Here is a 222,397-nt window from a genome sequence, read left to right as displayed (position 1 = left end):
TTGACACTCCGCACAGTCAGTTTAGAACCGGAAGGATTAACTAAATCTGCGCTTAATTTTTTTTTTAAAAAAGATTGATTTGGATCGCTGAGTTGATGGCAGGGATCTCTTCAGGCCACGTTGTGCCTGGTTCTGCTGACACATTGATCAGAAGTATATCTGCCGCGAGCAGTTATCGATATTTCGAATCCACACACTTAGTATAATGCTATAAGGAGATTTGGGGATAATTCCTTTCTATGGATCTAATTTGTAACTGACCTCTCACTAGGCATATCAGTGGAGCATAACTATCTCTTACATCACTGGGCCGTATATTTCTTACCTTTCTTTTCTTCTGTCTATATTTTCTACTGAACAAGCACATAGATCGAAATGTGAGAATTAACACTTTACTGCATCTTATAAAGAGGGGTCTGAGCTACCTAAAACTACACTATGAACTGTTAATCTAGCAAGACATCTTTCTTTAGCAGCAAATGATTTCAGAATTTGTCAAAATTACACAGCATATAAAGTGTTTATATTAATTCTATTGAATATAAGCAACATGTTACTCTGAAGAAGTTAGTCAAATGTAATTTTTCCATTAAAAGTTAGGATACCTAAGTGAATTTAGCAAATCTTTAAAAGTCTTTAATAATTAAAGCCAGTGTTTGCATATATTTAATCAGAGAAGTGGCTTGTTTATTTTCATGCAAAAAAAAAACATTCATGGAGAAGTTAAATGCTTGTAAAGTGAGTTAGCAGATCAAAATGGAACAATCCCAGTTTTTTCCTATATTTAGCAAATATCGGGAGCAAATATTAAGTTAGACGGTCATTCCATCACATAATTATGAAAGATAATTTAGACAGTTTGTAATTTTATAAAGCAAACTGCTTTCCCCAATATTGGTAACATTTTATGTTTCATCTTTCCCTGGGGAGAAAATCACCAGACTGCTCTTAAATAATTATCTCCATTCATCTCTGCCAGACAGATGCCTCATCCCGATTTTGATAAAAGTCCAATGTAGCTTTGAAAGCAGTGTTACAACCGATGTGAATAGAATTATAGATGGATAAATACCTATTCTAAGACCGTGTCTAGTTGCTCACTTGCTATGAACTTTATTAATGGCACCAGCATAAAACAAAGCAGGTATTTTGCCTGTACTTCACTTTTGCATGTATCAAACTGAAAACAGAATGAAGAAAAACCACTATTACCTTTGATAGTCATTGTCAATATCACCTGGTTTTTTTAAAAAAAAATTCCTCTTGCAGTCTGCTAACTTGTTTGGCTCTTTGTTTATCCAATCTCATGACTGATAGTTGGGGATCCCAATACATTTCACTGTACATTTCACTGTACACAATACTGTACTCTGAGAGCATATGCACCAAGACAAATTCTTTGTGTGTCCAATCACACTTGGCCAATAAAAATTCTATTCTATTCTATTCTATTTCAAAAAGATATCATGTTTTGTGACTCAACAGATGCTGGCAAGTAAATACTCCTCCTACCCCTTCTATTAATTTCTCCAGCTGGGAAACAGAAAGCTACACAACCAAATACAATAGGTTAGGCTTGTTCTAAGAAACTTATTGGACATGTCCATAAATTATATTCTACAAGAATTTAAACATCCCTGAGAAAGTCCCAAGACTGCTCCCTGAAAGGATCCAGTTTTTAGGGTTCTACTATCACAAGCAGCTCCAATTCATTGTCATTCTGCATAGAAAGTTTGTCTGTTAAGTATGACAGAAATTGTACCTCACCATCCTTTTGCTCCTCACTTTCAGATTTCCCTCATAAAACAAAATTATCACTTATTGACAAGTATTTTTTTGCTGAGAAAAATGCCACATTTCTATTACAATATATCCTTTTAGCAAACCAATTCAGAGAATGCACCAAAGAATGTTTCGTTTTAACAACTTAGCCTCACGCAATTTGAGCATTGTGAAAAGGTGTCGTATTATTGGACAGTTTCCACCTATCTGGCTTTTATAAATATTTTCATTTTTATTAACAGAACATTTTTCCCTTTCTCGTTCTGCCACCCAGAATTCGAGAGAGCTTTCTTTTCCTTTGCTGAGGAGGCTGCTGGAGCTCGGCCCGCCGAGTCTAGATGATTAAGCTGCGCGACGAGCCACACCGCCTTCCCCCACCCCCCTTGTCCTTCAGTTGTGCTGAGTCATAAAAGCAACAGCACCCGGCTATCCCCGCCCGCTGGATACATTTTGGTATGCTCCGCCCAACCCTCTTCCTTTCTCGCCTTCCTTCCACTCCCAGGGCGTTCGTGCATTCATCCGTTCATGCCGCCACCCTCATCCGGAATCCGATGGTACGTCCCAGGCTCCCCCTGCGGTCGAGTGCGGTGGTAGGCTCCGGCGGTAGCAGAGTCCCGTCCGGTCCCGCCCCGCCTCCCTCCGCCTTGTCATTGATGTTGTTGTTTTTGTCGCAGGAGCCGGAGGGAAGGCCGGGGCCGGGGCCGGGGCCGGGCTTTGGGCTACGGCCGCCGGCGGCTGTGCCGGCGATGTCGTCGGTGTGCGGGGGGTCGGTGGGCGCCGGCTCCTTGCCCAGCGAGTTGGTGGTTCACATCTTCTCGTTCCTGGCGGCCCCCGACCGACTTCGGGCCTCAGCCGCCTGCTCGCACTGGCGCGAGTGCCTCTTCTACCCGGCGCTGTGGCCCCGGCTGCGCCTCAGCTTGCGCGTCTGCCCGGCGGAGCGCCCGCGCCTCGACTTCCTGATGCGCAAGTGCGGCTGGTTCGTGCGCGAACTCCGCGTCCAGTTCGCCGCTGACAACTATCCCAGCGGCGGCGGCGGCGGCGGCGGGAGCGCGAGTGGGGTCTGCCAAGAAACGGCGGCGGTAACGGCGGCGGTGGCCGAGGGGGAAGCGCCGCTCTGCCCTCGCTGGCTGGAGCTCTTGAGGACATACCTGGAGCTCGTGCTCTGCGTATTAAGCAGCGTCCGCAACAACAGGTAGGTGCTGAGCCTTTGGGCCACCCCCCCCACCCCCCACCAGAGACTTCGGGTGGGTGGGGGGGAGGGGGAAGAAAGGAAGAGGCGGCTGGGGTTTCCCCCCCTCCCCCTTTTCCACCCCCCAAACTTTTTGACCGCAAGGTTTCCTTAGGGTCTCAGTCCGGGAAAAGTTCTCGGATGGAGTTCAGAATATGGAGGAAAAGCCACTTGTTCAGAGAGCGCCTGCCTCTCGCCCAGCGGAGGGGGAGCCAGGAAGCGAGGGGAGGGGAGGCGAGGCGAGCGTGTTGCTGGCTTCACTGGGGAAACCCGACGTGAAAGAACACACGGAAAGGAACACTCGTAGCATGTCGCCAACTGCAGGCGAGATCTCTTGCTTGAAACGAGCGAGCGTGCGTTGCTGCTGCTTTGGCTGGGAACTTCAAGTACAGTTTGGGGAAAGGAGGTGCTTTGAAGAAGTGTCGTCTAAACAAACGAGGGGCTTCCTCGGGCACCCCTTTCTCTATAAGCTGCCCCCTCCCCCGGTTTTGATGAGTTGATTGTATATTGACCCCAAAGCCTGTCGGTTCTTGTGACGTTTACCCTGAGGTTTGACCGATCATCGGTATTTTAAAATACCTCTTTTTAAAAGAAAGGGGGGAGGAAAGTGCCCGGTTCTAATTGGAAGCCAGCATTGAAGCAAGTGGGCCGTGGGCTGAAAAACATGATGTAGTGCAGGGATCTCCAACCTTGGCAACTAAAGCTGGGGAATTCTGGGAGTTGAAGTCCACCAGGCTTAAAGTTGCCAGGGTTGGAGATCCCTGATGTAGTGTGTTGGTCTTTTACCAAAATGAAATCTTTCAAAACTGGACCAAGTGGCTTTGAAAGTCTCCATTCTAGTACAGTTTCCAGTTAGTCACTGCAGACATCCTTTAAAGTGTCTTTACCTTTTATTTATATACTGTGTATAATTTAGAGGCTGCCTGACTGCAAACAACTCACACAACTCAAGAAATAAACGTCCATTGGAGAACCAACAAACCTAAAAGCAAAACAACTACAAAGCACTGCAGCCACCTTAGCCTAAAGTCTGGGAGAACAGCCAGGTTTTCAAAGGCTTTGGAACATCATTAGAGTGGGAGCTATATGCATCTTGGGGGGGGGGAGAGTGTTTATATATTATACCAGAAGGAAGTGGCTCAACAGTATTCATTTAGGTTACATAAGATGAGAGCTTTTTAAAAGGAAAACCATATCCAATACGATTCAGTAAAACATAAGCTCACTTAAGCATTCATCAAGGAACTCATCAAAAAACTCTTTTAAGATTCTAACCTTTCAAGGTCGTAACAAAGGACCCAAATTTATACAGTTATGGTCTAAGGCTATTAACCTATCTTCTTCTGTATTTTCATTACTGTTATATCTCCCTACTTCACTACAAATTAAAATGTCCTTTCAGTAAGATTGTGCTTTTCTTCTTCGTGCTGTGCTTTGTCCCATTTTTCTGTTGGAGATAAAACAAAACCTATTTTGCATAATTAATTAATTTCTTCTCTTGTTACTACCTTTTCCTTGGCTTTTATATTTCCTAAATAAAATAAATGGCATAATTGAGCTAATAAATAGGAGACAGCTATGAATTGTACATTACTAGCTTTATAGCTCAAGTCTCTTAGGTACTGTGATGCAACAGCTTTTGTCACAAGAGATCATTAGATTTTTCTGTAGTGAAACATTTTAAGAGTGAGTCAGGAATTTGTGCTCATTGCCCACCAAATTACCCATAGTTTTACCATAGGGTTTTTCTGGCTGCTTCCCATTTTTATTTTTTACATATTGTGAAAAAGCTGCAGTGAAACCATTCAATTCTGGAGTTGAAGTCCACCAGGCTTAAAGTTGCCAGGGTTGAGATCCCTGATGTAGTGTGTTGGTCTTTTACCAAAATGAAATCTTTCAAAACTGGACCAAGTGGCTTTGAAAGTCTCCATTCTAGTACAGTTTCCAGGTTAGTCACTGCAGACATCCTTTAAAGTGTCTTTACCTTTTATTTATATACTGTGTATAATTTAGAGGCTGCCTGACTGCAAACAACTCAAGAAATAAACGTCCATTGGAGAACCAACAAACCTAAAAGCAAAACAACTACAAAGCACTGCAGCCACCTTAGCCTAAAGTCTGGGAGAACAGCCAGGTTTTCAAAGGCTTTGGAACATCATTAGAGTGGGAGCTATATGCATCTTGGGGGGGGAGAGTGTTTATATATTATACCAGAAGGAAGTGGCTCAACAGTATTCATTTAGGTTACATAAGATGAGAGCTTTTTAAAAGGAAAACCATATCCAATATGATTTAGTAAAACATAAGCTCACTTAAGCATTCATCAAGGAACTCATCAAAAAACTCTTTTAAGATTTCTAACCTTTCAAGGTCGTAACAAAGGACCCAAATTTATACAGTTATGGTCTAAGGCTATTATCCTATCTTCTTCTGTATTTTCATTACTGTTATATCTCCCTACTTCACTACAAATTAAAATGTCCTTTCAGTAAGATTGTGCTTTTCTTCTTCGTGCTGTGCTTTGTCCCATTTTTCTGTTGGAGATAAAACAAAACCTATTTTGCATAATTAATTAATTTCTCCTCTTGTTACTACCTTTTCCTTGGCTTTTATATTTCCTAAATAAAATAAATGGCATAATTGAGCTAATAAATAGGAGACAGCTATGAATTGTACATTACTAGCTTTATAGCTCAAGTCTCTTAGGTACTGTGATGCAACAGCTTTTGTCACAAGAGATCATTAGATTTTTCTGTAGTGAAACATTTTAAGAGTGAGTCAGGAATTTGTGCTCATTGCCCACCAAATTACCCATAGTTTTACCATAGGGTTTTTCTGGCTGCTTCCCATTTTTATTTTTTACATATTGTGAAAAAGCTGCAGTGAAACCATTCAATTCTGGAGTGAATCCATAAAATGAAGAAGTAAAAAAAAAGGTAGAGAAGACCATCAGTAATAAAATCATAAGCAATGCATATTGCTTATGAAACCTATACAGATTTATCTTGCAATAAAACCTATACAGATTGAGAATCTAAAAAGGTTAACTTGGCTAATCAAGCCACTATATTGGGATAAATAATTTGACAAATATAACAGTAATTTGCAGGTCTTCGCTGGAAGTAGAAAACCAAAAAAATTTATACAGATTTTTTTTTTGCTCAGAATTGCTATACCCACCAAACTCATTTGTATCTCATGATTAACCTTGGTTATTAGCTATGTATCTCTTCATGCGTGCAATTGATCTCTTCAGGTCGTGTTTGTTTAGAACATGCTCCCAAATGTTATTGAAATAGTCTTATCATCGAATTCGCACACCATTAATTCTGCAACTAATTAAGATTACGGGGTGATCTTTGCTGCAAACAGATTGTAAATGCCATCAGATGCAGCAAATCTAAATAGGAGTCTAATAATGGATAAATGATATTATTAGCCATATATGCTTATGCAGTAATAAGTTGATTGATGTATCTTTTTTAAAAAGCGGTATCTTTTACAAAACATTAAAAGTACTAGTTTGATTTAAAAAGTAGTGAAGTGTCTACCAACAAATTTTAAGAGTCTTTGTAGCCCTCTTCAAGTTCTGTCCTCCCTAACCACCTACAGAGTTTCACAGGTATATATTTACCTTCACAAATACAACAAAACCCCAGAAATTTAAAAGAGGGGAGGGTAAAGCATCTCAGGTCTAAAGTTGGAAAAATAAATAGTTGATGGGGGAATATTGCATACAATTAATTTCATATTTTGTCTTTGAAATTTTCTCTTTTCAAAGCTGCTTTTTCCTTATAGAAAGGCGAGATCAGGCTTTTTGTTTATAATGTATACTTATGCCCAAAGATAACTAAACAAGAATTACTAGGCTTTGTAGTGAACAAAACAAATGTTAGCTGTAACTAATAAACACATGATTCAGGTATCTAATAAGTATAAAGAGATGGTTTGATAAATCCTGAAAATAAGTTTGACTTTTAACTTTTTCTGTGAAATAAGAAATTAACACTCCCCACTATGTATGCCAATTTCAATCTCCTACTCTTATTGTAGGTAATTTATTGAGAAAAGATATAACCATGAAAACTTTGTTCTGCAACAACAATCAACATCATATTATGAGAAAAATTCTGTGGAATATGATAAATCTCTAAATAACATAAAATTGCACCATATTAACAGTGATGGGATTGAAAAGATTTATCGTATGTATGTGTGTGTGTGTGTATCTCTCTCTCTCTCTCTCTCTCTCTCTCTCTCTCTATATATATATATATATATATATATATGGGTCTTGGTATTTTCGGGTCTTTTCCCGTGCAAGGTTGAGAGCATCTTGGCGAAGTTTCAAGGAGGTCTCACTCATCATTTTCAGGTTGGTGTCTTTGGCTTCGTGCTACTCGAGCTCGAGAAGCACAAAGCCGAAGACACCAGCCTGAAGATGATGAGTGAGACCTCGTCGAAACGTCGCCAAGATACTCTCAACCTTACATGGGAAAAGACCCGAAAATGCCAAGACCTACATACCTATACCCGTGAACACCTACGAAAATATATGGCATATTTGGGTCTTTTCCCGTGAGAGTATCTTGGTGACATTTTGATGAGGTCTCACTCATCATCTTCAGGCTTCGTGCTTGTGCGAGCAAAGCGTGGTCGGAGCTGCCGTCTCTATAAATACTGGTGGGGAGGTAGGGAGTGTTGCTGTGAGCGGGTTGGCTGGCTGTGTGGTTGCATCTTGATTGGTAGATGGAGTGGGTGTTTGCAGATTGGTCGAGGTGGGGAGTGTTGCTGTGAGCGGGTTGGTTGGCTGTGTGGTTGCATCTTGATTGGTAGATGGAGATGCAATCAAGATGCAACCACACAGCCAACCAATCCGTTCACAGCAACACTCCTCACCTCGACCAATCTGCAAACACCCACCTCCATCTACCAATCAAGATGCAACCACACAGCCAACCAACCCGCTTACAGCAACATTCCTCACCTCCCACCAGTATTTATAGAGAGACAGCAAGAAAAGGGGGTCTGAATACTTTCTGAATACACTGTATATTGCATGAATATACAGAGTATATGAATGTCTGGTTAAAAGAGTTTTCTCTTTTCTCCTTTCTCTTTCTCTTTCTTTTCCTTCTCTTTCTCTTTCTCTCTCTCTCTTCTCACTCACTCACTTTCTCTTGCCTAAGGCTTGAACTCATAGTCTCCTTGCCTACTTCACAAGCAGTTTTACTGGATTTCAGTCATTACTACATCTATTTTTACAGCTGCAAAAATGATTAGATCAGAATGTATACTATAAGTGATGGACCATATGTAATAACTGAGAAGCTTTTAATAAAACAGCATAGATTGTTTAAAAAAGCATACAATCAATAAGTTGTTAATTATGAAATAATTAGTGTCAAAAGTAATAGATAAATTATAGTCATTGACAAGGAAAAATCTCACTAGTTATACATTTAAAAAGTTTGTACAACAAGGTTGTTTTGAAATATTAACAAACAAAAATATTAATGTCCCTGAAAGACAATATGTGAGGAAGATCTGGAAGAAATGGGTTGATTATATGTTTTATATCTATCATAAAAGACTAGATATACTGGATTTTGACGAGGAAGGACTAAAGTTGAATAGATTTTGTAATTTTCTGTATTGAAATTTTATAATGTGTTGTACTGAATTTTAAATAGAATATTCTCGAAAGATCTTATGTAAGAAAGACCTGGGGGAAAAATTATATGGTTATAGAAGCTATAAGGGAGATATTCTCTGAATGGGATTGGATTTTTATGCTTTAGCTGGTTTTAAATACTTTAGGATTAATTTGTTTTATTGCTTTACATATCTTATTACTGTTAATTGTTAATTTTTTTTTGAAGGATTTTGGTTATGTTAGGAGGAAGTCAGAGCTAGAGAGGAAAAATTGGTATAATAGTTTTGGGGAAAATTTTTCTTAGCATATGTTTGTTTTATTTTTAACTATACCTTGTGCTTGTTCCGGGAAGTCAGGGGGGAGGGGGGAGGGGATTAGTGAAGGGAGGGGGTTGGGGGGAAAGGGGGGGAAAATTTTTTTGTAAAACTTTTTGAATAAAAAAAATAAAAAAAAAAGTTTGTACAAGAAATAGCACTTGGAGACCAAAGATCAAATCCAGACTACAAACATAATCAACTGGTTCTTAATGTAATTTCAGCTCACCTCTCCAGATATTTACATAATCCCAAAATCTATCAACAGAAAAGAAGCTTCCGTAGAACCTTCCTCTGGTTATGTGCCAAAATAATTGATTTTTTACAGAAGCCAAGTTACAAGGGAATATAGTGAGCAGCTAAAGTGTGTGGAGAAGAAGCTGTCCCAAAATGTGCCAATTGTGCTAGAGGAAAAAGGATGAAAGCTCTGTAGCTCCTTGTTCCTATAAAACTAAATCAGTTAACCCTTTTCTGTCATTGCTTTACTAAAAAATCTAGTTCCTATTAGAAAACATCCTGACCCAAGAATTAACAGGCTATGTTTAATTTTTTACATAAAAAAAATCAGAGCAGAATTAATTTTGTGAAACAGTTTCGACAAAATGCTCTAACGTTTAGGTATATTCCTTATCTTAAATTGGAAAGAATTTCTTATTTATTCTAATGTTAATATCCAACATTTTTAATAGTTGCTTTTGTGTCGGAGTACTTTTATAGCTAATGTTTAATTAGCATATTCTATATCTCAGGATTTAAAAACATCCTGCATTTACATAATCTAGCTCCTAGTTTCCTATTCCTGTTACCTGAGGGACTGCAGAATTCTGGGCATGGTGTGACCTGAAATTGGCTAATATGCTTTGAGTGGCTTTTTTAATACATTTTACTAGAAGTCCTGCTGAGGCTTTTGGAATTCTGTCTGAAATAAATAACAAACACACATGCGTGCCAGAGGAGGGTTTCAGCAGGTTCTGACCAGTTCTGGAGAACTGGTAGTGGAAATTTTGAGTAATTCGGAGAACTGGTAAATACCACCTCTGATTAGGCCCACCCCCATCTATTCTTTGGCTTCCGAGTCCCAATTAATTGGGAGGAAATTGGGATTTTACAGTATCTCTCCCCTGCCACACCCACTAACCGGTAGTAAAAAATTTTTGAATCCCACCACTGATGCACGTGCACACACACAAACACACACACACACACAAATTATTGTGGTCTAGCTAATAACCTACCATGCCAGCACACAATTACATTTTCTATCAGACTGGAAGAGTATGGTAAATTATGTGCGTTAAACTAAAGGATTCTGTATCTTGCAATATTTTAGAATTATACAGGCAAGAGAATCTATTTTAATCTATTATAGCATTCTTAACTCTTTAATAGGATATTAAGGATATATCAGGATACATGATTGCCTGTGGATTAATTTTTACAATACTAATCCTTAACAATAAAGAAAACATAATTAAGAAAATTCCTGTTAAGAATTTCTGAAAATTAAAATAGCTAAGTAAATGAGATCATTTTTCTATGCTTGTCTTCATTACTATTTCTGTTTGTGTATCAATTTTGTCCATTGTGTTTATATTTCTGTTTGGAATTTTTTTCACATTTTGAAGGAAGCAAGTTTGGGAAAAATAATAAATCTGTGTCATCATATACAATAAACCTCCACTAGTTGTGAAAGCTTGCTGCAGACTTATTTTCCACACACAATCCCTGGCCCAAATGAGGAAAACCGTGTTTTGTATTTGCAGCAAAGAAAGCAAGAATTATCAGGATTACCAAAAGTTTTTGGCTGCTTTAGACAATTTTCATACATTGCTTCCTGTCATCATTAATTATTTTTCTAAGGAGTGGTACATGATAAGGTAACAATTTTTGAACCAAGTTAACTTAAATGTGCTCACTTATAGAATGTGTCCAAAATCTGGGATCAATGATTTCCTTAGAATTAAAATTTGGCAAACTGTATAAAACATTTTATGATATAAAAACCATAAATTAGCAACCTATATAAATTGTTAATTTTCCTATCCAGTTGGACAAGTTCTCAAGATTGTAATTTCTTTTTAGATATCCGTCTGGTAATGAATAGGAAAGTGTTTTCCTAAAAAAAAACGGTATCACCCTCCTCTTCAATGAAAGGATTGTATCAGATTTAGATGGCTTCTGAATTCCAGAGTAGAAAATAGGTCAAAGTTGGGTGACTGTGTCATACCATTAACTCTACAGTCAATAGTAAATGAACCACTCAATATTAAAATAGGACCCCAAATTTCTTTACCTTTCTATCCTTGGTTAACTCTTCTATGCCTGGCTTTTCTTTGTAATGTATAACATAATGTTGAATAAAAACTGAAAATAGTGATGTTCTGAAATTGGATGGACTGTAAATTATGTAGTACTTATAGTTTATGGAATTGTGTATAACTTTCAGATGACAGTGCTGTTTTTCTAGAATCTACTGTACCTGAGGCAAGAAATGCTAATCTGCAGAGTTAAAAATAGTGATAGTGCTTAGTGTTCTTAGATGCTAGCTGTTGCTTCTAATTAAAATATTCACATCTGGAGATCAGTTTTCTACATGAAGTATATAAATCAGATATTAAAGCTCGCCCATTAAAATGTTTGGAAAGCAGTTTATATATTTTAAAACTATATGTGTTCAACATATTGTCATGATTTGAACATGGATTTATTTGCAAAATGTACATGTCTTTAAATCTGTGTTTTTATGCAATGATTGGGAAAATTGAATAGAGGTTTAAATACAGCAGTTCTGAATAATGTGTAGCCCTTCCATTGTTGATAAACTTTAAACCCCAATCAGTTCTACTAACAAAGCTAGTACCATAGGGTTATTTATATACTGCCAAAACTCTCGTTCCTGTAGTATTAAATTGACTATAAAACAGTTTGTGACATAATACAAAACTTCATTAAAAATTCCTATGCTGATATTGACTGTGATATATAGTTCATTATGGGCTGTTTTCAAGGCAGATACATCTCTTAATATTTCCCAGTTTTTCCAGTGAAGGTAATTCATTAGAAACTGTCCTTTGTGAAAGGTATTGAGGAATCTGGTAAGAAAATATCTGTGAAAGATGACACAACTGATCACAGGTTGTCTAGCTGTCTACATACTATTAAAACTCTGATTCCTGCGGCCTTTAACTGGGTAAAACATGTACCACAGGGCACAACATTTTGAATCAAGTTACCCCAAATGGGCTAATTTATAAAATGAGCCCAAAATGTGGGACACATTACTCCCATGGAATTGAAGTTTGACATAATTTTTATGATAAAGCATTTTATGATACAATACAAATGTCATAAAAGATTTCCTATGATCAGTTCCTGATGCTTGAGTGTGCCATACAATTCATCATGGGCTACTTTCAAGGGAGATACATCTCTGAATATCTCCCTGAATTTTTAAAGAACTTTTCAACTACATTGAAAGCTCTGCTATTGTTGAAGGCATTGAAGAATTTGGGGAAATAGTGGCTATTTCAGTGCTGACAGGTTGCTACTGCTTCAGATCAGCCAAGATGCTGCTGAAGTCACATGATGCTCATTTTGAATGTTCCACGACAGTTTCCCAGCCACTCTCACAATCCCTTGCTCCCTCCTCCATCCAACAGCAGCCCCTTACCTACCTGCTGGAAATTACTAATTAGGAAAGTCTGAAATAGGATTTTCACAACATATAAATGTTTCTGGATTGGGTGTTTTAATTGTTTCCACAGTTCTTACCAATAACTCTGTAGCAAGCCTACCAACAGAAACTGATTGTACTTACCAGACAGAGGAGAAGTAATATATTTTCCTAAGAATTACTGTGGATGATTGCCTGTGCCTGTGTGATATTATCTTGCACTTGATGAGAAGAATAGAACAGTGGGTATAACTTGCTGCTACTCCAAAACGATTACTTGTCTGCCAAGTTTCATTATTTTTTCAATAAAAAAAAGTATATGTAGCTCAGGATTGAACTTGATTTTTATTACCTAACTAGGTAACATAATAATTGCCAGTAAGTGTTAGGTTTGCTCCCTGTATATATACAATAGCTTTCCCTGCCAGTGTTAGTAGGTATGTGCCTTTCTTATTAGTAGTTCCTTGATTGAGGTACTGTTTTCTCCTTGAGTGTTTGTCTGATGTTAATCTCTGTTTATCTGGGTGTTGGTTGCTAGAGAAGATATGATATGATATGATCTTTTTTTTCCTTTTGAATGGTGTGTAAATGTAGTTTATCTCTGCATCTATTGATGACTGATTCGTCTGAGTGCCAAGCCTCCAGGAATTCCCTAGAATGTTTGGATTTATCTTGGCCTAGGATACTCATAGTTTTCCAGTTGAAACTATGGTTGAATCTATCCATGTGTCATTGAGATTAAGGAGTGTTCATCATTTAATCATTTTATAATCCTTAAATGGATTTCTACTCCTTTCCTTTTTCCTTCCCTGTCCACTTGCCTTTTGCCTGTACTTTATCTGTACTCTGTTTGTTCTCCCTTTTTATCTTTCTGTGACAGTGCAGCTAAATTTATCTCTCTTATTTTTAATTGTTTCTGCTTGAAAAGGAGGAAAGTGTAGGTGTCAGAATGGTTTTGTGTAAGCAAGAGAACTACCATATTCTATTTGCAAATTGATCTAAATTAATTTAACAAATGTACAGTAGTTTCTTATTTTAAGGCAGTTAACTGTAATTAGTAATTAAATTATTAGCTACTAATATTAATATATATTTTTTTCTTTTTCTTTTTGTTCTGGTCCTCCCATCTGGCACACACACGTGCACTCCTGCATGTCCACATGCACACATACACACATTGGCTAGCCCCAGCTGAAACCAGTGGTGGATTTTACCTACATTTCCAACAATGAATGCCTTCATACCCTACATAGTCATTCTCTGAGTCCAAGGGTATCCTTTTGAGCTTTTTGATTTAACTTACCCGAATCTTTAAAAAACTTTTCTAGGTAATTTGGTTCACATACTGCAATATTTCAATGTGGTTTTACAATTAAAAATTGCTATATTTATAGTTTACAGCATAGAAAGCAAAGCTGTATCTGGAAGAAAAAATCCTTTTCAAAAGCTGATAAAGATTAGCCAGTCCATCATGATTATGCATGATGCTAGATAAGATTTGCCAAAAACAGCTCCATTGTTACAGTAGTTTTTAACCAGAGGGTGTGGCAGTCTGAAAAATGATTGAAAGAAATAACTGCTAAAATAATATTTCCCACTTATTTTCAATTAATTTCGTGTATCAAATAGGCTCTTTGGGAAAAAGTCTGCCATTTTCAAGGTGCTCTGCTACAGATAAATAGGCATAGGAAACAAATAACAGTAATGTAATAGGAGAACACTTCCATTAGTTTGTTGGTATAAAACCCTAACCCTAACCCTAACCCTGATCTTCTTTTGGCTTTTCTTTTCTTGCTAATCTTGGACTTTGACCATCTCTTGTTGTTCCAGGTCTATATCTGGACCAAGCACCTATGTTCTAGTTCTGTATCTAGAACTACCCGTTCTGTATATCTAAGGTTTTGGATAGCCCTAGAAAAGAAAAATGTTTTTGAGGTAAATCAACAAATAGATCATTAAAATGTAAGTTTTTTTCCCTTTTGAATTTTTTTTTTCTAAATAGGAATCTTCAGAAATTAAGTCTCTTTGGTGATATAAGCATTCTGCAACAACATGGAATTATATCAAATACATACCTCAGCAAAGTAGATCCAGATGGCAAAAAGATTAAGCAGTAAGTTATCTGCATCATTTTACTACAGTATTGTAAACTGAATGTAAATATTTCATATAAACAGAATTGTAAATACAATGGTTTTACAAAGCCATTATATAGTTACAGATCTAAATTGCTCATGATTTTGCAGTATCTGTATTACATACACGGTTAGTTGTTGCGCAATTCTTCTCAGAAAGTAGCCATAAAACAGGATTGAATGGTAGATGTAATTAGTAATATGTGCATGTGTATATAATGCAGTGGTGAAATCCTCTACCAGTCGCCACTGGTTCGCTGCCTGCACATGCGGAATGCATGCCAGATGCATGCTGCGCCCACATCCGCAGTGCGCACCAGATGCACACTGTACGTGCGTGCACAATCCCCACCAAATGTATGTTTTTCCTGCTTTTTTTTTTTTACTTGTCGCAAGAATGTTCCGATGATCGCGTATCACTCAGCTAATCTTTGGAACTTTTTTTTTTTACTTTTTAAAGCATTTTTTTACTACCGGTTCATTGAACCAGTAGCATTTCACCCCTGATATAATGCCACATTACAGGTAGTCCTCAGCTTACAATCACAATTGAGCCCAAAATTTTTGTTGCTAAGTGAAACATTTGTGAGTTTTGCCCCATTTTACAATCATTTTTGCGACAGTTGTTAAGTGAATCACCACAGTTTTAGTAACATGGTTGTTAAGTGAATCTGGTTTCTCCATTAACTTTGCTTGTCAAAAAGCCTCAAAAGGTAATCACATAACCCCAGGACACTGCAACTGTCATAAATATGAGTCAATTGCCATACATCTAACTTTTGTTCACGTGGCCATGGGGCTGCAACTGTTGGAAATTTGAAAGTCATAACTCACTTTTTTCAGTGCTACTCTAACTTTGAACAGTCATTAAACGACTTGTTGTAAGTCGAGGACTTATCTGTATTAGCTGTCCATGGACTGTGGGTTGGACATACCTGGGCTATACTTTTTTCTAATCCAGACATTCCTGTTGTAAGACCTTTTCTGAGCAGGCCTGCAAAAATGTTATTTGATCTATAAAAAAATAAATGCCTTTCAAATAAGTGCATCCCAGTGAAAGGAAAGTTGAGTGCAAAAATTCTTTAGCAGTGACTTTCACAAATTTACCTAAATCTAGCAATTTTATGTCGTATGCAGAATATTCATCTGGATGAAGAGAAAGATATGAAACAGTATTGTTTTCAATGGCATAATACCAAACAGATAATTAATTAATGCTAGTTGAAATTTTGAATTGTTCCTGAGAATCAACCATTGCTGCCAGTGACTTAATATTTAAATAATCAGCAAATAATGCCATACATTGTAGCTTTACTCACATTCTTTCTCACAGAATGTCTCATTGCCTACAATGTTTCTCAGAAAATAAGACTCGGTCTTATTTACTTTTAGACTTGAAAAGAAGCTTATTTTTGAGGTAGTCTTACTTTTTTTGAGGTAACAGTCCAGATTTGGTGAGCTGGATGTGGTGTGGATGCACTATCACCTCCATTCCGAACCTTCAGAGTTCAGAATGGAGGCTTTTTGGCAAACAAGAGGAAAATGGGGAGGGGAATTTTCCTGCCTCTCATCCATTCCTCAAACTCAACACAGACTGAGGGAAGGATGGCAGGCAGGAAAATCCCCCTCCCCATTTTCCTCTCAAAAAGCCTCCCACGAGCCTCCCAAAAAGAGGGAAAAAGCAAAGCAGCTGGCCACGGAGCTGCTGGCTTCGGGGAAGTGGCCCAAAAAGCAAAAGTGCTGCACCCAGAAAGAGAAGGGCAAAAGTGGTATTTGCACTGCCCCAAGGGGCCAACAGGCTGCAGCTGCAGCCAGAGAGTTATGCTGGCCACACCCAACCACCATATTTTCTGGTAGGGGTAATATTAGGCTCATCCCCAAAAAATTAAAGTTGGGTTTATTGGTCGTGTTTTCGGAGAAACACGGTATTCTAGCCAATTATTTCAAAAGAATATTTTGTAAGCTTTGAGTAGTAATTGCATGGCTACAGATACAATTAATTTATCAAGAAAAACTTTCTAGAGATCTTGTAATACAGAGTTCCTCAACTTTTTTGGCTTTGCGGACAATTGGGAGCTGGAAAGAGAGGGGATGGTTTTGTGCAAGCAGCGGACAAGAGTGCGGCAGCTCCCATTTATGTGAGCAGCACATGCACCCACAGCACACATAAATGGAGTGTGTGCTGATACGCTTGCCAGCTGCTTGCGCAAGTGGGAACGTGCATGCATGCATTCACCCACTGGTCATGTAAGTGAGGATCCGTGTGAGAGCTTTCTTTGGCTGCTTCCATGGCCTGGTTCCGAATGGCTTACGACCCGGGAGTGAGCCACGGTCCAGGGATTGGGGACCCCTGTTGTAATACCTCTCACATAGTGCAATAAAGGATGCAAGCATCGCTGGATTCCTATTTTCCATCAAATAATAAAATCTTGGGCCACATAGAATTCTGTTCCAGAATCTTTTATCTTGCAAAAGCATATTTGTGTGTGTGTGCGTGCAAGAAACTGTGGTATAAGTGGTGTATACACCATTCAAACCTTATTAGATTGTGCTTTTATTAATTTAAGAGAGAACATTTATTCTCAAACTGACAGGAGGGAAGTTCAAAAGTAATGTTAGAAAGTATTACTTCACAGAAAGAATAGTGGAAGCTTGGAATCAGCTTCCAGCAGATATACTGGATCAGTCATCAATAACTGAGTTGTAACATGTTGAATAAAAATTAAAACATAAAAATAAATAAAATGCAAAAATAATAATTAAAAATAAGTAAATAAATTAAACAGAAAACAAAGCAAACTCAAAGTGCAAATTCAGTGGACCACTAGGTCTTTTTCTGCCATCAAGTTTCTATGTTTCTGTGTTTCTATTATAAATTTTTATTTTGAAGGCATTTCTATTTTCCAGAGGGCCGTAATTGCCTGTTTGCAGCTTTCCAAACAAAACTTTGTATGCAGCTTCAAAATTTTTTGATATGAACTAATTAGATGGCTGGATTCTGATCTCCAACCATACAGCATGTTTGCTTACTGTCGGCTAATCACTACTTTTTGGACTAACTTCTTTCACAGAGTAATTAGAGTGCAATGTACATTAGGAAATCCTATATAATGGCTTGAGGGAAGAATGTGGTAATTTTTATCATCACTGTCATGTGAACTACATATATAAAGAACAGTTTGTTATTACTATTTTTGTAGTGCTTTAAGGTGAATACATCTGACAAAATAAGTTTACTAATGTTCAATCACGACTGGAAAATGAATATTATATGACAATGTTATCAGGAAATGTCACACCCACCTATTTATATTCAAATCAGTTGGTACATTGAATATTTCACTTTGGGATATTATTTAAATGAGAAATGTTGATAGCATGGAATAGATAGGTAATGTTATTTACTTCATCAATTTGCATTCTGTAGGAGTTCTAGCTGCGTATGGTAGATAACCTGAGCATATATTGAATAAAAAGAAAGGGGAACAGAGCAAGTTAAAATGCAGAATTTCAGAAGGCAAACATTGATTTTATGTTATATTTATTTAAAATAAGCAATTAAGAAACTTAAGTTCTGAATCGACAAGTGGATTTTCCCTAGAATAGTATAGTAGTACAATTTGTACTTCAGAAATTTAAGGATAGCAATTGTGTAGACAATGCAACATCGGAGAACAGTGTAATTTCCTTGCTTACTTTTGCCTCTGAATTTATTATGGAAGGTTTAAACGTTTGCTTTTTTTTTTTCTTGCAGAATACAGCAGCTATTTGAAGAAATTTTGGGAAACAGCAGGCAATTGAAATGGTTGTCATGTGGGTTTATGCTACAAATTGTAACACCCACATCTTTGTCATCTCTCTCAAATTCCATTGCCAGCACCATGGAGCATCTGAGCCTACTGGATAACCACATTCCGGGTAATACCACTCTTATCACAGCAATTGAAATGGAGCGCTTTATCAATCTACGCTCGCTTGCCTTGGATTTCTGTGATTTTACAGGAGAAATGGCGAGAGTTTTGGCTGACAATAACCACGTGCCTTTGCATCGACTATCTCTTCTGGTCCACAATATTTCTGTAATGCACAAATCCTTGGAGAACATGCCAGAAGATGAAGATTGGAAAGCCCTGACACGCAACAGCACTAATCTTCGGGTCTATATAATAGCTTTTGATATTAAGAGTGATGACATGTTAAGGATTCTTAAGCCTAGTATCCCACTGGAAAGGATTCACTTTGACAGCTACATTACTTGCGTTTCAGGCGCTGTTGTTGATCTCATATCTAGGCAGTATGATAAGTTCCTCACTCACTTCATATTAATGAATGATGTGATAGATATGTCTGGCTTCCCAGATCTCAGTGACAACCGGACCGAAGATCCATTGGTTTTATTGGCGTGGAGGTGCACAAGGCTCTCTCTTCTGGCAGTACATGGTACGCAGTTCCATAGGTGAAAAGTATTGATCACTTAGAAAATTACTTAGCGTTTATCTCTAGTATATGTTTACAGATATGCAATTGTAATCTCAACTTTTTCTTTTTTTTTCTTTTGTTCTTTTTTTCTTCTTTTTTCTTTTATTATTACTTTTCTTTTTTTTTCTTTCTTTTTTATTGAAAAAGTTTTACAAAACTTCCCCCCCCTTTCCCCCTCATCAACTTTTTCTTATGAGAAAGAAAACTTATATAAAGAGTATAAAGAGGAATTAAGCTTCCCATTGGCTTTAGCACACTCTATTATGCATATAAATTAGGAATTAAAGTGCAAAAATTGTTATAATTCAAGACTGAGACAATTGCAAAACAATCAAATTGGAAGAAAGGAACCCTAGCTTTAAAAATACTTGTTTTTGTTTTAGTTATATATTACTGTTTATTTTAAAACTTCCAGCAAGCAGCAACTGGCTGCTTAATCTAAAATTCTTGTGTGCTATGCTAATAGAGCAGCTTGCTCAATGTACATGTATAAATGTTATGAGAAATTTATTTACACAAATTATCTAGAAATATTATTTTAATAAAGACTGGTAACAAAACAGTAAAAGCCAATTTGTTTAGCATCCTAAACTTTTGAATGAATTCCATCATTTGATCACCAACTGAGAGGACTGTTTGTTAAATGAGAAAATTATTAGATGGAAAGCTAATAGCAAGGCATTAGTTATTCGTTGTTAAATCTGTAGAATAGGGAGGGAGGAAGAAAATTGAAATCCAGTAAAATAATGTGTGATTTTGTGTTTCAGGTTATACTGTTTGGGCTCACAACCTGATTGCCATTGCTCGTCTTCGTGGCTCTGATTTGAAAGTGCTTGAAGTCACAGAAGAAAGCATTGATTTTGACAATGGTGAACTGGCTGATCAGGATGTAGATCCAGTGCATAATCTCATTGAGCAGGTATCCCTTGGATTGGGTCGACCCTGGCATGCAGTCATGGACATAGAATTGCTCAGTGTGTTTACTGAGCCAACTCGTCATTTTTACAGAGAAATGCAAAGCTTCAGTGAAGGCATTTAGTTCTCTTTATTTACAGTTCCTGTGGTTACATATGCAAGTAGGGTCCTATTATGTTTTTCAGTAGTGTGAATTAACCCCTCTTGTGCTGTGTTTAATCAGTATTAGCTATATAGAATTATATATGTATATTCTACTTCTTGATCAAAGAACGTAGTCGGGTATTGTTTAGAAGCTGAAAGTGGCAATGTTTAGGGCTTTCACGGTTAATGGACTTGTCTACAAAACAAAACAAAACTCAGATGAGGCTGAAGGTTATCGTGAGATTGCCAGCTAACTTTCTTTTTGTACTGAGTAACTCTGCAACTTCACTGATTTTACTATTGTCGGAGTTTTTTGTGCTCAGAAGCCAAAAATCTTTTTACTATTCATAGCCCGGTGAATGCGGTCATTGTCATGTAAATTGGTAGCATGCTACTTAAGCTTTTTTTTTTTTAAATCAAGATGATCAATACCATTTGCTGTAAACCTTGCTTTGATTTCACATACAATATCTGAAGCATGAATTACTGCCATTCTGCAATCTCCTCCTCAAATATGAACAGTAGTTTATTGCACTGTGTAGCTTATTCAGAGGTTTACCTGACTCTGAAGGCTATAAGCTGTAGTTTCACTGTAAATTAATTATAGCTTCTTTTTCTCGTGGTCTGTCAGCTTCTCTGTCCAAGTTAGCTTCGGGCCCAGGTTTGAAAAGAAATGTTAAGATTATACACTCCAATGGGGTAAAACCCTAACAATTTAGATATAAATTTATAAGTCTACTTTGCTTGCAAACAAACATTAGTCGTGAAATCCCTAGCAACTAAGTCACTGGATTCTCTCTGTCAGCGCCTGTGTCAGCTGCCAAAGAATAGATTAAAATGAAGAAGTGCCCACATGCTGGCAGGGGCAGGCCAATTTTTGGCCAGCCAGGTACTGCTAGATTGTAATATATAAGGTCGAATTTCGACCTGTGGTACACAGCTGTGCTGTGGCTCAGTCAGCAACCTCAGAACTCTTAAACATGCACCTGTTTCACTGTGAATAGTGAATGTAAAGGAAGGAAAAGAAACCGATACAAACCTTGTTCTATCACAGGTATGAGCTGCTATGATGCATGAAGAACATTCCATGAAGTATGTTTTAAAATCTTGTTATATCTGAGAGGCTTTAAAAGCCGATTTAAACTGTTTCAGGGCAACCGCGGTACAGACGTGGTCTCTGTGAGACTTCCACCTGACCCAAGTTTTAAGTGGTACGAATGTTGTGCATTTAACGTTAAGGACAGTCTGCAATAATAAAGTAAGTGGCCAACGTGGGTGCCCAGCAGTGCTGAGACCTGGCTGCCATATTGTGAGCTTTGGAAAACACAATTTATGCAACAGATGTCCAGATATGATTCTATTTATGGAAAAGTTTATATGTGTTTTACAAATGGTTTTACCATCTTATATTAAAATGACCTTTGACAGGTGTGCGCTGTTTTGTCTCCAGTGAGCACATACCATGCGGATTTTATATGTACATCAGTAGAGTGAATCCACTGGCACAGTGTGTGTATATGCCAGATGTGGTGAGATTTTATCTTATAAATGTGATCAGAGTAAGGTAACTCCTGACAGAAAATGTAAGGAAACCAGCTGAGTGTTTGACTTGATGACTGATGTTGTATGGTTTATGTTAAATGTATATTCTTTTAATCAATGAATAAAGCATCAAAATTCATTGTTGTTAGGTACTTTATTATAGCAGCATGATACATTTCCTATTGGCTCTATTGAACTGATCGTTTCTAGTGATTAAGTCAAGAATGCTTCGCACATCAGCATGATTACAATGTGTGTGTTTTGCAACCTGCACGTATTTTCAATGGTCACAGCATCCCAGAGTTACATGATTGACATTTGCAACCTTCACAACCAGCTTCTGACAAAGTCAGTGGGGAAGTAAGCAGGAAGCTGCAAATTGTGGTAATATGATGTTGTATTTAACTACCTGTATGGATTTTCTTAACAAACAAGGGAGTCTATGTTCCAGATGCTGTCAGTGGAAGATATTCAACTAGCAGGATCTAGAAAGAGAGCCTTCTCTGCTGTTGCTTTCGCCCTGAGGAACAGCTTGTCCCCAGAAGTGAGGTGCACCCCCACTCTCCTGGCCTTCAGGAAGGGAGTTTCCTGATGGCCAGACTCCCCCAACTTCACTTAGAGACTTTGAAGCAATTATTCTTCCTTAATCCAAACTATCTAGCAGGATTGTTGTGATAAAAAAAAAAGAGCTATGTGTACGTTATCACCTTGAACTCCTGGAGAAAAGTGAGTCGACAATTTTAATGTATAAATTAAAAATAGAAATACACTGTGAATTTTTATATACTGCAATGCAAAATTATATGGCTCAAATTTCAAATAACTGTTCATAAGATGCAAGACATCAGAAGGAATAAGATGAAGCTAACTATCATCTTTTTGAGTATTAAAAAGACACACACAGGCATTCTTCCTTGGCAATGCAATAAATCTCCCAAATTCTTGAAGTAACATGCCTATCCATAAAGCTTTAGTTTACATTAAGAAGAAAAGATGGTAAGACTGCTCTTGTGTAGCATATTAAGATGTACTTACTATAGCAGTAGAAAGTACAGATACTCCTCAAAATACAACTGCAATAGAGCAGACTGTTGTATGTTGCAGCAACTTTTTTTGCAGCAGCTGTTTTGCGACAGTCATTAAGAGGATGTCACAGTTGTTAAACCAATGCAGCAGTTGTTAAGCAAACTCACTGTTTGCTATGGTGTTGATTTTGCTGAAAATTCTTCAGTTTTTGGCAAAATCAGCGTAAAACATAGTCATGTGACCATGAGATACTGCAAATGGCTGTAAATGTGGCTGTGTTTCAAGTGCCCAAAATACCACTCCCAGAAGGGGTCAGGAACTGCTAGAACTTTGGAACTGGATCTTAATTCCCTTTTTTTCCAGATAAGTCATAACTTTCAACGATCACTAAGCAAGCAGTCATAACTTGAGGACTATGCAAAACTTTAGAATTGTCATGGAAGATACTTTCAGAATTCATGTAAAAAAAGAAGACACTGACTTTTATTAAATAATCAAAATATTACAAATTATTAAAACCTTTTTATTTTTTAACACCTGCATTTCACCATAATACTCATTTTCACGTGCATTATTTTTTTATGAGACCAGGTGTAGTCAAAAGACAGCTAGAGAATTCTTATTATCAGACTAAATTTTACATCTCCTGGATAAGCAAAATAAAAATATTTAAAAGTTGCTGCTGTACAGTTATAATTTATTCACAGTTAAACCAATATTTACAGATCACTCTCCTGAGAATTACTCTTCAGCTTCAATTTGAGCAATAATAGAGTTGATTAAGTAACAAGTTACTTCAGTTGAGAAGAAATAAATCAGTCGAGAGAATTGTCAAGAACAAAATGACATTCAACCACTTTCTTGTGATTCTTGATTATCTGTAGATGATACAGTTGACAGCTGTGTTAACTCAGCAGAAACCTCATTTCTGTTATCAGATAGTGGTGGTGGTGGTGGAGGAGGAGGAAAAAAGCCAGCCCTTGGAGGAGGTGGATATTGTGAAAAAGGCCTCATAGGAAAGGGAGCTCTCACTGTTCAAAGAGAATTATCAACATCTTTTTAGTTTGAATTTAGAGCAAGACTAGTTAATATTGGACACATAATCAAAACAACTGGTAACAGACAACATTAAAAAAAATCCCATTAAAAGAAAGAGTAGAACAGTGAATGTTTCATTCTCTCAAGCTGCCTTTGCCAAACTGATGTTCTCTCAATATAATGAACTTTTATTTTATTTATTTATTTATTTATTTATAATTTAATTTCTATACCGCCCTTCTCCCGAAGGACTCAGGGCGGTTTACAGCCATATTAAAACACAATAATACAAAATATAAATAACAGATTTAAAATTTAAAACGAAATATTTAATAGGCCAATTCACTAAAACGGTCCTAGACCGATAAAATCCTTTAAAATTTAAAATTATAATAAATTAATTAATTAAAATACACTTAGGCTAGTCCCGCACGATTGAATAATAAAGTCTTCAATTCCCGCTTGAAGGTTCGGAGGTCAAGGAATTGGCGTAACCCCGGAGGTAACTCGTTCCAAAGGGCCGGTGCTGCCACAGAGAAGGCTCTCCCCCTGGGGGCCACCAACCGACATTGTTTGGCTGATGGCACCCAGAGCAGGCCCACTCTGTGGGAGCGCACAGGTCGTTGGGAGGCTATCGGTGGCAGAAGGCGGTCTCGTAGATAACCCGGTCCTAAGCCATGGAGCACTTTGAAGGTGGCCACTAGCACCTTGAATTGCACCCGGAAGGCTACCGGCAGCCAGTGCAGGCCACGCAGGATAGGTGTTATATGGGAGCAACGTGGTGCTCCCTCTATTACCCGCGCAGCCGCATTCTGGACTAGCTGGAGCCTCCTGGTGCTCTTCAAGGGGAGCCCCATGTAGAGAGCATTGCAATAGTCCAGGCGAGAAGTGACGAGGGCGTGAGTGACCGTGCGTAAGGAGTCCCGGTCAAGGAAGGGGCGCAACTGGTGAATCAGGCGAACCTGATAAAATGCTCCCCTGGCGACGGCCGTCACATGTTCTTCTAGGGACAGCCGATCGTCCAGGAGAACGCCCAAGTTGCGCACTCTTCTGGGTCCAACACGGAGGCAGAGCTAGGGTTTAGCAACAATTTTACTAATAAATTTCATGTTCTTAAAAGAGTTTTAAATTAGGAAAAAAATCATGTATCAGAAGTACTTAGGCAAATTAACTGGGATTAAATCTCAAAAGTAAGGGAACTGGATTGTTACTCTATTTAAGTCTAACAGGAAAAAATACATCGGATCCAGATACTTCTATTTCTTCTTGGACTGTACCTCAATTTATTATGGTTTGTTAATGTTTCACTAGAAATTTATTTAGTATTTAGAAACTAGTTACTTACTTGGTAATAGAGGACGTGGCAAACCAGCAAAATCCCTTGGAAAATATTCCTGTGAACCATACACAGAACTAGGAGGTACAGGTGGAAATGGAGGCCCTCTTCTCATGAAAGATCCCCTTGGATCCATTGACATTAGAGGAGCTCTCAAAAAAGGAAGTGGTGGTGGCACAATTCCTGGTCCTAAGGTTTCGTTTTCAGGAGGAAGAGACTGATCGTGTATATGGTACATATTCTGAAAAAAAAAAAAAAGAATGTAGGTAAGTTAACTTTTTGAAAAGCATCTGTCATTTACATGTGCTTTTTGAAAGCAGACAAGAGTAGAAATGGAATCCAAACCAGAGGCACAAAGAATGCATTCAAAAGCTGCAACTGAAAAGACATTAATTAAAACAGGATACAATAGAGTGGATCACAAACGAGAAAGATTACAGTGAAAACTTCTGGGTTAAGTATAGAGTGGAATTTTCATTCCGCCACCTCCTCCTCTGGGCACCCTAAGCCATCCCTGCATCTGTACCCTCAATCAAGAAGAGTTTTCCCTGATTCAAAAGAGGAAGAAATAGCAAGAATTGCCTTTTCTCTTCTGAGAACACAAATATCAAACAATGATGAAATCTAAGCCCTTTTCTCTATAGGAAATGCGGTCCACTTTTTTACCTCATGTTCTTTCTTTCCTTTTGATAGAATAGAATAGAATATAATTTTTATTGGCCTAGTGTGATGGACACACAAGGAATTTGCTTTTTCAGTTATAAAATCATTCAGCTATAGAAGCACTGCTTGAACTAACATTTATTCAGTGTCAGAATATGGAAGCATTCGTATAAATAAAGATAAATGCAAATACAAATTATACAAAATTATAGCACTGCAATTTTTAAATTTAATTTTTTTCCTCAGTTTTTCTGTGTTTTACTTACACTGTCATTTGAATGATCTCTTAATTCATCTCCACTCAAGTCCATTCTTGAGTTATTTTCAGATAATGGTCCATCTGGATGTGAAGGAAAGGAATACACATTTTAACTTTAAGTAGACCCACAAATATATTCTTTCCAGATGGCTATAGAGACAAGATACAATGTCAAATGCAATGTTTTCACACATTTAAGCACAAATGTGAAATGAGAAACATGAATGCTTCTCTGCATTCGAAAAGACAAACCACCCCATATAGATACAAAATAAACAAATGTTAACATTCCTGCACAGAACATTTAAGACTTTCCCTTTCCACACTTGCGTGACTAGTGTGCAAGAATCCAGAATGCTGCATAAATATGCTAGCTACAGAAAATGAAATCATTTATTATGATTTGCTTCCAAGTCTGAATAACTAATGTTTACTAGTGTTGGATTAAATGCAGTGGTGTATTAACCATTAAGCAGACTAAGCACCACAAAGCACCAGGTCCAAAGTGGATTCCACAAAGTTGAGAAAGAAAAAAAACCACAATGTAGATTTGTAAAAAAAAATTGACAAAACTAAAGTAAAACATCTTGTGAGCCTTAATCCACCACCGATTAAGTATCTTAAAAATATATTTAGCATGAAATTGTGTTGAGTGTATTGAGCTGTATTTACTTGTTTTTAAAACAGATTTGTTTTTTCCATATTTCCTTTCTAAGTAAACTTCCCCTCAGTCTCAATCCTGTTCATGTTTTTCTACCTGATTTCATGCAAAGTCCTATGCATCCCCATGCAACATAATCCACCTGAGGGAACAGTCAAGGTTGCAGATAAACTGTTATGGGGCAGCATGGGAGAAAGATTTGTTGCATACATTATTTCCTATTCTCACAACACAGCTATTTTCCACATCTGATGAACGGTTAAAGTAGATTCACTTGTTTCCTTACTTCCAGCACTGCTGCTTTCTATGTAAAACATAGGAAACAGAGCTGTACTATGGAGGGCATAAAACACATACCAAACCTACAATATTACTAACATTCCTAGATGTCTTACTAACATTCTTAGATTATCTTACTAAGAAGAGGAACTAAAGCCTCAAAATGTGCATTTGTCTAGGTTCTAAAGAATTACTTTTAAATTCAAGTATTTAAAAATTACAATTCCAACCTGTTTTATCAACTGAATGCATGTTGTAACTTCTTAGTTCAGCTGGTCCCGAGAGCCTTCCAGAGTTTACAGGATTGGGATAAAATCTTTCTGGTCTTCGAAGAGGAAAAGATTGCTCATTATAGAGGTGACCTATTGTTTAATAAAAAATAAAGCTTTTTCAGAAGAATTCCTGAACAATGCCTATAGTTTATTTTATTTCGCATTCCTTATGCAACAGAACTTACAAGTTAAACTATAATGGATAAGAGGTACATGCTCCCAGAAAAATGTTAATGGAAATCAGATATTTATTACTTACTTAATATAGAATTATAAAACCTTAAAATTGAAAGGGAAAGTGGAGGTCCTCTAATCCATACCACTTGCCTATGCCATCTCACAAAAATTGCTATCCAGCTATTGTTTGAAAAGGTCTTGTAATGGAGCCCCAATGACTCCAGTAAGCAGACTGTTTAATAACTCATGGTCAGGAAATTCCTCTCTATTTCAATTTTGAATTTCTCTTGGAAAGATATCTTCTCTGGAGAATTAATCTGTAACATATGATACTAGAAAAATGATTCAACTATACTAGTCTGAGGAATTCCTGGGACAGCCGATATTTTTTTTTAAAAAAGCACTAGATGAATATCAGTACTATGAATGTAGTTTATATATTTTCAGAAATATATAATCTGGAAATGGTTCTAGGGTTCTAGTCATATAGGTTTGGGATTAAATAAACAAAAAATATACCCCTTAAAATGTTTAAATCAGCTAATTCTGTAAATAAAAGGGATGTATTAGGTATGTTCTCCACCCTGAGTTATTTATAAAATTAATAAAGTGGGATATAAATCAATAAATATTAATTCTGAGGAAAAAACAATGTTTAGAGTATACCACCTTCAAATGATTTATACATATTCATCCACTGAACCAAAATCAAAGATCCATTTCAAAGGAGATCTCAGTAATATTTCAATGTAGTTTCATTTCTGCATTTAGCAAAGAATGGCAGATCATGTTTTATTACCTGGGTGTGGAAGTATTACTCTGTGATCTCTATCCCATGGAGGTGACAAAGATCCAGTGTCAGAAGGTGGCCTGTGTGGATCAGATAACCTACTAGTGTTCAGCTCTCCTCTTTCATTACCAACTTCAGTTATGCCAGGATTCCCCAGTCCTCTTGAACCTAATCAAAAAAATTACCATGGATCCAATTAGCTCAATATCTAATAGTTGTAACTGAAACTGTAAATACCAAAACAATGTCCATTTCAAAACATGTAAATCTGTTGTCTCATATTTATCATAAAATTTACTCATTTATCAAGTTTAGGTGAAAAGATAAATTTGACTAAGATACATAAGTAAAATCTCACTGAAGTTACCAATAGGATAACAAAACATAATGTGTTTGTGATATTTAAACTGACACATAATACATTTATGTAAAATTTGTATCATGCAGCTTGAATACTGATTCTCCAAGATATACGGTGGATATAGAAAATCTAATTAAAATGCCAGATTTTTGAGATATAAAAATATCAGACCAAGATAAACCACTTCAGAATTTTTTCAACTTTTACTATAACATATAAGCTCTATAATTCAATTGAAAAACAAACAGAAATCTTTTAGGGAGGAAATAATAAAAAGTACAATAGCATGGTTGCATAAGTATACTGTCTTATAATATCACATTCAAACTGATGATAAATAATAGTCAGTACACACCTACCATCAATTAAAGTGACTGATCAAACCCATATAAAGTTCAGCTGTTTTGGTAGGATTTTTCTGACATTTTCTCAGTTGCCTCTTAAACCAAAAACCATGGTCTGCAAAGAGCGTAAAAAGTATCAAAGGGATCTCGCTGTTGGACAGTATTAATCAGAAGGGTGCAAACAATTTTACCATGAAACATACTGAAGATAATCAACAAATAGAGAAAAACAGTTATATTACCAAGAAGTGTATATCCTTCCAAAATTTATGGGGGGGGGGGAGGGAACAACAACCAAGAAGAAAACTGGGCTGGGAGGCTGCCAAGAGGCCTACAGCAACTTTAAAGGAGCTTCAGAAATTTCTGGCAAGTACTGATTGTGTACTACATGTACTACATGTGACTACATGTGACAACAATCTCCTATATTCTTTGTGTGTCAGGACTGTGATGTATGATGGCAACATGGAAGCCTTTTCTTACAAAGAAAATCACCCGCTACATTTCCCAAAAACCTAAATTGAGTCTGATAAAGGCATGTGGAAAAAATGTGTTATGGTCTTATGAGACCAAGGTTGAACTTTTTGACCATGATTCCAAAAAGTATGTTTGGTGCAAAAACAACATTGCGCATTACCAAAAGTACATGAAACCAACAGTGAAGCTTTATGGTGGCTTTGGGACTGTTCTTCAGGTAGAATTGGGGCTTTAATCAAGGTGGAGAGAATTAGAAAGAGTTCCAAATTATCAGGCCTCTGCTAAAATACTTGTTCTGTCCTCCCTCGCCTCCGTCCGAATGCTGGCTTAATTAGCCGTAACTATCAGCTCTGGCAGTAGAATAGCCCGCGTCTGCCAAGAGCCTCCGTTATCTTCTATGATGCTGGTGACACCTAGAAACAAACTTCAGCTCTTAATCAGTGGATTTGCCTGTTACAAAGAGACACAGCAGCTCTGGCTGCCTTTTATATCCTGTGGGGTGTGGCTCCATGACTCAGCACTTCCTAGACCTGCCCCACCCTTGCTTCTGTTGTTCCCTCCTCTCCTGCCTACGAAACCAAGCCTGACTGCCATCAGCTGGGTCTGCAGGCGTGGCCTGTGGGCGGAAGAGTCAGGGGATGGAGGCCTCGTTATCTCTTCCACCTGGCCTGTTTCTGGCTCCTGGAGCTGAGCCAGGCAAGCCGGTGCTCCCAAGGCAAGTCCTGACGGCCCTTCCCCCTCACTGTCCAAGTCACTTTCGGGCAGCAGGCCCGGCTCGGGGGGCGCAGACACAACAATACTGAAGATGAAGAGGAATTTCACATTTCAACATATCACAACAACCCAAAGTATCCCACAACAACCAAATCAACCAAATCAACCAAAGAATGGCTTCACCAGAAGAAGATCAAAGTTTTGGAATGGCCCCGTCAGAGCCCAAGCCTGAGTCCAATTGAAAATCTGTAGGGTGGCCTGAAGAGGGTTGTGAATAGGAGATGCCCTTGCAATCTGACAAACTTGGGAGTGCTTTTGCAAGGCATAGTGGGCAAAGATTCCAAAGACAAGGGGTGCCAATGCTGATATGCTCCCACCCCAAAAGACTGAATGCTGTCATAAAATCAAAAGATGCTTCAACAAAGTATTAGTTTAAGGGTGTGCAAACTTATGCAACCACGTTATTGTACACTTCAATTAATTGTACAGTTTATATGTTAAAGGTAGAAAAATTCTGAACTAATTTATCTGAGTCTGATATTTTTTTTACTGTGTTTCCCCGAAAATAAGACTGGGTCTTATATTAATTTTTGCTCCGAAAGACGCCTTAGGGCTTATTTTCTGGTCAAGTCTTATTTTTTGGGAAATACCGTACTAAATGCACCCATCTGGCTGACAATCTTAACTGGGGCTTATTTTGGGGGTAGAGCCTACATTACGAGCATCCTGAAAAATCATGCTAGGACTTATTTTCTGGTTGGGTCTTATTTTTGGGGAATCAGAGTACATCTCAAAAACCTGGCAATTTAACGGGTGTGTAAACTCACAAGACGATTCTTTCGCTGGGAACTTTGCAAAAAAGATAAGGGGGGGCATGAATATGATTGGAATGTGTGGGAAGCTGTGAGGGAGAAAAGGAATTTACGTGAGTTATTTGCAGATTGAGAAAATTTCGCAAGCCCAAGGTCAGACACTGAAGACTTTCGAAAGGTGCAGTCTGTTTCCCCAAAATAAAATGCTTAACCTGGATTGGTGGACAGTGGACGTTGGGTGGCCCAAGTAAGGAAAAGGAAGTTCTACTATGCTGGGTTTCACCTCAACACCTTAGAACTGGTTTTGCTGCGTCTGTGCCTATATGGATCTGTCAGTAAAGTTTTACTCCCAGGAGTTTCTTTTGCTGTACATCCCAATGGACAGTTGACACTTTCTATATCCACTGCAAACACCCACTGGCCCAATCTAGAGCAGTAAAACCTCTGAAATTAGAAAATTCACATATGTTTTGGGCATTAAATTTTAAAGAACTCATCATATAATTTTTAAAAAGGGCATGTGTTTCCACTTCCACGCATATTCTAATCAGGATTGGGCCAGTGAACATGTTAAAAAAAACCAGAGTGATGTACCGTACATTTTATATATTGTGTACTTTAACTGTAAGGCAGTCTGTAAATGGCTCTAACAAACCTCTTCTTTTAGTATTACTTGGTTTCAATATTATTACGGAAATGTTATATTCCTGTATCTTTTCTATTATATAATGTTACTTCAGCTTTAAGAAGTGAAGATTTTCTTTGCCCTTGTTTTACTCATGGTCATCATGGATTTTAGAAAAGGACAAAATCATATTTTATATTTTACTTTACTTTTTTACTTCATATTTTCTTCCTTCTTTTACTTTACTTTTTCCGCCTTCCTTTTCCTGTTACTGTAATACATCCTCCTCATGATCTTTTCCTCATCACAGAAGAGATTCAGACTTTCAAACAGAGATCAAGTAAGACTGCCTTTTAATTTCTTTCATCAATAGTGACCAGGTCTTTGAGATTGCCTAAATAAGTCCCTTCAGTTTTCTTGGCAAGGTTTTTCAGAAGTGGTTTGCTTTTGCCTCCTTAGGGCTAGAGAAAAAATGACTCGCCCAAGGTCACCCAGCAACCTTTTTGTGTCTAAATTGGGACTAGAACACACTTTCTAGCCTGATGCCTTAAACACTACAACAAGATGGCTCTCAGATAAAAACTTTTATCTGACCACAAACATGCATTGTTGAAAGTCTGTCTGTTTATATCCCTTAAGACTTTTGTTAACTGCCTAGAACTCTAAAAATACTGTGAATCTTTGAATGTTCTTAGTTGCTGTTAAACACTCAAACTTTTCGTCACTAAAGTTCACCAGGGTGTTTTTTTCTGCCACTGCTTCTACAATTGCCTATGTTTATATTGTTCTATTGACCTTAAGCTTATATATGAACAGGATATAAAAACTTGTATTAACATGGGGTAGAAGAGTGCAAGTATGATAAAGCGAGGAGTATTATTGTGTTTTGTCCTGTCTGCAAAAGTTGCAAATTTCCTTAGTATTCTCTTTGTCTTAGATATGCAATTGTTCAGTCATGTCAGGATGCTGCTTAGAAAACCACCATCACCCTGAAACAAAATCCACATTATATTAAGATTCCTCTTGTAAAGCAAAGGAAGGAAGGAAGTCTTTTCATCAACCCAATCACTATGTATTTTGACACAAACATTGCTCAATTCTGTCTCTAACCCAACCTCCTCCAAGAAACCCATCACATCTTTTAAAGAGGTTAAAAGAGTTTTTCTTATTTTAGAAGAATTAGAAATAAAGCACTTTGAACAGGTAGGAAAAAGAAACCGAAACCATATTCAACCTTATTCAACCTTTTCATTTTTAATTAATTGTAGTTCAAAAGCAGGTAAACAGTTTGAGTATCTTATTCTGATTCTCAAACCATGGCATGGTGTTGATCTCTTACTTACTTCATTATATGGTACTTGTTCATTCCAGACTGTCTTATACCAGAAGTTTTGGAAAAAAGTATAATAGTTATAAAGTCATCTTTAGGCCACAATCAACCATCTAAGATGGAAAAGCCCATACAGTATTTTATTGTAACATAAGGATAATATGACCTGCTTTTCCTTTCATCTCACTTATTTTAGTTTTAAAAACTACCATTTGGTTGTTTTTATTAATCTAATGAATAAGCAGTATTGGTTTAGGACTTTTAAAAAGTAAATTGATTTCAAAACTAATCTTTATGCAAATGGCTTCACAGGTACTAGTAGATCAAAGATTTACAAAAAGTTTCAGTCAGGAACAAGTGTAAAAAAATCCTTTCATTAAACAGGAGCCTTCTTTCTGCAGGTTTTCCATAAAAATATGTAATACATAAAGTTGGATATATGGAATTACTGCTCTCAGCTCCATGCTAGAGACCATTTATAGAGATAATACAAATTTAGCTGAAAAGGGTTTTTTAAAGTTGATTTTAAAGAACTATTACCAAGAAAGGAGGGATAGACTAAGAGGAGAGAGAATCCAGAATCATTAAGTTTTCAAATTTAAGAAGTGTACCTCTTCCTCCTCCACCTGGAAGCACAGGTGAAAGTCTTAAGGGACCCTCCAATAGGGTTGGGGGGGAAAGAAAAGCTCTTGTTTCAGATGAAGGTCTGCCCATTGGTGAGGGTCCATATGGGGACTGCTCTGGAACAGTTAAAACAAAATACTAAAATTCACAAAGTTAATGTTAATGGGTGTATAGAACAACAATTATTTATCAGCTCAGATTTGAAGTTTAAATTGGATCATAATAAAGTCAATAGATTGACTTTTCTTATTAGCCCTGCAATTACACAGCTTAGTTTTTGCTAATCATTTAAGGAAGTATGCAGGTTTGATTTAAGAATCACTGGGGGAGAAATTAGGTATTGTAATTCAATGAAATGCAAATGTTAATTATACTTGAATTGGTAGTTTGGTACATTTATTCAAAAATTAAGGAATTTAATTCTTTAAAGTACACTGGAAATTAAATAAAATGCCATACCTCTGCCAAATGCTGTGGCTGTATCATCATAAGCATAAGGATCTTTTTTCAAAAGGTTGTGTTTAAATTCTATTTCTGTCAAACTAAAGAAAAGAACAAAAGCTATCATCTTCCATATGAAGGCTTCGACCATTTAGTTTTTCTACCGCAAAGGAAAAATCAGTTCCTCAGATAGGTCACAGGCGTTGGCTGATTCAATGATTTATACATACATATGATTTGGATGGCTTCCCAACTTGCAAAATGATTTTGAAAAGCTAATTTAGGATTAAAAACTAAACAAAATAAACATAAAACATAATATAAAAACAGCACAAACAGAAGCACTCAACATATCCAAAATCTCAAATCCATTTTCCAGCAGGCTCATTCACTGGAAGGGTGGAGGAACAAAAGGGAAAATACATTTTTAAAGTCTGACAGAAGACCAGAGCCTTCCAAATGTCATAGAACATGCTGTTCTGAAAGGTAGGAAAACATGACAGAGCAAGTACCATTAAATAACACTGTTCTATGAAGTGATCTTAAGTATGCCCATGAACTGTATCCAGAAGCCTACAGAAAGCCAATTTAGCTCATGTAGTAGTGTTGTTATGTGGTCATGGTCCTGGCTACACAACAGTACATTACTGATTAATTCTGGTTTCGGGATGGTCCGCAATTTGCAAAAATCCAAGTGTAATCTGATCAAAGCATGAGTGAACTGTGAGCAGGGCTTCCTGTTTAAGAATCAAGTGCAGCTGGCATACAGTAGAATTTGTGGAAAGACCCACTGCATCTACTCCCACTAATTCAAGACGACCACCAAAATGCACAGCAGTTTTTTCTCGAGGAGTGCAACTCCGTACAGAACTAAAACTGGTTAGTTTTCAGAAAGGGAGAGGGTCCTAAATCTCACAATCATTCTGAGTTGCTTAGGTTTAGCCAAAACCTGTGCTTTCCCATTCACACCACTTCATCCTCCAGACACGAGGTACAAAACTTGACAGCATCACTTGGCTAGCCCTGAATACAGATACAAAGCTTTATATTATCAGCATATTGATGATACTTAACTCTGTCCCAATTGATGACCTCATTCAGTGGCTTTATGTAAGTGTCAAATAGTGGTGGAGAGAGAAAAATAAGTACCACTGCAAAGCAGGGACTTAGGCCTATACGCCTCCCCTATCAATGTCAAGTGAACATCATGGCCCTTTTATCAAATCTGAAACTGTCTAGGAAGATACCATGATTGATAAAATCAAGCCACTAAGAGATCATCCAGGGCCAGGAAAGATGCGTCACCACCACTACAGTATCTACAGCATCTCTCTAAAAATGGAAGGTTGAAGACTGGGTGATTATCTAGAACTGTTAGATCCAGGCATGATTTCTTTAAGAAGTGATGGACTATCCCAGAATCACCCCCTTGTTCAAAAACACATTCATAACCACCTGGATCTAACCATGTATTGACTTTTTGGGAGGTCTTCCTTTTGTTAATCAGGACTGAACACAAGGCTTTCAGGATTTATTTATAAATAAGAGTTGAGATACGGAGGAAAAGATCATTTGTTGTTTTAAGAGAAGTTGATAAATTTTGAAAATTATTTATACTTGTGATGAAGAAAGAAGTAATTTCTTTAAATACTATAATTTTTTTCTTTACTGTACTGTTATTTTTTTTCTTTTCTATTTTTTTCTTTCTGCACTTTCTATTCTTTTCTTTTATGTTTATTTCAATTGTTAGCCTTTAATTGTAATGTTTAATAAAATTACTGTTATAAAAAGGATAATGCTAGGGAGTAAACAATAACCCAACAATAACTTATGTTTAGAGCTAATGCTAAAACTTCTACACATGAACATCTTTATACTTACTTTTGTCTTCTGTGTAGATTTTCCTTTCTCATGTCATTCAGTTGTCTTTCAGCTGCCCGGGCTGTCAACTTCAAATATATAGCAAATATCAGAATTTTGTCTAAATAAATAAACGTGCTGTAATTTTTGAAAGTTCAACAAATATTTTGAAAATCAAGTATATAATAATTTTACTTAAATCTAGAATAATTACCTTTAAGTCTATGTATTACTTTAAATAACAATCAGATTAAGCATGCAAATCCAATGTGTTTAGGTTAACTGTAAACCAGAAAAGTCCAAATTCTAAAGCTTTATAGGTATCAGTGCACTCTAAAGGCCTAAATACTTTTAGCATTAGGTATGAATCAAATAGTTTGTTGCTTCTTCATTGTTACTTTCTTTTAAGAATTTCTCCATTCATCTTCATGGAACTCCTGCATTAAGTAAGGCAACTGGTATGCACATATATTATCATGGGTACTTATCTTTGGATATTATTATTTTTATAAGAAAGGCAATGCCAAAGAATGTTCAAACTATCGCACCATTGCACTCATTTCACATGCTAGTAAGGTTATGCTTAAAATCCTACAAGCTAGGCTCCAGCAGTATGTGGATCGAGAACTACCAGAAGTACAGGCAGGATTTCGTAGAGGCAGAGGAACTAGAGATCAAATTGCCAACATACGCTGGATCGTGGAGAAAGCTAGGGAGTTCCAGAAAAACATCTACTTCTGCTTCATTGACTATGCTAAAGCCTTTGATTGTGTGGATCACAACAAATTGTGGCAAGTTCTTAAAGAGATGGGAGTACCAGACCATCTTATTTGTCTCTTGAGAAACCTGTATGCGGGTCAAGAAGCCACAGTGAGAACTGGACACGGAACCACTGATTGGTTCAAAATTGGGAAAGGAGTCCGGCAAGGCTGTATACTATCACCCTGCCTATTTAACTTATATGCAGAACACACCATGAGAAAGGTGGGGCTAGATGAATCAAAAATTGGAATTAAGATTGCTGGAAGAAATATTAACAACCTCAGATATGCAGATACCACTCTAATGGCAGAAAGCGAAGAGGAACTAAAGAGTCTCTTGATGCGGGTGAAGGACGAGAGTGCAAAAGTTGGCTTGAAACTCAACATTAAGAAAACTAAAATCATGGCATCCGTCCCTCTCAATTCCTGGCAGATAGATGGTGAAGAAATGGAGGTAGTGACAGATTTTATTTTCCTGGGCTCCAAGATGACCGCAGATGGGGACTGCAGCCAAGAAATTAAAAGACGCTTGCTCCTGGGGAGGAAAGCTATGGCAAATCTAGACAGCGTATTAAAAAGCAGAGATATCACCCTGCCAACAAAAGTGCGTATAGTCAAAGCTATGGTTTTCCCAGTTGCAATGTATGGCTGTGAAGGTTGGACCATAAGAAAGGTTGAGCGCCAAAGAATTGAGGCCTTTGAACTCTGGTGCTGGAGAAGACTCCTGCGAGTCCCTTGGACTGCAAGGTGAACAAACAAGTCAGTCCTAGAGGAGATCAACCCTGACTGCTCTTTCGAAGGCCAGATCCTGAAGATGAAACTCAAATACTTTGGCCACCTAATGAGAAAGAAGGACTCACTGGAGAGGAGCCTAATGCTGGGAAAGATTGAAGGCAAAAGAAGAAGGGGACGAGAGAGAACGAGGTGGCTGGACGGAGTCACTGAAGCAGTAGGCATGAGTTTAAATGGACTCCAGAGGATGGTAGAGGACAGGAAGGCCTGGAGGAATGTTGTCCATGGGGTTGCAATGGGTCGGACACGACTTCGCAACTAACAACAACAAAAATTTTATATGTCTGGATCAGTGCAACAATCTTCATATTATTGTACTAACTCCATCCTGGGCACTACTAAATAACAGTTTGGCACCTATATATACATTTGGTTTTGGAAATAATTCCTTCATCTGTTACAGTAGTAAAGACAATTCGCTTAAAGAATCTTTTTTAACAAATAGGGACTATTGGTATTTAAAGAAAATAGATTTGAAAGTCATAATTCAGCGAAGAATGTACGTAGCATCCAGAAACAGAAAATGATTTTAAGATTGCACTTTTGATTTATCTTTTTTTAAAAATCTGGGAAGATATGTATTCAACTGTATGGGTAGCAGTTCTACACTGAAAACTTTTGAAAGCTTTGATGAGTACTCTATTTTTTACTCTATCTTTAGAGCTTTCCTTCTGATGTGCTATAGGAAATATGGTTAAGCCTTTTTTTTTTCTAAAAGTACAGCCAAGCATTAAGAAAAAGTGAAAAAAATATTATCTATCTTGGTGAGGTAGATTGGCAGTTTGTAAATCTGATAAATAAAATAAAATTTAACATAAAATGTAAAGAAACAGGGCCATTTTGAAACATCTATAGCAGTGGTGGGTTGCTACCGGTTTGCTGCGGATCGGGAGAACCGGTAGCGGTGGCACCGGGAGGCTCCGTCCACCCGCACCCATGAGTGAACCAGTAGCGGCTGAAATTGAAACCCACTACTGATCTATAGCCACAAAGAACAATCATATGTCTTTAAGAAAAAAAATCTAACAGATGAACATGTATGTAACCTTTGTTATTGAAAACACCCTACACCAATGCTGTAATTTTTTTCAAATGGACAGTAAAACAGTGCTTTAACTTACCCAATTATCATGAGCTTTTTTCTCATGTGAGTTAATCTATTAAAACAAAACTATACATTAATTTAGAAGTAAAATCAAACTGAATGACATTTTATATGTTCTTTTTAACAGAAATCAAATATGGAACACAATATTTTAAGTATTTTATAGAATAGAATACAAGCGGTAAAGCTACAATAAGTTGTTACTTCAACAAAACTCTGCCGCTAAACCAAAAACAATTAAAACCACACTTCTGTGTATATTTACCAGACAACAAATTTTACTGAAAGGATTCAATAAAAGTCATGTCAATTTGCTTTCATGTACATTTGAAATTCAGCCTTAGTTTCTCTGTTGTAGTTACATAATACCTTTAGTTAAACAAAAAGTTACATTGTGAAGTTTTAAATATGATTAAGTGGATATAAGCTCCTGAATGAAAGGAAGGATATGAATAAAAGAAAATCCCAATTGAAATAATTCAGAACAGCACTGAAAAGTAATTTCAAACAACATTTTTCTCCTCAAAGACGCCAATGAACTTAAGTCATGTTATATGAGGTAAAAAAAAACTTTTAGAAACTTTTCAATTAAGAAAATACATACTTGTTTCTCATAAGAACAAACAGTTCTTTCCAGTTCTTCTTCAAGATCTTTTACCCGATACCTATAAAATATTTACAAGGAGAAACTGTTATTATTGTTGCAAAATTTTATTAAATAATTTAGACGTAAGTAAATTGGTTTTATTTTTAAAAAACTAGATGAATTGGCAAGACAATTGAAAAAGGAGACCAATCAGATATCTCTAACTACCAAACATATCAGAACCTCCCTTTTGCAATTTCCTTGCTTGCAAAAACTCAGTTGTTCCTAAAAGTGACAGGACTTGTTGTGAATGGAACTATTTTTAACTGAAGTTTCTTTGAATGACGTGCTCCTATTTATGATCAAGTGAAAAGAATAAACTTTAGCAGAATTATCTCCTCTGCTGAAAATAAATAAGCATGCTAGTATTTGTGATTTTAAAAAGGTATAATAAATAATTTGTCTAACTGATTCTTAGTAATCATCAGTTATCTAAATCCTTTGTCCTCTTCCAGAGAGATTCTGAATGAAATCTAACAGGATGAAGGGAACTTTTATGACCCAACAGGGTTTTTCTGGCTCTTTTCTGATTGCAGTCTCTTGCATCTTTCCCAGCTGTGCCTTAGGATTCCATGGTCCTCCAGACTAGTTGGGAATGTACCATAAATAACTACAACATGCATAACCTGCAGACAACATGCACAACATGGAGATGGGAGTTCTCTTTGCAAGAGTAGGCCTCCCTTTCAATTTGCAAGGGCATCTTTGAAAGCAAATATAGGTGTTTAATGTTATGTCATAGATCTGTGGGCCTCTGACATAAACACTACTAAAAATATCTCAAGTACAATACTAGATTGGTGCTCTTCCAATTAATCTCTATTTCTTTTTCAAAAATTTGGAATTGTTTAATATAATAATACTTGGTGAAATTACCGATAAGTATTCAGTTCCTCAGCAGCATGATTAATTTTCTCATCGACTTTGGAAAGTTTTTCTTCTTTCTGTAAACGTTCTTTTTCTTCTACAGTTAATTTTCTTTTAAAAAGTAAATATTACATTAGTCATAACTATTTTTTTTTCGTTTTCACAAAAGCCACTTTCACAAAAATTATTTTCAAGAACTTGCAAGGTAATTCTGTTGTGTTTTGCAATTCTAATAATAGATGACTATTTCTAATAATATAATAGATGATTATTTCTAATAATAGATGACTATTTACTAAATAAAGTAAAGATAACTATTTACTAAATCTGCACTACTAGTAATCTTCTCATTGTTCCCATCACCAATCTCTTTCCACTTATGACTGTATGACTGTAACTTTGTTGCTGGTAATCCTTATGATTTATATTGATATTGATTGTTCCTGATTGCTTATTTGTACCCTATGCTTATCATTAAGTATTGTATCATTAAGTGTTAAATTGTACCCTATGACCATCATCTGTGTTGTAAATGTTGTACCTTGATGAAGGTATCTTTTCTTTTATGTACACTGAGAGCATATGCACCAAGACAAATTCCTTGTGTGTCCAATCACACCTGGCCAATAAAAATTCTATTCTATTCTATTCTATTCTATTCTATTCTATTCTATTCTATTCTATTCTATTCTATTCTATAAAAACTGCAAAACACTTGTGCTTACTATAGAATTTACTCTATAAAAATGTGAAATTTCCAAATAAAAATATAGAATTGAGCAGTGAAAGAACTTGGATAGTCTCTTTAAATGATGCATGATTTTACTCTGAAAAGTTTTAATGCAGAACCTTGTTGCATGCGGTGTGTTTATGTGTACAAACAAAACTCTCACTATTTGGTGTCACTATGTTCTTTAAGTGGTTGGCAAAATCAGACACAAAAAATATTCAATTTCTGTATCTAAGCTCTTTATCTATTCAGGCTACACAGTGAAATTACATTCAGGTAAGCTTTTTGAAAAAATTCAAAAGCAAAATTCAGTTCTTTGTATGACACTGATTGATCATACTGGTCTCAAAATAAGTATTTGGTATTCTAAAATGATTTCCAATAAACCAAAAAACATAGTAAATAAATGTTGTAAAAATACTTCCTTTAAGGTAACCTGTAGGATTTAGAGTAACTGAATAACTCTTGTAGATTTAATATCAGTCTATTCAATATTGGCACAAGAAAGTAAACTAGTAAAATAATTTGAGAAATTTAGGTTATAGATTGTGCTACAAATTAAAAACATTCAATTACAGAGAAATAACATTCCGTAACAAATTAATGAGTGATTTATTAACCAATGAATCCACTGCCAAGTAATACCTGTGAAGATTCATTTCATTTTCTTGGTACAGTTCTGTCATGACTTGAAGCTTTTGCTGAAGCTTTTGAATTTCATTTTGAACCTCTATATTTTCTGATTGCAAAATGACATGTTCCTTTTGTAGTCTTTCAATCCGTTCTGTCATAAAGAAATAAGTACAAATATTGGAACTATAACACTGTAACTCAGAAATTTAATGTGCTCGTTCTGAAAACAAATGGTTTAGTTTGATCAGGAATATTTCATTCTGCTTTATTGTTATTCCACAATATGGTACACATTGCTATAGCTTTTTAAAGAAACTGTCCTGAATATTAGTATTAATATAATGATATTAATATTAGTAGCTGAAAAATAACTTGTACTACTACAAAAATGCAAAAAAAATTTTTACTTCCACATGTATCTGAGGATTGAGTTTTACTGTTGGCTTACATAGGGACACATCAGTTTAAAACAGGAAAGAGCTGTTATTCAGTGACATATTAATGTTCAAATAATTGAAATGGGCCAAAATAGCTGATGTGTGGAATTGATCAGTCATAGAAAATGTCTGATGGAAGAGCTATTGCTATTAACAGTATACCACCAATTATTAAATCTAAGCCTTCATATTCTTTTTCCAACAAAGACAATGAATGCTGCTTCAATGTATTCAATAAAAACACAGCACATAATGCTCTTTAGAGTGTTATTAGTGAGAAGAGCTTTATCTATTAAGATGATTTAGATGAAAGTTCAGGTCATACTATAGGTCCTAGCTCTAAAGCATTCACTACTAGCCACTGTTCATCAGTCTGTAAAGGCAAAAGCCATTAGAATATTTTTTTTCCTGCTCTAGTTCAAATTCTATCTGTAAGAAGATTCAACTACTGTTTATTGATTTTAAGAGAACAAACAGAAAAAAATCTATTTTTTCTGCCTTAATGTGTTAGTCCATCTTTTATTAGCTTCAGTGTTTACAGATTCATTCCTATAAAAAAATAAAATAATATTCTTGATTTCAGTTTTATCAATTCTGACGTTACCATTAAGATTTTGGGCGTGACAAAAGAAAAAGGAAAAAGGAAAGAAAAACCAGACAACTTGGAAAAAACTTCACTAACTTTCGAGCAGATGACAACTGTTTTCTAAATAATTAGTGCAGAATACCATTAAAAAAATCATTAAAATTTAGATTCTTATGAGAACTGAGAAATTGTTTAAAATATCTTACCTCAGGGAATAACTCTCATTTAAAAGATACCTAATTATCTAAATAAAACTGCTATTATAAAAAGCTAAATCCAACATGTCCAGTCATAGAAAGGGACTTAATTTTCATCTGCAATTTACTCAGTGTGTGCATAAGCAGATTTAGCGAAGGAAATAACTAAGAATTGAATTATTTTTTTCTAAAGTATCACTTTCAAAAACCTTAATTTTAAAAATAGCATATTCAGCTTAATTCATTTGAAAATCTATGAAAAAAATTGTGATTACTGTACCTGCAAGTTCCTCTTTTGCTTTCTTTTCATCACCTAACTTTGAATATATTTGATTCCTTTCTGTTTCCACAGATTTTAAATGAGCATTTAGCTATACAATGAAGAAAGATAAACTAGGTAAGATCATTACTGCTAGAAAAGAAAACATTTGTACCTCTAGAACAAATATATTAATTCCAGCTTATTTTCTGTCTGTACTGTAATTTACAAGTGCAGGGAACATTCTCAAATGAAATGTGATCAATGTATAGTTTTGTTTCTAAATATACTATTTAAAAATTAGCCTGAATCCAGAGCTGTATTCATGTGATGTTCTTTCTGAAGGAGAATGGAGGGCAATGTTGACAAGTATAGCTCCTCCCAAAGGTTCTTGAAAAGATGGGTCTTAGAGTTGGGAACTTCTAATGTAATAGGTAACCTAGAGTTGTAGTGCACTTCCTAACTGTAATGGAAATTCCCAAGTCTTAAGAACATCTTTTCAAGAACCTTGAATAAGGGAAAAAAATTTCTTAGCTCTTCTCCTAACTGGAGATGTAACTGGTTATCAATTCCTTTAGCAAATAGCTTCTGTAATTCTGGGATCAATCCAAAAAGTTTAAGTGACTTCTTAAAATTGCTTAAATATTTATTTCATTAACATCCTGATATATAAAATATTTTCTCATGGTCCAAATAACTTTTTTTACATGCTAATCTTTACAGATTTTAAAATAATTAAAATCTTCACAATGTTATCAAATTACCTTCGCAGCATAAATTAGCTTCTTTACTGTTTCTTTTTCTGGAACATCTGGTTACAAAGAAATCGAGAGAAAAAGTAAAACTCAGAGAAATAATCTTGGATTTATGAAAATAACACTAGCACTACAAATATTCTTTTTGTCCTTTCCCTTAACATTTTAATGTGCCTTTAGACAGGAATGTAGGGATTAGCGATTTATTTATTAAGCTTCTGAGAAGCAACAGAATTTCTCATTTGGCTTTAACATTTAACATTAGTTCATCCTTAGAGGTAAATGTAGCTGACCCCCAGTGGATGCTGCAATTTCTGCTTAAGAAGTTGGGGTATAAGTGTAAGAAGACAGGACATCCATTTTACTGTCACTTTTTATCTTACTTCAAAGAATGATGTTGAGAAAAACTATTCTGATTTTAGCATCATGTAGCCCTAAGAAATCCAAAATATACTAATATAAAGCTTTTGGAGAAAAAAACATTTTGCCTTGAATGAAATAGGCTATTCTCTACAAACATGCGTTATAATTTATTTCTTTTTGAAGACAAAGTTTATAATGACAGTGGTTTTCTATCTGAAATCTGAAAATATTTTTACCCAAGTCCTGCTCGTTTTCTGTTTCATTCTTTATATCATTATTCTTGTGGTTGTCACCCACAGAATCATGCTCTCCTGTTGCACAGCTCCAGTCTTTCATCCTTAGCAAACAGTCTGTCAGTGACTAAGTAGTATTTTAGAATAAAGAGAGGGAGGGAGGGAGGAAGACAATGAATGAATCTTGGACTCTATTAAACAAATATCAAGGTAATAAGTTTCATGCTCAAAACTACACTTTTATGGGTACTGTGAATCTTCATTTGAGAACTTCTTCCAAGAGAGAGAAAAAAGTTTTTAGGCACGACTGTGGCAAGTCAGGACCCTGTTAACATTAGCAAAAATGAATTTATTTATTTTTTATTCGCATTTATATCCCGCCCTTCTCCGAAGACTCAGGGCGGCTTACACTATGTTAGCAATAGTCTTCATCCTATTTGTATATTTATATACAAAGTCAACTTACTGCCCCCCAACAATCTGGATCCTCATTTTACCTACCTTATAAAGGATGGAAGGCTGAGTCAACCTTGGGCCTGGTGGGACTAGAACCTGCAGTAATTGCAGGCAGCTGTGTTAATAACAGACTGCATTAGTCTGTTGAGCCACAAGCCACAAGAGGCCCCACAAGAGGCCCCTCCCATTTATATATTTCCATTCAATGGAGATTTTTAAAACAGAAGCCAAAGCATGAAAGCGTCACAAATCTGCAACTACCAGTGGTTTATTTGATTTCTGAAAGAGCCACTTGCATTTACCTTAAAATCTGTTGAATAAATTTTCTGAGAACAATCGCTATAATTTTCTTTGCTTGACCACTCAATACTAAAAAAATGAGAAATATGTGTACCTTCACTTGACTTTCTTTATTTTTAAGAGCTTCCTCTAGATTTGCTTGAGATGATTCATACATTTTTATCTGCTCATTTAGTTCATTAAATCGTTCATTCCATCCTTCAGCTTCTTGTAATAACTAGAGAGGGAAGTTTGAAAAATCATATATTATATCGAAGAAATGTGATATAAATCAAACAAAAAACAAAGTGAATTGTAAAAACTGAGTTAGGAGCTTGAAGACATAATTTCCACCCTCCACTCCCTTTTCTACATATGATCTTCTTTCCACTTTCAACTGGCCCAGTAATCACCAGATAGGTTATAAATGGCTTCACAAAGGACTTTTTTCATCAGTACTGAATAAATTTATCTGCTAAAAAGCAAAGTCTCAAAATTTAATTACTTATAAAAGCAGAAGCTTTGCAAAGCCTTCTTCCTTTGGATGAATTTCTTCTTTTTCTTACAATATTTAACAGTTTAAAGAATAAAAGTCTATGTATAGAGTCAGTGAAAAATACACACTTGTTTTTCACTTTCATGAAGATGTCTGTTTTCCTCTACTGAATCTTGCAGTGATGTCTTCAATCTCTCTCTGTTAATTTCATGTACTTTTAATGTGGTTTTGGCCTAAATGACATGGAGACACATAAAGATGCATGCATCAATTTATTTATTTATTTAACAGTGTTGCAGCACCTTCCTTAAATCAATAAGGACCTTATTTATACGTAGAATGCAATGTATCATATTGGCAGTGGTCTTGAAAAATCAACCACAGAAAATGCAATTCTTCTGACTCATAAACAGTCACTTGTCTGATTGTCTTTGACTGAATTTAAAACAGTACCTTCCACATGAATCCCCAGAAATACTGGGATAAAAATTGTAGAAAGATTCCAAAGTAGTGCTAATATAGCTCTAGCCTTCCTTACTGGAAGACCTATTAGGCTACGCTACTAAGAAATATACACAAATCTTTTATTCAAGCAAAGGAATATTATACAACACTGTATTTTCATGACACGGGATTAAGCAATGGGTTAAGTTCTGAAAAGGAGATAAGATGCTTTGGATAACAAAAGGACGATCTTGTAGAGATTCTCCCAAATATTTGGGCAGATCTTAATCCCTTGAGATTAACATGGAGGTCAAAAAAAGAAAATCAGAAGATGGACTTTGAACCCGCATATACTAGAAGAGAAGGAATATTTGCGGAAGATTAAAAAGGAATTAACTTTATTCCTCGATCTAATAAAAAACAACACACCTCTTTACAGAACCCATGGGGCACAATAAAAGCGTATACAAGAGGAATAACAATATCATATATGTCAAAGAGGAATAAAGAAAAATGGAAACAACAGGACATGCTAGTGAAAGAATTAGAGTAACTAGAAAAAAAATTCAAACTAGGCCAGGTGATATACAATTAAATGAAGAATTAACATTAGTGAAATCCAGATTAAACGTAATAGAACAAACACAACACGTTAAAAACATTAAATATGCAAAACAATATCAATTTGAAAACGCAAATAAACCGGGGAGTTGGTTGGCGTATAAATTAAAAAAAGAAAGGGAAAGTAGGATAATACATCAATTACAAGACGAGGCAGGAAATTTACAAAACAAAGAAGAAGAAATTAAAAGTATTGTATTAAAATACTTTAAGAACTTATACAACCAGGATGAAATTGAGATAGAAAGAATAAATGACTATTTAAAAGAGGAAAGTATGCCCACCTTGGAGTAAGAAAAGAGAATGTTACTAAATAGGGAGATAACAATGAGAGCTAAAAGAAGCATCCAAAGAGAAAAAAACAATAAGACCCCGGGACCAGATGGTTTACCAGGAGAATTTTATAAAAACATAGGGGAACTAGTAGAAACCATACTTTTAGAACTGTATAATAAGGTTTTATTGGAAACAAAAATGCCTATCTCATGGAGAGAAGCATATATCACAGTGATCATGAAAGAAGGTACTGAAGCAAATCAAATTCAAAATTACAGGCCAATTTCACTTTTGAATGCAGATTACAAGATCTTTATGGCTATAATAGCAAGAAGGATGAAAAAAATATTAAATGAGATTATTCACTGCGACCAAAATGGTTTCCTCCCATCAAGACAAATTAGACATAACACAAGAACAGTACTGAATATATTAGAGTATTACGAAGCACATCCAGAGAAACAAGTTGCGCTTGTTTTTCTGGATGCTCAAAAAGCATTCGATAACTTAAACTGGAAATACATGATTAGACAAATTAGAGAAATGAAATTCGGCAACAAATTTGAACAAATGATTGTTTGAATTTGAATTACTCTTCCCAAAAAACAAGTATAATAATAAACGGAGAAATCACAAGAACATTTGAAATGAAGGAGTTCGCCAAGGATGCCCATTGTCACCTCTGCTTTTCATTCTGACATTAGAGTCGCTATTGATGAAAATTAGAGCAAATCCAGAGATTAAAGGAACTAAAATCAGAAGGGAAGAATATAAATTAAAGGTGTTTGCAAACGATCTGGTATTCTTGGAGGACCCAAGGGAGACAAGACCCATCTTAATACGGGAGATAGAAAAATACGGGGACATATCGGGCCTTTAAATCAATAAGGCAAAAAAAAAAAGATAGTTAAAAATATAGCATCACAACAGGAAAAAGAATTAGAGAAAGAATTGAGACTAGAGAGTACGAGAAAAATCAAATATCTAGGAATTTTGCTGACAGCAAGATGTTCTTCAATTAAGGAAGACAATTATGTAAAATAAAAGTGGATTTGGAAAGATGGGGGGCATTACATTTCTCTATATTAGGTCGAATTGCAACTATTAAAATGAACATTTTACCGAAACTGCTATATTTTTTTCCAAACCATACCATAAAATTGGGTAAGAAATTTTTCACGGAGCTGAATCAAATTACAACAAAATTTAAATGAGCAGGGAAAAAAAGCAAGAATAAAACTATCAGATCTTCAGGATAGTAGAAGCAGAAGTGGCCTAGGGCTCCCGGACTGGCGATTTTATTATAAAGCAGCAATCTTAATTTGGGTTAACGAGTGGATAAATTTGAGAAACAAAAGATTATTTACACTAGAAGGACATGATTTTAAAAAAGGATGGCATGCCTTCTTATGGGACAGCGAGAATAAATCTCATTTATATTTTTTTCAACATAAAGTACGAGAAGCTCTAATGCAAACATGGCAAGAAATTAAGAAAAAACATTATATGAAAATTCCTAGCTGGGTCTTGACGATGGAAGCAATGATTCATCCCAATACCCTGGATATAAGCAAAATGGCCAAATACAATGAAATCCTAGATAGTCAGGGGAATTTAAAAAATAGGCAAGAACTGGAAGAACAGGGAATAAATATAGACTGGTGGCCTTACTTGCAATTAAAATCATGATATATTAAATATAAAGATGCATATGGAATTGAAATGCTGCCACAACAAATGGATAAAATATTGATTGGCCCGGAAGAAAAATTAATAACCAAAATTTACAACTATTTATTAGAATTTGATAGAGCCAAAGACATAGTAAAGGGAGCTATGATAGCTTGGGCAAAAAATGTTCAGCACAATATTGAATTAGGGGATTGGGAAACAATTTGGAATGGAAATTACAAATTAACCAGATCGGCAAAATATAAAGAGAATCAATATAAAATGTTTTACCATTGGTATTTGGCACCTTCTAGATTGGCAAAAATATACCCAAATTTAAATCCCAATTGTTGGAAATGCAGACAAAAGCAAAGTACCTTCTTTCATACATGGTGGTTATGCTCCAAAACAAAAAAAATATTGGATGAAAATACATAGTTGGATACAGGAAGTAACAGGCTTCCAGTTAGAATACACACCAGAATTATTTCTTCTAGGAATAATGAAAAGGAAATATGGAAAAAAAACCATGTATCATTGTACACATGGCAACTGCGGCAAGATTGGCCTTCACGCAATGTTGGAGAAGCTCAAATATACCCTCTGAAGATTTAATAATTTAAAAAGTATTGGATTGCACTGAAATGGATAAAATGACACTAGAATTGAAAGGATTGATGGACTCAGATTTTTACGTAATATGGAAGAAATGGTTCAATTGGATCAAAAATAGAAAAAAGGAGAAAAAAATAAAATGTAGACTTAGTAAAAATGTATAGAGTATGGGTGAATATTAGTGTGATGATATGTAAATGGTCACAGTCATGCACAAGAAGTGAATAAGAATTGTTTAATTGTAAAAACTCAATAAAACAATTTTTTTAAAAAGGATGATCTTGGTCAGATTTATCTGAAGTACTAGACAATATATCAGAACATAAACAAAGCATTCTTATTTCCCAAAAAAAATACCTTATTACTGTCAAAGCCAGAAAACTAAGGAGAGTTAATCTATTTATGAGAGTATTGAAACATTGAATCCAAGCAATGCCAGGAGGATAAAATAAGACATTTTTGGTGCATGTCAAGCTCAGCTTTCCTGTTTGATCTTTTACATTAAAAAAAACCCTCTAAAGTTAAATAGGAAATTAACAAGTTGTCAAATATCAACATCCAGAATCAGCTTTATTTCTAAGGATGCTACTGACTCCTCAATCAGCCACATCACTTTTTAGAGAGAAAAGAAAGAGCATTGTCAAGTACACTGTTTTGAAGCATGCCCACTTGCCCATACAAACATCAAGTTAAATACTGGCTTACCTCAGCTACTTGAAACTGGATAGATTTTGCTTCTTTTTCTAAAGATGCCTTTCTTTTCTGTATTTCAGCCATCTGCAAAAACATTAAACATTTTTTTACATAAAACTTTCTTCAATGTAATTAAAATTGCCAACTCAAAATGTCTGAGCACTGAATGTTTTAGTTTACCATTACATTTTTTTTTCATCTAGGTAATATTGTTCAAAATTATTTTCAATTTTTAGGATGCCATTACATTACATGAAAGAGTCAGTCACTGTCATGAAATCTTTTCACCTTTTCCTCTTTAATGTTTTAAATATTTTTAAAATATTTTTAATATTTTTAAAAAAGCCCCCCAACACTCTGACTTGATAAATAGTAACTCCTCCATTTTCCAAAAGAAATAAATAATTCATTCTAGTCATAGAGATAGCCAGATTTCAGTTTTTAATATCCTGTGATACTTAGTCCCGCCATTTATCCACTCTCTTTCTAACAAAGTATTTTGGAGCCAATTTTTTTTAAAATGTGCAAGACTGAACAAAGACCTTAGATTAATAGATACTTTTAAAAGTAAATATTCTAAAAATATTTTAACACTTTGATCAAGGGCCTATATTGCCGTCAAAATATTGCTTTAATTACAGAGTTTCCTCATAAGATTACCTAGTAGATACCTAGTTAGTGTAACTAACTAAGTAACTAACACAGAAAAAAAATGTTAGATTCTGAGACCATACTGAGTCTATCTAAACTATGAATACCACTAACATAAGAGAATCTAATTCCAACTAGCATTTATTTTTATAGAGTATCTTGAGTACAACATAGATAAATTCTGAGAAAAATATACACAGAATGAATCAATTAATCAAAAGCACTGTGTTGAAAATTAAAACATTCAAAATATTATATTGTTATTTCTTTTTTCTAATCTTCAACTACCAAGTATCAAGAAATAATATTTGACATATTCTCTCACAAGGATAAATAATTAAATAAAAAATGTTTAAGAAACTAAATTATTAGACGTTAAAAAATTAAAACAAAAGCAAAATGTGATGTCTTGTATATTATATAAATATATAACATTTATATATATATATAAATGTTATAATATTGAGGGCAAAAAAAGAAAGGGATGACAGAGAATGAGGTAGCTGGATGGAGTCCCTGAAGAAGTAGGTGTGAGCTTTAATGGACTCCAGAGGATGGTAGAAGACAGGAAAGCCTGGAGGAATTTAGTCCATGGGGTCACAATGGGTCGGACACGACTTCGCAACTAACAGCGAAATATTTTTTCTTCCAAATATATTTTACTTTTGTCAAAATAAGCAAAAATGAATCAACCATGAGATATCCATTTTTTAAAAAAATGAAAGAATAAGATATAGACAAATTATATTGTAATATTTTTTGCCTCAGTTTACTTTGTATGGAAGACTTACCAAATCATCCTGTTCTGATTGTTTAGATTTCTCTTCTTTCAATTCTTTTTCTAAGTGTTCTATTTCATTCTTGAGTGCTGAGTTTGAACCGTTCAGTTTTTCATACTCTATCTAAAATACCAAGTTTTAAAACATGCTGACATTCAGAAATACATGTAATCTAGAACACAATAATTATTAAAAACTTTTAGCTGTAATTAATCATCATAAATTAGGAGCAGCCCCATAAATAAAATATAACCATACAAATTTATCAAGCTGTATATATATGTCATAAAAGTGACAAATTCAAGACTATCTAATCAAATTCTCTAAGTTGACTCAAGAGTTATATACAAGCTTGCTTAATTTATAGCCTAATTTTATTTCAGGAACCTATAATAAATTAGACCTTTAATATTAGAGAATATTAATAATCCATTTCCTGAACACCTTACATTATGGCTTAAGCTCCCTTATTTATTTCAAAATGGCTCAAATCTTTTCCTCAATCTTATTTGCTAGAAATGCTATAATTTTCAACATTCTAGATTCTACCTTTACATGAGAAAAAGTTAACTTGATTATGCTGCTCAAGCAAGAGACGTTTAATAATGAGCATAGTATTTAGCAAATATTTGTGTAATAAACTATCTTTAACTGTACTATGTGGGATTGGAATTCCATTTACAACTACTTAGTTGTAAACTACTTAGTTGTAAGCACAAATAAATACTAAGGGACCTTTGAATAAACCTGCATAGTTATATTTGAACCAGAAACCAGAATACCCCACAAGTAGTTCTCTCTCTTCCAATTTTACCTTAATATTTGATGCAATGGTTGACTCCTGTAGAAAGCTGCCATCTTTCAGAGTGTTTTCTAACTCTGCATACTAGAACAAGAACATCATGTTAAATTTGAAACAAAGAAAGAACAGCAGCACTTCTCATTTTATTCCAATGGGTCAAAATAATTTGTTTTAATTCTTTTTAATGACAGACTGATCCAAAAGCAATCTGAGATTGCACAAATGAAAAATTATTTAACACAAAAACTAACAGTTTCTAATAAATTCTCAGAAAAACTGGTCTAAAACTGTTTATCATTTCAAGTTTAATTATTCTCAAGCCACTTATATGACATTGTACATATTGAATAACTTTATTAAAATTATAAGCCATAGTTTCCTTTCAAGAATAACATGTTAGGGATATATTGTAGTATGAAAACCAAATTTCAAATAAAAGATTTAACTATTTTTAGTTTCATCAGGAACACTGCTCCTTCCACATCATCCCTGAAGGCAAAATTGGTTTCATGTGCCTTTCTGATATAATATGTACAGAAAAATATTTGATTTAGTGAGTCAGAAATGCATCAGATTTCAGTTATTAAAATGGATACTATTATAGACAAGATACAATTAGAAATTATGATGACAAAATCCGAGTGAAAGTCCCTCTTAAACTCCTTATATTCCTTACCCTGTCAAATGCAGGACAAAATAATAAGAGACTTAACATTTTCTATTCATTAAGACCTAGATTCTGAAGGTCAGCAAAACTTGATTAATGTTAATTAATTCATTCCATTTGGCAGAATAATCACTCATGTGCTGTGAGAGAATTAAACACTCTTACACATTATATATTTGGCTACAAGCATATTGTTCTCCATTTCAGCATTTTTGTTACTGAAGAATACATCTACTAAAGTAGAGCATTCTTACTGCTCTCCTAGCTATCCTGGCTAATGAGGTTAAGTAAAAGAAAAAAGGGGGAAAGCATTAATTACTAGGAAAAGGAAAAGAAAAGAAAATGAAAAAGAAAGAAGATACTTCATTTCCTTAAGTCAAAAGTTAATCTCTATGGATATTTAGCATAGCTTTGCCATTGTTTAGAAATGGTTTGCTAATACAATGGAACCATAGAACTGACCTAAAGTAAATAAGTCAAATCATACTGATGCCCAAAAAGTTTGACAGTGAAACTATTCAGTATTGAGCATCAAATAAAAATATATTAATTAAATTTAATCTAAAAATACAATAATTGGGATAAATGTGACAACCATGAATTGAGAAGGTTAAAATTCTTGTTCTTTGTTAAAAGGGATGTTGAAATGTAGCGCATCTAGATTTAGCATTAATTGAAATTACTGAACAATGTTTCAGTAATCCTTTGCTAGGGATGGATGGTGTAAGTTCATCATTCTTCCCTATTTCAAGATTTCTTAAGGTATGACTTCCTGTGTTTAAGAAATCTTAACTCCCAATAAATACACATTGGAACTTAAACCATACTAACAAGGAAGAAGCCTCACTAAAATAAGCTGAAATAAGCCTTACTAGGGGAAAAAAGAGCATGTGGGAATATATGGACACCTTGTTATCCCATTCATGGAGATAGCAAATCTCTACTAAGTTGGACGTAAAAAAATTACTGCTCTGACTAGAGCAGGAGACCTTACACTGATGTTACCAAAAAGAGTGACAGATTATTTAGGGCTCGTTTTAAACTTTTCTCTGGGCTTGAGGAAATTTAAAAGAATGGGAACAAGCAAGCTATTCCGATTCTGATCCTTAAATCTCTCCACCACCAAATGGCCCAGGCCAAAACCATTCTGTTCTGTTTTCAGCTCAATCCTTATATTAGAAAAAAGGGCATAATTTACATCATCATATTTGGCCATTTTGCTAACAAGTTCTGATAGTGAAGCTCATAAATAGCCTATCTTTCCATACCTATTTGCTCACATTTGAACTGTGAAATAATTGAAATTACCTCTTTTTTGTGGAGACTGAGTTTTTCCATTAATTTACATCGCTCTTCAATTAGTTCAGCAATCTCACCGGCAAGCTTCTTCTCTCTTTCTAAAAAAAAAAAAAAAAAAAAAGAAGAGCTGAGTATTATAATCTTTAACAGAAAATAGCTCCCACACAATCTACCAGGCTTAACCCATAGAAAATAAATTAACTTACTTAAATAACGTCTACTGTTAACCTGCAAAAAAAGAAAAGAGCAAATATTGCAGTTTGTTCACAATATCACAGGAGATTAAAACTCGATTTTCAATTTAAGTTTTAGGATTAGTGTAGTATAAGAAAAAATAAAGTAGGTTTTTGGTGTTGTAGCAAGCATAACATGAACCTTACACTAATTAGATGAGAAATCTAAAATGGGTGGAATAATATGGTTTTTCCTAGAATGTGTTTTCTTCAATCATAAGACATTGGCTGAAACAAAACAAGATTAAAGCTAATAACATTCACCCAATTAGCTAAGATTTTTAACCTTAGTCTTAAGCATAGTGAATAGTACTGAAAGTAAATTCCTTAAGTTGGGGTTTCCAGGGTGACCCTGTGGGCCAGATCTAGCCTGTGGTGTTTGTGTCAGCAAAAACAGATCGCGAGGGCTATCAGCAGCACTCCTGAGTTCTGTTTTCGCTGAGAGAGGGTTGCAGGAGGCCGTTGCAGGCGAAAACAGAACTTGGAAGCCCATTTTTGCTGGCAGAGTGCTTGGGCCACCACAGATGCCCCCGACATGAGCGACACTGAGATAGCCACGCCCTCCCTGGCCACACATACCCTGCCCTCCCCAAGGTCAAACACAACCCTGATGCAGCCCTCAATGAAATTGAGTTTGACATCCCTGCCTTAAGTGAAGTTAGACTTATCAGAGAAGAAAACATATGGTTTTTCTCTTTTGCTCCCAAGTAGAATAGGAATGTGGCATTGTATTGTCTTGGATTGTGCCTGAGCAGCCTCTGCTCCCACGGTTCCACCACTCCTCATAGTATATGGAGGTTTTGAGGAAGTTAAAGTGGGATAAGAAGTGCCTAAAGTACTGCTGGCAAATGATGGGCACTGAAGATGATCACATAATTATTTCTTTGTTCCTATTGCATCTGCAGATAGTTGCCAGGGCCCCTATTCTGGGTGACAAGGTCCTTCCCTGAAGGGAACAATACTGGGACTTACTTGCAGGGTTCTGTGAGGTAATATGCTGTGTACTTAGAGGATAAAGTTGCTTGTATTCACTCTATGTTGAACTTTAAGGCAGTGCAAGTAGAGGCTACAAAAATGAAGTCTTGCAAGGGTATTTGAGGTGAGTTTGGTCCTGCTGCATTTGAGGAAGTGGACAGGGCTTTTGTGGCTGCTAGTTTGGCCACCTCTGTATTAGATCAGTGTCCCTTCTGATTGGTTAAGATGGCCTGGGAGGGGACAGGTGATTGAGTCTGGGTGGTGACTAATAACTCTTTGAAGGAGGGAACGGTTCCTTTGGCTCTTAAGGAGGTAGTGGTGTGTCCTCTCCTGAAAAGGCCATCACTTGATCCAAACAATCTAGATAACTTTTGTCTAGTGTCCAATCTCCTCTTTTGTGGGGAGGTGGTGGTTTTCATGGTTTCTTGCCAGGCCGTGAAGACTTGGTTATGTGCCCGGGCCTGATACTATATATATATTTATTTTGTATTGTCTAATTCAGAGTTCCCCAACCTTTCTGGCTTTGCAGACTGACAGGGAGGGGGAAGAGAAGGGATGGATCCACATGAGCGGTGGGCGTGTACACAGATCCATTTGCACAAGCAACAGGCATGCATGCACATACACGCGTTCACATGCTGCTTGCACAAATAGGGATATGCACACATGCATGTTTACCCCACCATTCCATGGCCCAGTTCCGAATAGCTCAAGGCCTGGTAGTGGGCCACAGCCCAGGGACTCCTGGCCTAATTGTCTTAATTTTTAAAATTGTTTTTATGTTTTATGAGATATTCTTGTTGAGGTCGGCGGTTATAGAAATCAAATAAATAAATCAAAACAAGTTGGTTTAAAATTACAAGCATTTTCCAAATGGAGGCAATTCTGAAATGTTGCAAAGTTTTCCCATAACTTATTAGTTGTATTATTTTATAAAACGTATAAGCAAAGAGTAAAGCACATTTTGTATGATGCTTTAGGTTACAATGTGATGTTTACCAAAATATTTAAATAGGACAAGGAAGGAAAGATTGTATAATCATCATTTCACAAGACAGAGATTTTACAAAAAGCTAGTTTAAGGAAGAAGGGAAAAGAGTTTATATACTTTATTATAATTTACATTTTGCAAAATGCTGTTCTTATATATGGTAATTATAAATCACAAAATTCGATTTGAAAATGTCAATTATGCTGTGTTAAATATTCCAGATCAAAGGAAGTTTAGTCAAAGAAAATAAAATTTGCTAATAATTCTCAAAAATGATTGAGCTTAATTTTTTTTTAATATTTTCAATATATATTCTGATTGAAGAGAGGAGCATCCTCCTGAATCTATGTAGTGATTTAGGGTTACAGTTTTAAACTTAATTATCCATAAATTGACCTACTGGCAAATAAGCACTCATAGGAACATGGTATAAAAATCTTCTCTAACTAGATGCTTAGCAGAATGATTTTACAGAATTCCAATTTAATAACACACTGCATACTTACTGATTTATACATTCTGCATACGAACAGTAAAACAGTAAAAATGGCAACCATAACAATTTCCCATGAAAAACCAAAGAGATCTGGACCAGGTCTCATATTTTCAGGGAGTGATGAGAAAACCTTTAAAGAAGGAAAACAAAGTTAAAGCCTGACAGAACAATTGTTAACACAATTTTCATATTTTGATCATATTAATTCATAATTACTGCATTTAATAAAATGTTCCCCAGCTAAATTGCATAATAAACATAAAAGGGAAAAGGGAATAGTTACATTACATTAATCAGGGCAATTGCACAAATAAATACCAAGTACTATTTATTAATTGAGTTGTCAGTGTTTACTTTTCTTTATTTTGTGGAAGTGACTACAGTATTTTCAGAAACTCTTATCTTTCAAATTTGTTGAATATATGCTGGCAAATAAATATTAATGACTTGAGAAACGATATCTCAAGTAACAATCATATAGTGAAGTAAGTTAAATTTGACATGTCCTAATATTTCTTTACTCCAATATAAATCTATTAGCAGCTTACATATAAGCGTGCAAAAAAAATATGGCCATAAACAGCAATCCTGAACAAGTAAATCAAACTAACACCCAATTAAACATGCAAAAGATTAGGCTGTTAGTCCACTTTCACCTTTTGTCACAAATGATGCCCAGAAAATTTTATAGACAAAATGAGAAATATAGCTATGAAAGTTAGCATTATAAATTTTCCTGTTTTCAGTGCCAAGGGCAAAACTGCTGAATAATTAAAGATGCTAAGGAGAATTCTGCTAGAAGCCTGAAACCAAGGATTTGGCTGATAACTGAAATCAGTATGTGGAATTCAGCCTCTAATCAGAATATATTTAGGGCTGTCAAGTAACATTGTTGTACCACTGTAATAATAACTCACAATTGCTGGGCAAAGTCTGTTCTGGCTACAGCATCTACCTGCTGATCTAGCAGGTATTATGAGACCAGAAATCTTCCAAAGTGTGCACCTGTTCCTTCACATGTACAGTCCATATGGAATGATAGATATAACTAATCTGGAGCCAGAGGACTTCTGTACAAACAGCAAATCTGTCTTGATTCAACTGTAGCCAAAGTGTCTCCTCCAGTTACCAACAGTTTCTAAACACTTGATCAGACTTCTATCCATTTCCTGGTTGGCCCTGGGTGATGGTAAACTGAGGACACCTTAATCCAAACTGACCGATGTCCCCAGCAGATTTTTCAAAAGATTTTTCTTTTTTTAAAAGAAGGGGAGAAAGCTCAACTCTTCTTCTTCCGCCCCAATTTGAAATACCTGCTCTGAAGAAGTAGAACCATTGTAAAATATTTTCTACAACTATTGCAAGCAGTCCAGAAGGATACTGCAATTAATGGTACTGAACCCCACTAACAAATTCAGTAGGAGCATAAAAACCATTATGTCTCCATTTAGATCCTGCCACAGGTCATCAACAAAAGTGACATGTATGGCTTCCTTGTTTTATATACATAATCAGAGTACACATGTATAAATCCTGATTTTACAGGTAGAGCTTATTAATGTTTTATTAGTTACACAATAATTCCTGCAGTAGACTTTATGCCAAGCAAAATTATAATCCCCATCTCATATGACCTCAACACTACATGCTGAAAGACAAATCTTTATTCAATTTGGAGACTTGAGAACTGACCAACTCCCAAAAGATTCTGGGTGGTTTACAACAAAAAAACATGCAATCTGGAAGAATGCAACAGCTAAACATACCCCAGAGCAGCCAAAACTAGCAAAAGTTTGGTATCCATGCTAACCCAAGCCAAAGACCACAGCCACAGTTTTAATATCTCCAGAAAGCTATAGCCGGGAAGCCACGAAACAGGAGGACGCCATTCCAGAAGGCATCTATTGCAACAGATAAAATGCACTGCCTAAATGATATTGTTTCAGTAAAGTGATCTGAAGCATGACCATCACTTTGCTCAATTGCTCTGGCTGATTAGAAAAACGGTATCTCAAATAACAATCTTGAACCTGGACCTCCTTATCTATTCTCAACACAACTCAAACATCCAAGTTTCATCACCAACATTTGTGCAAACATCTGATTTATAATGCCTGTTTCAGTTATAAGTCATGCCCAGCATTGCCTAGCCTGATGTCCTCCAGATATACTGGACTTCTGTTCCCATCATTAATTTTCCAAAGCCACCAGTCTGGGAAAGTAATTGGGCCTTGGTAATATGTATACCTAAACAAAAGACAGGAGCAATTCTACAGACCTGTAAAGAGGCTGAAGTTTTTTCTATTTTTCTACTAAGGATAACGTGGCTTTACCTACAATTCGTAACACCAAGCTTTACTGATAGGGAAGTTTCATCCGAATTACTGCCTCATGCAACTACTGAAAGAACAGGACTTAAGACACCGGGGTTATTTTTTCCCTAGCTTTGGAGGCTTCGTTTGAATCTGGTCTTTATCACAGAAACCAGGAGCAGCAGCAGCAGAATATGGGGAAATTTCCTTATCCTTGCAGAACAACGGCCACCGTCCCCTATGAGGAACTAGGGCCGCGCGATGTTGAAAGCTTCAGCACACCGCCACGTATCTTTGCGGACTCCTTGCTCCTAGAAAACTAAGCGTCTGCTAGAAGTTGCGCCAAATCCCGGGGAACTCGGCAGGTTAGCTTCGGCCAAGGGCCGATCGACCCTCGTTCCACATTGTTTCACAATCAGTCCCCTCTGTCCCCCACACTCACGCTCCGAGCACTTCTCAAGGCCAAGCCATAGTAGTGCTGAACGCAGTCCCTCCAACCCAGCCCGAAAATCCCGGCGACAGCGCCCTCCGGACTGCCCCCAGCAACGGCGACATTAAAAGACGCTGCCATCTTACTGCATCAGCTGCGATTCTACCAAATAAGCCCCGATAGCGCCGCCAGCGCCGCCTCTTCCTGTCTCGGATGGCTATCGGGAGGTACCACCGGCAGCGCCGGGGAGGGGAAGAGGAAGAAACCATGTCTGCTCAAAGAGGAAGAGACCAGCAGATACAAAGCAACCCCCAACTTGTCAACAAATAATTCCCCCCCAAGAAGTAGTAGGGAGGAGAGGGCGAAGTACCAGATTGGGCCAGAAGGACTTCTTCTCCGAAGGACGGACCTCTACTACCTGACGCAGATTAAAATTGAAAAATATCGCACTTGTTCAGAAGATAGCACAAGTTCGGATTCCCTTACCTCTGATTAAAAAAAAAAGTTAATTAAACTGTTATCCGTAGATGCATGTTGATTCTATTATCCATAGGCATGATACCATGAAGACAATGCAGTACCTGGCATTGCAACTAGCCACTCTCACATGCTCTACCTGCTAAGGGAGTGTTTTTCAACCTTGATAAAATTTAAGAACTGTGGACCTCAAAACTCAGAAAATCTCCAGTCAGCATTTTGACTGGGGAATTCTGGGAGTAGAAGTTCAAACTTCTTAAAGTTGCCAAGGTTCAAAAATTCTGTTCTAAGGCAGACTTTGAACATTCCTTGACATGTTCTTGCAAGGTAATGATATATTAGTCACTCGGAAGACAAAACAGTTCATTCAGTTTATTCAGGAAGGTCAGACTGCCCAAGGAACTGTGGATACAGTTCTATAGAGGAATTATTTAATCTGTCATCTGCACCTCTATAAATGTCTGGTTTGGCACTGCAACCAATCCAAACACAGACTTCAGAGGATAATTAGAACTGCAGAAAAGACAATTGCTACCAATCTGCCTTCCATTGAGGAACTATATACTGCACAAGCCAGAAAGAGGTCTGTCAAAATATCTACACACCCCTCGCATCCTAGACAAATTGTTTCACCTTCTACCCTCAAAACGACGCTATAGGGCACTGCACGTCAGAACAACGAGACACAAGGAGTTTTTATTTATCTGCTAAATAACTAATTTCCACAATACTGTCAAACTATCTAAAAAGGCAGTATTACCATCATTATTCTCATTTTCTCTATCACCTATCACGTTATCTTCTTATGACTATAACTTCGTTGCTTGTATCTTACAATTTAAATCGTTTAATTAGTATCCTAGTATGATTTATGTTGATTGCTTATTTAGTATCCATGACTATCATTAAGTGTTGTAGCTAATGTTTTATGATGAATGTGTTTTTACAATGACTATGATAATGATCTATCACTATTGTATATATACTGAGAGCTTATGCACCGGAGACAAATTCCTTGTGTGTCTAATCGCACTTGGCCAATAAAGAATTCTATTTCTATTCTAAAAAAAATCACCAAAAACAGTTTATTCTGTTGTCTGAAATCACTTTACCATATAGTTAATAGATTGGGTTCTTTCTGGAAATTATATTATATAATCATTTGAGGGCTCTCAAATGATTTTTAAAAATAATGTTAATTGTATCATCTTTGAAATTTAATAAAAATATAAGAATGCTTATGCTATAACACAGTGAAAATCTTTTGACCAGTTATGACACAAAATGTCAACATGTCTTTAGATCAGATGTTTCTTATTTAAATTTGAAGAGTTGGAATACATAAGCTCTTCATATGAGGTAAGATGACATATTTAAATGCATTGTCTTTAATGCTTAGGTTACACAATCATGTTGTTTTGGCATAAAATCTGGACTGAAGGAGTAAACTTTTAATAGAGAGGGCCAGGGAATAAATAGTTAAAGCCATCAACAATGAGATGGATTCAGATGTGAAACAGTACATCCAGCAAGTAAACATTCTGGCTTTGAAATATAGGCTGAGGATATTTGTTTTTTCAAGATTCAATATACCACTGCTATATATATCTTTATAACTGTCACTTTATACACAACATCCACTGCTGGGATATGCTTTTCTTGCATGGAAGGGAATGTTTTGCATTTGGCAAAAAATAATTTTATAGTAACTATATTTTTATAAGATCTGTATCAGCTGTTTTAAACATCTCTCTCTGCTTTTTACCATTATGATTAATTACTAATCAATGGTATTTAAATATAAATGTAGCAAGAAACCAAGCAAAATAGCAGGTTCAGATAAAACATGAAACTTGTATAACAAGTTCCTGCCTCAATGTCATTCATTCCACTAAGAAAATTATGTCTCAGATATGGCATTTTACTTCTAAATGCAACCTCTTCCATTTTGAACAGACCTAGGCCATAGGTTTATGTCATTTTTGCCCACCAGCATACATAGGGCAGCAAAAATTTCATATTGTGTTGTGTACTGTATATAGAATTTTATTTAAATTGTTTAATTGTTTTTAGATTTGGTATATCACCATTCAGAACAGATTACATATAACTGATACATTACCCTCCAGAATAGAGACTTACATGCTGTAAAATAATATTTAAAATTTAAAATGAATTAATATGTAATATGTAAATACAAGGGTAGATAGTGGGGATGCAAAACTAAAATGCTAAAGCATACAATTAATTTCTAATAAAAAACCTGACAGAAATCAAGGCTTTTTGCCTGATGCAAGAGATATGGTAAAGGAATATCACTCAATAAAAACATCCTTTCTAAAGTTGCCCAGAAGAAAATTAAAGACGACTATGTTTTCAATGATATGACACCTATAAAGCAAACTATCCATAAGATTCACATTCCTGGTCTTGCTTGTTGAACAAAAGAGAAGAAGAAAGGGCAAGAGATGTTAAAAGTTAGAAAATTATCAGTGAATTTATGCTAAAAGGGAACTGAGATACATAGCATGGATATAACATATTAGTCACGGATTTATGTATGTGTGTTTTTCTATGCATAGATTTGTTTTCGCACCCAAAATAGAAACCAATATTTCATACTCTTGACATTATAGGATAGAAATAATAGAAAAATTAACTAAAGCAGCCTCCCCCAACTCACAGATTGAAAAATAAAAACGCATCTAGTAATTGGAAAGTATGTACTAGGAAAGCATCTGGTACAATGACTATGTGGCAGTCCAACAGGTTGGTATCTTTTAGATAAAAACATTCATAGTCTCATTTTCCATTTCAAAGTTTAACTATATCATATACCTCCTCTCCCATTTGTGGAATGGGAAGTTTAACTCTATAAGATGCTATAAAAGCATTAAATTATTTCAATTTTAGAAACTCATAACCCAGATGATAAAATCTTAGATAGTATTTGCTTCCAAATGGACATGAGATTCTCTACTAATATTAATGCTTTTAATGCAAGAGGGTGCAAAAGAGAAGTTTATGACAAACAATCTTTTAGTTTATCACTGTAGTATACCATAATTGGAAAATATAGAATTATTTATTTATAGAAAATATTTTAAAACATTTTAACAGAGAGGTTTTGTAGTACTGTTCTACCACCCTCCCCCAACCTGCAAAGTAAAACATTTAGACTTATGACAGTGTTGGAAAAAATAGACTATCAGGCTGACAATTGTTGAAATAGACAAGCTGGTCTGCAATAATAATGCATATATCCCACTTACATAGAAGCGCTAGTTCATATCTACCAGTATTCCTTTTTATATGATTGCTAAAGTATTAAGTGCCAAATTAGCAGGTTTCATTCCTAAGCATACTTACTGAAAACTAACCTCCACTGGATTTGAATTTTACTTCTAAGTTAGGACTGTTTAAGAAGCATGGAGTGAGGCTGTGTAGGGAAAAACTCTTTTCACTGCCAGAATTTTGAGTCCTTTAATTTCCATCAGTCAATTAAAAATAATACATTTTGCCAAGTCCATCGAAATTATAAAATGGAATTATTGCAATTATGTGTATTTGTTTATCATATCCCAAAAAGTCTGGGCAGGCTGTGATAGTACTAATTTTTTTTAATTTGACCCTGACAATATTTTTAATAAAATTGGGGACTTTTAAACATATTTATGTTGCATATACACAGCTCTGTGCCCATATGATCATAAAGCATCATCTGCATTGAATAATTTTACTGACTTTGTTGTGGAAGAAAGAAATTGCTGGGAATTTAATTTTGCAGCTACAGTTTGAATCTGTCCACTCTCTATAATTGCTAGGTTATGTTATTCTTACACAATCATTTTAAATTTCCTTAAATTTTCCCCATACCTTTTCCATCCCTGTTTGACATGGATGTGAGTGGGAAAAATAGCAGGAGAAATGCAGTGCAAAATGAGGTCACCTCTGCTTTTGGAGACCAGAAGAAAGGTGTCAGACTGGAGTAATCTTGCTGTCATGGCCCATCGGATCCCAGTTCGGAAGAGGAGGAGTTGGAACTGGGACTGTCCAACAGGGGATGGCACATCTCCCTTGCAATGTTTGGAGAGGCCAGGGGCTGAGGACAATACTGGCCAGGCTCTCAGGCATTGGGGGAGGTGGTCAACTAGATGGAGAACTGCTTGTTCTCACAGACATGGGGAAGGATCGGCTGCAGATAGGCAATGGTGCTGAGAGGCAGTAGATCCCCTCTGATGAGGAACAGCTGCCTCCCCCACTCCATCTGAGGGCAGAGAGAGTAGAGTGGAGGCAAGCTCAAAGAAGGTCTGCCAAGCTGCTGGGAGAAGGTCGCCCTGCCCCTCCTCACAAGAACCACATGACACGGGTTGACTTAAGCAAAAGCTAAGGGAGATTGTCTTTTTTGGGAATAATTGTTTGCTTTGGCATACACTCCCCTAGGTTTGGAAAAAGTTGGCCTTGACTTGTGTTTCTGCCTCTGCTTTGCCTTATGCCTTTGCCTGGTGAACTTGCCACTTGCCTTGTGACCTTATCCTGTGGACTTTGACTATGAACCTTGCCCCATGAGCTTGCACCTTCTCTTTGAACTTCCTATCTGCCTTTGTGAATTGGTTTTTTGCTTGCTGGCTTTTGTTTCTGGGACTGAGGGTGTCTGCCTTCAGGGTAGTATGGGGTAGAGCCTTAACAGCGGTTGTAGGGCCATTTCTTGTGGAATTAATAGAGCAATAAAGGATTCTATTGAAGCCTGCCTCTGCCTAGGTAATACTTGCCTTCTGATATCAAACACTAAAAGCTGTCCAACACAAATTATTTACATTTAATTTATTAAAGTGGAATATGTTAATTATAATTTGAATTATAATTCAGGTCCATAAGACAAACTATATCTACCTTTAACTATCTTGAAAAATATACGCTTAAAAGGCATTACGTGCAACACTTTAAATGCCAAATAAATATTTTTAAAAACTGTCATACATGAACTGCAAAAATCTTGAAAAACATGCAAGAACAATAGAGATCCAGAACATTATGTGTCTCTTTGCTGATCTCTATTTGTCCAGATTTTTGGCTACCTAGACATGGTAGCCATACTACATTTTTTATGATTAGCATTAGCATCAGAAACTAGACTCATATTAAAGAAACTTACCTTTTTATCTATAGGTATCATAGATGAAAAAATAGAAGTTATAATGGTACCAAATGTATTCAAATCCGGGATTATTTGAAGTAGCCTTTCATAGTCTGTTTCATGCACAAGAAAAAAAAACAGTTCTTACCAATTATCTTTACAGATGAAATATTTTTTAAAATCTGGTCTTTTAATATTTAGATTAAGTTTGCTTACCATTACTAATGATACAACTTTGATTCATTAGATTGTTCTCTTGTACTTCTTCTTTGACAGCCTGTTGATCTAGATATTTTTTTCCTGAAGCATTTGGCTTTTTCTTACTATTTGTGGGAGGTGGGTTTTTTTCAGAATACTGATCATTCTTAGCTTCCTTACTTAAATTCAAAGGATTTTTTTCTTTGAGACCATTGCCAGGTAATTTCCCATTATCTGCAAAGAATTCTATATTATATTTTTAATTTATATGACATTTTAGCTGGCTGTATTCTGCATCATTAACTTACATCTTGAAAAAATGTGGGCTTTTCTATTCCACAGTTTTTCCACAGAAAATAATTTAGAAAAAATGAATTTTATTATTAGAATTCATGCTAAATTGCTAATAATTTGCCACCCTCAGTCATCTCAAAGTGAGATGGGTGACAAATAAGTCTGAAAAACATATAAATAAAATTATATATGAAAATATCAGTCCTCTATCCATTTACTTGAGTACTGAGGAATTTCTGATTGAATATTTATTGGATGTGGAGTAAAGTATCAGATAACAATTTAAATTTCAACAGCTAAGTAAACTGTAACCATATATACACTTACAGATATCTTTGAACCTGGGAGTGGGTGGATGGAATTAACAAGCATGGGATAGATTAGGTAGTCCTTTCCATTTTTCACCTGATCCTCCATTTAACTTTTTTCTCATTTCCATTATAGTGCTAAAAATAATTTTGGTTAATTAAGATTGCCATGAATCTGGGTTCACAAATCACGCCATGACATGGTTTGTTTAACTATAATATATAAGCATAGTTGGGCTTGCTCAATATGTTAAGACTCAAATCATCGTTTATAAACAAAGTGGCTGGATCCACACATTATGCTCAAGCCAGCACAAGCAAATCACATTTGGGTTTATTTTGTTTTTATTGAACAATATTTAGAGCACCATGTTTGGAACCAGATAACACCTAGATTTTTCCTCAGTAATAAACAACAAGCACATACAATAATGACATCATTCCCAAGAATCCCCCAGAGTCAAAATTGATTTTTGAGTGAAAGTACTTGGGAGCTAAATCCATATAAGTAAAACATTCCTAATAATTGTTAGAGTCCAGGCCATTATCACTATCAAGACATTCAGAAGGTCCTAAAAATCAGGATAATTTTTTGAGAATAATTATTTATCAGTCTTATGAATATGAAATAATATGCCTTATAAAAAAGGGGAAAAAAGAAAATTAAAATAAGAATTTTCAGAATTGTGGGAATGATTCTACAACATTCCACTTGAATTGTTCACATTTGGAAGTCTTTATCTTCTGTTCATTATGAAGACAGGAAATATATTAGAGACCTGATTTCCAGACTGATGCAGAATTAAATGTAGTGTTCCTTTCTAATATATATTAACAATTAAAATCTGAATGATTAAGAACTAGAATGCATTTAATAGTCCAAGTCATGTATAAATAATACATCTGCTAAAATTATGCTTACGTTGTGGAAATATTGCACTTTTTCTAATAATTGAAAACATCAATTTGTTTTTTATTTTAAATCATGTTGCTTCATCCAAAATAATATCACACTTAGGAGTAGGGCAGGGGTGTCAAACTTGATTTCATTGAAGGCCGCATCAAGGTTGTGATTGACCTTGGGGGGGCCGGCTGGTCATGGCCGGAGTAGGCGTGGCCAGGGTGGCCATGGCCACCTCGATGTCATTTGTGTCAGGGCACCAGTGGTTGCCAAGTGCTAAGGCAGGACTTCCCTCAGACCCTCCTTCACAATCACTATAATCTTCCTTCCTTCCTTCCTTCCTTTTCTTCTTTTTCCTTCCTTCTTCCTTCTTTCTTTTTTTCCCCTTTTCCCTTCTTTTTCCTTCCTTGCTCTCTTCCCATTTTTCTTTTTTTTTCTTTATCTTTTCTCTTTTCCTTTCTCCTTTTCTGTGCCTTCTTGCATGCTCAAATGCAAAAGGGGAAACATTTCTCCTTTTGTTTTTAGTTAGTTTTGCTAGCTCTCTGCCAGCAAAAATGGGGCCTGGGGGGATGCGCATGGCCCTCCCGGGCTCCATTTTCGCTGGTAGAGGTACCGCAGGCTGGTCCTTTGCTGTTTCCAGGGCGGCCCTATGGGCCAGATCTAAGCACCCCAAGGGCCGGATTTGGCCCACAGGCCTTGAGTTTGACACCCCTAGAGGAGGGTACTATCTTGAAGTTTTGCCAGTGTAAAAGAGCCATCAATTTTTGTTGCATTCTCCCTAAAAAAATAGAGGCTCTTTGCTTTGCTTAAAAACAAAAATTTTCAGGAATGTTTGATTTATCTACTTTTATTACCAAAACAGTGGCCTAATACCTGATTCTGTCTTTTGGCTTCCACAGTTGTTTCTGCTATCCCATATAAGACTTTGGACTTCTGGCAGTAAATGCATTTTGGTCTTCATACACTTCCCGTGTCCAATATTTAATTTATGTTGATGCTCCACCAAAGTTGTTGCTTGTTTTCTTTTCTTGTAAATATTTTCACACGAAGAAATGTTGTACTGAAGCTTTTCAAGCTCTTGCTGTAGTTCCTGCAATTCATCTACACAAATATTTGCTTGAAGAATCTTTCTTGATTCCTCAACTAGCTTTAAATTAAATTCCTGGACTCTTAAGGAGGAACTGGCATCTTTCCAATCTAAGCCTATGTTTGTTATCAATTTACCATTTTGAATTGCATTCTGGAAAATAGACTCTCTTTCCAGAATTGGGAGTCTGTCAGTGTTTCTGTTATCTTTTTCTGAATCTGCAGTAACAGATTTTTTCCATTGCATTACTTTATTAAAATAACAAAAAGCATTCACATCCTGACATTCATATTTTGTTTGTTCATGGGCATGTTTAGCCTTATGTCTCTCTGCTTTAATATTTTTATTAATTTTATGTTTTTTGAAATCATCATTATCATTAGTTTTATATATCTTTCCAAAATAATATGAAGTTTTATCAAAAATATTGCTTATAGCAGTTTGCCCTATATTAACATTTCTCCCATTTTTGTTCCTGTGCACTATGTTTTTCTCACTTTTCTTATCTTCCTGGCCCTTTTCTGGCGTAACTTTTTTATGTCCATAAATAAATAGTTTATCTACATACTTTAAGTTTCTAAAACAAACTGCTTTGTCTTGTGTAAGCATTTTATTATCAGAACCAACAACTAAATGGTGTGTGTTTAAACTACCTTTCGTGTACTTAGGAGTGCGATCCATAATATGATTTATAGACTCAAGATGATGGAAGATCTCATCTGAGGAAAATTTGCTAGGATTAATACTAAGATCTGATTTGGAATCTTCCCTCTGAATGTCTAAATGTTGCTCTAGATCTTCACTGGCAAAAGTGTCTACTAGACCATGCTTTTTAAGAAGTAAATTATTATAGTCAATGATTAAACTGCATTTAGTATTCTTCTGAGATACAGATAACATTAGTGGTACCATTTCTTGCTGAAATTCAGATTCAGTATCTCCAGTATTTAAAATGCCATCTTTTTTCTTACGTTGAGTTAAAATTTTAAACTCCTCATTTTCTAAATTAGGTGTTAAATATGCTTTTGTGGTATGTTCTGCCTGATTTATATGCTTTCTATCAGACCTTGTACCTGTTATAACGCTTTTCTCTCTATCTGATTGAACAACATGAGAAGCTAAAGTCTTTTGTTTGCTTTTTAATTCTTTTTTACCTTCTTTTGAATATATTAGACTTTCATACATGTCTAGTAAATGCATGCTTTTCTTAGAAAAAGTATGAGAATCAGGATAATGTGAGATAGTTTGTTCTTGGAGAGCATAATTTTCAATAGTTTTTGGTACTGAAGAAACATCACAATTTTGAGCACTATCATAATATTCTTCTTTTCTTTCTGAACTGTTTACTTCATTGCTTCTTTCACCTATCTGCATTTGTGGATCCTGAAAGTATTTCTTTTCCACACTGTGAGTGACAAAATTCAAATTATGTTTAACAAGTCCATAAAAATTTTTTTCACATTGAAGCAGTTCTTGACCTGTAGTGAATGGAGATGGCCCTTGCTGCTTTAAGTTATTTGGATACTTTCTAGTTGTTCGCATCTTTTTGCTATCTTGTTGACTGTCAATAGTCAACAATTGCAAAATTTGTTTTGATTCATGAATTGCTCTTTTTTGAGAAAACTGATTCATACTTTCTTTAGTTATACTTCTGTTCTGCAAATAGTCTTCATCATAACTTACGGAAAAAAAATTCACGGTACCAGGTGACATGTTTGCTATATTCTTCACCTCAACAAATTCATTTTTTTTATGAGAAACTATGACATCTTCTTGTATATCATATTTTTCTGAATACAAACAAACCAATGGTTCTGAAATCTCAGTTTTCTTCATAACATCAGTGTAACATATGACAGGTGTACTTTCATCCAAACCTTTTAGGTTTAAATGTTTAAATTTGTTTATGTATTGTTTTCTAGATGAGAAAACTCTCTTCACATATTTATACTGTTTTGTTGATCTTTGCAGACTAAGTTGTAATTCTGAGGTTTTGTGTGGTTTGTCAAAGTTTTTGTCATATGTTTTTTGATCCTGAAATAAAGGTTCTATTATACATTCTGAAAAATGTTTTTCAAATGAAGAAAAAATTGTTTCTGTTAATAACCTACCATCTTTTGTTACATTTGCACTGCCTGCATTGTTTTGCATTGTAGATGAAAGTAAAAAGATACCGTTGTTGAAAATATCTTCCTTCAGATTTGCTGTTTTCTGATGTAATATATTTTTCTTTTCTATTTCTTTGTTTTTCTGTAGTGATTCAACAATAATGTTAGATTGGCTATTTTTAACCTTGGTTCTTTTAATTTCTTGCAAAGAATTTATGGTTTTGTCTGGAAAGTTCTGAAAACTAAAGAGATCTTTATAATGGCTAAAAGAAGAAATACACTGGAACTCTTCAGCTTCACTGTACTGTACTTCAGAATGTATGACTGAATCTGGAGAAAAACAAATAGAAAATGGAGACTGAGCTAACTTCCTTGCATCCTAAGTAACTCCTTGCTTTTCTTTTTCATTATGAACATAGCTTGCTTTAATATCTGCAGCATCGTTGGAGTAGTTTTCATTAAAATCTTCATTATTCTATTACAATACTCTTCATTAGTATTTTTTGGCTTTTTGCTCTCTATTTCTCTCTTTTATATCTCCCTTTTCTATTATAAGTCTTCTTTCTAATAAAGTTTCTTTTCTTCCCCCCTGTTATAGCTAATTCCCTACTGTCTAAAACAGCAATAGATATTTCATTGTCATCTGGAATATCCTTGCACTGTGAAAAATTCCTTAAAGGTTCATCTAGCAGCTAGATGAACCCTTAAGGAATTTTTTACAGTGCAAGAGCTAGATTCTAGCTCTTTGAAAAACAATTTTCATGCATTTCAAGACTAATTTTAATTTTTTCTTGCATACTTTAGACATTCTTTCTACAGATTTCTGACACCTACAAAAGTGAATTTTCTCCTTGTTCTAGTTTATCTCATCTAGCTTTTCCCCCAGCATTCTTTTTTGTTTCGTAGCTTGTTGCTCTGGAAGTGAATTAGCAACATTTTCTACCTCTCGATGAGATGGTTTCTTGAATTCTAGAATGTGAATAATCATCTTTTCTGGATTAAAGTGTTTCAATATTTCCAAACTCTTTCTTTTCTGATCCTGACCCTTTTTATAATTAGTTATTTTAACTTAGGATTCACCAGCAGCAAGAGTAGTTTATTAACTTCTACTAATTTACCATTTTCAATGGTTTCTATTTTTTTTCCACTAGCTTTTGCTGCTAAAGAAGACAAGAGAAGGTTTTCCTGAGAAGTATCAGTATTTTGATTTTCTAATTTTTGATAATATTCTGATTTAGTAGGAATTGCTTTTTATTTTTTTTACCTGTAGAAAATACTGCTTCACTATTTTTAGGTTGTCAGTTGTACTCATTGGATTTTAGATCTATCTCCAAAGTGTCTGCATTTTCTTTAGCTCTAACATACTGAAAATCTAATACATTTGTATAATAGCTAACAGAGTAGAAAAACTGAAGCCTTTTAGAGCCATTTTAATTTTCTTCTCCTGCAATTTGGATATTTAATAAAACTGTGAGAAGATGGAAGCTACTCTACAACTGAGCTCTGAATAGCTGGAGACTCATGTCCTACCTAGCCGAATAACTGATATGGCCTTATTAACTTCAGTTATATTATTATATACGTTTTCATACAAACCTGACTGGCTTTTTATTCTTTCTGACTCCGGAGTATTTTCAGTGATTTGGCTCTCTGATACTGAAACTTGTTCTGTACTGGAAGATTTTAGATTTTCAGCAAGTTCAGTGGAAAAAGAAGCAGTATTCATTAAATCGGGATGTTCATTTCCTAAAGGAAATTCAGTATCTGTAATATCTGGGCTGGTCATTTCTTCATGATATTTTTCTTTCTTTTTATCTACTACCGATTCAGGTGTTTGCTCTATGTTCTTTTTAACATATTTGCTTTGTTCTTCATAGAGCGTTTGCTCTACTGCTTCTTCTCTCAAGCCATCCTCCACTGGGACCGATTTTATATTAGAAGGCAGCGGGTCCTCATTTTGATCTACTTCTCCATTTGCAAGCTGTTCTTTGTCTTTTTGAGTGTACCCAAAACTTAAAATATCATTTAACTTCAGATCAAACCAGTTTGATTCAGACAGTTCATTATCACTATGTTTCTTTATTCTTGCTTCAGAAGCTGCTGTTCTGCCATGGTGGCCACTATTAGAAGCAGTGTTAGAACTGCTATGGAAATCTGGATCACCATCTTTGTACAGCAGATCATGTCCTGATTTTTCATTTCCGAAATGAAACAAATCTGTCAAAGTGCTCTGAAACCAGCTATATGGCTCCATTTTACTCTCTTTGGGTTGTTTTTTAATATCAGCATTGTCAGCTATTGCTATTTTTCTATGCCTAAATGTAATTTGTTCTGAAATCTCTGAGGATTTTCCAAAAGCCTCCTTATTTTCTTCCCTTCTCAAACCAAGCCAACCTGCAATACCAAAAACAGTCCAAGTTGACTGAGCTGGGACCGGATTCAGAGCCTGGCCGACTGGGTCCTCTTGGTGGCTAGACTCATCTTGATCAGTCTTGCTGTGACTGCTATATTCTTTTGGGATAGAAGTATCTGGGAGTTTCATGATTTCATCCTCAGGCATGTTAAAGTCTGAGTCTTTACCATCAGTGTAAAGAGATACATCATGCTCATTTTCTTCAGCACGACGATTAAATATGCTGTCTTCATTTTCAAAAACATATTCTTCACCATCAAGACAAAGGAAATCAGTTTCCTAAAAATTAAAATACATGTAAAATGAATACATTTTTTTTACTTATTTAAAATATATTATTTACCTAGCTTTCTTCACCCATTAAAAAAAGCATTTGAAAGCCTTCTGAAAAGGCCCCTTTGTATATTATCAACTCTCTCTCTCTCTAATATAAATATTAATATATAAATATAGATAGCAATAGTTAAGTGTTTCCAGGAATATTCTCCTATAACTATGTATTCATTAATAAAGCATAAAAAAGTGATCTGGAAAGGAGCTCTGTCACTGCAATGAGTAACTTCAGCCTGAGCTCTTAAATGACTATATATGACTATATGACTATATGACTATAACTTGTTGCTGGCAATCCTTATGATTTATATTGATATATTGACCATCAATTGTGTTGTAAATGCCGTACCTTGATGAACGTATCTTTTCTTTTATGTACACTGAGAGCATATGCACCAAGACAAATTCCTTGTGTGTCCAATCACACTTGGCCAATAAAATTCTATTCTATTCTATTCTATTCTATTCTATTCTATTCTATTCTATTCTATTCTATTCTATTCTATTCTAAATGTTTTCCAGTCTTTTTGAAATGGTTTAATGCTGTTCTAGAATAATGTTGCTTTCCAGAATAGTGCTATTCTAGAACAACACAAAACTTTGCTATTAGCTGATGAGTTCCCTTTGATCGTACTCATTCAAAACCTTTCTGCAAAACCTGAGCACATTTGGGCAGTTAAACTTAATCGTTTAATCGTCTATTAGAACTGGCCTTCTCTTCCTCCCTATCTCTTATTAAGGCAGCTAGTGATGTTTGGTGGAAGGGGAACTGAAGCTAGCACTATCCACAATCATTTTCCTGAACTTATCCTGCATGCATTTTGTGAGAACAGCATGAGAACTATTAAATATTGAATCATCTGGCTTCCTAGAGTTGTGGGTGATCCATCACTGGAGGTTTCAATTAAAGGTTGGACAACATTTTATCTGGGATAATCTGAGGATTGCTGCCCTGGGCAGTGAGCCCTTTCCAACTCTATGAGTCTATAAAATCAATTGTCTATTTGAATGAGCTAAAGCAATCTATCATAACAGAGGAAGAATAAATTTCTTGTCTCCATTTTTCAGTTCCATGCATCTTTAAATTCTAAAAGTGAAAAAGGTTAATCAACAATACTGGAGGGTAGAATCCAGTATCATGTGAAACTCTGTTGGCATATGGAACTTTAGGGGCTTTCCATATTGTTTCTATTTGCTTGTTTTAAAACAAAATAAAATAAAAACACACACTGAAAAAAAATGTTGCCAATACAGTGGTACCTTGGTGCTCAACTGCTTTAAAACTCATCAAATTTGGTACTCAAAATATTTTGATGTGAAAATTTGGTCCCCATATTCATCATTTGCTTCCTACTCAACGCACCAACTAGAACTTGTCAGTGTCTGCTGCCTTGTAACTCACTACATTATTCCTTATGGGAAAAATTTGTTTGATACTCATTGTTTTTGGTATTCATCACACCTCCTGGAACTAATTAACAATGAGTACCGAGGTACCCGTATATGCAGAACAAATCAAGTGTTATGTGTTATAAGGAGGGAGCTGAGGAGGGTCAATGGGTATAATTGCATTGGTCAAAGCTCCTCTTCTCACTACACGCGCGCGTGCGCGCACACACACACACACACACACAGAGTATACTGGAACAATTTATGAATCTAATTGTGGTCTTTCTGTCAAATGGGATGGTCTAGTTTTGAGAAAAATCCAGGACCCCTTGGAGATTAACTGTTATTGATGCAAGTGTTGACTGCTGGCAATTGCGTGGAGTAGTTTATGCAGATTTCAGGGCGAGATTTTGGAAGTGATTTGCCCTTGCCTCCTTCCTAAGGGTGAGAGATTGGCCCAAGGTCCCACAGTTGGATTTGTTTTCCAAACCTTTTTGACCTTGAAGCAGTTCTGGAATTTATAAATCCTTGTCTTCTACTTTTGTGCCTTAACTAAAATGCCAAACTGACTATCTAATCATACACATTATTATGTTTTAATAATGTTTTGAGTAGATCATGATCAGGAAAGCAAGATCCAGCATAATTTTATGAGCACAGAAAATTAAAGGATTTACATTAGGCGTGTCCAACTTGCAAGCTGCATGCAACATAGACAGCTAGTAATGCAGCTTCACAAGGTTGTAAACTTTTAACATTATTAATTTATTTATATAAATTAACTCAATACTTTGTATGCAGCCCAAGGCAATTATTATTTAGTTATTAAAATTATTTGTTGCCTATCTCACTGTGGGGCTATTCTAGGCAGCTTATACACAAACAAACAAACAAACAAAGGCAAACAAAGGCATGAAAAGTGTAAATGTAAGCAAAACAGAAGCAAAATAATTGAACAGTAAAAGAAACAATGAAAGACAAAACAATAGGAATACAACAATGCACTAACAAAAGAGCAGAGTACTAGGAGGGGAGGTCGAATCAACCATAATCTAGCAGCCACCTCTAGCATGGAACTCCCCCATTGTGTCTCCAGGCTAACAAGCAGAGCCAGGACTTCAGGCTCCTATGGAAGGATGGGAGGATGACGCCTGGAGGGTAGGCTGTTCCAAAGGGCGGGCACTGTGGCAGAGAAGGCTCTTCTGGATCCCAATAGTCAGAGTTCTTTGACTGATGGGATCTACAATAGGCTCTCTTTGCTGGCATGAGTAGGATAGGCTTGTCCTAGTGGCATGAGACTGTTCAGGTAGCCTGGATCTATGCTATTAAAGGGTTTTAAGCTAATAACCAATGCTTTGAGCTGCACACAGAAGCAGACCAGTAGCCAGTGCAGTTCCCAGAGCAGAGATGTAATATGGGCTGTTCTAGAGGCCTAAAGACTGCTCTCACTGCTGCACTTTGTATCAGCTGGAGCTTCTGAATGGATTTCAAGGGTAACTCCACGTAGAGTGCACTGCAGTAGTCCAGATGAGAGATGAATAGAGCTTGAGTAACTAAGCACGGGGACTCATGATCCAGGAAAGGCCACAACTGGTGCATCAGCCAGATCTATGCAAAAGCCCTCCTAGTCACACCCACCACCTGCTCTTTGAGCGGGAGAAATGAATTCAGGGTAAGCAAAATGGATCTGAACAGGTTAGTATCACCCTGTCCAGAACTAAGGATGACAAAAACTTGAATCCTGAGGCTCCATGCACCCAAAGTTACTCAGTCTTGCCAGGGTTCAGCCGAAATCTGTTGTCCCATATCCAGGTCTCTACAACCTCCAGGCATCAAGAGAGGGCAGAGAGAGCATTACTCAGATCACCAGATATAGATCTGGTGTATGTATCTTCAACATATTGATATCTCAACCCGTGGTGACAGATGAGCTCATCCAATGGCTTCTTGTAGACGTTAAATAGAAGAGCAGAAAGTATCGAGCCCTGCAGGACATTGTAAATGAGCAGTCAGGGGCTGGATCTCTCACTCCTTATTAACTGATTGGGACCAACCTTGAAGAAAGGAGTTGAACCAGCCCTAAAGTGTATTGCCCAACTCACATGGCTGACCCAAAAGAATACCACTGTTGATGGTATTGAAGAACGCTGAGAGGTCAAGGAGAGCAAGAATGGTTGCAACTATCCCCACCCGACTCTTACCAGAGATCGTTCATAAGTGTGACCAAAGTATCTCTGTCCCATAGCCAAGCCTGAATCCTGCCTGAAAGGGGTGCAGGAAGTCCATTCCATTTAAGTCAGCGGTTCTCAACCTGTGGGTCGGGATCCCATTGGGGGTCGAATGATGATTTGCCAGGGGTCGCCTAAGACCATCGGAAATATGGGAAGTATACTTGCGAGTTGAAGAATCGTGCTCCAATGGTTGACTCCACAAGCCAGCTGCAGGCTCTTCAAATCGCTAGCCGAATTCAGCTTCAGGCGCGATGAATTAAAAAAGAGAGAAATCTTTGCTCTGATGTCTCCCTCTCAAGCCAGCTGCAATCACTCCCAATCGCTAGCCTAATCTGGCTTCAGGCGCGATAAACTTAATAGGGGAGGCGTCTCCGCTTTAATGCCTCCGTCCTCAAGGCAATCGCAAGCAGTTCAGATCGCTAGCCAATACGGCTTCAGGCGCGATAAATTCAAAACAAAAATAATTTTATGGTTGGGGTCGCCACATCGTGGGGAATTGTATTAAAGGGGTCGCAGCACTATAAAGGTTGAGAACCACTGATCTAAGTCCTCCTGGAACTGAAAAACAACCACTTTTTCTATCACTTTCTCTAAAGAGGGAAGATGGGAGACTGGATGCAAATTGTCCAGTCAGGTTGGGTCAAGCAATGATTTTTCCTCTTCAGTCAATGTGGTCCAGGCAAGCCAAAAGGTTGGGCACCTATGATTTATATGAACAAATCAATACCCCAAATTATCTCCTGAGTTTCCTTTGAAATAATACCACTAGATATTTTGAAATGTTCATGAAGCATTTTAATTTACCTTTGTGGGCACTTCTATTTCTCCTGTAACAAATACTTCTTCTGTTTGGACAGCATCCATTGGGAAGTAACCAAATTCTTTGCCTTTCTATAGTAAAAGGAAAAAATGGCATTTATGAACACACTGTGATTTCTACTTAAAATAATGAAACAAAAATTTTAAGAAGAACCTCTAGAATTTTCTTTCTTATGTTTGGGGAATAAAATTGTTTTTTCCTTGAGAAAATTTGCTTCCTCCTGGTTTTTTTTTAATAGTAGAAAAATGTTTGTTTTTAGTTTATATGCCATAGATATTATCAATAGTGGTCTTGCTATTTTATCATCAGTACTTTTTCTTCAAATTATGTCAATAGGTCTCAGTTTCAGTTTAGAAGGAAATAGTCTTATCATACCACCAAACCGACAACAATTCTGTTTAAATTAAGGAGAAATAGGGATGTGAACATATGGGCTAAAAAAGGAAGAAGGTCAGTGGTTCTCAACCTGTGAACTGCAGACCTCTGAGGGGCTGCGATGTTGTCACAGGTGTGGGGGCTGTCTATGAAGGCTTGAAGAAACGTTATGATTTTAATCTTAAATCTTGGGAGGTTCTCCAGCCACAAAATGTACTTAAAGGAGGTCCATAGTGAAGAAAAGGTTGAAAACCAATGGTATAGGTTAATAGCGAGGCTCTAGTCTAAGTTTACTAGCATAATTATCAGAAACAATGGCAATAATAATTGAAAGCATTCAAAAAGATACTAATCACCATATTAATATCAAAAAGTATCACTATTAGCACTGTTAAATCAGATATTATAATCTGTGCAGTACAATAGCATTTTGATCCACCAGATCAAGAGACAAAATGATAGAATGTTATGGCTGTTGATCTAATATTTAGCAACTAGAGTCTTTACATCTGTTTGTTGAACCATTATGTTGCTTTTGGTTATAATTGCTAGAGCAAGATGGAAGTAACTTCCCAGTACTTTTGGAGGATGCTAGTAGTTTTAGAATGGTATGTTAGTCCATGTTAATTAACCTCTGTGACAGAGGTGAAATCCAGCAGGTTCTGACAGGTTCTGGAGAACCAGTAGCGGAAATTTTGAGCAGTTCAGAGGACTGGCAAATACCACCTCTGGCTGGCCCCAGGGTGGGGTGGGAATGGAGATTTTGCAATATCCTTCCCCCAGGAGTGGGGAGGGAATGGGGATTTTGCAGTATCCTTCCCCTGGAATGGAGAGGGAATGGAGATGGAATGGAGATTTTGTAGTATCCTTGCCCTGCTATGCCCACCAAGCCACGCCCATCAAGCCATACTAAGCTCACCAAGCCACGCCCACAGAACTGGTAGTAAAAAAATTTGGATTTCACCACTGATCTGTGGTTAAGAGGCCACTGGTAAGCAACAACAGAGGCATCCTCAGAGGAGGAACAATTTATGAAAACCATAAGCTGCTCATTTATACATGCACAATAATGTTGTATAAACATACAAAGGGGACAGAGTTTGTTTGGTGATAATGCAATGCTGCCTTCCTCATTTTGACAAAAGTATCAGATGTTGTGAACTCTGAAGGTAAATTAGACCCTTTGTTGCTTTCAATAAGCCAAAGGATACCCAGCTGCAGTTGTGTGCATAGGCAAAAGGAATGTTCAATGATTTTAAAATTCCAAATGTATCCTTCTGAAGGCAATTGCAAACTATTTTGTCAGGACAACTGCATGGTTATAATCAGGTATTTACCAGCAGCAAAGATCAAAAGGGGTCTCCACCCCCTTTTTTAAGCTTACTGAGTGTACCTCCTCCCAAATCAAGGACATATGTAGTCCTCCAACTACCAGGTAATTAAAAAAATAATAAATTCAAAAACAAGACTTTTCTTGATAGGCAATTGAATATGAACTGAGTCATTCTGCCTATAGACCAAGGGTCTGCAACCTTGGCAACTTTAAGACTTGTGGACTTCAAATGCCAAAATTCCTCAGCCAGCTTGAAGTCTACAAGTCTTAAAGTTGCCAAGGTTGGAGACCTTTGCTATAGACGGAGCCTCCTCTGTTTTCAATTGAGCTCAAAATGCAATGATTTTTAAAAAAACTTTCTTTCAAAAAGAACTACTTTTTAAGCAGTTGGTTGCTTATATAGAATTTATATAGAGTTTTGGGTGCTTGCTGCAAATAACTCTTTGTAGCAATGTTTTTTAAAGTGTTACATCAAAGTATATTTTGTCTAGGACCTAAAATATACTGGAATTTCTGTTATTGACTCTAAAATAATAATTATGCCTGAAAGAAATAGTTTATGTATTTTTTCCAACTTTTAAAATCTTTGAGATTCCTGGGGAAACAGCTTACTTTATTTCTGTGTTCTATATCAATATGTTTCTTCCTTCATTGTTTTTGATTACTGAAGTCAATGGACCAGGAAGCAGAAATATTCAGCAAAACTAAAAATATATTATTGATTAGTTTATAACTTTGAATGAAAAGTATTGCTCCATCTAGTTATTTAAAACATTCACTCAATTTTGAAAATCCTTCCTCCTGTCTCCAACCTTGGCAACTTCTTCCCTCTGCCCTAACTTTCTTAAAACCCTTAAAGTTGCAGCCATATTATAAATAAAATTATAATTTGCCATTCTCAGGCAAATTGCTGACTAATACTTACACTTCCTGCCCACAAATCTTCCCTTTCTCTTGAAAGTTTGAAGTATACCATTATTTCTTCCCCACTTTTGAAGCTCAAGTAGCGGCAGTCAGGCCCAGTGTAGTCTTTAATGGCTAACACTCTGCTCATAGTTGCTGGGTAAAAATTAAAAACAGAGGCAGTATTTTAAAGACCTTTCTTATATCATATAACAAACACAGAACCAAGCAACTCTTTAAATCAGATGTGTTTCTTCTCAGAATTGCGAAAAGCATTAATGTGATCTTGGGAAAAGATGCAGCTGCTTTAAGATGCTGTTTGCATGAACGCGGAAACATAAACACGTTCTCCTTATATGTGACAGATGATCATGGTCTAACATTTAATCTTAAATTATCAACACTTGTCCTGTTACCAGAAGTAAACAATCATAGAGTCACTGGGAGTGAGCTGGGCAGCCATATAAATTTTCTTAATAAATAAATCTGAGTTTTTCTTACTTAGTAATTACTTTATCTATTTTGCTAACAGGATGGTAGATATTTTTTGACAAGACACTTTACTCCCAAAATTATTTTATCACTTACTACTATACAGAAGTGAATATAAAAAGTCTATACACCCGTTAAAATGCAAGGTTTTTGAATTGTAAAAAAAAAAAAAATCAAACAGAGATAAATCATGTCAGAATTTTTTCCACCTTTAATATAATATATAAGCTGTACAATGGAACTGAAAAATAAACTGAAATATTTTAGGGGAAAATAACAAAAAAACTTACAATAGTGTGATTGCATAAATGTGCACATCCTTAAATTAATATTTGGTTGAAGCGCCTTTTGATTTTATGGCAGCATTGTACAGCTTATATTCATTAACAGGGCTGTGTATGTAGACTTTTTACATCACTATTTTCAAGCATGCATAGTTGATTTAATAGGGTTTACTTCTTGCAAAATAAGTAACTTGCATAAAAATGTTTGAGGACTTTCTAGTAACATATTTACTCTTAACAGTTTTGACTAAAATACTAAAAAAGAAAGCTAACCAAATATATTCTCCTTATATGCTCTATAAATTTACCAATAATTAATATTCATAAAAGCATAATTAAACATTACATTATTAACTTATTATTTAGTCAATAGAAGGATACAATTAATGCTGTTGTGTTCTGAGGTTCTATTTCTAAGGTCTGTTAACAGGTTTGCTATTGAAGTTTATAAATTCAAATTTGTTAACAGTAATTTTTCAGGCTATGGAACTTGTTAAAAAAATTACAGAGCTCCATATCATGAAGCTAAGCTCTTGTGATAAAACATTGGCTGAGCTTGATTTCTAATCTAATTATTGTTTTTGCCTTTAGTCTTTCCTGGAACTCCATCAAGTTCTGCAGAATCATGAGGATGTGCTAGTTTGAAGAGAGTTATATTATTTATAATCTCAGCAAATGACTCCTCTAACATCCTCATGTTAAAAAACGATTAATTAATCTTTCATAAAGTGGACATATCGGTAGCACTTTCGTTATAATTTCAAATTAGTGGTTAAACTTTTCAAATTAACTTCCCAAAGTTTTTCAAATAAATATACTGGTAGAGTTTTGCAGTGTTACTACACTGTTGAATAGACTTAAAGCAAAGATCTTTGTACTTACTTTCACATTCTGAATCTCCACACTTTTTCTGTGCTGAAAGCACTTTAGTACTCTTCGTGTTTGTTGACAATGAAATAATTAATAGTGTAAGACTGATGTCTAAAATCTTCAACATTCTTTAAAATGTTATTCCTGAAATAATGTTTAAAAATTAGAGTCTCATGAGCAGAATAGTTTTTCAATTCCTTTAGTTAATAAGCTTTTAAAGATAAAAAGAACTCGTCAATTCATTTTCTTCTGTTCTTTAGACTCTGCTCCCACAAATGCCCTTTCAACAGCGTTTTGAGTCAGCTGCCCTGCTTTAATAATTAACCACGTTCAATACATGGATTACAGTTTTAAAATAAAGTTATTCCCAGAAGTTTTTAATTAGAAAATCCTGTTTTACCAGTATACTAATCTGAAAATGCAAATTGTTTGTGTGACTTGTGCATCATAGGAAGAAATGTTTCTAATTAATATTTTTTTTTCAAAATTGTGGTTTGAGTTCTGTACTTGTTTGAATCCCTCTCTTTCAAGCCTGATGACTGAATTTATGTTTTTGTTTTAGAGCATGACCCTGGACCTGGGCAAATTCACATGGATATTATTGCACTTTGGTGGTTATTTCTGTCAATTAAGCATGAATAATAAGACTGTAGTTTCAGTTTAGTACAGGAGTCAGTTCACTGAGTTGTTTCTTTTGTTTGTTGGCTATACTACCGACACCTAAACATGCATCTGGTAGGTACACAAACCTACCCACACACATGTATATGTTTTTAACTGATAGAGAACAGCCATACTTCCCAATTGAAATAAACCATAAAATCAGACCATATATTTAAAAATACTTCGCTTCAACTTGATGTGAACAAGATTGCAATTGCAACCAATGGAACAGCTTGCCTTCAGAAGTTGTGGGAGCTTCATCACTGGAAGCTTTCAAGAAAGACTGGATTGCCATCTGTAAAAAATGTTGTAGGGTCTGCTTGGGCAGCGGGTTGGACTAGAAGACCTCCAAAGTCCCTTCCAACTGTTATTCTGTTACTAAACATTTTAAAGCAGTTGTTCTCTTTTTCCATTGTTTACCTACACCCAGTTTATCTGGCCAACAACCAAACACTGCCAAGCCTTTAGACATAATATCTCTATTGATCCCAAGGATTTTTTTTTTTAATTTTTAGACCGTTCAACTCCAAAATGATTCATGCAGCTAGAAAGCACAACCCCATTATAGAAAAAGAAAACAAACTCACCCAAGAGAACAGATTTTAAAAGCACTCTTCCTCATCATTCCTAACCTAACAGTGCAAGCTGTGCACTGTTTAATATATTTTATATATGAATTACCAATACTTTAAAAAACAAGACAAAAATGCAGTGGAATGAACCCCACAGATGAAAATATGTCTCCCGTTTCTGTGCAACTGTTAGAGAGAAGCTTTGTTTGTTCATGCATGCTAATTTAGAGCTCATTGATTAAATAATTGAAGAATATTCTGTATTTTAGACAGAAAATGATGCCACTGTTTTGTTTCAATGCTTTAGTCCCATCTTGATTAACTACAGTTGCAAATCTTTTTCCCAGAACATGTTGAGATTAGATTACGTGTTTGTTCCATAAAAGTAGAGTAAAATTTTGAAAGGCTTTCAGATGCATCTAGAATAATAAGTTACCAGTGATTCAAAAATTTAAATAGGATTCGAGATCGATTTGCTTGGTTTTTATTTTTTGATTAAAAGAATTTGTACTGCAAATAAAACAGCAAGGAACAATCTAAGGAAGCTAATCGGTGAGTTACAAAGTTTCATAAAATTCTGACCTATTTTTTCTCTCTTCTCTGCTTACTGTCTATTCTTCAACTGTCTTCCAATAGTACTCAACTGCCTTTCTCCAAGGTTCCATTGTTTTCATATTTAAATCTACTCTTTCATTAGTCAACACAGAAGTTCCAAATGAGATTGTACAGCAGAGCATTATATTAACCGATTCTCCAAATAATGAAAGAAACAAAAAGCTTTGAAATTATATTGAAGTTTCAGGTTCAAACAAATCTTAGAGTAATGATTTTCATTTCCTTCTTTGATAAAGTTAATAGCTTCATAGATCATTTTGTAGACATCATGTATCTGGGCCTCAGCAAAACTTCAGAGTACTCATCTTGAAATTGTATTTTTATTTATTTTTATTGCACTTTTTTTATAGATAACTGAAGGTGGCAAATATACCTAATACTTTTGCCTTCTTGTTTTCTACACAACCCTGTGAGGTGAGTTGGGCTGAGAGAATTCAATAAAACTCCGAGGCAGGAAATTTCCTCAAAAAACATTTTATTGGGACATATCAAATTGGCATGTTCCTGGTGAAAAACCAGCTCGAAGTTCCTACTGTTTTTTCACCCAATTAAAAGTAAAACTTTGTCACTCCCCCCCCCGTCTCCAGTCACATGGTCCAATCAGCATAGTCCCAGTTGCTAGGTGACCTCAGTCTCCACCTTTCAAACACCTGCACCAATGTCCTTGATTCTCATGGAAAATAATTTTATTTAGGCTACAATACCCCAGCTAGCTCTACACCCACTTCTCTGGCTCCTTCGCTCCAGGCTGTGTAAGCCCTAAAGCAATAAGAGAAACTTCCCTAGAGAAACTACAAAAAGGAAAACGGTCAGTTTGGTCAACTTCAGGGTTGACAGCTAGTTAATGGCTCAATTTAACTTGAGAGAGAAATTCTGAGTGAAGCGACTCTGTGCTCTTCTGGGCCCTCTGCTGTTGAACATTTTATCAGTGAGTTAGATGATTGAACTCAGACAATATTTACAGAATTTAGAGGCGATACAAAACTCAAGAGGAAATACCCAAAAAGATATAGAGAATTGTTGCCTTCAAACCTCGAGTTTGGCATGAAGCTTTGATCCCCGAATTTGATACATTTTTACCTTTGTAAAGGTCCCACTGGAAGTTGGCAAATGGGCCATTTCTGGCCTCTGGGGGGGTAGGGAAGGCCATTTTTGCCTTCCCCAGACTCCTGGAAAGGCTCTGGAGGCTGGGAACAGCAAAAAACGGGCCTTCCAGTCCCACCGGAAGTTAGCAAAGGGGCCGTTTCTGGCTTCTGGAGGCGTGGGGAAGGCCATTTTCACTCTCCCGACTCCTAGAAAGGCTCTGGAGCCTGGTGAGAGAGAAAAACGGGCCTACCGGGCCATCACATGCCAGCAGCGGGGGAAGTGGGGTTGTGCGTGCATGTGCATAGATTTATGGGTGTGAGCACATGCACAAGTAACCCCCCTGCCCTGCCTTGTGGCATGTGATGGCAAAAAGGTTAGCCATCATTGTCCTACAGAAACACCATTTGTATCTGGGCAATTGATGTATTTTGAAAATAGATTGGGACATTGGAATATTCTTGCATAATAGCGAAATCAAATGCCATGTGATTTAGCCACCAATCAGTATTTAGATTACAGGAAAAAGAGGTATAAATGCCTCGCATAGACTACCTGAAGGTTGAGGTTTTGATACTCTAATATCTTGCAGGTGAACCTGTTATTGAAATCAAGGATGATAGCAATAAGATTTACATACCACTTCATAGTGCTTTACAGCCCTAAATGGTTTACAGAGTCAGCATATTTCCCCCAACAATTTGGATCCTCATTTTATCCACTTCGGAAGGATGAGTCAACCTTGAGCAGGTGAGAATTGAACTGCTGGCAGTCAGCAGAATTAGCCTTCAATATTGCATTCCAACCACTGTGCCACTATATGATGTGTATATCCTGATGGTATAGTTAAAATGTAGAAACAAAGTGTGTTTCTTGCTCTTTTAATGGATTTTAAAGGTTTTCCTAGTTTCACATTACTAGAATTCTTATATTGACAGATAAAGAACATTTTATTAAATAATAGAAAATACAAGCAATATAGATAAAGCTAACTTTATTTGGACTATTACAGAACAGGCTAACAAAGACATTAATTGTATAAAAAGCTTAAAAACAGAACAATACCATTCCATACCAACTGTACTGCTATTTGCTTTGTTACAAAAAAGTCCAAGTTTCAGTTTCCTCACTCAACAGGCATTTTAAGCACAACATTAGCTCCAAACAAACTATGCAATCCATTTTATACTGCTATTTGAAAGGGTGTGGATGGCCAATAATAATCTAGCTTTACAAGATACACATGGCATTCTTCTATCATACAGCAGAACACAGAAAGGCAAGTTTTTTCCTTAAAAAAAACCCTACACTAAGTATCATCCTAGAGAAAGGCAAGGTTTATGTAACTATAGGAATCACAAAACAGAATGTTATGTGTTCAAGAAAATTATAATTAGCCTGATGTACTTATTTTGCTTTCATACATCTGAAGAAACAATAGTAAAAGCTTGAATCAAATTTAAAAGAAAGCAGACTTGCTTCTTCATGGGATTTGGGAATTCACTTTCTTCTTTACAATCAAAAAGGAAAGACTAACGTGCAGAATATTAAACACTCTGCATGGAGTTTGCCAATAAAAGGAGAGTTTTCTATGCAAGATGAAGCAGCAACAGGCTCTCACAAACCTCTGTAAAAGACATTTATTTCTACAAAAAGAGACTTATGATACAATTGAATCACACAAATTTAACTATGTACCTTTTAAAATATACAAGAAACTTTGAAGTAGAGGATACTTAAAAAATGGAGGTTTCAGTATTTTATTTTACACATCTGCATCTTCACATAATTTGATAAGTAACCTTTTACAAAATCATGTAAAAAGCACATTTGCCTGGTAAAGAGTCTTCAAAAGATTTTACACTGCATGCAATTAAAGCAGCCTTTTCTTCCTTATACGGACTCTTTTCACTCAAGTAATCTTCTGCTGCAAAAATTAGGGTAGCAGCCTGGTCTCTTCTGTTAACGCCTTTTGTCTTTCCTGTCTGATTTACGGTCTCTTTCATTCCGTGAAGTCCTTTTGCCTGACCAACTACTTTCTGATATAGACCTTTTTCTGTCCGACCTTGAACTTTTATCCTTTGATCCTTTTGCATCTCTTCTGCTACCTTTTGAAGACTTGTGACTTCTATCTACTCCTGAATTGTCCCTTCGCTTCCGTTCCAAACTCCTTCTATGCTTTCTATCTCTATTATGTCCTCGCCCCCTGCTTCGACTTCTACTCTCACTGCTACTAGAACTACTAGTACTTTCTCGACTACTAGTACCACTACTACTGCTGCTGCTGGAACTGCTCCGACTACTACTTGTACCACTGCTAGAACTGCTCCCACTGCTACTACTTGTAGAACTAGTACTACTAGTGCTACTACTAGTACTCCGACTCCGACTCTTACTGGTTTTGTTTCTTGCCCTACCTCTGCTTCTACTCCTAATTTTGTTTTTAATTTCTACACTTACTGCCTGGACTTGATCTGCCTGCATTTCAGGCACCTTTTCAGACACTAGAGATTCTTTGTCTAATTGTGGTGCTTGGTCTTGAGTGGTCTCCAAAAGTGGCAAAGGCTGTGGCCAAATCACAGACTCTGACTGAGGCTGGACCTCAGCCTCTGATACTGGAATGGATTCAGGCTCCTTCTCTTCTGACTCCTCTGGTTCAGCATCAACTTCTGGCTTCCTGGGTTCCTCTTTTTCCAGGGCAACCATAGGCCCTTCCTGTTCTGGCTGTGCATTACATTCCATTTCTGGTTCAACCTCTGTGCTAATTTCATTTTCTAATGGCTCTGTATAATCTACCTCATTAATTTCCATTACATCCTGCTCACCATCTATTGGCTGAATACCTTCACTTTCTACTTTCACTAGTTCAACTTCCTCAGTTTGGTTATCTGTCTGCCTGTCATTCTCTTTAACTTCAGCTTCCTCTTCTACTTTAACTTCCATTTCCTCTTTTTGCTCTTCCTCTTCCTGTTCTATCTCCCCATCACTATGACTAGCACCTACTTCCTTTTCTTCCCTTACCTCTTCCATTTCTATATCATTGCTCTTATTACCTGTCTCCATCTCCTCCACCTGCTGTACCACCTTACCCTCTTCCTGCTCCTTGTTCTGGTCTTCCTTCTTTTCTTCTTTCTGTACCTCCTGGTGTTCTTTTTCCTTCACAGACTGTCGTCTGGGCCTGGCTTCCATTTTATTAATTTGCTCAGCAAATTCAGTGCGTCTATTTTCAAACAGTGCTGAAAAATAAGAAATGTAGACAGCAATTAGATTCATAGTTTGGATAACTCCCTTTATGTAACAGTATCAGAGAAATTATAATCCATGTAGGAAAATCATGAACTCCACCTCTAATTCATTTTATGACCAGCACATGTTATTTTGCCACATCTACTTGCATACAGAAGTACATGTTTAAGCATTCAGCATTGCCAATTTATAAACGAAAACATCTGTATAAGTAGGTAGAGCTAACAATCTACACATTATTTCATTTAAGCCAAGTTTGTAAGACATTGCCAATCTATGAGAGAAAACTTCTTTCTATATGTAAGTAGATGCAGCTAACAGTCTACACATTATTTCATTTAATCTAACATAGTGAACAGACCAGGAATTCTCAAGAGTTTCATGAGAAACTAGAGCTTCAGAACTTACATCACAAACTAAACACATGTTTATAGCTGCTTATAATTTTCCAATATGGAAGGAATGATTTTGTTTTGATGTGACATGCACAATCTTATCAAAATTATTGCTTTTACTATGGCAATATAGAAATAAAAAGATAACATACCATTTAACTTTTTTTGGGAATCATCAAACATCTTCTGGGTAGCAGGGCACATTCTGCCAGGTATATAGAACAGATGAGGTTTTGTCTTTGTTCTTATATATTTAATTATTTTGGCATTATGTTCATTCCAGTCTTCTTGCTGAAAAAAAAATGTTTCTTTTTGTTTCTGGTTCTATCCAGAAGGCAAATATGCAATAGCTACCATGTTTCCCCAAAAATATGACCTACCCCAAAAGTAAGTCCTAGCCTGATTTTTACATGTGTGCCCAATATAATTCCTACCCCCAAATAAGCCCTAATTAAGACCCTGCCCACTTCAGAGTGCACAGGTAAAAATTAACCTAGGGTGGGGATGGGGGTGGGTGGAGCTGCCCTACTACTTACCTTTGGACAGTTGCAGCCACACCTCGCACACCCTTGCAGCTGCCTTGCTGGACCATTTCTTCTGCAGCTAGCAAGGCTTTCCTGAACGCCTGTGCAGCCGATCACAGATCCGGATCGAACCGGAGCTCTGTGATCAGCTGCACAGGCCTTCAGGAAAGCCTTGTTGGCTGCAGTAGTAGTTCCTGACGGCCTCGGACAGCGAAAAGGAGGCTGCGGGGAGGGGGCAACATGCGCAAATGAAATGAGTCAGATTATGATAGCCCCCACCCTCACGAAAATAAGACCTGGTGTCTTTTTTGGTGAGAAAAAAAAAGTCAGGGTCTTATTTTCCAGGAAACATAGGTACTACATTTCCACTCACCAACTGAGCAAGTTCAACTTTTTGTTCCAATAGTCGTAGTTCTGTTTGTTTAGCACGTCTTTCCTCAAAGAGTTCTCGTCTTTCGTTTTCAACCTGCTTTCTTTCTTCTTCTGCCTGCACTTCAAGTTTCTGCTCAATTTCTTGTCTTCTTTTTTGCTAAGTTAAAATGGCTTAAAGTTAATTCAATAGCAGCATTCTTATTTAAGTCAGTCATCATAATGAATTCAATTGTTTTAAGTCAAACAAAAGTATTCTTCCCCAACACATATACTGTAGATGGGGATCTGGTCTAAGGAGATTAATACTGAAACTAAAATTGTCCCCAATGTTATGTAAGATTAATACCATAATCAAAAGTAGTATAGAATTGCATAAAATACAACAAGATCAAATGTATTTCAGATGTTTCTTCTAATGATATTATGCTGATGGAGTTTGGAAAATTTATTTACCTGCTCTGTTTTTCCTTTGCCAGTCCTAAGAGTGAACTCACAACAAATTATATAGAGAAATTCACCTGAACAAGGTGAACCATGGCATTAAGAAACGGAGATCAAATATGCTCAGATGGAGGTAAATTCTGTTACTGGAAGCTTGTTCCTCTGGTGGAATGACACTACTGGCTACAAACTACAGGACTTATCTGTCACTTTTCATGACCAGTAGGAGTTTGCTAACTTCCAGCTTCACTGAAATAAAACAGTTCAGATCTGTTATATCATGGCAAATGCACTACTGATTTCTCTCCTGCTAAAATTAGATTTTGATGATCTCAAATCCTTATTTGTAAATATGAGAAAATGTACCAAATTTTTTTGCTTTCTGGGATAATTAAAATGTCCTCCTAAAAGTTGCTTCAAAATAAAACATACATATGGCTGGAATTCATATGGCTACCAGATTGTGTATTTTTCTATTATACTGAAGTATTATTTTTCCTGCACAATTTACTAAATGTGAAATTAATACCCTCTCGGTAGCAACTGTCGATTCTTGTTTAAACTTCTGAAGAGTACCCATCAACAGGCCAAATATACGCCGATTCCTGACAGAATACAAAAAGAAAACATAATTATACCACAAATATTGGTATTTTATTATGTATACATAGTTTTTTCAAAAATTTCCAAGGTCACTAGCAGCTATAAATACTTATTGTAAAATACCAGGGCTCTGTGGCTGAATTGGTAGTTTTAAATGTGATTATTAATAATTCACCAAATAAAATATTTTTTTTAAAAATCAGCAACCATGACTGCCCATGGCCTGGAGTACAATCCTGATGGCACTCAAAGTTGAATCAGTCTTCTATCCTTTCGAGGTTGGATGTTATATTTCACTGTATATGTTTAGTACAGTTAGTCCTGACTTTTCAACAGTTCATTTAGTGACTGTTCAAAGTTACCACGGCATTGAAAAAAAAAGGGACTTATGACCATATTTCACACTTATGCCAGTTGTAGCATCCCCCTGGTCACATGATTTAGATTCAGATACTTAACATCTGACTCACATTTAAGATGATTGCAGTGCCCCGTATTCATGTGATCCCCTTTTGCAACCTTCTGGCAAGCAAAGACAATGGGGAAACCAGATTCACTTAACAACTGTATTACTAATTTAAGAACTGCAGCAATTCACTTAACAAATGGAGCGAGAAAAGTTATAAAATGGGGACAAAACTCACTGAACAAATTTCTCACTTAGCAACAAAAAATTTGGGCTCAGTTGTGGTCATAAGTTGAAGACTACCTGTACATTTTAACTAAGTACTGCCAAGTACACTCAGAAACTGGTTTGGATCATTGTTCTAAAGGCATTTTGTAAAATATCCCCGTTCTCAGTTCAGATCAAGCTGAAATGAAACAGATAGCAAAAATGTCCAATCCTAGTATCAAATATCTTTGATATTTGGAAGGTTGGTGGGTACCAAATGTTATTTTTGCTTATGTATGGCCAGATATACTGTGGCTCTGCTTGTTGGAAAGACAGTTATAGATGATCTAGTAAACAACAGTTTCAGCTGAATTGCTTAGTATTATTCACAGCACAGAATACTGTCAGCATTTCTTATCAACTTATACTACCTTTCTTCAAAGTGATAGAACTGCTTTTGTTTCTTGCTGCTGGAATTGGGAAAATTTTAAATCACATGAAAGAGCATGCAATACCTTTGTTTCCCTTTTTCATCCATATTTTGATCTTGAATAAGGTCTCGGCGTGTTCGCTCTTTGGAGGTAGCAACAACAGAGGACTGCAACGCTGGCTGCAGAAAAAGATCAGTTAGGTTAATAGAAACCTATTCATTTATTAAACTTATGCTGCCCATTTTGCAAAAGGCAAGTCTTGCATTTTATATTTCTCTATCCTTAAGCCCCCAATAACATTTCAAATATACTTTACTTTTTTAATATCATCATCCTCTGCGTCGCTTTCATGGCGTGATTCTTTCCTTGTCCGACGTTCACCAGCCAATCTAAATGTAATACAAAGTGTAGAAGCAACCAATGTAATTGAGATAATCAAACTTGTGCACTTATGCAGAATTCCAGAACTTGGCATTAGCTGATAAGAGTTTCTTTTCTTAAATTGCGATGTGGAAGGAATATTTTGAAAACAAGTATTTGCATTCTCAATTCCAATAAATATCTAATAATGAGGGATGCTGATCTACAGATAGTCCTCATCTCACAAATGTTCATTTAAGAACTGTCTGGAACTAGATTGGTACTTTACAGTCCGTAAAGCACTTGCAGCCATCACAAAATGTTGCAAACTCCACACACACACCTATGATCACGTTTGTAATTTTGTCACCTGGCAATTGGCTCACATTTACCATTGGTTGCAGTAACTGCAGTCACATGATCACAATTTGTGCCTTTTTTGCTAGTTTCTAGCAAAAGATGCCCACTAGGAAGAATGGATTTCTTTAGCCATTGTATGATTTGCTTAATAATCATCATAAAATGATTGAAAAATTGGCCATATAGTGGTTGTAAATCAAGGATTATCTGTAATATCAGGAAAGACCTGGTACATGCAAATAACATTCCTTCATGAACTGCACTGGTTTACTTCCAGGTGAGATTCAAAATGCTGGTCATTACCTACCCTGTTTCCCCCAAAATAAGACATCCCCGATAATAAGCCCAATCGGGCTTTTGAGTGCATGGCAATAAGGCAAAGCTCTTATTTCAGGGTTAAAAAAATATAAGACAGGGTCTTATTTTAGGGGAAACATGGTGTAAAGTCATACCTGGTATAAGGCTTGTGTAATACTTGAGGGATCACCAGTCTCCCATATTATCTGCTCAGCTGAACTGATCTGGCAGAATTGGGGTGCTCCAGCTTCCTTCAATTAAACAATGCTATCAGGAACCACACCTTCTCTACAGTAGTGCCTGCCCTCTGAAATGAGATTTCCTCCAAGATTAAGACAGCCCCCACCCTTCCTAGTATTTCAATGAGTTCTAAAGACCTGGCTCTTTGTCCAGGCATAAGGCATGCGTGATGAAGCCCCCTTCTCTTCTTTGGAGCTCCACTTTCTTTTCCTTTGTTCTCATCTGAAAGGTTTGCAGTCTTTTCTTTTTTAAAAAAAAGTAAAATTATTTTCAAACTGCCCAGAATTGCTAGGAGTCGGGCAGGATATAAATTTAATAAATATTGATACCTGCTAGCTTAATGTGATGTGCAAACCTGCCAAATGAAGCTACACATTGTGGGTAAACTAATAACTGGGCACATTCTACAGTACACTATGTATCTTGGCAGAAAATTATCCAAAATGTAGCAAACAGATACACTGAATATGGTAAGATATAAAAATAGTTTAATTCTTCAATCTAGGTGTAAGTATTCTCTGCTTACCTATTCGTCGACCCTTCTAGATCCCTCTGTTTGGCTGGGGGTCCTCCTCCGCTATCCGAGAATCCACGCCTAACATAAAACAGCAAATTAGCTTTCTGAATGCATACATTCAGGAACACATAATGCTCTATGAAGCTGTATACAGTATTTAAAATAGCCAACTGTTAGTTTCTTCATGAAAGGTAAAACTGAAATGCAATAAATGAAGCTAGTAGTATTGTTAAGCAAGAAACATTTTTCTAGTAAAACAAATGTTTTATAATTGGCGTAGTAACCCCCTCCCCCCCATGCATATATTTACTAAAGCATCAGGGTTCTAAAGCTTCTGACTATCCCTATTGTGGCATCATGGTAGTAGACTACAGCAGCAGAATATATTTGCATTTCACTGATTTTTTAGAAAATTTATATAGCCGCCTATTTGCTCACAGCTACTCTAGGCAGCTTACAAACAATGATCATCCTTGATGTTTGCTTGTCTACTCCAGAATTATAATAGAAACCTACAGATCAGCTGAAGTCATTTCTGTGCTGGTTTTTCTGCAAAGAGCCTTGCATAATTCCAGTATGCTTATCCAAAGTGCAGTTGATTATAGTTCCCCCAACATAAGCCTTTTTAGAGAGGTGAACTATCTCCATACAATATTCCCAGGGCAGCAGTAATAGTCCAAACAAAGGATAAGCATCCCAAACAGTAACACAGCGGTGACTTTACAGTGAGCCGCTTGCCACCCAGTTATGACTATCAGAAACACATATCTTGCTGCTTGTTTAAAAGTGCCAAGTCAGACTTAAGTTTGAGTAGCCTTAAATTGATACCAATGCTTTCATTTGGCATCAACTAGTTAAAACGGAAGCTGAATTTCCACATCGCAAAAGAATTGCGGGCGGTATTAAAACAGATCGTTAATCCTCCGACACTTACCTCAGTAATAGGCTCCCGCGCCCCCTACCTCCACCAGGGCCTGTGATGGCCAACAGTCTACCTTGAGCTGGCCTGGAAAAGAGGGGAGACACACAATGAAATGCCAATCACCGGGAGGACGAAGGAAGAACAGAAAGGGAACACCCGCCTCTCAAGAGCAACGCTAGGAGCCCCGTGTTTGCAGAGCGCTGCAGCGCTTCCCAGCTCATGCCGGCACCCTTGGCTGATGCAATTTTTAAGCAAAATTTCCGTCCGTGTGGCCTCCGCTCCTCTTTTTATAGCCCTTCTGAGCATTTCCATGCGGGCGCGGGGAAAAAAATCGTCGAGGACGCTCACCGCGGGCCTCTTCTATTGGAAGGCGCCCGAGCTGCTTAGATCCGTAACGTGCCCAATTGCGAGGCCAAAGACACCCCGGATTGGTTTTTCGAAGGGAAGGCGCGAACAAGGCCTCGCGGTGAGAAGTCAACCGCAAAAGCAGCCCTTCAAGTAAGCGAGCCTTTTTCGAAGCCCCAACCCTTCTTCCCCCGCTAGGGTCTCACCGCACATCGTTGGGGTCCCGCCCCGTCAGTTTGCGGATATTCTCATCGACGTGCTTGAGGCTTTCCTTGGCCTTCTCCAGCTGCTCCTGAAGAGCCCGCACAGCTACCGCCATGCCTGCCACCACAACCGCGGCCTACCCAGCCGGAACCCAACGGAAAGCACGATGAGGTTAAGGGGGCAAGGAGATAGGCCAGCTTCGCGTCGTGACGTGGCTCCGAGAAGCTCACCAATAAGAACTCGACGTTTGGAGTGATGTCCTTTTTACCCAAGAGCTATTCGTAACCTCTAGCGAATGGCCAACCTATGAGGTAGAGTGGCACGGCCTTGCTCCAATCGACGCGCAAATTCTTAACCAATGAAGAACTGACATTAAGAACGTAACGTTACTCGCAACCACTTAATCGCTCTGCTTCTGTAATCCTGCCAATAGCTAAAATGCCCGAGTAGAATGACATTTTTACAACCAATCAAGTGATAATCACTTCTCAGCGCAACCAATCCGTGATTGGTGGAAGGGTTAGTGCTTCCTTTTCCATGCTAGGACAATCCCTACTAAAATTCGCGCGCTTCTGGGGCTTTCGGCAAAGCATCAGGAGCTGTGATTTGAACTTCAAAGCGTATCACCCCAATTAAAACGATAATTTTTATGGATGTATAGACAGAACTAAATGTCAATGACTTCAGGTTGCTTCCTTTTAATTGCATTTATAGTTTTCGGCATTACGTTTTTGGGTGTGAAACATTTTATTTTCTACGAGAGCCGGTAAACAATTCCCTCAACACTCAAACTACTTATTAAATCTGCACTACTATTAATCTCATCGTTCCCATCACCCATCTCCTCTCTCTTATAACCTTGTTGCTTGTGTCCTTAGGATTTATATTGATATTGTTTTCTGATTGCTTATTTGTAGCCTATGACTATTAAGTGTTGTATCATTAAGTGTTAAATTTGTACCCTATGACTATCATTAAGTGTTGTAAGTGTTGTATCTTGATGAAGGTATCTTTTCAAGTCGCGTCTCGGCTCCAGGCGACTGCCCGATAAGCTTCCTATGGTGTTTTTTGGGAAAGATTTTGGAAGTGGGTTTCCCTTGCTCCCCCCTTCCCCGCCCTAGAGGTGAGATTGACTGGCCCAATGACTGGCTATACAGCCGCCTTTGTGCCTGAAGAACTAGAACTCTTGGTTTTTAGCCATTCTCTCTAGCCCAGGGCTCTCCAACCTTGGCAACTTTTAAGCCTAGCGGACTTCAACTCCCAGAAGCAAAGCTGGCTGGGGAGTTGAAGTCCGCTAGGCTTAAAAGTTGTCAAAGTTGGCGAGCCCTGCTCTAGCCAATAGCAACAGCCCTTAGACTTATGTACCGCTTCGTGGTACTTTCCAGTCCCCTCTAAGCCAGGGATCTCCAGTCTTGGCAACTTTAAGACTTGTGGACTTCAACTCCCAGAATTCCTCAGCCAGCTTTGCTTTGCTTTGCTGGCTGAGGAATTCTGGGAGTTGAAGTCCACAAGTCTTAAAAGTTGCCAAGGTTGGAGACCCCTGCTCTAAAGCGTTTTACAAAGAGTCAGCCTATTGGCCCCAAAATCTGGGTCCTCATTTTACCCACCTCGGAAGGGCGGAAGGCTGAGTCAACCTTGAGCCGGTAACCACAACTAGCCATTGACCCACCCACACCATAATAAATTTTATTTATTTATTTATTTATGTATTTATTTTTGTCACAACAATATACATCAGCATCACACAAAATGGTTATATAGTATATAAACATATATATGAGGAAATATATTCCTATTACATTTTTTCCCCTTTCCGCAAGAAAATCGCCCCATTATTCCGAAACGAACGAACCCATCACGTCTTCCGAAAGCGTTTTAATATCGCCCCTTGCCTATTATCGCGTTCGCTACAAGAACACCCTACTCCAGGATCCGCCGGTATGCGGTAACTAAAGCGAGGCCGGAACGTCCGGAAGCTCCGCCCCGGCAGGCCGACGCCGGTTGCCTTGTTACGCTGCCTCGGCTCTCAAACGGAGCGGCCGGGGGCTCGGTTTGCATCGATTGGCTCGGGGTGGGCAGGGCCCGTGGGTCTCTTCTCTAGGCGAGAGAAGAGCTCGGCATGAATAAGTCGGAGATGGCGGACGAAGCTCTCTTCCTCTTGTTGCACAACGAAATGGTGTCCGGGCTGTACCGCGCCTCCGAGCAAGGCGATGGGGTGAGGGTGAAGTTTCTTCTCGCGTGTGGGAAAAAGAAGGGAGCCCTTCGCGATTCCGGTGTGAGAGCAGCTCCTTCATCTCCTCCTCCTCGTCCTCCTGAAGAGCCCAGGGCTGCTTCCAACTTCCAAACTGCTCTTTAGCGGGGCGCCTCTTTGGGGATCGGGCGGCGGGGGTGGGGGCCTGCCCGGAGTTTCTGTCAGACTTCAGGGGCTGAACAGATAACTTTTGACGGCGAACCCGGCGGTCTTTTTGGGATAAATCCGAAGAGGCGGGTGGGTAGCGCTGAATTCACACCCGTCGTCGGCTGTGGAGGCTCTGGGTAACCCGGAATACTAGTGGGAGGGATGATTTGACGAGAACAGGACATGGTTTGTTGTCATATTCTTATTTTAGCCTAAGAAACAGTCTGAAAAATTAATGTCCAACCTTACTTTTCTACTGGTAAATGTATGGCTTTGTTTTTACAGGTAAGTCCTTGACTTATGACCCCAGTTCAGCCCAAAATTTCAGTTGGTAAGCGAGATAAGCTTTGATCCATTTTACGCCCTTTCTCGCCATCCTTGTTAAGTGAACCACTGCAGCGGTTAAGGTAGTAATGCAGTTGTTAAGTGAATCTGGCTTCCCCATGGACTTTGCTTGTCAGAAGGTTGCAAAAATTGATCACATTTATTTATTTATTTATTTATTTTATTAAATTTTTATACCGCCCTTCTCCCGAAGAACTCAGGGCGGTGTACAGCCAGAAATAAAATACAAGATATATACAATTAAAAGAAATTAAAATATAGCAATTACTAAACGGCTGATAGTTAAAAATGAATTTAAAATTTAAAATATTAATAAAACCCCAATATAAAATCAAACTATTATGCTAGTCCCGCTTGAGTAAATAAATATGACCCTCCCCACCCCCCACCCCGGGACACTGCAACTGTCATAACTATGAGTCAGTGGCCAAGCATTTGCATTTTGATAATGTGATCATAGGGATGCTGCAATAGTCACAAGTGTGAGAGCTGGTGTTAAATTACTTTTTTCACTGCTGTTGTAACTTCAAAAGGTCACTAAATGAACTGTTACAAGTTGAGGACTACCTGTACTTATTTCTGAAGTTCCCTTCCTATAATGCACAATACTGGCTCCTTTTTTTGGGATAGAATAGATTCTGTCACTTGAATGAATGACAAAAACTGCCCCTTTGGAGGAGTTGTGAATCCCTATTTCTGCCACGTCTTGTTGGATGACTTACAGGAGAGGCAAAGCCCAACAGAGTTGACTTCTCATGAAAGCTGACACAGTCTTGTTTCCTTTCCTAGTGGAATTTACCTTAATGTCCATGAAATGGCTTTGGGTACCTCCTGCCCCCCCCCCCCATTTATCCACAGTAGCAGCCTTTTTGCCATATGACTGTGTTTTTGCTACAAACACTAATAATTGTCCCTTATTAGCACAATACTGTAGAAGGATAACACGTGCAATGTTTATCTCAGATGTATTGCTCTTACATGACAAATGTCACAATTGCTTTCATTTTGATTTTACCTTAAAACAATTAAGAGAATAAGCAGAACCATTTAAAACCAGTTTAAAATAGATTATTTACAACTGTAAGGTTCTCTTTTTGTAATTATAGGAAAATGGACGTTGTATTACAAAATTGGAAAACATGGGGTTTAGAGTAGGACAAGGATTAATAGAAAGGTAAGTGCAATGTTTATTTTCTCTTTTGATTATTTTCTTTTTTTTTAACAATGGGGTTGTGCAATCTGTGGTGCCAGGCTCAAATGCTATTTCTCCAACCCTTTTTTTAGTCCTTGGACCACCTTGGCTAAAATGTAATTGTTTTTATCTATTTGGAATGAGAAATAGCTGAAACTGTAGTGTAATGCCTAAAATAGGTGTATTATACTAAGAATAAACTTTTGGGGCTCTTGCTGACATTATCCAGTTTATAGTCTTGTGAGCTTCTAAAATTATTAAGTATGGCCATTGGCCATGGCTCCTTATTTTAAAGGATCAGAGTTGGTAAAATAGTAAAGCTAGATCTTGTATTGCCAGTTAGGAAGAAAATGATTGGGATTGATGTTTTTATCATTGTCGAATACATAGGTTGTTATAGTTTATAATTAATGTCAAGGAAATAAAATGAAAAATAGCTCCCATCGCTGCAATTTAACTTTACGAAAGTTGGTAAGTAAAGTGCGAAAAGTTAATTGCATATTGTATGTATTAAAATTTAATGGTTGCAATAGCAATAAAGTTGCACTTTTTCAACGTAGCCCATGGAGTTCTCTATATTCTGCATATAGAATATATATTCAATCACTTTTCTCATCCATCTCCTGTGTATTTAAGATTTGATTGGGATGTGCATATTTTTTAACTGATTGTAAACAGCTAAGTGTTTGTATATGAAGATGATTACGTGCTGCTATGATTTGTGTTGCTTTCTCTTAGGTTCACGAAAGATACTGCCCGATTCAAAGATGAATTAGATATAATGAAGTTTATTTGCAAAGATTTTTGGACTACTGTATTCAAAAAACAAATTGATAATCTCAGGACCAATCATCAGGTATTGTAAGAATGAATAATGACTTGTAGAACAAGGAGTCAAACTATATTCCATTGCTGCGCTAGTCTGTTCCTTGTCAGACATTGCAATTCAGTGCATTCAATCCATGCAGGTAAATGAATGTTATAAATAAGAGCAATATGCACATAGGAGTCAAGTTTATTTTCATAGCAATGCAGTTATTTTTCTCCTTGATGAGTATCGGCAATATTTATAGTCTTGAATAATATTTGGCTACACTTTCATTGTAATCTTAAAAACAATAAAAAATATAGTGAAAATTGTTGAATATAAAAAGTCTAATATGTAATTTACTATGGTCATTATATGGGTAAGTAATATCATTTTAAGGGTAAGTTGATGATACCTTACACAGCATAATCCACTGACTTCTGCTGTCCACATTTCCTCTGTACTCAAAGGAAATGTCCACATTTCCGTGAATCTAGGATGTATTCCAAGTCTGCTAAATACATATAGATGCATAGTAAATCACTTGATAGCATGCTACTAAATGTTTGAGTTAGCTAACAATCCCCTTTCCATAAAACATTGATTTGAAGATTTTAAGTAATAACAGAGACTCTTTTTGTCTTTCTAGTCATGCTAATAAAATCATAAATGCAAATTACTGCTTCATTTATCATATCTAGATCTCAGTTTGCCTGTATACACTAATGCAATGTATATATTCTGCTTTTCAAATACATCTTTTTTTCCTATCAAATTTCTTAGGTCATGTTTGATTACTAGTCGTCTTTCTACCCCTTCGTTACCTTTTTAAAATCCCTACTTTTCAAATTGAGCCATTCCATAATCTTTAGCTATCTGAAGACTTTTAAAAGTTTTTAAAAAATGTTTGTCTCTTTCTTTAATCACTGACTTGATTCTCCCATATTTTTTGGAACATGAGTCCAGTTGGACTGAAAAACTCTGAGAACAAGGCACTGACGGATTAATTTTTAAAGTTTGAAAACTTATTTTAAGTTGATTGAGAATAAAAGGACTATAGTTATAGTAGCAAAACTGCTAATGCATTCCTAACGAAAAATGTACAAACACTAATTTGGCTAAATATGGGCAATCTTAACTAATTATATTGATATGTGGATCAGCTTTCTAAGAAATGTCTGAATGTAACATTAAAATGAATAGCAGGATATAAATGTATTAAATAAAATTTAAAGTGGAAAATTTTCATTTCTGCAGGGTATCTATGTACTTCAAGATAACAAATTTCGTCTTTTGACTCAAATGTCTGCAGGGAAGCAATATTTGGAACATGCCCCTAAGGTATATGTATTGTATTATAGTCAAAGTAGCTTTAAAATATCAGTTCTTTCATGGATTGTTATTAAGCCCTCTCCATGTGTATGTGGGAAGGAAGATGAAATTGTGGTCTCCTTTCCCCCCCCCGCCCCCTTTTTCTCTTATGTACACAGGTTACATCTTATGTATATTAGGCATAATGTACATAATATACAACCTGTGTTTTAGGCCTTATATGCATACTGTGCTGATTTTTCTGAATATATGAGGAGCTAAAGCCTGGTAAGGAACTGTGTAGTGTAGGAACTGTGTAGTGCCTGCCAATCTTTTCCTCTTCACATCCAATTGAAGAAGAGTTCTGTTTTGATTCAATGGCATTTGAGTAGAAATCTCTGCAGACTTTGCTATTGAGTATTGCAAAATGTAAAAGTGAGGCATAGGGACGAATGTAGAAAGGGCATAGGATATTGTGCTAGCATGTGCAGTCCAATAATTCTACTTGGGTTAAAATGTTATTTTTACCTTTGAACAATATAACCACCATACTGTTGTTTTTAATTTGTGAGACTGTTGTGTGAAATCTGGAAGATAAATATTGGATGGGAAACATGTATCTATAAAAAATGAAACACATTCTAGCAATTAGATATGCATCTTTATTACCAATATTATAAGACAAAAGAGATCTTTGGTTCTCTTTATAAGTTCTTTATCATCACATCTTTTTCTTTGGAACTACATTCAATCTATTTTGAAAAGGGTCTTAAGTATAACATTAACAATTACAAGATCTTATTTTGTTATTGGAAAAAGAGCCAAATGGCCTTTGCCATTCAACATGGGTATGCTGCCCACTCTGGCCCACCAACTCATTTTTCATGCAGTCCGCATGGCATGCCCGGATCATCTGCCTCCCCCCCAGGTCTCTGCCTCCATCTGTTGCTTGGACAGGTAATCAACTCACCTGCGTTGCGTGGGCTGCGCAGCCCCAGAGTATGCTAACCAAGGTGCTGGTGGGCTGCAGCTGCTGCCGAACACCTTCAGCCCCAGTGTGCTTGCTGCCTCTTGTGCGTGCATCAGTGGGGTGGGGCACCCAGCCTGCTATCGTGTTTTCCTGAAAATAAGCCCTAATGTGTCTTTTGGAGCAAAAAAAAAAAGACCAAGTTTTATATTTTTGGGGAAACACAGTATTGTATTATATACATTTAGGATAGCTAAATATGCAGCCTTCTGCCTTTAGTAGTTGATTGCAAACTGAACATGAGGTAGAAGTCTGATATGGCTGAAAAAAATGAATGTAATTTTACATTGTGTCAACAGAAGTGTAATTTCCAAATCAGAGGAAATAACCCACACCATTCCGTATCAATTAGCGTCCAATTTGAGCATTATTCTGGGCAATATACTTCAAGAAGGTTTCATAGAAGTTGGAAGGGAAACAAAGATAATTAAGAGTTCAAATCAAGATGTATAAAGATACATATTGTTTATGATCACATTCTTTAAGTACCTGAAAGGTTGTTACATAGAAAATGAAGGGAGTTCTTTCACAGAATGGAAGGCATTTCAGACACAAAACTGTGTCTAGTTGAATTTTATTAAAAAAATGGAACAGTAAAAATAGCTTGACATTGAAATCCATTACCCAAAATGATAACATGCTTGTGTTTATTGGTTGTGCTTAAGTGAAGGGTAAATAGCCATTTGTCTGTAGTGCTTTAAATTGAATTCATGTACTAAATGCGGGATTGGGTTTGATGATCTAAATCACTGATTCTCAACTGAACAAAATTCTCTATTTAGGATATTTCAAGGTGGCCATAGGTGAAAAACATGTAATGGGAGCCATGGCATGTGCTGAGGGGGCTACAGAAATGTATTATACTGCATCTTGTTGATGCCAGAAAATGCACCAGTTACTCTACTATGTATGCTTTTGGTAGTAGGACCTGGAGAGAGGAAGCACAGAGAAAAAGTTGGAAGGAGGCTATGGATGAAAAAGGATTGAGAAACGGCGGCTTAAACAATAGCTTTCTGACCCTGTCATCTTCTGATTTTTAGAAAGATATGTGTAGTAAAACTTCCATTGGAACTTGGGCAGAAAGATAAAAATTTGTTTCAGAAATGGATGAAGACCCAAACCTTTCTATTTCCCATACATTCCCTCCATCCCTTTACTGTTAGGGGAGGAAAAACCATGCTAGCTCTATTATGTTGTACTTTATTATCCTTCTGGGAATAATGATAAAAATATTTTTAAATGAAGTATGAAACAGAAGCAAATATAATTAAAAGGGCCTGTCCAACTTTTACCTCATTGAATCATTAATTGTTTGAAATTTGGTGCAAGCTTCTTCCTTTCCAGGCTAGAAAAATAAGTTTGTATTTTCTCAGTGTAAGTTTTATAAATTACAGTACTGTATTTTAAGATTAGAGTTTTACCATGAATATTCTGCCTTGATATATCTTGCAGTATTTGGCATTTACATGTGGACTAATTAGAGGCGCTTTATCAAATTTGGGAATAAAGAGTATTGTGACAGCTGAAGTTTCAACAATGCCTGCATGTAAGTATCTGCTGTATTAGCAAATAAATCTGCTCTCTCCTGTGTAATTGTAAGATAAAGTAAGTGAAATTACAAAACAGTTGCTTTGAAAATACTGATACTAGAACCGAAAAGTATACTGTACCTTAATGTAAAATTAGTGAGATGCCCAAGAAATAAGGTAACAGTAGTTATTGGCAGTAATGACCAGCAAAAATTGTCAAGTTGAACAGGACACCTGCTTCAATTCACAAATCTTTTCTAAATGTCTGGAGAGAGTTTTTCTCTACATGTGGTACAAAGCTGCACACAGTATATTTGAGGCACCAGGATCAGAGCTAACTAGCTCTTAGTTCTCTACTAGCTTCCACAATTATGGTAGTTTCTTTGTTTGACAACTGTATGAAAATAGAGTGCTAAATTATGTTCAAATTTAGATAGGAAAAAATGGGATTTTCCTAATGTGAAATAATCAGTTGAGGAAGAAACAGATTGTAGTCTCACATTTTACTTAATTCCCGATAAGTTCTACTCATCAAGGCAGTGAACAGATTGCTTTGTAAAATATAAATTGAAAAGCTTAAACCTGAATATTAATAGAATTTATAGAAGTACATAAGGTTTATTTTCTGATAAAATAAATATTCCTTAACATTTTTTTTTTGTTTGCAGGTAAATTTCAGGTGATGATACAGAAGATGTAAATATAAAATTCATTCTGTTGCTTTGTAAAATGGCAAAATGAGCTGTATTTTATTTATAAAGCATGTGAAGCTATCCTTTATTGTATTATTTGTCTAATACATTTTTCCAGAAGTGTTTAAATGCAATTTTTCATAATTTGCTGGAAGATTTTTAATTATCTACAATTTGTGGCCATGAATATGAATTTTCATGTTTGCAAGGATGAATAAAATATCCTAAATAAATGCTAAATTGTAGTATAGCCAAATCCTATACAATTTCAATTTTGTAGTGTTGAAATGGGTAAGGACCATAGAGCTGAGAACGGTACGCCTGCTTTTCAGTTCCAGAAAGATAGTTTAGATAAACAATAAAATTGCTTCAAATGACCTTGAATAGTACTTTAAATGATGCACTTGCTTATCTAGCAGAAAGTTTCAAAATTGCATAAACAATGTTAATTTAACAAACTTGAACTGGGTAGTTATTATTCCAAATCATATTTAATGGGTAGTATTGTCTGCTAGCCATTCAGGTAATACAGACAAGTCTTATGCATTGCTAGATTTTACATTTTGATTTGCTGGATTTTCTTGAGGTTGAGAGTTCAAATAAGAACTTCGAATTAATGGTTTTGACGTATTGAAATTAAAAACAATGAAGTGGCAGCAGGGTAACAACAAAGCTGCCAATGGGCATGCCCGAGTTAAATCTTGCTCATCAAACTGAAATTTACAGAACATGGAGACTAATAAGTATTGGAAGGTAGAATGACCAAAGACCTTATATTCAAGAAGTAACCTTTTGCTCATAACCAAATACATCTCATAGAAACAGATGCATAGACTTTGATCTGGATTGGCTAAGGCAGGGGTAGTCAACCTTTTTTATACCTATTGCCCACTTTTGTATCTTTGTTAGTAGTAAATTTTTCTAACCGCCCACCGGTTCCACAGTAATGCGCTGTGTATCATCGTCTGCACATGCCTCTCGTGCATCATGGATTGGGTTTGGGGGGGCCGCTGGCTACCATCTCTGCTTGTTAACAGCTGGGTGGTGTGGGGGGAGATGCACGAGCTATTCTGTGACGAGGCGCTCTTGTTTGTGGTTGCACTATAGCGCCATTTAGTTTCACTTATGTAACATGAACTAAACTTATGCGCGGGTGATACAAATTGTATATTTTCAGAAATTTAAATTTCACGGGAAATTTTATGAAAACCTAATGGAAAATGTTTTTAAATAATGCTATGAAATTTTTTTAAAAAGTCAATTAAATTAAAAAAAATGAAAGTGCTTCAGTATTGGACAAAACCCCTATCACCCATCATGAAAGCTAGAACGCCCACTAGTGGGTGGTAGGGACCAGGTTGACTACCACTAGGCTAAGGAATTGACATAATGGTCAGAATCTAGCATAAATGTTAGCAAGAGGCATATCGTTCATTATAATCTGTTTCTAATCATATGAAAAAGGTTATTGCAGTAGTTGGGTGTACGATTTGCAGATTCCTGCTCAAAGAATAGGTGGCAGGCATGGCTAGGAGATTCTAGATACAGATTATTCTGGAGTGTCAATTGCATCCTTTCCTGGACTGGAAGGAAATTTGCTCAGTTACTCAAGCCTTGGTTACCAGGTGTTTGGATTTCTGCAGTATACTCTAAATGGGACTGCCCTGAAGACTTGGAAGTTGGTGTGTAATGTGATGATGCATGTGGTAATGGGGGCTCCTAGGTTTACTCATATATTGTGTGATTTGCATTTGCTACGTTTACTTCTGGGTGCAGTTCAAGGTGTTATTACCTTTAAAGTCTTACAGCACAAGGGCTAGGTGATCTGTGGGAGTTCCTCTTCCGAAGAACATCTACTGATCCTACCAGATCAGAAAGGGTGGGATAAGTGGTGGGATTTATTTATTTATTTATTTGTACTTTTATACCGCCCTATCTCCCTAGGGACTCAGGGCGGTGTACAGCCATATAAAAAACACATAAATATACAAAGTAAAACATTCATCTAAAAAACTTATTATATAGGCCAAATATTTAAAATAGACATATAAATAATAAAACCCAATTTAAAACCACATCTAAAATTTAGCCATTTAAAATTTAAAACTCTAGTCCAGTCCTGCGCAGATGCAGCGTATGAGGCTAGAGAATCGTTGCCTATTGGCTTATAAATGAGTGGCCATCATTGGCCAACAGGTGATAGCTGCTATATAAGTAGCAGCTGTGTGTGAAGTTGGTTTTTGTTCGGGAATATTGCCCTATTTTTACTCGCTGTTAGTTTGTTGTTAATAAAGGATTTTTGCTAACCGTCAAGCCTCCATTCCTTCTTCATTCTTTGAATGAAGCACTGGCGACGAGGAGGTGGGATCCCTGAGGCGACGGTTGAGTACTGGTTACGGTAGGGGAGTTTATTTATCCTCTATCCTTGTCAATCCACATTGCTCCATGGTGGCTAAGATCTCTTTCGCTCCCTATGACCCGGCCTACGAGACGTGGGATGCGTATGTTGAGCGTTTTGACTGTTATCTCTTAGCCAACGATTTCACCGAGCTCTCAGGAGATAGGAAACGCGCCCATTTCCTGAATGCCTGTGGCCCACAAATGTTTGCAACGGCCAGAGCTCTGTTGGCTCCTCAATCAGTTTCTGCGGTGCCTTGGGCCACCTTGATGGGCACATTGCGAGCTCATTATGCGCCAGCTCCTTCGCGCATTTCCAGATGGTTTGCCTTTCGCCAGAGGGTCCAAAAGGACGGGGAGTCCATCAACTTGTATATGGCGTCTCTCCGGACCGCTGCTATAGAGTGTGAGTTCCCTAACTTGGATGACTCCCTTCTTGAGCAGCTGGTGTGCGGTGTGAGGAGTTTGCGATTGCAACGCCGTCTTTTATCTAGAACGGACATTACCCTCCAGTCTGCCTTGGATGAGGCACGTGCCTATGAAATGTCAGAGAAGTCATCGGCGGAGATGCATAGGGTTCCGGCCACGCATACGGTGGCCCACTCTGCTTCCATTCACCATGACGATGTTCTCTCAGAGGATTTCGAGGGTGAGGAAGACGAGGTGGGTCGCCTCCGAGTAGCCCCGGGAGCCAAGCGGCCACCAGAGCGGAAACCACAGACGGCGCCGTGCCTGGGATGCAGAGAGAATCACCTCGCCGTCGTGTCGTTTCAAAACTGCAGTTTGCCGCAAATGTGGCAAACGGGGACATCTGGCTAGGGTTTGTCATTCTACCCCACTGGACAATATTTCATCAGGTCCTCGTCCAGCTCGACGGTTCCAGAGAGGTCCTTCCGTGTCCCAAGATGATTGCTTCACCGTGAACCGAGGAAACACCAACCCTGCAGTGTCGATCAGCCAGGCTTGACTGGCTCCAACAAGAAAATTTTTCTTACTATCAAGTTGGAGGTGCCCTGTAAAATGGAGGTGGACACAGGCTCTTCTAAATCTATTATTGCCTGGAACACCTTACAGAAGATAGCTCAAGCTTCACTGAAAGTCGGTTGACTGCCTGTACTACCAGACTGAAGGACTATCAGGGAAATGATATTCCCATTCTTGGAGGTGCCCGCCTTTGGGTGGAGAAAGGTGTTTTCTCCGGTCGCCTCCCATTGCTTGTAGTTAAGGGTGACCTACCCAGCTTATTGGGGTTGGATTGGTTCTCAGCATTGGGCCTTAACATCACCGGCATTCATTCTACCACCACAGATGGGTTCGAGGCTCTGATGTCTGAGTTTGCTGAGGTATTTGCTGATTCCCTGGGTCAATATAAGGGCAACCCTATATCTCTAAACCTTGATCCCCAGGTGCCTCCTATTAGGCTTAAGCCTCGACGGGTGCCTTTTGCGCTGCGTCCAAAGGTGGACAAGGAACTGGATAAGTTGATTGCGCAAGGGGTGCTGGAGCCCACCGACCACTCTAAGTGGGAGACTCCTGTTGTCACCCCCATTAAGTCGGATGGTTCGGTACGCATCTGTGGTGATTTTAAATGCACATTGAACCGTGCTTTGCAGGCACACCCTTATCCAGTTCCTGTAGTCCAACACCTTCTCCACTCTTTGGGCCAGGGGTCTATCTTTGCTAAGTTAGATATGGCACAAGCTTATCAACAGCTTCCTGTGGATGATGCCACGGCGGCTGCACAAACCATTGTCACTCACAGGGGCGCTTTTAAATGCCGCCGCCTGCAGTTTGGGATCAGTGTGGCCCCTGGGTTGTTTCAGAGTCTTATGGAGCGGCTCTTGCAGGGCATACCTGGAGTCGTTCCATATTTCGATGATGTGTTGGTCTCTGCCACCAGCCAGGATGCCCTCCTTAGCCGCCTGCGACAGGTTCTTACCCGTTTCCAACAGACGGGCCTTAAGCTTAAAAAGTCTAAGTGTACATTCGGGGTGCCTAGGGTTGAGTTCCTGGGGTTCCTAATTGATGCTGATGGGTTGCATCCAACCCCGTCAAAGGTGGAGGCGATAAAAAATGCCCCTACTCCTACCTGCAAAGCAGACTTGCAGTCGTTCTTGGGCCTCCTTAACTTTTATAGCGTGTTCCTGCCCCATAAGGCTTCTGTGGCAGAGCCTCTTCATAGGTTACTCGATGGTAGGACTTCTTGGTCATGGGGCAAAGCCCAGGCCTCTGCTTTTGCTGCTGTCAAGGCTCTCCTTACCTCGGATGCCGTGTTGGTCCAATATAGCGACAGTGTCCCCCTTACTTTAGCTTGTGATGCCTCTCCATATGGCGTAGGGGCTGTTCTGAGCCACCTCCTACCAAATGGATCTGAGGCTCCAATTGCTTATTTTTCTCGGACTCTGTCGTCGGCAGAGAGGAATTATAGTCAACTAGATAAGGAGGCTCTGGCCATTGTAGCTGCCGTTAAACGGTTTCATGATTACATTTATGGCCGTTTTTTTCAATTGTTCACTGATCATAAGCCTCTTTTGGGGTTGTTGGCTGGTGACAAACAGACCCCTCAGATCATGTCTCCTCGCCTGTTAAGGTGGTCTATTTTTTTGGCAGCGTACAATTATCGGTTGATCTATCGCCCTGGGAAAGAGCCCTGGGAAAGAGCTTTCCAATGCAGATGGCCTTAGCCGTTGTCCTCTCCCTTTGGGGGTCGAGGACCCAGCCCCTGCCTCTTCCGTTTTTTTTGTGGATGAGCTTCCTGCCTTGATGACTGCGGATGATATTGCATATCATTCCAAGCGTGACCCTATTCTGGCACAGGTTCTGGATTGGGTACGACAGGGGTGGCCACAAGACCGCCTGCCGGGGAAGTTCCAACCCTACAAGACTAGGCAATGTGAGCTGTCTGTCTTGAGGGGCTGTTTACTGTGGGGCAGTCGGGTAGTGGTCCCTCATCCCTTACGCACCTCTGTATTGCAATACCTACACGAAGGTCATCCGGGCATTGCCAGGATGAAAGCTTTAGGCCGCAGTTATATTTGGTGGCCTAAGGTGGATCAGGCCATCTCAGAATGGGTAGAAAATTGCCGGAGTTGCCAACTGTCCCGGGCTGTGCCGCCTGCGGCCATGCCTACGAGGTGGGAGGTCCCTGGAAGCCCTTGGTCCCGGGTTCATATCGACCTGGCTGGCCCGGTCCATGGGCACAATTTTCTGATAGTGGTTGATGCTTACTCTAATTGGGTGGAGGCAGTTCTTATGGCATCAACCACGTCTGAGGCTATTAAACGGGCGCTGAGCAAATTGTTTGCCACCCACGGTTTGCCTGATGTCGTAGTTTCAGATAACGGGCCACAGTTCACCTCGGCCGTTTTTCAGATGTTCATGGCTAGTTTGGGCATTAGGCATGCCCAGGTTGCGCCCTACCATCCGGCCAGTAATGGCCGGGCTGAACAAGCTGTCCGGTCTGTTAAGGATGCCCTGACCCGGTTTGGATCGGGAACATGGCAGGAGAAATTAACAAAATATCTCTTGGCGCAACATACTACCCCATGTCCGATGACCAATCGCAGCCCAGCCGAGCTTCTTATGGGCCGGCGCCTGCGAACGACCCTAGACAGATTACATCCCAATTATGTCTCTGATACCCCATTGGCCTCGACTAGCCGTATCAGGACCTTTACTGAGGGGGAACAGGTTTTTGTCCAGAACCATGGGGGTTATCCCTTGTGGTTGCCGGGCCGAATTGTCCAAGTGACGGGGCCTCGTTCTTATAGGGTGGAGCTCGAGGATGGGCGGATTTGGCGGCGTCATGTGGACCAGATTCGGGGATGTAAATTTATTGCCCCTGCAATTCCCCAAGATTCGCCTGGCAGGACTCCTGATGGATTACTTTCGGTTCCTACTCTTCAGCCGGTTGGCAATTTCGATGTCTCACTACAACCAAAGTTTCCGATGGCTACTTTATCGGATGGTTCAACACCTCCGTCGGCTAGCCCTTCTGGGGTGCCGCCCTCCAGTCCTCCTGCAGTGCCGCCTTCCAGCCCTCCTGCGGTATCGCCTTCATCGGTCCCGGTTGTTCCTGCGGTTCCAGAGCTACCTCCTTCTGTTCAACCTGCTGGAAGCCCTGAACTGCGTCGATCGGGACGATTATGCCGGGCGCCCTGCATACTTGCAGGATTATGCATGTGCCATCCATGGGGGGAGGAGTGCAGCGTATGAGGCTAGAGAATCGTTGCCTATTGGCTTATAAATGAGTGGCCATCATTGGCCAACAGGTGATAGCTGCTATATAAGTAGTAGCTGTGTGTGAAGTTGGTTTTTGTTCGGGAATATTGCCCTATTTTTACTCGCTGTTAGTTTGTTGTTAATAAAGGATTTTTGCTAACCGTCAAGCCTCCATTCCTTCTTCATTCTTTGAATGAAGCAGCAGATAAATAGATAATAGATAAATAGATGTGTCTTAAGCTCGCGGCGGAAGGTCCGAAGGTCAGGAAGTTGACGAAGTCCTGGATTCAGCCAGTTCGCACCACTTCGGGAGAACCGGTTGTTAACTTTCTGAGCAGTTTGGTGAACTGGTTGTTGGAAGAAATCATTAGGGCAGAGAACCGGTTGTTAAATTATTTGAATCCCACCACTGGGTGGGATACTCTTAAGGCAATCTACTGGCATCTAGAAAGTATGCCTTTTCTTGAAGTTTGTCCAATAGGTGTTTTTTCAAAAGGCAAGTTCTGAAGAATTAAGGAAACAAACTGAAGACGCTTCTTGGATAAGAAGCAAAACATCTTCAAGGAAAAACAAAGTCCAATTGCCTTTTGAAAGAGCACCTTTCAGACAACCATGACCTGGATGATTGAGAATCTCCAGACACCTTGAAGTCTGGTAGGCCTCTATCCTTCTAGACTTCTGTAAAGTATGCAAGAAATGGTTCTCCCAAGTGGGATAGGATAAGGTGGATTAAATGATTTAGTATGGATGTTGGGACCTTGAGCTTGTTGCCAGGTTTTTAATATAGTTCAATGTATTATGCTGTTGTATTGTTTTAATTATTGATTGGGAGCAGCCCAGAGTTTGATAAAAGATGGATGGCTATATATAGTAAATGTTTTAAATAAACACATAGATCAGTGTTGAATTATGGAGTCCTTGTGGTCTCTGATGTTACCTAGTTGGGTAATTAAATATCTGCAGGCGAACAACTAAGACCGGAGAATACCTACCAAGGATCGGGGTTTGCCACAATTCCACATATAGAATTAGTATTTGATTTTATCAACATATTATTCAAAGGAAATTTATTTTTTTTAAAAAGTTCTACAGTATAGGATAGCTTGGTATCATATATGACTGGTTTTACGGAAGGATCAAAGCAGATGGGAACACCTGAATGAATTTTGCTGTTCTTAGAAGTTAAGCAGGTTTGTACCCTTGTTCAGACTTGAAGAGGAGACCAGTAAGAAATCCTAGAATTTTAGGGTAGATTGGACAATCAAGAAACATTCTGAAGAAAGGCAATGACAAACTATTTCCATAGCGTTTCCAAGAGAACATGGATGCATTGTCTGAATTAAGACAGTATTTTAAAGCCTTCATGTTTACACTTAAAATGTTTTTAAAATGTTATTGTTCAACATAAATAGCCTTTTTGATTAGTTTGCTTCAGTTCTGCTGGGTTTTAATAAGATAGATACTTATTGATTCATTGTGTAGTACCTCAAAGAGATACACATAGTTTGTATGTAGATCAAGCAACCTGAATTATGGATAATAATTTGTAAGAAAATATTTTATTAACATCTCCACTTGCTAAAATCAGTCTGGTTTTTTAAAAAAAACAACACCAAGTATACAAGTATCCACTAAGGTCACATTGGAACATGTAGTGCATCCATTCTTCATACTTCAGTCATGAAAGTACTGCCTGAGAAAGATTAACAACTTGTGCATATATAATGTTTATCAGGATGCCTCGTCAGCCAGGTCATATTGGTCAAAATACCTGTTAGGTGGGAGGAAAAAAATATCCATGAATATTATAAATATTAGTAAAATCTTCAGACAAATCTTGAACAAATGTATCAAAGAACGGCAGAATTTCACTGTATAGCTTGTCTAAATTTCCATTTAGTTGAATAGTGGTATGAGAATTATACTATCTTAACTACTCTTCAGATGCCTTTCAATGCAGGACATCCTGAATTGATCTTTGCATGAAATCAGAGCATGTGATTCAAGGCCTAGCATTTGAAGCTAAGATCTTATAAAAGAAGGTGCAATCATTATTGAATTTGATTTTGCAATTTTAAGCTCTCGTCTCTTAATAATACACAATACCGAATGAAGGGACATGAGAAAGGCACAGATGAAATCAGAGAAACACATGATATGGCTATATATTAGTTGCCGCCAATAAACGTTGTAATATTATGTAACATAATCCAATAATTTACTTTTTAAGTAAATTAAATTCTATCTGGAAAGATAGAATTGGGTAAAAATTACAAGTTATTATTGCAAAACAAGGGTCTATGTAAGTAATGGTGCAGACACTTGAGGATAATGCAGAGACTGATTTCCTTTTGTAGCCAACTTAGTACACTAATTAAAATAATTTGCAATACCTTCCAACCAAACAAATCAACAAGTTTAGAGCAGAGAGTTTTTCATCATTCTTGTTCTCCTGCATTAGAGGGAAGAAAAGCATTTAAATAGTTTGTTTCACCAAATTTCAAGCAATTGTTTTATATCAACTATTAGAAATTTCCAACAAATTATAATGGATTTTGGCAGCTGCCTGTGATTGATAGCTCTACTAAATATATTTGTAGAAAACATAACTCTCTCTTTTAGATATTCATTAAATTCATCAAAGACTGTAAACAACTCCTCCATATTTTGAACATTTAAAATAACTGGTATTATCCTTTTCTCAAGTTTTGACTATCATTCTGAAATATCAACATAACAAGTGAAAAATGTACATATTTCAGGGAAATGATGACTTCAAACAATTAGCATGATCAGGATCTTCTAGTATTCCCCTTCAAGGATCAACTACTTAAGCTTACCTCCAGTACTCTCACTTCAGAGCATTGCCTAGCCAGTTGTCGAATTAGAGAGTGAGCCTCTGGTAATAATGGTTTCTCCAGACAAGCTAACAAAGCATAAAGCCATCTGCCCTGGAGAAATTTTAAGAAATTGCAATAAGAATTTAAACATAAAACCATCTTTGCATTGTTTCTTTGTATCTCCATGAACACATCCATGTCAGTTTCTTGGCAACAATGCAAATAATTTCCCTTGCCATCTGTTTTTTTGTTTTTTTTTGGCTATTGTCTCGTTTTCTACTTTTCAGTACAGATTTGGGATTTCTTAATGGTCCCTGCTTCAAGCAATAATTAGGTTCAGTCTGGTTATTAAAGTTTTTTAAATGAGATTTTAAGAAACCACTAAACTTTACTTAGAGGAAAAATAGATTTTGTTTTTGAAGGCATGGTGATAAGACCACAGGTAAATAGGAACAAATTCTGTATTTCTTAGATCAAAATCAATTAATGCAGATATTTAATAGATCTTATAGATGAAGGAGGACCAGTGTTTTCAGAATCAGTATGGCTGCACAGGCCCTGTACACATTTTAAAAAACCTTATACAGTAATGGTTTATGAAGCTTTGTGGGAAAATGGCAAATTGTTTTACAGATTCACATGAGAACGATAATATTTTGTATTTGATTGTTCAAAATATTTAATGAGAAGGATTGTGAGAAACCAATTCAGGATGCAGTGGGTGTTGACTTGCTATTCTTTTTATAGTCTTGTGCACAGCATGAACTACAGAAATTAAAATATGTTTTAGTGATGTAACAAACAGATTTGAAAGTTAGTTTTAGAGGTGTACCATATTTTTTTGGAGTATAAGACGCACCTTAGTTTTAGAGGAAGAAAATAGGGGAAAAAATCTACCCATCAGGTATTCATCTGGCTAGCGTCCTTAGTCTGGTAGGCTGCAGCACATTATTTTGCTGGTTTTGAGCATGCGCGTGCCAGGTTGGAAATAAAAAACAGCTTCTAAAGCACAGCTGATCTTCGGAGAGAGAAGCACTGAGAAAAGCAGGCGAAGCATGGAAGATTGCTTCACTCGCTAGCGTCTTGTTAGGGATGAAAAAAAGCTTTGAAAAAGCTATATTCGGAGTATAAGATGCACCCAAAATTTCAGCTTCTCTTAGGGGGGAAATAGTTCGTCTTATACTCCAAAAAATATGGTAATTTAAATTTTACAGATTTTTATACAACTATGGCATACATTGAATCTGTATGAAAGGAATATATATAATAAAAACTAAAAGCAATTCAAAATTCTAAGAGAGACAATTGAAATCACTCACCTTAGGGGGACATATCCTTTTTATAGCTTTACTAAAAGCCAGGATTCCAGATTAAAATAAATTATTAATAAATAAATGAGTTTCCTTCCATTTTAATTTCAATGGGGATAATGCCTCTTATAACATAAAACTGCAAGTTACCAGCTCTGGAGTAAATTCTTTTTCCACCAGCCAGTTTGTCAAGTATTCCAAGACACTGGTCACTGTTGCCTTTTGGGATAGAAAAACAGCTGTTAAAATTTTGCATGGTGGTTGTTTTCTTTCCTAGTGCACTGAGCAGATTTATAATTAGGTATTTTATACAAATGCTAGACGAATTCAATATATGAGTAATTATTAGAAAAAAGTAATATTTTACAATCTTATGAAATACTTGCTGAAACAGCTTGTCCTAAAAAGGATTTTAAAAAGTATGCAAGATACCCTGTTTTCCTGAAAACAAGACATTCCCTGATAATAAGCCCAATTGAGCTTTTGAGTGCATGCGCTAAAAATAAGTTCCCCCCCAAAATAAGCCCTCCCTGAAAATATATAAACGCAGCACTGGAAATCAGGTAAGACAGCAAGAGGAGCCCCATCTTGCTCCACGCACCCCAAAACAATAAGACGTCCCTGAAAATAAGGCCAAGAACTTATTTCGGGGTTCAAAAAAATATAAGATAGGGTCTTATTTTCGGGTAAACACGGTAGTATAATGAAAATACATAATATAGTTTTTATTTATTAAAACAAATTAAAGATCCACTAGGATTAGACAAAATCAAAACTGCTTTTACCTCTTCCATTAATCTATTGTTTTGTTTAAATCTTTTTATAATGCTATTTCTTCTAGTGAATGTTACTGGATTCTTTGGGTTATAGGCTCTCCTAATCATTTTTTTAATGTTCACAGCAAAATGGAAAATTGTTTTGCTGCAAGTGAAAAGGGCTCATGTAAACTTATTTAAAAGTGGAAATAACTATGCCACCAACTGATTCCTATTAGGATACTTTCTATTATAATTATTAGTAGGATTATTAGTAGGAGACCTGAGGCCAGAAAGCAGTGCTTCTCCATCATAGAACCTATGGTACAGAACAGCCTCTCTTCAGCAGTTAGAGTGGCCCCCTCAGTGAGAATTTTCCAGAAGCTTTTCAAGGCACAATTAATCTGGAGAATGTCTAAGAATTGGTTATTTGCCACCTGTATGTTATTTATGATGAGCTATTATACTGTAGACTTGTTTTTACAGTGTACTGCTTTCTGTTATTCTTAATTGTGTAAAATTAATTTGTTGTCAGCTATCATAAGTGTAAAAAATTCAAACACATATAAATTAAAACAATCATTCTATATCTGAATAAATGATGGAAGAGCTATAAAAATTTGGCCATCTAAAAGGCAAAAACAAACAAACAAAAACCCCAACCCTCTGGTGGCTCAACAGATTAATGCAGTCTGTTATTAACAGCAGCTTGCTTGCAATTACTGCAGGTTCAAGTCCCACCAGGCCCAAGGTTGACTCAGCCTTCCATCCTTTATAAGGTAGGTAAAATGAGGACCCAGATTGTTGGGGACAATAAGTTGACTTTGTATATAATATACAAATGGATGAGGACTATTGCTTGACATAGTGTAAGCCGCCCTGAGTCTTCAGAGAAGGGCGGGATATAAATGCAAATAAATAAATAAAAATAAATAAAATATTACCGTACTTTTTGGAGTGCAAGAAACATCTCCCCCCCCAAAAGTGGGTGGAAATGTCTATGCGTCTTATACATCTAATGTTGCCAAAGCCCCGCCCACCTACCAGCCCCCACCCTTCAGCCATTTTTGGCCTCTGCATGCTCCATTTTAGACCTGTTTCAGGCTGCGGGGATTGCCACAGCACATCGCTGCCTCTGTGTGTTGCGTTTTTGGCCAGGTCCAGGCGGTGGGGATTCCTGCCGTCTGGAACTGGCTGAAAATGCAACGTGCGGAGGCCGAAAACGTGCATGAAGGCCAAAAACAACACGCGAGGCAGCGATGGGCTGTGGTGATTCCTGCAGCCTGGAACAGCTGATTGGCGGTATTCTGGGAGGCTGACCAACTGCCAATCAGCTACTTGTGCTGAATCAGGCTGAGATAACATGCTGAAGCTGACCAGGCTATTTGCTGCAAGGACGCTAGCCAGATGAATACCAATGGATGCTGGTAGGCAGAGGCAGAATTTTTTTTTTCTTGTTTTCCTTCCCAAAAACTAATGTGCATCTTATACTCTGGAGCATCTTATACTCTGAAAAATATGGTGCTTTACTGAACTCTCTGAAATTCCTCATGCTTTGTTAGCTGCAGCCTAGCAGGTCAAAAAGGGAAATGGAGAATTCTTTTGTCTCTCTCCATCTTTACTGGGCCTTTAAAAATCTTCCCTCTTATTACAAAACAATTGAGATATAACATATTTAAAACATACTTATCACTATTTTAAGGCTAAGAATCTTTAGGGTTCTTCAGATCTTGAGCAATTTCTATTTGGGGATCACATGTAGTCCTTGACTTACAACCATTTGTTTAATGGCCATTTGAAGTTAACAATGGCACAGAAAAAAGTGAATTACATCAATTTTTCACACTTACGACCACTGCAACATATCCATGGTCACATGATCAAAATTCAGGTGCTTGGCATTTGGTTCATATTTATAATGGTTGTAGTGTCCTTTTGCGACCCTCTGACAAGAAAAGTCAATGGAAAGTCAGAGTCACTTAACAACTGTAGCAAGAAAGGTCATAAAATGAGGCAAAACTAACTTACCATATATACTCGAATATAAGCCGATCCGAGTATAAGCCGAGGTCCCCAATTTTACCCCAAAAAACTGGGGTAAACTGGGGACTCGAGTATAAGCCGAGGGTGGGAAATGAGGCAGCTACCGGTTGGGGAAACCCTCCCTCCCTCAGCCGAGAAGGCTGGTGGCTCCCCTGCCCCGCCCTCTCACTGCACCGGCAGGGCTTCCCCGCGCTAATGCAAAAGCCCGCCAAGTTTGCGCCATCCGGTATAATGTGAAAAAAAGAAGAAAAAAAAAACCTCGAGTATAAGCCGTATATACTCGAGTATAAGCCGAGGGGACGTTTTTCAGCACAAAAAACGTGCTGAAAAACTCGGCTTATACTCGAGTATATACGGTAACTGTGTTATTTAGTAACATAAATTTTGGGCTCAATTATGATCGTAAGTCAAGGACTACCTGTATCTAAGTTCAAGTGTTTCAAGCAAGCTATGGAGGCAGGTAAGAAAAAAAAAAGGTAAAGCTGGATTCACCACACCAAGACTGAATGGAAATGAAACCGACAATAAAAATAAAGTACCTGATTCATTCTGCTAACAATGCTCAACAATGGAGGAAAGCCAATCTGAATGAAAAGAAACCAAAATATGTTGGATTTTAAAAAATGGTTGGAAATCTAAATACTTAGGTTAATTTTAGAACTGAACACTAGTGTGCAATTGTCATTCTTATGAGATATAGTATAGATATTTTGAGCGTTGAGAGCTTTGTTAAACTATATTTCATTTATTGAAAACATTTACATAGCTGCTCATCTTATTTCAACTTCTGTGTGGCTTCCATGTAATTAAACTCTAGAAATATATGGAACAATTACCATTTGCTTCTCTTGAAACTTAAATTTTCAAAACCAGTTCCTGATATCTATTTATCTAAACATTAAAGCCTTCTTTTCTAATGTATATTCATAGCTATGTTCCCCACAAGTAAAACCAGTACATAATTAAATTCATTTGAAAGAGAAATACAAAAAATACAATCTCCAATACAATAATATTCTTCTTCTTAGTAATAGTTTTCTAAAAGGGTTCCCAGGGTAGTGTGGCCATTGGGAAGACCTGTTTAACCCTACCAAATGTGCCTCTAGTATCACTGGAATTCTGAATATTTTTCTATTTAATATATAAAATCAATATTGCAGGTATATGCAGCCACAGGACAGACCCATTTTGTTGGACAAGGGATTATATTGTAAATATTTTAAGAATGATGTACAAACTTCATACATATTTTACAACATGCATGCAAACTTTGGATCAAAATATAGTTATTTAAAGGTGATATAATTATCTAGGACAGATTTAACACTCACCTGTACATAATCAATTCCTGGACTTTCATCATTTGAGATTTGATCTGTTAACTCTAAATACAACTTTTCACCTAAGCAGAATTTTTTCCAACCTTCTTCATCATCTGTTGTGGGCTGAACAATTGAAAAAAAAAGTCAAGTTATTTTTCCTATTTAATAAATTGATTTGGTTTTCCCCCCAACCTATTTTCCTTTATTCAAGGTTCTGCAGTGTTTATTTTTAATTTAAAGTAGTTAATGCAAGGTTGACGCAGGAGATTCAGGGCTGGGCTGGGCTGGCTGGATATCAGCAGCAGCAGGAGCCACCCACAAAGTTAGGGGGAGGGGAAGGAGGCTGTCAGAGGAAAAAGTTTCATGATTTTTAGCTGAAGAACGCTGTCAATGCATTCATAAAGGCCTACACATGAAACAAATATAACTTCTGAACTCTATTTGAGTCTGAATGTGTAGGGTTGCAAGGCATCAGGGTAGAAACCAGGAACTGAGTTCTAACCCTGTCTTAGGCATAAAGCCAATTGGGGAACCTTGGGCTAATCACTCTCAGCCCTAAGAAGGCGGCAATGCAAAGCACTTCTGAAAAATCTTGCTAAAAAAACTGGACTTGTCCAGGCATTCTCCGAGAATCTGAAACAATTGGGAAAAAAAAGCTTAAATGCAAATTGACAGTATTCTGAAAATATTGTTTTACTTGCCATTGTTACATTGCTGTCCAAATGCTGTGCTTTCCAGTGATCCCTGTGCTTGTTCACACTCTGAAAGATAAAATTTTGATCAATTAAAAGATTCTAATAAAACAAATATCTGATCACTTTAACACACACTTGCAGGTGATGGACACTATACATAGAAACTGTATTTTTTTCACATACAACAAAAATACCTCTGCTGTGATTATGCTTGCTGAACTTTTCGTTTGGATTGATAAACATTCCTTTCTGCTTTAGAATGGCTATTCTTAGCCCTATGGAGATTTAACTAATTCCTTAATTTATACAATCAATTAAATTTAAATCAGGTTATAATAATAATAATATCAGAGTTGGAAGGGACCTTGGAGGTCTTCTAGTCCAACAGGCAGGAAACCCTACACCATTTCAGACAAATGGCTATCCAACATTTTCTTAAAAATTTCCAGTGTTGGAGCATTTACAACTTCTGCAGGCAAGTTGTTCCACTGATTAATTGTTCTAACTATCAGGAAATTTCTCCTTAGTTCTAGGTTGCTTCTCTCCTTGATTAGTTTCCACCCATTGTTTCTTGTTCTACCCTCAGGTGCTTTGGAGAATAGTTTGACTCCCTCTTCTTTGTGGCAACCCCTGAGATATTGGAACACTGCTATCATGTCTCCCCTAGTCCTTCTTTTCATTAAACTAGACATACCCAGTTCCTGCAACCGTTCTTCATATGTTTTAGCCTCCAGTCCCCTAATCATCTTTGTTGCTCTTCTCTGCACTCTTTCTAGAGTCTCAACATCTTTTTTACATCGTGGCGACCAAAACTGAATGCAATATTCCAAGTGTGGCCTTACCAAGGCATTATAAAGTGGTATTAACACTTCACGTGATCTTGATTCTATCCCTCTGTTTATGCAGCCCAGAATTGTGTTGGCTTTTTTGGCAGCTGCTGCACACTGCTGGCTCATATCTAAATGGTTGTCCACTAGGACTCCAAGATCCCTCTCACAGTTACTACTATTGAGCAAGGTACCACATATCTGGTACCTGTGCATTTTGTTTTTTTGGCCTAAATGTAGAACCTTACTTTTTTCACGTTTCAGGTTACAATCCTATTATTAAATAGGATTTAACAGGGAGAGCATGCTCCAAATTCCTTCTATTAACTAAGTGATTTTGTTGGATCCAAAAATTCCCCCTTCTTTAACTATCTACCCTGTAGAAAGGCTATCCCTCTTGAGATTTAGACGGTCCCAATCCTGTTAAATTTTCACATAGCATTAAAGGCTGGCTGTTTCCCCTTAGCAATTGGGGCAGTAGACTAAGTGAGTTCTATTGGCTGATGTTGTTTTTATGGTAAACTGGCATTGTGTTTTGAGAGTTGTTTACAAGATTGGAAATTTATTATTTGGATTTTTATTCTAACTGGTTTTAACTTTGCATACCAGGGCCAAACGCTTCAGCTCATTGATCCCCTTCATAAAGTTTCAAACTGTTCATTGATCCCCAAGCACTTATTACAATAAAATTCATATTATTTTTACTATTACTGCAAATAACAATGATCAATAATACCATCAAATATCCATACCTGTCTATCCCAGGTCCTTGGGAAGGACTTGATAGCAAGACAAAAAAGCCAAATCCAGTCTGAATAACTGCTGACTGCGATAAACCATAATAATAACAAAACCACCCTGCTTGAAACTGCCCATATTCTTAGATGCCACGTTAATAATTTTTACATCCTTGGTTAGGACTTGAATTAAGTCTGCAGTCTTAGTTTGTAAATCTAACTGTAGATTACCCCACATAATAGCCAACAGTCCTATAAACTTTGGGGATTGATATTGACCAGAATATTAACCAGTGTCACTTTTCTTTTTACAAACCGTATAAATAAATAAAGTTATTTCATTTTGGTGTGCGTGTTTAAGCCTTCAAAGTGGAATATTAGTACCACTAGTACTTTTAGTACTATTTTATTACATATGCATTTATATGTAAACGCAAAATAAAACCTAACTTTTTCCATAATATCATGTTTGTGAGGTATATTTGGCTGAGAAGCACCTAATGAGTTCTACACCTTGGAAATTCTCACTGATAGCAAACAACAATAGTAGTAAAGTGCCATCTTCCTAAAAATGGGAATTATGCCTGCAAAGACCAGAATAAGCACTGTCATAAGAAACACTCAACATAAAATCACTGAATTTATATACTGGTATGTATGTATACCTGGCGTACGGTTGAAAAATGAGACACTTGTTGCTGTTGCCATTTCAGAGTTGGAGAATATCCTTCAGGAGCAGGTTGACACCCTGAAATCTAAAAAAACCACAGGCAACACAATGAGAATATTAAGAATGTCATGTTATTCACATATACAGGAAAATTTTTCAAAAAAGCAGGACTATCTACAATGAAGGATTACACTGTAAAGATGAAAGAATTTGCATAAATGGCAAAATTGATCTGCTTGATCATGGAGGAAACAATAAGTACTTTTCTAAAGGACTGGAAATGCTTTATTAAGTTTTTTATTGAAAATGGATAAAAATGCCTTAATGATTTATGAATTAGCTGATTGAAAAGGATCAAATATGGGAAGAAGTGAATTATGTGATGTAACTTGATAGGAGAGGAGTGATATTAAGTATGCGGGTAATTGCTGTAAGAAAGATCAGAAGTTGCTTCTTTAAATATTTTTCTTTTTACTGCATTTTTAAATCTTTCTTAAACAGAAAAAATATAGAAAATAGAATTATTTTGTTTAAAAATTCTAATAGTAATAGTAAAAGAATGTCATATTCAATTTTAAAACAGCCACTTTCATTTTGTAGGACTCGCTACCATGCAGATGGATTATATAGAATTCTTAATTACAAAATTGGCAATCTCTTAAAAGTATATTGTACTGTTAACATCCAATCATCATGAGCAGTATACTTGTAATGCTTATAATAATGATTTTTTTAAAAAACGTACTGAAATATTTACAGTCTGCTTCTTTTTCAGTTTCTTGGGATCAATCTGGGCCACAACAACATCAGGACATTTTGCAGCTTCAATTCTAAAAAATAAAAATGTTTGAAATTTTAAATACTTTTTGATTTCTAATTAAACCTAATTTAGGAATTAAAGAATTAAGCCTGGAAAATCCTTAAAAATCATTCCAGCTTCGTCTGCTCATCAGTCTGGGTTTTTCAAAATGAGACAAAGTGGATGGGATTGTTACATATCAAATGTAACAATCCATAATAATGGATTACAGTTTGAACAAAACTAGGCTATATGATGTATTCTTTGAAATGCTGCTATAATGAATTTAGTTTTAAAATTGATTTGGATTCATGGCACAATGCAGAAATGTTTCAGATGTTTTTCATTTCCATTTCCACTGCAGATCATTTAATTATACCAGGTCTGCATGTCTTATTTATCATTTGGACAGAAGGTTTTTTTACTAGAGTAAAAAAAAACAAGAATTAGCAAAAACCCAAAGACATCACTATGAAAAGGACAGTACGAATGGATTCAAAGCCGCATTTCAGTGTTATCCTTCCTTATAGCTAAAAGTCTGTAGAGATTCTCAGTCATCCAGGTCACAGTTGTCCCAAAGGTGCTTTTTCAGGAGGCAACTGGACTTTCTTGTTTTTTCTCTTGAAGATGTTTCACTTCTCAGCTTTGACAGGATAGTGGGTAATGGAAGGTTTTATATTCCTTGCAGAGAGTTTGTAATCTGCATCCTTTTAGGGTCACTGAAGCACTTGGAGGTTTATCTGTGTCTTCAGAGTCACCTGAGTAGTGCTCCTGGCTTCCTTAGTCTGCAATTTTTCTCTGGAAATCCATTCCTAATCCCACACCACTCAAAGCAGGAGCTCAGGTGATCCTGAGGACACAGATTTACCTCCAAGTGCTTTAACGACCCTCTAAAAAGGATGCAGATTACCAGCTGTCTGCAAGGAAGATACGACAAATCCTTCCAATCTCCGCTATCCGGTCAGAGCTGAAGAAGCTTCTGGGTTGAGAAGCGAAACGTCTTCAAAAGAAAAAACTAGAAAGTCCAGTTGCCTCCTGAAAAAAGCACCTTTGGGATATTTTTCCTTTTTCATGCGGGGGAATCCCACCACCACCAAAGCAAACCGCCATATTGCATTAGCAGTAGCAAGGCTATACTCAGGCGAGCCTCTGAAGTACTTTGTCAGGTCCTACCAGAACCGTTCACCATTATAGAAGAAACGCTTTTACTTCCATGCAAGCCGCAGAGGAGTAAATATAAATACAGCGCCGACTCCATTTCATATAAATATTAGCGCCGGGTTGACCTCATCCAACTTCGCCCACCCAACCAAGCGCAGTCCCATCCCCAACCCGCCTCCCCCTCCCTCGGCGGGAGCCACCACCGGCCAGTTCACTTACTGGACCCGCTTTAAGTACTCTTGGGGAGTTCGGGGGGGCACCGTGGGGTCGAAGTCTTCCGCGAGGTCGCAGTCCTCTACGGGTAAGAGGCGGGGCATCAGCTCCTCCACCGCGGACTCCATCGAACCGCTCGCACCGTGCCGCGGCCTCGCCCAGCACTGGCAATGCACACGCGCAGAGACTACCCGACGCTCCTGGCGGCGCCACGTTTGCGCCTGGCGAGTCGTTCCCAACCCGAGTGCGCACGCGCGCGGGGGCGGATCAGATCGGCGAGCGGGCGATTTGCTTTTCTTTAAGCTTGCTTCTTCCGTTTCGGAACCCAATAACTCGGCGGGACGTTTTATGTTATGTTTGGAAGCGTTTCTGTTTGTAGTTCTAGCTCTAACTAGTGGAATTTCCGCAAGGGAGGTTGCCTAAATCAATTGCAGGTAGTCCTCAACCTACGACCACAATTGAGCCCAGCATTTCTGTTGCTAAGTGAGACATTTGTTGTCAGGTGGCAAAAGGGGATCACATGACCCCAGGATACTGCATCGGTCATAAATATGAGTCAGGTGCCAAACGGCTGAATTTTGATCACAAGACCCTGGGGATGCGGTAATGGTCATAAGTGTGAAAAATGGTCATGTCACTTTTTTCAGTGCCCTTGTAACTTTGAATGGTCACTAAATGAACTGTTGTATGTTGAGCACTACCTGTACATTCACACTTGTTCATTTGAAGGGTATTTATTTCAGGAACTTTTACAATCGTTTGCGAGGGAGAGGGCGACACACCTGGATTGTAAGGCAAAGTCCCATGATGTGACAACTGCACCATCACGATTCCGCTGTTAAGAACCAGGATTTGAAAAGAGACTGCGTGTCAGTCCTCACAAATGGCTTGAATCTGTATATGCACAGCCTAGTTCCGAATATAGGCTTTTATGAAGATGCAGGAAAAATGCTAAATGAAACATGACCTTTTTCAGAAGCAACGCTAAAGTAAAATTTTGCAAGAGCTTTTATTTATTTATTGAATTTGTTTCCCATCTTGCCACAAGGCAGCTGTGCTGTTCATCTTAATGCTTCTCCCCCATCTCAAGATGTTTAACTGACAGTTATGCTAAAGGAATCCTGCAAAGCAAACAATGGCCTCCAATGTTTGTAAGGCAGATTGTGATTTAAAGAGCAGAAACTTTTAAGTTGCTGTTTTTGGGTGAAACATCACACTGAACCTAGGATTTTCAACTCCACATCCGACAGCAATGCCTGTTAGCACCCTGAGGGACACTTTCCACCATGCTTCTATGAATACCCGTACGAAAGAAATACATCACTGGAGGTTTTTAAAAGGAGACTGGACAGCCATTTGTCTGAAATGGTTTCCTGCTTGAGCAGAGGGTTGGACTAGAAGACCTCCAAGATCTCTTCCAATTCCATTGAAAAGACTTGTTCATATTGAAAGAATGAGAGCTGCAAAGGAAAACCAATATAGGAAGGAAGTATGACTAGGTTGAGAGGAAAGAGAAGGCTGAGAAAATTGTGTTTGGATGGAGTTAATGAGAAAATGAAAGAAGTGAAAAGGTTAGAAAGAAGCAGTGTATGAATACTGTAGAAGCAAAGATAGTTGCAATATTGGTGGAAGCTAGTTTTAGTTCTAATTCCTTTTTGTATCCAATACCTTTCATTCTTTATTATTTCTTTTTGTGTTCTGCATAACATTGGTTATTCTAAAAAGAAAAGGTGTGATTAGCTTGAATATATGTGCACATCAGTGGTGGGTTTCAATTTTTTTTACTATCGGTTCTGTGGGTGTGGCTTGGCAGACATGGCTTGATGGGCATGGCAGGGGAAGGATACTGTAAAATCTCCATTTCCTCCCCAATCCAGGGGAAGGTTACTGCAAAATCCCCATTTTCTTCCAATCAGCTGGGATTTGGGAGGCAGAGAATAGATGGGAGCGGGGCCAGTCAGAGTTGTTACTATCGGTTCTCCGAACTATTCAAAATTTCCACTACCAGTTCTCCAGAACTGGTCAGAACCTGCTGAAACCCACCTCTGGTGCACATGTATACTAGTGTGGATAGTAGCAAGGATAAGAGGCAATTTGATTTAAGAGCAGTGACTATTTTGCTGTAGAATGACTACACTGGATACTAATCTTGTATTGGAATTTTTTATATTAATTACTTTGTTATGTAAAAAACTACTCAAGGCAGGTTTGTAAGGAACTGTTTATTCAGTCTATTTTAGAAACATCACTGCTATTCATTTTATTTTAAAAAATTATAAAAATACAGCTATATACATATTAGCATTCTCCATACCTGCTTACCTATGGAAAATTTCTACATTAGTAATACTATTCAGTAGACTGTCATCTTTAGAAAAAGCATTAAGCTATGCACTGCAACAAAGTGCATTAAGTTCACATTAAAATTTTAACATCAAGTATATCTACTATAAATCTAAAATATGATCAAAATTATTTTAAGAGATAATATGCGGCAGGGGTTAAATTTATCACTACAGATGTTAAATCAAGGCTGGTGAAGCTGTGTCTTTTAGCTGTTGATGAATTTTAACTCCCAGCAGCCTTTAAAACATAGCCAACATTAAAGGATGTTAGGAGCTACAATGCAGGTAGTCCTCAACTTACAACAGTTCATTTAATGACTGTTCAAAATTATAACAGCACTGAAAAAAGTGACCTATGACTATTTTTCAAACTTACGACCATTGCAGCATCCCCATGGACACGCGATTAAAATTCAAACCCTTGGCAACTGACTACTATTTATGAACATCGCAGTGTCCTAGAATCATGTGATCACCTTTTGCTATCTTTTGGCAAGCAGTAAATGCGGAAGCCAAATTTATTTCACAACTGTGGCAAGAAAGGTTGTAAAATGGGGCAAAATTCATTTAACAAATGTCTCAGCAACATACATTTTGGCCTTAATTATGGCCTTAATTAGGACTACCTGTAGAAGAACAGCTGACGAGCAGTAACTTTCACAGAAGTTATACGGTAGGAAATAGTACAAAAGTCTTTATCAAAAGAGCAACAATGTTCTATTGCACAATTCATAATTAGAATTGGTCTTAATTTCAAAAAGCCAATATAATAAATGTATTTAATTATTTTGGCTCTCCCCTCCCCCCAGTATTACTGGAAAGAGTCTGTGTGAAACCCTAGCTCTACTATTTAAAAGTTCAAAGTTTTCAGAATTTAACCATGTAATTCATTCAAATCTGACAACATTATGTGCATTTGTTTTGTTCTCATAAATAAAGTGAATACTTGATTCACAAATCCAAAACTCTTCAATATATTTGATGGGCTACATTAGACCCATTAGTAGTGTTATTACCAGTGCCTTGTTCATGAATTAGATACAAACATTTGTTTGTTATGGAACATAAACTATAATCTACAAAATGTATTTCCTACTGATTGAAGGAACTGTACACTTAGTCTGAAGTTACACATTAAAAAAAATACATATCTACAGCAGACTTCTGGTATCCTAGAAGACTGAACAAATTGTTGGAGGGAGGTAGATTGGAAATATAAGTAAAAACAGCTTTTCCTACTTAATACTCTCTAGGTGTATTGGAATTACTACTTCAAAAATGCCGCTATCTTGAAGCTGAAATGCCAAGACATCCCGGAGCTACCAGCTTGGAAAGGATGGAATAAACGCCTGAGACAGGCGTTTACAAGTAGTAGAACTTCTAATAACAAGTACAGGTAATCCTCGACTTAGAACCATTTGTTTAGCAATCAAATTACAATGAGGCTGAAAAGGTAATTTACAATCAGTCCCTGCAGTCATGTGATTGCAATCTGGGTTTCTGGCAGCTGGCTTGCATTTGTAACAGCTGCAATGTCCTGCAGTCATGTGCTCACCATTTGCAACCTTCCTTGCCAGCTTCTGATATGCAAAGTCAATGGTGAAGCCTGCAGGAGACTGCAAGTCACAGTCATGTGATGTTTCAATGACTGATGAGAGATTTGCTTAACGAAATCTTAATGAAAAAGATTGTAAATTGGATGCAGCCATGTGATGCCTCAATTAACTGTACAATAATGACTTTTCCAGTCCCTACTCTGATTCCAAGTTGAGGGCTACTTGCATCAGAGTAAATAGCAATGGATAATCAATTTTTAAAAAGAATGAAAAAAAATACTAGAATTGATTCTATAGGAAAAGGCAGAAAGGAGTGCAAATCCACTCAGCCTAAGTAAAGCAGGCAGATGCACAAGATTAAATTCCTAAAACGAGTCGAGGGGGGTGATGGGGAGTTTGAGCTGTATCTTTTAATCAGTACCTATACCTCATGCATTGTGTGATTTTTAACGATCTGTAAAACACTGATATCACAGCAAAACGGGTTTTTTTTCCAGTGATCAGTTAGTCTGGATCTTAAAAATCCTACCTGGATTAAAGTATCCTCAGAGTGTACTATGAAAAATGGAATGAAGGCTTCCTAAGGTCATTGATATAAAGTAAAAAATATATATCCAGTTTTCATATCATTTCAGCAACAGTTACTACATTTGGAATCTCTCTTGAATGATATGTACTGAAAATGTATTTTCCGAAGGAAGCATCATAAGCTTTTAGAGCATTCTTCTTGATCGCTGAAATCGATGTTCATTATTGCCATCCAGTCTGGGGAAGATTTGCCTGCACTGAAAAAGGTGTTCCAGATGTTCCTGCTGCTGGGGGATATGCACTGAAACCTTCAGATTGAGAGCCATAGTTTTCTAGAGCAGAAGCAGAGTGTATCTTTAAAGAAAGAAACAAGAAATCAATAGTATGTCTACAAGCTGGATCCTTGGCAATTCCAGAATCCAAATTTGCCAGCAAGAAAGATAAAATACAACTCTCAGAAAGTTTAATTCAGTGTTTCAGAATATGCAAATGACAGTTATCTGCATCAAATTTCACACTTGGTTCCTAATGGAAAAATTAATGGTTGAGGATATTTTATGATATAGCCGAATAGTAGCACTAGTATATTGATAAAAGAATACAGTTACAACTATAATAAAAATGAGGTAATGAGGCTTCACTTGGATGTTCAGAATAAAGTGTGACTTCTAGAGGTGTTGGATAGTTCCCAGAATTCCCAGTTAAAGGCCACATTGATAGAATTCTTCCAGCATATATGAAATATGCTAGCTTGGAAAAAGTTACATTAAAATTTATAACCACAGTATCAGAAATTTGCAATTTAAAAAATCTAAAATGCCAGATTTCATGCAACAATCCACACTTAATGCTTCTCTATCAGGGGCAAGAGAGTGTGTTATTATCAAGGGCTTTTCTTATAGGAAGGATTTCTGGATGCTGATGTTCTGACTATTTGACTCCAAGCACCTACTGGAAATCTATAAGAGAGCCAGAAGGTACCCGGGGGCACCTTCTTAGCTGATCCTTTCCACGCAGAGATCATTAGTTCCAAAAAGGCTATAGAAATGTAGCCATTTATATACATACACATGAATCGTACATTCCACATAATAGCCTATAACTACATATTTTGTAAAAATTTAGAAATTTTTCCACCAAAATAATTCTCTGCTTCCACCATACAATCCCTGGTGTTTCTTCCTCACATCAAATTTTAAATAACCAAAATAGAATAAAACCTTTTTGTATTTTTGTACATATAATACTTTCATTCTTACTGTAGATGTTGGAACACTGTGTTTTTTCCTTATCATTTCTCTATTCTTCATGTCTATCTTATATTTTTTTATTTATACATTGCTTTACCTGCAGTAATGCTGACTGTGCAGCTGCACTGTGCTGAAGTTCCTGGAGGGAAGATTGTGTTGCGCTCTGAGCAAGTCCAGGGATGGCAGGTAGAGACAGAAGTCCTGGAAAAACTGTATTTCCAGGGGCCTGGAGTCCAGATGTCAGGCTAAAAAATGCAGAAGCAAAACATTTTCAAATTCACACATGCAACACTACAAAAAAAAAATACTGATAATTGCTACATTCCATCCTATGAGCATATAGCTTATATAGATGCAGTGTATGGAAGTGATCAACATTTGATCAAGAAGTGTTTTCAATGTGACCATTTATTTATTTGTATTTATTTGTATCCCGCTTTATTATTTTGAGATATATCTCCTTGGTCCCTTTGACTTTTGGACTTCAACTCCCAGAGTCCCTCAGCCAGCAAAGCTGGCTGAGGAACTCTGGGAGTTGAAGTCCAAAAGTCTTAAAGGGACCAAGTTTGGACACCCCTGCAATAAATGGTCACATTGAAAACACTTCTTGATCAAATGTTGATCGCTTCCATACACTGCATCTATATAAGCTGTATGGTCTTAGGTTAGAATATATATATATATATATATAAACAAACCTTCCTCTTCCTATTTTCCCCTCAACAATCCTGTGTGGTAGGTTGGGTTGAGAGAGTGACTGGCATGCTAATTTGGAACTGGTTATTTCAGAGTATGTAGTAGAAATATTCCAATATTTTATTCCCAATTAGAATATTTCTCAAAGATTCCAATCAATTGAAAACAATTATATATCCTCTATTAGGATAAATCTTCCCCTGCTAGATTAAGGAAATTAAGAAAAACCATAGACAGGATCTGTCAACATTTAACAATGAGAGAATTCAGAAAGAAAGCATAATAATAATCAGTATTTTATAATTCACACCTAAGACTTCACATTGCACATTATTGTAAGAAATCTGCCAAAACTACTTTTGACTTTTCGGAGTAAACGTACCCAGCCTGTGCCACAAGTGCAGAGTTGAAGTTTGAGCTAAAGGCCGAGGCAAACCCTGGCAGCACCGGAGCTGGAGATGGGGCTGTGGCAGCTGCTGGCAGGGGTGCAACTGCTGCTACTGTAGAGGATGCCTGGAGCCCAGGGAAAGAAGGGAGAGCAGGAGTGACAGAGGGTGTGTTAGAGACCGGGAAAGGAGGGAAGGATGAGTTGCATGAGCCCAGGGGCACTTGAGGAACAGAAAACAGGGAAGAGACAGCACTGCACAAGTTAAGGGAGAATGGTGGAGCCGGGGCAGCAGCTGTGGCAATGAGTGGCGGAAGAACAGGGCCTGAGGAGCTGACATGTGGGCCAGAGGTAGTTGTCGGTGGAATGGACAACAGAGGCCCCGTCGGAGTAAGTGCTGGATTGCCAGTAAAAGCAAAACTGTTGGTCAAGGAAGTGAAAGGAGGAAGTGCGTTATACACCGGAGTGGATGAAGCGTGGGAGGGAATAGATGGGGAACTGTTCAGAGAAGAGGTCAAAGCGGGAAGTGCTGGATTGAGGGAACTAGTTAAGCTGCATGATAACGAAGTAGCTGAGGAATAGGCATGCCCAAGGGCTGCCAAGCTTGAAGTGCTGTGATTGGACCCCCCTGAAGGGGTTGGGATTTTGAGACCTGAAAGAGTCGGGCTTGTGGGTTCAGTTTTAATCAGAATTGGGGCAGGTGGAGCGGAGGAAACTTGCTGTTCAGGGTTGGCGGAGCTTGGACAATGTGGAAGACCCACTGAGGAGCCACAGCTGACCGGCAAATTGGATGATGACATTGTTGTTAAAGGAGACTGCGATGACAACGCAGGAGAAGTGGCACTACTGCTCCCTCCTGGCTGGCAGGCGAGGCCTGAGAAAATGGAGAGTCCTGGAGCGGAAAGATGCTGAAGGGAAGAGGTAACAGTTGGAGTGTAACATTTGCTACTGGATGAAGAAGCGGCTTCGGAGTTCTGACTGAGAAGACCAGATAAAGAAGCAAGCTCAGCAGTCACAGTCGAAGGCAGAACATTTGGATTAATTAATGAGCTATCGTTCACTGAGAGAAACCCCTTTAAAGCTGATAAAAGTGGGTTAGGTAAATTAACTGGGCAAGGTAAACTAGTGGCAGGAGAATTGGCAATGGTTGATGAAATGGAGCTAGCTACTCCCTGAGGATTGGGGGTCAAGGACAAAGGCAGGCCAGCAAAAGCAGATGACAATGAATTAGGATTATTAGCTGGGGCAGTGACAGACGCTGCAGAAAAAGGAAGGCTGGCGAAGGGTGCAGGGGCAGATGCAAAGGCTTCGTTAGGTGCAGGGGTGGCACACAGCGTGGAGAGCCCTTGGGGTGCTGCAGCGGCAGGCAGCACAGAAGCCAGTCCAGAGAAAGCTGCAGGGAGCGGAGCAGTGCTGGCACCGTGAGCAGATGTGGTAGGAACTGCAGGCAGCGAATGGGATTTGACAACAGTAGGAACAGGAGTGGATGGTTGAGGCGGATGGATGGAGGAGATAACCTGCCCAGGGAAGACAGGAAAGGCAGGGTTGGACACGCTTATCCCTGGGACAGCTGGAGATGGAAGTGCTGATGAGTGGCTTATTGCCTTAACCGATGATGGGGTTGGGGCTGGAGTAGCAGCAGGATTAGAACCATGAGGTGCAAAGAGATGATTCATTTGTGTGGCAAAAGCTGGAAAGAAACAAAATCAGTAAGAATTCTTGGGAGGCAGTAGATATGCTTGTATTCAACATGAATGCATTTCAATACAGTTTACATAGCAATGGATCAGCATAGGAGCAAAATAAAAGATGCTGCTACAACTACCAAAAAGCAAAATGGTATGCAAAATGCGACAAAATCACTGGTTCAATTATTCTGCTGTCTGAACTGTTGCCCTACAATTCAATCACAATCGATTTGGTAGTAATTTTACTCCCATATCCCCATTCTAGCTTTTGTTGCTTTAGTAATATGGCCATTTTAAAAATTTAAGGTTCTGCATTTTTGTGTTCTACTATGCAATGTTTTTTCTAGATGTTTATTTTTCCATTGTTTTGTTATTTATTAGGTGCCCAAAGCAATCTGAGCATTTTAAAAATCCAAATGAATCAATGTTCACACAACCTTTATGAGTTTAAGCTTTTGTGGCTGTCCATTTCTTATTTGAATGCAAGTCTCCTATTTTGAACTTAATTTTTCCCAAACAGAAATAACTGGTGTGAATATTCAGAGGGTTTTATACTATAAAATGGGTATCTTAAGATTTTTCAAAAACTGAAAAATGCTTTATCTCCATAATTCCTTCTTACCAACACACACACACACACACACGCACACACATACACTCATACAAAGCACCCTGCACTAAAATTTTCAGGTCTGATCATTTGTGAGAATGAGGGGAATAGAGTGACCATCCCTGGACTAGGTGGAACTATAATTAATGTTCTCCTGGGCATCTTCAGGACTGTGTTCTCTATGTGGAACTAATTCATCCTGTATCCTTGCTCCAAACTTGGAGCATTGCCTGTGTATGTGTGATGAGTGGGGATCAGCAACATTCTTCTGTGGCAAAGCCAGAGGTTGTTGGCATCATTCCAAAGTTCACCAAAATGGAACTTTCTTAAAGGACTGTTATGTACACCTGAGATTATACCTATGATTATTGGTTACTAGACAATCTGTGACCCATTGGGTTATTGTTTCAGAGATAATTTTCTTAAGTGGAGAAACAGAATGACCGTGTGCAGGCAAAAAAGCAGTGAAAATAGAAGCAACTTTGTGTTAGCTTCCCTACTGACTTCTCTTGTGAGAAACTGGCAGGGACTGTTGGAAATAATAAACACATGACTGTGGCTAACTGTGGCAGCAAAGTGCACTGAAGAGGCCACAACTTTGCCAAATTTTAATCCCAGAAGAGTAATGGGTTTCCAGCTTTTCTATGCATTTTTAAGTCAGCCCATTGATTCAAAAACTGTTGTTTTAGAATGCACCATTTTGCCCAACTGAAGGTTACAAACAGATGTACAGAAGAGTTTTAGTGGTATATAGACTATTTTATGGCTCTATTTTACTAATTTCATTTTTATTTTGTCTGTACACCTTTGTGATGCAGTTTGATCTGGTAGTATACAAGCATAAATAGATAAATATCACTGAAAGTAGAAGGAACTCAATTATGTTAAATGGGCCTAATGAACTCATAATACTTTAGAAACTCTGGAGAGTTTATAGTTTAGAAAGTATAGGGAAAAGCAGCATTACTCCAGAAAATATAATGGAAGGAATTGTACAGCAAAACTGATGAACCATTAATTTGAGATAAAAATAATAGTTTTTAAGCAACTGCATTACAGAACATACCTCTGACTATTTCTGCTAAATAGGAGAAAAAAGGAAACCTTTCTGACTTTAAAGCAATCTTTTTAAGTACAGTAATTGGATCCATGACTGTTGCCAGTGTTTCCCAATTTTCTTGTGAGACAGTGTTAGGAATTTTCAAATTGCAAGTATATTCAGTTATTTTCTCTGGTAAGGGTAAATGAATACAAGGGGACAAAATTGCAATTATCCATGAAACCCATTATTGCTGGATAGAATTAAAAAGTGTATTGTCTCATAGAAAGTATGTCAATGGAGATTTTAAAAAGTTTTGTGGTGCATAAGGCACTTAGTGTAAGACACTTCGTTTTATCAAAGGACAGCTATTTACTTTTCCAGCAAGCAATAGGAAATAATTTCATTCTCATCTGTGACTCAATGCTAGAATTATACAATACCATACATGTTGTACCGTTCACATTTGAGACATACTGCAGAGAACAGTATGCAAAAGCATGTGAAAGGCAGAATGATTTTTATACACATTTTCATTCTCCCGATTTATTCCTGGTTCACCCCAAGTTTAGTTTAATGATTTAATCTTTAATCATTAAACAAAAGCTTAATTATTGTTCAACTGATACTTCAATTGTTCTTGGATACTTTAATAAAAAAATAAGGCTTCATGAATTCTCTTTTATACTATATTCATTGTATTGTAAATTGTTAAAGAAAGGACTTTTTAAAAAAGTAAAATCTTGTGCATGTTTACCTAGATATAAGCTCAAAGGGGGCTTACTTTCAAAGCACAAATATTTTTAAAAGTATTTAAAAGAAAACTTGCATCTTATTCTTGTAAGTAGAAATTCAACTACCTATTGATGAGAGCAAATACAGTTTTTACCCACTTGTGCTAAACAAAAACTTTCAATTAATAAAGTCAAGTCATCTCACTGTAGAAAAAAAGACTCAGCACTAACTGTACTTAGCTTCTGAGTCCATCCAAATCATTATCTAATCAAACCTATGAACAAAAACAATGAATTTTTCACAATAATTCTCAATGTGATATACATGCAGGACTGAGTATGTATATACATATGAGATCGATTATCAGAAAAAAAATGTGTCTAATCAGTTAATAAATTTGGCATTTATACTTTATCTTAAAATTGCTATTTTTTAAAATCTGCATTAGATTTATGTATTTGAAATTATATTTGTCTTCGTAAACAGATAGCTTACCTTGACTTTGGGAAGATTTTGCTTGATTGGAAAGGTCTTCATTTTCTATATAAAGAATATAATGAATTAAGGAAGAAGCAAATACTAAACAGATTACTTATCAAATGCAAACAGAAATCTAAGGTTTCCTTTACGCTGCTTTGATTACCAACTGATCTGAAAGAAGAACCAAGACATTTTTGCTGAAGCCTAGTACAAGTAGTCTTCGACTTACAACCACAATTGAGCCAAAAATTCCTGTTGCTAAGCAAGATATTTGTTAAATAAATTCTGCCCCATTTTACGACGTTTCTTACTTGTTAAGTGAATCATTGTAGATGTTAAGTAACACGGTTATTAAGTGAATCTGACTTCCCCATTAACTTTGCTTGTCAGATGATTGCAAAAGGGGATCACGTGTCCCTGGGACATTGCAACTGTCATAAATACAAGCCAGTTTGCCAAGCAGCTGAATTTTGATCATGTGTCTGTGGAGATGCAGCAATGGTCATAAATGTGAAAAACAGTCATTGGTCACTTTTTTCAGTGGCTGTTGTAACTTTGAACGATCACTAAATGGTTATAAATCGAGGACTACCTGCCAGTAAAATCCGGGTTCAACAATGTTAGGGAGAATAACAATTTGCTTCTGCTATAATTTGAATAATTGGTCCAAATAACTTCTAGGCTCCATCTAGTTAAAAAAAAGCCATTGTTCTGACTCAAGCTTCCCCTTTATTAAAGCTCTGAGGTGCGAATCCACCCCCCCAATGTGATTTTTTTCCAAGCAGAAGCCTCTCTTGACAAAGTAGGAAAGTAGGAAAAATACCCTGATAGATGCACCTCATTTGACATTTCCCTTTCAGAACAGCTGCAGCCAGGGATGGGTTGAGGGACCTGGCTTGCTAAAACCAAGAGCAGGAAGCTGTCCCAGTCTTTTTCTTTCTTTCTTCCTTTCCTTTCCTTTCCTTTCCTTTCCTTTCCTTTCCTTTCCTTTCCTTTCCTTTCCTTTCCTTTCCTTTCCTTTCCTTTCCTTTCCTTTCCTTCTTTCCTTTCCTTTCCTTTCCTTTCCTTCTTTCTTTATGTTGTGACTCATCCTCCCTCCTCTCCTCAGCTGGGCCCCTCCCGTCTCCAACCGGGTCTTTTATCAGACTCCGAGTCTGATAATGAAGATGAACGGCCTGTCATGCCTCTAGTCCCCGGCCCTGGCCCCATGCCCGGAGAGGATGCCAGGAGTGAACGAACAAGCCCGATAAACCTCACTCATACGGCGTGTGTTCCTTTGGCTCAGCCATCAGAGGAAGCCAGCCAGGTGCTGGAATTACTGACAGCAGATCCGGCTGAAGACAATTCAGTGTGGAGGACCCTCGCTTCCGGAGATCTGAGAGGCGACACCAGCAGAAGGAGGAGTGGGGCAGGCCTGGATAAATGCTGAGTCATGGAGCCACACCCCACAGCCTATATAAAGGACCTGCTTTTGGCATTCCAACCTTGAGTCAAAAAAAGTCTTATCGAGTTTGCTGATACCGGACCCTATCACTGAAGTCACAACTTGGACTCCTGCCTGCCCTGATAAACCTCGAAGGGACTTGGCAAGCTGCAGATGCTTCATTGCCAAGTTTGCCACGGACTTCCTTGACTCGTTCGTCGGAGTGGGGGGTGGGACACTTTCTTTCCTTCTTTCTTTCTCTCTCTCTCTCTCTCTCTCTCTTCTTTCTCTTACTTTCCTTTAACAAACTTCCTAACAAGCTTCCTCACAAACACAAGCTTCCTAACAAACAGGAAGCAGCAGGTGAAGCTAAGCAAGATCACATCAAATTAGCACAGGGGCCCCCCAAGGCTGTGTGCTCTCCCCACTTCTCTTCTCTCTGTATACCAATGACTGCATCTCCAACGATCCATCTGTTAAGCTACTGAAGTTCGCAGATGACACAACAGTGATTGGTCTCATTCGAGACAATGATGAATCCGCATATAGACGAGAGGTCGAACGACTAGCCTTGTGGTGCAACCAAAACAATCTGGAACTGAACACACTCAAAACCGTAGAAATGGTGGTAGACTTTAGGAGAAACCCTTCCATACTTCCACCTCTCACAATACTAGACAACACAGTATCAACAGTAGAAACCTTCAAATTTCTAGGTTCTATCATATCGCAAGATCTAAAATGGACAGCTAACATCAAAAACATCATCAAAAAAGGACAACAAAGAATGTTCTTTCTGCGCCAACTCAGTAAGCTCAAACTGCCCAAGGAGCTGCTGATTCAGTTCTACAGAGGAATTATTGAGTCTGTCATTTGCACCTCTATAACTGTCTGGTTCGGTTCTGCAACCCAACAAGAAAGACACAGACTTCAGAGGATAATTAGAACTGCAGGAAAAATAATTGCTACCAACCTGCCTTCCATTGAGGACCTGTATACTGCACGAATCAAGAAGAGGGCCGTGAAAATATTTACAGATCCCTCACATCCTGGACATAAACTGTTTCAACTCCTACCCTCAAAACAATGCTATAGAGCACTGCACACCAGAACAACTGGACACAAGAACAGTTTTTTCCAGAAGGCCATCACTCTGCTAATCAAATAATTCCTTCAACACTGTCAAAACTATTTACTAAATCTGCACTACTATTAATCTTCTCATCATTCCCATCACCAATCTCCTTCCACTTATGACTGTATGACTGTAACTTTGTTGCTGGCAATCCTTATGATTTATATTGATATACTGACCATCAATTGTGTTGTAAATGTTGTACCTTGATGAATGTATCTTTTCTTTTATGCACACTGAGAGCATATGCACCAAGACAAATTCCTTGTGTGTCCAATCACACTTGGCCAATAAAAAATTCTATTCTATTCTTTCCTTTCTCTCTCTCTCATTCCCCCTCCTTTATTGTTCCTATAAATAACTCAAGGTGGCGAACATGCCCCATATACCTTCAGAACAACCCTGTGAGGTGAGTTGGGCTGAGAGAATGTGACTGGCCCAAGGTCACCCAGCTGGCTTTAGCCTGGTGCCTTAATCACTAGACCAAACTGGCTCTGTCTCATGTTCTTTATCATTTACATGTTCTTTCTTACTTCTTGGCTTGGTTGAAACATAAACTGGGCACCTGGGCTTTTCAAGGATACCTGCTTTACCTGTTCCTACAGTACTAGAGGTATATGATGGTGTAGTTGGCAAACCAGGAGCTATGACGTTAGCCAGTGGAACAAGACCTGCATTGTTGTAAGCACCTAGTAAGGAAACAGAAGACACAGAAAATTGGAGAAATAGTAAGTTAGCAATATTCCTATTGGGTTGCTCTGTTCATTATCTCACCTTAAGTAGCACATGTGAAAATCAAAGTTCCTCCACAAGGCTTTAAAAATATTTTAACATTATTTACTGATGTAAAACTATTCAATCATATTATACATTACCTGTATACTGTCTGCAAAAAATTAAAAATAGCTTAACTTATATTATATTGGTTGTATAATACATAAAACAATCTTGTTGATTTGGCTTGGAAGAAAAATGAAATGTACATCTGGTATCCAATAAATGGAAAAAGGTGCTGGGCAAGAATTATCACATTGTTCGCTCTCTTTTCTTTTATTCTTTTTATTGCTATTTATGAAAGGAAGAGAAAATGGGGTAGCTTCAATTCCTAGCACACAACAGATATTTTGCTTAATGTCAATAAAACTCTCCAGGGAGAAGAGTTTTCAGCTCTGAGCACCACCTATTATTACAGGCTATTAACTTATCAGAAAAGATTGGAGACAAATATAAAAGAAATATACAGAAAGCAAGCAACCTCAGAGAAAACAATTTATATATAAATAATGCATATGAGGCTATCAGCTATCTATGAAAAGTACCAATTAGGTACACAGTTAGAATCATTGTCAAATAACAGGACCAAAGCTTACTTGGTGCAATTGTTGCATGTGGTCGACAAGGAGGAATCGGATACGGAACAGGCTTGTGTGGATTGTATGTTGCTGGGGCCTAAACAAGAAGTTCAAAGATTATATGCAAAGCTATCGTACTTAGATGATACTTAGATACTAAGATACTTAGGGATGATTCACACCCTGGCCAGTGTCTCTTTTCGTTTCTACCATCGGGCAAAAGACATCGAAGCATAGCCAGCTGGACAAACAGGTTTAAAAACAGCTTCTACCCATAGGCTGTCATACTCTTAAACACAATCACAATCACTCCACCACATACCGAAATGTATGACTAGTCTTTTTCCCCCAATTACTTGTATAGGGATTATTCTCTACACTATTTATGTTGTTTTGTATTTTCAATTATGAATTCCACCAGAGAGGCTAAACCAATTTCATTGTATATATGATGTACAATGACAATAAAGGTTAGGCTATACTCTACTCTACTCTACACTACACTATACCATGAAAATAGGCTACCCAAGATAGTGCGCAACACACACTTGTGTGCCAAATGACACATTTGGCTTTGACAAAGTTTCTTCTTTCCTGAGCTCCTTTCACTGGTTTTCTTTTGATTGTAAATCTGTTCATTATTTGATTCATCATCCTGTAGGCTTTCTTTTCTTTTTTGTCTAAATTCCTCCTCTGTGATCAGCTAATCTAAATCGTGGCTTACTTCTGCTTCTGTTTTTTTATTCCTGCCCTTTTCTTTGAATCTCAATAACTTTAGCAATTGCATAGCGAGAGAAAGTACGGCTGTACCTCTTGCCCAACACCATCTATGCACTGAGGAAACATGTCATGTAACCCTAGGATAATGCTGTAACAAAGCCTAACAATAGGCACTGCTGGACTAAGTAGGCTCCCTAACTTATACTTGTGCCTGCAATTCCCACATTCTACATGCACAATGTTGGGCACAAATTATAAAAATTATAATCCTAAATAACTGAAAGATACCAAGTTGGGAAAGTCTGTTCTTAATAATCAAATTTCTGCTTTCCTTCATTTAGAATGAACTTGAAATACTTTCTTTTCATTCCTTTTATGAAAGTTGTTCTTTCTTAATAGCTAATTTTATAGACATCTGAACAAGGTTTTTTAAAGAACAAAATCTTAGATTTATATATCAGCTGCTATCTGTAACAGACAGGAGTTGTATTTGTCACATTTGTATGTCTTAGTTAATTCTTTTTCCTACTAAATTTATTTAGTTTTCAATAGCAAAGTCAATGGTATCTTTTGATCATGGCATTAATGTGACTTACTGGTTTTGATGGTCCAAGAATGCGAGCTGCTATTCCCTTGCCTTCAGTAGAATAGTCCTCATTTTCCTTCTTAACAGGGGAACCCTATAAAATAGATTTTCCATTAGTGAATATATAACACTATGTATGTTATATATAGTGTTATATATTCACTATGTTAGAAGCAAAAGGATAGATTTGGTTGAAGGAGTACTGTATAATAAGTTATGATTTGCTTATAGATATGTGTATGTCTGAAACCGGAGTGTAATATATTTTAAATTTATCAGATAAAGGAAAATATATATGATGATAAACAGCATGACAAGACAGTGTCCTCTACATTTATGATGCATGGATACAATTTTATGAAATAAGCTAGAAGTTAAATAACATGCCTTCTTTGAGATAACCTGAGCAGAATAAACCTTCACAGAGGGAGGATACAGTTTTCCACAAAACACGATTTATATGTTAAAAGACATATAATAGAAAATTCAGACGAATGGAAAGATCAGTAAGACCATACGTACAGGAAAAATTCCATTGATACGGCTAGGCTTCCCTTTTGGATAAGGGTTCCCAGGAATCATGCCACAGGAAGATATCATAGCATGAGGTGCTTTGCATCCTGCTTTGGAAGCCTAAAATATAACGAAACAAAGCAAAACAAAAAACAAACAAACCACACACACACACAGAGGAAGTCAGAATGAGTATTTCAACTACTGTGAGACAACCCAGCACATTCTACAAAACACATGAAAGGGAATATTAATGTACTATCTCTATTTCCAGATTGCAGATGAATTATGCTTACTGCAGCAAGATCAAGACAAGCATAGCCTGTATGGCAAGGCCAGGCATATCTTGTTTTTACATGCTTTTTCTTTTTTCAAAGGCCTTCAACTAACACTGCAGCCGTACAAGGAAAAGAGGGCAGCTGTGGGCAAAGGCCAGCAATGCTTTTCTTTTCTTTTCTCCAGCGGCTAGGAATACCATCCTAGGCATGTTTATATTTTGCATAAAAATCCTCTCTAGGAATGATATTCCCTAGCTGCGTCTTAGTTGGTATCATCTGTTTTGCCCTACTTGAAAGTAGTTCTGAAATTTGTGGCAGGGCAAGGCAGCGTCAGTATTAATTAGGTAGTGCCAATAGGCAAGTTCCCAAGAAAGATCTTCTAATAAATAATCATTGCTGAAGAAAAATAAGGAAACTATAGGGAAGGTATTTCAGCGACTACTATATAATAGAAACCCTATATGTAGAAACTGATTTTTTTAAAAAAAAATTGTGCTCTTTTCTTTCCAACTTATGAAACAGGCTGCCTGGCCCCCTCATTTGAGTGGGACGGCCTGTTTCTTCTATCCCTTGTTTTGCATAATCAGATTTGCTATCATTTGTTTTTCATTCGCTGTGTGAAAAATAACATTCACATTTTAACAAGCACTACCTGAATTCTCAGACATTTGAAACAGTTGCTTCAGTCTCTGAGTGTGTGCTCAGCTGGACTATCTGGGTGAGCAGTCAGAGGCTTCTGGGTTCTCTCTGTCAACTTTTCTTTCAATAGATTTAATTTTTAAATTATGCTCTATTATGGAACTTCCCAACTGATTTTTTTTTCTTTGATCCTTTAAATAGGATACTTGCTATTTACTGAGTGAAAGAGCCTCACACATTTTGGTGTCTTAAGAATTAACTCAAGCCAATTGTATCCCTCAGCAATCTTTCAAAATGCCTCTTCTTAACTTTAATCTCTAGCAGGCATCTCCCAATTTCTTTTGGTTATATACTCCTGGTGACTCCTACTTATAAGAATTCCAGGATTCATAATTAGCAAGGAGGCTGAAATTTCCTCATGGCTAGAGGGGTGTGGAAGTTCTATTTACAAACATTTTCCACAGCCCCACTGTGGTTATAATGACTAATTTATATTTGTTAAAAATTAAGTTAACAATTTCGTGAAGTTCAGAAAATTATTTTTCTTTTCTAACCAATTGGAACATTTCCACATCATTAAAATTCTTCCCATGCACATCTGCTATATTTCTTCTGAGAAGAGCTCAGGGATCTTTTTCTTTGACTAGTTTCATAAAAACTCTAAATCATACATGTTCCTTGCCTTAATACCTGCTCAAGAATTCTTCTGCATCTCTTCTTCTCAGACATATTAACTCTGAAGAGGTCTTCAATAAGACGATAATTCTGAGCATCAATTATATTGCTATAAACAAACAAACAGTTTTAAAAACTCTTTATAATCCTTATAGCCAAAATCCATTTTATAATTTAATCTTGCTTCACTATATTTTTTTAAAAGGAAATAATAAACAAAAAGCTAATATGAATAGAGAGCAAAGTGCTGTAATTTTATCTAAATGTTTATTGTTCATGTACAAAATCCAGTTGTACAGAGCAAGATTATACAAAATAGTTACAGCCTTTTAGAAAAAGTGCCTTAATTAACCAGGTTTTTATCCAATTAAACATTAATGAGACTTAAGCTAGTATATGTACTCCTCAACTTACAACAGTTCATTTAGTGACCGTCCAAAGTTACAACAGCACCGAAAAATTGATGTATGACTGTTTTTCAGTTACCGCCTTTGCAGCATCCCCATGATCATGTGATCAAAATTCAGGCGCTTGGCAAATGGTTCATATTTATGACCGTTGCTATGTCCCTGTGATCCCCTTTTGAGACCTTCTGGCAAGCAAAGTCAATGGAGAAGCCGGATTAATTTAACAACCGGGTTACTAACATATCAACTGCAGTGATTCACTTAACAACTGAGGCAAGAAAGGTCATAACATGGGGCAAAACCAGGGGTGAAATGCTCCTGGTTCGGACCAATCTGCTGATCTGGTAGCGATGGTGGCGGGTGGTTCAGAGAACCAGTAGCAAAAATCCCTGCTCTCCCCCCGCCCATGCCCAGCTGAGCCACGCGATCATCAGAATAGATTGTTAAAAAAAAATGTTTTTAAAAGGTAAACAAAAAGACTCTGACGATCCCAGCTGAGCTGCCTGGTCGTCAAAGCCTTTTTTTTTTAACTTTTAAAAGCATTTTTTTACCACCTCTTCGGCTAAATAGATTGTAAAAAAAATGCTTTTAAAAGTAAAAAAAAAAGATCGTGCGCCACAGCTGATTACCCCCCCCACTGTTCTACTTACCCAATGCCTCCTTTTGGCGTGCACTGCACACGCACCTCGCATTTGGTGCATGGTGCGCACTGCGCATGCGCGCTGTCGGTAGTAAACCGGTTCAGATTTCACCACTGGGCAAAACTCACTTAACAAATGTCTCATTTAACAACAGAAATTTTGGGCTCAATTTTAGTCGTAAGTCAAGGACTTCCTATATTAATAAGAGTATGCATCATCAACAGTGAATACTTACGAAGCCAATAATTCTAGTGCAATAAGTTTGTCTTTGCTAAAAGTGAAGCAGTTGAGGATATTAACCACTTTTGCTGCAGAAACAGCTACCATTTTCTAGAAACAGAAGAAAAGCGGCCTCAGTCCATGTTACATTCTTGTTTTAGGCTCAAAGGACAAGCATTTTAATCTTATAATATTAAATATTATAATACAATAATATTGTAAACTGCCCAGAGTTACCTCATGGTAAGATGGGCGGTCAATAAATGTAATAAATAAATAAATAAATAAAAATATTTCAGCTTCTGGCAAAAGAAATTTGAATCAGAGAACATAGTAATGATACATTATGAAAACATGCTGTCCCCAGAAAAGAGACTAAGCTATAAACGATATGAATGCAGGAAAGACAAATTAAAAAAATCTTCAGCGGGATAAAATTTATTATTACATTAATTGTAAGAAGTCATTGATTCTTCAGAAACTTACATGCTGTAATGCCTTCATCGCTTTTAATTGCGGTTCAGCCCAAGAGAAGTACCTCAACAGTTCAACAATCTGCAAAAGAAGCCATTCTATCACACACCATGTACTTATGCAAGAGAATTTATTTCGAACTACTGTCTTCTGTTGAACTAAAAGCATTTTCTCTCATCTTCAAGGCTTCTAAATCGGGGTCTCCAACCTTGGCAACTTTAAGCCTGGAGGACTTCAACTCCCAGAATACCCCAGCCAGCAAAGCAGCAAAGCTGGCTAGGGAATTCTGGGAGTTGAAGTCCACCAGGCTTAAAGTTGCCAAGGTTGGGGACCGCTGTTCTAAATTCCTCTTTAATAGGCAATAACAAATTCAGTATAATCTGAGCATTTAATATCTTTATGATATAAACATTTTGAGTAATTAGAATGTAAAATTTTCCTCACATTTAATTGATAAGTAAATAATTTATCTCTATAATTTAATTATTGGTGTTACAGATACTCCTTGAATTTTGACTGCATTTTGGGAGTCGGATCGCTGTCATGAAGCAATGAAGTTATGAAGTGTGACATCATGTGACAGCAGTCCAGCCATTCCTGGTTGTTGTTGTAACCTGAAGACAAGGGGGCCATTAAGTGGGAAGCAGATGGAAGTACTGAGGGTTGCAAAGGAGGATGGGGTGAAGACTGGTACAGACCAAATGCAAATTAGGGTGGTACTGCAGGGTGGGGAAAGCTGAGGGAGGGAGTGGGAAGAGAATGCAGGGTGTGTGTGCACGTGCGTGCGGGGGGGGGGCTGGGATGCATGCATGTGTATAATTGCAGAGAAAGACGATATGGGATGTGCACGTGGGAATGCTGGTAAACCCAGGGAAGGAGGGTGCTGGTGGGTGCAAGTGAAGTGAAGAAGGACACATTGCTTCAAGTGAAGATAGCCCAAGGGGTTGGGATGGGAAGACACTTGTTCAAACAACTTGTGATGTTCCCTGCTAGCTTCCCCCATTGACTTTGCTTGTGAGAAGCTGGCAGAGAAGGTCAGCAATGGAGATTATAAGTGCAGAATCCTGCAACTGATCTTAGGTGCAAACTAGGTGCCAAGTGCTTAAATTTTGTTCAAGTAACTGCAGGAGCACTGAAATGGCTGGAATTTTGAGGACCAATCATATGTCTTTTTCAGTGCCACTGTAATTTCAAACTGTTGCTGAATGAATGTTTGCTTGAGGACTACCTGACATTGATGGTGAGCATTCAGTGTTAAGTCTGTATCAGTTCCCACATTCAGCACAGCACAAAACAGAATATATAAAGTACAAACATCTTGTATTGTTCTTTCATACAGTACACTTCTTACAATGTTGGATTAATCAAGGTTAATCTCATGAGCTCTTTGCACAATCCATTGTCAAATGCTGAAAGGAAAACAAAATACATTTAAGTGCCTTTTTCATGCTGCAGTAAACTTCCCTTAGTTGTAATGGTTTATAAAACAGTTCGTCTCCCTTACCTGTTCACTAGAAAAGTATCCATGTACATATTCAATTGCTTTTAATTTGTATTCCATCAAAACAGCCTATAAACACAAAAATAGCATTTGTTAATCTTACAGGAATTAAAATGGAAGGTTTCTGACAAGTCTGTTAGGTGGACAGAATATGTATCAGAAATGAAGATTCTATATGTTTCGTAATTTATTTTTTCTTCATTGTTAGCTATCTCAGGTACAATTATTTGGTAAAAAGGGAGGATATACAGGTAGTCCTTAACTTACAACAGTTCATTTATTGAACTTCGAAGTTACAACAACACTGAAAAAAGTGATTTATGACTGTTTTTTACATTTATGACCAATGCAGCATCCTATGGTCATGTGATCAAAATTCAGTCAGTTTGCAACTGGCTCATATTTATGATGGTTATTTATTTATTTTATTTATTTATTCAAATTTGTATACCGCCCTATCTCCCTAGGGACTCAGGGCGGTTCACAGGCAAGTAAAAATACATATAAATACAGAGTAAAATATCCATTAAAAAACTTATTTGATGTAGCCAAATAATTAAAAGAACAATATATATAATAAAACCCATTAAAATCTAAATTTAAAAATCTAAAAATCTAGTCCAGTCCTGCGCAAATGAATAGATGTGTTTTAAACTTGTGGCGGAAGGTTCGGAGGTCCGGAAGTTGATGAAGTCCTGGGGGGAGTTCGTTCCAGAGGGTGGGAGCCCCCACCGAGAAGGCCCTTCCCCTGGGTGTCGCCAGACGGCACTGCCTAGCCGACGGCACCCTGAGGAGTCCCTCTCTGTGAGAGCGCACGGGTCGGTGAGAGGTATTCGGTAGCAGCAGGCGGTCCCGTAAATAGCCCGGCCCTATGCCATGGAGCGCTTTAAAGATAGTTACCAACACCTTGAAGCGCACCCGGAAGGCCACAGGTAGCCAGTGCAGTCTGCGCAGGAGAGGTGTCACATGGGTGCCACGAGGGGCTCCCTCTATCACCCGCGCAGCATTGGTTACAATGTCTTGGGGTCATGTGATCACCTTTTGAGACCCTCTGACAAGCAAAGTCAACAGGAAGCCAGAGTCATTTAACAACCAACTTAACAGCAGTGATTTACTTAACAATTACGGCAAGAAAGATCATAAAATGGGGCAAAACTCACTTAAAAATGTCTTGCTTGTCAACAGAAATTTTAGGCTCAATTTTGGTCGTAAGTAGAGGACTACCTGTAAATTCCTTAAATAATTGGGCCAAAAGTATCAGTATAATCATTCTAATCTGTCTTCTAAATTCAGTGAAGCTCTCACCTTCTGTATATCTTTATTGTACAAACATTGATTACCTTTCTAATTTCATCAAGAACTGTCTCAAATGCTTTTTTATCCATCTTGTTATCTTCAGCCACAGCCTTTTGTCTGTTCCAGTCACCTTTTACTGCAGAATTGTCTCCTACTGTAGGAACAGAAAAGTTGTTGTTGGGAAAAAAATTTAGGAGGATCCATTCATAGGACTGTCAAGCAATGCAGTTGTCTCTGTTAGACTAACAGAAACTTCTCAGGACAAACAAACATCCATACCGAGCGCATCTTGTACATTATGGTCTTAAGCAGAGGCAACAAGTTAAACCACTTGCAATTGTCTTGTGAAATACGCCTTAGATTTATAATGCAATTCAATGCATTTTAGATGGCTAGTCTCTCTGAATACAACAGGACTCACCTTGTAGTAAAAATGAACCGAACTCATAACATGCTCCACTTGGGTCTTTTTTATAGACCCAACCTCTAATTCTTATGAGCCTTGTTTTCCCACACTAATACAGAGTCCATCACTTGTTTATTCAGTACACTACATACAGAAATCGTGGCCCCAATATGTGAATGTCATGGACATTTAATTTTTGGACCTTGTTGTTGTACCTTGATGTTGTACCTTGATGAAGGTATCTTTTCTTTTATGTACACTGAAAGCATATGCACTAAGACAAATTTCTTGTGTGGCCAATACAAATTCAATTCAATTCAATTCAATTTCTATTCTATTCCTATTCCTAATTCTATTCTTCTCATACTAAATGAGCAGGGCGCATGTTCCAGATTGAATTCCTGTGGCGACATAGGCTTGGCATGCTACTAGGAAGTTAAGACTCCGAGACAGTTTACTCGTAGGTCAAACCTTCCTTGGGTGGGTTTGGCTTTAAGGCAGGGGTCTCCAACCATGGCAACTTTAAGCCTGGAGGACTTCAACTCCCAGAATTCCGCAGCCAGCTTTGCTGGCTGGGGAATTCTGGGAGTTGAAGTCCTCCAGGCTTAAAGTTGCCATGGTTGGAGACCCCTGCTTTAAGGAACGGCATCATTGTAGGCAAGCGATCTCCAAGAAATCCTGCACCGCTCGGAAATGCAACCGCTTCAATCTCGAAACGAGCGAGGCAGGCAGGCCCCAAACCCTGCCCGCAAAAAAAAGGGGGAACACTCGAAGCTCCGTCGCCGGTCCTCCAAGCGCGGCGCTCGGCTCTACTTACCATCCGAGGCGGACCAGGGAGCAGGAGGGGAAAAAAAGAGCCGCTGGCCGGGGACTGAACCGCCCGCGCGAGTCCCCCAGGCGTCTCCCCCCCCGCTCCGCTCGCACGAAACTTCGTTTCTCGGCGCGCTTCGGGTGACGTCATCAGATAGGTGCCTCCAATGAGGATCCTGCTCGCCCGATTCTTCGTTTCACAGGGAATGCCGGGAAAGTTGGTCCGGTGCCTGGTAGCCCCGTACGGGGCTAAGTGTGGGGCTCCACACGAAGAAAACGTCCCCACCAGCGGGATTTAGGAGGGATTTACTACTCCCGGTGGTCACTAGCGGTTGGAATTCAATTCAATTCAAACCTTTATTGTCAGAATACAATATATTCTAAGGCAGGGGTCTCCAACCTTGGTCCCTTGTTGTTGCTGGCAATCCTTATGATTTATATTGATATATTGATCATCAATTGTGTTGTAAATGTTGTACCTTGATGAACGTATCTTTTCTTTTATGTACACTGAGAGCATATGCACCAAGACAAATTCCTTGTGTGTCCAATCACACTTGGCCAATAAAATTCTATTCTATTCTATTCTATTCTATTCTTTAAGACTTATGGACTTCAACTCCCAAAGCTTTGCTTTGCTGGCTGAGGGACTCTGGGAGTTGAAGTCCACAAGTCTTAAAGGGACCAAGGTTGGAGACCCCTGTTCTAAGGGGCGTGCATAAGAGCACCAGCGTGCTTACCGTCTCTGTCCTAATGTTCCCTTTAATTGTATTCATTTTATGTATTCAATTCATGCTTATACTTATATATATTATTTAATATGTATTTGACAAAATAAATAAATAAAAATAAATAAATAAATAAACATGTACAAATATGTACAATGAGATTGGCTGAGCCTCCCTTCGTGCACTTGGAAGCAAGAATAACTTGAGAATTGACCGTATTCAGCGAGCGCGCATTTTCAGACTTAAGTTTGCCCTCCTGTAGAAGAGTTTGGCTTCAGATCTTCCCGTCCCCATCTACTGCCTAGAAATGACAGGAATTGAAGCTTTGTATGGAGGGTGCCGACCTGCAGAAGCCTGCTGGGGCTGCCTTCCTGTTCATCTTCTTAGGGATAAAATGCCAGTTATTGAGCTCAGAGTGCAGACGAAGTTGCTGGGAAGATCCCCCATCCCCACCCCGGCTCAGTCAGGCATCCGCCGAAAGGATGCCGTCTCGGAGTTGCGGAATCAAAGAATTCAGTCACGTCCAAGCAGGCGGGTAGGCGGCCGAGACACAAGACGCCTTTTCCATTCCCTCTGCGATTGCGCAGCGTCGCATCGGAGCACACCAGAGAACTCGTCAGCGGCCTTCCGCCTCCTCCCCCCGCGTCCAACTCGCTCTTCAGAAGGACGAGCGAGAGCCAATCGCCAAGCAGAAGAGGTTTCCCGGTACATGCAAATAAGCATCCTCGCAGAGCATGGTGGGAAGAGCGCGAACCGGAGCTCGCCTCCGTTGGCGACGCGGCGGAGCCTCTGAGAATCTGATCCGTTCAGGAGAAAATGTTTGTAAGCGTGGGGGTAAGATTTTGGCGGAGCATTGCGGGCCACCGTGACCTGAAGTGAGTGGAGCGATCGTGGGAGCGCGTCCCGGCGCGAAGCAAAGCATACTTACCTGGCAGGGGAGATACCTTGATCACGAAGGAGGTTTTCCCAGGGTGAGGCTCATCCATTGCACTCCGGGTGTGCTGACCCCTGCGATTTCCCCAAATGCGGGAAACTCGACTGCATAATTTGTGGTAGTGGGGGACTGCGTTCGCGCTTTCCCCTGATTTTCCTGGTCAAAGAATAGATGAAGTGGTTTCGTTTTTCGGACGTACTGTGGAGCTTATTCTGAGGGTGCGGTTTTCCAAATGCTGTTTTCTACCAAGTAGTTCTGAAATCTACTTTTTCTTGAACAAACGTGGGAAAGAGGCTCTGGTAACTTTGACCAAGTTGCATCATTTGCAGTGTGGATGACTGGAAATTGCTGAACAAACAGCCAAGTTGCAAAAAAACCGATGTGGCAACAAGGTTTGCTTTGTCTCAGGCTCCGGAGGCTTTCCTAGAGCTTCCAGGGGAGCGAAAATGGCCGTCCCGGAGGCCCTCTGGAGGCTGGAAAAGGGCCCGTTTTCAGACTTACAGTACTTTGGATAGGTCCTTTTTCGCCCTTCCCAGGTTCTGGAGGCTTTCCGGAGGCTCTCAACCAAGGCCTAATCAAAACATTCAAAATAAGTTGCTCAAAACAATAAAAGGAACACAAAAATAAAACATCCTAGATCTGAATGAATGAAATATTCTTATTAAATACTTTGTTCATTACATAATTGAATGTGCTGACAACATAATCACACAAAAATTATCAACCCATAATTTTAATAAAATATTTTATAATAATAATTATAAAATTATAATAATAATATAATACTATATATTATATATATATATATATTATATATATATATATATATATTATAGTAATATAATATTATAATAATAATAAAATTGAGCAACCCATGGAAGTCTGGATTTGGAGTTACACTCAAAATTAAAGTGGAAAACAACACTACAGGCTGATTCAACTTTGATATAATGTCCTTAAAACAAGTCAAAATGAGGCTCAGTAGTGCGTGTGGCCTCCACTGCCTGTATGACCTCCCTACAACAACTGTGCATGCTCCTGATAAGGTGAGGGATTGTCTCTTGAGGGATCTCCTCCCACACCTGGACTAAAGCATCCCTCACCTCCTGGACAGTCTGTGGTGCAACGTGGCGTTGGTGGATGGAGCGAGACATGATGTCCCAGATGTGCTCAATTGGATTCAGGTTTGGGGAAGGGGCGGGCCAGTCCATAGCATCAATGCCTTCGTCTTGCAGGAACTGCTGACACACTCCAGCCACATGAGGTCTAGCATTGTCTTGCATTAGGAGGAACCCAGGGCCAACCGCACCAGCACTGCTCCTCCTGTCCCTCCTTGCACAAAAGCGGAGGTAGCAGTCCTGCTGCTGGGTTGTTGCCCTCCTATGGCCTCCTCCACGTCTCCTGATGTACTGGCCTGTCTCCTGGTAGCGCCTCCATGCTCTGGACACTACACTGACAGACACAGCAAACCTTCTTGCCACAGCTCACATTGATGTGCCATCCTGGATGAACTGCACTACCTGAGCCACTTGTGTGGGTTGTAGACTCCGTCTCATGCTACCAGTAGAGTGACAGCACCGCCAGCATTCAAAAGTGACCAAACCATCAGCCAGAAAGCATAGGAACTGAGAAGTGGTCTGTGGTCACCACCTGCAGAACCACTCCTTTATTGCAGATGTCTTGCTAACTGCCTATGCTTTCCACCTGTTGTCTATTCCATGTGCACAACAGCATGTGGAATTGATTGTCAATCAGTATTGCTACCTAAGTGGACAGTTTGATTTCACAGAAGTGTGATTGACTTGGAGTTACATTGTGTTGGTTAAATCTTCCCTTTATTTTTTTGAGCAGTGTACATTACCGAGCCTCCAAGGGTCTTGCTTCCCCCCTGCCCCACCTGCCAGAAATGAGTCTTTGTGAGACTCAAAACAAATGAGACAGAGAATGCGGAGAGAGAAAGGAAAGAAAAGAAAGAGAAAGAAAAAGGGAAGAGGGAGAGGAAAAAGAGAAAGAAAGGAAGAGGAAAAAGAGAGAATGGGGAGAGAGAAAGGAAAGAAAAGAGAGAGTGAGAGAGAGGAAAGAGAGAGAAACAGAAATGAGAGAGAGAATGGGGAGAGAGAAAGGAAAGAAAGGGAGAGGGGAAAAAAGAGAGAAACAGAAATGAGGAGGGAGGCATTTTAGTAATGACCCACTGCAGAAGCTAGGCTCGGTAATGTATTTTGAATGTTTTGATTAGGCCTTGGTTGAGAGCCTCCGGAAAGCGTCCATAACCTGGGGAGGGCGAAAAAGGGCCTATCCAAAGTATTGGAAGTCTGAAAACAGGCCCGTTTCCAGCCTCCAGAGGGCCTCTGGGGCAGCCATTTTCGCCCCCCTGTAGGCTCCAGGAAAGCCTCCAAAGCCTGGGGAGGGTGAAAACCAGTAGTGGGTTTCAAATTTTTTTACTATCAGTTCTGTGATTGTGGCTTGGTGGGCATGGCTTGGTGGGCGTGAAAGGGGAAGGATACTGTAAAATCCCCATTTCCTCCATATCAGTTGGGACTTGGGAGGCAGAGAATAGATGGGGGCAGGGCCAGTCAGAATTTTTACTACCGGTTCTCTGAACTCCTCAAAATTTCTGCTACCGGTTTCCAGAACTGGTCAGAACCTGCTGAAACCAACCTCTGGTGAAAACGCCCCTCTTCCGCCGTGTTGCTGGAGGTCGAGTAGGCCATGCCCACCCAGCAACCTGGCAGTGAACCAGTTGCTAAAATGTTTCAATCCCCTGGTTTATGATTAGCTATCCAAAAAAATGTAAAATACTTTATGGAATTTTATTCTTTTTACAGTCTAGTATTTTACTGTGAACTCAGGAACAGAAAGCAAGGATAGTTGTTTCCCATGGTGGGAGGTATGCATCGTTTTTTTTGCAACTTGGCTGTTTGTTCAGCAATTTCCAGTCATCCACACTGCAAATGATGCAACTTGGTCAAAGTTACCAGAGCCTCTTTCCCACGTTTGTTCAAGAAAAAGTAGATTTCAGAACTACTTGAAAGAAAACAGCACTTGGAAAACCGCACCCTCGGAATAAGCTCCACAGTACGTCAGAAAAACGGAACAAATTCATCTATTCTTTGACCAGGAAAATCAGGGGAAAGCGCGAACGCAGTCCCCCACTACCACAAATTATGCAGTCGAGTTTCCCGCATTTGGGGAAATCGCAGGGGTCAGCACACCCGGAGTGCAATGGATGAGCCTCACCCTGGGAAAACCTCCTTCGTGATCAAGGTATCTCCCCTGCCAGGTAAGTATGCTTTGCTTCGCGCCGGGACGCGCTCCCACGATCGCTCCACTCACTTCAGGTCACGGTGGCCCGCAATGCTCCGCCAAAATCTTACCCCCACGCTTACAAACATTTTCTCCTGAACGGATCAGATTCTCGGAGGCTCCGCCGCGTCGCCAACGGAGGCGAGCTCCGGTTCGCGCTCTTCCCACCATGCTCTGCGAGGATGCTTATTTGCATGTACCGGGAAACCTCTTCTGCTTGGCGATTGGCTCTCGCTCGTCCTTCTGAAGAGCGAGTTGGACGCGGGGGGAGGAGGCGGAAGGCCGCTGACGAGTACTCTGGTGTGCTCCGATGCGACGCTGCGCAATCGCAGAGGGAATGGAAAAGGCGTCTTGTGTCTCGGCCGCCTACCCGCCGGCTTGGACGTGGCTGAATTCTTTGATTCCGCAACTCCGAGACGGCATCCTTTCGGCGGATGCCTGACTGAGCCGGGGTGGGGATGGGGGATTTTCCCAGCTCCCTTCCGAAGACGGACCACCGCGGTTGGGCTCTTCGGCTGGGAAGTAGGAGAGTGAAGAGAGACGCGCTAAGCTGCAGCTTTTCTCATACACGGCCTTAACGCTGGATGGAGATCGTGTATCCAAGCTACATGCAGACAGACTCAGGGCTCGCAGAAGGAAATATTTATATATCTTAAGTGTATATATAAATACGCCATACGGTTAAAACTATGAAATCTGTACCCAGAGATGCTAATGGCAAATAATCAGGACAGTCTTGAAACGAAGGGTGGGTTGTGAAGAATCAGTTCATCAATGGCTACTAATTTTGATGGCTGTTCATTCCTTTGAGGCACCGTGCTGTAAACCTCCTTGCTGGGATACAACAAGCATACAAACCAGTTCAGATTTGTCAGTTTTTAAATGCATTCGATGCCTAGTGTGACAGGGCTGCACTAAATGCACATACGGCTTGATCCAACTGTACTTCTTCACAGTCCTTAGTTGCGAATAAAGAGTAAAAAAAGGCTCCGGCGATTGCGCACCTCAGTTGTGCTCATCAGAGCCTTTTTTTTTACTCTTTTAAATGCATTTTTTACTACCTATTTGGGTGAATAGGTAGTAAAAATGCTTTTAAAAGATAAAAAAAGGCTCTGACAAGTACAGTTGAGGTGCACGATCGTCGGAGCCTCTTTTTTTACCTTTTAAAACATTTTTTAACTACCTATTCGGCTGAATAGGTTATAAAAATGCTTTTAAAAGTAAAAAAAGGCTCTGATGCTCACGCACCACTGATTGGGTGGCCATGGGGGGCAGGGATTTTTGCTACAGGTTCTCTGAATCACCCCCCCCCCCCCGCCATCGCTACTGGATCGGCCTATCCAGTCGGAACTGGGAGCATTTCACCCCTGATCCAGCCTCTCTTGTCTTGGTAGTCCACCTATTTCCTTCCAAATAATAAGTGACCAATTTAAGAGGCTCTGAAACTTTCAGGCTGCTCTGCATGTTGTTGCAATACTGGAGGAAATACTATTTGAATGTAATGTACAACTAAAGGATGTGTTAAACCCAATTCTATCGCAGGCAGGTGTATAAGGCAAAGACACCATAGCACGCAGGAAGAAATATCGGGGGATGTTGGCACTGGGTGTTTGTGCCAGTGGGAAAGGCCTCATTGAAGAAAACATCTACAAGTAATCTTTGACTGACAACCGTTTGTTTAGCAACCGTTCAAAGCTACATGTCATTGAAAAAAAGTGACTTGCAACCAATTCTTTCACAACCATTGCAGCATCTCCCAATGATCACAATTACGTGATCAAAATTTGAGTACTTGGCAAACTAGTATGTATTTACAATGATTACTGCTTCCCAGGGTCATGTGATCGCCCCTTGTGACTTTTTCAGCAGGTTTCCAACAAGCAAAGTCAATGAGGGAAGCCAGATTTAGTGAACGATTTTATGATTCACTTAACAATTGTGGCAAAAAAGGTAAAATTGGGTGCAACTCACTTAACTGCCTTCCTTAGCAACAAAAATTCTGGTCCCAGTTGTGATCTTAAGTTGAGGACTCTCTGCAGAAGATACAGAGTTACAGAGGGCAGCGATATGCCATAACCAGCATTGAGTCTGACAATTCCTCAGCTCAAGGATACCGATCATCACAGCAGCTTTCTGGACTCCCTCCATATTTTTCAAACTTGGCAACTTAAGATATGTGGTTTCATGCATGCTGGAATTCTGGCAGTTGAAGTCCACACATCCTAAAGTTGCCAAATTTGAAAAACTACTCTAAATCAGGGGTCTCCAACCTTGGTCTGTAGGAATTTAGCACCCACCCCTTCCTAGAAGAATGAAATATTTTAGAAAATATTTAAAAAGGCAGAATATATTTCCCTGGATGAGAAATGGAGAAACATGTTTTAAAGACAAAGCAGCTCCCTTCAACTTCCTGCCACCCCCCACCTTTGTCAATGGGCAATTAAGGCTTCAGCCAAGCTCACTCAATCCCCCCACCTTTGTCAACCATCATCTGCATCATAATAGAACAGAAACTCACCACATGGCAAGGCTCTGGCAAGCTTGAGGGACAACCTACATTGCTAGCTAAGACCCCCACCCCCTGGGAGTCTGACAACCAATCAGGATACTCTTCCTGTGCCCCAGAAAGTTCAAAGCTCAGAAAAAGCATAAAACCAGGGAGCACACAGGATCTCAGCCTTTTTTTCTGTTCAGGAACTCAAGCCATGTGATCCTGACCACCATTAAACCATCTTTCCAAGCAGCCTCCATGTTTCCAGTGTCTTTGTCCCCACTTGGAACTGAACCCAGATGGATATTTCTTCCAACAGGTCCCTTTAAGACTTGTGGATTTTGCTGGCTGAGGGACTCTGGCAGTTGAAGTCCACAAGTCTTAAAGGGACCAAGGTTGGAGACCCCTGCTCTAAATGCAATTTTACATTGTCTTAATTCTGTGGTCAGAATTTCAACAGTTTATATCAGAAGTGAGGAACGATGGTCCCTTTGACTTGTGGACTTCAATTCCCAGAATTCCTGAGCCAGCACGGCTCAGCATGGCTGGCTCAGGAATTCTGGGAATTGAAGTCCACGGGTCGTTAAGGGGGCCATAGTTCCCTGCCCCTGGCTTATATGAACGCCCAGCTAGGAGATGGCAGTGAAGGCGAAAAGACTGCTGGTGTTGAAGTCCCCTCAGTGACGGGGCGTTTAAAGCGTGGCGAGGAAGGAGGCTTCCCGGCGTCTCATAAGACTGCGAGGGCCTGGCGCTGAGGGAGGTGGAGCCCCCGAACAGTGCAGCAAGCGAAAACATCCTCCCCTTCCAGTTTACGTCATGACAAGAGCCTCGCTTGGATCTTCGCAACCAGCCACGCCCCTCTGCCGGCTTCCCTCTGCTTTTTCCCCCCCCCTCCCGCCACTCAGAGCCGGACTAATCGGCTCCAGACCCGCCCATCGCTCGCGGCCCCGCCCCTTTCGCGCGCTCTCTGCCCTTTGACGTGGCACCGGTTCCCCTCCGCCCCTTTCTCAGCCATGATTGTTGCGTCGGCGGCGCTCAGCCTGCTGGGTTTAGTGTGCGCGAGAGCGAAGTGAGTGAGGCGGTTGGAGGCTCGCGGAGCCCAGGTGAGTCGCGAGGACGGATGGAGGGGGCACCGAGGAGGCTCGGTCCCTCGTCGTCTGGGCCGGGGAAGCTGAGGGCGGAGGGCACCTTCTGGGAGACACCCACCGGTCCGGTATAGGGAGCAGGAAAGGAACAGGAAAGGTCTCTTTCGACTTCTTCCGAGCCCGTCGACTCCCCTTGCTGGAGGGGATGCCCTTTCGCGCTCCCTTGCCCAATATATTAAGACGGGGTCTCCAACCTTGGCAACTTTAAGCCTGGAGGACTTCAACTCCTAGCTGAAGCTGGCTGGGGCATTCTGGGAGTTGAAGTCCTCCAGGCTTAAAGTTGCCAAGGTTGGAGACCCCTGTACTAAGATGTCCTCGTAGCCTTAAAGCCGGAGGGGCTTCCCTTCCCTTGAAATCGTTTAGCCTGGTGTTGGTGGCGGTTTCGCCTTCACTATCTTCTGTCCTGCCCGTCTTTATCTGTCCTTCCCCCTTCCTCTTTTTCCGATCACTCCCCCCCCCCAGCTTTAAACCCCAAACTGGCTTTCCGACGTTCGGAGAGGGGGTTTCCCAACTTGGGAAGGAAGGCAGGCGTTGTGGGTGTGAATTGGGCAGATCAGTGAGTGTTCTGCTTGCCTGTTGAAATGGGTGTGTTTGAATGTTAGAGCTGTGGAACTGTCATGTAGAGCCGTGTTTTTTTTCCTCTCCCTCTGTCTTTGACCATCCCATCATCTCTGGAAGGGGGGGTGTCTAAAGTCTGATCCTCCTAGTTGCATTGAGTTGTATCTCTGCAGTCTAACCTCTGGCATCATCCCAAGGTGACATGGTGTACAAATAGTCCTCAACATATGACCACAATGAAGCCCAAAATTTATGTTACTAAGTGAGAAATTCGTTAAGTGAGTTTTGCCCGATTTTATGACTTTGCTCGCCACTTTTGTTAAGTGAATCACTGCAAGGTTATTAAAATCAAAACATTAAGTGGAAGAGAGAGAATAAAGGACTAAGTAGATTAGGTTTTTTTTGGGGGGGGGAGAAGCTTAATAGATTTTTGTAAACTTGAATAGTTACTTTTTATAAATTCAAGTGTGTCTGCTCACTCTGCTGCTAGTGGCAAATACTGCCAGTTGTACAAAATAATACACGTATGGTATGTTCCTCAAAAACAATATAGTTCTGAATCCAACAGTAGCAAATATGGCTTCAGCTTTTGTGAGCCAAGATGTTAGATGCATGAAGAGGAACTTTATAGAATCATAGGATTTAAAGGGGCCTTGGAGATCTTATAGTCCAACCTTCGCCAAGATAGAAGTCATCGTACCATCTTGGACAAATGGTTTTTCCTAGCCTTCCTTGAAAACCTTCAGCGATGGAGCACCCACAACTCTGGTGGGCAGGTTATTCTATTGATTATAGTTCTCACTGTCAAGAAATTCCTCATTTCCAGATTGCTTCTTATCCTTACTTCAGGTGCTATGGAGAATAAATTGACATCTCTTCCCTTTGTCTTCAAGTATTGTTATCATGTCTGCTTTCCGTCTAAACATACCTAGTTTTTTCAGCCATTCTAAAGAAGCCATAGAAAGGCTTTAGCTTCCAGGTCTCTTATCTTTGTTTCCTTTTCTCTTTCTAGGGTCTCAGTATCTTCTTTTGTGTGTGGTGTCAGAACTGAGCACAGTATTCCAAATGTGGCCTTACCAGTGCAATGTAGAGTATATCCCTTGATCTTGATACTATCCCTCAGTTGATACAGCCCAGCTCAGGACTGTGTTGGCTGTTTTGACAGGTGCAGCACACTGCTAACTCATACTTCACTGGTGGTCCCCAGGATATTTAGATTTCCCTTATAGGTATGACGGTTGAGCCAAGTACTGTCTATTCTGTATCTGTGTAACTAGTTTTTCCTGCCTAAGTGCAGGATGTTACTTTTCTTGCCATTGAACTTCATCTTGTTGAATAGGCCCCAATGCTCAAGCCTGTCAACATCCAAGAACTGAATCATGACTCTATCTTCTGAAGTGTTAGCAGTTCCCACCAGCTTTGTGGTAGGAACAAATTTGATAAGTGCCCCTTCAATCCCCTCATCTAGGTCATTTATGAAGACGTTGAAGAGCAACGGTCCCAAGATAAAACCTTGAGGAAACTCATCGCATACTTACCTCCATATAGATGTAGTTCCATTAAGGACCACAAGGGGAGTGTTTTTGGTAGTGGTACTGTCTGTCTTACATTGTTCTATTTTACTGAGAAATAGGCTGTGGTCTATTTTACAAACTGCCTTACTGAAATCTAAGAATGCTGTATCCATAGCATTTCCTTGGTTCATTAATTTAATCACTTTATCAAGGAAGTCAGTAAAAATTGTTTGGCGTGATCTGTTCTTAATGAACCCATGCTGGCTTCTAAGTAATCACCATTTCTAGGTACTCATAAACTAGCTGCTTGATTATCTTTTCCAGAATTTCCCCAGGTATTCATGTCAAGCTGGTGGATCTGTGTTTTCTTGGATACCCCCCTCCCTTTAACAAAAAAAGTTTGGAACCACACCAGCTTTTTTCCAGTCTTGGCTCCAGGAGCTCTCAGATTTCCTTCAATGATTTTACATGAGATTACATCTGTTAGCTCCTTCAGTACCCTGTGTTGTAAAGTATCCAGTCCAGAGACTTGAACTCATTCAGAGCAACTAGTTTCTAACCAATTTTTAAAACATTTTGACCTGCATTTCTCTTTTGTCTTCCAGGGTGCTGTTTTTGATAGGTTGGAGTATTTTTTTTACTTTTGCAAAAGGACAGATGTAAACAAGGAATCAAGCAGTTCTGCTTTCTCCCTACTGTCACCTTTTTGTCATTTTCTCCTACTAGTGAACGTCATTTACTTGACTTTTCTGTAGATCCTTACGTATTGAATTTTGTTGCTATTTTTTGGTATTTGTTGCAAGCCTTAGCTCATTCTTGAACCTTAGCTGTTCTGACTCCGTCCTTGTAAAATTGTGCTATTTTCTGGTAATCTGCTCAGGTTACAAGACCCTCTGTCTATTCTTTATACTTGTCCTCTTTGTCCCTCAGCTTGTCATACAGTTCTTTGTGCAACCATGCTGGTTTCATCAAGTGTCTCTTGTTTCACTTTCTATGTGATATTGTTTTTGCTTGGGCCTTTATTATCTCATTTTTCAGAGTTTTCTATGCATCCTGATTTTTTTTCCCAGCTAGAATTTCCCTCCATGGAATCCTTATTCTTTGTCTTAGTTTGTTGAAGTCAGCTCTCTTAAAATCTGGAACACTAGTCCTTCTTCAGTTACCTTTGCATGCAGTATGGTGAATCCTCATATGACATGGTCACTCTCCTCCAAAGTTCCTACAATTTCCCCTTCCTCAACCACTTCTTCCCTATTAGTAATTATCCAGTGTAGTTGACCCTTTAGTACCCCCTCCATCTTTTGAGTGATAAAGTCAGCTATGCATGTTAGGAACCTGTCAGGGTAGTTAAAGTTCCTCTTTACGACAGTGTTTCCTGGATACTTCAACTAACTGATTTATAAAAAAAAGTTTATCTATTTCCTCTGCTTGGCTGTGTGGCTTGTAAATACATACCTATACAATGGCATTTCTTTTTCCCTTGTATTTATATGTACCTTAAAATTACATTTTTAAAGAGTGAAAAAAGGCAACAAGCAAGGTATGCAATATCTGATTTTTTAAAAATAAAAGACAGTACTGTATCAGATTTTAAAATCTGACAAATTAAGAACTTATTTACTTTAATTAAGGGATTGAAAGACATTAATATTAACTGTGTGTAATGTATTCCATGGGGATTTGCAGAAAAAACAAGTTATACCCCAAGGGACTAATTTCTAGTCATCTGTTTTCCAGCTTGACTAGGCATATTGAAATAGAATTAAATATTTTTTTCAAAGGGATAGCTGAATATGTGCAGAAAGTTGTTTCTTGGACTTTGAACTGCTTACAGTAATTGTTTGAATACACTAATAAGTAGAAATATAGCTGATAAATATGTTTAGAAAGAATTAAGTCCATGAAAGAGAACCAGGTTGATGTAGTGGTTTATTTTTTATTTATTAAATTTCTATGCCATCCAGCTCTCGTACAAGGGACTCTGGGTGACTTACAAATTATAGAAAAAAGCGAATTTTTAAAACAAGATTCAAATAAACTATTAAAATATTAGTAAAAACTGCGCTAAAACCACTCCTACAACAGCCAAGAGATGGAGGGCATGAGAATGTGATCTTCTTATCCCTTCAGCCACCTCCAGCAATGAGTGTCTTCTTCTGGGCACAGTTAGCAAAGCAAAGCTTTGATACCCTTCCAGAAGGCCAAAAGGGAGGGGGCAGTTCTCACCATCAGTACGAGAATGTTGGGGGCCCAGCAGAAAAAGGCTCTTCCTGATCCACCTGCAGAGTTGATTTCTTGATTCCTTAGCAAATGGGAGCCATAGCAAACCTCTGCCACTGGCACAAGTGGGGGAGAGACAGCTTCTCAGATACCGTAGAGCAGGGGTGTCAAACATGAGGCCTGTGGGCCGGATCCAGCCCATGATAGGCTGTGGAGTTGGCCTGTGGGCCATCCTGGACCCAACAAGGACCGGCCCCTGCCACCATGGCCCCAGCCGCACCCACCCAGTCACCCACGATGACCAGGCCATGCCCACTCTGACCCCCCCAATGGCAAACAAAATCCCGATGCAGCCCATCACTGGATCAAGTTTGATACCCCTGCCCTAGACCCATGCCATGTAAGGCTTAAAGGTAACGATCAACAGCTTGAATTGGATCCAGAAGCAAACTGACAATCAATGCACCTTGCGCAGTAACAGTATATGTGCAGCCCTAAAAGCATCCAGGAGTGTGCATGCTACTGCATTCTGCATCAGTACTGTTCAAAGGTAATGTAGAGCACATTACAGTAATCCAGCCAAGAGATGATTAGGACTTGAGTAATCATGGACAGGGTCTCAGTATCCAGGTAAGAATGCAACTGGTGCACAACATAAAGTTGCACAAAGGCCATCCTAGCCACAACTGCCACCTGCTTTTTGAGCAGGAATTGTGAGTTGTGCAAGTTGTCCACTGAATCGGTCTGGGGTAGTACAACTCCATGCAGAGTTGATGAGTTAATGATAATAAATCATCCAGAGATCCCTTGCACAAATTTGAAATTTGATGGTAATATACTATAGTACCGTGGCACCATGTTCTGCTTAAAAGTGAAAAAAATAGCTGTGTTAAACTTCTGATAGCCGAAGTACAACTATTTTGCTGAAAAATATCCAAGAAACTGAAACAATAACTGTATCACAACTGCAGTCATCTGTACATAATTCATTTTTCCCTTAGTAGTTCCTCAGAGAGCAACCATGAGATGTAAAATTGTTACCTATCTGCTTCTAGGGAATTTTAGATACCATTAACTATCATGAAGCTCAATAACTGTTAAATATCACCAGCATTTTATCCTGCCTTTTCCTGATTTGTACTTCAAATGCCTATTTGATTAAGAAATTCTTATTTTATCTTAATATAATACCTAGTACTATTGTAGTTAGTCACTTTTATTTAATTCATTCTGTCCAATAGAAGAGGTGGGCTCTGGTTTCTGCTTCTATTGCATAGTGCTACTGAGCTTGCACTAAATAGTTTCCAAGTTTTGTGTAGTATAACAATTTTCCTTGGTTAGCACATAAGAATGTATGATGTATAGTGCATAGTAAACTAGGTTGAATTTATTAGTTTAAACACAGCAGTTCTTTTAGGCTGTTTTTAAATGAATGCAAGTGATAACCGTGATAATTTGTCAAAGTAAGATTTTTCAAAATGAAGCTACATTGTAGGGTAATACCTTTCAGAACTGCTGTAATATTTCGGAGTGAAACTGTTGCTTCAAGTACATGCGCTTGTGCATTTGGAAATTTCCAAATTTGCATTTTGTTAAGCAGTGAAATAGTTACTAAAGAGAAGAGAGACTCCTAATTGTTATTCATTATCCTTCTATAGTTTTATGGATAGACAGAATGTTCATGGTTTCCAGAGGTCTGGTAACAAAAGTACATGAATTCCCTAAACCTAGAGGTCACCAACATTCGTGGCTTGGCGGCTTGATTGGGGGGTTGGGTAGGGAGAAGAGGGGAAATGGGCTGTGGGAGTGGTGGGCCAGTGTGTATGAGCCCTTGTGCAAGTGGTGGGCCGGCAAGCATGTGCATGCTGCCCTTGAATGAGCGGCAGGCCTGCACATGCTTGCCTGCTAGTCCACTGCTCACATAAATTAAGCTGTGAATGTGTGCGTTTCGGCCAGCACCTCACGCAGCCCAATTCTGAATAGGCGAGGGCCCAGTAGTGGGCCCACACCCAAGGGTTGAGGACCCCTGCCCTAAAAGTATTGCATCGCTTTTAATTTATTCTCAAATTCAATATATATTTTTTGTACAGATACAAGAGCTTCATAATGACAACCTTCTTGGAGTTCATTCAGCAAAATGAAGATAGAGATGGTGTTAGATTCAGCTGGAATGTGTGGCCTTCCAGTCGTCTTGAAGCCACAAGAATGGTGGTTCCAGTTGCTTCTCTGTTCACACCACTAAAAGAGCGTCCTGATTTGCCTCCCATTCAGTATGAGCCAGTTCTCTGCAGTCGCACTACCTGCCGTGCTGTTCTAAATCCGTTATGGTAATGCCAATAAATATTGCGGTTTTTGCTGACACGTTGTGTGATTAAAAGATTGCTTTGTCCCAATTTTACCAATTATGAGCAGTCAGTCTTTGTATAGCATTGTAGCTATTTCCTAGAAGCCCAGGTGCTGTGGACTGTTATGCAATGTGAATAACAGAGCTTATAGAAAATGACAACACATTCATAACCCAAATATTACTAAACACAATAATCCTATTAAAGTATTACGTAGTTGAAAAACATATTAAATTCGTAAGTAATGCAAATTTAGACTCATTTTGAAAATAAGTGAAAACAGCTTGAGGGATAAAACATGAGTTGAGGCTGAAGATTTACGAAGACAATGGAAGAAAAGGATAACGACGAGTAGCAGAAGAACAGATGCAGGATTTAGATGAGTATGGTCACATCACATGCTTCTCTTGTAAATAGCTGCTTATATGGTTTTAAATAAGATTAAAGTGCATGGGCTGCTATTCTCCTTTCTGCACTTTCTTCTAACCATTGCAAGTTCTTCCCAAATGCAATTAGAACTGAAGCAGAATGCTTTTTTATGGTGGCTTGCTGGACCGTGACTTTACTTGACTCCTATCAATTGTTGCAGATCTTTGGTTGAAAATTACTTTGCATGAGATTGAAACAGCTCCTCTAAGTCCTCTTCCTCCACTTTGTCAAACCCAACCTGCTGAGTGAGAGCAATACAGTTTGCTTTTATTTGGAAAACACTTTTATGTGGTCAGCGCCTTTCAAATTATACATAAAATCAGAAGGGCCACCAAGCACTATGACAATAGTCTGTTTTAACCTAATTTTGAGCTTACAGAATAATACAAATTGCCTTCTTTATGTTGAATTGCTGCAAAAATTGAGGAACTGTGCATTTTTATCCTCAGTAGCTGTGATAGCCATCTTATATAACAATGTATAAAGTCAACAAAACTGTGGAGTGAATAAAGCAGCTAACTATTGGGTTCAAATGATTATAGCTTGCTATGTTCATTTGCTGTTTCTGATTGATGCCATATTGAAACTCAGGAAAATTATGTGTAAATCATGCTATGCAAACATTATTCTCTTTATCAATTGTATACGAGTGAATTAGTATTGCATAAACAGTATATGGGAACTGATTCTACAGTGAACTTAGACAGCCCAGCAAAAACTAATCAGGAGCTAAAATAGAGCATCCAAAGGGTCAAACTTAATAAGTTTTGTTAAATAAAACCTAGAGATGAAAGTATGTAAACTATATTCAGATTTGAGCTTGAAACTGCATTATCTCATAATTTATTGAAACATTTAATATTATGTTTGTAGCCAGGTTGATTATCGAGCAAAACTATGGGCTTGCAATTTTTGTTATCAGAGAAATCAGGTAAGTACATTTATATTTGTCCTAGCTATTCTAATATTTTTTTGCTTTATTAAACATACAGATATTATAGTGATAGCATGGTGAAAATAAAAAAATGCAAAAATCATTCTAATGTTATGTAGAAATGAATCTATGTTAAATCTGAAATAATAGTTAAGTGGGCAAACGTTGGGTAAGTAAAGTAAAAGGAACTGTAAATCCTGGAAAAGAAGTGTCATTTTCTTATCTTTGTTGAGAAAGGTTTACATTTTTTGACAAGCAAAATAGTATCAGTAATTTTTTATATGTCAAATGTAGATTAATCTTTCTGATGAAGTATATGGATAATCTTTACTTAATGACCATAATTGGACTAGAATTTCCATCATCATCCCCACCATCGCAGGGAGACGGAACCAATACGTTGGTTCCGTCCCAGGCGCCTGATGGACCCTGAGAGGTTCCTGACGGAGCTTGGCCCATTTCCTGAGGATCTGGCCCACGGCACGGCTGAAGAACTAGTTGTGGCTTTGCGGCCTCTGACCTGTTGCAGATCTCAGCAGGCCCCTTGGTTCTCCGAGGGGCTGAGGGAGATGAAACGCCGGAGAAGACGCCTAGAGAGTGCCTGGAGGTCCAGTCGTTCCGAAGCTGATCGGACACTAGTTAGGTCTTATTCTAAGACCTACCTAGTGGCAGTGAGGGAGGCGAAGCGTTCTTGCGCCTCCACCCTCATTGCGTCGGCAGATAACCGCCCGGCTGCCCTGTTTCGGGTGACCCGCTCTCTCCTTCATCAGGAGGTGCGGGATGACCCTTTGCAGGGACGTGCCGAGGAGTTTAGTGGTTATCTATACGATAAAATCGCTCAGCTCCGGGATGGTCTGGATCGAAATTGGGATGATCCAAGTGAGAGGGCAGAGTCACGTCTTGTTGAGATTGTTTGGGATGAGTTTGATCTTGTGACTCCTGAGGACGTGGACAGGCTGTTGGGGAGGCTCCACGCCACTACATGTTTACTGGACCCGTGCCCTTCCTGGTTGGTGCTGGCCACACAGGAGGTGACACGAGGCTGGCTCCAGGGGATTATCAACGCTTCTTTGTTGGAAGGGGTTTTCCCTGCCGCCTTGACAGAGGCGGTGGTGAGACCCCTCCTCAAGAAGCCTTCCTTGGACCCAGCTATTTTGGGTAATTATCATCCGGTCTCCAACCTTCGCTTTGTTGTGAAGGTTGTAGAGAGTGCTGTGGTGCGGCAGCTACCCCAATACCTGGATGAAGCTGTCTATCTAGACCCGTTCCAGTCCGGCTTCTGACCCGGATACAGCACGGAGACAGCTTTGGTCGCGTTGGTGGATGATCTCTGGAGGGCCAGAGACAGGGGTTATTCCTCTGCCCTGGTCCTGTTAGATCTCTCAGCGGCTTTTGATACCATCGACCATGGTATCTTGCTGCGCCGGTTGGGGGGATTGGGAGTGGGAGGCACCGTTTATCGGTGGTTCTCCTCCTATCTCTCTGACCGGTCGCAGACGGTGTTGACAGGGGGGCAGAGGTCGGCCGCACGGCGCCTCACTTGTGGGGTGCCGCAGGGGTCAATTCTCTCGCCCCTCCTGTTCAACATCTATATGAAGCCGCTGGGTGAGATCACCAGTGGCTTTGGGGTGAGATACCAGCTGTACGCTGACGACACTCAGCTGTATTTCTCCACCCCGGGCCACCCCAACGAAGCTGTTGAAGTGCTGTCCCGGTGTTTGGAAGCCGTACGAGTCTGGATGGGGAGGAACAGGCTCAAGCTCAATCCCTCCAAGACGGAGTGGCTGTGGATGCTGGCACCCCGATTCAGTCAGCTGCAGCCGCAGCTGACTGTTGGAGGCGAGTTATTGGCCCCAAAGGAAAGGGTGCGCAACTTGGGTGTTCTCCTGGATGAACGGCTGTCGTTTGAAGATCATTTGACACCCGTCTCCAGGAGGGCTTTTCACCAGGTTCGCCTGGTTCGCCAGTTGCGCCCCTTCCTTGATCGGGATGCCTTATGCACAGTCACTCATGCTCTTGTCACCTCTCGCTTGGATTATTGCAATGCTCTCTACATGGGGCTCCCCTTGAAGTGCACCCGGAGGCTTCAGTTAGTCCAGAATGTAGCTGCGCGGGTGATAGAGGGAGCTCCACGTAGCTCCCATGTAACACCACTCCTGCGCAGACTGCACTGGCTGCCTGTGGTCTTTCGGGTGCACTTTAAGGTTCTGGTTACTACCTTTAAAGCGCTCCATGGCTTAGGGCCTGGGTACTTACGGGACCGCCTACTGTTACCTCATGCCTCCCACCGACCCGTACGCTCACACAGAGAGGGACTTCTCAGGGTGCCGTCCGCCAAACAATGTCGGCTGGCGGCCCCCAGGGGAAGATCCTTCTCTGTGTGGGCTCCTACCCTCTGGAACGAACTTCCCCCTGGTTTACGCCGAATATCTGACCTTCGGACCTTTCGCCGCGAATTGAAAACGCATTTATTTGCTTGCGCAGGGATGGGTTAAATTTTGTTGTATTTTTAAATTTATATTCCATATTTCTAAATTTTATATGAATTTTAATGGGTTTTTAGAATTTTAAAGGTTTTAAAGTTTTCGGCCAATTGTGTAATAAGTTTTTTTATTTTGTTTTAATTGTATATTGTATTGTTTGTTTTTATTCTGGCTGTACACCGCCCTGAGTCCTTCGGGAGAAGGGCGGTATAGAAATCTAATAAATAATAATAATAATAAAATAATAATCATTAAGCAAAACGGTAACTAGGCAAAGCACCACGTAACCACCCTTTAGGGATGGCAGTTCCTATAGTCCCAACCGTGGTTGTTAGGCAGGACCATGCCATCATTTGGCAAGGATCTCCTGCCTACCACACTCGCTTCTGCTTCAACTCTCCCCATCTGTTCATATCTCCATTACTGCCATTTTGGCCACCCTGTATTTTCTGGTCTTATTCCTATTCTCTAGTTGATTTTCATTATCTTGTTTCATTTGCTGCTGGCTTGGGATCCAGGCACTGGGCAAGGGTAAAGCCCCGCAACAGAGCCTTGCCTGCTGAAGGGAGCTTACTGAGCCTGTCTGATGGGACAGCAAGGCATGGTGTGCTCCATTACCAGGTGAGGTAGGAAAAGCTACAGTGAAGATGGAGGCAATGAGGGAGATCCTGTTCAAGTTGACAACAGAATTGGAGGAAGTTGAAGGCTAGGGACTTCCTGGAGGTGTAGTGTGTGGAGCCACTCCTGGAGAACTGGCCTGCCAGGCTTCAGCAAGGAGTGGAGAAAAGCCTACTGACAAACTAGGCACGGTCCCTCTGTTCTCCTTTGGCTCAGCCTTCCTTCTGCAAAGCCTTGCAAAGGACTAGCAGCTTTCAGTGCACTGAAGCCCACAGACCTGTTCTCCTAGGGCACTTCTGACATGTACTCTGCTGCTCTTGTCTCTCCACTTCCTCCAGTTCTGCTTCTACCCTGAGCAGCACTTCTTGCACAGTCTCCACCTTCATCCTGGGGAGCCACCTCCTCTCCTGCGTAACCTAACAAGGGAGAGTTCCTCCCTTTGCCATCCTGCTGCCTCTTCCCCTGTACGGCCTGGCAAGCTTCCTTCAGCTGACAACACTCTGCCCATCCTGCTGCACTTGCTGTGTATATCTCAGGGCTGCACTCTCACCCAGCTCCTGCATCCTGGCCTTGCAGGAGGAGGAAGAAGACTGTGAAGGTCGACTGGGGGTAGTGGCAGTGAGGGGGGAGGGTGTTAGCAGGAATATATGGCAAAGAGCAGGTGATGAAAAGTGTAGAACCCAAATACTGATCATGTGACTGTGTGGGTGCTGCATTGGCCAGAACTCCAAGGAGGGCTGGTTGTCAGTACGATTTGTTCAATGACACTCTAACTTTCAGTGGTCACTGAACAAACCAAAGAACACAAATAGTAATTTGTTGTCAGCCATTCAGTTGTGTCCAATCCTCGGCCACTCTAATTAATATCAAAATAAGTCCAAAAATAAATTGAGGACTAGCATTCTTTATTGTGATGTGCACTCCAGGCTAAAATGATAAATGGTAAGTCTGAAAGATTTCAGGTAGAATGATATGGTATGAATATTAAGATGCACAAATAGAAATAAGGATGGTAATAAAATTCAGAATGTGATGTGTTAGGTTTATATGAACATTTCTGTCATTTTTCTTTCAGTTTCCTCCTACATATGCTGGCATATCTGAGATGAACCAGCCTGCAGAACTTTTACCACAATTTTCTAGTATTGAATATGTTGTACAGGTAAATATGATTAAAAATTTAGAGGTGAGTGTTGAGCTAGTGAACAATAGAAGGAGAAGTTGTGATGAGTGATGACCTGTATGACAGCATATTATAACTATGCATTATCATTTGTTAATATAATGGGATAAATCAGAATTATGCTTTTCACTGTTTGGCATAATTTGAGGTGGTATATCATAGAATGGTATGATTTGTTTTGTAAGAACAACATAGATAGTTCTCATATGATAGCATATAGATGCTTGCTCAGCATTATAGATATTACCTATCACATTTGTTCTTAACACATTGAACAGTATAAACATAAACTTGTATTGCACAGAAATATGCTCAAATTCTACATTTGCAGAACTCAACACATCTTTGTGAATATTTGTTTATTGTTTTTTTTAAAAAAAACTAACCATGAAAGAAGAATAGGAGTAGGAATAAGAATAAGAGTAGGAAAGCAAAAAATCAATAAGAGTTTTACAAATATTATAAAACTGAACATTTTCAAAGTAATCTTAGTCTATATATTGAGATGTCAATTTAACAAATTCATATTTTATTAAAATCAAATATAATATGCAAGAATTAATAGCAATAAACGATGTATATTTTTAAAATGAAGATGAGTGAATAATTTCTGTCTACTCTAAAAATTCTATCCTTATTTAGCAAGTCATTGAGAAACTTAGATACTAAAAGTTTAATGTTAGAAGAAATCAACACTCGATATAGTACAAATTCATATTTGGATTTATAATCTGGTAATGCTTTCTATGTTAAACTGGATAGTTCATTGGATAGTTTTCCATCCAATTTGTTTTTGTTTTAACATTGTTGCATACTCCCACTCTAAACTTAATTTGCCATTTGAATTATACACAATTTCCAGTGGGAAGCACAGATTATTCTAGAATTGTAATCAGTTTGATATACTTTGCGAGAATCTGTGGTTTGGTAATTAATGTAAAAGTAGGTGGGAAAGAGAATTCATTCTTCAGAGTTTGCTTTATTTTATTTGGTTATAAATGATCTTCTAGAATTATTGGGCTTTTTACCAAATGATGTGACTTAGTTATTATGTTTAAAACCATTTTTGGAGAATGAATTATATACTATATTATGTATACAGGTAGACCTTGATTTACAGTAGTTCACAGTTACAATCTTTGCAGCTGTCAGGGTTCCAGAAAAACCTCTTCTGCATAAAAAAAACTCAGAAGCCATTGTCTTTCAGAGTTCTTTACTAGCATGAGGAAACTGGCACACGATGAGTGAAATTCCAAAACTGAACTTCCGGATTCTTTTCCCAGTTATACAAACCCCAAGAGTCCCACCTGCCTGACCCCTTTGCTGGTCACATCCGACCTTGACCGCTTGAAGAATGTTACCATACCCCTCAACCCCCCTTCTTCCCCTCAGGGGAAAAATGTGGCAGCGTCTGGAACCCTAAAGTCTAGTATGGTTTCCAGGCCTGACAGCAGCATCCCTATGGTCATGTGACAAAATTCCAGATGTTTGGCAACTAGTTCATATTTATGACATTTGCTATGGATTATGTGATTACCTTTTGTGATCCTCTGACAAAGTCAATGGAGAAGCCAGTTTCACTTAATAACAAGGATACTAATTTCACAACAGTGATTTACTTAATAACAGTGGCTTGAAAAGTCATAAAACCGAACAAAATTCACTTAACAAATGTTTCACTTAGCAACAGAAATTTTGGGCTCAATTGTGGTCGTAAGTTGAGGTGTCAAGCCCAGCTCCCGGGCTCGCCACAGCTGGGAGGGACAATGCTATGCAGGTAACGGCAGGTACGGTAGCAGAGGCAGCAATGGCTGGAGGAAGGGGAACATACCGACGAGTGTACAAGGTGGTGGGAGGTGCCGACGAGCCCATGCCCATCTCAGCTGGTCCCGGGCACTCCGCGGAGGGCTCAATGACGGAGGGCTCAGTGAAGCCCCTGCATCATTCTGAGGGAACTCAGATATACCAGAAACACTGAGATGCCACCGTACAGCTGGTGGGCGGCCCGCCTTACATCCAATGAGACCAGCAGGGGCTGGGAAGTTTACGTGAGGGCGGGTTCCCTTCTGAGGACATGCCAACAGCAACTCTGACTTCCTCTCAGCCTGTCAGGCTAAATGGAAGTGTGTCTCTGCATGAGGTCCCGACTTCTGGGCTGGCCATTTTGGGTTTCTGAAGAATTTACATCTCACCAAACGGCAGTTCTGGTGGTCTTTTTTACCGGTCCAGCCAGACGGTCCCTGACGGGCCGAGACGAGGACTACCTAGTGCAGTATCAAACACATGTTTCAATCTCCAAAATTGGTTTTGGCATTATTGGTCTAATAACACTATTGACAATGATCTGTATTACATGCTAATTTGTCATGGTTCTTTTGTGAATTAATATTAATATTATAATGTTTTTCATTTTACTTAAAGCGTGGACCTCAGATGCCTTTGATATTTCTTTATGTTGTTGACACTTGTATGGAAGATGAAGATTTGCAAGCTTTGAAAGAATCCATGCAAATGTCATTAAGTCTCCTACCTCCTACTGCTTTGGTAGGGCTTATTACTTTTGGGAGAATGGTGCAAGTTCACGAGCTTGGCTGTGAAGGAATTTCCAAAAGTTATGTGTTCAGAGGGACAAAGGATCTATCTGCAAAACAACTTCAGGTAGATATCTGATATTTAATTTGATCACTTATTCTGTGATTATTGTGTCTTGGAAAATAGAAGAAGAAAATGTCTGCTGTAGTGAACAAAGTACTGTAGTTCAGGAGTTAAAAGTGTATTTTCTGATTTTCACCTCCTTTTGATTTTAAAAATGTTTAAATGGCGTGCTTAAATGTCAGGGGAAATGTTATAAAGTTTGAATTACCTGCCCAGTACTGTCAGTGTATCATGCTCAATATTAAAGTTGCCACTAGTACTCATAATTTTCCACTTTAAGATTATTAAAAGTAGTGGAAAGATATAATGCAGATTTATTAAAAATTTGTAACAACTTCAGTAACTTTATACACACATACATGGAGTCTAATACTGAAGTAGGAGGGTGTATTAGCTGGACCCACAGTTTCCATCTAGTCGGGCTTTCCTCCTCTCAGGAATCCTTTTCCTTTTTCTTCTTGAGACTTGAAAGCTCAGTAATGAGTGAATTGTATAAGCAGATGGGAAGAGAAGCCTTGGACAGGTATGTCAGAAACTCATGTTCAAACTTGATTCTTAATTATAAGGGGACATAATAGGATTCAGAAAAGGAAGCCAGATAATTGCTTGAAAATGAAAACAAAAAGCTAATCTTACTAATCTATAATAAACTTTAAGGTAGCAATTTAAGAGCTATTAGCATAGCAATAAACTGCTTAGGCAGAGAGCTAAGTATCTTCCTTAAACAAGGCTAGACTGTAGATTAGTGAGGAGCTAGAAACATACACTTTTCTTTTTTAATTCAAGATATTCCAAATTGGGTTATGGATGGCAGCTCTGTTAGTCAATAATGCTTGTAGGTTTGTTTTAAATAAGCACTGTTGATATAATGAACAGAAGGAATAACCTCAAGGAGCAAGAAGAATTTCAACCAAGGCAATAGTCAGATAAAAGAAATCTGAATCTGGGACAGAAATGTAATTTCAGAAAGCATCTCTGATATTATCCTCTCTAATTCACATGAAGAAAAAAAGGAGGGAGGGGGAAAGCACATTCAGACTTGCAAGATTCTGTTACTATAACCCTGTACTAAAACCCTAGTACTGTATTGGCTTGCATGTCTTTGATCCCCAAGTTTGGTCTGTCTTGGAGACCTTCATGAGAATTAGGAAAGATCATGTCTCAAATTATATTTTTGCCCCAAACTCAGATTTCTTTTATCTGACCCATGTCTTGATTACGGCTCTTTCTCTCCTCAAGGTTATTCTTTCTGCCGATTTCATATGGGTAGTTGTTATTTTGAGTGATTTGCCAAATATATAGCTGTTCTGCTGTACACTGTTCACAGGAAATGCTAGGACTTACAAAAATCAATGTATCACAAGTGGGTCGTGGTCCTCAGGTACAACAGCCACCACCATCCAACAGGTATTAATTTTTATTTTTAAAAATGTGTACTCTAAATTGCTTTACACTAAGTTCTGCTTTGTTATGTATTACTCTATTTTATCAGTGCTGAACCCTTATGAACCAGCATTAATCCTTTCTTTCTGTCTGTTTTTCTTTCTGTCTGTTTTTCTTTCTGTCTGTTTTTCTTTCTTTCTTTCTTTCTTTCTTTCTTTCTTTCTTTCTTTCTTTCTTTCTTTCTTTCTTTCTTTCTTTCTTTCTTTCTTTCTTTCGGCTAAGAACCAAAAGGATTAGTGTAGGCTACTAACAAAATAATATATTATTTTGGTCTGGTATGTGTTGATCTCTTGAATAACTTGGGTTATATCCATTGGTCGTGTGGAGACTATGAACTCCTGAGCTGACCCTGTTTCCTTGCCACCTGTGAGCAGATTGTAGTCTCCAAGAACTATAAACCTGGGAGACTTTACTGTCAGTCTGCTGAAACAATTTAGCAACTCGGATAGGAATTTTGTTGTGGAGCAGGGAGTCTGGTATAGCAGCAACAAGCCAATTACTCCCTAGAACCCAGCTTCAACCAGAGTGTCTTACATCTGTTCATCTATGGAACAGGATAGCTGAAAGTCTTTGGTCTTAGGGATGACCAACTGCTACTCCAACCCATGTCACCCCATCTGGCTTGTGGCTGATGCTAAACTTGACACCTACATGGTAATATCGTTGAGAGGGAAATTCCTCCCAAATCATCCAGGTCTTGGTTATACATGTTAGATCAGCTGCTTCATCTTATGGTGGATGTGCATGATCTTACTGCATACCAACTTGGTAACAGCAAGTCAGCAGAGTAACAGCAGACAGAGTCCAGGACCTCAACAATCCCATGATGTGGACTCATACTTGGAAGGCAAGACACATCTTAGTCACTGACTTCACTATTCTTGCAAGCAGCCATCCTTTGCTTCTCTCCATATCTTCCTCTTTTGAAGTGTGTGTGTGTGTGTGTGTGTGTGTGTGTTTGTGTGCATGTGTGTGTATATGTATATGTACATATACATATCGTATCTTCTTCCAAATGATCAGCATGTTAAATAAATATAGATTGAGAATTTCATCCTGTCATGAATTATGATCTTGTTCAGTTGTGCAGTAGATTACAATTTTACAAGCTTAATAAAACTGCAGAATGAATGTAAATCAAGTTTGAGAAATTGTACATATTTACCAAAATGAAATCCAAAACATTTTTTTTGGCTAGAACTGCTCTCATTGGCATTATTCTTTTCTTTTCCTTTGACCCTCTTACTCATTGTCAAAACATTCTTTAGAACAGATTTTGGGTGGGAGACAGGTGTAGGAAAATGGGAAGAACTCATAGGATGGATTTTACCTCCCAATTGAAAAAAGAAAATTTTAAATAGTGTCCCTAAGAGCAAAACTGTTTTTATTCTTTCTAGATTCTTACAACCAGTACAGAAAATAGACATGAATCTCACGGATCTCTTGGGTGAACTGCAACGAGATCCTTGGCCTGTTCCCCAGGGGAAAAGACCTTTGCGATCTTCAGGAGTGGCTCTTTCCATAGCTGTAGGACTGCTAGAGGTAACAAGTTATCTCTGATATAGGAAAATAAGTTATGTGAGTTTGATTTAAATTAGAAAAATAACTCTTTTTAAAGATAGTAAATAATTTTCTGACACATTTTCTTATCACAAGTAATAGAATTTGAGCAATAATTTTTCAACATTACATATCTAATTTGGACAGTGAGATGGACAGCAAATTTAATAAATAAATACTTGATAGTGCAATTCCTTTTAGAACATGAATAAACAGTTCTAAATATTAATTGAATATTTTGAGCTTCAGGAAGCTCATTTGTTTCTTGACTTGTTTTTATTATCCTGCAGTGCACTTTCCCTAATACTGGTGCTCGTATAATGATGTTTATTGGTGGACCAGCTACCCAGGGGCCTGGGATGGTTGTGGGAGATGAACTTAAGCTCCCTATAAGATCTTGGCATGACATTGAAAAAGATAATGCCAAATATGTTAAAAAAGGTACTAAGGTAAGAGATTCAATAAATGCTACTTTTTATTAATGTTAGCTAAGAAGTGTGTTTGATACATTCCAAAATGACCTGGTCCTTAGATTATATATATTTTCCAGAATTAAAAAAAGTCTTTAAAATGTTTACAGTCTTTCTAAAAATATTCTGAGAAACATTCTGACAGTTATAAGCTTCAGATGGTATACTAAAATAATTGAATTAATATTGATGAACAGTATATCAATTTATAATAAAATAATATTCCATGAGTTGTGTTTGTATAACATGCTTAATAGATATAATTTTGAACATTTTGTTGACACCTTATGTAATCATGGAAAGAAATAAAGCAAGTCAATACTATCAAAATATACTGAGAAGGATTAAAAGGGTGTAAAGCAGGGGTGAAATGCTCCCGCATCGGACCGGCTTGCGCAATCCGGTAGCGATGGTGGCTGCTGGTTCGGAGGACCGGTAGCAAAAATCCCTGGCCCCGCCCTCCTGCCTCTGCTGAGCCGCACCATCTGCAGAGGTTTTTTTTTTTACTTTTAAAAGTCGGTTTTGCTTCAGCCGAAACAGGCCTTTAAAAGTGAAAAAAAAAAGCCTTTGAGGATCCCGCCCCTCAGCTGAGATCGGCAGAGACTTTAAACTTAAAAAATAATAATTAAAGTCTCCTCTGGCGATCTCACCTGAGTTCCTCATCAGCAGAACCTTACTTGTACTCTTACTTGTAGAAAACATGTTTTTTACAAGTAAGAGTAGAGATTCTAAGGTACTTACCTGATTACTGATGAACGCATGGCTCTTTTTCCAGCCTGAAAGCAGTTTCACTTTCAGCCAGACAGAATCAATCACTTAGCTAATCTATTTCCTCGGTGATCAACTGGCTGGCTTTGCTGGCTGAGGAACTCTGGGATTTGAAGTCCACAATAAAATAAAATAAAATAATAAAATAAAATATTTGTGCAGCTTTCTGAGATTTGGTGTGTTTCTGTAGTGTGTCACTCTAACTACACAAACACACAAAATCTCAGAAAGCTGTATGTGGCATTTTGTGTGTGTGTGTGTGTGTGTGTGTGTCAGTTGTGTGTGTGTAAAGTGTGAAAGTTGGTTTTTGAGCTTTTTGTGGCTGTGTGAAGTGTGACGTGCAGCTGCTTTTACATTGTGTGTGAGTCAGTTGTGTTGTGTTGTGTGTGTGTAAAGTGTGAAAGTTGGTTTTTGGTACTTCTTATTTTTTTTTTATATTTGTTAATTATTTTTATTATTTATTGTTATTGGCCACACCCACCCAGTCATCCAACCACCAAGCCACGCCCACCAATTAAGCTACGCCCACAGAACTGGTAGGGAAAATTTTTAGATTTCACCCCTGGTGTAAAGCATTTTATATTCATTTTTTTGTGAAAGAGCTGAATAACTTGTGTTAATGAATGGCTATAGAAACTCAAGTAATTGGGAAAATTTTTATTTTTTTGTATAGCATTTTGAAGCTCTTGCAAATCGTGCTGCTACAACAGGTCATGTTATTGACATCTATGCCTGCGCATTAGATCAGACTGGTCTTTTGGAGATGAAATGTTGTCCTAATTACACAGGGTATGTAATATATGAAAGTATATAATTTACCAAAGAAATATTATTTCAATAAACTGTCAAACACATTCACTGTATGTGCTAACTGGACTTGCATATATGAGCATATGTAGTTAGTATGCAAGCAAAAACTTTTGATGTTTGTGAATAGACATCATAAATATGATTTTTTTTAATTTACTCAAAAGTTAAGTTCTATCATTTAATTCTGGAGAGCCCTATTAGGTTACAATTACAATTTTAGCTCAAATTGCTAAACAGGATCTATGGGTATTGCTTGACTCATTTGGGACCATCTACTCATCTCTTCCCCTAAATCTATGTATTAGGCAGACATTAAATTTCTATCACACGACTACAGAGTTGCTGCAATAACAGTAACTTCAGGCATGATTTGTAAATCCATTTGTTCAGTTTTTTGTAGCTTTGAATGTCACTAAATGAATGGGTGTACATTCAGTGCTATCTGGACCTGCTCTTCAAAAGAATTTTATTCACCTGCTTGGTGAATTTTATTTCTTCACTAGACAATCCATGATCCATGGGCCATTGTTTCAGAGATGTTTCCTTATTAGATTCCTCAATGCCTTTAACAACAGTAGGACTTCTAATATTTCTTTAAAATTCAGGGAAGTACAGTATTCAGAGATGTATTTGTCTTGAAAGACTCATATTGAACCATATAGCAACATTAGGAGTTCACCACAGGAAATGTTTTATGACATTTTGTATTATATCATAATGCTTTATGATAATTCTATATAATGAACAGTTTTATGAAATTTTTCCAATTTCAATTTCATGGAAGTCATGTGTCATGGATTTTGAATGCATTTTGTAATTTAGCTATTCTGTAATTTGAGACACTGTGCTCAAAATTAATTACTCTTATGATGCACCGTTTCACCCAATTAAAGGTTATGGGAATCAGAATTTTTATAGCACATAGATTATGTATGCTCTTGAGTAAATTATATATTAAAAAGTCAGTATATGTAAAGTAAAATGACAGATTCCCCAACATTTGTTTACTTCTGATGACCACTTTTAAACATTACATTCACAAATATGAAAAATTGTAAATAAATATAAAAGAACAGAGGTTTTTCCAGATGCAGATATGGGCAGTTGCTGTTGGAGACCAGGTTCTGAAAGCAATAAATGACAGTGTAACTGGTCTTTAGGACTGCCCATATCTGTGTCTTACTTTTTTTTTTTTTGTCTTCATGTAGAGGTTACATGGTAATGGGAGACTCTTTCAATACATCTTTGTTCAAACAAACATTTCAGCGGGTGTTTACAAAAGATGGACAAGGGCAATTCAAGATGGGATTTGGAGGTACCTTAGAAATTAAGGTAAGAAATGACATTTACTATAAAAAATTAAGGTTCTGGTGTTCTTATCCCATAAAATCTTATTGTGCACTCAGAGCTAAACAGACTTTTATGGAAAGAGAATATTGCTACCAGTAACATTCAGCTTAAATTTTTAAACCTTGGATTAAAAATGAACTGTTTAAATTAAACAGCTTTTCACAATGAAATAAAACACTGACTGATGTCCTTGGGTTAAAGACGCAAAGTAAACTTTTATCTGTGCAGCTGTGATTCTGCACTCATTGTTTGGCTAAACTATATTAATTTCATTTCTTACAAGCCCACAAAATAAATTGCTGAATGCATTTAATGTTCCTGTGCAGTTTCAGCAAACTCCCTGGTGCATGGGAGTATAATCATAAGTAGGGTATTTAGATTCCATTCACATAATGTTCTGAATATTTAATAGAAACCTTTGTCGATGTGAATATTTTTCCCTGTCTGCCATTTCAACAGTTCAGCAGCATATGAAAACAAGGTAATATATATGGTTTATCTATACTTTGCTTGACTAATGGAATGCTGCTCCAGAAATAAAGTAATATTGAAAAGAGGCAATAGCTTTAATAGTAAATGCAGATTTTTCATGCTCGGGACTCAGTCTAAGTTCTGGATTCTCAGTTTAAAAGCATCTCATCCTGGTGAGCCAGTACCTGTGAGAATTCTATAATCATGACCTCTATACATCCGTAGTATGATTTGATATAATGCTGAATTGGGAAATTAAAAGGCTTCAAAGTACAATATAAATATTCTAATTCAGATTCCTGCTCCTAGAGATCACCCAACATCTGTAGCCTGTTACTCCTCTAAAGGAAAATAAATATTTTAAATTTAAAGAAAACCGAGTAATTTGGTCTAATAATATGAGAAAGTAGTGCATAAACACTAGAAAAACTTTTAATGCAAAATATATAGTTTTAAAGAAGAAACATAACCATTTGCTTAGCAAAATCATAGATACTATTTTTCAAAGATTGACTGGTTCTGCACAACTATTTAGGTTCACTTTTAGAGGCTACAGTAAAATTACTAAAGTGAATTTTAACCCACCTTTTGTATATTATTCTCTTTTACTTTGAAATATATGTAGACTTCAAGAGAAATAAAGGTATCTGGAGCAATTGGACCCTGTATATCTCTCAATTCTAAGAGCCCTTGTGTATCAGAAAATGTAAGTTATATAAAATGAAAATCAGGTACTGTCAATCTATATTATTGCTTTTTTTAACATATGAAATATATAAAGAAGTCATCTCCAACACCAAAGTTTCAAAATATCAATGTTCTTTCTATGCTGCTGTTTCAAAGTCCAGCTTTCGCTTCTATAGTGTCACAGAATATGGCATCTGAATATCTTTTTTTCATTGCTACTTTACTAAGTGCTGATCTGTGACATATTTCTTGATTGCTGGTTACTTTACTGTTGCTAATTGATCTTAAAAGATAGGTTATTCAGCATTTCAGTATCTACACTGTCAATTCTAAGGCTGGTTGCTATACCTTTTGCCATTAATTTGGTCTTTAAATTTACTTCCATTTTTTCACTGTGTTTTCATTACTAGTGTTTGCAGATCATTTGCATTTTCAGCTATCAGAGTAGTGTCACTAGAATAGAACAGGCTGTTGATTTTCCTCCTTTAATTTTAAAAACACATATACCTTCTTCCAAAAAAGCTTCCCCCAATATGCATTCCATATGTAGGAAGAATATGACAGTTTAGGGAAGTAGTTAAGGTGCTGGCCTAGAAACCAGGAAACACTGAGTTTTAGGCCTCCCTTAGTCCTGAAAGCCAGGTAGGTGTCTTTTAGACCAATCATTCTCTCAGCCCAATTTACCACACAGGGTTGCTGTTGCAGGAAAATAGGCAGGAGTATTAGATATGATCGTTGTCATATACAGTATATATTAACATTGCAGGATAAAGATATTACAATAACAACAATAATAAAGCGTACAGTCTTGTTTCACTCTTGTCATCTGTTTCAGCAAGTTCTGTGGCTTCCTAACTTGTGGATAGGATTTTTGCATGAGGAAAATTAAATGTTCTGGAATAGCCTCTTCATTGTCTATATAAAATACTACTGATTTTCCTTTTGCTTTCCTTTTTCTTGTGAGACATTCCGTATCCTCAAAATCTGCTCAGAAATGGTGTAAAACTCCAATCCTCTAGAGCAAATTCTGAGCTACCCAGGGAACTATGGGTAAGAAGAAAGCAAATGGTCTGCCCATGAGACTGGATTCCATCTATTATTATTTCCATCTGCTGTCATCTATATACTTTTAAAACAAAATTTTGACTACAGTCGTCTTAAATTTTAGACCACAGTGATTCTTAATTTTAAAAATAGTTATCTTTTTAATTGCATTCTGTTTTCTCTTACTTAACTTCAGAGTCAGTGGGAGTTGGGTGGTATATACCACCATCATCATTCACTAGATTTTTAAAATTATAGATTAGCCTATGTGGCATCCAAAGGTCTGATTCAAACCTTCTTTTTTCTTCTGCTGGCCTCCCTGTGTCCTCCAAATCCACCGTAGAGGATTTTGGAATCCTCTGGAGCAGATTTGGTGGACAAACGGGGGAAACATTGGTGTAACATTCGATTTATTCTTTGATTAAGGATTCATGTACACTGAATCCTTATATAACTGCAGGAACTAGTCCAGGCAGTTGCCAGGAGTCAAAATTGACTCCAAGACTTTACAAAATCATACAATTACATTAGCAACATTTTTTTGAAGCTGTCAGAGGTAAGGTAGATAAGAAAGTTTGAGTCATTTATTTTACCTCTTGTGCTGTTTTTCTGGCTTCTACTACTGAAATAGCTGTTGTATAACTGTTCAAGGCATTTGTAAATTCATTATTACAGAATTTCCTGTTATGTTTATTTTTTTGGATCTGTGCAAAGAACGCCTTGCTAAGTATCAGCATAGATACTCTGTTGTTTTCTTTTTGGCCATAAGGTGGCATTTTGTTGCTTCCATTGTTAGGCATTTTGTTGCTTCCATTATGCATCTGAAGTAGGCTTTAGTCTCTCAAAATGTTTTTTTTTAAATATAAAATGAGTTAAGCCTTTGAAAACGTTTATTCTTTTTAGAGAGGGCATTATTCTAGAAATAATGATTATATGGACTTTACTTCAAAGGAAACATATCACTAGGTATGGAATCTAGGGAGGAAACGCCAAAAAAATTAGACTGCATTTGTTTTTTACTTTCTTCCCTCTAGATTATTAGTAATGGTTGCTGATTTGTGTTATCATGAAAAAAAGTCTCATAAGGTTTCTGCATCTAAATAAACCAAAAAGAGGTGTTCTAATGTAATACATTTAAAGCCAGTAAGTTTTATTAGTATGTAGCAGACTGTATTATTACTACAAATTCATTTGCAATCTCCTTATAGGAAATAGGAACAGGAGGTACTTGTCAATGGAAGATTTGTGGTCTTAATCCTACTACAACTTTAGCTTTGTATTTTGAGGTGGTGAATCAGGTAAGATAAAAATAGCTGAACATCCTTTATTGAGAATAACAGGGCTATAAAAAGGGAGTTATTGTAATTTTACAAGTAAGTGTTCCTGCAAAGAGACTGTATTTTTATGAAAATAGACTAATGGCTTGCCTTAATTGGCTTTGGGGAATATTATTTAAATATGGATATTAATAGAAATGAAATCTAGCAAAATTTTAGAGAAGAAGGCATGTAGTTTTCTATAGCACATCTTTTAGTGTTTCGTTTTAAAAATTCCTACTTTATTGATAAATTGTTTTTCAAAGAAGAATCAACACATCAATAGAAAACTGAGTAATTATGTTGTCTGGTTTATGACTAACTAAACTTAGTTCCCTTATATTTGCATATTCAAATAAGGCTAGTCAAACTGGCAATTACTATATAACTGTTTCCAGAGGAGAGCAGCAATTACTTTTCTGTTCTCTGCCTTCATCCTTCTCTGCTGCTTCCATCAATTATAGTTTCCAGTTTGTAAATATGTTTTATAAATAATAGATAGAAGTTATTTTAATCAGAGCAGAATCACAACATGGGGCCTGGGTACTTACGGGACCGCCTGCTGTTACCTCATGCCTCCCACCGACCCGTACGCTCGCACAGAGAGGGACTTCTCAGGGTGCCGTCCGCCAAACAATGTCGGCTGGCGGCCCTGGTTTACGCCGAATATCTGACCTTCGGATCTTTCGCCGCGAATTGAAAACGCATTTATTTGCTTGCGCAGGGCTGGCTTAAATTTTGTTGTATTTTTAAATTTATATTCCATATTTCTAAATTTTATATGAATTTTAATGGGTTTTTAGAATTTTAAAGGTTTTAAAGTTTTCGGCCAATTGTGTAATAAGTTTTTTAATTTTGTTTTAATTGTATATTGTATTGTTTGTTTTTATTCTGGCTGTACACCGCCCTGAGTCCTTCGGGAGAAGGGCGGTCTAGAAATCTAATTAATTAAATAAATAAATAAATAAATAAATAAATAAATAAATAAATAAATAAATAAATAAATAAAAAAAATAATAAACATAAAATTAGAGTGTGGAAAAAACATGGATGAAATTGTTTTGTTTGACCATCAAAGATAAAGAAAAGCAAATTCTATGTTCTTCATTTGAATTGTGTCAATTTGATGAGACATAAGCATTGTAAACAGTCCTCTTTGATAAAGAATAGGAAACAGGAAGTTCCCGCTTTATCTTATCTGTGCCATAAACTCAATAGATGTGTGCAGACAAATTAACATTAATAGTCATGAGGAAAATAATGTTATTTATCTTAATCTGTTACATTACAATGCTATATATAGCATTTGGAAATTTTTCTGTGTTAAGAATTGTTAACATGTCCAATTTAATATAGAACAAGATGTATTATCAATATTGATTAAGAAACTTTTTTTTTGAGAAATCTATGTGTATTTCAAAGGTCCAGTTTTAAATATAGTTAGATATAGCTAAAGATGAGGAACAAATTTATGGATTTGGCAACTTAGCTTGCTTTTGGCAGGTAATTTTTAGAATAGATTGGGTAATATTGTTACCTCCTTAAATTCCTTTCTCGATGTCTTCATGATTCTATCTACCTTTTCCCTTGTAAAACAGCACAATGCTCCAATTCCTCAAGGTGGACGGGGTGCAATTCAGTTTGTGACTCAATATCAGCATTCAAGTGGACAAAAACGTATTAGAGTAACCACTATTGCCAGAAAGTAAGCATTAATTTTTGGTGTAGCATTCCAGACATCTGAATGATTTGTACATTAGTTAATAGTATTCAACAGGGAAGTGATGTTTTGATAGACAAGTTGAAACCTTGCATCTTAGGTTGCAATATTAAACCAGATTTATATGCTTGAGAAGTTAGTTTTTTATATAAAACAGAGTTGGTTGGGAGTGAGTGGGGGGAGAAAGAGAGAGCAAACACATTGTAAAACAATTGTTTAGAATTCATTTTGAATCAGAGACACATACACAATTCTGTTGAAGTACAAATTGGTTGACAAAAGACACATTTACAATATTGGGGTGTACAACCTCTCTTATAGAGTTGTACAAATTAGAATGTACATGTGATTGTAGCACCAAACTATTTGCTTAGATAGTGAGGTCAATGACCTAGTGTTTAACTGTGAGATAATCAGATAGGACTACAAAGCAATAGTAGTTTTGAAAGAATAAAAAGATAATATTTCATGAATATAATTTCTTTCTAGAGAGTACTTGTTATGGGTTTTATCAAAGTGTCCCTCGTTCCTCTTAAGTCTACCTTTTGGAATCTTTTTCCAGTTTATCGACATTCTTTGCCTTTGCAAATGTCTGTGGTTTTGTTAGTTTATTTTTCTCTGGAAAAGTGTATTTGGAGAGGGGTTTAATGTATTTATCTACTGTAATGACATCTTTTCTCCTTCAATATCCATTTGTGGATTGTTTTTAATTAAAAAGGTTGAATCCAAATTTCATAAAACAAATATAATTATTTTTGCTCAAATTGTAAAGCTTGATAACATTTTATTTAAACTGGTAACATTTTGTTTGCAGTGTGGATCTAATATGCATTTGAAATCCTGCAAAACTTCCCATGTGAATTAGGAAGGATTTTTCCTACATTGGATTTTATTTTGTTTTATGTTATAGGGTAATATTGAGAACTAACAATATTGATCATATAATAGACATATATAATAAATATTGGGTATTATGTAGAAAGTGAAGTTGGATAAGGAATTTAAAAACCCAAAAAATTTGATTTGTGCAAAAATATACTTTAAATTAGGATACAAGTCACAGGTTTTGTGGGGACTGGGAGAATTTTGTTGCTAGTACAGTATGCGGTAATCCATATTTGATACCATTTTCTTCTGGGAAATATTAATTGCTGATTGTGCTATAGTGTTGAAAATGAATATGAAGAAAAGTTCAGATTTGTTCAAGTGACAAAATTAGAAATTGCTGTTTTTGCTACTTTTTGATTAAATTTGTGATAAAATAGTTGCTTTTTTTGTTTTGCAGCTGGGCAGATGCTCAGACACAGATTCAAAACATTGCAGCTTCTTTTGACCAGGAAGCAGCTGCCATTCTTATGGCAAGATTAGCAGTCTATAGAGCTGAAACTGAAGAAGGACCTGATGTACTTAGGTGGTTGGACAGACAGCTTATCAGATTGGTAAGGCATTCAAAATGTTTTAGAAACTGTTTCCTTTCAAGGGTGAGTTCTCTTCAGAGATGTTTATCCAGAGGTTACACTTCAGAAGAGTTATTGTTCCATATTTGTTCCTCAACCGTTTGTTTCCATTATTGTAGACAGAAAAGAACAATTAAGATCCTGTGTTTAAATATAGGTACCATGGCAGTGATCTTGTATGATTAATTATTGCTAACTACAAAAAAAAATGGTAGAAATCAGAGAATTGATAGAGTTTCTTTTCAGCAGGGTAACAATTTGGAAAGCCTATTTGAATATTTATGGATAATAAAAGTTTTTAGCTCACTTTTAGTTGATTAAACAATTCCTGTAATAGGGGTTTTCAGAGGTAAATCTTGAACTGGATTCAGATCTTTAAGCAGAGGCTTATTCCTGTTCCTGAATAATTGGTTAGTTTAGGAAGTGGTTTTTATTATTCCTTTCTTACCCATAATATATTTTAGGGCATAGAGAGCATCTTTAGAACACTCCAGCTCACTGATGGAGAATTAGCAAAAATCACCTCTCTCCTTTTCTCTGATTGTTGAATCAGAGATTTCTGCCTAGAGCTTTTCTTGGGCTATGAACAGAATGGTTTCTTTGAATCCAGTCTATTGGGATTAGACTAGTGTACATGGTAATAATGCTAATAATACTTAATGATGTGTAAAGAAGAGTATTTTGTTATTGTTAATCCTTTCCTCATTTGTATGCATGCAATAGTTCTTAAGTAGTAAAATATCTTGTTAAGAACAATTAGTTCTTACACTACTGCACATACTAGCAATATGCACATACTAACAATCCAACTTAATATGCTATTTATAAATTAGCAGTTGCGTTAACAATGACTTCAAATAGCTGTTGTGAGTCCAGTGGATTATGATCCTAGTAAAGAAGTAGGTATTTTTAATCTTGTTCATGCCAAACTGAGGCTTTCATTTTTCTTATTTGCCAGCAGGAAAGTTTCCACACATCTCAGGGCATGTTTTCTTCTACTATGAAGTAGGTTCTGAATTGGATCTTCTGTTAGCCTCTGTTACTTATCTTTAAGGAATATCCTGACTGCCACCTGCGACACTCTTTCCTACACCTGTGCTTTTTAATTTCTTTTATAGCAGAACATGTCCCTCTGCTAGGTCTGATGCAAATCCAATGCTTTAAAAATTCTAAAGCCATAGTTGGGAACAATAAATACCTGAAAAACCTGCTCACCATGTGATGAAAAATATTAGGAAAATTGACAGTTGGTTTTTAATCTGACATATTTTGTATAATAAAGTGTTAATGTAAGAAATAAAATACTTATTTGAAGGTGATTGCTACTTGTATAGTTATTAACAGAGTTTCTCGCCACATACCATATTTTTTGGAGTATAAGACGCACTGGAGTATAAGATGCAGCTTAGTTTTTGGGGAGGAAAATAGGAAATAGAAATCTGCCTATCAGGTATTCATCTGGCTAGCATCCTTAGTCTGGTCAGTTTCAGCACATTAGATTGCTGGTTTTGAGCGTGTGCATGCATTTTTTATCCCCCGCTTGGGGATAAAAAACAGTTTCTAAAGCACAGCTGAGAGGGAGCAGCAATGAGAAAAGTAGGCAAAGCACGGAGATCACTTTACTTGCTAGCACCTTGTTAGGGCTGAAAAAAAGCTTCTAAAACACATCTGAGAGTCAGAAGGAGCAGGCAAAGTGCAGATCGCTCCACTTGTTAGCACCTCCTTAGGGCTGAAAAAAAGCTTTGAAAAAACTACATTCAGAGTATAAGACACACCCAAATTTTCAGCCTCTTTTTTGGGGGGGGGGGAAGTGTGTCTTATACTCCGAAAAATACGGGGTATGTAAGTTGCGATAGTTTTCTTAGTTTCCCTATCATTGAAATAATACTTTATTGTCTGGAAATCATAGTTGTGAACATAATTGAAAGCAAAAAAGTAGCATACAAAATAGAGAAACTATTATTTAGAGATATTCCTGACTATTAAAGTTGATGTAATATTTATGGATACAGATTAACTCAAGCCTTAGTGCTTTTCTTAAATCTGATTTGCAGACTTTTTTATTTTACAACATAATAATATTAAAAATGCCATACTGAACACTTTGACTTTGTTTTTAAATCTTGCAGTGCCAGAAATTTGGAGAATATCATAAGGATGACCCAAATTCCTTCAGATTTTCAGAAACTTTCTCCCTTTACCCACAGGTGAGTAAGAATAAAGCATGATTACAGTCCGACAAAAACATGTTGTCAATGCAGAGTAGTTCATTTGAGCTACGTGACGCAGTGGTTAGAGTGCAGTACTGCAGGCTATTTCTGCTGCGTTAGCAGTTTGGCAGATCAAATCTCACCAGGCTCAAGATTGACTCAGCCTTCCATCCTTCCGAGGTCGGTAAAATGAGGACCCAGATTGTTGGGGGCAATATGCTGACTCTGTAAACCGCTTAAGAGAGGGCTGTAAAGCACTGTGAAACGGTATATAAGTCTAAATGCTATTGCTATTGCTATCTTATAACAAATTAGGAGTGAAATACAGTGGAAAATTATTGTGACTTGCATCTTGGAGATTTTGAGGCAAGCAACTCGGTTAATGGAAGTGGAAGTGCCTGTCTCCAGTCCTCTTTAAAAATGTTAGAGATGAGAAAGGCAAGGATTTAGAAAAAATTGATAGAGGCAACCAGGAGCAGTTCTAGAAAAGGCTGCCTGAAAAGGTTAAAAACAGTAGGTTACAACTCTGTGACATTTCAGTAAAACTGGATGTTGCTTATTTTGTACATGAGCTCCATTGGACTTTTTTGGGGGTGGTAGTGGTAATGGGATCTAAATCTCTGCAGAGAGGTTGCAGTTATAATAGAAATCAGAGTCTTACCAATCAGACTAGAAAAGCAAAGCTGTGTTTTTTCTCCTAAAGGATATTACTTGCTACTTTTCAAGATTTAATTGATTGTGTGTTATTTGTGAATACTGCTTGATTTCATTATGAACTAAAAGCTTCATTATATTTAAAAGTTTGATTATAAGATCTACGTACTGAGACAATATTACTTACTATATGCATTAATCTATACTGTAGCTGTTTCAAGAGGGGAGTCCAAAAACATTTCTCATTCAGTTAATTTTAGTGCACTGATCTGAATTTGATGCACAATGAGCTTAAACATTTGCTAAAATAGAGTTATGTTGGACTTGTTTTCTTTTGCAGTTTATGTTCCATTTAAGAAGATCTCCTTTCTTGCAAGTTTTCAATAACAGTCCTGATGAAAGTTCTTATTATCGCCATCATTTCATGCGTCAAGATCTGACTCAGTCACTTATAATGATTCAACCAATTCTTTATGCCTACTCTTTTAATGGACCTCCAGAGGTATAGCACATAGGGGGGAAAAAATCCAGGAGAACAGATTTTGCTTTATCCTATTTTTTTATGCATATGCTATTTTGTTACCAGGGCTCAGATTGAAATATATGTTAAACAGATCACATAAGTTTAGCATCAAAAACATGAAATAAAACAATTGAATATGTCTTAAATTTGTCACAAAATGGTAGACTCAACACTGATTGACAACAATTGAAAGTGAAATCCTTTTTGTTTGGAATAGGGATTTCTAATTACTAATCCTCTTCTTCCAAAATTTAATTTTGTGTAATGCAAAAGTGGAAAAATTCTTTATTGAAGATTGCTTTTTAATCATGTGCTAAATGCCATCAGATGGCTATTCAAAACTTGCTCTGGCCTGTAATTGCTTTTGCATGCTGTTCCCAAAAGTATGCTCCCATACTTTTGGGAACATACTGCTCCCATAGAGGAGCATACTGCTCTGTTTTTTCTGAAGAGAAGATCAGGAATTGCCACCAGGTAGTATTGGTTGGCAAAAACTTGGTTGGAGTTTCTTTGGAGTGGGGTGGCATTTAAATGTAGTACAATAAATAAATAAGCTACAGGATGAGAATTCACTACTTTTTCCACACACTTTTAAAATCACTTTTTAAAAAAAAGGTCTTATATATTTATGTTTATATACATGAGAGGTATGGAAACCTGTATAATTATTTAATGCTAAACAGAATGTAAGTGAGGGTTAATGCTACTGTAAAACGTATTGCCTACTGAATCAAGGTATCAAGGGATCCCAAAATATGGAATCATACACTTCATTGTTGCTGCTGTTATTGTTATTGAAACATACTTATAAGATTTGTGCTTAAGCTATAATTAAACAAAGAATACATTATAAATATTACTTTATTTCCTAACTAATTGGCACAAAACTGTCTTTAAACTTTTTTTACGGTTTCAAGTATATTTAATGAAACATATTTCCTCTTTATATTAGCCTGTTCTTTTAGACAGCAGCAGTATTCTGCCTGATCGCATACTTCTCATGGACACCTTTTTCCAAATTCTTATTTATCATGGAGAGGTAAGAGGAAATAATTTTTCTTTAGAAAAGTCTTTGAGTAGCAACTACAGCCAATATAAATTTTGTTATTTTTGAAATGGTACTCAGTCTCTGAGGAAATTTATCATTTAATCTGGGGAAAAAAGGAGCTCAGAAATCAGCAATGGGCAGGTTCAGAACCAGAAGTAGGCATGAAGTCCTTCTTTATCATCATCATCATCATCATCATTTTTTTCTTTTCTTTTCTTTTCCCTGCTATATCTGTATTCACTTCTGTTATCTTTTTCTTTGCCAGTGTGGAAGGAACTGGTTGATACGTATATTGGACTATAGAGTATTGTTACATGTCCTATAAATGGTTACATATGAGATTCTTTTTTTCCATTACTTTTTCTTTTCTTTGCACTTCTATCTTGCTTTTTGTCAGATTCTTTTTTTTTACTTTTTACTTTTAATATTAATTTTTATTCATTTTTAAATTTAATAAAAATATTAAAAAGAGATTTTGACAACTGATAAAAAAGTGTTATCTAGTATACTCAATAAAAATCTGCTATTAGTAGTAAGTTATTATTTTTTTAAAGTTTTGATCAATTTGAATTATCACATGGCATGTGTGGAAGTAGACAATTTATGATAGAAGTATATTATAGATACATGAATATTAAAAATTTATAACCACATTTCTTGAAAATATGAATGTATTATTTTTTGTTTTTAAGGATTTAATGAAATGCCATAATTATTGAGTTGCTCTTAATAAAAAAACGATTGCACCGCTAAAATTAATCAGTAGATAGTCTATTGTGGTATTATCCTCCAAGTACTCTTTCAGTGTTTATATTTGGTCTGTAGTTGTTATTTATTTGTTTTAATCCTATTTAATCTAAGTCCCTTTAGAATTGCCTGGTAATTGAAGCAGCATATGAATAATTGAATAATAATAATGGCAAAAATAATAATATTGATTTACCTTGATCTAGCAATCTTACTATTAAAACCAATTTATATTAAATTTTCACTAAACAGTGAATGTTGAATTGCTGTCTCTAGACTATAGCTCAGTGGCGCAAATCAGGCTATCAGGATATGCCAGAATATGAAAACTTTCGTCATTTGCTCCAAGCCCCAACTGATGATGCACAGGAAATACTTCATTCAAGATTTCCAATGCCACGATATATTGATACTGAACATGGAGGTAGTCAGGTAAGTTACTTTGATTTCTACCTAGGGGCTTGTCTGTTAAATAAAAAACAGATTAAAAAACAATCTGTTTTTTATTTAAACAGTAATATAGCTTTGGTAAGCTATATTTCATATAATTAAAGGGAGCATGATTGAGTATGTATTATCCTGCATGTTGAGCTTGGAAGAGACAGTCTTTCATATAATCAAAACATACAAAGAGTGGCTTTATTCCCAGTTGAGAACCACTTACAGAATATCCTGTAAATACTTTAATTTCTGTCATGCTTTCTCCAGTGCAGTATTGAAATAATGTGAAACCTCTAATGTATTGAAATAGCACATTGTTGCTCAAAGATGTAGTATTTGGTTATTAAAGAAGAACATTGGTATTTGGGGGTGTGCAGTTTTTTTGATATACATTAGTACTTAAGAGTAGTATATTTATATAAATAATAAGAGAGAAAACTGTTAATACTAGTATGCATTGATCTTGTTCTTCAATTCATAAGGAAATATATAGGTGAGGGCACAATGTATCATAAAGACTTACAGATTGTCACAAAGTCTCATACAAATGCAAATGCTATGAGAATTGACCTTGCTATAGGAATGGTGTACATGCTGTGATCGAAACCATTTTATCTGTTATTTAATAAAATTATATTTTTCTTGTTTCTTTCAAGGCCCGTTTTCTACTATCTAAAGTAAATCCATCTCAAACACATAATAATATGTATGCTTGGGGACAGGTAAGCTTTAGCATAATTAACCTGCATAATTAAAATATTATTTTTTGTGATAATATTTCTGAGCATCTTCAAATTAAGGACTAAAGATAGGTACTAAGATGGAGTGGTAAATTAACTACTTATTAAATTAAGAAAATATTGTATTAGTTTTTTCTAGAATTAGATATACATTTTTGATAGAAAGTCTTCTTTGAGACTTTTTAAGTAAGGCAAATCTTCAAAGTTATTAAAAGTGTAAATTTTTTAAAACTGCTTTTGTTTTCATCATTTAAGAATTTGATAAAACTATATTGGATATATTTATACTGTGTATATCTACTGAAAAACAGATTAATAGTTTTATTGCATTATAGATAGCTATTCTAATAGGTACAGACAGTCAAAAATGACTCACTTTTTTAGAAGACAGATTCATGAAATGAAAGAACAATGTACTCATGAACTAAACTGCAAAGCAAATGTGAGATTTGAATCCAAGATACGCAGCATCTGTTTTTAAATAGTTTTCTATTCTTACACATATTTTGCAAAAGGAAAATTTATTTAAGTGTTGAGAGTTATTTTAATGGGGAAACTAAATATAAGGTGTAAAGCATAAGATCAGAAATTCCAACAACAGATGTCTCTACCACAGAGCACAAAAAATGTCCATTCATTGATGGCAAACTGCTTAAGTTTAAAGGAATGAAACCCTGAGGCTAGGACGCATTCTTAGAAATAAGGATGTTGCTGCAAATCAGTGTTTGTTTTTCATTATGCTCACCTCACAATATTTTTAAATCTATAAAAAAATGACCAGGAGGGGCAGCATTCCTGACAGTGCCACATGTCTGAAGGAAGAATAGTTGCACATATGCAGCCCAACTGGGGACTCTCATTTTTCACAGCTTCTTTTGCTTCCTTGTAATAAATTTATGTGACACAAAGTCTTTATTATTTATTAAAAATATATATATAGTTGCCCATCTATCAAAAGGAAAACTGAGTGGTGAACAAAATAACACATTACATTAAAAACCACAGTTTAAAACAATACGCTGGTTAAGGCCCCAGTAAAATTTAACATCCATCCATGCCAGCTCTGTCAACATCCTAGTTTCACTGCCTGGGGAAAAGCCAGATATGCACTGCTTTTCTGAAGGCCAACAAAGCCAGGACTGTCTGTATCTCCGGGGAGAGGCTGTATCATAAGGCAGGCGCCCTGACAGAGAAGGCTGCTAACATCTTCCATTCTGTAATAGGAATCTGGAGCACCAATTCTTACAGATGATGTCAGTCTGCAGGTCTTCATGGATCATTTGAAGAAACTAGCTGTATCAAGTGCTGCTTGAAAAAAATGTGGAATTTTAGACATGCTGACAAGTTGAAACATTTTCACTTTATTATTCTTTGTATGTAATTGTAAAACGGAATGCCCAAGCTGCCTAACTACATCTTATAAAAATGTAATTTTCAAGAGAGAGTGTTTATTATCAAAGACCTAAGAACAAACATAATTTTGAAAAGTAAATGAAATAGGAATATTGAAAGAAATCTTTTAGGTTGCCTTAGTCCAGAGGTCTTCAAATTTGGCAGCTTTAAGACTTGTGAACAAGTCTTAAAGCTGTCAAGTTTGAAGACCTCTGCCTTAGTCCATTGATAACTAGCTTTTTAAAATATATTCTAATGGTGGAAAGTACCATTCTGGTTTGCACTGCAAAAATATGGCATAATCATGCTTATACCTTTTCACTAGCAGAAAAAAATTGATAAGATGCTACAAGTCCAACTTGATGATATCTGAAAATATTTATTTTCTCTGTTTAGCTATTCATGGATGTTTTAATAGTTTTGTTTTTCATTGTTTGGTAGATAAATTGTTTCTATATGAAGAAACCAAGCAAAGAGAGATTGAAAAAAAATTGTTATCCAGTTGTTATCCAGAGCTTATATTTTGATAGTCTTCTAGTGTCAATCTTGCTACAATTATTCAAACTCTCTAAAATTGAATGAGTTCAAGAAAGGCAAATTAATATCCTATGCCTGTCGCAAATGTCTTTGCAGAAGAATACAAAAATTGTACTATAAATAAAAAAAATTGTCTGTTTCCCAAATATACTTTTTTTGTTATAATTATATAACAGTATAAAATTGTGTGTTCTTGTGCTATGTTTGTTTCTGTTTTGCTATTAAATTATATAAGTAGCAATTCTTTTCCAAACAGTATTACACACTACATGCCATAATGATTACAAATCTGATAATATTTAGCTTTGTTTTTTGAGAAAATCTATATTTACACACATGTACATATCTTTAATAAAGTTTTTTCCGTTTGAATACAGATTGGCTTGTTGAAGCTATTTCTATACCCAATATTTGATAAAGGTACAAAGGTATTCTTAAATATAGATATCAAGACATATCCTGTGGCCTTGCGTTATATATATTACAATGTGTGAGCTCCTTGGCCCCAAAATGAATATAAATTGAGCCTAAGGAGGAGTTTGACAATGCATTTCAAGAAACAACATCCTTTGCAACCTTGACTTAAGCATCCTTCATTTTGACTCCAGCAGAGAGAGAGAGAAGGCATTTGTACTTGATTGGGAAAGAATAAGTTTGCTTGATGGTTCCTCATTTTAGCTGGTCCTTATTAGAACTGTTATTTGAGATGAGTATCTATGAGGGTTGTCCCTCCCCCCCCAATGTAAAGGTGCAGGTCCAAGCTGTTGAAAAGCAGGTTAAAATATTTCAAATGGATGAAGCAGGCTGTGCTTCATTTTTATAAGTTGAAGTTAGTAAGTGAATATCAATACCCAAATTAATGTATTGTCAGGTCTTTAATGAGTAGAATGAGTCTTAGTAAATCAGCCAAAAAGTCTCTCTGGCTGAGCATTCTTTTTTCCATCTATGTGAAGCCTATAAGAACTTGAGCATGAATGCATGGATCTTAGTTGGACTTCGCCAACTTCCGGACCTCCGAACCTTTCGTCGCGAGCTTAAAACACACTTATTTATCTGCGCGGGACTAGATTAGATTTTAAAGTTATGGGTTTTAAGGGTTTTTTATTATTTATACTATTTTAAATTTGGGGCAATAGAATAAGTTTTTTAATTGTTTTTTAATCTGTATTTATATGTATTTTAACTGCCTGTGAACCGCCCTGAGTCCTTAGGGAGATAGGGCGGTATATAAATTTGAAAAATAAATAAATAAATAGTAAAAACTTCTGTGATCACAAAAAAAGACACATTTTTACTGATTTAACTACCACAGTTTCTTGATCATTTTATGCCAGTCTAGCTGTGGTATTACTTTTTTTAAAGTTTAGTTTTCACAGTTTAAACTAAGATTTGTTTTATAGGTAGTTTGCTTGAACAAATTCCATCTATTTTATGAAACAGTCTACAGTTTTGCAGTTGAGTTACGAATATTGACACATTTTAACTATGGCTTGTGTCTGAGTCCAGAATGCTCTCCTATTTTTGGTTTTCTATCCCCAACACAATTCTTGCTAATTGACAGACATGTTCATACACAAAACAGGCAAAAATCAATTAGATGAACAGAAAATACTTTGAACATGCATGCAAATTTGTGTTTCATAGGTTAGGATCTTTGAGATGCCATCAGTGGTAACAGCAATTGATAGCAAGCTTGCTAAACTACAGTCATTTTGCTGATATAGAAGGGTAATTCTGGTTTGTTGAATAACACATTTAAAATAATTTTTGGTGCCAAGTTATTTGCATATATAGCCAATGTATTATTTTAATTTTGTTTCCCTGTTAATGTATCTGCTGTTTTAGTGCTCGCTTCTCATGTTACACTCTTTTTTAGTACTATCCCTTTCAATTTTAGCCACTCGAAATAATTTGGAGCCATCTCCTAACTAGCAAGGCTTCTGTTAATTCTGTGAATCTTCACAGCTGGACTGGGAGTGTTGATAGAAGAGGCTGTAGTTTGCTGACTTTGGGTGGTAGCAAGCTGAATTCCTATGCAAGACCTGCAGCTACCCCAGTGCTGTGCAGAGTCCCTTGGAGCCTATTATTCTCTCCCACTCCCATCTTGGAAAGATTTGGCAGTCTGGGTCAGGTATTATCCATAAGCAAATAATGTGCAGCTGTATATCTCAATCCATGATTGATCAAACAATGTTCTCTCCTGGTGCCTGGAGGTTTGTAGAGTGGATGGGGAGGAACAGACTTAGACTCAGACTGAATGTTTGGATTTAATAAGCTTCTATTTCCAGGGATTTTCCAAAATTATTCTGGATAGTAGCATTTCAGGGATTCTATTATCTCAGGCAGAATTTGTATATAATTTTGGTGTTCTGGACTTTCTGCTCTTGCTTAGTAAGCAAATGGCAGCTGTGCCAGGGTGCCTTTGCTCAGTGATGTTTGATGTTCCAATTATGGCTTCTGGATTGGGAAGTCTGTTTATGCCTTAATCATCTTTTGTTTGGACTAATGTATTCTTGATGATCACCTGGGAAGAATAGCTGATCTAAAATGAAACAGTACAATGAATAATGGGAATGTGTCATTTTGCTACATTTCTATTTTACAAGCTGCATTGGTTACTAATTGGCTTTCAGATATAATTCAATATGTTGATTGTCATTAATAAAGCCCTTCATAGCTTGGGCCTTACATACCTAAGAGAATACCTTTTATTTGTTTCTGTTCATCTGGTAAGATCCCACAGGGTCAGCATGGTCCAGTACCAAAAATGATAATTGCTCAGCCTTTTTTGAAAGGGTAAATGCAGTGATTAACTCCTTGGGTGTTCCCGATTTTTCCTTCTACTGCTTAGGTTTATAGCTCTCCAACTTCCTCTTATAAAATCATTTGTTCCACCTCTTATCTCTGTAGACTAGGCTCACTGTCTAATAATCCACCAGGCCTTGAAGATTCAAGCCATTTTACTGAGCTCCTAGTGCCAGTGAGATTGGCAAACATTGTTCTAGAAAGCTTAGATAAGACTCCTGCAGCTTTCCTATAGGACTGTCCAAAGGTATATAACGAATTGCAACAGTCGTGCTTCATGCAAGGCCATCAGGGGTGTCAAACTCACAGCGTCATGGCGGCATCATGTGGCGTATCGGGACTTTTCCCCCCTTCGTTAAACTGGGTGTGGCCATCAGGGGTGTCAAATTCACAACGTCATGGCGGCATCACGTGACGTATCGGGATTTCCCCCCCCTTCATTAAACCAGGTGTGGGCGTGGCCAGTGCATGACGCATCCGGCCTGCAGGCTGGGAGTTTGACAGCCCTGGTTTAGCAGATCTTGCTCATGTGACTTTCATTTTCATAGAGACAAAATGTTGTCCAAGGGGTCGCGAAGGGTTGGACACGACTTCAAAACTAACAACAACAACAGCAACAACAACACAAAGACTGGCCATCTGAAGAGAAAATTTGTTTTCTCTACTACAACAATTCCTAAAAGGAGTCTCTGAAGACATCAAGCAAAATATTTGGGAGAACAATGAGGAGTAGGAAATCAACATTACTATGGTAGACAGAGGTGCTTGTGAAGTCCCCAGCTTTTTATGTACTTTGTGGCAATACAGTAAAGCAGAGCTCATCCAAATTTAAGCTATGGAGCTAAATTATCATACAAACACAGAGCTTGATTATAGCAACAGCAATGAGGGTATGAAGACTACAGAAGATGTATCTTTTGAATTACTTTATTGATGTCATGTACTCTTTACATTTCAGAGTCATTGTTGAACTTTTTTGGCAGTGTAAATAAGCTTCAGTCTGCTTCTAATTACCTTACCTTCAAGCAGACTTCTGTGTTAGTATCATGGTGCTGTTACGATGAGGGTCTCATTTTCTCCAGCTTGTGATTTTGTATCTTAATTTGTGGCCTTATTATTTCCATGTAAGATTACATGGTGCAGCTCTAATTAGTGGATACTTTGTAAATAAATTGTCTGGGAAATGAGATATAAATTAAGGTTTAATGTAATTAAAGTTAGTTTTGTCTTAATCAGCTTTAACTTTTTTCCATTCATTGCAATATGTTTTGTTTTTTCTAAATCATTATTTCAAACTACTACCATTATTACAGTAGAACAAACATGGTACTGTATGCACTCACAAGATTATAGTTTTCATTCCCATAATGCATATTTTAACATGCAGGTTGTCTATAAAAAAAGTGTAGCAAATTAATGTGCAACATTTATTGTTGAAAATAAACACTATGGAAACAGAGAACATTAAAATAGTGCGATATCCACATTCAAACATTGTTTTTTAATTCAAGCAACAGTTTACAAAATGGTTACAAAATATTCAAGATTCTAAAAACTCTTCATCAGACACGATAATTAAAAGTCCAGAAAAAAGATGTACAATATCCATTTTGTGGATAGGCCACAAGAGGCCACCAGGAATGAAATGTAATTCAAAGGAAATGTTTTCTTTTTACTGAATATTGCTAGAATGCAAATTTTTCTAAAATGCATATCATACTGTAGAATTGTAGAAAGACAAGACACTCAAATTGAGCTTTAGTTCAACTTTATTCCTAGTGATCTACAGAATAATTAAATAAAATTTATATTTTATTTTGTTTTATTAAATAAAATTTGATAATTTCCCCTTTAATAATGCTTTCCATCAACCTAGAACAATGAGTAAACAAAGTAACCTGATATTTCCTGCCTCATTTTATTCTATTTTATTTATTTCATTCCCCTTTTATTTTACTGCAGTAGCCTATTTCAACTATCATTACTGCCCTCTGAAGATAATTAAATTCTCATAACATCCTGAGCATCTTGGAATTTAATTTATATCTGTAAGAAAAGGTGACAGAATAAAGAAAAAAAATAATAAAAGAACAAGCCTACTTTTAGACTTCACCTAACTAACAGAGCAGCCCAACATCAACCAGGCAAGAAATTCATGAGTACAACTAACAGCAAAACAAATCTTATTTCCTTTATTTACACCTTAAACAGATATGACATCCTGAATTGGGATTTGGAAATAGAACTAGAAAAATAACAATTTACAGCTCTCTTCAGGAGGAATTAAGCCATCAGAAGGAATCCCGCCCTTCAGGAGGAATTAAGCCATCAGAAGGAATCCCGCCCGTCTGAAATAGCTGTTATTTCTCCAATAAATTTATCCCCAGTGCCAGATGAACAAGTTAAGCAAGGAAATAAAGTAAATCCCTTTAAAGCAATTTACAACAGACCTGATGGCCAGCGTCTGTTTACTGACTGCACAAACAATATTTTATATCTTTGAATATTCAACAATTATAAATGGAAGTTTGGAGGCTCTAAAAATAGCTTTTGGAAACTCTGTGCTAAATAATGCAGACAAATTAGCAGCTCTCAAGCTCAATACACTGGCACTAGGAATGAATTTGAAAGCAAATTAAGATAAGTAAAAAGGAAAAACACAAGGAGACATTCGGGTAATGGATCCCATAAAAGTGACAAACCTAAATAAGCATAATTGATTACTTCAAACCAGGGGTGAAATGCTCCCGGTTCGGACCGGATCCCGTGATCTGGTAGGGATGGGGGCAGGTAGTTCGGAGAACCGGTAGCAAAAATCCCTGCTCCCCCCACTGTCCACCCCTGGCTGTTCCTCTTCTCTGTCCCTAAAGTGCTTGGTGGTGATATAGCTGCAAACTGTCGTGGCACTTCAAAGGGCCGCACTACAGCTGATTAGCGCTGTAGGCAGCTAGTAGACCGGTGCCTCTATTTTTAAAGAAGGTAGACCAGGGCCTGTCAGTAACAGGCAATTGGTAGACCAGGATCTGCTTTTAAAGAAGGTAGACCGGGGCCTCTCAGTAAAAAGCAATTGGTAGACTGGGGTCTCTATTTTTAAAGAAGGTAGACCGATGCCTCCCAAGTTTTGTATACTTTATTATTTATTATTATTGACCATGCCCATTCAGTCACCTGACCAAGCCACACCCACCAATTAAGCCACGCTCACAGAACCAGTAGGGAAAATTTTTAGATTTCACCCCTGCTTCAAACGGTTTTCAGAAGCCTTATGGATTGCATGATGGAATTAACAGTGGCCTTTGGCTTACCAGGTAAGTTATTAATCTTATCATTTAGTTCTCTTTTCCGATGTCAACACCATAAAATTGACTTAAATGCTATTAAAGGGCTTCTCAATGTAACAGAATACAAAAGGATTTGCCTTGACCATTCCACAATTCCCCAAGAGCTGCTTAAAATGGAATTTTTTTAGAGATATCTTCTGTGAGTATTTCATAATGAGAAAAAGGAGAGCTCAACTCAATACACCACTCTGAGCTGAGTCTGTCTTGCCTAATGTCAAGGACAGGGTAGCAAATGATGAAAAATGATGGCAGTCTAGAATTACCAGCATTCTTGACAAGACACTTTGTCAGTAATGATCCTGAGATTACACGAGGAAAGACTGTCACAGATCAAGCACTAGAATTAATTACCGTATATACTCGAGTATAAGCCGAGTTTTTCAGCACGTTTTTTGTGCTGAAAAACGTCCCCTCAGCTTATACTCGGGTCTATACGGCTTATACTCGAGTTATTTTTTTTAAGCCTCGCTTATACTCGGGTCTATCGGCTTATACTGAGTTTTTCTTTTTCACATTTTACGGACGGAAGCCCTGCCGGTGCAGTGAGAGGCGGGCGGGGAGCCGCCAGCCTTCTCAGCTGAGGAGGAGGTTTCCCCAACGTAGGTGCCTCATTTCCCACCCTCGGCTTATACTCGAGTCCCCAGTTTACCCCAGTTTTTGGGGTAAAATTGGGGACCTCGGCTTATACTCGGATCGGCTTATATTCGAGTATATACGGTACTTCTTTGAAGCCTTACCAATAGTGAATAAGAAGCAATAACAAAAAGATTCCATTAATGTACACTGCTGATGGGGTAGCAGCCAAAACTAATAATTCAAATGCCCCACTAACAGCTGAAAATTGGAGATTCTTAAGATCTGAAACACTTCAGGTGAATTATCAGAAGATTCAAGATTTTAAAAAGAAGACACAACACCTTAACATACATCAACCAAGGTCCACAGTCCATGAATGTATCAAAAATAGAAGGCCAGATAATCTTTGATTCCAGTTTGTTGCATAGTTTTTCATCCCTCATAGTTGCTATATCAGTCCCATAATAGGAAAAAGTAGGAATGGCTAACATGGTGCCATTAGTATGGAGCTATCAAATGCTTTAGGAATAAGTTGAACATCTGAGTGAAAATAGTTTTCCATTAACCTCAGTAGAAGAGATGAGTCACAGCAAACCTAATTTTCTCTGCATACTTGTAGATTTTCTGGTTTCTGCAATGAGTAAAGAAAGTGTTGGAATTGTATGTGCAACTCCTGTGGCCACAAGGAATGATTGTGCAGTTGGATATAGTTTTCTTAAAACTTTCATTTAGAATTCTATCAGGTATAAACATTAGGGAAAATGGGATAATAAAAAGCAAAGCCACTTAAATTGAGCTTGACTCTTGGTTTCCAGATAGACATGTCCAGTGACTACATGGACACATCCACCTACACTTTTATCAATAATACCAGTAATGCTATTTTCTTCTAGACTTTTAACAAATTTCCCTGTAAAACTGCAGCTCTGCAATTTACCATGATTCTCCTGTTCAAATGCAACTAAATCCAATCTTGTGAGATCAGACAACTGGTGTTATTACCCTCTTTGGAGGTGAAGGAGGAGAGAGATAGAGTTGCATCTGTGTGTATGAAGAAATAAAGCATATCTGGCTAGTTTCTTGAATGTTAATGATCCATATTGATGGCACTTAGTTTATCATGCAATCAAATCTATACAGATGTTATTTTGCTAAATTCATTTTACAACCTGCAGGTGGCATTATTTCAGTGTTTTAAGCTAAATGTAACATTTTGATGATTTTCATGTAAGTTTGATAATGGCATTTACTTTGCACTGAAGCCAGAGCAATCAGGAAGCAAAGAGATGGCATTTTCAAGCAAATTATACATCCAGATAAACAGTCTAAACAGGCTGCAAGTTTGGTTGGAAACTAATCAAGGAGAGAGAAACAACTTAGAACTAAGGAGAAATTTCCTAACATTTAGAACAGGGGTGTCTAAACTACGGCCCGCGGGCCAACTGCGGCCCGCGGGTCAGTTTTTATTGGCCCGCAGCAAATTCTGGAAGTATAATTTAATATGGCCCTTTTAAGGCTGCTCGGCTCCTCCCATGGGCGGGAATAAGGAAGGGAGGGGGCAGAGGAGGCGGGGAGCGGGAAAGAGGCTGCTGGCCGTGCCTGCGCCCAGCAGTTCTACCCTCGCCTTCCTCGGGCCGCCTGGCGAGGCTCCTCGCGCCTCCCCATGTCGGACACGCGTGGCGGCAGTGACAGCCATCGAGAAACAGGTGAGGAGGCGGCAAGCGCGAAAGAGGCTGCTGGCCGTGCCCGGCCCAGCAGTTCTATCCTCGCCTTCCTCGGGCAGGGAATAACGAAGGGAGGAGGAGGCGGCGGCAAGCACGAAGAGGCTGCTGGCGTGCCCGGCCCAGCAGTTCTATCCTCGCCTTCCTCGGGCAGGGAATAACGAAGGGAGGGGGGGAGGAGGCGGCGGCAAGCGCGAAAGAGGCTGCTGGCCGTGCCCGGCCCAGCAGTTCTATCCTCGCCCTCCTCGGGCAGGGAATAACGAAGGGAGGGGGGGAGGAGGCGGCGGCAAGCGCGAAAGAGGCTGCTGGCCGTGCCCGGCCCAGCAGTTCTATCCTCGCCTTCCTTGGGCCGCCTGGTGAGGCTCCTCGCGCCTCCACCCCTTGGGCAGGGAATAACGAAGGGAGTTTCAAGTTCATACCAAATACAAAACAAAAGCCAAGATCAGGGGTGTCCAAACTTGGTCTCTTTAAGACTTGTGGACTTCAGTTCCCAGAGTTCCTCAGCCAGCTTTGCTGGCTGAGGGACTCTGGGAGTTGAAGTCCACAAGTCTTAAGGACCAAGTTTGACACCCCTGGCCAAGATGAATGAATATGAAACATTTTCCCCCCTTAAATGAAGATGATATCCACATATTGTTGCTTTTTAGTAGACTGACTGTATCCATCTGTATTGTAATGTCCCAGGTTTTCAGGCCTCTAATATAGTCCTAAATATTTACCACGAGTCATCAGAAATGCCAGCACCAAGAAACGCAAGATAGCAAGTGAGTGTAGAAGATTTCAAACACGGTGGGAAAATGAATATTTCTTTAAAGAAATCAACGGAAAGTGTGTCTGTTTGATTTGCAATGAAGATGTTGCCGTGATGAAAGAGTATAATGTCCGTCGGCACTATGAGACCAAGCATCAGAGCTACGCATCGTACACAGGTGCCAAACGAGCACAGAAATTCAAGCAAATGGCAGCTAGCCTGCAAGCTCAACAACAGTTTTTATTTCGTGCTAACAAAATACAGGAAAACGCCACAGCAGCAAGCTATGAAGTCGCAAAACTTATTGCCCAGCATGGCAAACCGTTCTCAGACGGTGATTTCATAAAGCAGCGCCTCATCAAAGTCACAGAAGTAATGTGCCCGGAAAAAGTGCAGGATTTCAACAATGTGACCTTATCCAGAAATACAGTGGTGCGGAGAATCGAGGACTTGTCAGCTAACCTGAAACTTCAGCTGAGAGAAAGCTTGTGCTTTTGATTTTTACTCGATAGCATGCGATGAGAGCACAGACGCCACAGACACCGCACAGCTTTTAATTTTTTTGCGGGGAGTCGATGATAATTTTTGCTGTACGGAGGAGCTGCTTGATATGATGAGCCTAAAAGGCACAACGACAGGTGGAAATATTTTTGACGCTGTGTCAGAGGCAGTTGAAAAGATGGGGCTTAAATGGGACAAGCTCTGTGGAGTAACAACGGATGGAGCTCCGGCCATGACGGAATGACATTGCTCCGGCAAAGGAATGGCATCCATGGTGTGCGTCAAGGTAAAAGAGAGCGGAGGTGAGGCTGTTAGGATGCACTGTATAATCCACCAAGAAGCACTGTGTGCCAAGACTGTGCAGCTGGGCAATGTGATGAACACTGTTGTAAAAACTGTCAACATAATTCGAGCTAGAGGACTGTACCACAGGAATTTCAAGCTTTCTTATCTGACGTGGATGCTGAATACGGGGATGTACTCTACCACTCTGATGTGCGCTGGCTCAGCCGTGGCTCTGTGCTGCAGCGGTTTTATTCGCTGAGATCAGAAATCGACAATTTTTTGAAAGAGAAGGACCGACCTCTTCATGAACTGAGTGACCCTCTGTGGCTGGCAGACCTGGCATTTTTAGTTGATCTTACTCATCATCTGAATACACTGAACAAGAACCTACAAGGCAAAGAACAGCTGGTATCACACCTGTATGCGCACATGAAAGCCTTCTGTGTAAAGCTCCGCCTGTTTGAGACACAACTACGAAGCTTTAATGCTGTACACTTCCCTCGCTGTCTGAAATCAAGTCTGCTTTTCCAAAGGCAGACCTTTCTGCTAAAAAGGAGAAATATGTTTCTGTAATTACATCTCTCGTGACAGAATTCAACCAGCGTTTTCAAGATTTTTCTGTCATTGAAAAACAAATCAAGCTGTTCTCGACCCCCTTCCTGGTGGATGCAGAAGAAGTGGAGGAGAGTCTGCAGTTAGAACTGATTGAAATGCAATGTGATGATTCTCTGAAGAGTCAACATCAGCTTCACTCCTCCTGACTTCTATCAGAATTTGGATCATGCCAAGTTTCCTCTGATGAGGCGCCATGCAAAGAATGATGAGCCTGTTCGCTCAACATACATATGTGAACAAACATTTTCTCTGTTAAATCAGAACAAAAGCAGACTGAGATCCAGAATGACTGATAGCCATCTCTGTGAAGTCCTTCGTGTCTCAACCACCAAACTTTCTCCTGACATCCCAGCCATCCTTCAATCCAAAGGACAGCATCACTGCTCCCACTGAGAGCAATGTTCTTCACATTATAGGCGAGTTAGAAATACACACAGTAATCATGTGTCAATATGTCACCTCTTGTGTGTGGCCCGGGCCACACATGAATTTACTAGGCTTATATACTGTTTGTTGTCCAGCCGCATGCCTTTCTGAATAATTATATTTAAAAATATTACATTAAAAATCAACATAACACAAACACACACGTACACAAACATAGAGATACACATGCACATATATATAACTCACACACATATAGTATACTTAAGCCTAAACTGTGCATAGGGACTACCCAGACGGCTGAAAAAAGTGATTTCTGACAGGTTCTCACACTTTTGACTGGTCCTCACACGTACAACTATCTTTACATTTTGCACCCTATCTTGTAACCGTGGTGAAGAGAAGCAGTTGTGAAATGAGTGATATGGTTGTTAAAAATGCTGCAATGGGCATAAATGTGAGGATGGTCATAAGTGTGAGGACTGGTCAAAAATTACTTTTTTTAACCCTCTGAGTAGTTTCTATGCCCATAGCCACATCCACTCAGTCACATGAGCAGTTAGCCACGCCCACCAGTCACATGACCACCAAGCCACGCCCCAAAATAAGCCACGCCCACCCCCCCACCCCCCCTGTAGCCCGGGCCTTTGCTTATTTTTCTGTATTTGGCCCTCACTCAAAAAAGTTTGGACACCCCTGATTTAGAACAACAACTTCCCTCCAGAAGTTGTAAGTGCTCCAACACTGGAAGTTTTAAAGAAGATGTTGGATAAACATCCATAAACATTTGTCTGAAGTGGTGTAGGGTTTCCTGCCTAAGCAGGGGGTTGGACTAGAAGACCTCCAAGGTCCCTTCCAACTCTATTCTATTCTATTCTATTCTATTCTATTCTATTCTATTCTATTCTATTGCATAAAAGCCCTTTCTCCAGTTTTCTCCTGTCCTAATTTCTCTACTCACACAATTCTACTTTGGAACCATTGCATGAAATGTCAAAACTGCAAGGAAATAACAAACTGTAGAGATCTATGGAGATGACCTTGGAGAACCCATCCAGAAGCCATTAAGATAACAGAAGCAGAAGAAATATGTGTTAAGCTAAGGTTGGAAGGCAGGAAGACTTATTACAAGTATCAGAGACTTATATTGGCTGCACCCTGACTCCCTGGAGTATAAAACGAAAGAAGGGAAAACACAGATAGACTTGCAAGATTCTGTTTCTATAGCCTCTCTCAATAACTATGGTTTTAATATATCCACGGAGTCTGTTTTTTGACCTGGTCTACTACAGCTGACATTGCCTTATCCCGCTTCACTCATTCTGAATGGGATCAGCATGCGAGTCAAGTCAATAAGTTTTTGAGCTGAGAAAATGTAACTGTTTAAGATCTCTTTTTTCAGCCTAAAATATTGCTTCCCAGCGTTGTCATATTGCTTCAATAATATTTTTTCCAATTTATATATATAGCTGTACATTTATTCTATCTCCCATTCCACACACACACACACACACACACACACACACACACACACACACACATTAAAAACTCCAGATTTTCCCCATGCTCGTGATGATTAGATATGCTTCTTTGGAAACATGAAACTTGAGCGCTCAGACAGCCAGTTTTACAGACTTCCTGACTTTGCAAGACGGAATGTTGAATACAAAATATTGTTTAAAACACTTGCATTCATTGATGCAATTCTTTCTCCATTATAAAAGGTGGATTAGTCACAAGTAAAAGCTACACTGGTTTTTTTTTCTCCCTAGGACATTATTTAATATTTTAATATTTTAGAATATGACAAGAAAAGTTGTTATTTTTTGTTGGATTATAGCAAAGTGCAACCCAAGTTTACATCCTTTCTTCCCTGACTACATTACTTATCCTGCTTTGGTCATAAACTACAGTATATTTATAAAAGGTCTCTAATTTCCTGAGCTATGAATAAATACTCCATAATTTATTTTCACTCAAATATCAAACTGAACTGTGGATTAAATCTATGGGGTTGAAGCTATCTGCTTTTATACCATCTTATCAATGTCAGACAGCTTTCTAAACACAAAGCTACTTGTTGACCCAGTAGAGGAAGTGGCTAACCAGCATCTGTTGGCTTTTATTTTCTGACTAATTAATAAATAAATAGCTGCTTTTCTTGCTCTATCAAAAGGGTGGCCTATCTTAGCTACGATAACCTATTTCTAATGCCATTTATTTCAGTTCATGCTGTGATAAAAAGAGCTATTAATAACAGCATGTCCAAGGTTGTGGTATACATAAGTACTGTGTAGCTGTGCTGTGCTGTGATTTGGGGCCTCAGGTACACTTTTTTTTTTCTCCCTAGGACATTATTTAATATTTTAATATTTTAGAATATGACAAGAAAAGTTGTTATTTTTTGTTGGATTATAGCAAAGTGCAACCCAAGTTTACATCCTTTCTTCCCTGACTACATTACTTATCCTGCTTTGGTCATAAACTACAGTATATTTATAAAAGGTCTCTAATTTCCTGAGCTATGAATAAATACTCCATCATTTATTTTCACTCAAATATCAAACTGAACTGTGGATTAAATCTATGGGGTTGAAGCTATCTGCTTTTATACCATCTTATCAATGTCAGACAGCTTTCTAAACACAAAGCTGCTTGTTGACCCAGTAGAGGAAGTGGCTAACCAGCATCTGTTGGCTTTTATTTTCTGACTAATTAATAAATAAATAGCTGCTTTTCTTGCTCTATCAAAAGGGTGGCCTATCTTAGCTACGATAACCTATTTCTAATGCCATTTATTTCAGTTCATGCTGTGATAAAAAGAGCTATTAATAACAGCATGTCCAAGGTTGTGGTATACATAAGTACTGTGTAGCTGTGCTGTGCTGTGATTTGGGGCCTCAGGTACACTTTTTTTTTTGCTTTTGATGCAGGACATTACCCTGGAAAGGCAAATACAAAAAAAAAGTGTTCAAACAGCATAAAAAGAAAATGAATGAAATGAACTTTTATTTTTCATTCCAGTAGATTAAAAATTATATATGGCAGTAGTTTTCACAGAAAATTGTCAATATATACCGTAGGATGCTAGGCATATTCCAATATAAAATGATTTGTGCGAGGCAGCAGCAGCAGCAGCAGCAGCACAAAGTTGTAAGTGCATCACAATAGGAGGAACATATCACATTAGTACATGTTGGAATTGTCACTTTCCTAGAGGAACAAAGCACACAATAAACTATAGAGGGCCTACTTGTTCAATAATAAACTTTCAATGTTTGCCGATCATTGCTTTTATTAAATAATAATTCTTATTAAAATTTAAATACACAAAGATAAAAACTAATACAAAGAATATGAAAAAGAAAAAAAGACAATAGAGAAGAAAAAACACATAAAGAAATAACTCCCTCCTCCTTCTAGACAAGTACAAACCATTTCAGTAAGTTATCATCTTCTGCAATATTTCAATAAAAGATCTCTTCTTCAAATATTTTATCTCTTATTGATAGACAAATTATAAAATCTCATCATTCAGCTCTAATCAGCATGTCTATTAAGAATTATCAGGAATAATAACATTTTCATTTTTTTGTTATCAGCAGAGATGAATCTGCTAATCAAGGTTTAAAGCTGCACTTTTATTAAAGACCATAAACAAAACTCATAAATTACAATTCCTTTGTGTTTCATGGTATTTGTCCTCTGAATCTTACAGTTGTTGCATGCTATATTGACCCACAGGAAACAACATGTAGACATTGAATGACAGCTCCCACTCAACTTTTGAGGATAATACAGAATATAGAATAATAGAGTCAAAGGGACCTTGGAGGTCTTCTAGTCCAACCACCTGCTCAGCAGAAGATCCTATACCATTTCAGACAAATGGCTGTCCAGTCTCTTCTTAAAAGTCTCCAGTGATGAAGCACCTACAACTTCTGAAGGCAAGCTGTTCCATTGGTTAATTGTTCTCACTATTAGAAAATGTTTCTTAGTTCCAGGTTGTTTCTCTCTTTGATTAGTTTCCATCCATTGTTTCTTGCCTTGCCTTCTGGTGCTTCTGAGATTAGGTTGACCCCCTCTTTTTTGTGGTAGCCCCTAAAATATTGGAACATTACTATCATGTTGCCCCAGTCCTTTTTTTCTCTAGACTAGTCATACGCAATTCCTGAAACCATTCTTCATATGTTTTAGTTTCCAAGCCCTTAATCATCTTAGCTGCTCTTCTCTGCACTCTTTCCAAAGTCTCAACATCTTTTTAATTATATGGTGATCAAAACTGGATGTAGTATTCTAGATGTGGTCTTACGTATCACATGCAGTACTAATACTTCATGTGATTTCGATTCTATCCCTCTCTTTATTGCATTAGCTTTTTTGGCTAATGAATTTTTTGGCTAATAAAACTAATATTTCATAAAGTAAGGATCTTCTTCAGACATTTAAATATATAGTAATAGTGCCAGGGTGCAAGGAGGGGTTGGCCAAAAGGTGAAGATGAAGGCCAGAGCAAAGGTTTAAGAAGATCTGCATCGTGGAAAATGTTTCTCTTAGGCAGAACTCACAGGTGTCACAGGTGTAGCCTTACTATGTCATAAGACGAAGCAGACTATTTCAGATTGTGAAATATTATAGAAAAAATATTATAGAAAATGCAAAAAGTGGAGCTGATGTCTGCTTGCTGTAATGAAACTTGAAAAGTGTTTTCCTTAGACTGTAATAATACAGGATTTGGTGCTTTGTTTCACACAGTTTCACACAGTTCATATCTTTTGGGCTGTCATTGCTGTAGCAACATGGCAGTCTATTAGAGAACCCAGCTGTGAGCTGCATTTGTTTTGCTATTTATACAGAGAGTTGGTTGATGTGACTATAAAGGATTTTTATCTTCTCTTCCCTCTCTGGCTTTTGTATGTGGTGAACTAGTTGCATGAGTCATCCAAGAGTGCTTCGCCCTATGGCAAACCACGTGATCAATGTGCTTTGTGAGAACCAGCAAAAAATCTAGAGTTTTATCTCCTTTAAACAGAAATGACCTTTCCTTCTCAGGCTTGGCTGATAAGATTTTTGTGAGCATTTTGAAATATGTTGGCAATCTATTAGCCAGGTAGAGAAAGGATTGTGTATGAGGAGTGATGGGTCTGACTCAGAACAAACTGATCCTTTTTACCAACTTCTGAATAAATATAATTAGACCAGTTGATGGTCATGCCATTTGATGTCTGCTTGCAAAGTTCTGGTGAAAACACAAATGATTTGTGGTGGGAAAGAATACTTGAATGGACAAACCTTTAAGTATGGGGTTGGGCAAACTTTTAGGCCCCGAGAAACACACTTGCTTCTACATTAGTGGCCAAAATTGTGGAAACCTTTTGAAAAAAGTGTATTTTCTAAAACTAGCTAATAACCACACTTTTTTGGGATATTACCATAAAATTATATATCAATAGAAAGATAATTTAATCATGAATATAATACAATAATTTTTATGAAGGATTTGCTATTAGAATAGCAGATACAGTATAAAGAAGAAAAGTGAAACACGTAGAAGAAATGAGATATACAAAAATTATCATATCAGTTAATACTTAGTTGGGTAAGTTGAGTAGAGATCAAGACTATTTATATCTTGGTCATTATGGTAGTAATCTTGATTTTATCATTAAAATTTAATATGCAGTTACGTATGTTTGTTTGGCTGTTCAAACTATGATGATCAATGGAGCTTACTTCAAGTTCAATATGCATAGTGTTATAGCTTTATCGTGCAATCCTGTGAACACTTACTTACAAAAAAGTACATTTCCCTGAATTTCATTGGAACCTGCTCCCATGCTGAATGAATTGCTGTTTTATCAATCAACACAATGATTTACTGGTGAATAGCAGAACAACATATATAGTACTAGTATTGCCAATATTCATGGCAATACTAAATGCAGCATTGAGGCAAACAGACATCAACAAGCACAGCTTTATTGAAAGCATTGACCAGTTTGAGAGAAAATAGGAATATATTGGCCACAACATATAATTACGCCAAATGTATGATTTTGTGTAGCTAATTTGGATTATTAGGAAGCTAATTACCCAGGAAGCAAAATAACACTAAAATATGTCCAATAAATTTATTCATTATCTCTTCTTTTACTTCTCTGTCAAAATATAGCAAATAATATTAGCCAATGGAGTCATTTCCTCTGGAGCATGGGTATGATTTTTGATTTATCAAATAGAGGTTTATAGCAACCCATGATTTCTACCACTTTCTTAATAGTCCCAAAAAGGTCTGATTCCCTAATTAATCTCATCATTTTACAACATTTGTATTGAAATTAGCGTTGAGGATAAATCACTAAATATATCATTATTTCAATACATTTTCTTTCTTGCTCAATACAGGGAATAAGGAGAGAGAGGATTTCATATACTGCTGTACAAATAACAATAACTTGGCAAGCTATTTGGAGTATGCATCTATTTAAAATCAAGTAGCATAATAATAGTAGGAAAGTAGCAATGCAAGCCAATTCTCAGTATTCTCCTTTGAAAAATATTTTTGGGGGACTACAGTCACCAGGAGTCAATTTCTTGGCAAGATTTTTAGAAGTGGTTTGTTATTGCCTTCTTTCAAGGCCTGAGCAAGAGTAGAGCAGCTGCAGAGAGCCAGCAGAGATGACAGGCTCCAGACCACCTATGATGAGGAAGAGCTCCCTCCCTACTCGATCTGCGGGCTGCTTATTAGGAAGCAGCCCTGCCCCTCCTTACAAGGAACAGCTGAAGAAGGCTGATTTAACCTTCTGTTTCAGGGGGCTGGGGAGGACCCCTTACAGGGACGTGCTGAGGAATTTGGAAGGTATCTGCACGATAAAATTGCTCAGATCTGGGATGGGCTGGACGCCGACTGGGTGGATCCAGGCGGGATGACGCAGGCACGTTTTGAGAACATTGTTTGGGCTGAGTTCGACTCTGTGACTCTGATGACATGGACAGGATACTGGGGAGGTTGAATGCCACACATGTTTATTGGACCCGTGTCCCTCCTGGCTGGTACTGGCCACCCAGGAGGTTACACGAGGCTGGCTCCAGGGAATTACCAGTGCCTCTTTGACGGAGGGAGTCTTCCCAGCCGCCTTGAAAGAAACGATGGTGAGGCCCCTCCTTAAGAAGCGTTCCCTGGACCCGGCTATTTTGGCTAATTATCGTCCCGTCTCCAACCTCCGCTTTTTGGCGAAGGTTGTTGAGAGTGTGGTGGCATGGCAGTTTCCCTGGTACCTGGAGGAAACTGTTTATCTAGACCCAGTCTGGCTTCAGGCCTGGGTACAGCACAGAGACGGCTTTGCTCGCGTTGGTTGATGATCTCTGGAGGGCACGGAACAGACTGTTCCTCTGTTCTTGTCCTGTTAGATTTGTCAGAGGCGTTTGATACCATCGACCATGGTATCTTGCTACGACGGTTGGGGTTTTGGGGGTGGGAGGCAGCATTTTCCGGTGGTTCTCCTACCTCTCCGACCGTTCGCAGACGGTGTTGACAGGGGGGCAGAGATCGACCGCTAGGCAACTCACTTGTGGGGTGCCGCAGGGGTCGATTCTCTCACCTCTCCTGTTCAACATCTATATGAAGCCGCTGGGGGAGATCATTCATGGTTTCTGGGTGAGTTGTCAGCTGTACGCTGACGATACTCAGCTGTACATTTCCACCCCGAACCACCCCAACGAAGCCATCGATGTGATGACTCGGTGTTTTGAGGCCGTTCGGGTCTGGATGGGGATGAACAGGCTCCGACTCAACCCATCCAAGCCGGAGTGGCTGTGGATACCAGTGTCCCGGCACAGTCAGCTTACCCCATTGCTGACTGTGGGGGGCGAATCGTTAGCCCCCAGGGAATCGGTGCGCAATTTAGGCATTCTCCTGGACGCACGGCTGTCTTTAGAAGACCATCTGATGGCTGTCGCCAGGGGAGCTTTTTATCAGGTCCGCCTGATTCGCCAATTGCGCCCTTTCCTGGATCGGGACTCGTTATGCACAGTCACTCATGCCCTCGTCACTTCCCATCTGGATTACTGCAATGCTCTCTAGATGGGGCTCCCCTTGAAGAGCACCCGGAGGCTCCAACTGGTACAGAATGCGGCCACGCGGGGGATTGAGGGAGCACCTCGTAGCTCCCACGTAACACCTTTACTGCGCAGGCTGCACTTGTTGCTGGTGGTCTTCCGGGTGCACTTCAAGGTGTTGGTCATCACCTTTAAAGCGCTCCATGGCATGGGACCAGGATATTTACGGGACTGCCTGCTGCCGCCAGTTACCTCCCATCGTCCGATGCGTCCAGTGTGCTCTCACAGGGAGGGCCTCCTTAGGGTGCCGTCGCCCAACCAATGTCGGCTGGCGGCCCCCAGGGGAAGAGCGTTCTCTGTGGGGGCCCCGGCTCTGTGGAACGAGTTGCCAGTGGGACTCCGTCTTCTCCGTGATCTTCGGACCTTTAAGCGCAAGCTCAAGACCTTCTTTTTTCACCAAGCGGGGCTGGCCTGATTGATTTTAATATTGTGGGTTTTTAGTGGGCTTTTAACAGGGGTTTTTATCTTTTGTAATTTTCTTATTTAATATTTTTAATCATACAGCGTTTAAATTAGATTTTTAAACTTGGTATTGTATTTTAAATTTTTTTGGATTATTGTTGTTTTATCTGCTGTACACTGCCCTGAGTCTTCGGAGAAGGGCGGTATAAAAATGTGAATAAATAAATAAATAAATAAATAACCAGACACTGGGGGGAAGGTGCGTTTGTCAGGAACACCTGCTCATTTTGATGTGCCTCTTCCTGGCTTCCCTGGATCCTGTTCCTTGAACTTTGGATTCTACACCTCAGACTCTTGTGGAATTGGACTTGGCTCTTGGATTTCACACTCTTGGACACGTCTTGATATTGTTGGTATTGTCACTTTCCTCTTGCCTCATGGGTTGGCTGGGCCTTACTTTGAGAATCCAGACTGAGGGAAAACTGAGGGCTGGGGTGGAGCTTCACCAGCACCATTGGTGGATTGTTTGTCACTTTGATAAGTGAGCAATAAACAGATCCTCCTCAATCTTTGCCTTGGTCACATGACTTTGGTCAGGATACTTTATTCCTAAATTTAAGACAACTTTCTGTCTTTAAGATATAATGAATATTGGGTAGTAGCAGTGGTGAAATTCAAAAAAATTCCCTACTGGTTCTGTGGGCATGGCTTAATGGGCGTGGTTTGGTGGTCCTGTGACCGGGTGTATGTGGCTTGGTGGTAATATGACCAGGTGGGCATGGCTTGGGGGGGTCATATGAGCAGGTGGGTATGGCTTGGTGGTCATGTGACCGGGCAGGCGTAGCTGCACAACTGACTCACACACAATATAAAAGCAGCTGGACTTCACACAAAATGGCTCCTATAACAAGCAGGAACCTCACAGACATTCAGACAGAGCTGATTTTCTTACAGCTGATTGGTAGTAAAAAAATGTTTTAAAAAAAGTTAAAAAAAAGTTCTGACATTGCCCGGCACAGCTGCTTGTCACATAGCTGATCTTTTCTCCCACTTTTAAAAGCATTTTTTTACTACCGGTTTGGGTGAACCAGCCGGAACCAGTAGCATTTCATCCCTGGGTAGTAGGGATAATTGAAAGAGTAGGTAATTGGAAAAAAATTGAAAAAAAGCAAGAAAATTGTCATTGTTAAAAATTTATTTGTTCCTACAATAGCTTTGCTTTTCAGTCATAGTAATAAAGATGAAAAAGTTAATTCATATTAACTTTGTATTTTATTTGCAAGCGAATGTAGAATGATTTATAAAGATTAAATCTCTGAGAAAATGATGACTGTAAGCTCCCAAATAACTCTGAATTCTAAATTTAGCTTGATTAAGTTGTTAGCAAGTCACTAGTCATTCATTTATGTATCCAGCGTTATTTATAAAAAGATAAATAAGATAAATTAAGCCATCAGATTATAATACTCTCTGGGTTGGTTTGACTAAAATGTTTGATAATAATGAACCTTTAATTTATTAATCACACCTTTGAATTAGACAGTGGTAATGGTCCCAACCTTTCTTTTTAACTTCATGTAATAGCTTTCTCAGTCCTAGATGTAAGTATTTTTAACTTCCTATGAAATGGAAAGTTGCTACATCACTCAGAAGCTGGCCTGAAGAAAGGAAATCAGACATGAGTGTTCATTATAAAATGGTAAGTTGGTATCACTTTTCTGAAATTAATAACCATACAGAGTCACTGGGTATCTCTATTTAGACTCCTGTCTCATTGTTTCTTCTTCCATCTAATGCAGGAGTGTCCAACCTTAGCAACTTTAAGACTTGTGGACTTCAACTCCCAGAATTCTTCAGTCAACCAATCAGTTGGGAGCTGAAAAATTGAAGTCCACAAACCTTAAAGTTGTCAAGGTTGGACATTCCTATCTAATGGGTTTCCCCCGAGCCCTAGTCCTTCTGTTGATCTCTGCTGTTTTACTGTATCACACCATCCCCATCCTGAGTTCCTATGTTCACTTCAGTTCTTGTGTAGCTAAAAGCACCATTCTGGCTCCCCCCCAGACCTGTCCAACCTCATCTGAATCATGTTCTTCCTGAATCAGTAGGTTTGGTACTTCCCTACCCCAAATCACATTGTTACCCCAGCTTCTCCTTGCTGGGTAGCAGCAGTAGGATCAATCTACTCTTTCCTTTTTCAAACTTAAGGTGATGACAAGAAACCCTAGAATTGCATGACTCTGGAGCTATCTGCCATGATGTGGCTCTGGGCTGCAAGGAGTTCTTAAGCCACAGTGCAGCATGAACTCAGCTGTTCCTGCCCACTCCAGCATGCCCAAGAAAGCTGAAGTGCTCAGGAAGTCCCAGAAAGCCACAGAACATCAATGCGGGGAAAAATGCTGAAATTTTTGAATTCTACAAAACAGTAGTTGAATTTGACGGGGATTATACTTGGAAAAGGGCTTTGTGTAGATTGCACTTCATCTCAGCCCTCCTTAATTCACAGCCAACAGCTCTTCCCAGCAGCCTCTGGAAAGTTCAAATCAAATGGAGATGCAGCCAGTAGCTCAGCCCACCTTGCTCCTCTGCACTTCCTCTCAGCCCTTTCACATTGTCTCACCTTGTAATGGAATGCTAAAAAAATTCATTGGACTATATTCTATGAAGGAATGTCTACTAAATGGATAGATTTTGGCTGCTTCCCGATATGATCTTAATAAAGAATTTCTTTGTTAAGAAATTGTTTTTTCTCTATGTGATGATATTGTTTTCCTTTTGTAATTTTTGTAATTAAATTTTGTAACCTTCCCATGTGTTTCTACTGCTTTTTGCAACTTTTATTTCTCATCTCAACAATGTTGTTAAGGAAAGAACTGCAGAACAGCTGCCAATTTTTGTTTGTTTGTTTTCTAGGTGCTATCTGACCAGGAGTATTCTATAATTGTTTTCCCCCTCTGAATATTATTTATATATTTACTAATTTTATATTTCACTTTTCCAATTAGTACACATTCTTCATAATACACATAATACACATAATAATAATACACATACACATACACATAGTATACACATACTCAGTAAGCTCAAACTGCCCAAGGAGCTGCTGATTCAGTTCTACAGAGGAATTATTGAGTCTGTCATTTGCACCTCTATAACTGTCTGGTTCAGTTCTGCAACCCAACAAGAAAGACACAGACTTCAGAGGATAATTAGAACTGCAGAAAAAATAATTGCTACCAACCTGCCTTCCATTGAGGACCTGTATACTGCACGAATCAAGAAGAGGACCGTGAAAATATTTACAGATCCCTCACATCCAGGACATAAACTGTTTCAACTCCTACCCTCAAAACGACGCTATAGAGCACTGCACAACAGAACAACTAGACACAAGAACAGTTTTTCCCCGAAGGCTATCACTCTGCTAAACAAATAATTCCATCAACACTGTCAAACTATTTACTAAATCTGCACTACTATTAATCTTCTCATAGTTCCCATCACCAATCTCTTTCCACTTATGACTGTATGACTGTAACTTTGTTGCTGGCAATCCTTATGATTTATATTGATATATTGACCATCAATTGTGTTGTAAATGTTGTACCTTGATGAACATATCTTTTCTTTTATGTACACTGAGAGCATATGCACCAAGACAAATTCCTTGTGTGTCCAATCACACTTGGCCAATAAAAATTCTATTCTATTCTATTCTATTCTATTCTATTCTATTCTATTCTATTCTATTCTATTCTATTCTATTCTATTCTATTAATACATGGGCATAGCATCACCCTTCTGCAATGTTTACTTGTTTCAGCTCCTACTTTTTTCAAAGTTTAGAAGAACTGATGATTTCTTACTACTTTACATAACAGAAGAGATACCTAAAACCATTTCATGTGTAATTAAGCTACCAAGAAATCTCTGCCACATCAGACTAAAATCCAGGATTCTATTTCTATATTGTATTACCTGGTAATGGAATGCTGAACAAATACCTTGGACAGCAGAGGAGGTGGCAAGAGAGGTAAGGGAAGAAGCAAGGCCTTTGCAATAAAAAATATTGAATCCAGGGGAAGGGAAGAAGAATGTGAAAGCAATTTAGAATGGCTCTGCCTTAATTATGCTAGGTATAAGCTGCGTGGAAACATTATTGATTAATGTCAAGACCTGCAAGGCTAGCAAATCCAGGAAGCAAACTTTCTGGAAAGGGTGATGTAACTGAATCTTGAAATCCTATTAAACTAATCCTTCCATGCAACATATACTTAACTAAGGCAGAGTGTTAGGCCTCTCCTGGCTTGGACATTTAGGAAAGAAAGACCCTCGACTCCATTTGTAGTGAAAGGTATACTTTTACTAAAGTCAAGTGGTTTCAGCATAAGCAAAGTCAGATCTGAATATTCCCACATAAACCCAGGGATTTGACCATTGTTTGTTGGGTGTTTGCATTCAGTTCCCATACCTGTGTCCTTGGATCTTTCAACCTTTGTCTCTGGTTGACATATCTGTTTCCTGTCATTCCCCCCTCCCTATATTCCCCCATTCCCCCTCTCCCCTTTTATGGCAAGATGCGAAGCAAGGCTGAAGGGGTGAAATGCTCCCGGTTTGGACCGGATCGGCCAATCAGAGAACCAGTAGCAAAATCCCTGCCCCACCCCTACCCATGCCCACCCAATTGCCTGGTTCCAAAGGTAAAAAAAGAGACACAGCTGAGCTGCCTGATCGTCAGAGCCTTTTTTAAAACTTTTAAAAGCATTTTTTACAACCTATTAGGCAGAATAGGTTGTAAACCACCCCCACCCCCGCGCTGTTCTACTTATCTCATGCCTCCTTTTGGCGTGCACTGTGTGCACGCATGCACCTTGCATTTGGTGTGTGGTGTGCACTGTGCATGCGTGGGCATAGTGCACATGTGCAGCCAGCAAACCGGTAGTAAACTGGTTCAGATTTCACCACTGCTGAAGAGGTATGATGGCAGATCTGTCACACAGTTTTTCTGACTCTCTTTCCATACTTCCCCTTCTCCTACATTCAACGATATCTTCTCCAATGGCCCTGCTTCCTTCCTTCTAGTCCTTCCAACTATCTTGTCGCCTCCTCTGTGCTCCCAAGATTTGTTAGGGTTTCACTCTAATGCTCTGGATGCCCAGAGTAAAACATAAATGAATACCATCGGTTCTTAGGGTTCTCTTCCTACCTTTGGTTGCAATTTAGAGGCATATTGGCTTTGATACTAAAAGTAACATAAAACCATTGTAGTCTAATACAGAAAACAGTATGCCACTTATGATTCATAAAATCTTTGGGGCCAACAATGACCTAGAGATGTGGAAAATATTCTCAGTCTGAAATACTATTTTGAGTGATTTGAATACAGAACAATAAAAAAAAAAGAATTCTAGAGTTTTTGGCTGGTAGCTTGACAAATAGAAATACAAACACAAACACAAAGGTCAAGGGTTCTTAGTATTTATATTGTTTTTTACCAATCTGGCTATTGAATAAGTTTTTTATGTCTGATTTTAAATTGTATTTATATGTTTGTTTTTAATTGCCTGTGAACCGCCCTGAGTCCCTAGGGAGATAGGGCGGTATATAAATCTGAAAAATAAATAAATAAATAAATAAACAAACAAACAAACACATAAATACACCCAGTCATTTCTCTGCATATTATGATCCCATGAAAAACAGCTAGATAAAGGAAGATACCTTAATTGGCTTACTTAACTCTTCATGGACCAGTGGTAGGAAAAAGAAGAGCATTTGAAAGGGAACTTCAGTGGTTGGGTACTGTTAATCTACCCTTATGGGAGCTGCTACTCAAGCTGCAAATCCCTCTTTAAGCAGTAAACATGAGGATCCAAAATTGGCCACCCAGGAGGATAGACAGCCTTTTCTTTGAAAAGTGAATCTACATATTCAGCAGTGGTGGGTTGCTACTGGTTGGCCCCGGATTGGATGAACGGGTAGCGGCGGTGGCGGGAGGCTCTGCCCATCCACCTGGATGCTTCTGTGCATGCGCAGAAGCTTCTGAGCATGCATAGAAGCATTGTGCATGTGCGCAAGCTCGAGCAAACTGGTAGCGACCAGATTTGAAACCCACTACTGATATCCAGCAACAAAAAGTAAGGGAAAATACATCGCAATTTAATGTCAGTGATTGTCCATGGCTTCTGTTTTTCAAACAATCATTGTAATTATTATAATATTTCATTGGACTTCAAGATAATTTAAATTTAGTTTAGAAAATTCAGGGAAAAACATTTTTCACTCTCTTTCACTTTCTCTAGAAGGCTGAGTCCCTCTTTTAAGTAATATGGGATAGGTTACATAGTTCTGAATGGGAAGGGAATTATTCTAAATGATGTAAGGATTTCAAAATGCATTAATTTAAGGAAGTTTGTAGAAAGAAAGGTCTCCTTATCATAATGTGCCCAGTGCTGTGTACCATATTCTTTGTGACTAATCTGAATGTCTTTCTTGATAGTTGCAAGTTGTTGAAGGAAAAGAACAGGACATTTTCCTTAGTATCCAAGCCAGTTAATTACTTTTATAATTTGTTATAATTAACAAAAAATCTTTGGAGTGTGATGAATAGAAAGGGATTATAGTTTAAAGCAAAATATGAGCAGTAGATATAAAATTGGATCAGATCCTGACTTCTCTTATCTTGGATTTTCAGAATAATGAGATATGAGTTTCTTTTTTTATCCGAAAATCCTATTCCTAATAGACAGGACCAACAATGAGATAAAAAACACAATAAATTTGGAGCATAGACTATCCACTTCACAACTGCCAGATCCATTTTCAAATTTCTCTAGAGATACAGTGTTTCTCATTTCATATTGTAGGGAAAAGAGAAAGGATGGAAGAAAGTTGCCATGCTATCGTGGTGGGGAAAAATTGTAGTGCAACTCTGAGGAGGAAGATCAATTTTATTGAAGCAATAATTGTTGGGTTCCAGTCAGAGGTGGGTTTCAGCAGGTTCTGACCAGTTCTGGAGAACTGGTAGCGGAAATTTTGAATAGTTCGGAGAACTGGTAAATGCTACCTCTAACTGGCCCTGTCCCCATCTATTCTCTGCCTTCTGAGTCCCAGCTGATCGGGAGGAAATGTGGACTTTGCAGTAACCTTCCCCTGCTATGCCCACCAAGCCATGCCACGCCCACCAAGCCACGCTCACAGAACCGGTAGTAAAAAAAATTGAATCCCACCACTGGTTCCAGTTTATAGAAGAAGATGATCAGAATACAAAGGGAAGATCTGAACTTTTATAGGTATTTTGAACTGTGCTGTGGGCTGTTTTCAACGTTTTGGTTTGTTGTCAGAGTTTTTGGGGCCATAAGAAGGAAAAATCTGGTTAATTTAGTCTATAAAATAAAAGATACATTTATTGCTAAGAAAAACAAGGCTTTTTAAAAGCAGCAGCAGCAGCATTGGAAAAAACTATTATACCTTTGCTAACAAGCATTAGAATGTTGATGAGATTAGGCAAGGCTCCAATTTACATAGAACATTTGCAGCTTTTCTGGGTTACCTTGTTGATCTTTCCCTAATTAGGCATATGTTGGACAATTACATTGGTGCTGGGTCCCTGCTGTTTTTTGTCCTTTCATTCTGCCTTTGTTAGCAAAAGGAATATTTATTGTCCTCCAGGTCCTGATGAGATTAAGGGGCTTTGTTTTGGGCAAGGAATAGTTTTTAGACATGATTGCATTTTGTAAATAAAAAGCTAAATGTGGTGTCTTTCATGTCCACAGAGGTGGGGAGGGTGGGGTGGGGGTGGGGTGGAGGAAATGTCCAAGAATCAGGAGAATTCTCAGACTTCATTTGACACAAGAAGGAAGGGAGGGAGGGAGGAAAGGAAGGAAGGAAGGAAGGCCTGTCTTTATAGAAAGCACTATTTTGGGGAAGAAAATTATTGCATTAGAATTAGGATATCCTTATTAGACAGTGAGTGAGCTCTGTGAAATATTCCTCTAATAATAGAGCCCTACATAAACTGCCCTTAGCTGATCTTGAAAAGCTAAACAGAGTTGGACATTGTTATGTTTGGGTATTGACGAGGCAGGAGACCAGGTTAGTGACAACAGCTCTTTAATATAGTGTGACCCAGCAAAACTCTGGAGAAAAACCTCTCCTTATATACACTTCAGCCTGAGGCTGCATCCAATCAGAAACGAGATATTTCCCGCCTAAAACTCCCGCCAAAACTTACAGTAATACATTACACTCCTTCCCTCCCAGAAGGCACTTTGCCAATATTTGCATATTACTTCTCTACGTAGTCCTGCAGGTACGTGGGGCGTCTCCTGACTCTCCCGGACCTGCGCAGTTCACTGGAGTTGAGTCGAGCTTGCGGAGGGACTTTTCGTTCCTCTGAGCTCCTCCTCCCGCCATCCGGCCCTGGATTATTCGCCGGCTCGGACCTGCTGTCCTCTAGAGGGACCGGAGGGTGTCGCTGGACCTCGCCTGACTCAGATAAGTCTCTGTTTGGTTCTTTGCTTACGCTTTCTGTTTGTTCTCGGCTCCAGTCAGCTGTGGGGTTAATTAAATCATAGTCAGGGCTGTTCTCGCCTAATTCTGCCTTATCGCTCAATCTGTTTCTTAATTGATCTATGTGGCGCCCAGATTCTGCCATCGTCTAGTTCCACTAGATAAGATTTGGGGCCCGTTTGTCTATGACTATCCCCTCTTCCAGTTAGGGCCGTCGCTGTAATTATGTGCCCACACTGAGTCTCCTATGTTTAACTCTCGGATTCTATCTGGTTTTGTTTTGAACCCGTCCTGCACGTAGTTCGGTGTAGCCGGTCTAGCGGGCACCGTAGCTTCCGCCCCATTAATAGCTCGGCTGGGCTGCGGCGGTGGCCACACAGGGGTCCTGTGTTGGGCCAGTTAGGAATGCGTCGATTTGTGCCTGCCAATCGCCGGGCCGCTTCGTGATAGCGCTTCTTTCGCACTCCGGAACAAAGCGTTCAGCAAGGCCGTTCGACGCAGGGTGGAACGGCGCTGAGAGGGCATGTCGGATGCCCTCTTCAGCCAGGTACCCTTCAAATAATGCTGCGGTGAACTGTGGGCGTTATCGGACACGAGGGTGTCCGGTAGCCCGTGCGTGGCGAAAAGGTGTTTTAGTGCTGAGATGACAGCTCCAGCGGTTGTGGATTTCATTAGGATGATCTCCAGCCATTTGGAGAATGCATCCACCACAATTAGAAATGTTTGGCCGTGGAAGGGCCGGCAAAATCAATGTGTATGCGGGACCAAGGGCCTTGGGGTTTCTCCCACTCCAACACTGGGGCCGTGGTGGTAGTGGTCTGGATTCCTGACATACTTGGCATCGGCCAACCCTGTCACTGATTTCCTGTCCATTAGGGGCCACCAGACATAGCTCCTAGCCAAACCCTTCATCCTCACAATTCCTGGGTGACCCTCATGCAGGAGTTCCAGGACTTTTTCCTCAGTTTCTCTGGAACTACCACCCTATCCCCCAGAGCAGGCACCCCTTGCACAGACAATTCCCCTTTTTCTTTACAAATTCTCTAAAGCGCAAGCGGTATCCCCTTGAACCCAACTGATTACAGTCCTTAAAACAACGTCCCGGTAGGAGGCCCGAGCCACTTCCTGCGATGTGACTGGCCAGAGTCCAAAGAGTCAATTAGTAGAACGGGTGTGCCCGGGTGGGGTCCTCGATTTCCCTGGCAATGGGCATCTGCTCAATGCGTCCGCATGCCCCAGCTCCTTTCCAGGCCGATGCTGCAGTTTGTAGGAGAGGCGGCCAAAAAATAGTCCATCTGGTCAGTCTAGGTGAGAGTGCTACTGGCGTTGGGCGGTCGCCAGCCAGTAACCCCAATAGCGGTCTGTGATCAGTGATAATTTCAAAGTCTCGCCCAAAAACGTATTCGTGAAATTTTTCACCCTGACACTATTGCGAGAGCCTCCTATCTAGCTGGCTGTAATTCCTCTCAGCCGGGACATCGCTCGTGAATAGAACGCTATAGGGGCTTCAGTGC

General features: G+C 38.1%; 7 protein-coding genes and 2 non-coding genes across 14 annotated transcripts; 4 read left to right on the top strand and 5 right to left on the bottom strand.

Annotated features, from left to right (window-relative positions):
* Positions 1-2,267: 2,267 nt before the first annotated feature.
* FBXO33 (F-box protein 33) lies at positions 2,268-22,007 on the top strand. Its single transcript, XM_058162311.1, has 4 exons — positions 2,268-2,974; positions 14,656-14,766; positions 18,543-19,228; positions 20,035-22,007. Exons 1-4 carry the CDS (start codon positions 2,334-2,336, stop codon positions 20,304-20,306), a joined length of 1,710 nt encoding a protein of 569 aa, XP_058018294.1. The 5' UTR covers positions 2,268-2,333; the 3' UTR covers positions 20,307-22,007.
* A 119-nt stretch (positions 22,008-22,126) lies between these two features.
* MIA2 (MIA SH3 domain ER export factor 2) lies at positions 22,127-85,181 on the bottom strand. Of its 2 annotated transcripts, XM_058162303.1 has the most exons (31): positions 85,034-85,181; positions 81,473-81,604; positions 79,837-79,970; positions 77,188-77,274; positions 71,614-72,709; positions 70,021-70,347; positions 65,338-65,553; positions 65,140-65,234; positions 56,776-56,895; positions 54,277-54,298; positions 54,080-54,168; positions 52,117-52,188; positions 51,315-51,425; positions 49,885-49,956; positions 45,681-45,785; positions 45,172-45,294; positions 44,325-44,448; positions 43,735-43,781; positions 42,992-43,082; positions 41,504-41,642; positions 40,138-40,239; positions 39,220-39,280; positions 38,632-38,667; positions 35,979-36,046; positions 34,116-34,198; positions 33,644-33,772; positions 28,379-28,537; positions 27,361-27,492; positions 26,198-26,271; positions 25,278-25,509; positions 22,127-23,925 (listed from the first exon to the last, which is right to left on the bottom strand). In XM_058162303.1, exons 2-31 carry the CDS (start codon positions 81,585-81,587, stop codon positions 23,744-23,746), a joined length of 4,443 nt encoding a protein of 1,480 aa, XP_058018286.1. In that variant the 5' UTR covers positions 81,588-81,604; positions 85,034-85,181; the 3' UTR covers positions 22,127-23,743. The 2 variants fall into 2 exon arrangements, with proteins under 2 accessions (XP_058018286.1, XP_058018288.1); XM_058162305.1 differs by lacking the exon at positions 70,021-70,347 and having other exon boundaries at positions 85,034-85,179.
* A 191-nt stretch (positions 85,182-85,372) lies between these two features.
* Positions 85,373-94,458, bottom strand: PNN (pinin, desmosome associated protein). The gene is made up of 9 exons (XM_058162309.1): positions 94,266-94,458; positions 93,727-93,798; positions 92,802-92,870; positions 91,335-91,407; positions 91,103-91,197; positions 89,901-89,976; positions 88,932-89,087; positions 88,187-88,325; positions 85,373-87,629 (listed from the first exon to the last, which is right to left on the bottom strand). Exons 1-9 carry the CDS (start codon positions 94,376-94,378, stop codon positions 86,356-86,358), a joined length of 2,067 nt encoding a protein of 688 aa, XP_058018292.1. The 5' UTR covers positions 94,379-94,458; the 3' UTR covers positions 85,373-86,355.
* A 1,608-nt stretch (positions 94,459-96,066) lies between these two features.
* Positions 96,067-124,383, top strand: TRAPPC6B (trafficking protein particle complex subunit 6B). The gene is made up of 7 exons (XM_058162334.1): positions 96,067-96,478; positions 98,113-98,180; positions 98,937-99,054; positions 100,264-100,347; positions 102,797-102,890; positions 103,542-103,569; positions 124,299-124,383. Exons 1-7 carry the CDS (start codon positions 96,383-96,385, stop codon positions 124,366-124,368), a joined length of 558 nt encoding a protein of 185 aa, XP_058018317.1. The 5' UTR covers positions 96,067-96,382; the 3' UTR covers positions 124,369-124,383.
* Positions 111,724-123,737, bottom strand: GEMIN2 (gem nuclear organelle associated protein 2). Of its 2 annotated transcripts, XM_058162332.1 has the most exons (10): positions 123,562-123,732; positions 122,128-122,212; positions 121,378-121,467; positions 119,155-119,214; positions 118,463-118,576; positions 117,671-117,715; positions 114,484-114,552; positions 113,024-113,134; positions 112,577-112,635; positions 111,724-111,954 (listed from the first exon to the last, which is right to left on the bottom strand). In XM_058162332.1, the coding sequence occupies exons 1-10, from the start codon at positions 123,681-123,683 to the stop codon at positions 111,915-111,917; spliced, it is 795 nt and encodes a 264-aa protein (XP_058018315.1). In that variant the 5' UTR covers positions 123,684-123,732; the 3' UTR covers positions 111,724-111,914. The 2 variants fall into 2 exon arrangements, with proteins under 2 accessions (XP_058018315.1, XP_058018316.1); XM_058162333.1 differs by lacking the exon at positions 113,024-113,134 and having other exon boundaries at positions 123,562-123,737.
* Positions 124,384-125,751: 1,368 nt separating the features above from the next.
* On the bottom strand, positions 125,752-148,107 carry PROSER1 (proline and serine rich 1). Of its 3 annotated transcripts, none has more exons than XM_058162306.1 (14): positions 147,950-148,107; positions 146,771-146,880; positions 145,434-145,499; positions 143,942-144,010; positions 143,472-143,566; positions 142,204-142,297; positions 140,606-140,716; positions 140,094-140,177; positions 138,796-138,874; positions 138,010-138,114; positions 134,883-134,927; positions 130,313-132,005; positions 129,332-129,479; positions 125,752-128,338 (listed from the first exon to the last, which is right to left on the bottom strand). In XM_058162306.1, the coding sequence occupies exons 2-14, from the start codon at positions 146,813-146,815 to the stop codon at positions 128,207-128,209; spliced, it is 2,766 nt and encodes a 921-aa protein (XP_058018289.1). In that variant the 5' UTR covers positions 146,816-146,880; positions 147,950-148,107; the 3' UTR covers positions 125,752-128,206. The 3 variants fall into 3 exon arrangements, with proteins under 3 accessions (XP_058018289.1, XP_058018290.1, XP_058018291.1); XM_058162307.1 differs by having other exon boundaries at positions 138,019-138,114; XM_058162308.1 differs by lacking the exon at positions 147,950-148,107 and adding an exon at positions 145,281-145,338 and having other exon boundaries at positions 146,771-146,844.
* Positions 148,108-149,590: 1,483 nt separating this feature from the next.
* Positions 149,591-149,754, top strand: LOC131189385 (U1 spliceosomal RNA). The gene has a single exon (XR_009152999.1). It is a non-coding gene; the product is annotated as a U1 spliceosomal RNA (small nuclear RNA).
* Positions 149,755-152,728: 2,974 nt separating this feature from the next.
* Positions 152,729-152,892, bottom strand: LOC131189374 (U1 spliceosomal RNA). Its single transcript, XR_009152988.1, has one exon. It is a non-coding gene; the product is annotated as a U1 spliceosomal RNA (small nuclear RNA).
* A 3,485-nt stretch (positions 152,893-156,377) lies between these two features.
* Positions 156,378-193,860, top strand: SEC23A (SEC23 homolog A, COPII coat complex component). 2 transcript variants are annotated; one of them, XM_058162301.1, is made up of 20 exons: positions 156,378-156,501; positions 162,926-163,162; positions 164,483-164,540; positions 168,720-168,806; positions 171,249-171,485; positions 172,810-172,889; positions 174,323-174,467; positions 174,776-174,934; positions 176,397-176,512; positions 177,742-177,865; positions 178,980-179,060; positions 181,294-181,383; positions 183,000-183,106; positions 184,407-184,560; positions 186,708-186,785; positions 187,783-187,944; positions 188,918-189,004; positions 190,037-190,192; positions 190,858-190,923; positions 192,165-193,860. In XM_058162301.1, exons 2-20 carry the CDS (start codon positions 162,942-162,944, stop codon positions 192,252-192,254), a joined length of 2,298 nt encoding a protein of 765 aa, XP_058018284.1. In that variant the 5' UTR covers positions 156,378-156,501; positions 162,926-162,941; the 3' UTR covers positions 192,255-193,860. The 2 variants fall into 2 exon arrangements, with proteins under 2 accessions (XP_058018284.1, XP_058018285.1); XM_058162302.1 differs by lacking the exon at positions 187,783-187,944.
* The last annotated feature ends 28,537 nt before the right edge of the window (positions 193,861-222,397 follow it).

This window comes from Ahaetulla prasina, chromosome 1, assembly GCF_028640845.1.
Source record: "Ahaetulla prasina isolate Xishuangbanna chromosome 1, ASM2864084v1, whole genome shotgun sequence".
In the NCBI taxonomy this organism is placed as follows: domain Eukaryota; kingdom Metazoa; phylum Chordata; class Lepidosauria; order Squamata; family Colubridae; genus Ahaetulla; species Ahaetulla prasina.
This window is presented reverse-complemented; position numbering and strand designations above follow the sequence as displayed.

Bases quoted from the DNA above. Each gene is read 5' to 3' on its own strand.
- SEC23A (XM_058162301.1), top strand. From the start codon at position 162,942: ATGACAACCTTCTTGGAGTTCATTCAGCAAAATGAAGATAGAGATGGT. The intron at 171,486-172,809 runs GTAGATATCTGA...CACTGTTCACAG, and splicing joins TATCTGCAAAACAACTTCAG to GAAATGCTAGGACTTACAAA. The intron at 190,193-190,857 runs GTAAGTTACTTT...GTTTCTTTCAAG, and splicing joins CTGAACATGGAGGTAGTCAG to GCCCGTTTTCTACTATCTAA.
- FBXO33 (XM_058162311.1), top strand. From the start codon at position 2,334: ATGGTACGTCCCAGGCTCCCCCTGCGGTCGAGTGCGGTGGTAGGCTCC. The intron at 2,975-14,655 runs GTAGGTGCTGAG...TTTTCTAAATAG, and splicing joins AGCAGCGTCCGCAACAACAG to GAATCTTCAGAAATTAAGTC. The intron at 14,767-18,542 runs GTAAGTTATCTG...TTTTTCTTGCAG, and splicing joins GATGGCAAAAAGATTAAGCA to AATACAGCAGCTATTTGAAG.
- MIA2 (XM_058162303.1), bottom strand. From the start codon at position 81,587: ATGTTGAAGATTTTAGACATCAGTCTTACACTATTAATTATTTCATTG. The intron at 51,426-52,116 runs GTAAAATTGGAA...TTGGTATTTTAG, and splicing joins CCATTGCATCAAATATTAAG to ATAGAGTATGAAAAACTGAA. The intron at 23,926-25,277 runs GTAAGTAACTAG...CTCTTTGAACAG, and splicing joins GCCACGTCCTCTATTACCAA to TGAGAGCTCCCTTTCCTATG.
- TRAPPC6B (XM_058162334.1), top strand. From the start codon at position 96,383: ATGAATAAGTCGGAGATGGCGGACGAAGCTCTCTTCCTCTTGTTGCAC. The intron at 100,348-102,796 runs GTATATGTATTG...TATATCTTGCAG, and splicing joins ATTTGGAACATGCCCCTAAG to TATTTGGCATTTACATGTGG. The intron at 103,570-124,298 runs GTAAATATAAAA...TATTTATTTCAG, and splicing joins CAGGTGATGATACAGAAGAT to GAACTTTTACAATCGTTTGC.
- PROSER1 (XM_058162306.1), bottom strand. From the start codon at position 146,815: ATGGATAAAAAAGCATTTGAGACAGTTCTTGATGAAATTAGAAAG. The intron at 145,500-146,770 runs GTAATCAATGTT...TTGTGTTTATAG, and splicing joins TTCTTGATGAAATTAGAAAG to GCTGTTTTGATGGAATACAA. The intron at 142,298-143,471 runs GTAAGTATTCAC...GTTTGTTTATAG, and splicing joins GCACTAGAATTATTGGCTTC to CAATATAATTGATGCTCAGA.
- GEMIN2 (XM_058162332.1), bottom strand. From the start codon at position 123,683: ATGGAGTCCGCGGTGGAGGAGCTGATGCCCCGCCTCTTACCCGTAGAG. The intron at 119,215-121,377 runs GTATACATACAT...TTTATCTTTCAG, and splicing joins ATTTTTCAACCGTACGCCAG to AGTGTGAACAAGCACAGGGA. The intron at 111,955-112,576 runs GTATTGCAAATT...CCCACCTAACAG, and splicing joins TTGATTTGTTTGGTTGGAAG to GTATTTTGACCAATATGACC.
- PNN (XM_058162309.1), bottom strand. From the start codon at position 94,378: ATGGCGGTAGCTGTGCGGGCTCTTCAGGAGCAGCTGGAGAAGGCCAAG. The intron at 89,977-91,102 runs GTATTGCATGCT...GTATTCTGTCAG, and splicing joins GATGAAAAAGGGAAACAAAG to GAATCGGCGTATATTTGGCC. The intron at 87,630-88,186 runs GTATGTTATCTT...CTTATTTTTCAG, and splicing joins TTCCCAAAAAAAGTTAAATG to CACTGTTTGAAAATAGACGC.